Consider the following 288,358-nt stretch of genomic DNA (forward strand, 5'->3'; position numbering starts at 1 on the left):
GAGTTTGAGCATGTAGGTTGGAGTTAAGTTCCCCTTTGGGTACCCAGGCCTGAGTCCTACAGAGATGGGCACAGGGATGACAACATTGCTAAGCTGGCAGTAGCAGTATCACAGCAAATCTATGGTTTTGACTGTAGTACACTTGTCTTACCTCCTTTGACATCAACACCTTTTCTGAAAGAGCTGTTGAAGACAAGTAACTTCTGGTCTTGTCATATGAGAAGAAGAAACTGTGCAGGAAGAGTTTTTTACAAGTAACTGTAATGCCCCTCCTTAGGCTCCTCACGTCCTCTTCTCTCAACTCATATATTATTAATATACTTGTTTTATAGATTTTATACATTTTTCCTTTCATGACTTTTAGATAATTTCGAACAAAATTAAGGCAATCGTAGAGAAAATTTGAAACCACTTCTTAAATATAAAAGAAACAGCTTAGCTCCTTTTATTCATGTCTACATATATGAAGAAAGATGAGCAACCTCTCTGTAATCCTGGAAGCCCTGTAAAACTTCCCTTTCTCTGCATCCTTACTCTTAGAGATCTGCAAGGAATAGTTAGGATAACCCTGTGCAGATGTAAGCCTTTAGTAAAAGTTTATTCTCCCTAGACATTACTATTATTTATTTACATATTTTAAAATTTCAAAAGGAAAGGACTTGTTAGAGTCAAGTATAGTTCTTCCAGGCTACAGTAGACTAATATTTTAAACCCAGCTCAGTACAGTGTGCAAAGAACAGAAATAAATAAATCAGCTAGTGAATCATTATAATTCACTTTACAGTGTAAAAAACAAATATAGCTGTAATTTTCTAACTTTCATTGAAAATAAATTGAAAAATTATGTAATACTTTAACCTAGCAAACAAACAGAGAACTGCCTAGTATTCTGCAATGCACATTACTTGTGTAATATATATTACAAAGTGGATGGAAAAAGAATGAAGTAGTGAGATGGTTTAAAACTGTATAAGTGGCTTAACATATCCCAGAATCATAAAAGACTCATTTCAAAGAGAGAGAGAATAAAGAAGAAGCAAAAAATAAATTAAGAGTAAGCAAAGAAAATAGCAGTTGTTTCTATCTTCCTACACTGCTTTGCAGCCACTGTATCAAGCAGAGAAAAGGGTAGGTGGGTGTGGGTTTTGTAAAAGTCCAGTATTGGAATTGGCTCAGATTTCTGAAATAGGTTATAACACTGAAGTATTATTTCTCAAGGATACCAATGCAATTGTGTGGACCTTTATTCTGAAAAGTAAAAGAAACTTACTATAAATCTTCTTCCAGCTCGATGGATTGGAGTCATGAAAGCAAAGCAAAAAGTGAGTCCCCATACTTTGTCAGTGCGTTCAGAGGCATGTGAAGCTTTGGTAGCTCAGATGAATAAGCAGAGTTGTGCTCCATAGGACATTGCCCCTTTTCCAAGCACCTGACCCAGGAGTCAGTCATGCTGAGGACAGATTTGATCTTCACTCCTCATTGACCAGACCAAGCACGGAGCCGGGTGAACTCCTCAGTGGTTTGATGGGCTCAACTGCACGAGTCACGCTTGCTCTGCTATAATCATACCAACCCTTCAAGACTAATTCCCAGAGCAACATGACAATGATCAGTTTACAGTAAGTCTCCTCCAACCCACAAAGTTTTGGACCATGTAGCTATGCAGAAAGACTTCTTAACTAGTGTCACTTGTCTATTCTACCATTCAAGGGTACTTCAGCCCAATTTCTGGCACTTTGTGCCTCATTACTACTGAAATCTATAAGAATTGCATAATCATTATTTCAGATTTCAAAAACAGCTCAGCTGAGAAGTTGTCCATCTTAAATGCTTCAGATAGCCCTTGCCAGAGGATGATCGATGCCCAGCTGACACGTCCGGGGTGCTGACAGCTGAGGAAACATGCACCTTGGAGAAACACGCTCACAAAGATAAAAGGTATTTTAAGCAATTTGGTTATACATTGAAAACACTGTCCAGTTTCCTTGCAGCAGTTGCTGATCACAGATTAATTACCCTTTAGAAAAGACCATTACCAAAGGCTAATAAGGTTTCACTCCGTTGAGAGGAAAATACTTGTCCTGTAAAATATTTTTTGATAGTCAAAATACAATAACTTGCTTCATAAAAAAATGGCAGATGCCATGTTTAGGGGGAAGTAACGAGTTACACAGTGTTCAGCTCCTTCAGAGGGCCTCAGGAGACACAGGACACAAATTATATTCTAATTTATAGTATCCTAACTGTATCAGTTTACATGGAGAAATAAACAAAGCCTTTTTCATATAATATACCTGACAAGCATCTATTATAGTATCCTCCACAAGCAATTTCCGGTGAGCTGTATTTTCATGCATAGTCTTATCAAAAAGTTAAGGAAATTGCAGAGTCTATTTGACAGATAAAATTAGAAAATTAATGGAAATGGATAATCCACTCAGATATTCAGAAAAAGTGTATGAAGGATCAAATACAAAGGCACAGGAGAGGAAATACTTCAATTTATGAATAGAAAAGTGAATGGTACTACTGGTTTGCTTTCTTTTTCCTTAGTATTATTAACTTACATACATGCATGCAGTAGCTAACCAAGACTGGAACCATTTTATATTAAATCCTTTATATATACTAAATCTGGCACAGTCTGACTCTCTGTTCTTCACCCTCCTCCCTCAAAATACCCATTTATACTTTCTACTCAGAGTAAGAAGCACACAAATTGTAACTGAATGCTAAATACAATTATCATTACAAAAATTTTGCTTTGCCCATTTGTCACGTAATGTGAATAATTTCGTAGCTTGTGAAGAAAGATATATAATAATTTTGTTTTCACTTTAAACTGTCCGCTATTTCCTGCAGCAGTCTTGGGAAAATGTATGAAATAGCTCATACTTTTGCTCAATTCCTTTTAAATAAAAGATTTAAAGTGTATGTGAGATGGGTGCATCTGTGCACATTTTAAATGTCTTTATATGAAGTCCTGTGCATCACTGTTCATTTTGGAGCCACTGGCAAAGCTCAAATTGATTTTGAGCTTTTTATCTGCCATAGAAATACATATTAACACATGACGGACAAATCTGCAACTTAATGTAGTAGCTACTGTGTAAGTGATAAGTCTTGCATCAGCTGGAAACTGTGGCGTTCAGGATTATTGTCAACAGAATCTCTCCAAAAGGATGCTTTGCTTTCATTATTTTGAGCATATTCTCTCAAAAAATATTTATTGAGCCATTTGCAAGAAATTATTTTCAATATTTATCACTGGGTAAAATACTCTTCCAGATGATGATTATTGCATTTATCCCCATTTTTGGGAGGTACTACAAGAAGATAATGATAAAATAAACCACAGTCTGTGGTATGCCTTAGATGTGGCATTGATTATGCGGTGCGACTTTTCCATTGTGCCCCTGTTCCTGGCACCCAGTCAAGCTCCTGACAATAATGATTCAGGTTCTCATTCTCACTGAGCATCCCCTTCTATTTCTGTAAAAAGCCTTTTGGCTCAGCTGGCTTCTAAACAGGTGTATCCCTTTTTTCTGTACCTTATTAGGCACCTTGCCAAGGAGAGAAAGGCTGATTCAACTTTCCTGTCAAATGGTCTCTTTTAAAGTGGTACCTTTGAAAGTGAGATCCAGTATTTTGCTGGTATGTCTGGGCTCAAGTTTGGGAGACAACAGAGCATTCCTGGTTATCCCAGAAATAAAATTCTTAAGCTTTAGTGATGACATTGGAACACAAGCCTTTGTTGCTGCATATCTCACTGAAAAATATATATTGTGCTTCAGGTATTTCCAGTAACAGTTGCCAACATATGACCACAGATAAATAGAGCTTTCATGATTTTTTTTAAGGTGGCATTATTCATATGAAGAAAAAAGCTTTTAAGGAGAACTATTCTGATAGCTTTTATTTGGGAAACGTTGCATTTGGAGTAAAAGGGATTGCAGCCCGTGCAGAAGTAGAAAAAACCCCAGGTTCTTCATATAAATATGGTTGTATCTGATGTGTTTAGCTTCCACGTACTTGGGGTGGAGCCCTCCCCAAAACCTCCTGGGATGTTCCTGCTCTGGAGAGCTGTCGCAGTCCCAGTGCCTTTCTGCGTGCACCTCTGGTAATTACATCCTGCGGTGTCATTTCCCGCAGCCAACAAAGCTCCTTTTCTTGAGCGAGGATGCTTTGTATGTCCTCTGTTTTGATTCTCTCAGGGTGGTTTCCCAAGATATTTAAGGTTTCTTCTGATTCAGTGATTTACCAGTGGGCAAAAGGCCATCTCACTCTGTTTTCATCCCTTCTGGATATTTTTGATAGCAGGGAGCCTTGGGACAAATGTTCTGCACTGGAAGTCTCTGTCCTCTGAACCGGTTGCAAGTTGGTGTGCGGGCAATTTTACACCTGGATAGACCGCAGTTAAATACGATAAATAATAAGGCCGAGGCTTACAGAGCTAGCTACAAGGTTTAGCGAGACCCCTCCATGTGAAATTAATAGCAGTTATGGATAATTGTCTAACTGGTTTTAATTAGACAACATGGGTGCAAGTGTAGACATACTGAATGGATAGATAATTTAAAAAAAAATACCAGTTTATTGTTGCTTCTTTTTAGATTAAGTCTCTACTGCAGCTGTCATCAGCCAAAGCCATGTGTTCAGTACATCACATAGGATTTTGACAATCACTTCCTAAGCTAAAGCTAAGCCTACTTTGCACATTTGATCATAGTCCTAGCCTATGTTTGTGCTCTCACTTGCCTGTTTTCCACCCAGTCAGCAAGCCGTGCTTGGCTCCCCTCACCTTGGACTCAAATCAGCTCAGGAAATGAGATCTCTGCTGCTTTTGTCATGGGACTTGCACACCGCATGAACAGCGACCGACTGACCCCAGCAAAGTCATGGGGGCCTGGCTTGCCACCCTATGCTCCAACCATTTGGAGATCGATTCCATGGTTGTGGCTGTGACCAACCCTCCTGGAGCGCCATGGAGGGAAATAGCACGCGGACAGGTAGGGGTCTTCATGGAAGGCAAATTTGGGCTCAGCACCATGAACCAGGAAGCTTCCTTGGCTACCAGCCTCAGCCTGGGCCAAATAGGCTGCACAGATATATCCCACCCATCTGAATGCACACGTGGTTTTGCCACCATAACACCTGTGCTGCTATAGGCTACCCCAGACTTCTACTACACAGGCTTAAAAATTAATAATTTAAGAAAACAAAGGAAAAAAATTAATTTAAAGAGCTCTTGATGATGCCAGCTAATGTGGCCATCTATCCAGAAAAAGAAGATTATATACACAAGTTACAAAGAATATTTGCAAACATTATCGTTAATGTGCACACCTTATCAACATACATTGATTTTATATGCATCCTTTAATTTAAATAGCTTTGATTTTCTGTCTGGAAGACAAAAGAGAACATTAATAGCCATTGCTTACTGAGTTTACAGAGCTGTGCATTAGCTCCTCTAAAGTGATCTTGCATTTGTTATGCTTTAACTATTAATATTTAAAACAATATTAAAATGCTGGAAATCTGAGCCAGGTAGACGCTAAATAAATAAATTGCATATTTGATATTAATTCACCCTGTTACTTCCTATCATCCTCTATAAAATTGTATACTTCTTGCAAAGCTACCAACAACAATCTCTGTGTGCCAGTTTATTACTGGTATAGATATCATTATTCCCCTGTGACAGCAAAGTCAAATTCAAGGCATTTTTCATAAACTAGGAAAAATTACCTTTCCAGCGACATATGACACAACCTTCAACTACTAAATGAATCCAAGAAAAATTCTCCTTTGGGAAAAGACCTTGCACATGATTTGTCAGCCTTAAAAATATTTTTTGAGAAAGTTAATTCTGAGAGGCTTTACAACTGCGCAGTGTTTTCTGCCTATATTTAAACTGTCCTCTGCTGTGATGCATTTCAGAATCAAAACTACAGAAAAAAAATTGCTTTGCTATATTTTAGCTGTACAAAGTAGGTCCTGTTAGGTCCTTATGGTGTGATCTGAGACCCTATTGGAAATCTCATATAAAAATCTTATTTGTAAAAGTACGTCATGATTTTCAGCACCGAGGTGTTCCAGGAGATTGATGTTGTGATGAGGAGCCCAAAGAATGGAGACTGAAACCAAGGTGAGACATCTGGGGATTGACAGGGGAGTTAAAGCAGGATGAAGTGGTTGAAGCAAGAAGCATCAGCTTTGGGAAGGAGGAGAGGACAAAAGGATATTCATAAAAAGAGCACAGTCCTTCCAAAATCTCACCCAGATTTAACCTTCCTTCTGCTATTGATAAAGATGTGCCTGTAAAGCCCATTGGCACCTGGGCTCCTTAGCAGTGGTCCATATCCAGGATCCATTACTGGGACAGGGGTGAATACATTCTGCCTGCCTACAGCTCAGAGAGGGTTAATGAACAGCTTAATTACCTCCCCTAGTTTAAATCAAGCTGCAGATTTGAACCAGCTGCTGTTAAGACAGGGCTGCCTGGGCAGCCCATCATGGGCAGCAGGTGGTGAGGCTGCAGGCTGCCCTGGAGAGGCTTCAGAGATACAGGCTGACAGGAGCGGTGGAAAAAGCAATGCAGAGAGGAAAACTGCCAAGCAGGAAGCTAGGAAGCTGCAAAGAAAGAGGGAGAGACAGGGAAAGGATGATCTGCTATGGCTTGTTCTAGAGCTGGCAGGAAAGAGCATCGCTGGCTATCCCTGCTCCCACTGGAATGTGCTGGGCTGAAGTGTCTGAAGTTAGGGTAGGGGCATGTAACTGAGTTTGCCACCCCTTGCATCTAGAGGGTGTGACTTTGAGCTGCTCATTACCTGTGGGGACAGGCTCTCTTACAGTTGGAGAGAGCAGCATGGGATGGGGATTGATTTCATTGCAAGCATGTGCAACAGGCTGCTGAGAGCAGGCCTCTGCTGCCTTGGTGGGATTCAGCTGTGCAGCACAGCCCGGTGCTGTGCGGAGACCCTCAGGCTGCCTCTGAAGGCAGCTCTGTGTGGCACCTGTGTGGCACTTGGTCTCGCACAGGTGATCTTGCTGAAAAACATGTTGCAGCGGTCTGAACAGCACAATGTTTAAAGCAGCTAAATGCCTTCAGCCCAGCTGGATCACAGCTCTTCCAGGTGATGTTATGCTATATACAGACACTTCACATGCAGCATAACCAAAAATACTGCAAAGGCAAGGCCCTGGTGTTTACCGAAGCAGGGTGACACCGCTAGTCCTCTCTATCTTGCAGTCTAGGAAAATTAAATTTGCCATCTGCACATGCATATAAGTGTTAAAATCGGAATTTCCTGGGATCTGGAGAACTTGCATTTCAAATAAAACCATGTGAACTTAATTATGTATGTAACTTTTCAAAAACAAATTGAGCAGTTTCTTCAGAAGGGAGGTATGTGAGTAAATGCCTGTCTGAGGCGTGGGGATCACATCCCTGCAAAACCTGGGTCTGGACTCTGTTGCTCTCTGACGTGTGGGACCTGGCTCATGGTGAAAGTAGCTGCCGGTGAGATTGTTGAACTGCTGACCAGCTGAGGCTGAGGGGCATCACGCTTGATGTGTCTGGTAGGAGGCTAGGCCTGGCAGAAGGATAGCTTGTGGTGCATGCATGTTGTTTCTGATGCAGCAGAGGCTAAAAACCCCTCGTAGAAAACACAACTCAGTTCTATTAAGTGCTTCCCAAAAAATAACACAAGGACCTTCTGTACCAGCAATGGTTGCAGTCCTGGGTATGCCGTTACTTTTTTTCTTTGGAGTATTTTTTTAATGCCATTACACTCACTCTCCCCACTTAAACTTCATCTGATGCTTTTGCAGCACTTCAGGATTTCAAAAGTGTAAAAAACAACAACAACAACAAAAAACCCACCCCAAAAACCCAAAACCAAAACAGGACAAAATAAAACCCCCAAAACCAAATAAATATCCAAAGCCCATTTTTAAGCTTTTGGCCATTCCTCAGTCCAGTAAGTATAACTTATGGAGAGGCAGATTGCCAGTGCATGTCTTCTGCTGCCAGTAAATATGTAGAAGTACTTGGTAACTGATCATGGTCTGTGTGTCACATAGTCACCTATGTGAAGGTTTGGATGGGGAAAGGTGGGGAAGGAGTGGGGAAGGAGTGATAGGAATCACTGACGCAGAGTGGAGTCATGCAGAGACAGCTGTCTCTATAGCTGTATCATAGAATCATAGAATGGTTTGGGTTGGAAAGGATCTTCAACGGCCATCTAGTCCAACTCCCCTGCAAGGAGCAGGGACATCCCAACCAGATCAGGTTGCTTAGAGCCCCGTCCAACCTGGCCTTGAATGTTTCCAGGGATGGAGCATCTACTACCTCTCTGGCAAACCTTTCCAGTGTTTTACCACCTTCATTTGTAATTATTTTTCCTTATGTCCTGTCTGAATCTGCTTCCTTCTATTTTAAAAGCACTATCCCTCAAAGACTGAGTATCCTGAGCAACTGATGAGATGTCAGGAAAGGGTGAAAGCTCTCTCACTTGCTGTGTATTATTCTTCACTCAACCTTATTGCAACTGCTTGCCCCCGCTCCTGCCTTCTCAGTAGAGAAGCATTTGCCCATGAGTGTTTCGCAGTGGGTGGCTGTTCAGCTCACAGCAAATTTTGGAATGTGATCAGCCATGCCACCCGTTGCTTTCTCAGTGTTTCCATGGGGTGTAGCATCCAAACACCATACAGTCATTTCTAGCTCTTTTCCTCAAAGGCCTTTTCACTGTTTGGAGGGATAAAGCTAGCAAAGGGGTACAGGAACACAAGAGTTATTGAAGAAGGCTGTAGCTGTACTTTGAAGTCAGTTGCTGAGTTTTTTGCAGTCTGGTCTAGTGTTGGACCATCCTTCCCACTTTATTGTGTTTGCTAGAGCTGAATTTACCATGTTTGAACTTCACTAAGACTCAGAGAAACTGCTCGACACTTACCTACTTGTTAGTAGGGTGCACATACAGGGGAGTTTACTGGGCTTTTCCCAGTAAAAAAATCCTTGGGAAATTTAACTGAACTCACTGAATTTCAATGCCTTCTGTGGCATGTGCTCCTGTGCAGCTCTCTAGTCTCTTTCCATCTAAATAATAGCTATATCTAATAATGAGAAACTGCATTTTCCACTGTCTTGTATTCTCTGTCACTTGTTCTGATCATATGTCATAAGGATGAAATCTAATTTCAGTAAAACCCAAGAGCTACAACTTAAAATGACCCCTCTCCTTACCAGCAAGATTACCTGATATGGGACTACTTGATTTAGATTAAGAGATTTTCAGGGATGACTTATTTTCCTTTGTAAGTCTGTATTTAATAAGAGAGGATGCAAAGGAGCTCACTAGCTACAAACCACAACTTGTAAGCTTAAAGTGGTTCGTTGCTTTTTATGTGCATGCAGAGCAAAATGAAGAAGATGTTTTGTTTGGGAGCTTATAACATACAAAATTTTCTTTCTCGTAGCTTCCAAAGTTGTTGGCATTAAAAAAAGCCAACAAAAAAGGTTAATAAAAATAACAAAAAGGGCTCCTGAAAAATTAGAAACATCAGAAACGTTCTCTCTGCTCCTTTCAAGAAGACAAACTGAACATAATTCCACTGTCCGCAGTTCCTCCCAGTAATGTATGAGGATGCGTTCGTGCGGTTCCGTAAGGTTAGGGGACAGCTGAGTTATTAGTTCTGTATTAGAGAACACGTCTTGTGACCACACTCCAGCCAAATGTCGATCTGGATGTCCTTTGCAGTATGTATGTCCCCTGACACTTTTAATTTTTTATATGTGTTTTTGAATGTCTGTGCTTTATCATCAGCAGAATCTGAAGATGTTGTGTGCAAATCCACCCTGAATTTCACAAGCCAGTATGCTGTGATGTTGCATCTGATCATTCATCTTTTCTGAAAAAGGGATTAGTGGGAGTTTACAATTATCTAGCTTTACTTCTCATGGAAAGCTGTTGCAAAACTAATGGCACTAAGATACAGAAGCATTTTTCTTGTGGCAAAAATCACAGAAGTCAGAGTTTGTCACTTACATTTTCCAAGATAAGTTTGATGATTATCCTGTAAATGAGCATTGATTTTTTTTTCTGTAGATCCCATTACTTTCAATCCCAGAGAGATTGTTCTGTCTTCTTGCATGCCTATTATAAATGTATAGCAAACATTTTTCTCCCTGCATTATTGCTTTTTTTCTTAAAAAAAAGACTCCCTAAAACTCCCCAGACACAAAATCCTTCCCTCTCCATGATGCTCTCAATGCCAGATCCTGGCTATTTTTAGTGCAGCCGGGGAGATGGGTGTGCTTTTAAAACTGGCTGACCCACAAGGTGGCACTAAAGAGAAAAGTGACAACTTGGCTAATAAAAAGTGAAAACCAAAGGCAAAATACCATATGCTGAATCAATATTATTTTAATTAGGAGCACGCTTCCTTTATTGTCAGTTAAATTTTATTTTGTGAAAAGCCTTAAAGCTATATAGCAGCAAAGATGGTTCATTGCCCCCATCCCACATCCAAAGTTTTAAAGAGAATGAACGAGACGTAGGTCTACTTATCACAGTTCCAGAATCTAGAGGAGGATAATTGTGATCAAAATGTAGTTAATTAAATTTCTTCTCTAAGGAATAAAGAAATTCAAATGCACTAAAAGCTGAAATCTTCTTTTCAGTTATTAGACATGTTGGTAAGAGATATGACATGAGGAATTATTTATTGCCTGCGATGTGAATGAGGTTTCTACTGGAATGTTTTGATTGCTTAATTTTTACGCCTTTGCTGTTGAGTGTACTGGTCTTATTTAATAAACCAATTATTTGAAATAATACGATTCCACAATAAAGAATTTTGTACCAACAGGGGTTAAATCTTGCCACTTTGATAATAAATATGAACTCTCACCAAAAACATTGAATCATAGAATGGTTAGGGTTGGAAGGGACCTTTAAAGGTCACCTAGTCCAATCCCCCTGCAAGAAGCAGGGACATCTCCAACCAGATCAGGTTGCTCAGTGCCCTGTACAACCTGGCCTTGAATGTTTCCAGGGATGGGGCATCAATCACCTCTCTGGGCAACCTGTGTTCCACCACCCTCAGTGTAAGAAAATTTTTCCTTATGTCAAGTCTGAATCTACCTCCCTCTATTTTAAAACCATTACCCCTTGTCCAATCACAAGAGGCCCTGCTAATGAGTTTCTCCTCGTTCCTGTAGGCCCCCTTTAGGTACTGGAAGGCCTCTATAAGGTGTCCCTGGAGCTTTCTCTTCTCCAGGCTGAACAGCCCCAACTCTCTCAGCCTTTCTTCACATCTTAATCATGAAACTCCTTTTGAGCTCTGAGTTAAGAGTGAGTGATCAGATTAACATTTTTCTAACAAGACAGTAGCAGCCAAGACTGTTCTGTAGACTGCTGACCTGAAGCTTATGACATAATGAAATAAACTGCATCAGAGTAATTTCTAGACCTTTATCACCAGACTAGCTATAGTATTTTTATTTCTTCCGAGGTGTGTGCCTATGGGATTGGTACTATTAAGGCAACAGGGGGCAGGAGTTCACTTGCGGAGATAAACTTAAAATAGTATCAATGTATTAAGAAAAAAAATCCTTAAAGTGATTCTAAAATATTTTTCTGTGAGGTGAGCAGTATTATTGAATACCTGGTAGTGTGCTCTGGGACCTGCCAAATGATCAGATGGATTGGTAATGTATTTTGATGCTTAATGAAACTGCAACTTTGCAACCACCCTGGAAATCAAGAGTGACTCCTGCATAGCTTGAAACACTGGAATCTAGAATGACTAGGGAGGATATTTTAATGTATTTTAAACATTGGTTAAAGTTTAAGTGCTGCTGACGCATTTGGAATAGTTCTATCACTGCAAACAGTTACTTTTTTTTTTTAAATCAATAACTGGTATTCTGCGTTCAAAGACCTCGTTCGACGGTGTGAGTAAGTAAAAGCATCTATTCTTCAGGATCCCAGTAAAAGCAAACCCAGGCAAATTTTGGCCAAGACCAGCACTGAAGCAAACAATCTTGCCCATTCAGCTGAACTCCTCTTCCCTTTCGTAGTTTATCCCCCCGCCCCGTTTATGACTCCCCTTCAGCACTTGCTGCATTTTAAAGGCTAGCCCAAAGAAAGCCACGTTTCAGCATGCACCGAAGTGCTTTGTTGGAATCAATTATAAAAACATGGCAACCATGAACACACGCTGACCTTCTTCCCTGCAGTCCTTTTTCAGAGAAAGTTTGGGATCAATCAGAATTTGGACTGAGGAACTTTACAGTGATTTCGTCTGTAGATGTTTGTTATTATTTTTACAGATCATTCTTCTTGAAAGATTGTTGCAGGCTGTATTTCCCTCAGCTGTTAAATTTTGGCCACATTTCTTCAAAAATCGCCTGTTTCATGCTTATCCAGGATATTTGGCAAGTCACAGACCCCTATGGTATTTTAATCGGGAAGGTGAAGATCGGTGTGTGTATCCTTACAATAACCCAGGGAGTACATAAAAGGGTACAACCAGCTATGGTGGAGCTGACTACATACATTCACATACTCGTACAGTGTCTACTGGATGCAGAAAGGGGCCTGAGGCAGGTGATGGCAAAGCACCGTAAGTGCTCTTGCATAAGGAGGGACTGTCTAGTTTAGCTGAATCAGGAGACCCAGGAGGGAACATCCATATTTTTTCCTCATAAAACGGGAAATGGGATATTGAAAGAGACAAAAGAGGCAGGATGTTTATAATGCTTTGCAAAACACGCTAAACTCTGCCTCCATTGACATCCAGTACCAGAAGACCGACCATGTATGGTAGAGTTAAATGGACAAAAAGATTATCCACAGATTTTTTGAAGTGTTTTAAAATAAATTTTAATTCAAATAAAGCCTTTCCTTGTCCACTATCATGCTCCTTGTATTTTTCAGTGAAAAGGTGCTGAGCTAGCAGATAAGGCATGATCTAGCTGTGGAAATGTTGGTTCCTAACACAATCTGGCGTTTCCACAAATTCCTGTTCTGCCCCAGGACTAACTTCTTACCACTAATTGATTCCAATTACCCAGTTTTAAATGTAATTATTCAGTGAAAGAAACAAACAGTATTATATCTAGGCTCTGCACCCCACTACTAACAACATGGCATTATTGAACTTGTGGAATTGAAATCCCTAATGCTTGGAAAAAAAACACCTTCAAGAAGCTGTGTTTAAAAATACCAAGGAAAAAAAACCCTTTGTAAAGAAATTGAAATATACTTTAACTAAAACTTGCTAGTGGAGAATGAAGACACTTGTTTTCCTTCTAAATTGCTACTGAAATGAGGAAAAAGAAATGAATGGAAGAAAAAGAAAAATCAGTTGCTGAATAGATGTGAATAAATATGAAAACAGAACATCTGGGGAAAATAATGCATCTCAGCCACCTAATTTGGAAATTTAAAATATTTAATTCTCATATGAAAGTAGATATTTTTATCCTAAAACTTGAGATAGAAAATGTTGGCCTTTGAGTGAAAAAAAAAAGTAGTATGATTTAGTAGGGTAGCACTGAATAGTATTAAAAGGATTGGAAGAAAAAGGAAGAAAATTCCACAGCAAAGGATGGCGATGGTAAGATTTCAAAGCACAGGGTGTAATGGGAAGCAGTGGGTGGTCACTGGGGCCTAGTGGTACACAGGCAACACTCCACTGATGCTTCCTCAGATGTTCCTTCCAACTCGAGATGCAACCGAAAAAAGGTGATGATGAGAGAGAAAGGAGGGAGGAGGAGAAGAAGATCTAGATTACCAGGGAGCCTGTCTGCCCTGTGGCAAACTTCCAGCTTCTCATTAGACAGGACTTTACCCACAGCACCGTGCAGCACCATGCCCTTCCTCTTATGCTTGTTCCTTTATGAAAGAAAAAAACCACCTTGTCTGAGGTGAAGCCGTATACAGTCATCTGGCCATCTCTGATTACAAACGAAACATAAATAGTGCTTAATACCACTGGACTCAAGTAAGAAAGAAGGTCATTTATACAGGTGACATGAGGGTGAAGGAGCAGAGGAGAATGATGGAAGGAAAGTTCCTCTTCTTGGTATGTTTAAGCCAGCACAAATCACCGTGTGTCAGCTTGTTTTACAATCCAGTGTTTTGGCTGTTTCAGCTTTTAATTAGAAAGTCCTTCCCTTAGCATTTCTCTTAGCAGCATTTTTTAAACTAAACAGAAGGTGTATTCCCCAGTGCCATATGTCAAACCTGACATGTTACTGAAAATGTCTTCTGGAAAAAAAAAAAAAACCAAACAACCCCCTAACCCACTAAAGGTAGGACCACTGTCCCAATCCACTCCCTTTGGCCCACTTGCAAGCCTCAGGAGGACACAACGGTTCCCTGTTAGGCAGTGGCACTTCTTTAGGGAAATAGTCATAACTCGCAAAGCCAACAGATGATAGGCAGGTTGCTTCTCTGGCAACCTGTTGTGGCTTAGAAACAGTCATCTCCCAGGCATCCACCCACTTGGTCACAAAGACAGCAGTGAGTAACAACCATGCGGAAGCTGGGGCTGTGGGAAGTGAACAGTTCATAATACTTTAAGAGGTCACCTTATTGATGTGTTTTGACCAACATGTTAGCAGGCTATGAAGTGCAGTCTGTTTTAGCACTTAAAAAGAAGGGATTAAGGGCTATGGGTATCCTTGACTTTGAAGCAGACAAGGAGAATCCAACTATGACCACAGAAATGCCTGACTGAAGCTGAAAGGGTCAGTGGAGCACTGACTGATGCAGGCTTATGTGGTTTTTTTCCCCTGTAATTCTTCCTTGTAAAAATTCCAGTTGTTTCTGGGCTCTGCATAGATGGACATTTTCTGAGCCCTTTATAATTTCTTTTTTTTTTTTTTAAATTTTATTTTGTTTTGTGTGTGAGTGAGGTCAGTATGATAAAGTCTGCCTGTAAACCAGATGAATGGAGGATGGATCACTCAGGTTAAAAAAAAAGCAGAAAAAGTCAGGCAGCCTCAGAAAGCTGTAATGTGCCGATCCCCTGTTTGGATGAACTGTACCCAGCTGCATGATATACAATAAGGCTGCTCATTTATAGAGCTTTTCTTCCAAGGCTGTAAAGCACCAGTGTGAATACTGAGAGGCGTCTGTGTGCAACCTTAACCTAACATAAACCACAGCTTGATATAGGTCCCTCATAGCTCTTTGCTGGCCACAGTATAAGCTGATATAGAATTGGAAACTGTGCTGCCTAAAGTTTATCCATGTTTCTTCTGATATTTGCCTAGGGAGGGCCATCTCCACAGCAATTCAGTTAAGGTGAGACACGCTCTTTTATTTTGTATGAGTAACTGAAACCCTACCCTTTAAGCTCACAAAATGTGATTGCATACAAGATGTTGATGGCCTAGGGGAAGCGCTGAACAACTGGGAGTCATTACCAGGATTTTGCTGAAAAAATTAGCCATGATCTGATGTATTTTCCAACAGTCTCTGCAGAAAGACCAAAGAAGGTGCAAGCTTCAGAGGCAATACCCATGCAATCCATGTGCACATTTAAAACTGTGGACAAATGCAAAACCAGGAATTTTTCCCAGATGTATATAAATTGTTTCTTGGGAGTCGCAAGCCTCTGTAATTTCTCATCAAAATGGCTACATACAACAATCTGGACACAGAACTACTGTCAAAGAGTAGCATTTGAGAACAAATTAATAAGTTAATAGCTCCCTTGACCTGTATCTGGTCAAGCTACATTTTAGAAACCCATCATTACTAATAGGAAGAAGAGGTTAATCTAGTAATGCGCAGTTTTAGAATGATAGATGAGTGGAGGCACATGAGCTACTTAACACTGTACCTAGCAGCACCTTCTTATCGTAAGTCTCCAAACTGACAAGAAGCCCAAGGAGGGGTGGAGGGGGCCTGCAAACCTCTCGATGCTTTGTTTGAGTAATGGGATCAAAGTTGGAGGTGAATACAAAGAGCCCTAACTCCCGTCACTCACACCTTGCTCCAGTATTTTGACTGCACTATTTCAACTTGGCTTAAAAGGAACTAGCCTCTTGGCTTCTTACTAGCATGCACCTTTCATCTTTTACATAGTGGCCCTTCAATTTATAGACTAATACTGCCAAAGCTGAGTGGTGTGACTGACTTCCTCAGCTGGTTTTGGAAGATCTCAGCCCGGAGAGTTATGTAGTTGTTATTTGTATATTGAGAAGGCCAGAATGATGCTCCTGTGCTGTCACACACAGCCGTACATCCCTCTTTGAAAGTGGCAGAGCTGGTTAGCCCAACAGCCTGACACTCATTTCTTCACAAAAACCTTAACCCGTGAAACTTGTAACTATTCAGTTGTTCTTAATAAAAAATGCAATTAAAAAGTAAACATATTTATAAACAACACTCAAACTGTTCCACTGTATTCCAAGCTACTTCTATTCTTGAAGCACATCTTTGCCTGAATGTCTCCCTGTGCTGCTGACGGGAACAAACACAACTTAAAAAACATTGCAGAAAGCGAGAGGGAAAGACTGCCTATTTTACTAATGTCTGCTACTCACAGCCTGCATACAAAATCTTAAAAGCACTCAGGCACTTCTTTCGTGCCCACTTTCAGAGGGTTTAATGAAACATATAGAAACTGACATTTTAAACCTATAGCTTTGGATGTTATTTTGCAATGTCAGTTTGTTTCTTTTTTTTTCCCAAATCATACAGCAGTAGTTTTCTACTTTTCTGCCTCAAACTTCAGTCAACAAATAACAAAGACTATTTTCAGATAATAAAATGTCTCTGTTCTTTGGCCTGTTATAATAGGTGGGCAGCCAAATAATGCCACAGTAAATATGTGGGAATGCTAGTTACAGAGCAAAATCTTAGCCCTCCTAGGACAAACAAACACAATGAGCAAGTGTATCACCATGCTTATGATTAAGAATAGTTAAGATTACAAGGCTTTTGTGCTGCACGATACAAACAAAGGCTCAATTCCTTCCAGGGATAGCAGACTTTATATAGGAATATAAGGATCCTATATAAGGATAAAATATATATTTATATAGGAATATATAAATACAAGGAATATATAAAGAAACCGGTATTCCTTACGCTTAAACTGGTTTGAGTGTCAGTAAATGATCATTCGTATTCTGCAACAGCATGCAAAGTCAGATAACATTTCTAGAAGATGTAGTAGATTCAGGGAAAACAGAGACCAGGCATTCCTCTGGGAAGTAAAATGGCTAATATATCACATTTCATGAAACTTGGTGGATTTGCAATGCTTATGAAAAAAGTGTAGGACTTAATTTTTTTTTTTATTTTTTCTTCACTATGGAAAATAAAGCCCTTATTCTGCAAACTGTTATGTATACGCTTAACTTGATGTACAGCATATATTCCCGTAGATTCCACAGGGCTGACTGCCGTGGATAAACACACATGTAACTGCTTAGAAGACTGGAGCTAAAGAGCTTCAAAAAAGAAAATGAGTGGAGATAGTTTTTGAAGTACGCAAGCGAAATGAGGGGAACAGGGATGCTTTCAGCCATTGATCTGGATCCCCGCTGCGTATATTAATTCGGTGTTTCTGCAGTCCCTTTGTGCAGAAGTTTGGGGGCGGGGTGGGGGGGCAGGTGGAACAAGCGGGCTCAGATTCAGTAATTGAGTTTTCCAGACCGGGGTTCCCTCCCAGGACTACACATGTCGGTGTATTACGCCAGGCAGCATCCAGCGCATCCTTAAACCCCTCCACCTGAGAAGGGAGGTCAGGCCACGGACAGGAGGGGGAGCAGGAGTGAGAAGTCTGTCCTGGGGCCGCGGAGTAGTGGCGGAAGGGGGGTCTCGAAAGTCCCAGCCAACACTTGCAGAGTGTTTTTTCTCGGCGTATTAATCCCATCGATTGAAGTAGGAGTATCTACCCTATTTTTTTTTTCCGGCTCTATCCCCACGTTAGTATGACAGCGCTATTATCCAAACGCGTAGCCAGCGGCTCTCTGTTAAGCCAATGTAAATACGACACAGTACTGGCGATCAGTATTTCGGCGGAGGACACGCGTCCAACCCCAGCCCCCGGACCCCCCGCCCCGTCCCCGCCGCACCTGCCTCTCGCCCTCCGCCCGCCCGGGCCGGGGCTCCGGCAGCGGCCGCCGCCGCCGCCGCCGGTGACACACCGGGGAAAAGCGCCCCCCCCCCGCATCCCCCGGGACGCCGCCGTCACCGCCGGAGCAGCCGCCGAAGCCGAGGGGCGGCGGGGCTTGCCCGCCTCTCCCCCCCCCTCGCTTCCCATCCCTTCCCTCGCCTCTCCCCGGTGCCTATATATAGCCGCCTCTGCCCGAGCCAGCCGGGAGAGCGCTCTGTACCTGCAGGAGACAGGAAAGACAAAATAAGAGAGGAGCGACTCTCCGGAGCCAGCCCCACCAGGAGGAGGAGGAGGAAGAAGAGGAGGACGGGTCCGGTGCCGCGGCCCCCGGTGCCGGGCGAGCCCCGCATGGCTCGGGCGCTGCCGGGGCCGGGCGCGGAGCCCGACTCTGGTCCCGGCGGCTCGGGGCGCGGGGAGAAGATCAGGAGGAGGAAGACGAGAGGTCCCTGTGGGCGTTAGAGGGGGGGGGGCCCGGGGCAGCAGAGCCCTCCCCCTTGGCACCGAGGTGCGCGGGGCGGCATGTGCTGAAGTGCCCCGCAGAAGCCGCACAAGTTACCTGCGCGGCGCGGACCCGGCGGCCCGGACAGCGACGAGCGCCCACAGCCGGCTCCAGCCCGACCCCGTCCCGTCCCGCCCGGGGGGCCGCCAACAGCCAGGCCGATGCGGCTCGTCGGGGAGTGAGAGGCGGCGCGTTCCCCCCCCGCCCCGCACCTCGGAGCCTCCCATGCCTTCGGGGCCCCCTCGGGGGGCGGCGGCCCCGCGGGAGGCGGGGGCGGCGCTGCCGTGATGGCCCTGGAGGAGAAGCGGGAGAAGCGCCCGCCCGTCACCCCCATGATGATCGAGGAGGAGGCCGCCCTGCGGAACGGCAGCCGGGGGCTACCGCCGGGCCCCTGGGCCGAGGCGGCGGGGCCGAGACCCCGCACCACAGAGCGGCACATCGCCGTGCACAAGCGGCTGGTGCTGGGTTTCGCCGTCTCCATCCTGGCGCTGCTGGCGGTGACCATGATCGCCGTGCTGCTCAGCGTCCGCTTCGAGGAGTGCGGCGCCACCGCCGCCGACGGCTCGCCGCGGGCCGGCGGCAACGGGAGCCTCTCGGGGGCTGCCCGGCAGCCCCCCGGCCGGCCGGAGGAGAAGGAGGAGGCGCGGGGCGGGGAGGCGGCGGAGGAAAAGAAGGAGGAGGAGGAGGAGGAGTGGCAGCGGCGGCGGGAGCTGCCACCCTGGGCTCGGCCGCGGTTGCCGCGGCACCTGCGGCCGCTGCACTACAACCTGATGCTGAGCGCCTTCATGGAGAACTTCACCTTCAGCGGGGAGGTGAACGTGCAGCTGGAGGTGCACAACGCCAGCCGCTACATCGTCCTGCACGCCCACCGAATGCACATCGAGGCGGTCCGGGTGGCCGAGGACAAGCTGGCCGGCGGCGTGCGGGTGGCCCGCTCCTTCTTCTACCCCCAGACCCAGGTCTTCGTCGTCGTCCTCAACCGCAGCCTGGAAGCGCAGAAAAGTTACAACCTCAAGATCATCTACAACGCACTCATCGAGAACGAACTGCTGGGCTTCTTCCGCAGCTCCTACGTCCTCCACGGCGAGAGAAGGTAGAGCGGTGCGCCCGTGCCGCCTCCCACTCAACTCGGGCCGAAGTTGGCGGCCCCCGCCCCTCCGCCGCAACCGGCTCCGAACTTCGGGCGGGGCGGCGCTAGGACCCGGCGGGCCGCGGCGCCGCCAAGCGGGTGAGGCCGCGGGCTCCGCGCTGCCCGGCACCGCCGGTACCGGTGCGCCGGGCCCGGCCGGCTGCTGCGCGGGGGGGCGGCCCCGCCCGACAGCCACACTGGCCCCCGCCCAGCCGGTCGGTGAGCGCAAGCCGGGTGTCGCCTACTGCCGCTTGTCTCGCCGGGGATCCCCTCCGCCGTCCGGCCGCTCCTGAGAGCTGGCGCTGGGGAGGCGGAGCTGCCGAGGCTCTCCGGGGGCCGCCAGCCCTTCCCCGCCCCGGGGCTGGGAGGCGGCGGCCGAGGCTGAGGGGGGATGTGTGGGAGCGGGCGGAGCTGCGTGGGTCGGGCAGGGCTGCGGGGCGGCCGTGCGGGAGGCCGGGCCGGGCCGGGGTTAGGCGGGGCGGCGGCAGGTGAGCGGAGCTCTCCGCCCCGAGCGGGAGGGCCGTGGGCTGTAGCCGGCGGGTCGGGACGTGCCTCGGCGCGGCTGGGAATTGGCCGGCGGTGAGGAGTGAGCTCCCGAGGGTGAAACGCACGGCCCGCTCCGGGGCAGTCCCGGAACGGAGAGTGCGGGTCTGCTCGGTAAAGGCTCCCTTAGCCTCCGTGTGTCCTCGAGTGACAGAGCCATGCCAGGTCACAAACAGCAGCGTGCAGGGGAGCGAAACTTTTCCGCTGTTTTGTTTTTACGTAATCATTTCAAGGAAAAGGCGGTGAGGTGCGATTTCACTTCAGGTGAATGCATTTACTCCCCCTGCTGCAACCGAATGGCCGCAGACTGATAGACACCCTGTGACAGAATAAAGCTGGTCAGCCTTCCCTGTTCCCCTGCAGAACAAGATTTGGTCTTGATCCGTGTTTGCTCTTGTTATTGCAGCCCTTGAGACCCGTGTCGCGCTAGGCAGGGTCACTATGGAGGCCTCGTTCAGGCAGTTAGGGAGGCGCCTTTTTTTTTTTTTTAAAGTAGTTTTTTAACCGCAGTCAGACTTTGTAATAGTAAAGAAAGATGAGATGGGCTGCTTCATAGTTCTGGCAGTCTGTCATTTTAGAATGAGCTTCTCTTTAAGCTGTCCTTTCTTGAAACATCCATGCAGTGACAGGTTCTCTCTTCCCGAAATTTACTGTTTTATACTGCGAAGCAAAGTGTTCATAATTGGAAGAACTGAGCGAAAAAAAGTGAGCTGGAAAGAAAAAGAGCACTCACCAACTCAAATAAATCATCAGCCCCCGTATTAAAGCATATTTTAATTCCTGTGAGTACTGACAGTTTTAAACAGCCCGATGTTAGAACTGCAAGCAGGACTGAAATTAAGTTTGTGCGATTTGTCATTGCAGTGAAATAAAATGAAAATTTGGAAAAGCATGGAGGAAAAGAGGCAGGTAAAATGCCTTTTATCACTGAGGAGTGAATGACGGGGGTAATTGGGAGTGCGTGCAGACCTGTATGGAAATGGACAAATCAGAAGACAAAATAGTGCTGACAGCAGGGGGTATAATTCACTTTACAAACCCAGGAATTTATTTAAGCAGTTATTATTTGTGTGTATTTAGACTTTGTATAGGAATAATTGAACTGTCAACTAGGTGTTGCAGTGACATTTCTCTAAAGTTACTGTATTACACTTGAATACCAATGCTGCAGTTATGATTTTGAAAGAAACAGCAATAAAAAAAGGCCTATTCACTTTTTGAATCATCAAGCTAAGACATGGAGTGAAAGGTGATGGTAAAATGTGTTTCCCAGTACTCTTTGTGTAACTTTTCAGATACAAGTTGCTTTGTTTTTAATACACTGGAATATAGTCATGTTGGGCGAGATCCGTACCTCGTGTAAGGTAGCATTGTTTTGTTGAAATCAGTGGCATTTTTTCTTTATGCCAGCTGATTTATATCTCTTTCAGTAAAATGCTGGTTTTAAAGCTGTAATCAGTGCGTGGCTGCAGTTTCATGTGTTTAATAGCAGTACTGCTTTTCCTTTTCAACTGTCACAGGCTTAACAACTCGCTGTAGTATAAAGTAAATAATACACATTTTAAACCAGGGAACCTCTTTGTTCAGAGCGTGCTCTTGCAGTGTAGTGATTTGCATTTTGATTAATAACCCATTTTTAATATAATACATATAACCATTTGTAGTCCTTAAACATGGATGGCTTCTACTATGCTAGCTGGACAGGCTTCTCATGCTCTGAGAGACCTTGATTTTCCAGCAGGACTTCAGCTTTTTGACGTCTTTATATTTGATTAAAATACAGCAACATCATTGGAGTAGTGGTTGCTAGAAAAGAGTCTCAGCCATCGTTTTTCACTTTTGTTGTCCGAGGAGTGAATAGCTGGCTAACTGTAAGGCTTCACAAACATAGTAATGCCTTCACTTTATGTATTTTTTTCATAAAGTTAGTTCATTTTCTGTGGTCTTCACAGGTAAAAGTCATAGATTAGCCTGAAATGTTGATAGCCGCATAAAAGTATTTATTTTCTTACTGAAATCTTTTCCACTTTAATTGAAATCTGAAATGCAAGTGATGTGCTACAAATTTACTTTGCATTATGTGTCGGAATTTACTGGCAGTAATCAACAGACATTTTAATACAGAGCTACTGTAGACTACCATAAGAATAGGCATGCATAATTTAAATGAACATCAAGCTTTAGCATAAATGAAAGGGAAAAAAATTCTTACACCACACAGACAAAACAAACAGACATATTCTTCTGCCTTATAACAACTAAGATGTCAAAATAGATAGGTTGTTGAGGAAACAGATGTCTTCTTTTAATAGATGAGGTGGAATTAAAACACCTGCAAAGTACTGCCATGGGTATGCTGAGAACACAGGCTGCAAGGCTGTCATTCCCAGAAGTACAACTTTTTATGGTGATATTTTGGGGAACTGGAGATAAAAACGTCAGTGCCCAGAGAGGTATGGAGAGAGATGGATGAAATACTCAGCCCGATCTTCACTTTTGGCATGCTATAGAAGTTTTGCTTGGTTTTCTCCTCAAACAGAGAGAAATAGATGAACACAGACAATGTTTTGTGTTCATTTTTTTTTTTTTCTCTTTTTAAACTTGTAAGGGTTAGTCTATGAGAAGCAGTTTTTAACTTTTTGTTTGTTTTGCTTTACGGCACAACAAGCAAATTGATGTTTGATAGTAGTGCACATGTTATAAATATCACTGTTATCGGTAGTTGGTGTATTTTTAGTATGAAATATTGACTGCCCAGTGTTTGCCCAGTTATGTGTGTGCAGATATATCTATCTATCTGTGAGAATACAGAAGATGCAGAGTTTACCAGGTTTTATTAGTCTGGTGAAGAGATTCACATAACAAATATTAAAAGACTACTGGTAAGATCTCCAAGAAGGGGGGGAGATGGGGAAAGCTTCCTTATTTAGAGAATGTCAGAATATAAACAGTTTTCCCTAAGTATGCATTTACATGTGTATCTGAGCTCATTAAAATTGTTAATTGCAGAGGAGAGTTCATCATTCTTGCTTTATTAATAACAGGCCAGTACAGTTTTCCATACCAAGTTGAAGCTTCTGTTGATGTCTATAGCTGTTTAGAGTGTGCCTGGAATGTGGAATCAGGTCCACTTGAAATACTTTGCCTACAAATTAAGTTCCTTTCTTCATTTAATTGTCTGATTTGGCTTTGTTGCACGAATGCAGATCCACTGATAGCACAGAATTTCGCTGGCTTAGCACTGGAATACCTGGCATCACTTTTAACCTTAGATTTATCAACCTTGTGCAGAATTATGATTTTAGTAATCCATGCTTTATAGTGAAACAAGAAAAATGTGATATGTAGAATTCCTTCAATAATTACTAGCGAAATAAGGCTTTTTATTTTAAACAAAAAAAAATGGTAACTGCTTCAGTGGTGGAAAAAATTTTCAAAAAATTAGCCTTATTTGAAAGAGGTGAGAATTTCACCAGAAGACTTATATCTAGTTTTATCAGACGTGGATGCGCTATAGCAAGATGAAAGTGTAACATTTCAAGAAGTTTATTTCTTCATTGTTTTTTTTTTTTTAATAATATGCTGCAAAATATGTCTAAAACCCAAACCCAAGAAGTTTTAGAAAAAGTTATTTAGGTACTTTATTTTCCTTATGGGCTACCTATTTTTTTTTCTCCCTCACGTTAGAGAGTATTGTATTGCAGAATAATACTTATAGACTGATTAATAATAGGTGCCACCGTTTTCATTATATCAAATCTATCACCCATCCTTTTCCCCGAGAGGAATAACAGATGATTACTCAACCTCTAAAATTCCGATAGATGTTTACCTGGTATCTAAAATTGCATGGTTATTTCCACTGATGGAACGTTGAAAAGTGAGACGTAAATCACTACCACTCAAAAAGCCTACGTGTATGCTACCTTTGCAGTTACATAGTTGGTTCATAATCATTTTCTTGTCCTACATGCCTCCAGAAAATATTTCCATCAAACCTCACAATTCAGCCTTTTAAATGTAGCTTCTTGATTCTGCAAAGAGATTGTGTCACATGGGTTTTCTCCAAATGTGTAAATATAAGTCTCTACTGAGAAAAGTTCCTATTCTCTATCTGGATTCTTTAGTTCCAAAGAAAACAGTTACATATTTTACCATCAAACTAATGCCTTCCCCTTCTCTACAGTGACATAATAAACATCTTTTCCTCCTTCAGACATCTTTTCATAATTTGACCCATTAACTGAGAACAGCAGTTTGTTCTCTACAAAATACACTAGAAAAGAAAAGCATGTCAGATGAGCAGTTAACTACTCTCTGCTTTTTAAAATAATTTGTTTATATTTGTAATTCTGCAAAGCTCACAGAATGGTTTTTTGGATTTGCATACTCACAGCAGCGCTGTGCAGTAGTGTGTCTCAGACCTATGTGCGACTGGTACAGAAGTAGTCAGCAGGGGAAAACAGTGACCCTCCTGAGTGCACTGTGTGACCGAAAGTTCTCATAACCAAAGAAAGGCAAAATGCCCTGTCAGGGTCTCAGAGCAGAGTGAACTCCCTGATGGCTGTTAAATCCTGGTTTGAACTGAGGGCTGTGCTTACTTATTTTACATAACCAATATTGGCTAACACTTTCACATATTAATGAACAAAACTGCTGCTAGAACCGGAAGTTTGGTGTGAGGGATTATTTATTTAACATTGGCGTGGTGTCTGCAAATTTGTAAGTAATCTGTAGACCATTACTTTCTATCAATTGCTTTGCAGTACAGCTAGTAAGAAAGTGATAAAGGAGCGTTCAAACATTGTCTACTTTATACAGGTTCCCCCCTCACGTTAAACCACAGTAGTCAAGCAATGTAGTCAAGCAATGTCTTATTTGGTATGTCCATGAATCAAGTGCCATGGGCAGTTAGTAATTGCTTTGTTTTTATGTTTGCTTCTTTTTTAGGTTTCTTGGTGTTACGCAGTTCTCTCCTACTCATGCCAGAAAAGCCTTTCCTTGCTTTGACGAGCCCATCTACAAGGCCACTTTCAAAATCAGCATCAGACATCAAGCAACTTACTTATCTTTGTCCAACATGCCAGTTGAAACTTCTGTTTTTGAAGAAGATGGATGGGTTACAGACCACTTTTCACAGACCCCTCTCATGTCCACCTATTACCTAGCTTGGGCAGTGTGCAATTTTACATACCGGGAAACTGTCACCAAGAGTGGAGTAGTTGTAAGTATTTCTAATGTTCTGTCAAATACGCTTCGTTATTTTGAAACCACTCACTTTCTGTAAGGGGTCATAACATCAGGTACTGAAAGTATTTTCTTGATTAGTATTCCTAAAATTTGCCAGTTTATTTAATGATAGCATGTATTGTTTGAGACCTTTTCTGAAGCTTTGTCTAACATTTTTGGTTTGTCTGATGCTTTTTGTGGCTGTTTAGCTTAGTGGGTGTTCTTGTCTGATGATATTTTCAGCTTTTAAATATGCCATTTCACTTCACTTCAATTTTATTGGGGAGTTTTTTCTATTTTTCCTGTAGCCTTTTCAATACCATTGTTCACGGGACTATTTGTTAAAAGAAAGCAGTAGTACTGGCAGGGTTTCCAGTCTTCATCCTTCAGTACTGACATGTCCCTTGGTGTGCTGTGTGCTAGCTCAAAAGGCTGATAAAGTAATTTCTGTCTTAGAGCTCTCACTTAGGAGCAGGACTTTATAACCTACCAGCTTGCTGTGGAGGTCCAGGTTGATAGAGGCACTAACTTTCTGGAGCTGTTGTTTCCAAATCTGGGATGGTTCCAGGAGTTATGCCATGAAAAAAAAAGAAAAAAATCCTTTATTTATGTCAGTTTTGTTTTTGTTTACAAATGTCAAGCTCAGAACTGTATAACAAGCCAAAACATACATGAGAAATGTTGTCAGCTTAATAGAATATTTCACAGCACTGTCATCCTGATTTTTCAGGTGAACACACAGAGAAACTCTTCCTTCTTAGTTACTCTGAATACCAAAACAAAGCTAATTCTGGAAGCAGGGGGGGCTAGGCGGCAGTTTAAGCTGTGTGCCTGAGCAGAGAGGGTGTTTGTACAGAACTTTCTCAACAATTATGCAAATCAGTGAATAATCTTAGAAAGACTTGAAGATCAAAAGCCTATATAGACTGGGATAGTCTCTTATCCCATAAAATTGTTCGGTTGGTCTAGAGTTTTAGCTCTTGTTTTTTTATAGTACCCATATCACAGAGGTATGTTAGTACTGAGGAACACCAAAATAGTTTGCACTGAGTTATTGGTTAAATATATTTTGCTATTTTTCAGTCCATTTGTGATCTGATCATCTTTTGTTGTTGTTTCATTTTGTTGAAAGAGTATCTTTCAAGGTATGAACTCATGGCAAACACTTTAGTGCTGCGTTCATTCAGAGGTAATCCATCTTTTTGAGTCTTTCGTATTGCAGTACCAGGAGTTTATGGACACTACTAGGTGAATTTGAAATGATCTGAAACCTGGCACATGCTTCTAAATTTCTTGATTTCCTCTGAAGCTGTTTTTTTCACTAAAATTTAGTTGTTCCCATATCCATGGCAATGAACGTAAATGTATGATAAAAGTAAGTTTGCTTCTGAAAATGAATGAATGTTCAGGAAAATGAACCAAACCCCCATATTGAGGCATCTTGATGGGCAATTTCTTGCACTGGGTAATCTTACTTCAATTAATTCAATGTATATTGTATTTATTTTGTAGCCATATAGTAGACACCTAGAAGACTTCGGCTTGCATATACTTTTGCTTTTGTTTTGGCACTTTCTTGAACCTGGTTTTGGGTCACAAAGCGTTTTTTTTTTTTTTTTTTGTGTGTGCATTTGGGGGAAAGGGGCAGGGAAGTGTGCTTTCAAATTTTCAGAGCGTGCTAATGGTTAAAATTTCACCTCTCTTCCGGCTAACCAGTCTTACTAAAGTGCTATGGTCAAGGGCAGATAAACTCCCTGAGGAATAGAATAAACAGTGAGATTAAAAGCAAGTTTGTTCCTCAAAAAGGGTTAAATGTTATTTGTTCAGCTTTTCTCAAAGAATGACATAGACCTCAAAATTAATTTTAACCTAAACTTTAGATTCAAATACAAGTGAATTTAGAAATAGAAACTGACTTTTGGAAAGCTTAGGTAGCCAATCAAAATAGTAATTTTGATATATCCCATATAATTCTTGCAGATATTAAGGTGTTCTATATTTCATACACTAAAATTAATGTGGAAAGGGGAATTAAGGGAAACAGTGCTTTTCCAGGAGGACAGCTCAGTGGATGTGAATCATTAGCATAACTCTTTAGTCCATATGAGTGTGGTCAGAATCCTTTCCAGAGCAGGTAATTTAAAAGCAGATTTGACTTTTTATATGCATTACAGTTATAGAATATGTTGTTCAGATTCATCTGGGATTACAGGAAATCACTGCAACTGCCTTTGCCTTTGGGAAGGGGCTTGATTCCTGTGGAAAGTACTGTAGTGCATTCACCTATGCTGCTGCGGACGAGGGAGCCGTATAGTTCTACCAGGGTGCTGCCTGAGGTAATGCTGTGTTGAGGGAGGAAGGATGCCCTTATGAGCAGGCTTAGCTCATCTTTGTATGGCTCTAGCAGTTGTGCCAGCTGTAGTTGGTGAAAATCATGGGATCTGTCTACTGTCATCTTTGCACAGTACAGTAATCCAGAAAACTCCACTTACCTTCACATGCTTGCTTGCTTCTGTTGTATTTCCTAATATGTTGTGTTTCCTAATCATAAGCCTTATGTGTGTTTTGTTGGTAATTCTTAAAAGCAAAATATTGCTGGCTGGATTGGAATGTCTGTCACGTCGTCTCTGTGTCTCTTTCCTTCATTGTTGTCTTTATCTGTGCTTTCAATCCACCAAGCTTTTTCCTAAGGTTGTTGCTTTATTTTTCTCCTGTCTTGATTTGTTTTTACTGTACTTCTTGTTTAGCTGTGCTTCTATTCTCCAAACCCTCTGTTTCTTATGCCTTTGTCAGGTGAACAGGGAAACTCACTATGTTCTGCATGTCTTCTCACTCTATTGCAAGTTATTTTAATTCCTTTTTTTTTTTTCCCTGCTAATTCTTTATCTTTTCAATTGGTGGAAGGAGTAAGCACTCAGGCACAAAACAGAGTTTATCAGTGGAGATGCATGCGTTGCTGGAAAGAGATGTTTCCAGGAAATTCATCTTCTACCATTCTTCTGTTTTGCAGTGATTGGGCTGTGGAGATAGGTATGGAAATAAAGTGCCAGCTGGCAGCTTTAAAGTGTTTGGCTCTTGCCAGAGGGAATATCTGCTAAAAAGAAAAAAAATGTAAGTGCATGGAAGGGGTTAGAAGAGCAAGTGCAGGCAGCACCAAAGCAGATGGGAGTGAACAGCAGTGCAAGGAAGTGGCTATCTGGCTGGGTGATAGAGAGTGGGAGGAAGAATGCTGATGGAAGGCAGTGCTGAAAGAATTTTGCGTGGTTTCACTGCTTCTACTCCCGCTCCCATTCCAAAATGGTTGCAGCATATGTTGCAGGACTGGCAGTGTGTGGATCTGACCACAGCTTGGTCAGATGCTCAGAGTAGGACCTCTGTGGGCTCTCTGAAGCTATGCATAATATATCTTGCAGAGACCTCTACAGCTCGGTACGTCTTGGTTTCAGTTATACTCAACATTACTGTAGAGTCATCAGTGCTGAGTGATTTGTCATGATGCTGAGAAAGACCTTGAGGCTAAGAAAGATCTTATGAGAAGAGTCATACCACTTTTATCTAGGATATTATCAGAGATCACAAGCTCCTGGTTAGTAAACATCTTAATTCAATACTTCACAATACAGTTAAGTCTTATCCTGGCCAAAAAGGAGGAGCTGTAATACTCTGTCTAAAGCAAAATAAGATAATGACTGTTTCCGTAGTGCTCTCTAGCTTGCAGAGAGCCTGCGTAAATGTCCCAGCACGGAATTCTCTTAGGCTTGTGTTTAGGGGGCTCTCTCAGTTTTGCTCAGCATCACACGAAAATATAGAGTGGTCTCAAAAATGGGATCCGTGCAGTGGTAGTTGCGTGATAAAAATAAAAATCCTTTTTGCCCTGGAAGGGCTAGTGAACAAAGTCACATAAGCAGACTTAGGTCAGAATCAGTGCATGCCCAACTGCTCATGTAAGTTTAGGTCCAGCACCATGGGAGCATGATTTTATACTTGTCCTTAAGACAAGATGACTGGGGGTAGTGTAGTGCTTCTAACTATCCATGAGATGCTGGAGAGCTGGGCTGGGCATTCCCTCATCTGCAGTGCGGTGATCAGTCTGAGGAGACTGAAGACCTGACTTTCGTTAGTAATCTAAAGAAAAAAAGAAAAATCAGGTTAAACAACTATTCAGAATAAATTTTTCCCCAGCGGGTTCCATCATTTCTTAGTTGCTAGAAAAAACCAAAACCATCAGTTCTCTCTAAAACAACTCTACACTTACTGTGCAGTTCAGCCTGTAGCTTTTAGAAAATTATTCTCTATTTGAAAAATGTATTAATATTTTTATGTAACAGCAGTAATGACCTCAAAACCAGGCATTTTCTGTCAGTTAATGATTACCTGGGTTAAAGGCCTGAGGCTCTGCCTTAGGCCCTCTCTTCAGCAGCTGGTTATTAACTGCCAGCGAAATCTCTCCATCAGTTATTATTTATTAATCGGTATTGAAGCAATTATATACCAGATAATTCTTTGTGGGTGAGCAAATTGGTTGTAGCAGAATGATTTAGCTATCAAAAGTGTAATTAGTACTTAGTTAAAGTTAAGTTTTCTTCCTCTGCAACCTGAATTTAGTTCAGCTCAAGAGTTAAGTGCTACTTTCTAAGCCCACCTATACCTGAGAAGCAACTTTTGTTAGCCCATTGCTTACCACTGGGAGGCCACACGTGTATCTGATAAACAGCTAGCAGCTCATGCAGGAGGCACCAGGCATATTTCTGAAGCCTGGTGTAATGCAGACTTGTAATGTTTAATATTTAAATGTCCTGGATTGCTGCTCTGGTAGTGATATGGTGATATTAATTCATTTTTTGGTCTTCATTACAAATGTCCCACTATTGCCTTCCCCAAAATAGTTTTCATCGAACAGTTTAAAATAAAATACATGTTACAAAGAATGTGATGGGAGGTATGTAGTTGTATTGAGCTAGAAAATGACACACATGTATGAACATGGATAGGTGTGTTTGTGCTTTCTTGTGCTTGTATGACATTTTCTCTCTAGTAACAACGGAAATTTTGGTTCTTCACGTACCTTTTACCCAGTTCAGTGCCTTCTGTTGTAACTTGTTTTAGTTAAGTGGGAAGCTGTAATATAATACATTAGTAATCGAAGGAAATCGTAGTTTTTTTGGATTCACTGCATCAATATTTGTTTACCCATTCTGTTTCAGGTTTGTGTATTGAAAAGGACTTTAGGTTTATTAATTTTTAAATACTATAGCTACAAAATATGCTACAAATAAACAAAAACCTATGTGATCAGCATCTGTGCTAAACTGAATATGCCAAGGAATCCGTTAAAAACATAAATTGCAAACTTGCAATCCATTGTTATTGATTTCTGGTTGAATTTGCAAGTCGAATGCACTAGGAAAACACTGTATGTTTGTTGTGCTTACTCCTTTAAAAAATATCTCTGTCAGCACTTGTAGTACATGCAGTATTTAAATGTGGTATTTATTTTATTAACATAAACTCTCAGCTGCTCTCTCAAATAATATTAGAGTTGCAGGACTTGAGTTTGGGAGCAATGTTTTGTTTTGGTTTTGCTCAGGAAGATCACCTGTAAGTATCTGGTGGCACTGGTGTACTGAACTTTGTAGTAGCAAGAAGACTTTGTCAAAAAGCATAAATTCTTAATTTATGGCTAATTTGTAGGCTTATAGCTTGCTTGCAGTAATAGGGAGCAGAGAGAGAGGCAGTACTTGTGAATTCTGTTCTGACAAGCATCAGGCCAGGGTCTTGATTGTAATTCTGTACCTTCAGGAGCATCGCTTCATCTGGAGTCTCTTCTGGCTAGTGAAAAGAAAGGTAGGTCTGGGACTCCTAGTACTTTGCAGTCCCTCCCTGCCATTTGCTCAGAGGAGAGTAGTGTGTGGTCCCTACAGTTCCTCCCAGTTCCCACATTACAAGCAAGGGAAGGAGGGAGGTGGAGGAGGAAAGACTCTTGCTTCCTTTTCCTTTCATGTACTAATGAGCATATGCTTGGTAGTACGTAGTGTGACAACGTAACTCATAGTGAAGGCTGAACACTTGAACTGTGCTCTGCTTTCTCTACTACATTCTTTCATGTCGCCTTATGCCTCTTATGTTCTGCTGTCATATTTGACTTCATTAACTTATTCGTTAAGGTCTCTGTCCTTGGCATCAACATGAATTCTGCTTTCTGACATCCAAGGAAGTAGCAAGAATCTATTAACATGTTTCCATAAGACTCATGCTCTTGCTGTAGAAGCAAAAATTAAGTGCCAAATAATCTGTAGGAGGTATCTCACCCCAGGACAGCGTAAAGGTGAACACGTTCCTGCACCAGCCTGAACATCTGTCAGTCAAACTGGTGTTATCCCATATACCTACCATAGTAACTGCTCTGTGCAGTGAAAATGGATTACTGAGGCAGGTGGCTTAGTTGACATCTAGTTGAGTGACAGATACAGTATTCGTGAGGGATGAGAGTGATGTGTACTTTTATTTATTTATAGACCAGTCTCTGCTCCAGGATTTAGGTAAGTTTTAAACATATTTTTCATACAGAAACAAGAAATTTAGCCTATTTGGTCCGAGTTTTTATGGCCTGTGTTGGGAACGTAACCAGTCATTCTAGAGATTCATAACTGTTGCTAGTCCAACCCCTTCTTTTCTGACAGTCAAATGTCTGTAACATTCACCTTTTAGGCTTGCCTTTACCTCAGTTTTTTGTGTTGGAAAACCTGCACAAATACCATCTTATTTTTGCCCTTGTCCTAGTATTTTTTACTGCCTGGAGTGGAGGAAAGGCTCTGTGGTTTGTGGTGTCAGTGCCATTTTACTAGTAGAGGACCTAGGCTGTTTGATTTTCTATGAAGGTGTCTGTAGGGTTAACAAGACTCTTTCATTCTTCCAGCGGGGTACTTTCACACTTCAGATAACCCCTTCTGAAGATTTTCTTAGCAGATGCCAGAATGGCACAGCTTCATAGAGTAAATGTGCTTTTCCAGGGTCCAGCCTGGCACAGTCTGGCTTCACACATCCTTCCCTGCTGCTCTCCAAGGGTATTGTTTGCACAGGGCAAACTCTGCAGCTGTGGGAATAGCCAAGGGTCACTTTCGACTGTCTTGCAGACCGTGATTTCGTTCTTGAGCTTATTCCATCTTGTAGTGGCTGCTGCAACTGCCAACTGCTGAAGCCTGGCACACAGCTCCATCCCTTGGCATCCTCCTCATGCAATGGGGTGGGGACAGGTGGCAGAGAACCAGCCGCGTTGGCCTGCTTCCACTGAATGGTACCCCTAGGAGATCCTCCTGTCTGGCAGCTTTCCGGCTGCTGTGTGCTGTTGAGACATAGCAAGAGCAGCCAGAGATGAGAACTGAGCCTGTTATCTTCTTATTTGGAACAGCATAATTTGAAAGCAGATTATGTTTCTCTTTGAAGGGTAAATGACCTAAAGTGTATTAAAAAAAAAAGTCATTCCGCGGTGGATTATCCTGAAAAATATTTAGTGATGTGTTTTGTTTCACAGCACGCAGTGGAGCTGTGTGGCAGTGTGGGACAGAATAAGACTAATACTTTATTTGTTTGAAATCACTACAGTGGGGGAGGGGATAAGAAGCAAAAGGTGGTTATTAGCATTTGTTGGGAGCACCTCTGGTGGTACCCACACTTTCTTCCCTCTCACCCTTCCTTTCCCAAGAGCAGTGGATACTTTGGTAGTCATAGCAGCTTGGAACCTCAGTGAGAGTTTGTATCCTCAGGACAGCAAGCAGTACCTTGGTTAATAAAGATAAAAGAAGAAGGGACTAAAAGGTGGAGGAGGAAGAAGAGAAGTAGATTCCTGTGGATTAATTTCAAAGAAAGAAGTACACCTACTGAATCATTCACATACTGCTGTTCTGGTTTTGTTTAGTGAGGGGGAGCCTAAGGTGGCAGCTTCTGTAGGAAACTGCTAGACCACTTTGTTTAGTGGACTTGGCCAGGCCCGCTGCTGGCCAAGGCTGAGCCAATTGGTAGCAGAATGTCCCGTGGTAACGCCTCTGCGATAACGTGTTTAAGAAGGGGAAAACAGGAGAAAAAAGGGAGAGAAGATGTGAAGCAGCTGAGCGGGGGCAGAGAGGGGAAGGCGCGAGCCTTGTGGGCCTTGCAGGCCTCACCCTCTGGCCTCCCACCGGGCGGCCGACTGGGCCCACCTTGGCCTGGCCTGGCTCAGAGAAGTGGAGAGAAGATGAGAAGTGAATGAGATGTAAAAAGGATCCTGAGAGGCGTCTGCCAGCCTGTTGTGAGGAACGGCTCCAGATGCCAAGGTCAGTGAAGAAGGAGGGGGAGGAGTAATGCGGCTCCTGGCCAAGATTCCCCTGCAGCCTGTGGTGATGACCATGGTGGAGCAGGTTGTCCCCCTGCAGCCCATGGAGGTCCACGGAGGGGCAGAGGTCTACCTGCAGCCCGTGGAGGACCCCATGCCGGAGCAGGTGGAGGCCTGAAGGTGGCTGTGGCCTGTGGAGGGCCCGCTGGGGCAGCCGTTCTGGAGGGACTGCACCCCGTGGAAGAGATGACCCACGCCGGAGCAGTTTCACGAAGGACTGTGGCCCGCGGGAGGGACCCCACAATGGAGCAGAGGAGGAATTCGAGGAGTTCTTCCCCCGACGACGAAGTAGCGGCGTAAAACAACGTGTGATGAACTGACCGCGACCCCCATTCCCTCTTCCCCCCTGTGCTGCTTGTGGGGGGGGAAGGTAGTAGAGATAATGTTAAGCCCGGGAAGAGGGAGGGGTGGGGGGAGGTTATCTTGTTCCCTGTCTCATTCTCCTGCTAGTTTTAGAAATAAATGAGTATTTTTCCCCAAGTCGAGTCTGTTTTGCCCGTGACGGTAACTTTAAGGATTTTCTCCCTGTCCTCATCTCAAACCTTGAGCCGTTTTTATTATATCATTTCCCCCTATTCTCTCGGAGGGTGGGGAGAGTGAGAGAGAGACTGCATAGTCTGGTCCCGATCAGGGCTGAACTAAACACTGCATATGTGTTTCTTGTAGTTCTCCAGTCCTTTGGCTAATAAAACCACAGTCCGTGGATGAACAACAGTACATCCTACTGCATTTTGTTTTACTGAAAAGTGTTTCTATATGTTTGAAATCAGATAATGTTGTTTTGGAGTAAGTTCATTGTTATGCTTTAAATACTAGGGAGAAAAAAGGGTAACTGATTTGCTTCTGGTGAGGAAGTTTGCCAGTTTTTTGTCTCTTCTGAGTAATTCAGATAGAAGCCCAAATGCGTATGCATTCATAAAATAAATGCTTATGTTTTTTGGCTACTGCTACATCAGAGAAGGCATAAACTTTTTTTTTTTTGAGTGATGCCCAGACTTGGTTTTCATCTCTTCATTGGTCTTCGTAGTTTGGGTTGGAAGGGACCTTCAAAGGTAATCTAGTCCAACCCCCCTGCAAGGAGCAGGGACATCTCCAACCAGATCAGGTTGCTCAGAGCCCTGTCCAACCTGGCCTTGAACGCTTCCAGGGATGGGGCATCTACCACCTCTCTGGGCAACCTGTTCCAGTGGTCCACCACCCTCATTGTAAAACATTTTTCCTTGTATCAAGTCTGAATTTACCTCCCTCTGTTTTTAAAAGCATTACCCCTTGTCCTATCACAACAGGCCCTGGTAAAGAGTTTCCTCCCCATTTATCTTTTAAGTCCCCTTTAGGTACTGGAAGGTCACTATGAAGTCTCCCTGGAGCCTTCTCTTCTCCAGGCTGAACAGCCCCAACTCTCTCAGACATTCCTCATGGGACATTCCTTAGAAACTCTGTATGTTTAAAATGTGTTAAAAATGCAGTTCTAGAGTAAGAGAATAGAGTGATCACGGGGAATATCTGATATATTTCAGTCCACAGTATTTTTACTATATCAGCTTTCTGTGATAAGCACCAGCAAAAGTAGTAGTAGCAGCATTCTGCCCCTTTGGAAGCCTTCTTATCATCCCATACTCAAGTTGTATTAATGCAAATATTTATCTATCTGCTTGCACAGAGAAGCGCTTGCACTTGCCTTTGTGCTTGAATTTAAAAACTCGTGCTGTTCTAGAACCTGTTGGGAATGGAGTGTATGTTGTTTCTTCTCTATTCCCTTCATTTCTTTTGAAGGAGTAGGTAGCAGGGGTTTTTTTGGGAACCTGGGATTTTCCTCAGTTTGAGATTTGGTTAGGATTCTCTATGGGGCTGTGGTTCTTAGTATGCTTTTTTTTTTTTTGTGATCTGCTGTTTTACCCAGTGGAGTGATATTTCCTTTTAGTGTTAGGTTTAAAAAAACCTCACAAGGCTATAGTTTACTTTCACTGGAGGCGTTTAACGTTTATTCTTGAGCCAAGCTCATTTGGTCTGAACTGGAAATTTAGGTGGTTAATACAAGCAGTTCTAAAATTACATTGCAGTCACCCATTGACCCTGATGATCACTTTTTAAAAGCTTTAATATGCAAAGGATTAAGAAATAGGGTAGACTGTTAAGTTTTCTGCTTAAAAATATTACATCTGTTGTGCACAGGGACAGCAACAAGTATATTAAAGTTAATAGGCACCAAGATAGTAGAAGGATGTCTTCACTGGTGGTATAATATCTTGGTGTAGAAAAAGAAAGTTTGAAACTTTTCTTTGTGTCTCAGTATCACTTGGCTTGTGATGATCCACAGAGGACCAGTCATTCAGAGCTGCTGTGGCGAGTATTGTATATTTTATTTCCCAAGTCAAGTTACATTAACTTCTGGCCAGAGGAAACGTGAGGCATACAGAGGAGGTAACGGTGGCAGCTTAGAGTTAAGAACCTAGTGCAAGTGTTTTCAAAACAGTGATGTGGAAAGCATGAAGAGGCTTGAGAAAGTCAAAGGGGTTGAAACCTTTGGACTCCTTTCTGTGAAGCAACTTTGAAATGCCTAACTGGCTTGTATGTGAGAGGTGCTTAAGCAGCACAAAATGTTCAGCAAAAGCATAATTTAGGTATGGAAATGAAGACTTGTAATTTGCATGGTTACAATAGGGCATATTATAACGTTTGTCTTTACTACAAAATACTTTGAGTCACACATGACTAGGAATGATTATACTACCATGAAGTATTGTGAGAATAAAAAGGATCAGTGAATCATAGTGCAGCTGGTAGTGTAGAGTTGCCTAGTTTTGTAGTTCTGTTATTCAGCGGTTGATGGCTAAGAAGAAACATCCTGAGTACTGTTTTGTGCATACATATGTGCTTTATCAGCATTTAAAATATTTAAATATGTTTAATTATACAGTCTATTTCCTAATTGAACTCACCAGTACAATGATACCTTGCAGTACCTGCATGAGGAAGTCTAGAAAAGAACAAAACTGATTTCCCTGCAGAATCTGCCTACTCTGAAAGATATTTCCTGTCAAATACAGAGGAGATTTACCGATGCTGCGGTGTTTTCATAAAGTTGAACTACTGTAACCGTTACGATACACATTTATGAGTTGAAATGCTTTTCCATATCCATTGAGCTCTGTCACCTTGGACAGAACTGGGACAAGCTACCCCCTACACATGAAACCTATATTTTCATATCCTTTTCTTTCTTCTTCAGTGGCTGCTTTGTGGCATCTAGTCACTTCAGACTCACTGTCTTTCAAGTCCAAGGACTTCTGTATTTTTCATTAAGCAGAACAAATAATGCTGCTGAACCTTAGGTTGCAGTTTAGTGTTGTATGTAATGCAGTGTAGCTGAGAGCTGCTACTGAGCAGAGTTGTTTTCCCCCTCCCTCGCCTGCACACTTTTGCTATATCGTTTCTGTCAGATCCAGTGATCTGTGGCTAAACAGTGAGCCTGTTCACTGCAATAATCCAAAGAGAAACTAAAGACAAAAATTTAATGACCTTTTGGCCGAACCATCTCATCTGATGTGTGGGTAGTCCATGGATCTAACTTGAGAGATGGAGGAAATGTGTGGCTGTCCTTTTTAGTGATATGCCATCATAACTGTGGAGTAAGAACAATATAAAACTGTCTGTGAAAGTATTTTGCCACTCTCTGACTCATGGAGGTGTCACTCTTGCACATCCAGGCTGCTCTCATTATTACTAAGGGGAAGAAGTTAATGCCAGGTTGCTCGGTATGTGTGAATTACAAGAGAAGTGAATTACAAGAGAAGTGAGATGTTTTTACCATTTCTCTGTTTCTGCCTCGCCTTCCTGATTATTAAGAGCCCATTATCAGTTATTTCCTGGAGTCTGGTTATGTTGATCGCTATAGCTGGGTAAAAAATCCCTTGTATTATCCACTATCCAGAGACTCACAGCCAGACCTGACCTTCAAGTCGTATGTTAGATTACATTGAAATTTTTTTTTTCAGTCTTTTTAAAAAAACCCCATGCTTATTGTAAGAACAGCCACAGAGGAAAATATTTTACCATGTCCTATATGGGGACCAGTTTAGAGGTGACGACCAGTGGAGTATTACTCCTGGATTCCAGCTGTCAGTGACCCTGACCTGGAATTATACATGGGCCACTGGTTTAATAGCTGCCAAAGGACCTGCTCTCTGTGAATGTACATTATCTGTGTTGGAAGCTGTTGCACTTTGCTCTCTGTGGCAATTGGTGGCAACAAGATCTGTATTTTACTTACGTGTCTCGTTTACTTAAATATATTTATTCCACATTTTCATTGGCTGCCCTCTTCTTTTGCTCTGACGACCAGTGACTGGTTGTTCTTCATTTGCTTCTTGTGTACCAGTCCTGATTTTATAGGTGGTTTAGCTGTCCTTTTTCAGAACTCAAAAGTAGTTAATCTCTCCTTGTATGGGATTCACTTCCCATCTCTTCTTATTACCTTTCTCTGTGCCTTTTAAGTTCTACAGTGCGTGTTTTGAAATGCTGAGTGAGAAAGGGGGGTGGTGCCACACCTGCCTGCAGTGCTCAGAGTGTATATGCTTGAGCCTGTTCTGTGGCATAACAATGTTTTGGATTTTATTTTTTCCTTAATTAGTTGTAACATTGTGTTTGCCTATTGAATATCTGCTGAGCACTAAGCTGACTCCAGGAATTCTTCCATGAGCTGTAGCTAATTTAGACTCTGTTACCATGTATGTATAGTTACTGTTATTTTTTCCTATTTGTGTTTCTTTGCACTTACTGATGTTGAATTTCATCTGCCGTTTGACCAACCAGCCACTCAGTATAATGAGATTCACCTGCAGCATTTGGTACATGTGACTATTCTGAATAATTCTGTGCAGACTGCACACTTTTCTGCTTACACGTCCATGTCAGTTCTGGACACATCCCTTGTTGTGTGTGTCTGCTGGTGTGCCAGAAGAGTTCATGACTAGGAAGAAAATGGTGGTTGAATGTTCTGTTTAGTGGCAGAAAACTTTGGTGGGACTTTGCTGAAAAATATTCTGACAGTTTGATAATATGCACATCTAAACAGGTGAATAGAGAATATAAAGGTTGTTGCTAGAAGTTGTGGGTAATTATGGTTCAGGTCACTGCTGTATGAGCAGTCTAGTAACATTAGCAATTGCTATGCTGAAGTTGACCAGTATCTTCAGCACTCTGAGTGTATTTTAGTCAGTGTCAGCTGACCTGATGTAGGTGTATCAGTTCTGGAATATTCTGATTCACTCTTTAGGCTCTACTAGCCTTATTGAACAGACCTCCATTGACTGACAGTGGAGGTACAGATACCATCCTGTATGCAGACGTGTACATCATAGAGATCTTCAGCACCTGAAAGACATCTGACGTGTCTGCTTTGTGAAGCATCACTCTAACCAGAAGCTGTAGTGTTTGGAAAGTAATTGATTTGTTTCTTGAATGAATCTTAGGAAATTAAACATTCTGCTTTATTTCAAGAGGAATATATTGTCTGTCATGACGTTAAATACTTTGGTTTTGTTTTGATGGGAGACAGGGTTCAGGCAATCTTGATTCAATACTAACAAACTAAGAATGGCACGTTCAGATGGTGAGTTGAAAAAGTCAGTTGTTTGCACATCCCTGCTGAGATGCTAACACACCGAAAGGCTAAGTACTAGAATCCCCAAAGATTTTTTTCTTCTTTATATTTCCAGTTTTCCTGATTTTTATGGAATGCTAATAATCTACAAATGTAACAAGTTGAATGAAAAAAATTGTAAAAATTGTGGTTCTGATATGTGGAAAACTGCTTCTGCATTGGTCACTTTATTTTTTTGTTAAACATCCAAGGCTGTAGTGACAGGAAGGTAATTTCTTAACAGAGAGCACATTAGAGCTATGAAAGAAACATAATGTCGTTGTTTAAAAGTCTGTCTATTCTAGAGAAGGACAGCTAGTGAAGTATTTAACTTATCTTTATATAGCTGGACAATGCCAATTATACAGCTTCTCTGGGAACTCCAAAATGGAAAAAAAGTTGGACTTTCCATACCTGAACTTTTAATCTGAAAGAGGCTGTCTGTGGTTTTGTACCATTTTCTGCTCATCAGCATTCAGCAACACTGCAGGATAGAGGAAAAATAGAGAAGCATAAGAAAAAGATAAAAGGAGACTGGGAGCTGAAAAAAGATAAATGACTTTGCCGTCAGTGCAGTATAATGAAAATCAAATCAGTGCTTGGCAATGCACGATTACCCAGTATGGCTAACCCCAGACAGTGTTTTAAGTAAAACACATGCCTTTTGTATTTTATTCTTGTATTCATATAAGGATAAATTACTTTGTTATTAGTTGATTGCAGAGGAAATGGGTGTCCTGATTTTGTAAAGTCATAAGAATGAGTGTGACGTACATGTTTAGTGTCTGTTTGGTTATTGGCTTTGCCAATAATGGAATTTTGTTGTTGACAATGTAAGGCCTCTTACAACCCCTATTTAGTTTGTCTGGGCTGGGTATGAAAATATTCTGCAAGCAGGATACATGCGCCTTTAAAAGTGTAAAACAATTGTTAGTTTGAGAACATGCATAAAGGATACCTACGAGTTAATGAGCTGATAGGCTCAGTGCTGGTGTGCTCACCATTGCTCACAGTCTCTTGGCCTGGCAGGCGTTGGCTGGGAGGGAAGGACTGTCCTGGGTGGCTCCTTTTAACAGACAGTGTTGCTGAGCTGCCGTCTTCCACCAAGTCTGACACTGATAATGGTGATGACTGGAAGTGATGATTCCCAATGGGGCCAGCTAACCACTCTTTATGCTTTTATACGTTTGTGTTGGTATTTTCTTCTTGAATCCCTGAGCTAGCGATGATGCTGTCTCGATAATGTTAACCTCTGTAACTTTCATGTTTTTATCTGCCTCCAGACTTTCTCATAACTCTTCTGCAGTAGTTACACAGCTAGGCAGTACCAGAGCTGAACCTTGGCATGCAGGCAGCTGAACCTCTGAGTGACAAAAGCAGAATTACCAGAAAGGGTTATAGGCTATAGTGGTAGTATTTATATGACCCAGTTACATTGTAATTGAAAGTACTACGAAAAATAATTTTAAGGAACTTATCAATTTCATTTTATTAAAGGAAATAATAAAAATACCTTTTCTGTGTTATTTTCAAATAATATTAATTTTTCAAATTATTATGCATTGGCACGGTGCTGCACTGTTTGTGGGAAATGCACAATGGAAACATAATTAATTTTAGAATGTGCTTATACTGGAATCAAAACACAAGAAGGAATCCACAACAACTTTGAAAGAATTTTGCAAACTTGCATTTTGTTCCCGATTGGATCTGGCAATGTATTTTTAATGAATGTAGTCTTGAACGTCTGCTAACTGTTTGCAAGCTGGAATTTTCTTTTCGAATAGCTGACTGTGGAATCGCAGACTCTGTAATCATGGATACTGCGTCTCCACAGTACCTATTTGCAATATAATAATATAATAACCATAATAATAGCAATAGTGAAATCCCTTCCCTGCCCGTTAAAATTCAGTGTTCTCGATAGCATTTCATACCAGTATAATGTGCTATTGGCTGTTTATCATGGCTCACAGATAAATGCAAATGGCCTCCAAACACTTTGCACAGCTGAAAATACATTCGTTTTCTGGGTTATTCCTCTCCAGCTTCTTCATTTTAGTAAATGAATCCCAGAATCCACAAGCGTACAGGAAACTTCTGAACCAGAGCTCTTTTTTTCTTTTAGATAACAATGCACAAACGTGTTGGGAGCCCTGGTTTTGTGTCCACAGAATGAACTCAGGTTGCTGCTAACTCTCTCATCGTGGGAGTTAAATAAGAAAGAATTGTTCACAGGGTTGTATTGTTCCATCCATTCCTGTACTTTCTAAATATTTGAATTGATTGTTGTAGATTTTAAGTCCTTGAATACTTCACTGTGCATACAGTGCAATTTACAGCTAGGAAAGCTACTGATACCTAAACTAGCAAGGGTGGGCAACATACCCAGTAAGGTCAGGTGTAGAGACACCACTAATTTAAATAGAGAGACTGTATAGTTGTGATCGTGCTGTGTAGCATGGGAGTAAATGCATCACGGATCAGCTCTTCAAACATTGCAGTGTTCAGTGTAGACAAACCGTTAATCTTGTATTGACTTTCTTGGCTCAGTTTTCTTTTGGAGCTGCAGGACCAAAGGGGAAGTGAAGTGCTATCAGATCTTTTCCTTACTGTGCTTACTGGCTTGCTTATGTGAGCGACCTAGTAATTCAGTCTGTTTCTGTAATTCCTGAGCCTTCAGTGACCTGGGATTTGGAGTTTGTTCCAAAATACCTGCTCTTTCTAGCATGTGATGAAGATGCTTCAGTTTTTATGAGCTCAAGGGCCACCACCTATTAAACTGCTTTTTATGCATTCGATACCACCCTGGAGCTTTCGGAACACCTATTGCTGTAGAGTCTGAAAAACCCTTAGCCCTCTCAGCAATAATGACAAAGTGAAAATCAGCATTCAGAGAGTAATTTCTCAGGGTCTTACGTGTGAGGGTGCCATTTGCAGGGTGTGCAAGTGCATCAGTGAAACTCGAATCAGATAAGACAAATGGAATGGCCTTCACTGCTGCTTAAGGGTCTGTGGTATGGTGTCTGGATACAGAAAGCGAGGGAGAAGAAAGTGGAGAATGATGGCTGTTCAGCTATCGCACAGCTCATATTTGACCCCATTCCTGTGTTGGTGTAAAATGAATGAAGCACATCTGTTCTTTTTAGGGAGAGATGAGTAATCCTCAGTGGAGTACAGCACAAGTACAGCATGGTGATCCCTTAATTGGCACTGATTTGGCTGCCTCTGGAACGGAGAGTGGGATAGCAATGTCAGCAGAGCATCGTGTCCCAGGTCGTTTACTGTGCTGCAAGTCAAGGCTTATTAGCTGAGACATGGCTTTGTCTCTGCCGTACACGTGTCTCTGAGCGATGCTGGACTGTAACATGCAGTGATGCCAGCGCGCCTGCTAGCTCTTCTGCACCGTGCTCTGCTGCCTAGGGGAGCTCTCTCCTCACAAGCATGGTCCAGGCTGCCGGTGAGGTTGCTCGTGTCTCCACGTTCCCTCTCCTCCAAAAGCTTGTAGTTTTCTCAGACTGAGCTCACCGTCTGCAGGCCTGCAGAGATCCTGTGACTAGTTAGTTTTTTTTTTTTTGCGAATAATAAAGCCCTTTCATTTTGTTAGAAAGAAAAACAAGAGATGAAGTACTCTAATAATTGTTTACTATAATCTGTGACTGCTAAGCTTTTTTATTTTTTTCGTGAGCAGGCTGGGCAGTGGTCAAATGCAGCTGTTAAAGTCACAGAGCCTGTTTGGATTTGTAAGTGTGATCCATGGAGGCATGTGGGAGCAGCGGCGGGCTGGGTAGTGTTGGGGAGTCTCTGGAGTACAGCAGCTGAGGGCTGACTGTCTCTCGTAGGCTTAATCCTTTGGGGTGCTGACAATAAGATTGACTGGTCCTTGAACGAGGGAACATTTTAAGCTTTAGCCTTCAGTTTAAGAAAGAGTCAGTCAGCAATGTGAGCATGTGATCCAGTAGCGATGCTTCTCCCTGGGATTTCTTTCTTGTTCCCTCAGCTTTTTTTTTCCCTTTGCTCTGCCTAATAGGAAACGGCAGCTTTGAAGACCCTCGTGGGAAAAGCGTAGTAGATATTTTAGAGGTGGTAGCAACAAGCTGCTTGAGAGCTGTAGGCGAAACTGGCAGCAGAATATTAGTCAGTTATATTTATAAAAATGTTTTTCTTAGAAGCTTCTGGTAGTGGTTTCCATCACTTCATACGCTCATCTGAAGACTCTCAGCTTGTTATTAGTTTAAACTTTCTCTGCCTAGCTCCTTCAGGCCCCTTCTTTTTAATAATCTTCCTCCATCCCTGTGGCATTAGTGGCAGCTTGCCTCTTACAGAAGTCAAATTTTCAAGCGCAGGGATCTCACTCCTCACTGATACTTTGTTGTAGATAGAGTACACGAACTGTGGGACAGGATCAGACCGTTCATCCTTCTGTTCCACTGTCCTGCCAATGATAGAGTCAAGCACCATAAACTTGGGGAAAAAGGGTACTTGTATTCCTGTTCTGATATGCTGAACCTGGGGAAAGCTTCCTTACAAGGTCCCTGCTTGATCCTTTGCAGTGTTTATATCCCATGGAGCCTTCCAAAAGATTTTGCATTTGTTCATGTCAGTGTTTGCTGAAGTCCACAAATGCTCTTGCTGCCCATTCATTGTTGATATTGCCCCTAATAATTGTTCTTAATGTTTGCTAATCTGCAAAGCCTCTGGTTGTAGACACAATTGATGCTGTGGGTACAGATTGGATGAGAGCAAATAAAGCCTGCCATTTTAAAGGTTTACCTTGCACTGTGCAGTCAGGGAATGTCTCGTGAGAGGGAATGTTATCTTAGAATCTAAGAAAGTGTTAAAAAAAGACTAATGAAGCTGTTATATTGACATGGATGTCAGCTGGAAGGTAAGCAGGGGAATATCTATCTTCATCAGCTAAGAAAAGAGAAGGAAGGACTGTTCAAACAGTGGTGATCTGCTCCACTGTCAGCAAGGGAATATATCTGTGTATCTGTTTTATTGTGCCTGGAGTTAAAGGAATGGTTGTGGCAAAAATGCTTCTGTCTTCCTATTTGCCAGATCGATTGGTTATTTAAGACAAATTTTTAGTGCATGTTCAGTTTAGCCTGTGATATGACCGCCACACTTGCAACATCTAAAAGTTTGGAAAGCCCAGGTTTCAAAAATATTTTTTCCATCTTAATGTAACCCATTGGACCCTGTTTTTTTGCATTTTGTGCTAGTTAGTTTCCTGGAGAAGGAATTGCCTCAACTTTTTTATAAGAAAGGGTTTTAATCCTGTTTCTTCTTAGACACGATCCTGTTCTAAACAAACTATTTTAATCTCATGCTAACCCGCACGTCGGTATGAATTGAAGAGGTCAGCTCTCACCAAATTGTTTTATTTTGGGAAACCTGTGATAGTAATCCAGACGTAGTTTAATCTCAGCTAGTTAGCTGACTGGCTAGCTGTCCACATGTGAACCAGATGTGGTGTTTGAACTGTAGCTGGTCAGAAAGTGTTAGCAAACAGCCTTTTCCATAGGCATGCAGAGGAGATCGCTGATTAACTCACATCTTCCTAACAGGAAATATGTCCTGGGTAGAGGAGGTTTTAAGATGAGGAATGTAATTTGAATGATAAAATGTGCGAAAATAGCTTTTCATAATTATAAACATCTGAGCATTTCATATATTGGAAGAGATTTGATTAATAACCCTGCAGTTAAACATTTTATAGTATTTTATTTTAATTTAAACAAATCACCTGTTGTTATATTAATGTGTGCTCCGTAGATTAAAACCAGCATGCCTCAGAGTCTTGTTTATCACATTTGTCTAAGTTTATATATGTCAAAATACTTGAATTTTGCAGCTTCTTCTGTCTTAAGGTGCAAAAAGCCTCTGCCAGTTTGGATTCTTTGTATATATATGATCTGCCACTTCTCATCTGTGTCTCTGCTGGCTGCTGGTTAGGCGGTTAATCACTTTGATCCCTGGTTGTGGTCTTGATCTTTCTCAGATGGGAGTCCTGAGATAGGAATAACGTTCTAATTGATTCAACCCTTCTATTTTGCTTTCATTATTTTAATTTTAGTTTGACTTTGATTTTCTTTTTTTCCTCATTCTCATGTTTTACACTGAGATTAGTGTGCCCAGAAGAGGGCTGGAATCCTTCCAGCCATGAGATGGAGATGTTATTGATAGATAACTGCCTTTCCCCTAATTTATCTTCCGTGGCTGAAGTGCTTATTCTGCCCCTCTAGTCAGAGGCTAGTTGTGCGAAAGTATTTGAATGCTACTAGTGCATTTAGCTTTCTTGTTGCATTTTTATATTGTTCGTGGATTTGGAGAGTTTTAAAAAGCATTTAAAATCTTAGATGAAAGTCAGAAACAGAGTATTAATAAAGGGTTTTTTTTAGTGGATTTTAGTGTGTGTCCATATAAAAAATTTGATTTCTTGTTTCTCTATTTCATGGTTTATGGATTTTGCTTTTGCTGGTCAAATTGTTTGTCTCTTTGCTCTGACAAGTTTTTAGCCTGAAGGAACTCTCACTGTTAATATAGTTGCTACTTTTATTGATGTAACTCGTTTTTGGTTTTGTAACAGATTTTATACCAGTCAGAGCACAAAATTTCCCACGTGCATATTTTTCTGCCTCCTAAGGGCTAGGTACAGTTTTTTTTCGAAAAGTATTGTGAGCTCAATCCGACACAATGCAGAGCTGTCTATGAAGTGCTGAATTTCCTCAATGCCCAACAAGTTTTAAAGGGTCCTTCAAAACTCAGCACCTTACAGTACTCATCTGTTCGCAAGGTAAACAGTTTTTCTATTAAGTTTACATGTAGCTCACAAGATACTTTCCTGTGTTCCTTTTGCTTGTTGCTGCTGTTATAAGCTATGTATTGAGTAAATGCATTTGAGCTCACAGGCGAACTATGCTTCTGCTTTGCTTTGCCTAGGACTGTATTTTGTCATTCATTCTCTTTATTTAATACAGGGGTTTTTATTTATTTATTTATTTATTTTTTTCCTAGTGCCAATCCAGTTTTACTGCAAACATATGATGAGCATGGTGAAATGTATCTCAACTAGACTATGGTTTTCACTATTGTTGTGCTGAATTTGTACGAAATATGAAAGTACCGATGTGCCCTTGCAATCATCTTCGTTGGATTGTCATGTACAGTCTGTCTCTACCTCCTCCCAGTTTTTTTGTTATACTCTGGCCAAGTACATCATTTTACTTAGTAGCTATTTGGTAGGGGACCACTTTGTTGAAGTCTCTTAAAGTAGTTTCTTTTAAGTGAATAGTAAAATAGCCTTTCCCTTTGAGCAAAGCTGAATAGTCTCAGCATGCTATCCACTTGACAAAAGATGTTATTATAGGAATGGGATGGTTACTCTTAGACATAAGTGAACATGGGGAACTGCAGTTTTCAGAATGTCTTCTGAAGTTGAGCAAATTCTGTTTTCCAGAAAACATGTTTTAGGAATAGTAATTTGGTGATTTATGTTGAAAAGATGATTTGTCAATTTAGGATAGTAAGGAAATTCAAGTTCTATTTCCAGCTCTTTTTCAGATTTTCTTATTTGTATTAAGCACATCTTTCTGCATCTTTCATTTATAAAATAGAGATAATAACAGTTCATTTCCCCATGTTTTGCCTGTCTCTGTCTAGACAGAAAGATCTGAGAGCAACAGTCTCCACTTTGTGTAGCTGGCTGAGCAGAGGGGAACCTTGTTGTCATACTGACAGCCCCTAGACAATGCCAAAATATAAATCAGCAATTGTAATGGTTGCGGATTATAATTTCAAACGGAATCACTCTTAAGTTAGCATCTGTGTGCTTGTTTCTAGCCGGGTGAAACTGATCATGCTGTACAGCTGCTGAATGTTGAGGTCACTTGTTAGCACTTCATTTGAACTTTTGTACTTCTGTAGCTCTGTCCTTTATCCAAGAATAGGTGAAATATTATTTATGAATGTTGTGTGATGTGAATGCTTTGACTATAAAATAGGCAATGAAAAATGTTCTGAATAAGAGAATTCTTTTAAATGCCAATCCAATCCCACTCCAACCAAAGGAAATGGAAACTGGTCTTAATCCTTGTGATACATCTACTGCAAATTTTTCCTGGAGGGAAGAGCGTCTCTTACATCATCTTACCACTGGTGTTGCAATACAGAGTTTTTGTGTGTAATAGGTAAATAATGTAAATCTTTGTGCTTTGTTTTTTAAAGCTATGCTGTTTTTTTCACCTTTTACAAAGAACTGGAAGGAGCTTTAACCACTGAGAATCTCAACAATTTACACACTGAATTCCCCACAATAGCAACATTTTTTGTCCTAGGTTGAATTTCTGTAATGACTCAAATTTATCTGCATGGTCTTCTCTTCTCTCCACAAATGCTTTCTCATGCTGGCTGTAGCACCGACCTGATGGGTGGCCAGGTGAGGAAGCTGGGCTGCCCGGACACTACCTGCATGGTTGGCATAGTTATCTGGCTCATCTGGTTGAAAGCTTGCTGTGAGTTGAGATGGGCTCCAGCACTGACATAAGGGAAGCGTTGAGACTGAATGACTGAGTATGTAGCAGTGGGATTGTGGCAGTCTTGGTCAGCTGGAGTGGCTGCGAAATGGCGTCTGTAATTATATTTGCTATACATTAGTTGTTAACATGTTCACTTTCTGTCCCTGAGCCGTTTCAACAAGATGTTACAGATCCTGAGTGCTCTAAATTAATCTTAATGGCACTGTGGTCAGTGACAAAGCCACTATTTTATTTTATGCCAGCTGAGCATTGGTTGGATTTATATGTGAGTGCAGCTCATTAACTTTCCAAAGTATTTTATGATCTCTTCTCAAGTTAGAAATTGTAGCAAGTCTGCCTGACAGTTTTGTCTTCTGGGGGAATATATTGTTGCACCTTTGGCTGGAGCAATCCACATTTATTTTTGTTGAGATGAGAAATTGATGAGGCAACTAGGTGCTTCTCCCATGCAGTTGTGTTTGTTTAAAAAGGAGATGCACAAAACTATTCACCACCCCCCACAACTCTGAAAATACATGGGAATCTCTTTGCTTAGTATTCCTCATTTTCCCACTGTTAGCTGGCACCCCAGAAGTTTCTTTCATTTCTTTCTCCTTCAGGGTTGTGCTGTGAGTTTTTATCCAGAACATCTGCTCTGTCTGTTCAAAGCCTCTTTCTTCTTGTCCTGCAACAACGTTCAGGCACCCCTGTGTGTGCCTTCCCGAGAAACCTCTTTACCAGTATACCTCCCTCCATGACAATTTCTTTCATATAAACTTTACTTTTAGTGATGACTTCTCTTATTTTAACTATTTTATGAAACCAGTTAAAGCTATCTTGAATGAAGATGCAAATAATATGTTTATTTACTTAAAAAAAATTTTCACTCCATCTCCAGCAAAACAGTGTTTCCTTAGAAAATATCAGGCCATTGAACTCCCACTGTTTCCAGCTAGTTTAAAAAAAAATTCCTACATTTATTAAAACATTTTTTGTTATAATTATGTCCAAAAAAGACTCAGTGCAGTGCTGTGTGTGACTGCTCAGTTTGGAGAGAAGTCATCTCCTTGGAAAGATGAGCTGCCCCTTCGGTATTCAGGAAGCACATTTCATTATTGTGCAGTCTCTTTTGGGGATTGTCCATCATGAATAATGAATAGGAGATTGAAACAAGGCATTTTTCTGTCATTTCTTCCCATTAGCAAGTTTAACTATGTTCGCTACAGCAGAATTGGTATTTCCCTACAGCTACCTCTCTCTTTCTCTCCTTTACTCATCAATGTTGTAAAATTTAGTGCATTTGAACACACGAAACTTGTGGAGTTATGCACAAGTGAAACAACTCATACACATTCTTAGTGGAACTTGGCTTGAGCTTGTTTGCGTATGTAGTGAAGTGTTATTTCTTTTGAATTTATTACATTTAAAAATTCATTTGAGATGCAATGACTTGTTTGCAGAAGTGACCCAGGAAGGTCACAGGCAAGACTGTTATGTCCAGACATCTGTCTGCTGTGTTAAATGTGTAATGTGAACATATATTTGTCTCTGTAACAATAAATGCAATGCCTGTGCCTAAAATAGTGAGCAAAATAAAGGTAGAAGACATCTCAGATTATTGAGTAAATTGAAGCTTTTCAGTACAGAGGCAATGCATGAGTGTGTCACTTGCTGCAGAAGTATTATGGATCTTGAAATAAAGAGTGTAAGACTTTTCTCCTCCTTTATAATATTTGTAAATGACTGCTCTATTGAAATGTTAGGGCCTTCTGAAACATGTAAATACATGTTTGAGGTTAAACACATCTTTAAGCATATGCATAAGTGCTTTCCTGAACTGAGATTTTTAAATCATTGTGAGAGAGATCCCAGATGTACCGGTGTTGAGCTGAGCCTGTGGGGATAGTCACACAGAGGGCTGGAGCTCGTTTGGAGGGGCCTCCTATGAACAGTGCTTCATGTGGAGTCTGCTGGCTTTGAGGAAAGGATTAAAAGCTAAGTATTATTCCCAGAACTGCATTGCTGACACCAGTTGATGTGCAGAAACATCTGTTTCAGAATGGGAAAGCACTCTGAGCTGCTTTAAAACACCTGACAAAGTTACTTTTAATTCTGCTTGAAGTAGGTGGGAGGGGAAACTATCCTTAATTGTGAAGTGGATTCTTGTGTTGATACAAGGTTACCTAATCCATGCTTGCCTGAGAAAATAACAAGATTTAAGGTTGTCATCAGGCTTCTGCTCAATTTCCGTATCCTCATGTGCTCCTAGTCTGTTTGAACTTAAGTACGTGTAGCAAAATACACCAAAAGATAGAAAAAAGGAGGGGAAATCTAAACAGTAGCAGAATAGGTAGATGCCATCCTTGGAACTGTAGCTACATTTGCTTGGAAAGGTGCAGTGATAGTGTCAAGCTACAGGAGACAGAGATTCAGGTCTCTTCCGATCCCACAAGATGTGGCCTACGTGATGTGACAGCATTCAGGGCTGGACAAAGGTTCTCAGTGGATGGAGATACCTTCAGGAGGGGTTCTGTGTAGTCCCCACTGTGGCAGTGTCCACAGTGTCAGGTGGTGTGAACCAAGGGCTGGGATTATAGATGCATCTTCACCCCTTGTCAGCAACAAAGCTGGCCTTGTTGTGCCTGGTGATGTGGCAGAGATACAGCAATGGTTACTGCTGTGTAAATTCTGTGTTAGGATGTTTTCAAGATGCAGAGAGCTATTTTCCTTATGGCACGTGGGATAGAAACGTTAAGATCCAGTCAGTGGTCCTGCTTCTCGCAATCTGAACTGTCAGTGGTTGTGACCAGAGGACTTTTTTTAAAGGACTTTTTTTTGTTTGTTTTTATTTTTTTTTTCCCTGAACTGAGAAGGGCTTAACAAGGACCACTCGAGTGGTGACCTAAAAACATGGACTGTAGACACGGCAGATGCTGTTAGTGAAGGTTGCTTTGGCAGAAGTGTCCCTAGCCCAGAGGCTGGATTGGTCATGTCTCCTCTGAAAGTCTGATTTAAAGCCCCTGTGGTTAACAGGAGTCATTCAGTTGAAGTCAGCTGGTGTTGTGTTTGGTCGTTAGAGCCCAATGAGCCATCTGCTCTCACAAGCCTTTCCCTGCTAAAACAGAGGGGCGCGTTATTCCCTTGGAGCAGTATTTCTCATCCAGTAAGCTGTGAATTCCCTGAGGGTATCAGGGAAAGCAATGATGGCAATTGGAGTGGTCTTAAAACATGGAAAAGATGATTAAACATTTAAAGATGCCTTGCAGAATGAATGCAGACTATTATACAGGATTATCGTGATCGACAATCTTTAGTGTTGCAATAAATAAAAGAATAAATATATGTCTTGATATCAAGCGAAGTGACACTCCCCTAAAAAGATAACACCACACTAAAAATAAAGCTTTCAAAGGGGATGCACACATAAAATAGAAGGTGGCATAGAGAATAATGTCTTCAAGAGCAGGCTTCAAATGTAGAAGTGCGTATTTAATTGTAAAATAAGAGGTACGCTCTGGTGTATGGCACGCTTCAGGCTTACAAGCATCTTACTGTAACATCCTGACTTCTGCCAGGTTGTCATCTTCCTTAATTCCCTGAGGAAGCGGGTTGGCAGGCTTGTGGCACCTCTAGCAAAGGTTATTAGCGTCTTCCTCTAGTGCCAGAGGGAAAACATAGTGTGGTTCTTTCTGGTCTTCCTTCACCTTTCGTGAATTCCTGCTGAGGGAGAAGGTTGGACAACAGTCTTTTTGCAATTAGACATGTAAATAATGGATTTTAATTTTTATTTCTGTGGTCAAAATGCTGAGTGTATTCCGTATGCCTCCTACCTGCAAAGCAGAACCAAAAAAAGCCTTCGGTTTGACCTGACACATTTCACAGAATGTGAAAAAATGATCTCATGTTTTTCCTTACCATTCTTCATCCCTCTCATCCTTTTTCTTTTTTCAGGTACTTCAATTTTAATTTAAAAAAGAACAAACCAAAGAAAATTGTGATTTTAAAATGTCAAAATAGAACAGTTCTACTTTTTCTGAACCCATTCCTCTGTTTATTATGTGCTGAAATTATTACTAGTCTTTGGTACAGTGGAAACACTTTTAGTGAACATACTGTTCACCTGAAATTAAGATGTTCATTGCTATTTACAGTTTGTACTTGTCAGACCGTTGTACTTTGTAGAGAGTTACTAATTAATATTTTTTTTTAAACAGTCTGAAGTAATAAGACAAGAAAAACACTTTTTCTTTTTAAGTGCTAACTTTCTTTTTGATGAATAATTTTTACCTGCTGTAGACAGGAAGATTTTACTCATGCACAGTACTTAATAACCCAACTTTAGTTAAATCTGATTTTTTCTGAATCTGTTGCACATTTCTTAGTGTATATCACAACTATCCCTCACTATGGGAAACAGCTTTCATTTTACAGTCACATTCATCTATTCTGGTGACTTGGTATTACAAATATTTTAAAATTACTTTGACTTACATAACAAATGCTGAAATATTAAGAGAGATGACAGAAAATGTTGCAATTTGTACAAATTATTTGTGAAAGTACACTTTTTGTACAGCAAATACTTTTAGAGAAGTAGACTATTGATCACTTATAACAAACACATGGAATTTACCATACAAGATTCAGGAATATTTTAGTATTTTATCTGCTCTGATGTTAACAAAAGTGAAAATGATTTCTAGCAAAGTGTGTCTGATCTCCTCCATCAGCTGCTGTGTGGTATAAGAGCAACAGCATTTTCTAAATGTCAGAGTGGAAGTATGGGTTGTATGACTGAAGGTGCAAACCTAATTACTCAAACTTGTGGTAGGAAGGAGATGGTCAGTCTGGTTCTGTTTGAGAGAGACATGAGAGGTTTGGATTTCTTTTTTTCTTGGTAGTCAGAAATTCAGTTGAAAGATTGGTAATGGTTACAAATGTAGTTGCAAAGGAGTTAAGATAAAACCCCAGAATTTGGGTTGACCATGTGAACCTTGTTATATTCATAAGTATTATGACAGTGTCATTACTAATATGATCCTTCATATTACTTTTCTGGTATTTTTGTCATTTAGACACACATGCAACTATGCTGCATCAGGACACCACCAGTGTGCTGTGAATATGCCTGTTGTCTGAACAGTCGCTACCTTAGTCATTCCCAAACATGGCAGGTGCTTGGTGCAGGCTGTCAGGTGGCTGCGAGTCTGAATGCCATCTTTTGAATTCCCTTCCTGCCTCTGCCACCGGAGTTCCTATGAGATGCCAAGCAAATCACATAAACTGACGCAGTCTCGTTTAGCCACTAATCGTGTCTACTAATTTTCCTAATACCCAAACTCAGGCACCTGTGACCAGACTCAAAGCTGTATAAAGTGTTCACCACTGCAATAAGCTATAATGGGAAGAGTGCTTTACGTGTATACATTAAAACTGTTAAGTATACTTGACATTGAGAGCTGTCAAGATAGGCACCCTGAATTACTCTCAGTCTCTCCACTTTGTTACATGAAAATAATAGTGTAATGTAATCTTGCAAAGATTGTGAAAAAGAGCTTCACTAATATTTGCAGGGTAGTAGGTGCCATTGCAGTGAGTGATGAATTTTGCACCTAAGCTAGACACCTATTTATCTTTTGTAGGAGAACACATCTACTTTTATTTATATTTAGTTCTGATCCTGCAGAAGATTTTATGTTCTTTCTCTTATTTAAATTAATGTAAAATAGAATTCTTAGTATAATGATCAAACAGTCAGTAGGAAAGTATATTATAATTATGCATTGTTGTTCAGTCCAACCTCGTTATAAAGTAACACAACCTGTCTGCCTTTTGAAATGAAAACAGTAAACAAACAAACAAAAGATGTGAAACAAATCTCATGTCTTAATCTTGATTCTGTTTTATTTACCTAAGCTTTGGAGCAGTATCTGAAAACTTTACAGTCTTTATTACTTAATACCTGGAATGTTAGTATAAGCTAAGAAAATAATATAATCCCCATTTTACTGACTTGGAGGTAGAACATGGTCAAGATAAGCCCATACACATTAAAGAAAGTGAAAGTGCGTGAAAGTTAGGGGCTTCAATTTCAAGCCTATAGGTGCCAGCCTTTAGACTGAACTCTGGACCAAGCTCCTTGTATCATGAATGATACCTGAGGTGTCATCCAAAACAGCTGGCCAGATAGGCAGAGTGTCACAGACCATCCCCTGCGGTAGCCCTCTGCTAACCAAGAGGGAATTGGCTGAGGCCAGGACTAAGTCTGTGATGGTGCCTCTAAGGTTCCTCCATACATTTCATGTTCGGTGGTTGCTGGGGAAAAGGCAGAAGCAGACCCAGCATTTGAAGAATGCTGGCATGCTTCAGGAATGCCTGTTGCCTCAAAGCCTCTGGGACCTGGGCAAAGGCACGGCTAATTTCTGAACTGTGTTCCAGAACCTGCTGCTTAGGGGTCACCTCAGTGTTAGCCATGCAGCCCTGGCAGTCTGGAGCTGTTATGGGCAGGCAGAGAGGCACCCAGGGAAACTTTACAGGCAAAATAAAACTATATTCAGCGTTAGGCAGGTGGCAAATGAAAGTCTGCAGCACTGCGGTTTTTGAGCTTTGGTACCCGGGCTCCTTCTCAGACAGCATTAAATGCCTTTTCTGCATTTGCCAAAAGACACGCGTTGTAATGCAGTAAGTCAAACCTCCATTTTTCTTGTATGTACCTATTCTTTTTTTCTTTCCTTCTGTTGTCCTCTTACTTATTATGGACACATTTGGCCACTGTCAAATTGAATGATTTTTTGCGTACTTGGTTGGCTGACTCTTTTTTTCCCTAATTTGCTGATACAGTCAACTGTGCCAGTAAAGCAATTATGCAAGATTGTGTATAAAGGTTTAATGATACAAAACAGTGTTCATCACAAATCTAATTGTGATTCTTACCATCGTTCCATGAACTAACGGTTTTGAGATGTTTACATTAGGATATCTGTGCTTAATATCTATTTTGTTAAAAATATATTTAGCAGATCAGGGAACATTTAGTGTACATGTCACTTTTAACTGTGGAAAGAAGCAATAAACAAAAATAGTGACTTGAAGGTGTTCAGATAATGGTTTGTATGCTTTCAGATGGTGATTATGAGAAGTCTGCTTTATTATGTCTCATTAGGTTACACTGTTATCTGCTCTACATTACAAATGATAAGTATGTATGGCTGATTGTGCGCTGAGTCTGTAATACAGTAAAAAGATAAAATAAAAAAAGATGGACATAGTAACAAAGCAGAATAATGTGTCTGAATAGTGAGAACAAAGAGAGAATGGGTTAAAACAGGATTGATAGGTACAGTGCACTGAGGTTTGGTATCTGGTTTGCACTTGGATAACTGAACTGGTTCAGGAAAAGAGGAGTAAAGCAATACTTGGTAATGCTTTCACTGAAGCTGAAAATCCTATCAACTTTTCTTGGTCTGGAATAGAGTACTTAGAAGCATTTCAAAACTGATATTTCTGCTTCATGTTTGCATTGATATTTTCTGATTTCTGCCCTGCTGCTTTCCTTGGAACCCTGACTGGGATTTAATCCTACTGCAGAAAGTATTAGCAAGTCAGATATTATTATTAGGACTGACATTTAGCAGGGTCTCGTTTGTACCAGGTCATTACGTGCCGCAGGGAAAGCCCTTCTGCCACAGCCGCCATGGCGGAAGCGCGCGCCGCTTCCATCAGACAGCGAGCGCGTGAGGAGGGAGAGTGAAAGCGCCTCTCCTTTCTGTCCCTTTCTTGACAGTTAGCAGTTCTCCTCAGCTGCATGTCATCTTTGTCCTGAGGAAGTAAAGGGCTGTGAGAACAGGGAATAGCGAATAACTTGGTGGTGCTTTCCACTACCTCCTTAATGAGGAGGGAATCAGGTCACACTTGGGTGCTGAATTATGAAGGTGAGTTCTGTTCACTTGGGTGCTCCACGTAGTCAGATCTGTGAGCTGTTTTATACCAAATACAGCAGTCTGTGGCTTGTATAAACAGCTTTAACTTACTGCTGTCTGAAAACAAGAGGCCTGAAGCAGTCATGGAGGTTTCAGGAATGTTAATTGTTTGTGTACATGAGTGAGCTTATAAATGGTTGTTTTTGCAGTCTTCCATAGCTCATCGAGGGTAATGGTGTCACTGCCACAGAAAAGAGAATTTTTTTTTTTTTTCTGCACAGTCTACTAATACTTTCAGGGCTCAATATAATGTGCCTTTAACAAACCATGAACTTCTCTCCTACTGAGGCACTGCACCCTGCCTACATTCACTGTAGGCAGAGAACCATTATACTAATCCACTCTCCCATCATATCTCTTGCAAACACATGTGTTTTCTTTGAATATTTATTTTGGTACAAATACAGGAGTGTTAAGTCTTTTATTTGACAACACAAATGAGTTGGAGATTGTGACTTCTCAACTTTGCAACCTTAATTGTGGAAGTTCTGCTTTTCAGCTACGACATGTTTTGACAAACACACAGTCACATTTGGCTTTAAGAGAATAATTCTGCCACCTCACAACAACCTTACAATAGTTCACCTCTGCAGGTAGGATATCTTTAAAATGTAGATGCTGAAATGATCAGTCTTTTGCTTTGTTTTTTAACAGGTACGGTTATATGCAAGGCCTGATGCAATCCGAAGAGGATCGGGAGACTATGCTCTAAACATTACAAGGAGACTCATTGAATTTTATGAAGATTATTTTAAAGTGCCCTATTCCCTGCCAAAATTAGGTAAGATTTCCCCTAGAACATGAAGTTCACCTAGAGATGGGAATCTAAGTCAGCTTTTTTGAAGGAAATTTAAGACTGGAGTATACTAGATTTCAAGGTAAAAAATGTTTGGATTAATTTAGAGGAATAAATAAGTAAGGAATTTTAAGTCTTTTCCTTGCAGAGGAAGGGAATCCAAATTGTCCCCTCTTCAACCTTGCACTGGAAGGAGAAAGCAGGCAGTACTTTGTTAGGCAATGGGAAGACAACTTGAGACCTTTCACTGATAAGTGGATCGGGTTTTTTTTGATACTGTTTATTTTGCTCCTTAATTTCATTAGATAGCCACTGGGAGATGTTTGTTCTGGAATATTTGTATCTTGATGCTTCAGCCTTAGATGGGGAACAGAATTGAAAATATTTGTGGAAACTGGGAACCTGTAACAGTGCAAGGCTGTATTTTATTTCATGCTGGCTTACGAGGTTTGTTAATGATGATTAATACATATGCTTAATTGTATTGTTGCTTATTGAAAGAATTACTGTGAACTTGTTTTGCTGCTCAAGTGACCTAAATGTAAAATCTGTCAATTTCTATTATTTTTTAAATAGTTTTTTCTCCTCCTCCCTTTCACCACGGTCAATTGTTCTCCTACACACTTGAATACTTTACACCATATTATTAGACCCTGCCTCCTTTGGAGCATGTTTGATCAAAATCCAGAAAAGCCTATTGCTCAGCAGCAGGAAGAGAGCTTGTATTTGATCAGAAGTGTTAGAGTTGGAACCACAGGTGATCCTTCCAGGAGCTCAGGGTCTATTTCATTAAATCCCTTGCCTGCCGAGTAGCTTTATTAGTCTTACAGCTAACAGCGTAGGAGATAGATAAAGTAATTGATGTTGCTAGATGAGGATGTTGCATGAATTTTTTATAAGAATGTTGTGGCATTTGTTTCTTATTGTCTTTAAATGATGGATTACAGGCAGTGTTCTCCTGGAGAGATATGCAGATGGGTAAAACATGGCATGTGCATGAGATTTTCTGTGTATCCTTTCATACCTGGCTTCAGGTATGCAACAATGATTTTATGAAGGAAGTTGCAGACTTATAGGTACCAAAAATTTAGAAGGAAAGAAATAATAAAAAACTTTCTGTTGAATATAAAGGATGAACATCATTACTTCACGTAGTTTTCTGAGGATGCCAGGTAGCAGCAGGCAGTAGTGACTGTATCTGGTTCAGAATATCTTTCACAATTGCTACGTATGATCTTTCAACTCAACGTGCTGTGTGCGTTGTCATTATGCTGTGGCATATCTTTTAAAAATATTTCATCAGAAATGAAGGTGTTCCAGTCTGGATCTCTTTAGGACAGAACGGGAGGAAAGGTCACAAGTATAAAATTGTATTTTTTTAATCAAATATTTGTAGAAAAAATATTGAGTTAATATAAATACTGCTTGAAAACCATAGCTATTTTGTAGTGATACTATATAAAATAGTTTTCAAAGTTTTGTATACTGTAGTACGATTAAATTTGTTTAATATAAATATAATAAGTAAATTCTCAAAACTCTGTCAGTGATGTAAATATTTTTGAAAATTTGATTTGCATAAGAACATAGGTGTGTTTGTTCCCAGTTCAGCTAAACACTAAGTGCTGAATTTTTTTTTTTAACTGGAAAATGGAGGGTTAGGTACAGTAGTCTGATGGGTGAATAGAATGGCTAAAAATGAAAACACTGTAGTCTTTCTATGATAGTGATTTTATGGTAATATTAAATAATTTTCTGAAGGAGGAGACAAAACAGCATTAGCTACAGCAGTGGAAGTTGTGTGCATCAGGAGGATGCACTGATATAGAAAATGCACCTGTGCCCTCTGAAGCCTTGGAACTATCAACTGATACACTGCTGTCACCGCTGCAAAGGATTGTGTACTTTATTAAGGCTTTAAGAAAAATCAGAATGTTTTTGGCAAGGCATCTTAGGAGTTCTTTATTTGATTTATAAATGAATTGTGAAATGTCTTCAAGTGGGAGTGAAAATTGAAGAATGTAGTTTAAAAAGCTTTTTAATGACAACGTCAATTTTGTAGAAAATGTTGTGTTTCAAACATAGATGTTTTAAAAAAAATGAAAAATTGTTTCATGTATTGTCCAGCTCTAACAAGAATGAACTTAAACAAATGTAATTATTTTGGCTGAAAACACAATTTGTGTTTTCAAAATAATTCTGTTGTTGAAATATTGGTCAGTCTACTGTGCAGGTGCTGTATCAGCTACTGAGCGAGATGTTGTTTTTGTCAATGCTGTATGCTGGGGGGTGTGTGTGGGGACAAGGGACCCGTAACCCTTGGCAAAACATTTCCATTGTCCATGTGGTCATCCATTCGAACTCTCTATATGGTAGGAGATATCCGAGGACATTTAGGCTCTTCGGGTGTGTTGCTGTATCAGAGGCATCTGTGTTCATTTGTTCATTCACTTCTTATGTCATCAAAGTTAATTTCCTAGGATCCTTGGCATTTGAAACTGGTGCTCCTCATCTGAGTTTGTAATAAATCAGCTAGTGTTCTCTGTACGAGCCACTTTCTTCTGATGCTCTTAGCTATTTGACTGTTTTTGACCAGGCTTTTTGTTTTCTCCTCCTTACATCCAGTCAGATGTCTGTAGTTGCTGTTGCCAGTTGTGGGCTCCTCTGACTTCTTGGCAGCCTCTGTTACTATTGGGAACTGCGGAGAATCTGGGAAAACCTTTTTTTCACCCAGTGACTAAGATTTCTTTTGGTCTTATATGGCCTGTACTGACTTCTGAATGCACTGCAACAGTAGATTTGTTTCTGATTTGATGTGAATTCTGGTAATGAATGTGAATTGGAGATTTTTCTCATTTGAATATCCAATTTCCACAGTTAAAAGTTCTACTTAGCTTGTAGATTTGTGCTTTCTTCCTGCATCGTACTCTGCACTGGAAGGTGCTTGTGTAGGGTTTTAAACTAGTAATTTTTGTATGAATTTCATTTCTGAAAAATAAGTAAAGTCTTAAAAAAAATAGATTTTTCCAAGACCATAATATCTTTATAAACGTTAGTTAAAATGAGGGATGGATAAAGCATTGGATTTTATTTAATTCTAAAAGATATGCAGTAGGGTTTTTAATGGGCTGTGGCTGGTGAATATAAAATATATTTCTGTGTTTGTATCACACATTTATTTTTAATCCAGTTTGCAATACACAAAAAAACCTTTCTTTGTATGTGTAGAGCTTTTTGTTATGAGGATCTTTGAGACTGGAATAGTTTCTCCATGGGGAAGGATTAAGTAAGCAAGCACTCTTTATGAGTAGACAGTTGTCACTCTTAAGTTGTGAATGATTTGGTGTGGAGGCGCTGACTGCCTTTTTCAACCAAGACTTAAGGGTCACCCAGTGAGGTTAGCAGGAGATGGGTGCAGAACGCAAAAAAGATCACTGTTACTGCAGCAGGTGGTAGATTTGTGAAACTCCTTGTCAGAAGTAATTGTAGAAGCAAAAAGATTATACAGGTCCAAAGAGAGATGTAGACTTGAAGAGATACTCCATGGGAGGAAGTCCCATGATTTGAAAATAGAAGGTAGGAAACACTCAAGAGACTGCTCTTCATACTTCCCTGGTCTTACTCTTTCCTGATCCATCTGCTTGTGGCTGCTGTTGGAGAGGAAAGTACTGAGCTAGGCAGTCTTTTTGTCTGAGCTGGCAAGGTTATCCATATGTTCATAGTCTTCCAGTTTCCCAAGTGTTTCTACTAAAGGGCCGCAGAATCTCTTTTCCAGAATGCTTCATGTACTGGAACTGGGAAACTTTATAAGGCTCCAGTTATGAAAAACTGACAAAATTCACGCGTGGTGCATAAATGAGCCACTTCTGTGAAGTTTTGAGGTTTCCAGGCCTTGATTTTCTTCCCCTTAACAGCATTGCAGGATCACAATGGGATGCATTTACTGCTTCTCTGAAAACTCATTTTACAACTGAATTTATTTTATTCTGAGTACTGTATTTAGACACCCATGTAATTAACATAACCACTATGGGTTGTGTAAAGGAACTTGGGTATCTCAAGAGTGCCTAACACACAGTGCCTAACTCAAAGGCCCTTTTGCTTGGGTCCATTCAACTTCAGACACTCAACTGGCATGTCTATATTAGCAAGCTGATCATGCTAGGTTCTTTCTTTATCAGTGGAGAGGAGATCTTCCTGAGGATGGTTTGACTCTTATGTGGGCAGGGTCTCCCTCTGGAGCTATGTAGGTAAAAGAAAATGTTTTATTTATCCCTATGTTTTATTTATTTTATTTATTTATTTAAATTTATTTATTTATTTATATATCCCCATATACTTAATGTAAGTGTCATCTGTACTATTAAACTTTCACAATGTGCATACCTGGGAAGGAGACGTTTAGTGATGGAGAGAATAGCGTTGGGAAGAACTTGGGCTTCTCAGAAAGCTTTAAATTCCCCATTGAAAGCGCCCTGAAAGGTGGAAATATGAACAGCTGAAGAATCCACTTTAGGACATGTCTGCATATTTTATAGAAAGGCTGGGTGAAAGTGAATCCCTGTGCTGTTTTGTCTTGAGGTTAGTGGATATGAATCAGTATTTAATTTATAAATATTGCAATTTGTGTGATCAGTATAGTACTAAAATATATCGTAAAAAAAATTCCAGACTTTAGGAAGTCTCTTTTTCAGTAGATTTGCTATACAGCAAACTTTAATATTACATCTGATATGTTTTTTCTTTTCTTACAGGTGTATTTAAGGTACTAATTACCTGCTTCATGTAAAGATGATAGTCTTGTTTTCATTATGCACCATAAAATGCTTTAGAGTTGTGAATGCAAAATGTCAGAAAATGATTTTCCAAGGGATTTAGTGAATGTGCTGCACAGTGGAAGACAAGATTGGACCATTAACATTTGCTCTTTGAATATTTTTGGAGAACAGGATTCAGTTTTCAAAGGTTGTCATGAAAGAATTTAAACTCTTTCTTATGATGTGAAAAATAGCTCAGCCACGTAAAGAAAAAGTTCAACAGGGAGTTGTGGTGATTTTAAAGGAAGCTCATGTACTTCTGCTCCTTTCCCTGATTGCTGACAGTGAATATTTTGGTGAGAAAGACTGCTGCTGCCTGTTGATGTGTAAGGCATTGCAGGCCCATTGCAGGCCCAGGTGTTGGGATGCAGTTATAGGATGGCCAGGTGACTTGCTGTGAGCACTAGTGATTAACTGTTCATTTTGATTTAATTGCTTTACTGTTAGCTTACTCTTTGATGTGTTCCTAACCTGTTCATTGCAACATTGCCTTCTGCCCTGCTTGATCTTCCATCATCTGCTTCAGCACCCTTTCTGCTGCTACTGCTTTCTTACTTCCTCTTTGTTTGTCCTTCCTTCTGTCTCCACTGCTTCTTCTAGGGTGAACCTCCACATTGTTACCTGCATTCTCTGCTTTAGTTCTGTTAAAAGTTTCACCATTCCTGCCCTCATACTTCGTTTTTGTCCCTAGCAAGGTGACCTGTTCCTGCCACCTGTCCAACTCTGACCTGGAATTGCTATATTACACCAAGCAAGATAGTTCATTTTTCCTCCTTCATCTATAAAACAAAAGCAGTAATTAATACTTTTTTTTGGTCTTGTGTTTACAGTAGTTGAAAATGATCATCAGTTTGATTGCCTGTTCATTAAGAGATTGCCAACCTGAAAATTTAAGAAATGCTGATCTGACCTCCAGAATGGCAAGGCTTGTAGAATTTTGTAGCGTTCTTATGACATCATAGCTGTAGTATCTCTGGACTGTACACAGTCTTTCTGAAAGATGTCCAAGGCTCTTCCACAGAGAGAATCCATCACAACCTTGTAGGAGAGGGGTAATGGAACACTAGACTTTGTTAAGTCTGAATGAGTTGTTAGTTGTATGGTCTTCTGAATGGAGACAAAAGAAGTGTAGGAAGGGAGATGCCCTGAGAGTGGAACATATGACTTCTGGAATTAGGAAGGATGGGAGAGGAGGCACTAAGGACTTAATTCATGTGCCTGAACATAATTATGTGATACTGTTTAAAGTGTTTTAGGGAATCCCAAAGACCCCTAGCCACTGCTACTGCTGGCCTCCAGATAAGATCCTATTGGGCCATGGCTGGTCCATACCTGGCAGCTTCACATGGATTTTTTAAATAACTGTGAGCATCTCAGTTGGGGCTATCACTCGTGTTTAGGCAGCAGAATTGAAATCTATTATTTTCTTTGACCAGGTACTTGAAACAAGGATAATACCTCGCACACAGAGGACTATTTGTTGATAGAGAGCATTCGTACCCAATATGAACTATGTCACTTTTACCCTGACCTTTGAAGGCTCTGTTTTGAGGTTGGTTTTTTTTTTTTCATTTTAAATTTCTAAGCTGTGAGCACTTCAAAACAGCAACTGGTCAGGGCTCTAGAGAGAAAAACTCCAGCTCCAGCTATAGGAAAATGCAATGTTTTTTTTCTCAGAACAATACTTTGAAATATGAAAAGGAACTGTGAATTACTAAACTGAAGCATACTGTGTAGGAAATCAGTCCATAGTATGATGCTAAGAAAGAAGGGGAAAAAAATCTTCACTTAAGACTTACTCTTACTGTATTGCTCTGAACTATTTTAACTGGTAAGCCAATTAATTCCAGTAATTAGTATAATACAGCTCATAATCATAGAATCATAGAATGGTTAGGATTGGAAGGGACCTTCAAAGGTAATGGACACTGTAACTGGTTTTGGAAATTTATTAAGGGGAATGTGATCTCTCTCTGTTGACTTGGCGCGACATGTCTAATACTGTTTGCAGGAGACAGGAAAAGTTACATATAGGAATAAAGCAGCTTTATATAGAATAAAGATGAATGGGCCCTGGTGGAAATAATCCTCTTCCCAGTGAAATGTTTTATTTTAATTATGTAGCGATGTCCCTCTCCTCTTAATTGTGACATGAATAGAATCCAAACCTCTCAAACAAGGAAAGTGTTCAGATAGTAGCACTATAGCCAGTAGTAGTTCAGTCAGCCCATAGTCAAAGCGACGTGACCAAATCCGGCAGCATCCGGATTTGTTTTTCTGAGCTGCTCTTCAGTAAGTCATTTGAGCAGTTAGTAGCAATGTAGAAGTAGGTGCACTGAATTTTAGCAGTGTCTACTCTAAGTTCTTTACCTCATGAGAAACATGGATGCCTTCAGAAAATGATGCATAAGTTAGGAGAAATAAATCTTCCCTGCAGAGGTACTGGTGGAGATGTATCCACTGACTACAGAGAGAGGAAACTAATCTGGCTAGTTTAAATTTAATCTCTGATTTTTAGATGGCTAAAAGATGAGGTGAATCTTTCTGTAGGATTTATAAAATTGGGTAAGATTTTTGGCAGACACAGAAACTCCACAGAAATTATGAGAATCACTAGAGGAAACTGTGTGAACTTTTACCTGGTATGAGCTGGTTAAATGCCTAAAAGTGCATGAATCCAAAATACTTTTCAGATAGCCGTGGCTAAAGTAGTTTTCATTATAGCTCTTTTCACTCTGCTTGAGCAGAGCTCTCATCCCTGATTGTCTTCTCTAGGGCTGCTAGTGATTGTCTTTATGTTAGCTTAATCATACTGTTCTTGACCAGAAATGTTCACTTAGGAATGTCAGATTTTTGAAGGGTAGTACTGATTTTTGCTGTAAAATAGTATTGTTGGAACCGGAACCCTCTTGACCATGACCAACTTTTGAATTTTTTTTTTTTTATTATTAATAGAGGCTACTAGAGATTTTTAATAACCTGTTAGATCTGACAGCTGAAAAGGTTCATCAGAGACTTTGACCAGCAGCTGAAATCTTTTCCAGCAGCAACTATAGATTGGTCTTAAAGAAGCATATGTAGGAAAAAAAGCTTGGACTTTGCCCCCACAATGAACTTCATGTTGTATAGGCATTGGGAAGTGTGTTTTTTATTATGGGATAGGGGCTATATGTCGTTAGGATATTGGGAGAGATACTTTCCGTGCATGGTATGGCACTATGAAAGTTAGCATGTGGAGATCAGAGCTGCATGGCAGAAAAACAAATATAGAAGGGCTTTAAAGAAAGAGAAATGATATCACTGAGGATATTGTGATAGATTTAGATTGCGTTCATGAAGAGGGGTGTGTGTGAATCCTTGGGCAGCTTGTAGGAAGATTGGATTGCAATAGGATATGCTAAACTACAAAATATTTCCTTTTAAAAATCATACGTGTAATGTTTAGTTTGAATGAAAGTAGGTAACGCAGTTGGTCTGTATCAATTAACTAGAGTACCGAGGAGAAAGTAATGGCCTTCTCTGTCATAATTGAGGGAGAAACCTGGTACTCTCTACAGAAGACTCAGTTTCAGGCCAGATTCAGAAACAAGTTCAAATGACTCTTAACGGGAGCTTTAAATGATTGTGAAGGACTCTTTCTTTCAGTCCTGTCTATAAACGCATATTCTGTACAAGTTTTAGCTCTGCCTAGTGTAATGGCTGCAGAAGCTTGTAGCTGCTGTGTTGACTTTCCAACCCTGAAAGGGCTAGTGTCATGACAAAGCCTGTTCAGACTCTTATTTCAGAAGCACAATTTGATTTATCTTGAAACTCACAGAGCAACACCGATATAGCCTATTTCCTTGGTCAAGGAGGCTAGAGAGGCTTAAAAGACTTTTCTCTTGCCTCTTTCCTTCACTCCAGGCACTTAGAGGCATTATGGTTTGCCTGGCTCCCTGCCTTCCTTCTCTTAGAGTAGGCATGATGTTCAAAGAGTTGTTAGCTGAGTGTTTCAGGGTGCTTGGCTATAGTTTCAGAGCTAATCTGTAACTTCAGTACACTTATTCAGAGTCTCTGAATGGCTGGAATGTCAACTTCTGTGCAGAAAGACTAAAAGATAAGACCAAGAGGAGATTTCAACATTTGCATTGTATTGTTCCTTTTCCAGGTAGCAATTGTTTTCACAGCAATTTGGAAAACACTGCCATCATTTTCATTAGGACTTCTAAGAATGCGTGATTTTAATTATTTTTCATATCATATAATTGCTAAACTTAAATGAGAATGGAAAACAGAGTGGTTTTTTACTGCAGCAGTGGAGAAGTGTTCCTGTTACATCTCCATGTTTTCAGTTTTAGAAGGATTGTGCTTCTTGGGATAGTTTGTTATGCTCTCCAGATGGTATTGCGACAGTTAGTTTTCCATTAGATGCTGATTTGAGGGGACCAGATATATTTGAGAAACAGAAGTTTCACTGGGTTAAACTGATGAGAAGCACATTGTCCACTGACTCACTTAAAATGACTTGTATTGGCTTTTGTTTATTTTCTTTTGTTTATCTTGAAATATGCATATATATTTAACAATCTTGACCTTATTCACGCTTACTTTAACACCAAGATCAGGGCAACTCCTTAATTGTCCCTACCGAGAACATTCTTCCTCACTATGTATCTTTTGTGCCAGAAAGAAAACAGAGGAGGCAAGTACACAAACACACACACAAATATCTATACAATTAATACTCTTGTTTCCTAATAAATAAAAAACTTAAGAGTTATACATTACTGGTGCAGAGAGTTACAAAAAAGTAACCATGTACTGATAATGTCCTGAATATCAGAAATAGTTGAAAGTCTATATGTAGATGTATAAAGTGAGCTTTCATGTCTTTCTTCTGTACTGTAAAATAAAACTAGATACAGACGTAAAGAAGATACATTTTCATATATCATCAAAGAGTATGAGGAGTTTCTTTCAAGAGATTATGACAGTGTCTTGGAAAAGATTATAGCACATTAAAGTAGGACTTAAATAGGCCAGTGATTTCTGTGCATACAAAAGATGTGAGGAAGTGTATAACTACAGAGCTGAATAAACCTATTGCTGCTGCCTAGATTCTGCTGGCATAGTTATAAACCTTCCACCTGTGCTAGCTAGTTTCTGTAAGCTACTGAAATTCAAAGGGATGTATGTGCTCACCTTTTATTCCTTTTGCTAAGGATATTGTAACTGAAAAGATATCCTAACACAAAGAATTATGCTACGTTTGCAGCACTATGCCTGAAGCAACTTCAGTTTTGCATTAAGGAAACCAATGATTTTCAGTGTAAAGATGAAAATATTAAGATGGCTGAACAACTTTCATTAGAACAAGTGAATTGTCACTGTAGATTCCCCCCTCCTCCACATGCTGGCAAGCCTCTTAAAATGCTATATGAACATTAAAAGAATCACTTAATAAAAATGCTATGGGGATCTCTGGCAGATACTGCTAAACTTACTTTCCCTGTTCTCCCTTGCTGTGTATAAATTCTCCTTTTCTTTCCTTCTGATTTATTTAAATGCCATCTGCTTGTGTATTTAAAATGTAGTATTTCCAGAATCAGGATCAGTTCTGCAAAGGCTGCGTTTCCCTTCGCTCTCTCTGATTCTTATCAGTAACACTTCTAACAAAGCTGTCCTCATGAAGATATATATTTGTCATAGTGATAGCACACTTCAGAAAGTGTATTAAGCTAAACCAACTCCCACTGTTCCACTCAAAAATATGTTCCTTGTCATATGCTACTCCTTACTGAAATTAAACTCAAGCAGTATTTTAGTCTAGAGAAATCAAGTCCCTTTTTCTCTTGGCATGTTCAACTTTGGCATGGCTGAGTGTGGTTCTGCTGTTGTACGTTATGGGGCAGTTGAATACCAGAGTGGGTGCAGGGGGGAGGCAAGAGGAAAGATTCACAAAGATGCGCAAAAGAACTTACAAGGGTCTCCAGAATACATTTTTGATAAGTTTCTGCAGGTATTGCTGTCTTGCTGGGTGGCTTAGGTAAATCTTTGGGAACCGTTTCAGAATAGCGCCCGAGTCTGTGGCTTTGTACCTGGTCCCTCAGCTCTGCAATGACACGGGACTTGTCAATGAAGTCGATCACAGCAAGAGAGCTCCTATACGTATTTTATTTAGCAGAAAGTTTGGTCTATCACCAACACTATGGCATTAGCTACAGATAAATTTCCTCTGAGAGTAATGATGTAAAAGCACAGGTATCTTGACAGAACTTTAATTACACATGGCTGTGTTTATGATGCAACTCCTAAAGCAATAACAAAAGTCAGTGGTTGAATTCCTCATATGAAATTATGTGAGATATTTCCATAGTTGTTATAGTACCTTAGCATTTTATGATCACTACTGGTGTTTATTCATAATACATTTTGCAAATGGAGAAGCACCATGGTTCTGTTGTCCTATTTAGAGGGACAGCTGAAAGCCAAAGAGAGCTAAGAGATGAAGGCGGACAGATGTTTTGCTGATCAGACCTGTATAAAATGTTCACTTGTCAGATAAAATTTGAGTGTGTATTGAGACAGAAGACAGTTGGAACTTGCATCCTTTCATAATTAAGTATTGATGATTCAGTTTCATGTGAGGGACATACAAGTGGCTCCAATATTTCCTGCTTTAAAGCTAGTCTGAGAGTTGTTCTTCTTAGAGTGCTAATTCTCAGGTGTGGAAATATATAAAGCTTCGTGAGACTGTCAGCTGTAACTTAAAAACATAGAAAAATGCATTATATGTCTTTTCAGCGCTAACGTAAAATGATTTCCTAGGCATCTTTTCTCCATAGTCTTGAAATGTTTTAAATTTTTATTCTGTCTCGAGGTGATCACAGACAACTGAATTTTATGAAGAAGCATGGCTGTTACTCAGTAACAGACAGATACATTAGAAACACACTTTTATGCTGCATGCCATCTCTCCAGGTATTTCTGTAGAAACCATACAACAGTTTCCAAGTGATTAAAAGGATCTGAATTGTACAAGCTCTGAGTGATAACAGGCTGATATAATGTAGCTCTTAATAAAACCTTCCAAAGATAAAAATGTTGTCAGATGACACTGAAGGCTATTCAGGCTTCGCTGTAAGTCATTCCGAGTAACAATGAACAGACAGCTTTCTCTAATGCTTGTATTGCATTTGGGGACAGGTGGATGAAAGTCCAGCCCCAGAAGAATTCACTCTGTTTTATCTTTACTAGTCTATTTCTTTACAAAAAAAAAAAAAAAAAGGGCAAAAAAAGAAAACTCACTCTTGGCAATCAAAATACCATTACTGTGCGGTAACCTTGATATTTGTGGATATGGCGTATAAAATGGTCAAATCCAAGTACTCAGCTGAAGGGTAATTTAATGTTGCAGTAGTGAAGTGGAAAAATAAAACAGTACAAGTGAATATAATGCAGTTTTAAATAATAAAAGCAAATCTTCCTAGGAGTAGTTCTAGCCTCTCAAAACCTTAGATATATTTGTCTGTGAATGCTCCTTTAACATTAATCTATCTTTCCAACTATACGTACATAGACATAGATAGATACAAGCATATATATGTGTTATCCTGGCTATGTTTTATCTGCACATGACAGTAATCCTATTAATTAAGGTTATACAAATACTTAACTAGTTCTGGTCAGCAGGTGCCACAGACTTTTATGGAGGCTCTCCCAGGCCATAGTTCCCACCTTTCTGCTGTCATGTGTGATGAGGCCAAGTCTGAGCATGGAACCAAGCACAGGATAAAGAGTCTGGGAACACAGAGGTTCACTTCCAAGCATGAGGTGCGTTTGAGTCTGTGGATAATTAGAGGACTGAGGCAGTGCACTTGCTTTCAGACCCTTATCTGAAGGTCCTATTGGGAAAATGGTTCCTGTTGACTGGTTGTAGCATAGACTTCCCTTATTTCGCAAGTCTCCCGACTTTTTTCTAGCTGCCCACTCCACTCACAGATCGTAATTGCAGTATTCTCTCATCAGACCCAAGAAAAATAAGGCAAGCAGACTCTGTCCTACATGCAGTTTCGTAAGACGTGAACTTCACTGGTGTGAAGTCATCTTCTTCCCTTTGATTTTTGGGCAGCTGTTTTTAACCACCTCTTTCCAGAGATGTATTTTTCAGGCTGGTCTCACAGTTTAGCTGCACTGCTGAGAAGCAGTGAACTGTAATGTGGAGATGGGGACTGGTGGCTGGGCTGTGGGTGAAATCCAGAACTTAAGACTTAACGCTGCTGCCAGTATTCATGAAACTATAACCCCAGGAAGATTGTAGTCACAGATGGTACAGCAAGGTAAAGTTAAGGATGATTCCAAAGTAATTCTTAAGATTCCTATGTAAAGATTCTAATGTGTGTTGTATCTGTGTTATCAAAATCAGGGACCTCAGCATCAGAAAGCCCTGGTTACTGCCTATTACCAAAATAAAGGTCGGGGAGTCAACTCAATTCACCTAAAGAGAAAGAACTGTCTCATACTCTACCACCAGCAGCTTGTTTCAATTATTCAAGTAGCCTATAAGTAAAAGTTGACAGACACAGAAGCTGTAAAATTGTTTCACTTCAATAATCATATTTAGGAAGAGGGCTCCTACAGAGAGATAATAGCACTAGAGATAATATAAATGTCTCTCTCGGTATCAAAACTTTTGACTTGACAAGCAAGCTATTTTATATTTTGGAAGGTAATTCCATGTAGAACCAGTCTTGTGACAGCATATTCTTTGATCTGTAAGACTGGTGAGCTTCACTGAAACTCATTTTAACACTTCTAGGTAGGAATTTGCCTTCACTGCACATCCAGGATCAAGGCTTTTTGACCTGGGGATTATAAGCCAGTCCAAGTGGTGTACTGTTGCTCTTTCTTTGTGTAAAGATGGAAAATTCCTGATAATGTTGGTATTGGTTCATAGTATTAAAATAAAGAACCACTCATGTAGGTATATTTAAAAGCTTTTTTTTTTTTTTTTGTATGTCTTTATCCATCTATCATCACTTACGCAAGATAATGCTTTTTTTGTCTTCAAGTTGCTAAAACCTCATCTCGGAGGTTTATAGAACCGGATTTATATAAACACCCATATGTGGGTGGGTCTCTTCCGTGAGATGTCTTTTCTCTGCCCTAATACTCTGGCATCGTGTTCTTCCTTAAACAAAGCATCCTAGTAAAAGGTATGTGCCATGGAAAGGCAATGAGTTTTGATTTGTTCTTGGTCTTCTCTCAGTATGCAAGTTTCTAATTGTTTTATCAGGAGCTTCGTATCTCCTGCTCTGATGGAGACATTACATTGTGCATTCATCTTGGATGCATTTCCTTCTTGTCTCATGGCTGTCATTTTTCTAGAGGTGTGTGTGCAGTACCCCAATAAAGGAAGTGCATCCTCTTCATCCTCTCACATCTCTTACAGGGGATGCATTCTCAAATGAATAGAGTATGCTGCATTTATTTCTGTGTGAATTGGTTGTATTTTTGGTATCTTCTATATTGCAAAGTCTCACCTGTAAAGATTCTTTTATTTCCTTAGCAGAGGTAGTGAAAATCAAGTGGCAGATGCATGCACTGGGCTTTATAATAAAGAAATATTAGCATCTCAGTTTACATTTTTCTTTGTGCCAATCACTAAGTTTTACTTCAAAACCTAATCTGGATATTTTCTCCTCTTTACTTTCCTGGGGAAGATTGACTATATAGACTGGTTACTGAGTGTTATAATTATAGGGCGAGTGGCCTCTGTTATACTTTTCTGGTCTTTCTGGCTGTGCCACTTCAGGATGGTTACCAGCTCTGAGTCAAGCTGTTTTCTCATTTTTATGTGATACTTTTCTATAGTATACCGTGGTTTTCAGACTCAGTTAACAGGAAGCTGAATCCTGTACCTGATTGTTTAAAACTATCGTCTGAGTTATACTTGAGATTTGAAATGTATATGTACTCAAAATACAGTAAAGTTTTGGTGGGTTTTAGCAGCATACTAAGATATGTATTCTTTAAAAATGATTTTTCTTTAGCAGTTAAAATGGAGAGGAAAAAGGTTTGTTTTTTTTTTTCTTCCTTTCTTCATCTCACCTAAGTCCCACCTTATGACATTTGGGATTATGGATTTACTTAGATCTTACCTGGAGTGTTTGGTTTGACAGGTAGACTGAACAATTGACTCTGGGTAATACTAGCTTTGCTATGTTACTTTGTTAAGTTCTGCATCCCTGCCAACATGATTGTGAAGGAAGTATAGCTGTAGAACTCAACGGCATATAAATAACCTTTTGTTTACCTTGTCTGCTCTCAATGTTATTTTTACGTCCACTGGAGCTGTTCTAACATTGAACCCAGCTATCCATCTTTAAACCTGAATGTGCAGCTCTTTTCTATTACAGCAATCTTTGCTCGACGTCTTCCCTTCATGTTTTTATGCATTGTGATGAGCAGGGAGATTAGGAATCCCAGTGCTATTAGACTAGAAATTCAGCACATGGCTGGAGAGCTGCCAGGAGCTGGGATGAGTTGCAGATTTGAGAATCAATATGAACTGCCTGACTTGACTTGTGGAATACCAGCTGGTTGTCCTTGGTCCTCAGTATGCTTGCTTGATTTATGTTTTAAATGGGATTGCACCAAAAGATACAATTTAAAAAGGTGATTTCTGACATGAAGATAATGTTTTGTCTGTATGATCTTAAAAAGGTGATGTCCCATTTAAGCCTTGGAATGATCATAAATCTGATTTAGAATGTTTTCAGTTAAGAGATTTATTTCAATTGGATCAGACTTTATTAACTTCCTTTATGTTTCTTTTAAATCTTGATGTAATTAAGAAAAGTTAATTTCTTACTATACTGTTTTATTCGCTATCCAAAGTGAAAATGTACAATTTTAGAGGATGAGATTGGGGACCATTCATACATATTCTGCGTTTATGTAGACACAGAGCTTCTTAAGCCAGAGTTTTGAACAACTGTATTGCTGAATGTACAATTAAGGTATAGCGTTTGATCAGTACACATAGATTTGTGCTTAAATTTCCCATTATTGTGCACTAAAACTGAGCAAAACCATAACATATTGAGATCAGAGTATTTTAGATTTTTTTTTACACTCATCACCATTGATTAATGTACCATGGCTACTAATAGCACATTTGAGTATTGTGGGTTGCCTCAACTAGGCCATAATCCCGTCAGCTATCATAAATCAAACATGGCTAGGCACAATCAGAATTTGCACAGAGGCTGTCCTGTTGGTAAAATGATCTTTTAATTCAGTTGGCGATGTTCTGCTTCCGAGCAACTGAATTCTTCTTTTGCAGTAAAATTAAATACGAACCAGAGAAATTCTTCACCACGTCATGCCTTAAAATAGTTGTACCTTTGGAGAGGTGTAAATATGGATGCTTATGTTTTATCAAATTCCAGCATAGTGTAAATTGTGTTTATATATACATGAATCTTCAACATCTAAAACCCCACTAATCCAAAATTGCTTCAAAATAATAAGTGAAGCGATTAAGTCAGCATTTAAGTGCTATAAAATCTGTCATCACTCACTGTCACCCAGCCTAAATTGTGTACTTCACTTGTAATAGAATCTGTACTCTTGTTTTTTCTTCAATTAAATTGTATTGTTGGATGCACAAAATGTATTCTATATATTGTCTATTGAATATATATATATAGTACAGATTATGAAATGAAAGTCTTATGTTGTACTAAAAATGTCAGAATAAATTACATCCCACATATATTTTCATATGGTGATGGGTAAGGCTGGAAGAATATTTTTGTGACCAGAAATATTTGACATTATCAAGCATGATGACTATGAGGTTGTAGGTTTTGTAAGTTTTTACAGCTCGCAAATGTGTTTTATAAAAAGATTAACTATGTTGTTAAAGTTATTTTTTGGAATGGGCAACATTAGAGTGTAGACTGATATGTAAATATGTTAAAAGCATCCCTGCTGAATAACCATTCGAAATATATTCTTATATTTTACAGTTAAAAATAATACTGTTAATTTTTGTTTCTCAAATAGCAGTAGATATTTTTGGAAGAAAGGCAGTTTTAAAATGTACCTGATTCTTTTTTAGGCCTGTTAACTGGCATACCCTGAATGGGCATAGAAAACGGCTACTTTTCTCAGTAAGAACATAGCAGAAGAGAAAGAGTTGTGCAGCCCTATACATTCAAATGAATGGTTTGCCAATGGAGATTTCAATTCGGGAGCTATTTCAAGAAGTCGTGTGTTTGAATTTAAGTACATGATTATTTTTACTGACTCAAACCTAACATGTTTAAGAGTCTCATTGCCCTGAACTTTTAAATACATAGCTGGGAGATGCCAACAGGTGATTTCCATCTGCAGTAGTATTAAATGTACAGAATGTTTGGTGGCTAACAGATGTCAATATCAACATGCTTACAGAAGAAACGTTAAGAATTCATTTAATAATATATAAATGAAGAAGTTGTCGAAATAGATGCAACACATTTATTTACTTAGAAGAGATTTTGTTTTTGAACACATGAATATATGTACCTTTTTTGGCTTTGACTGTGCTGAGATTTATAATTCACAAGAATGGAAAAAACATAGGTGATAAGTAATGGTTTGCAATTGGCTACAGTAAGTTTTCGTTGTTAAAATGTGGCCAGTACATATGATAGGTGCTCAAATAGTTTTTTTCCTGGTATCTCTGATTGCAGAAGAAACCAAATTTCCTTCAATAGTCTTTAGGAAAGAAGAATTTTGTAGAATATTGCAGTTAGTGGAAGGTGCTCCAGACAGAGTTTACTTTTACCAGTTTACTTTTACCTGTGTTCAATGGAATTTTTGATATTAATTTTCAGTCTTAGATTTTAAGTTCTAAATAATCCTTTCCTCTCAAATTTTTATCTGACTCCTGGTTTGTGTGTTGTCACATACATTACAAGGAAAATGTAAATTATATTGAAGTGCCATGTGCAGTTCCTAAAAAGGTTATCTGCTAATTGATAGTTAGAGATCCATGAGTAGTAATGTTCTTGTTGGTGCATAGTACAACTGCTGAAGGTCACCTTCTCAGCTATCACCTGCCTGAGGAGTCTCTGGCTCTTTTGGACAGCACTTCAACGTAGCAGGGCTCTGCACAACACTTTGTCCACCAGGATTTCCCCCCGCTGGAAACAGAAGTATTAGTAGCAAGAGTCTCTTTTTGAGTTTGCAAGTCCAGGAAATCTTCCCTGTTGAGTCCTCTCAGACTTTATTTTGAGGTATGATTGTACCATATATCGGCTTCAGGAGAATCTGGCTTATGAAGCTGTTCTGCCCATTACTGCTTGTTCCTGCTTCCCCCACCAATGGGCCAACAGTTTACTGAATCCTGCTATAAATCAGCTTGTAGAAAAGACACAAGTTAAAGTAAGCTGGCAGGAAAGATACTCCTGGATGTTTGGATTTTTATTTATTTATTTTTTAAGATACATGTAAATGTTTACTTTTTTTAAAGATACATGAAGAAAAAAATACTTTTCAGCAATTGATAAACCTCTCCCAATATGTTGCGTATTAAAATAAGGCAATATTTCATGCGGGAGTGTCTGAAATAACTTTTTCAAAAGGCAAAAGCAATGGAACTGAAGTCAGCATTTCTCTAAACTAGATTTATAAACATTGTGTGGTTCTTTGTCAGCCTCTTTTCTAAGAGTCAGATTTTTCCTTTGATTTTTTTTTTTCTTTTTGCATTCTGTCAACAAACGGATATTTTGTTAGCTTTCAAACGTTCTTCTGTGCACACTTGCCATTTCTGTGCAAAAGCATAAGTAGTTGAAAATTCTGTTTCCCTTTGCAAATAAGCCCGAAATGAGTCATTACTTTTCAGGGTGTCTGAATGTTAAGGTAGCTGGAGAAGTAAAAGGACAGATTGTTATTGTTGCTAGAAAGTTGTTAATCAGCTGAGAAATGTTCTTCCTCTATTTTTTTCCCTCTCTTTCTGTGAGATCTGTCTTCAGGCTAATGTTGACAAGATAGCAGTGAAAAAGGTTGTTGAGAAGGATATGGCTGTAGTCCCTTGAAGAACTAGTATAGTCCCCCATACACTGACATCAAAAGATAGTATTTGCCAAGTAAATTATGTAAAAAGAAAGAGAAGCATTTGCCATTGACTTTTTACTGGCTGAGAAAGCAAATTGTCTTTTCTATGGTGTTGTGGAAAATTTATGTTATTTTGTTAAACGATTTCTAGGGTAGAATAAAAGCATCTAGAGGAAATAATCGCAGAGAAAACCCCAAGGGATAATCTTCAGGTACAGCAAGATAATTAGAGCTTTAGCTATTCAGGCTGTTTGAAGTGTGATTCCATGCCCAGTGGAGTCAATGGGAAAAACCTGAAATGGTGTCCACAGACATCGATTCAAAGCTTTGAGCTGGCAGAAGCAGCAAGCCAATTTCTTGCAACTGTTCTGTGTGGAAAAAGCTGCACTCTGCTTCCATCAAGCAATTTTTATAAATTTAAGATTTTTTCCACAAGCTCGAAGCCGTCTCTTAATGCTGGGCTTAGGACCAAAGAATGTTGTCTGACCTTTACTGCTTTCTTCTATGGCTAGAAACACTATTGCAGGGAAACATTACACAAACCCCTAGAAAGAAGCTGTCTCTTTGTAGATAATTGCTGATTGTTTCTTCCATGTTAGACCAGGGAACAAGATTCTCAAGACAGCAGAGTCTCTGTGCAATAGCTAAATAGATGTCCTTCTGTGAGAGTAGATCCACCCTCTGGTAGGAGACTCTGGTAGATGGGACTCCTAAACTGGTCATGTTGTTCGTGTGAAGTAGGTCTACTGTGCCTTTGTGTTTTAAATGGGCTGTTGGGCATTGCAGAAATGAGGTTCCTGGTAGGCTACTGAGAGAGAGACTAATACTGTGCTTCTACATATTGTTAAAGGCGGAATTGTGGAATGTGGGTAGACCATGTGGCACAGGACAAAAAGCCTCTTCAGACTTTGCTGAATCCCAGTTCTTGCAAATCTGACTTGAGGTTTAAGTTTGTAGATGCTAGCTGTGAATTTGAATTCCCTCTGGGCTGGAGAAGCAACTTGAGGAGTTCTGCACGGACTATGGAGTACGTACATAGAAATCTGTCTGTGAGACAAACCTTTTGCTGATTGGGTGCCTCTGTCAAGTTGTTGTGTGCTGAACAGGCAACAGTCTTCTCATTGCTTCAAGGGAAGGGAGCTGAATTTTGCACCTGAGTTTCTTTAGGAGCCTGTCAGCAAGGCTTCCCTTGGTAGATCAACATCACTGCATTTTCTTTCACTGCAGCACCCGCCTGTTTTGGCTGCAGATCGATCTGAGGAAATAAGGACAAGAATGACATTACTTTACAACAGTGTGATCTCTAGGTAAGCTTTTGTGTCCCTTGAACTGTGGGAGACAAAGCCAATGTCATGCATACATTGCTGCTGCTGTTGCTAAATTATACCACTCGGTAGTGAATCAGCATTTCTAGAAGTAGATTCTTCGGTCAAAGGTTGTGTTATCTGGGGAAATGCTGAGCGAGCAAGTGCTTCCTCCCATCTGTCACTTCACTGTGAACACCAAGGAGCATGTTCCTTTCAGTGCGATGTCCTTTTGGAAGACATCAAAGAAAGGAATCGAAAAAGACAGAAGTAGAGTTTACTTCTGCTATTAATATCTCACCTCTGCAGTGCTTGTATAAACATCCCAAACCCTCTTTTCAGGAGGCAGGACAGTATTTATTCCCCTTATTAATTGTAGGAAATATCAAATGATGGAAACATTTTTTTAGTAATGTTTCTGTCTGCTTTCCATGTGTGCTTCCACAGCATACATGTGGCTTATTTATGCTGGTTGATTTATGGATCAGACTCTTGAGAATCAAAGCTGTTACTGCTTGTACTGTGTGTTAAAGGAAACATATTGGACTGTCCTTTTGGTGTCAGGGTTCTGAAAGGGCTAAGGATGTCTTTAGTTAACTCTTCCTGGCACACGTGTGATCTTGACATTCTTCAAATAAGTGACCGAGAAGCAAGCACAAGTGAACAGGAATAGCTATGTATCTCCACATACCACTGTTTTTTTTTCTTTCAAAAGATTGAAATTTCTTCTAAAATGCTATTGAGCCAGCAGCCCCAGAAAGATAACTTGTACACCTGCTATAAATAAATAGACTTTATTTTCACAATGGTAGAAATTGACTTGCTGTGGGACCCCGCTGAGTAGGAGAAAACACAGGGTTTGTTAGGTTCAGGTTTAGAGAATGCATCACGTAGCCTGGAAAGGGACCTCCTGGGTCATTGCACCCAGTCCTATTTTTGGGTTTAACTGCAAGCTATGTCAGCAACTCCTCAGACTCCAGTTTGAATATGTCTAGAGTCTTCTGCTTCTGATATTCCTGTCAGAAAATGTAGGTTCAGAATTTCTTGACAGAAGTGAATCTTGTGGAGTCTGAATTCTAGTTCAGGGACCGATAAGATTCTTCATGTCTCAAAGTTCCTTGTGGCCTTGAATGTTTAATTTTACACTACTTTTGGAAGAAAATTAAAACATGAATTTTAAAGCATACCATATAAAACATTGTATATATGATTTTGTGTCCTGACTTGGTAAAGGAATGGGTGAGCCTTGTATGAACAAAAGGCTGTTTAGTACTTGGACTCAATAGCTATCATTGATCTGTAAGGAGCAGGCAGGAAGGAAAAAGTGCAAGTAGGAAAGACTGAACTTAGACCTTATGTGGTACTTCATTGGTTTGAGGTAAAACATTTTGACTTAGTGCCATACCTTAGGCCTTGAGCAGAAAGGAGAAACAAGTCAGAGAAAAAGGGCTCTTGGTCATCAAGGGAAAGTCTGACAATTTAGACATGACGTGGTAATGTATTTCCTCCTAAGACCACTAGCTACTTAAAAAATGTTAACGACAAAAAATCCAAATGTCCTATTTTTGGCACTTAAATGAGATGTCGCCACTCAAGTGTAGAAGTATCAGTAACTGTATCTGTCACAAATTTTCTACTTTATGGTATCCTAGAATACTGATTTAAGTGTATGTTCTCTAGGTACTGTATTATTTCTCCTTTTCAGACTATGTCAGTTCCACATCTTTCCCAATCCACTCAGTTTATTTCTTCTTCATGTGTTGATAGGGGCCATGGCCAGCTTTACTGCAGGCAGTTCTTTCCTAGAGCTGGGTCTCAGAAAATCCATGCTGTGGCTGGGGAGGCAGATTCGTTTGTAAAACCTGGTGCTTCCAGTTCTCATCAAGGGCAGAACCTTGCGAGCATTGTGAAAAGGAAGAGAGTTGGATGAATAAAAGCATTCATTTACAGTAGATTATCTGAGACTTTGTAAGAGATGTAAACCCTCTTGCTTCAGCACATAATACAGCTTCTGATTGACAGGGATGGAAGGGTAGAAGGGAGAGAGAGGCTAACAAATGAAAGAAGAGAGAAGCTTGTGCTATGTCTTTACAACTGTTCATTTGCAGCGGTGCTGCTCACTGAAGCATTTTGGTAAAGCAAGATGCAAGAGTTACATGGTCACCAAAGGGGACGAGGGATTACATTTTCTAATTCTGGGTGTGAACTCAGCTTAAGATATTTGTTAGGGTATCAATGTACCATTCCAGACAGGATTAAGATCAATTCATCCCAAACTCATCATCATCCCCAAGAGACTTGTTACCACCATAGCTGTAAAATGACAGTGTTGCCTTTTGTGTGGGTCACACACATCCCCTGTGTACCTCTCTATAAAATAAGAGAGATTAACATGTTTCAGTCGGTGTCAGGCTGAGTGTGGAATGGTTTCTGCTCCAGTGGAAGGAGTCTTATGCCTCTTAGGAAATAACTTGTTGAGGGTTCACTCATTGTCAGTCCAGGCAGCTAACACTGTTTGGATGTCACCTCACATGTTAGCACTTCCAAAGCAGGACATAGCAAGATGATGGGTGGAGATACTAGATTTCTTCCTTGCAGGCCTCACCCTCTGGCCTCTCACCACGCGGCTGACTGGGTCTGACTCGGCCCAGCCCGGCTGCAAGAAGTGGAGAGGAGATGAGATGGATGATGTGAAGAGATTCTGAGAGGCGTCTGCCAGCCTGTTGTGAAGAACTTGTCTTGTGAGAGGAACGCCTGCAGATGGCAAGGTCAGTGAAGAAGGAGGGGGAGGAGTAATGCGGCTCCTGGCCAAGATTCCCCTGCAGCCTGTGGTGAAGACCATGGTGGAGCAGGTTGTCCCCCTGCAGCCCATGGAGGTCCATGGAGGAGCAGAGATCCACCTGCAGCCCGTGGAGGACCCCATGCTGGAGCAGGTGGAGGCCTGAAGGAGGCTGTGGCCCATGGAGGGCCCACTGGGACAGCTGTTCTGGAGGGATTGCACCCCGTGGAAGAGATTACCCATGCCAGAGCAGTTTCACGAAGGACTGTGGTGTATGGGTGGGACCCCACAACAGAGCAGGGGAGGAACGTGAGGAGTTCTTCCCCTGACCATGAAGCAGCGGCGTAAAACAACGTGTGATGAACTGACCGCGACCCCCATTCCCTCTTCCCCGCTGTGCTGCTCGGGGAGGGAAGGTAGTAGAGATAATGTTAAGCTTGGGAAAAGGGAAGGGTGGGGGGAGGTTATCTTGTTCTCTTTCTCATTATCCTGCTGTTTGTAGTAAGAAATGAATAGTTTTCCCCAAGTCGAGTCTGTTTTGCCTGTAACGGTAACTTTAAGGATTTTCTCCCTGTCCTTATCTCAAACCTCGAGCCGTTTTTTCTTATATCATCTCCCCCCATTCTCTCGGAGGGTGGGGGGAGTGAGAGAGAGACTGCGTAGTCTGGTCCCGATCGGGGCTGAACTACGACACTTCTTGACCGGACTGAAGTACAGAAATAAGAGGTTTTCTGGCAGAAGATGGGGAAATGAGAGAAGAGGCTGGAATGTGAAGGATTCTAACAATAGATCTGGGTTGTAGGAGAAATAATCCATTTTTTTTTTATTCGGGCTCTTTTCTGCTGAAGGGTGAAGGCTACCCTAGCAAACAGGGCATATGTGAAAATCACAGTCCTCAGTCAGAAAAACTTCTGGCTTACTAACTAAACCATACAGTGTGGGAGAAACTTCTAAAGCTGATTGAAGTGCAACGTAGATGTATGTCTGTTTCTTTCTTCTCTTTAAATTGTCATTGTACTTTCTTTTAACTGGCAAAACTTTGAATTTAGAAAATGAGTGCGTTTGTTTCACTTTAACTCGAGTTAAAGTTGATTTAAAAATAACCAGCTAACATCAAAATACTCCTTATTGCTTGTAGTAGTCCTTAAAGATGGGGTACTGGAGTACTTTATCAGTAAAGTACCCAGCTCCCAAATTCAAAGGCATTTTAAAAGCTGCTTCTCCCTTAAATGGCATTGATTTGGGAGAAGTGTCCCCCAATGACGAGGGAAGATCTTTGCTAAGTGGTCAGTGATGTGTTTATTAAGGGGATATCTGCACACCAGAGCATATAGGGTCATTCTCTGTGATTTCTGAGATGTGTGCCAAGCATAAGTGAAAAATGATAGAAATGTGTACGTGTAGGAGAGGGGGATGGAGCAAGACAAAGAAAGATCTGCAGTGCTGGAACAGAAGCAGAACTCTTACATTCTTGCAGGCCCTAGGGACTCGGTTGCGTCAGTTTACGTTTTCTAGGCCTGTTTTGCAGAGAAAACAACTTTTTTTTTTTTTTTTAAGAAAACCCTTATAAATGGAAGTATTTTTTCTTTGGTTTACAGATTAGTGTTGTTGACAAAGTACTCATGAGTTGCCTCCAGGTTGTTGCTGTAAGTTGAAAGCCACTGGCAGTTTTGTCTGTTAGGGGATGAAACTGCTTAAGAAAGAAGAAAGAAAAAAGGGAGAGGGGGAAAAAATCGAGAGTTTCCTAGGGCGTGGTTTTAAAATGCTGTTTCCATGCTTTGCACCTGCTGAGAAATTAGGATTTAAGCTATCCTCAGTTCCCTGTGGCTACTCGCTGACAGTTCCTGTTTTGGCAGCCTCGGAGCAAACAGCATGGAACAGCTTTGATTCTCTTTCGTCTCCCCTCCTTCCCATCTGTTGCTTTGCTCTGGATCATGAGGTGTGCCAGCCTCCTTGCGCTGGGAAGGAGATCAAGCAGAGGCTCCTCAGCAAATGCTGCTGGAGTCTGAGGCCCTTGTAATTGGCATTATCTGCGGTGTCCCAGGTAGCAGCTGAGGATCAATGCAAACGGAGCAAACGGACACTTGGAGCCTTTGTGCTGGTGTGAGCGAGTTGCTGAGAAAAGAAGCTCTGTCCTGCAAGTTTCTTGCAATCTCCTTGTAAGGCAGTAAGAGCATTAGTGTTCTTTGAGGCTGGTGCCTCTCAGGAATCATTCTGAGAGTTCAAGTGATGCAGCCAGCGCTATATATTTTTTTCCAGCATATACCATACTAGGACTAATGTCAGCTAAAGACAAAAATGTATAGAAAAGGCTGGTGTGTGTACACGTCAAGCTGAAGGCAGAGAGAATGTTTCTTTCATTTTTTAATAGTTAAGCCATTTTCTACCAAAGCTGAGAGCAGAACTGCAGCTAGGTGTGAGCCAATTCAAGGATTCTGCCTTTCCCAGGAACAGTGCCAGGTATGGGTGACCAGAGAATAGGGGAGATACGACACTTCCTTTATTAGCTGCATACTCATGATTTTGAAGTGTGATTTTGAAATTCTTGTAATACATGAACTTAAAGGTTTTATTTCATTCTGACTGCCATTTTTGCAGAAATGAAGGTTCCTGTCCTGCTTATAGGAGTTTAGAAAGCTAACTATTAGGAGTTTATAAAGCTCTATTACATAAACACAGCTTTCCAAATCTGGCTGTACCTTTCAGCAATGAAGACAGATTTTTTTTTTTTTTTTCCCCCTGTTGTAATATTTGGTCCTGACCATTTTTTTTGTAAACTGGACAAAACCAGTAACAACCTTTTTTATTGCATTGTTTTCAGGAGAAAAGAGGCTATCAACAAAGAACAGTCTATTTTGCAACATTGAAGTGATTCAGTAAGAATTATTTTGAGAGATGGAACTTAAAAATTACTTGTAACTCTCTTTCTCTCTTCTCTCTAGCCTCCCCTATTTTTATCTGAAACTAGTTTGATTTTGAGAGTACAAAATATATCAAATTAATCAAATCCTGAAAGGGGCAGTGCTACACGTGATGCGCAGTGAAAGTGGTAGGAAATTGCTTTAAAATAAGTAAAAGAAAATACTTTTTAAAAGAGTTACTAATGAAGTATAGAAGAGAATTTTTGATTAGTTTCCTCTAATAAGAGATCAGATGGAACTTGCCACCTTTTTAACAGTTTCTGAAACTGGTACTGTAGTTACTACAAATTTAATTTTTAATATTTTCATGGTACACTTGTGTCTTCTAACAGTGGCTTTTCTGGTTACTGAAGGTTCAAATGGCACTTTTTATGTGTTTGTTTATCTCTGACTGTACCTCTGCTTGATATACTTGTGAAATAAAAAGGAAATGAACAGCTCTTGTAGTTTCCAAAACTGTCATGCTGAAATAAATCATAAGCATAATTTGGGAAACTTGTCAAACTGTAATTAGGATTAGTTTTATTGAAGACTGTGTTGTAGTGGTTACTAAGCAAAAGATAGAACATAATTAATGACAGGCACTTCAAGTCACCTCATATTATATGCCTTTTAACTGTTGATTTATTGATGCAAAATTACAATGAGATGGCAATGCCTGCCAGTTCAGCGTATTTGGGTGAGCCATTCAATCACCTCCAACATATTTCCTATGTGGGCTGGCAGACACGGCTCTGCATCATGTGGCTTCACTGCCAAGGGAAGATAGATGTAGCCTGGAACTGTGCAGGCGAGTGCTGCTTCAAATATGTGCTAAGTTGGTGTTTTTCCTGAGCACTCTTCTACTTCATCAGCACTAGCTTTGTTCGTGTACCTATACAGAACCTTCGCATAAGGAGTCAAGAAGAAGCAAATTACAACAGAACCGCTCTTTTAGACACATACTGCAAGGAAGAAGAAAGATCAGTGCTTCAACCAAAGTTACAGACAGACTCCTGCAAATTCAGTAGCCTACTGAAAATAAGTAGACCTCAACTGAGTATGAAGTCTAGGAAGTGGCAGGTAATTATAGATTTATGTCAACATCAGTGTTCAACCTTCAACCTCAGATCTAATCACAGATATATCTGTGGTTTTCTGATATCCTTTGCTGGAGGAAGAGAGAGGGACAGAAAATTCAGACCTGCAAGAAACCAACTGAATAAGTGAATCTATTCACCTTCAGTTGAAGATTACTACTCAATAGTCCTTTCATTCAGAAGAAACCGCAAAATACTTCCCAACTGCTTGCAGCATACTTAAAACCTTCAGTACAAAAGGTAAAAGCCTTGCAAAGAAAGCAAGGGATACCAAGAAGTCTATATCTTCATTGTACCTGTATTGAATGGAATTTCCCATATGAACTTGGTAAGCTGATCATAGCTCATTGAATAAACTAGATTTAAAAATACTATTGACCTGTGCTTGTGTGACCTAGGGGAAAGTTCCTGGCATGTCAGTGTGATACATTATCAGGGTAGCAAAATATGCAATTGCTGATACTGCATAGGAAAGGCTGATAAAGCTGTTACATGGGCCAGTTTTGAGGATTGATGACACTACTACTTTTCTCCACTCTTGTGTGGAGTCACAGAAGGTTCAGCTCTCCAGTTTTCTTTTTAGTCCCTTCCAGCATCCAAACATAGTAAATCAAGGTACACAAATACACCTAAGGGTGGTGAAAGGCAGTGGTCTGATATGGGCAAAAAGGGAATAAAGGGTTTTGATCAAGAGGGAAGCATCACTGAAGTAGTAGAAGAGGGGAAGAGTTAACAAATAATATGAGCTGGAAGAGATGTAAGTGGAGTTGGAATTGGAATTGACAGTGAGAGTTGTGGGGAGGCCAGAATGTCTGGTTAAGTTTGAATTTTCTGCAGGCCAAGTGGAGAAGTCATTACAGGCATTCACGTGCTTGGAGATGCGCTCTCTTAGCTATGATTTCAGCAGTACTATTGTGATCAGACTGGATCCTGATACAAGTCAAGATATTCCTCTGACTCTGAAAAAACACTTCAAGAGGTGGAATCACTTGGAGTGACAGCCTTTGCCACTGTCAGAGGGACTTCTACTGTATAGACTAGGTAGCAAAATTCTGTGATAGTTTTTGTTATGATGAGGGTTCCTTGCCTTTCTTCATTAGTACTAGAATATATTTCTGTAATCCATGCATGCCTGTGTATTGTAGATTGCATAGAATTAATTCATTGTGTTTAGATATTTGTTTTCAAATTAAGCTAACCCATGCATTTATTATACAAGATAATTAATATGAAATTATGAGAGAATGTCTGTAGAAAAAGGTGACTATCTAGGATATTAAATACCAAATGGGTGAATGTACTCTTCTGAATCTTAAGGTGATGGTTATTCATCTTTTGTCTGATGCTTCTCAAGTTTTCCATTGATTACTTCAGCTACTGAGGTTTGAAAGGGCAGGTTATAATCCTGTTCTTCAACACTCCGTCAAGCATATTACTCCATTCACTGACACTTATGTTGTCACTGCAACACAAATATTCACTTGTAAATGAAAATCAGTTCCTTGTGTAGTGTATAGCTGTGGCAAGAGAATGTACTGAGATCATGTATGGTAATGCAAAGTGCAGTACCTTTCCTGTCATCTTTGAAGAAGGATGCATTTTACTTCTTCTAAACAGCTACTGAAGCTTTGAAGAAGAAGAAAATTGGGAGTGGAATATCCATACAGGACTAGCCACAACTGTGGATTTTTATTCTGGATAGCCAGAGGAGCTTCAGAGCCTTTGAAGGTATTAAGCAAAACCAGCCTGGCTCGTTTTAGCTCTACTTGAAATGCAGACGGGGGAAAAAGAAATCAATGTTTGCTAAATAAGAGAGAACAAAATTGACTTTAAGAGTAAATATCTTATTGAGAAGCATCAAAATAATAGCATGAAAACAAAACAGACTGTCCTGTTATAGAAATACTATAATGTGCTTTTCATCAAGTAAATCCATGAGATAAGGAAAGGGTTTCTCCACTGATGTAATAGCCATTGTTTAATTTAAACCAGTAGATTTTTAATGCTTGCAGGAAGAAAGAATCCCCCAATTCTCTTTTGTTTTTCTTCCTCCTCTTCTGCATCTCTCATTTGCATTCTCAGATGTTGGTGAAGTGTTAGGCTTTGATCTTCCACATACTTAATGATTTGCTTTAAGCAAGTCCTTAGTCCTTTTGAATCTGATTTAAATTTGAACCAACACTGTTATACATTGTTCCAGCACTGAAAAGGGGCTAGGAACCACAAGCAAACACTGTTTCATTCAGGCTGTTTTATAGTCTGTCTTTAGAAGGAGAAGATGATGTCTTCAGTGTAACAGAGAACTTGGTTCATAGACTTCAGTGTGAATCTTGCATGCTTTCCATGCAGATGATTTGAGGACTTGGGGTGCTGGCTTATTACTAAGTTCACTAGAGGACTATTGTGGTCCTCTGCATGATATTATTAAGATTTTTAAGAATACTCCCATGGTGCATATTTAGTTATCTACATGGTCTGAACTGTGTTGTTAGGAGCCAGAACAAAAAGATTTTCTAGATTCAAGGACTGTTAAATCCTGATCCCATACCAGTTGTTCTTTTGTGCCTTCTGTTATACTGAAGATCTAGCAGGTTATTCTCGTTCTTCTAATAGACTTTGCAATACTTATTTTGTGCAAATTATTCTTACATTTTCTGAAAATAAAAGCCTTTTTGCTCTTTCATAGTCTTCATCAAACATTACCGATGCAGCAAAATCTTTAATTGGATTCTTTTTCTTTTAAGTGGAATGATCAGAAATTGTTTTTTCTGTAAATAATAATGAAGCAAGATGGTGTGGAAAAATTATGATTCTAAAAGAGAAAAGTCATCCTAATAGAAACACTTTAAAATGAAACTGTATTGTTTTAATGTAAATTATTCATAGGTTATCAAGTTTAGATGAGGTTTGCGAACTTAACTTTGTTATGGTTCTTTAATATAACTTTAATATAAGTTTAATGCTTAAATCTGTGATGCAGGGAATGAAATTCTACTCAGGGAAACCATTTTGATTTCTGCATAATTGGAGGAGTTTATGTATTCAGTGGGCTAGTAGTACTGAGAGCAGACGTTTATCTCCATGACTTTGTAGTACCACATTTTAACATGGGGTGTAGACAAGATTGTACTTGGACAAGCAGTGCTCTTTTAGGAGAAGAACATGCTGCATCTGTTTTAGTCTCTTTCTTGTTGCCAGTAAAAGGGCTGATCAGGAAGGTTCTCAGCGTCTGTTATCTGGTAGGTGCAACTGGTCATACTGAATTTCTGTCTGCTTTACCTTCACTTTAGTCACGTTTCTTTTTTTGTGGCTTCTTTTGCTAGTTCAGCTAGTTCAGCTGCTGTTTTTTCCTTCAACATCTTTGATGCTCATGTGGTCATTGAATTTCTCTTTGTCACTGCCTTTTGTGTGTATAGTTTGATCTCAAAGACAACTTCACCATGTAAAGCTTCATTAATCTTTGAGCTACAGTTCTCCCAAGGTTATATTCATTTCCAGAGTTCCTGAGAACTTCTCTGCAGCCCTTCTGGCCATGTAAAGTTCTTCAGAAAGGCCCAGTGCATGAACATGTAAAGTGTTGACATCTCTAGTTAATAACCAAACAGTTGCTGGAGTGAGTTATTTCGGTACCTCGTGAACATTCCACCCCTTCAGTGGTGCAAAACAGCTTTTTTCTTTCCTCTTGTTCTATGCATTGAAGATACGCAAAACCTTATTGGAATGAGTCAATATTCCTTATTGGAATTACAAATGTGTGCTAGCAAGATGTGTTCAAATAAACGTAGCTAAATCATGAACTCAGGATTAAGCCTGTGTTCTCCTTCTGCATTCATTTGCTTACTCTTTTTCTTCATTCTCTCAAAATGTTTGTCCTGTTTGTATTCATAGTCCCTTCAGCAACATTTCCTCAGCTTCTAGGCCCTTCCTTACTGGCTTTCTCAGACAAACTTTTCATTTATTTGACTTGTTTCTCAGTTTGTCTTTCTCATCTGTTTCAGCGGTGTCTCTCAAGCCTTCTGGCAATACTGTTCAGCTTTTCCCACTGCATTTCTTGGTAGTTTGAGGCAGGATCTTTCAGTTCCATCAGCACTGAATCTTCACTTCTTCAGAAATAATCCAGTCTTTTTTAGCTCAAGCTAGTGCTTTTCTGGTGTTCCAAGCTACCTTCTTAGCTCTCTGGTCATCACACTGAAATTTGCAAAACGCAAAATATCTGGAGAAGAAGTAGTAATAGCCTCTTTGTTTGTCTGAAGTTCTTATGGTTATACATGAGTTCAAAAAAAAAATAAATTATTTCATTTGGACATGACAAGAATTGCATGTCTACTCCAGAGTAGCACTCTGAGTAAAACATGCACACTTAACGGAAAGATACAGCAAATATATTAGTAAAAATATACAAAATGCTGTTATTTAAAACATAATTTAAATCAGATTTTTTTTAAGTTTAAAACAGATTTTAAGCATAAAATATTATCTTTTGAACTCAGATTCCAAGTTGTAGTGTATTTTTGAGGGCCTGACTGACTTGTGTTCTTTTGTACTAATTTACATTTGAAGTAATTTTCAGACAGTTTACTGAAGTCTTAAAGAATGACAGACTACTAAATTTGGAAAGGTAGTTTGCTAAACCCCATAAAAAAAAAAGAATGATGAAGTATTGTATCAGTTTCAGGTAGTTACAGCTTCCTTTGCTATTGGAAGAATAATTTTTTGTTTATGTTGATTTATTCTCTTTAGTTCCATGACTTGTTCAACATGGAGTTGAAAAATCAGGAAAGCTGACTCTCCTTTTTCAATTTATGTTGAAGAACTAGATTTGAGGGAGTGAGATTTATTAGTTCAAAAGTCAAAAAGGACATACTGAAGGAAATGGTTTAATTCATACCCTATAGATAGCAGCAATGAGTGATAAATCAACAGAATGGTTGTATTGCAACTCCACATGTAGGTAGTTCTGCATTACAGATTATTAGATGTTGACGCTATTGCTTTATTTGTTATAACACTCTTGTTCCTGGGTCTTTATTATCCTGCCTGCCTTGACTTCCCTCTGAGCCTATTTCCTTATCAAGAGCTGACCCATACTGTCTTAATGTGCCTGGAGTGAAGTCCCCAAATGAGAATGCTGGGTTGGGAGACTGTGCTAGAAGAGAGAGGTCATAAGAGGAGGACCATGCTCTCAAACTGCAGCGTCGGCTTGCAGTGAAGTCTCTAGCATGGGGTGGAGTTCCTATGGGTCAGGTCTCAGCCCTAGGAAAATGAGGTTGGTAAAGAGTACAGAGAAGAGTGAAGAAGAGAGACCCTGGGTCCACCCATAGCCTTCAGCTAGGATGCATAATCTCCAGCATTAGTTCACCAAAAAATGCCTCAGAAGCAATGCCTTGCATACGAGTGTAAATGGGGAAGTATGTTGGGTGCATCACATTAGATCTAGGATGCCCTCTCTGCACAGATGTGTGTAGAATTTCCTCTTCTGACCAGAACATGGACTTAGATTGAGTTCCTACCTGTAATAATTTTGTCTGGGATGCAGAACCACTTACCACTAGAATTCCCTTTATCTGGTCTTTCTTCTTCAGCTGAAACGTAATAATAACATAACAAGAACATTCAGATAACGAATTCACCAATTATTTAACCAACTTTTTAACTGTACTCACAAGCCAAACTTTGGAACAGGGTACAATTAGTCTCTGATTTTCTAAAATTTGTGAGTTTACCATAAAATACTGGTATTATGCTTACATGGAGATGTTTAATTCGTTGTGGTTTCTCAGGACTGATTGCTTAGGGGTTTTTTTTTTTGATTGCCTAATTACTTTCCTTATTTCTTCATTCTTCTAGGGAACTGTAGAAAGAGTGCCTCCGTCTCTCATCAGTACTTTTCTGGAGTGACAGCAATATGCTACCTTGGCTATCCTGCCCTAAAAGCATTGATTACTTTCTGAAAGGCTTCAGTTCTCTGGCAGTCACAGGCCATATTTTCTCTGATAACAACCTTTTTGTTGTTGGTATAGACAGTATGTAGCACTGGATTTTATTCCCTGCCTATCCATCAGTTAATCCGTAGCACTTGTCTGATTTGCTAAAATTAAAACAAGGATTTGAACAAGGATTCATACATTTGTAACACACACACAAAAATCTCTGTTCTATCTTTTGAATAAAAGGAGAGATTTTCTCACCTTTTTTTTTTAAAGAAAAAAACCAAGATCTCTTTGAAGCAGATTATCTGTGCTATATTAGAGAAGTTCTTTCTGTGCTTGAATATTGACTTTCAAGTTTTTGTTAGTGCCCATGGCAGTGGTCTCTAGTTTTAACCGTATATTAGTTTCATGCAGAAGTGTTTGTACCCTGATGGAATGCACCCATGAATACTGAGGGAGCTGGCTGATGTCGTTGTGAGGCCACTTTCCATTATCTTTGAAAGGCCATGACAATTGAGAAAGGTACCTGAGGAAAGCAAATGTCACTCAGTCATGGTTGACTAACATGATAACCTTCTATGATGGACTGACTGGCTTGGTAGAAGAGGGAAGAGCAGTGGATATTGTCTACCTGGACTTCAGTAAGGTTTTTGTCACTGTCTCCCACAAGATCCTTGTAGAGAAGCTGATGAATTATGAAACAGAGGAGCAGACAGTGAGGTGGTTGTCCTTGCGGTTTGCCTACGGACCTTTGTGCGTTAACAGCTCTCTGTACTTCCACTGTGTGCTCTTTATGCCTTTTTTTTTTTTGGTGTAGTTTTAGCATGGTAATTTTTTTTAATCTTTTCCAAGTTGTCCAAAGCCTTTTGCCACTCTCTCTTCCTGTTTTGTTTTTTTTTTTTTTGCCAGATGAAGTGTTACTGAGTACAACTTGATACCCTGTCTGTGCCGTCACAAGATGAATGCATAACCTTTTCAAATGGCATCTGCCAGATTTTGTGCATTCATCTAACATAGAAATATTTGACATCAGCAGTCTCTCAAAATATCTCCCCTTATAAGCAATAGAAAAAATGTTCCAGTTTTACATGGGTTCTTGCTTGTGCAAAGGCAAGGGAAGACATAGCTCCTTTGTGTCGTCCTACTTGTTAGATCCTGCAGTTGTCCTACTGTGCTCTCTGACTTTGAGAGCAGTGAGGCTGCAATGGGGATCAGTTGCTGCAAGCCCACTGCTGTCCCAAAGCGAGTCATTACTGGTGTGTTAGCATTACTGGTCTCAGTTATCAGTCAGTAATGAGCTGCATACATTTTATTCTATTTAGATCTTTTTATAATACAGGTAAAGACTGATACAGAAAGTAAGCTCTAGTGGAGGTCACATTACACACTGAAAAATGCAAATGAATTAACAAAGGGAGGGGGAAATGTTTTTATCCCCTCATTGAAGTCATTGAAGTCATTGAAGTAAGAAGCTGCTCAGCAGCCGGTTTAGTATGGAAGATAATTTTTAGTCTAACAAACAGACATTTGCATATCTAAGGAAGTGAACAAGCACTATTAAGAAAAATGGGCAGACTGTATCTTGAAAATGGGGGAAACAGAATGAGTCAGGATGCAAGATTAAGTGTGGTTAGATGCCAGGAACATTTCAAAGGTGAGGCTGGTAAAAGCCTCTTGGGATTTAACCAAGGGATGTGCAGGAATATGATGATCTAAGGGGGCGTGGAGCAGTGCACCTGAAAGTGCTCCATGAAAGTTCTTCTCTTGCAGATGAATTCTCAGACCAGAACTGCTGATTAATTTTTCAATGATAGGGAAAACATGAAACATAAGGTGCACACAAGGACCGGAGCTGTGATTGCTCACTTGTTGGTGCCAGCTCAGTGTGGATGTAAGTCTGGATCAGTGTAAACACATTAAGCATAGATTTTGTCTATTTGGTGGTAACTTTCATAAGCATTCGCTACAGCATTGTCTGTTTTGAAATTTATTGATAAAATTTGTTACTAATGTTTTTACCTTAATTTGGCTTAAATGTGATTTAAGAGAACTAACGAGGCATATTTTAAGCAAAAGTGTAGCGATTGTAAAATTACCCAGGAAATAATAATAGGAGTTGGTGGTGGTGTCATCATCCCCTTTGTCAACAGCATATACTCGCTCCATTGGTGAAGGGAAGAGATTGAATCCATCACCTTTCCAATATTTCTTCCCCTGCACTGAAGAGTGCTTTCACTTGTCCAGGCTGTCACTGTGCGTGCAGCTCCGCGTGTTCTCTGAGCTCTGTATGATTTCCTGTCTTGGATTTCTTTTCTGGAGGGATATTGGATTATCAATCTTACTCACTGTGTCAGAGATCTGTCTGATCTCTATAAACTTTGTTCTGGACTGAATGACTCCTGTTGTTTGTCAGGCTCTGCTTTTCCTTCTTTCTGAATCTCCTGGTAGTCTGTTGTTGAAGTACTTGTCCCAGGTCTGTCACAACTTCTTCTGTTCTCAGCTTTTGTCAGCTCCTTGCTGAACTTCAGCAGTAAAGTTCAGTATCAGTCAGTAGCCTCTCTTTAGTGTGACACTTTTCTTTTGTAAATTCAAATTAAAACCTTTTCTTTCTAGAGTTTTATTTTTATGTCATTTGCAGTGTTTTTCCATTTTTGTACATATTTTCATGTTTGGATTCTACTCTCTGAGTTAACTGAAACTATTAAACACTTAAAGTATATCTGAAACCACGACTGTCAGAAATAAGGTTACTTTCTAATTATATCTTTCTCTTCACTAGTACCAGTTGCTTCCAGGTGCAGAATGAAGCACTGTTTCTATCTCTTCCCATTGTTTTCCATGCCCAGAGAGATTTTCAGCTCTGGTGGAGGTTTCAGCTACTCTACTTTTCTTTTCTACTTATTTCTTTAATTCCTTTTTTTTTTTTTTTTTCCTTCTGCTAATAAACATGTAGGGTTCAGGAATAACTCTGGGCCCAAGATGCTAAAAAAATGCCCTCTTTATACCCTCTTTATTCATAGACATATTATTTCCTACCTCTGCATACCAGGATGTGGGCTGAGCAGAGCCCATTGCTCAGCCTCCCTGTGCCAGGGAAGCGAAGCTTCGTAGAGGTTCAGATCTTGGCACTGCATTTTACTGTGGGAGATCTGGAGTAACTGTGTAGATGAGGATGATTTTTTTCTGTCACAATCTTGCACACCTGCTATTTAACTGTGAGTTTTCACCTGTGATGGGTGACTGCACAGCACATTGCTGGCAGCCTATGCCCCAAGCTGACCTGGAACAGAATGAAAGAGTAAATTCACATAGTTAAATCTCTCCAGGATATCTAAATGCACCAAGAATTTCAGCTTTGACTTTCATATTTTGGTCCCACTGGTCCATTGGAATGTTCCTAGCAGCCTCTTGTAAGGGTGAATATGAATTCTGTGACAAGACTTAGTATAAGTGGTTACATCCTGGGGCACAAGTGGGGATAAGAGAGTATGGACTTGCATGAGAACAGAATGAGTCTTCTGTTATTCTTGTTTCTCTAGAATTCAGAATGATGGAGGGGGTTGTGATATGTCACAGAAAGTTTTTGATTCTTGGTGTATTAAATAAACTTATGAGTAGATTATTGTTTTTATTATTAAGATAGTAAAATTTTATCCTGATCAAATAATTTGCATAAGAACATAAGATAAACTTTATTTTAGAGCTTCGGATAAACAGCAAGATCTAAAAACAGTATCTCAGGAGCTATCCAGGGCAGTCCATTTGTATTTCTTCATCTTACTGGAGGAGAGGAGAAGATAAATAGATACAGTCCCCACAAAAAGGTTGCCTTCAGATGTAGTGCATATGATTAGCTATATTGTAATTTCATTTCCAGGTGGAATATTGTGATACATGTTTTTGAGGTACTGGTAATATGAAATAATTGCCTATCTTCCCAAAATTCCTGTTTCTGCTTTCACTGCTAAACTGTGCCCATGACCTGTGAATATAATCTCACTTTAAACCAAACATAAAAGAGGTAAATCTGGGTATACGTAGTGTTGTACTAATGGAAACATTAATATCTCTATTACTGTGATGCAAAACAGTTTTATATATGGCAGATGAAAAGATTTATTTTACCTTATTGTTATAATACTTAAGTAGTATGGATTTCTGGAGTTTTCTGTGTACCTGCGCCTTGATTTTGCAGTGAAGGGAAGGAATACGGCAGTGGCACCTCATCATCGTCTTTGCAGCAGTATTCATCCTGGAAGTGCTTGGTAATCAGTGGCGCGTTGTTTTCAGCCGTAGAACCCTCATGCTCTGTTAACTGTGGTGGTAGGAAAATGGCTTTTGGCAATTTTCCATCATGTCAATGCTCCTAGTATTTACGTTAGAAACAGTATTTATGACGGCAACGAAAGTCTTTCTTGTTTTTTCCTCTCTCCAGATCTTTTGGAGTTGGGACTTGGAACGTATTTTCTCTGTTCAGCTGTTGTGTATGTACTCTAAGGGATGCACATACAGTACTAGCCCTGGGACTTTGAGTAACAGAAACCTGAGTTGATTTCAGTCTCTGTCTCGGTTTGTTCTGTGTAACTCTTTGTTCTAATAAGTCTAAGAAGAGTTTAGAATACCGACATTAGACTGAAGGCTGGGAAAAAAGATTTATATTTGTAAGGAAACTTTGTGAAAGATTTTTCTTTTTTCATTGTTTACTACTGTGCAGCAATTCATAATGATCTGTCCAGGTATTATTTAAAAGAAGGGCATTGTTCATGTAGAAATCAATACAACCAAGATGATACATAATTCAGCCTCAATGGATGATTGCATTCATTTTTCATTATAACATTGAATCATTTGATATACTTTGACATAACAAAGCAGTGATCTATAGATTGGGGTTATGAAAATTGAAAGCAATTTAATAATATGCATGTCAAATAAAATCAACGGGTTTCTATTTTATTTTCTTAAACTGTAAACTAGCCATCACTAAGTGGGAAGGCTCAGTTCCTTGTAAAAATAGCAAAGTTTTTCTTCCTATATTACTGCTTATTCTCCCCCATTACCCTCTCCAGCTTTCTCTCCCACATTTTTTTTCCCTCTCGGATCCTTTAGTGTTCACATTACATTAAACATCATCTATTTGTATCAAACACTCTGGAAATCCATCCATTGTTTATGTCAGTTAATGTTAAGTAATACTTTGCACAGCAATAAGAAGCAATAAAAACCCCAGCAATAAACTGCTGTGTGTCAGTGATTTCTCCTCAGGGTCTGCAACAAGCCATTTGATTTGACTGAAATAATGGCAAACAGTTTTAGACCTTTGCCTTAACTCTGCAGGCTAATGTCCATGTGAGTTGGTAAGAGTAAGGCTTACAGAAGGATGTTGGTGGTGCAGTCCTAGAGATAAAAACTGATGGATGCCAAAACAAGCATTTGGGTAAACAGAAATGTTAGTTGAAGATTTTCCATCGGGTTGTCATCCAGTTTGTTTGCAACTTCTGTGTGTTTGAACACTGCGTATAGTGAGAGAAGGCAGAAGAATACTATTAAGTTTAAATAAAAGTAATAGTTAAAATACAGCTAAGTTAGGGTACCTAGGTCCTAAGTGGCAAAAGTAATTTACTGAAATGGTTTAGTTTTCAGGAAACATGTATTTAGTATTTTCTGAAAATCAGGCATCTCAAAGTGTCTCAAGGTGAACGTTTAAATCCATCAGTTATTTTTTTGTTCTCCTGTTGCAGTCAGTCGGAGACCTTCCTGTTGGCTTGAGAGAGCTTCCATCAACCCTTGGATGTTTTTGGTTGTAGGTTTGATTTTTTTTTTTTTTCCCTCCAAAGAACTTTTTTAAGGAGGGGCTGAAGATATATACAATGAAAACTTGGATTTCCAGCACAAACTTTGCTGTCGTATACCAAGCAAACAGTGCAGAAAAGAAAATTTTTCGGTAGCCAGTTTAGATATTTCTTGTAAGTACTGTGATCAGTAGTTCTTTATCAGTAGAAAATTTGGGTATGTTGCAATAACAATGTGGTTTTTAACCAGAGCTGTCACTTTTTGTGGCTGGCTTGTTCCTTAAAATCTGCGTAAATCATTAAATGATTTATGTTTAATTTAAATAATTTAATTAATTAATTTAAATAATCTAATGTTATTTATTAAATAACAGTAAATGGTATTCTGTTACAGAAAAGCATCTTCTACTTATTCTGGGTAAAAGGAATGGCTTTGATTAAAGAATCTGAGTGGCAGAAATATAAACCCCTTTAGTAAATAATTCTTGGTTTTGTGCGACAACATTAATTTAGGAAATAGCACAAGACCTTTAGAGAGATTTAATAAAGCTATTTATTGCATTATGCAGCATTAGGAAAAGGCAAACCCGTACTTCAGATTTTACTTTGTCAAGACTAAAATAAATGGTATTAATCCATGCTTTCTCTTAATTTGTTGAAATTGTCAAAAAAGTAAAATACCTAGTAGTAAGAAATCTATATCTGAAATCTTGAAGAAAGCACCTCTGGAGAAATTAGTGAAAATAATGTTGAGAAAGGCATGTAGGTAAATTCAAATTATTTTTGTAGTGTCATTTTTTGTAATAAAATAAGGATTATAAGGGAAAAACCATGGAGTTAATGGAGTGAAAAGTGTCTCTGTGTGCCTCCTGATTTTATTAAGAAAAATATATTTGTAAAGATGCTTGGCAGAAAATTCTTATTTCTCACTGTGTAAGTTGCAGTGTTTCAGGGCTCTCAGATTTTTTTTTTAGGAGAGTTATGTATGATAACAGAAATTTTGCAGAAATTGTTCACACAGTGGTTTTTTTTCCCTATACATTTTTCATATCTGTAGTAAGGATGTGTGTCTGTTATACCAGTATCTCCATCAGACTTCAAACTGAGGTGGTTAAACAAAATGGAGTGATAGTGGTGGAAAAGGTGCTTTGGTGGTTATAAAAGAGCGGGATAATAAAGGGCGGGGGAAGGACCCCCAAGTTCAGGGTACTCTTCGTGAGAGAATTGGATCTTATTTTGCATTTTATCCTGTTCAGTTCTAATCCTACTCTCATTTAAAGCAAGAGTGATGTTCCCAGTTGTGTGGTTTGGGGAATTTGGTGGTTTTTAAGCATGTCTAGAAAATACTATAACTGACTAGGGGAAAAGGAAAAAATAATAACATTTTTTCAAAGCACACAGATAGTAAGTTCATAGATAAAGTTAGAAAACATTGAAGGTGCATTCTCTTTGTGACCAACTTAGGTGTTAAATTGCTAATTTCTGTTTTCCACTGTGATGATACTTGTAATAATGTCAGACAATTATATTTTGATGTAAGTGCACATAGTTATGATGCCTTGATTAAACGTTTGGAAATAAAATAAGCTGTTGAGCTATGTACAGTTTTTGTAGCTTGAAGTCTTTTTCATGAGATTGACACAGAAAGGGATTTTAAAAATGTCCAAATGCTGTCCTTGCATTTGAATAATTGCACCAGTGTAGTATGTTACTGTGAAGTTCCAACACATTTTTGTCCTGATGATTTTCCTGGTGATTTTATTTTAGCTGTGTGGTTTTTACTTCTTGGTCATGAATTTAGTCTCTGTGAAGGCCAAGAGGTGGAAACCCTCTATTATTCCAGCAGTACACAGGACTCCACACTGCTATATCAGGAAATCTCAAGTAACAGTTTTATGATGTATGAGGATATTATTCTCTGCAAGCAATAACACACATTTCTATTTCCCCAGCAGTATCCGCATAATCAAACATTCACAAGTGCTTTACAAAGAATTTAATTAAATAGTGTGCAGAGTAACTGGATGCAGTGTGCACACAAGCTGTTATATATTCAGTAGTTCACATTTTGCAGTTAGTGCAGATGCTTTTGAGCAGTACAATGTGTGAATGATATTTCTATTTAAACGTGCATCATCACCCCTCCTTTTGTACCTTGCTCCTTAGAGCACTAAAACCTTAACAGATGTCACCTACAGGAGCAGAGGATACCATCCTCAGTGCTCTAATGGTGTAATAAACAGAGGGAAATACAAATTCTCATGTTGAGACTTGAGCATCAAACATTGTTCCTCTGAAATAAAATGTTTATGACTCCCCAGAGAAAGATATAGATTATTGTCTCTTTTACCACAAAACTGGATGTGTTTGGAATTTTATTTAAACGTAGTAGATCTTTGTGGAACAATCAAGACCAACTACTGAAGAATTTAATTTCTAAATTAACACCAGGACTGGACATTCAGAGTTTAGATATGGACAATGAGAAGAAAAATATTTCTTATTTTGTGATAATGAGTATGTTCAGAGTCCATTGTGTTGGTTGCTGGAGATTTAGTCTCTTCTTTAGCATTAAAGTGCAATGCATCAGACCCTGCATTAGGAAAAGGTAGGAGTTCATACGTGTTCATACGTTGTAGTACAATTCTTAATTAATTCAGCATTATTGATATGCTCATGTCAGCTGCAAGGATTAGCATTCTGGAAACCAATGGGGTTTTCTATTACGTTTTGTTTTGTTTGTTCAGAAAAGCCCTTTAAGCATTAGCTGATGCCTGAGAGGAGTTTCCAGGCTTGCAGAGGAATGGGGCTGTGTTGGATGAAAGTGATTTAGAATATCCCTCTGCGGTTGTCTACCTGCAAGGCAGTTAGTTGTCCATCAGACTGGAAAGTTTTAGTGGTATGTCAGTGCTATAAAGTATTGGTCTAAACCAGCAAACCAATACCAATGACACAAATAGTGAAAATCTAAAATTAGTCTCTAAAGGTGTTTAGTATGAGACCTCACCCTAGTTTCCCAGTTCCACAGAGTTTATTCCAGTTTTTTACTGGCTAATGCTGACAAATTTGTCCATTATGACTGGCAAGAAAGACCAAAACCAACAAACAAACCCAAAGGAGAGAAAGGAAACAAAAGAATCAGTTAAAAGTAGGGAGCCGGTTTTACTTTCATGCTAGTTCTATTTAAATATCACCTTGCTCATTTGAGGGGAGTTGCTGAAAACATAATTGGTGTAAATAAGAATACAGTCTCTCTGTGTTCTTCTTCTGAAGATGCCTTTTGGAAGAAAGTTTTATCACTGTAGGAGAAGCTATGGCTTTCTTTACAGAGTTGAGAATGGGAGAGATCCCTGTTAATGAAGATTGCCCTTAACTTCAGTGATTTCACCCAGTAGCTTGTGTCCTTTTTTCATCCTCATACCTTCTTTGTGTAGCAGACAAGAGTTTTTTCATTTTGCATGTCATTTATAAAAAAATGCAGTTGCACTAAAAAATTATTACAGTTCGAGCTTCAACTGAAGAAGAAAAGGTAACCATGTAATTTTGAATTTACTTGCATGTCTAATCTTGAACACTACGTTTTGGATTTTTATTTTGTTTAATTAGGTTCTTGTTCTAGCGTCTGCCTTTATATAAAATATTTCTTCTTTACCATTTGTAGTATGTCTCTCTTTGTAATTTGGATATTTTCAGTTGGCTTGTATTTGGAAGTAGCTGCTAGACTCTCTCTCTGCTTCCACTAGAAGTCTGGGATTTTTGTGCTTCTTGCAGCAGGTCCTTTATGGGAGTACTGGAATATAGCCAAGTTCTCCATTCCTGGTATTCAGTGACAGCTTCCTGTGAATCCTGAAGTAGAGCTGCTGCTGTCAGGTTATTCTCCAAGCCAGTTCTACCGCATGTATCAGCAAGCCACACCAGACAAACTTAGGAGATGTGACTGTGCTGTGATAAAATTTAGACTGTTATTTAGAATAAGCAGGTCAGAACTTTTCTTCTTTAGGTTAGGAAGTCAACCCAAACACCTTTCATCCCACCTGGGGAAGTACCACCTAAATATACTTGTGTTAAATATACTTATGTTAACTGCAAATGAACTAGCTTTGGAACCAGAAGTAATACAGCCAAATGAGAGGAGTGTGACAGCCAAATTAATTAAGAAGCCAGGCTAATTAGTTTGACTGGAGGGAGCACCATGCTGATGTGACAGTATAGCTTCCAAGATTCTGGCTGATTTTTGCACAGGTTGCACTGGGCTTCTTGTAGACATACAGGTTGTTTCTCGGCTCTTTCAGTTGTTTTTGCCATGAAGCAGCATTGTGTATTGGTTTATTCCCTGTGTCAATTTACCATAATTTTAGATTTATTTCCAGAATCATAGTCAATTTTAGTTCCTTCTCCATCTTCTCCAGTAAGATATTTCTAACTTCTGGATAGACATCGTAATATTATCTTGTTCAACCTCATGCTACTGAGACAAATTCCCCCCCACCTTTTTTTACCTGATGAAGGACCTTTTCATCTTCTTCCTAATATTTTGTCACTTACTGAATACAAAGCTGAAGTAATCCTCCTGAAGTTGTGTATGGCACTGTTGTTTCAGCTTTTGGGGCTGAGGTGGCTGTCAGCAGTCCTGTTCTCAGAGGATGTGTGCTAGCAATAGTGCACGCTGAAAGATGCCTTGTTTTCTAAGAACTGGTGAATCTGAACAGTGTCCCATCTTTCTGGTTGTTATGAAACAGTATTTCTTCAGTGCTCCCCTGAAAGGCCAATCCTTGCATACAGTTTGATATGCAAAATGTTCATAAAGGAGTCACTTTAATGAAAAGATAAAAAAATACTTGTGGTAAAAGTCTGGTTTACTATGTTGATATGGTATAGTAAACATGAGAAGCAGTATCAAACCCAGAAGAAAATCAACAAGGTATTGTAAATAAGCTGGATTCTCTAGAGAAAACTTCAATTAAATATACTAATTACTGTGTTACAGCAATAACATGGTAATCATGTGTGAACAGATAGTGGCATAAGATAAAAAAATGAGTATTTTGTTAATGTTTTCTAAGTAACAGTACTAGAGTGCTGAAATTAAGTTTTGGTTTTTTTTTTTTTACATGTATGTTATTTAAAATGCTTTTAGTGATCATTTATGGCCTTACTTATAATAGCTCTTCAGCATAGTAGCTCCCTCAAGGAGTTAACATGTATTTTTTCTGTTTCTAGATCTGTTAGCTGTGCCTAAGCATCCGTATGCTGCTATGGAGAACTGGGGACTGAGTGTTTTTGTGGAGCAAAGGATACTGCTAGATCCAAGCATTTCTTCTATATCATACCTACTGGATGTCACCATGGTCATTGTACATGAGCTATGTCATCAGGTATTAAAGGTGTTCAGATATTTGATGTTAATGTCAGAAGCTATGCATTCCTTTTCGAAACTGAAACTGAATTTGTATTATTCATGTAGACAGTTGCAACTTTTATTGTAACTGGAGTCCAAACAATATGGAGATCTGTAAGGCACACCACTACAATGTAGAAACTGAGAAGACTCCAAATGGAGATAGAAGAGAAAATTAATAGCAATGAACAACTTCCCTGTCTTCTGAATGATTATATTCTGTGTATTTATTTGTGAATCTGTTCTTTGTGTGTAGACTAAACATGTTGATAACTGTGGAAAATGGCATATTGCTGATCTATAGCAGATTCGTGCTGAGTTTCATGTTCATGTCAAAAAATGTTTTGGCTGAAATAAATTTGGTAGTCATCTTCTATCACATATACACGTACTTCCATTTTCTTTTTCTTTTTTTTTTTTTTTTTTAAATTTGGTGTTGACCCTCTGTTCACTGTTGGAGATAGTTGAGTCTTTATGTGTATAGAAACTTTTGTATCAATAAGAAAACTTTGTAACAAACCCATATTACAATTTCTTTTATATTTCTACTATCTTCTTATCTCAAACTAAACACATTACAACTGTTTAGTAATATTGAGTTGAATGCAAATGTTATTGAAGAAATTTGCTACAGGGGCAGGAAACCCTTTCTTGCACTCATAAGAGGCATAATCATAGCCGTCAGGTTAAAATGAATGAAATCCTACTGTGTAATCAGCATGGCTTACATCTGTGACAGTATTCTTTAAAAGGCAATGCAAATTCTTAACACTTTCTCCAAATAAAAAGTACCATATAAAAGGGAGCCTTTGTAGTGGAGTTCTGGTACGTGAACCTGGAAATAATAGTGTTTGGTTCATATTCATGTTTCACATTAAATCTTTCAATGACTATGAAGTCCTCAACTACAACATGAAATTTTATTGAAAGTTATTACTGGTTTGTTCTCAATACAACAATCTGATTTTGTTATGTGCTCTGTATTGTGCAGTACAATAGAGTAGTGCACTGTTCAGCTAGAAAAATTACAGTGCCTTGGAAATCAGGTGTGGAAAACACATATTAGGTCATCAAATCCCAGCTCCTGTTAGTATTAGTTACTTCCATGTGGTACGTTTTGTAGTATCAGATTCAGTGCTCCTGCTTACAGGGTTACGCCGCTTCTCTTGAAACCTTTTGATTAAATCTGATGGTCAATAACCTTTTCCTAGCGTTCAGCTTAAGTCTTCCTTTTTCCGAAGTCATTCCATTACTACTAGTTGTTCTTTGCACCGCTTTAATAATTTCCTCTACTTCCAAAGCAGTTTATATTTCAGATATGGGCAATTATCACAACAGTAACTTGCCAAGTTTTTTTATTTTATTCTCATTGAAACTGAAGCCTTTTTACATTGTTCTGGGAATATCAGAGGATCATGAAGTGGGTGAAAACTGTATTTGAATTTATTTTAGGGTAGCAATGTGGTCACAGAGGACTTTTAAATTGCAAATGAGAAGGTTTACGTGGTGTCCGTGTTGATACTACTTCCAGGCTGTTGGCTTAATTAAAATTATCTTCCTCCATTCATATTGCTCCTGTTTCTGTTTTAGTACCATGCAGATCAGGTCCTTGCTCAGCTGCTTCACTGGATAACTAGACAAGATAGAAAATATTGAAGTGGAAGAATGATTTCTACTTTAAGATGCAGAATTCAGTCACATACAATATGGATTGTTCATCTGCAAATCATGTTTACAGGGAGAAACCCTTCAGAAATACAAGCCACAAAACAGTGTCTAGCACCTCCATCATACTATTGTCTTTATTTAGCTGTTTTTTTCTTGCTTTTATCTTACTAGACTCAGAAGCCCCTCAAGGAAACTTTAGCCATGGATAGCATAGAGCAGGAACTGTAAACAATACTAGCTTAGCTGAAAATATATTGAACTGAGACCAGGTTGGGTCCAGCATCTCTTGCCTCTGCTATTTAATTGTTAATTGTTCACTGTGTTTTTAATCCTCTTTTGCTATGCATCATCTCGCTTGCTCATGTGGGATGGCACGTGGGTATTCCTCCTCTTCACTCATTTTTGCACATAGAATAACAGAGATTAACCAGTATAAAATATAAAAAACTTCTCGTGCAGCCAAAAGTAGAATTCACATCTCCAGTTTTTTATTTATGGAATTTCTAAAGTTTCAGGTAAGAGGAAGGAGAACTGTCCTAAAATATGTTTTCCTAAAATAAATTTTTTTTTTCTTTTTTTTTTTTTTTAAGAATTGTATCGTCCTCTTTTAAACCCATGACTTTAAGACTTACAGAACATATTTGAGCATGTAGCAAACTGACCTATATAAGACACTTGTTGCTTAGAGTAACACAGCAATTGCTTTGCTAATGTTGGTTCCAAGACTAGAAAAAATGAGATGAATATTAAGAATTGGGATTGCTACCATTAGATACAACTGTATAAAATTGGAATTCCCAAACCTTCTGGGTATTAATGCTGAAGCACAATATTCAGGACAGATAGAAAATAAGAGACAGCATTGCAAAAGGACAAAGAAATTCTGTGGTTGTAAAAATACAAGTAAAAAGCATGTAAGAAAGAATTTAGCACTCAATTTCTTCATAACTGACTTTGTAATGCTTGACCAGACATTTATTTTAGGTACGTGTTTTAGGAGGGACACATTAAAGTTACATGAGTCTACTCATTTTGTAAGTTGCTAGTGCTTGATATTTCGGCTTGAGTGTTCTTTTAGAACATTTTATATATTTAATTAAAAAATTAATAATTGGAAGAAGGATTGTTTCAGCATAAAAGCTTCTCCTCCAAGCCCCAAAACACAAATGAGATATTCGTCAAAACACTTCTATTTCTGGCAGCTTAAGTTGATAGCTCAAAATAATTACCATAATTTATTAAAATAATTCTATTAAGGTAGCAATCAATTTTATTTGCGTATCACAGATCTGTCCCATCTACAGCCTTTGAAGAAGAGCCATTTGAATTTATGCACCGTGATTTTTTGTGATAGTTTTCCCACCTGAGCAAAAAACTTGGTGTGACAGATTGAGTTAAAGAGGCATGAAAGCAGAAGGAAAATTAAAAATTACCAAATCGATGTTTTTAAATAATCTATGAAGAAAGCGTATAGAAGAGAGTGTCCTTTTGGTGTGTCTGTAGAATAAGTGTGTTCTGCATGTCAGGCTGAACATAATACCTGAGGGAGATGAGACATTTGTGTAATCAATACATTTCAATTCATTTTTCTTTTCCAGAATGAAAAGAAGTAATGATCTTCACTCCAGGCAAATAGTGTCTACTGTAAAATACACAAATAAATAAATAAACAGTTACTTAAATAAATGAAGTGCTTTACTTCATGTTTTCTTTTCAGATGTGTAACACCTAGGAAGATAATAGCACCTTTCTGCTGAAAAATTTGGCTTCATTAATTGCTGTCTCTCGGACTGCTCTGGGTCTGACAGTCAGAACTATCTCTGACACTATTCAAGACTCGTTAGGCACATTCTTTAACTTTCATATTGCTATCACATGCTGTTTTAATGCCTGTAAAATACATCTTTCTTTAGGTGGATAATTAATACTTTTAATTGTATTATTAGTAAATAAACCCAGTAAACTCACTAAGAAATATAAGAAATTCTCTTTTGTGCCATCATAACTTAATGTTATTAATATTTTTGAGTGACAGGAGGTATTACGAACTTTACAACTTTTATTTCTTAAATCTCTCTCTAAATGACATACCATGTCTGTTACTGATTTCATATTTGTTCAACAGTCCTCTTGTAATTCAAGGAATAAACTCTACAGGACAGTATTTAGTCTGTTTGCTATTAGAAATCATTTAATCAACCTATTCTAGTATAAACAGAGCATTCGTAGTATTCTTGTAGTAAGCTAATCTTAACATTTCAAATTGTGAAAGGTGCATTATCTACATGAATGCATTTGCCGTATTTCTTTGTCTTTTCAGGTAGATGTTCTTAAGTTCAGGATCTATCTCTGTTAGTCCTGTAGAGAGTTAATTTATTTATAGTCTTCAACTAGATTATGATCACTGAGCGTCCATTAAGTTTAGTCTCACTTAGTGTGCAAATATGACTTTTGTCAACCTCATCTTTTCTCTCTAAATTCTTAAGTTGGTTGTCAGTGACATTCATTGTCACGTTTCGCTTCATTTTTTTTCATTCAAATCCTATTTACTGAACATTGTGTGGCAATCTAGTAATCTCAGTTTCTGTAGTCTGTTCTTTGGAGCTCCTGTGTTCACTTCACTACGGGTCCTCTTTGCAGCATTGATCTTTCCTTGACGCTATTCTCACTCCACAAAGACTTGCACAGAAGGGAGACCTTTCATTCAGGTCCCAGACAAAGCCTTCAAACAAGCCAACTGTCATGAAAGCAAACCACTTACTGGCCAGCTCCGCTTTCATTCATTCCCCACTCTCATTACAGTGTCAGCAGCAGCTCCTCTGCTCTGACATGAGTCTCTCCCTCTGGAATACTTATTTGCTGCTCCCTTTCTGTGTATTTTCAGAGCTTATGACCCCATGAAAGCTCAAAATTATCTCTGTTGATTATGAATTAATCTCATTTCTAATGACATTAAGAAAAAAACTGGGAGAAAATTTTACTGAAACAAAGTTTTGGTTTTTTTTTTTGGCAAAAAAAGATGCTACAGAGACTATTAAATGTGTTTTACATAGTAGTATGTCTTGCTGCTCTTACCACTGGTGTTTAAATAATCCAGGTTGAACAGAGCCATTCTAATAATTTAAACAGGGTCATCCACGAGCAGAAGAGTTTATGACACCTGTTTTCCTGTGAATTTTAGTCCTCATTCCTCCTCCAGTGATCATCCCAGCTCTGTCCGAAATCCTTCTAACACCCACATGTCCTGCACTGTGACAAGTTTGTGGCTGTTGATGGCTACTGACCAGAGTATGGCTGCATTCTAGCCTTGCCCGCAGCTTAGATTCTTCTGCTCTTTTCAGCTGCTGATCTCCATGTACTATTGTAGGAGTTCACTTATCTTTGAGATCTCTGTCCTTTTTTTTTCTGAATTGGGTTGAAGTCAATGGGAAAATTCAAGAGTGACATGTGAGGAATGGGCAGGGCAGTCAGCTCGAGTAGGGTTCCTTTGCATAAATATAGGTGGTCCCGTAAACCTAGGTGAGCATCTACTTTAGGTAAAGTAGACACTGTGAATAATACTCTGCTCGGTCCTTCTTCTCCCCTGCTTATTCTTTTCTAATGTTTTATTTCAGTAACTTGTCCATCCTGTAAAGGCTTCATTCATTAGTACATGAAAAAAAAACAGTTAATGGGTTTCAGTGAGTGGTACATACTACTGTTTTAATTAAAACTTATGAAGAATATGTTCTGTATAAATGAGATGTATGCAAACATGGTTTCCTAAAGGTTGTTTATTTGAACTTTCTTTGCAGTGGTTTGGTGACCTTGTGACTCCAGTTTGGTGGGAGGATGTGTGGTTGAAAGAAGGTTTTGCCCACTATTTTGAGTTTATTGGAACAGACTACCTCTACCCAGGGTGGAACATGGTAAGTCAGTTTTATTTTGTTAGTTTGGAGACTCCACAGAAAAGTTGCTCTGCACTTGTACTCCTGCTTTTGTTACAAGCAGAGACTGCTGGAAAATACCAAATGATGCATGCAAGTATCAGATGTCCAATGAACCAAAATCACTAGGTGTGAAATAATTTGACAGCATTCCAGAAGTGTAATCTGCAATTTATTACAAAAGAAATAAGGTCGTGTCTATCATAACCCAACATTAAGATAACTGCTGTCTCTCTGTTCAGAAACATTTTGTATTAAAGCAGTTATGATTTAACATGGACCATTTTTGAAAATATTCAAAGAAGGGAATTTTATCCACAAACATGAGATAAATTGGAAGAAATGTCTTGCTAAAACATACTTTAAGCCAGCATATTTTTCTTACATTATTCTGTTCTCCTCTCCCTAAGTTAACTCTTTTTATCTTCCTTCTATTATTCGACCATCTAGCAGTACAAAATTAAATGGGGTAAATGAATTGAGAATCTAGGTTTCAGTATGATTCCCAGCTGTACACAGTTGGACATGCTTTGTCAACTGGTGTGCAAATACTGGAGCTCTCTGAGGGCAAACTGGAAAGGCCATGCTGGGACGTTCTTTTGGAGCCCCTCTGTTACATCATATCATATCATATCATACCTGGTCAGGACCCAGTTTATATCAACTGCTGTAATCTAGAAACATGATGCTTATAATGAAAATAGGAGACTTCAGGACAAGATAAAATTGTGTGAGACCATGTTGAAGGTTGCTATGCAGATTTTATTGTCCTTTGGAGAAATTTTTGTTTGCTATCCTTTTGTGTTTACATGTTTATTTAAGTGGCAAAATATTTGTTATAAATACAGATTGCCTGATAGGGATTTGTTGGAGCTTGAATGTTTTGCTTAAGCTCTTACATACTAACTTCTGAAATGTTTCTTCCCATTTATGGGGGTTTATTGAGTATTCTTATCCTGTTAACTTTCGTGTGCCATGAAATTAAGATGGTGTAATTATGAGTCTGTCGTAGTTCAGCCCCGATCAGGACCAGACTACGCAGTCTTTCTCCCGCTCCCCCCACCCTCCGAGAGAACAGGGGGAGATGATATAAGAAAAACGGCTCAAGGTTTGAGATAAGGACGGGGAGAAATCCTTAAAGTTACTGTCATGGGCAAAACAGACTCGACTTGGGGAAAACTATTCATTTATTTTCTAAAATTAGCAGGAGAATGAGACAGGGAACAAGATAACCTCCCCCCACCCCTCCCTCTTCCCAGGCTTAACATTATCTCTACTACCTTCCCCTCCTGAGTGGCACGGGGGGGGAAAAGGGAATGGGGGTCGCGGTCAGTTCATCACGCGTTGTTTTACGCCGCTGTATCATCGTCAGGGGAAGAACTCCTTGCATTCCTCCTCTGCTCCAGCGTGGGGTCCCTCCCACGGGCCACAGTCCTCCGTGAAACTGCTCCGGCGTGGGTCATCTCTTCCACGGGGTGCAGTCCCTCTAGAACAGCTGTCCCAGCGGGCCCTCCACGGGCCACAGCCTCCTTCAGGCCTCCACCTGCTCTGGCGTGGGGTCCTCCACGGGCTGCAGGTGGATCTCTGCCCCTCCGTGGACCTCCATGGGCTGCAGGGGGACAACCCGCTCCACCATGGTCTTCACCACGAGTTGCAGAGGAATCTTGGCCAGGAGCCGTATTACTCCTCCCCCTCCTTCTGAACTGACCTTGGCGTCTGCAGCCGTTCCTCACAACAGGCTGGCAGACACCTCTCAGGATCCTTTTTACATCTTATTCACTTCTCATCTCCTCTCCACTTCTTGCAACCGGGCCGGGCCGAGTTGGGCCCAGTCGGCTGCCCGGCGGGAGGCCAGAGGGTGAGGCCTGCAAGGCCCATGAGGCTCGCGCCTCCCCCTCTCTGCCCCCCCCCCGCTCAGCTGCTTCACATCTTCCCTCCTCTTTTTCCTGTTTTCCCCTACTTAAATACGTTATCGCAGAGGCGTTATCACGGGACATTCTGCTACCAATTGGCTTGGCCTTGGCCAGCAGCGGGTCCGCCCTAGGCCCGGCCGAGTCCACTGAACCAAGGGGAGCGACTTCTAGCAGTTTCCTACAGAAGCTACCACCTTAGGCCCCCCCTCACTAACAAAACCAGAACAGAGTCAAAACTAATTTTTTAAAGTAGTTGTATACAAGTACTCTTTCTTTAGGTGTGCTTCTTGTGAAGCTTTAATTCTTTGTAGTATTTTAATTTTTCAGGTGCCAATTTTGGTTTATATTTTCATTATGAAAAAGAAAATAAATCTTTATTTGAACTGACATCTGTCTTGCATAGGTAGGCTTGTTGGGTTTACCTGGCTTTGGCTGTATTAAAACTCAGTCTCTTCATCTTTATGAAAAACACATCCTGAATTACAATGTAATGATTCTAATTATGAATGCAATGAAATCTGGCAGGCCTTTATGATTTTAGCATAGTGAAATGTCATAGATGACAATGTTTATACACTGAATTTTATCTTCAAATCATCAGTCATTTGTTCTTCACATAATCAGTTTAACAAATCCTGAATAACTTTGCTTTAGAAGTCATTTGGAATATAGAATATTTACTTGAGATTTCTGTGGAGTGAATATAATGTTCACTATTATGCAAATGATGTGCCCACCACGTGAAATCCTGACGTTTTAGCAGAGTACAGGCAAAATGAATGGGTTGAACAAGGTATGATAGTTAAACTGAGAAATCAGACACATGCTGCATAAATTAGAATTAACTACAGTAATATTGCTGTGCCTGAAAAAATATTAATCTGTCAAGTTTTTCCTTAAATTAAAAAGCAGGTAGACATAAACATTTCATAAGGTTTTGCATATCATTGGCCTTTGATATAAAAATAACCGTACTAAAATATTTAAATTATTAGAAAGTTGATGGCAAGATGGAATGTTTGATAAACATTGATAAACATTTAAACATGCTGCATTCTTGGCAGTCTAGAGTAGGAACCAATACTGTGATGTTTCAGCCTTATTGTAGAGATTGTAGAAAGAGGAAACAAAAGCTGCAGTTACTGGAATTTGCTTGCTGGATATTGTTTTTCAGTATAAAGTGCATTTGCTGTTTAGGTCATACTGACATTGTAAACTTGAAAAAATAAAAATTGAGCATCTATAAAAAGACAAGCTATTCCAAACAATTTTTTTTTTTTTTCAGAAGTGAAGGATACAGTACATGCTTCATGAATCGGTTGGAAAAACAAGAACTACAAACCTTATTTTCTGAAATGATAGTTAAGCAGAGCAATATTCCAGCATTCTGGGTGGTGTTTTGTCAGGAATAATTCATACCTGTGAAATAAAAAAAAAAATGATGTTATGGTGTATGATACTGCAGCTCTTGTCATCAGGAAAACAAAGAGTAATATACCCAAATCCTCTTTCTTTCTAAGGAACTGGAAAAATTAGACTGTTAACTTCTTTCTCTTACAGTTCTGAAATATTACCCTTGAAAGTTTCCTCAAGAAGCCCATGGACTAAAATGTCAAATTCAGTTTATTAAACATTTTTTTTTGTCACATTTTCTTTTGGATAGCTTTCTTCTCAGGCTGAACCTGAGACTCTTGAGGAGACCTGTCCGTTAGGCATGTTCACACCATTATAACTTAAACCAACGGCACTGAATTCTGCACAAAGCAGAGAGCTATCGGTTTTATCTGAAACCTGTTTTCTGGTTTTTCCTTCTTCTCTAGGTTCTTTAGCTTGCTTAAACATTTTTTTCTTCTCTGAAGTTCTTGATTTTATCAGTTTTTCTTCAGTTGTTTTATAAGCTCTACTTTTACCACAGGAAAGATGGATGGATAACAATATTGACTGAACTGTAACCGGAGCTGTAACACTTTATTGAGCTTTCAAGCAGGTCTAGAATTTCTTGTCTTGTCCAGAAGAAGTTCACATACTTCATCAGGCTTGCATAATCTTAATGAGAAAGGAAATATAGTCCTTATTAAACCCTTACCATCCTTATTCCTTGGATCCTCCTATTAAAATCTGGAGTGAAAAACAGAATGAACAGAATCATTCTGATGGAGATGTCCGTTGTCCGTTGCAGTTAATATAAGATACCTCACAACTTTCCTGAGGAAGTGGATGAAATTTTGCTGGTTTTAAAACAGGAAGGTGAGCTTTCTGTGACAAGATCCTTCATGGTTCCACCACTCCTCTTAATAACCTTTTTAAAATTTAAGTTACTTCATATCAAAGCTCGAAATTCTCATTTCCTTCCTTCAGCTAAAAAATAAGTCACTCCATGCTACTTTTTACATCTTGAAGGTGAAGCTACCTTTGATTTTGCAGGAAATATGTCCCTACTACACAGTCACTAGACATTTGCCATGGAAATGAAATCCCCTTTTTTCCCATTTCAGCCTCTTGTCTTGCCTATCCCCCAAATTGAGAATTTTTTTTTTTTAATTCTTAATCTGAAATGTTTCAAGTTCTTATTCTTCACTCTCATTCTTCAAGGTGTTGGGAGTTTAAACAATTATTTCTGTGTTGTCAGGATGGTTTTAAAAAGAAAGTTGGCTCTGCAAGTTGTTCTCCTCAGAGATTAGAGAATTTAACTTGATCATGTGTGCTCAGATTTGTCATCTGCATGCGATTTCTCTGGCTATTACTATTTCATTATTTAGATGAGGTTTCTGTATTAGAGGCTTACCATGTAACAGTTGGGTTGTCTCTCCATGCCATCAAAAAGCAACAGCAGCTGGATGTGAATTCTAGAACTGTAAGATCTTATGACTGAGACAACAAAGTTATCTCTCCTCTGTGGAAGGTGCCTCTGCTAGTTTTAGGATCAGAGAAAAGAGAAAATTAGAGCAGAAAGATACATGCTGGTAATTTCCACTTCATAACCCTGTCTTTTCTCATCTACCCTGCTCACCTTCCTCCTTTCAGAGGCCTGTTTCCAACTAAGTATTCCATCTTCCCCTCTGCTTGTTTCTCTCCTTGTCCTGAAATCCTTTGTGTGTGGCTTTGTAAAGGAATGAATTCAACTGAGTCTTACAGATCCAGGGATTTATTGACTGATCTTTTGCCTCCTTCTTTTCTAGTAGAAGGAACCATCATATTTGCCCTTGAATGTCTCTGGTGTTGGGATAGGCTTTGCGGACTATGACAGCTGGAATTGCTGGCATGTAATTTTCCCTTTCATCCATCAAACGAGCGTCAAATACTTTAGCGGTCAGTACCCAGCTTGGTGCTGAGAAAGCATTTCACACAGCCCAGCTGCCTTCTCCTTTTGCTTTATTATATAGAAGTTAGCTTTGCTGACAACTTTATTGGCTGAGTTAAGGTGTAGTACACCAGAGACAGGTTTGAATCCTCTGCCTTCTCTATGCATTGAAGCTCTGGGATATGATGTCCCACTTTCTTGTGTGCTTACTACTTTTATAATTAAGGATGGTTGTATTTTCCAGAAATTTTCTTAATATTGAATAATTCTGATTAAAATATTTGGAGTAAAACTTCGTGTCTATGTGGCAGGGCACCTTTCACCTTTCTTAAGATGAACTGTGCTTCCTTCACACTATTAGGTGATAATCCTGCTATTACTACAGGCAGCTGAAAATAATGATGAGGTTGCATATCAATGTTTTTGTTTTAAAAATACATGCTGCAAGAAATTACCTGTGCCTAAAAATAGTTAAAAGGAAACCATTTAACTGAACTTCATTACATTAAGTACTTTGAACGTTATGCAACATGCTGCCCAAATTCTTGATAAATGATCTTAATTGCCTCATTGACTGGATTGACATAATAAAAGTGAATACAACCGTTAGACACATGGATATCTTTAACGTGCTTTGACTCAGATTACTTCCTAAAGCGTTTGTCTCCATCTGTAAAGTTTTTTTAGGCACTGTTTGACTCACAGAAAACCCTGAAAATCATTATAAGTTTTGAAGTAGACTTGAAACATGGGCCTTTTTGATTTATTTCATTATTATTTTGGCATTTCAGACCTGAGCTGTAGCCTGCTTGATCCTTCTAACCCAACATAAATATCATGCTGGCTCAGCATTGAGAGAGATTCAGCCTCTCGTTTTTTAAAACTACTTTAATCTCTTCTTTTTTTTTTTTTTTTGTTAAAGGTTTCCCATGCCAGTATAAAGTAAGTCTTTAATTAATACCACATGGAGTGTTTTTTCTCCCAGTAACTGCTCAGTGAAGTCAATTCTTGTATGATTTCCTGTTCTAACTCAACTATGGGGGAAGCTTTCAATGTAAAATTAACTAGAATCTCATTTATAATTGACTTTGGCAGGAAAAAAAGAGATATGTAAAGGTAAGCTGCAAGATCTTCTGGTTGCTAATTACTAGTCCTTTTTAAGTATACCAGTTTAGAAATCCTTATACCAAATTTAGCTTATAACTAAGAAAATAAATTTCGATCTCCACATGGTCTTTCTTAACACAGTTTCATTTTTTATGCTATGGCAAGGTGTATTAATATACGGAATTCTTAAGTAGTTAACACTTAACATTTTGAGATGAGACATAAATGAATATCAACATTTAGATGAAACATTTATTCAAGAGATTGTGTACAGGTTTGGAGAATATCAGTGTCTCTTCTTTCTTTGTGTCATTATCTACTCATCTTGAGAGAGCAGTTAAAATGACATTTATGGTGAGAGCTTTTGGGTCATGTGAGTTCAAATCTCCCAAGTTCAGGGTTTAGATGAAGCTTTGGTTTCAGAAGAAACTGCAGTCAACTGGCAGAATTGCACTAATTTTGAATTAGTGACCGCTTTGTCTTTAGTAAAAATAAGAAAGAAACTTTATGGCAACTTTTGCCTCAAGGTAAGGGCTCACAGCAGGGCTGCTCTACTGAAACAAGTATATGCGCTTCATCAGGACGTACAGTTGCTATGGGATGTTCAATGGCAAAGCTGTAGCTGTATATTTGAGGACATCCTTACGCAAAGACTCTGCTTTTCAAATTTGCAGCTGCTAAGAATGTGCTGCCACTGTTTATTTTAAAATTGTGGGCAGTGGGCAGTTACTCGGAGCACAAGCTAAGTAATTTTGGTGTGCCTGGAAAACATCTTTGGTTCCTTCAGGACTTAGCTTACTGAATCTCGTAACTTTCAGGTTCATACAGAGCCTAGGCATGCAACATACACCCAGCAAATCTTAGAGCTCCTAAAAAATATTCTTGTTGATGGTGATCTGTGACAGTTGTTGCAGGAAGTTGACTCAATATATCAACCGCATCTCAAAGCCACTTTTCATTTAAATATTATTTACTGTTTCTTGAAGTGAGGTGAATTTTCTTTACAGATTTCCCCCATGGAGTTTGAGTTAGAGGATGAACTTCATACTTTGTTGCCTAATGTTTTAAAATGCTCTGGAGACAAATGCATGAAAAAACAGTGGATATATGTTCATCCTTTTGCTTATTCACACTATTTTTTTTGTGAAAGCAACCATATACAAGGTAACAAAGCATGGTCTAGGAGAGTGAAATTGGCTTTTGTTTTGTAGTGCTAATGGACAGTATTTGTTGCTTCCTTGTGTAGCACTCCCTTTTTTGTACTATGTCCTCCCATTCTGTAGGACATAGTGCTAAATAAGGAATCTGGTGTGCAACCAAATCAAAGCTACACCTGAAAAACAGAGCAGAGAGAGGAAACAGCAGTTGAAGTAGCTGGTGAAATTGCACAAAGACTGCAAATCAACAACCCATCTGCTTGGCAACTTAAGCAGGTGGTCATGAATATCTGGGTTTGGCACTTCGTTGAAACAAAAATACAGATCCTTCTCCTTCCTGATACTCAGAGCTATTGACTTCCTTAACTATGAACTCCTAGAACATCTATGCTGCTTTATAACAACAAAAATTGTCAGCCAGTATGAAAATTTCTCTAGCACAGGGACAGAAATTTTGCAAGAACTTTGACTGAAGATGCAGAAAAGAGGGTGAAGAGAGTAGACATGGAACCATGACATATTCACAGTTGAGAAATGTAGAATATGTTGCAGGCCACTTTCAACAAACTATGCACATAACTGAAGCACACATGCAGAGATATAAATTAAAGAAAAAGCAATCTGTAAGCTGCTGAAGCTATTCACAAAAAAATACTGTTGGGAAGAGAGAAAGAGAAAGAAACGTTCCTTTCATTTGCAAGTACTCAGGAGACTTCCTGCGCTGTGACAACGTAGTATTTATAAACATATAGACAGAAAGAATGTGCTTTTGGCCCTTAGTGGATCTTTTTTGACCTTAAGGTATTTTATTGAAACTTAGGTTTCCTCATAGATGTTATTCCTCTAGAGTTTCTTAAGCTTCACTCTGAAATACATTGTATTAGAACTGAAATTCTAGTATTGTCTATGCTGGTGTTCTTTGAGTGCTTTCAAAATTTGCCCCTATTTCTTTTTCCCTAGGGTACGCTTTCCCTGTAAACCCAAGTATTGCATCTTGCAAATGCTTGTTTTGTCAGACATGAGACGTCACTTATTTCCTTTGTATTCCTGATGGCTAGTAAAGCTCTATATTTTAGAGAAGATATTTCCAGCAAGTTTCTCAGGAAAATCATTTTTTTTGCAGATTTTCACACCAATATTAAGCTTTTTTCATGTAGATTTCTCAGTCCATAAACTGTTTGAATGGCTGTCCCAGAACAAAGGCGATGCCTTTAATATTGAGGCCTTTGATCTCTTCTGCATACTAATTATCAGTTTTGTCTTTCATTACGCTGTTCTTTTGTTCTGCTGTTGGATGTTTTCCAGTTTTTTTCATTTTAATTCTTTTCCCTGGTATTCCATATTAATTTTTAGAAATTACTTTTATGTGACTATTTTTAAGTATTACATTATTGTCATGCTAACTTGTACTCTTACATTATGCCTCAATATGATATTATAAAATCACCAGCAGCAACCCCTTTCAATTACCTCGTTATCCTGTTATGCACAATAAATTTTTAATGACTCTTAGAGGTACAATCTTTTCTGCCAAAAAATATTATTTTGCAATTGCTTTCTTTCCATTTGGAGGTAGACTAGTTGAATAGTGGGCATTCTGTTAGAGATTCATACACAGAGTCACCACTACCTTTCCATAAACCTTCCTCCCTTGAACAAGGTGAAAATAAACCAGAACCAGAAAGCTTTCTTGTGGTTAGCCAGTTTCTTACTGCTGATTCTTTTTGCTGTGAAATGATTTACACTACAGATCCACGTTTTAAAATCTCCAGATTATTTCCATAATGTGAAGAATTGCTATAGATGGAAAGTTTCTGACCCTGCTACCGATAGCATTTGTGCTGCTTTTACCGAAATTTGAATTTTCACAATATTTAAAGGCTGGCTAGGGAGGAGAGAGCACAGAGAAGGAATAAGTCAGTCAGGACAATCTTGTACCAAACAGAGAAGGTCTTATTGACCAGAATTTGAAAGAAATCATTCCTATGAAGAGACAAGTACTTGAATCTAGTGATCACAGGTGTTTGGGAAATAATCTGAAAATGTAAGTCTTTGAAAGGCTCGTTTGTCTGATAACAGCACTTCAGTCCCTGCACCTGCAAGCATGCTCAAGAGTAAGAGGGAAAACAAGAAGAAATAATTGGCATGTCTTCTCAACACAGATCTGGTCTCCCAGACTTTGACTAACCACAATTCAAGGAAGGCTCTGGGGAAAGGAGATGAAGAGACAGGACTCTAAATGTGCAGGAGCAAGATCAGGCAGATTACAGTCTTTGGCTTTTCTCTTGCAGTTGAACTCCCTCAGAGGATGGTCACCTTGAACAACATTTTGTCATTGTTTCCTGTCTAGCTGCAAACCTGTCGCCTAGTCTGTTGACAGCTTGCTGGCCTCATTAAACACACTCCAAGATTTATTTTCTTTACAAGTTCTGTGCTAGGTGTTTCTTTAGTCCTGTAGGTATCATGTTAAAACAGATCAATTCCACTTTATTGCATAGGGTAAAATAACCAGGGAATAGAAAGTCCCTTTTCCATCAGTATAAGCAGTTTGGTCACATATGTTGGCCTTTTCCCCTTAGGGTCCTGATGGGACTTTAATAGATGAGATAGTGTTTCTTCAGCATAATTAAAGGCAGTTTTAGTTTCTTTCTGTATTTCTGTTTCCTGTTGCCTCTTTGAGCTGCAGGCACCCTGTCAACCAGCAGACTCCTCTCTCTTGCTCTCTCTGTGTCTCCCTAGAGTTATGTTCGACTCTCCTTTTGAAATTTGTTCTCAGAAGCTGTGTACTGAAAGGAAAAGATGGGAATGTTTTGGAAATCCTGTTAGTTCAATAAATCCATGTTTATAAGTTAAAGGGCTTCTTAATTCTCACTAAAATGCGGGTTTACATGTTTGGAGGCATACTAGCTATTCCAGTTGTATCCCAGTGTGACTATCTTGCCATAAATTTCAAGGAAGACTTTTCAGCTGTGGTAACTTGAATCAGTGATCCTGAGTTTAAAATGTTCCTTTTTTTTTCCCTTCCAGAGATAACCTAAGAAGCAAACAGAGAACCAAAGTGTAGCCTGTTGTTTTTATATCTTTTGTATTCTTCTTCTTCTAGCTAGCTTCATGTTGTGTTTCCTACATGCTGGTTTTCTTGATTCCAGGTTCTATACCTAAAGTATTAATTTGTGATTAACAAGGGTCGCTTTAATGAGTTAATTCCAAACAGTAACAATCCACTCCCACAACTGTTTTCCAGTTGTAATATCCAGACTCGAATTTGGAGACCCATGTGTGTTCATACCTGTACGTGTTACCTATCATAGTTCTGATGAAGTTGGTGCTCTGTTACTGACTCATAGATAATGTGAGTGAGGTGTAACCAAAACATCTACAATCCTTTACACCTCAGCAGTTTTCCCCTGCGTAGGACTGTCATAATAATTGTTTCCCTACACCCTTTTTTTTCCCCATAAAAAATGTTTACTAACTGCATATGCCTGAGCAAATTTGGAAACGAACAATAATATGAACAAGTCATTGCTTTTCCCTTCACAAACCTTACCTCGTGCAGCCAGCTGAGAACACTAAGAGTGTGTTGGGTAATTGGCTTTCCTGCATCCCATGTTTTTAATTGCCTGAATATACAATCCGCTCAAGGTACATTTCTTGTGCTCTAATGAATTTTAACATAAAAGTTTATTTCCAGATGGATCAGCACTGGAACAGCTTTTTGACTGTCTTATAAATATAATTTAAATTAACACATTGATAGCAAAACCTTGCCACCCAAGAAATTAAACACAAAATTTATTATATAATTGTGTGATTATTTTATCAGTGGACATCGAGATGGCTTTTGAAAAAAATGCAGCATTCCCTAGAATTTCTTTATATTGTGGCACTAGGTTAACATTAATTCAGGAACTGTTGTAATTTAGATAAAGTTTGAGATATGTAATTTCTGGGTAAAAAAAGAGCATATTTAAATGTTCCATAATTTTTAATTCACTCTTTGCATTTATTTGTGACTTGAAAAACCAAGTAAATGAGGCTCTTATTTCCTGAGACAGTCTTTTGGATTAGAGACCTCTGTATGAATGCAATGTGAGGAGTTTTTAAGGCATGTTATTTCTCAGCTGAAACAGTCTTATCTAGTGGCACTGTACAAGTGAGTGCAGCAGTTTGTAGAGTATACATGCACAGTTAATTAATGTTACTGCCTTAGTAAATATGCAGCAGTTTTGATATACTTCTGTAATCCGTACTTATAGAAGGTATAGAAACAAATTAGTATGTTGGATGTTGTTTGGGTTTGCATCTCCCTCTGATGTAGCTGTGACTTTGACTATGTCATTTAACCTCAACAGGCAGCTATTGTCCCACTTGTAAAGAGAGATAATAGGGGTTTCCTTGAGATGGAAGTTAGAGTTTGTACAGCACGCAAGCTCTTGAGGAGAAAGGATTGCTATACCAGAATTATGAAAGACAACGCAGGCATCTGCTGTGGGCTCTGTTCATCGTCCTGTCCTATGTTGCTCTGATGTGTGAACTTGGCACTAAGAGCCAAGTGACTTAAACTTGACTAAATAAAGCAGCAATAGTTGTATTTACCCATCTCTGCTGAAAGTTTTTCTGCCTGTGTATGCAATGAGCTCTACAATTTGTAGCATCCATATATTTTTGTACTTGAAGACTACACCATTTCGCCTCTCTACCCACTCCTTGTAACTTAAGTGGATAGTCATAATCAGAATTGCAGTCTGCACCTACAGATACATTTTGTTTCATTTAATAGTCTTTATTTTCAGTCGTTTCATTGTAGCAAAAGAGCTCAAGTCAGAGGGATGCCTGATGCTATAATTAGTTCCTATCTATTCCATATACCTGTTCAAGATTGTAGGAGATCATGGCAACTTAGATTCTGACCAGAAGGTCAGAATGTAAAATGTAAAGTAAATGTCTGGAAACGTTCAAGGCCAGGTTGGATGAGGCTCTGAGCAACATGATCTAGTCGGGGATGTCCCTGCTCCTTGCAGGGGGGTTGGACTAGATGACCTTAGAAGGTCCCTTCCAAACCTAACCATTCTATGATTCTATGATTCTATGATTTTAGTCAACTGTCATATAAATGCTGCCTCTGATAACTCTGTATGATTTCTGTATTGTTGTAAATCTGTATTTGTCTGTGATATTACTACGTATGCTGTATTTCAGGAAAAGCAGAGATTTCTGACAGATGTCCTACATGAAGTGATGTTGCTGGATGGTTTGGCCAGTTCACATCCAGTATCCCAGGAGGTGCAGCAAGCTACCGACATTGACAGGGTGTTTGACTGGATTGCCTATAAAAAGGTGAGACTAATTAAACCTATCTGTATATATAAGTATGTCAGGAGCTATTAGAAGATCATATTCCATCTGTAAAACAAATACTATTTTAAAAATACATACACCATGGTGGTTACTAGGTAAGAAACTTTAATTTACGTGGAGTGTATTTGGAATATACTATGGTGATTTTAGCCAATTACATTCAACACATCCATTGTTAATAAAAGTTATAAATAAACATGGGAGGCTGTCAGAATTCAGCAAGAAGATTTGGGTTTTTTTATTACTATTTATTTTGTAGCAGTGTCTGAATTGTGTTAGATACCTTAAAAAGGAGAAAGATGCATAGTCTTTGTCCTACTGAAACTCTCTAGAAAACTTATCAAGTACTAAAGTTAAATATAATGATATTTTCCTGGTTTTTTTTCTGTGCATGTGAGTTTTTCTATGAGCTAGTGAAAACTCTGAAGTCATTGCTGAACTGCCTTGCAGGGTGGTGAAGAAATATGTATTAAATTCAGGCAATTCCAAACTGTGTTTCAATGACAGAAAGACTTTTGACCAGCTTTGGAACTGAACAGCTTCTGTGCAGGAGTGAGAGGGTTGCGCACTTCCACCTCCTCCCTCACGTGACTGGGTTTGCTGTTAGCATATGGCCCAAAGCTGGTGGTTACGATCATACCATGTGGTGATTCTCTGCTACATGGTGTGACATTTAATACTGTGCCTTAATTTCATGAGCAAACATGCTTGATGTGTGAGGCAGAGGCTGCTGCACACAGCCTTCCGCTGTGAAGGCTGTACTGGAGCTCTCTGCTGGCAATTCAGTAATAAGAGTCTTTTGACTATCACCTTTGCATTTGATAATCTTTTCTCTGCATCGTTAACTGCCTAACGTCAGACCCTAGTGAGACAGCAGCAGCATTGCACTAACTTGCCTACTGAGCCTCCAGTTTATCCAGTGCTCATTCTGGGCTAAAAAAGAGGTGTATCCTCCCTTATAGTCAGTCATCAGTTGTTCCCAGTTAGCAATAACTTCAACTTGATCCTCTTCCATGAAAGGATCTTAGGCCTTTAAGGATGGGCAAATGAGAGTGTGTGTGTATATGTCCATGTAATAGGTGTAGGATGTGATTTGCAAACACAAAATACTTCGGAAAATATTTTTAAATGCTAGAGTTGTTCAAGAGCCCAAGTAACATTTTCAGAAATCCCTTAGCTGGCTTTGAAAACATTACTCTTGGTCAATTAAACTACAATAGCCAACAGCTTTTAGCATACTGAAGTATTCTCATTGTTTAAATGTTTCAGTCGTATGTTTGCTGGTGATAGCTGAACCTCAGTAGGTTCAGGGGCTTATCTTACATCAGTATCTTAATATTTTAAGCTAATTGTTTTTTTCTAATTAATATGATAATAGTAATATCGCAAAGTAAACTGTAATACTTGACATTTATCTTTTCATCTTATGAACACTTTGCAACCATTAAGTAATTTTCGTCTACATTGAAATGACAAATAGGACAGTAGGACACCCCTGTACACTGTTAGCTATTTTATGCAGGCTAATAGGATCACTCTGTTTTCTGTGCAGATCAGAGTACAATCTTAGTCTTGCATCTGTCCATGTAGAGGTTCCTTTTTCAGAGTAACAGTGGCCATGCCCAGTGGATATGGCAGCCCCTTGGCTCAGCTTCTCTGATGGCCAAGTCTCCTGAGCCCTAGGTGACACTGAATGTGTTCATATCAGGGCCTGATCCTGTACATTTTGAACTCAGTTGCCAGATCTAGCAAACCACCTTGAGGAGCGGCAAGGGAAGAATTTACTTATGCACTTTCATAGGTAAGGAGATTAAAAGACCCACTCTTTCAGCCATGATTTTTTTTTGTTTTGTTGTCTGCTAATTTGTCTGTCTGCCATTTTCTAGAACCATTCATCCTTTTGTTTTAGATATAAGCAATATCTAATAGGAAAAAACCTTTCCTGACTGACTTCATAGATGCTCTTTTCACTGTTTCTGTATCTTCCTCCAAGCTCCTGACACTGTTTCCTTCTAATGATAAACTTGAGCAAATTTAACATGTAGACCTTACTTCATTTCGTTCCTGTGTAACCTTGGATGCATGCATGTGTAGCTTACACTTAAAATCAACTAAGGAAACGAGCTCGTTTATGAGATAGCTAGAACATTTGCCTATCCTTCTAGCTCTCTAGTGTCTGCCAATATAAATGCTGTGACTAATGATATGTCAGTAAAATCCAAACTGTAAAATTATACTGAAGGCTTTTACCTGGTCAGGCGTGTGCTCAAATATTTTCCGCTGCCTCAAAGCCCTCCATGTGCAATAAGCCCTGCTGGAGGGATATTGTTGCTGATGTTTCTGGCATGGCTTTTTGGTTGTTTGCTGACTTATTTTTTAAATTGCTGTCAACTGTTAAGTTCTTGGGAAATTTTTTGTATTTACTCTATCAAACTTTGAATCAGGAACATCAGGGAGGACTTTTCTACTGTCTTAAATAAAATGTTACTTTTAAAACAGTTCAGCACTATGTGCAGTATCTTACTCTACATTTTTGTATGGGGTTTTTTTTTCCATTCTCTTTTGACATTTTTTTAATATCCAGCTTGTGCTCCCTGGGACCTTGGATTGTCCATGTGATCTCTTTTATCTCTTCACTATTTTCTGCATGGTATTGAAATGATGACACTTTCTCCCATCTAATTTTTGTTCAGTGAAATGACAGTCATAGAATGTCATTGTCATTTCATTGTCTTTACTGTCATCAGTATGGCATAAATCAATTAGACACCATTAAAGTGCCCATCCCTGCTAAATGCTCAGCTGTCATTTTAAAGATATGCCTCTTTCTCTTTCAATACACTTCAGAGATGACCATCGAAACTGTGCTATTTTAGTGCCTTGGAGCTGAATATATTTTTCCTTTCCACTTTCTTGTCTTCGGTGATTGCACATGTTGAGAAATCTCATGACATAAACCCGTGAAGAATGGTGTTCAGGTAATCCCACAGACAGAGTGAAACAGGGACTACAGCCCTGCAGCACACAATGTTTTTCTGCTTAAGCTGTTGAGGGTAATGTTTTGCCTCTTTCAAAAGCGTCATACTAGTCATTCTTCAGATAGGAGCGTGTCATCCTCCACTAGGGCCACAAATATGTAGAGAAAAATGAGAAGTCGTGATAGTTCGTTAATAAACAGTACTGGTAGATGATTCAAGGCTCTCAAGTCACGTCAGACAGTGGATATGTCTTGTGTTCCTAGTGCAGCTGGAAGTGAGATAGTGTCCTCCCACGATGACGGGAAAAGTGGTTATATCCCAAGTTCAGTAGGAAATATAGGCTGTTGAATACAAGAGTGGATCTGAGAATTGTTAAATCAAAGCAAAAAGCGTGACAGCTTTTCCACACCAGAAATTAACTGACAGCAGGAATCGTAGCCCTGGAGAGCTGCATCAACAGAGGAGGAGAGAGTGTGGAAAGAGTGACACGAGGAGCAACAATCAGCAAGGAACAACCAGCTGTAATAAAATGGAGAAACAAGTCAGCTGCATCTCAAAGGGAGCAGGCAGACCCAGAACAGCCTGGGGGAGAGAGATCCCAGACAGAACTAAAGGAGTTATAGCCCTAGATGAGCAGTCACAGCCAGATAAGAGAAGGGATGAGAGGGCACCAAGGACGAGGACGCTATAGAGAGCCAGATGATATCTGAAGCTGTTTCTGTCAGCCTGCTGAATGCTTTGAAGTGTGCTAGTTGAAGATTCTGGCAGCAATCAGAGCAGGCAAGACCAGTATGATGGAATGTAAATATAAAAGTACCCCCAATAGAATATGTATTGGCAAGTGACAAACAATAATCAAAACAAGGAAGAGGATGACTGGAATAGGAAAGAATAATCCTTTTTTTTCCTCTCTGTAAGCAAAATTAACTCCAGCAGTGAGATCAGTTACTGACCCTGGCTTTGTAGTGCAAACAATTCATTATTTCCTAAACCTTTGTATGTATAATTTCATTTTCCTTTTTAACTTGTGCCATTTCACTAAAAATACTTTTTCCTGCTTTCTCTGTCTGAATGCCTAGTTTTACACACTGGCACGCCCCAGCTGGAGTGGGACAGCCTACATACTGGAAGTCAGGCACTCTTGGGACTCCTCTGAACTTGAACCTAAAGGTTTCACCAACTCCGAGTTTCAATGGCTTTCACATCAGAAGAAGTAATGACCTACAACCTTTTTATCTAAACAGAGAGAAAGAAATTATTTTAATTACAAGATGCTACTACTGTTACAACGCATTACCAACAAATGGGTCCTGAAAGCACCTTCTGTAACCCCAGCCTCCCCTCAGAGGCAATGTTCTGTGTTAGGAAACCTGTTAAACTAAAAATTTGTACAAAATAAAAAGTTCAGATTCCCTATATGTTGCAATAACAGTTCTGGCAAAGGAGAATTCAAGAAATTGAAAGCAGTGGCTTGCTCACCCTTTTGAGTGTAAATCACTTTACAGCATAACTTTTTCTGCAAGAATGTGGAAGGAGAGGAGGCACTGGAAAGGCTCTCTGTGTGCTTTTTACTTCTGTTCTTCAGGCACTGGAAAGGATATTGGCACTGTAATAACAAAATAAAACAAAAAACCCCAAACCATCTATCCAGCCCAGTAAAACCAGGATTAGTATCAGAGTGAAATCCTTTCAGTTCATGAGTGCAATGAACTTGTGACACTGTGCGTCTATGAAATGACCACAAAAAAGTGAGACCTGCTCATTAACAGTGAAAGAAATACTAGATAAATACTTAGTAAAATATAATGAAATAGGTTTTGTTTTTAATAATTCACATAACTAAGTTAGTAACATAAGATGGCATCCAGCTAGTTAGAACTCTTACAATACAATACAGGTGGCTTTTCAAAGCACTCCCTTACTGCAGTGTAAAGGGAGAACTTTTGTTCTCCCTGACTAATTTAGCTGTGCTGTTGTCTGTGAATGCCATTAACTCCTAGGTGCACATTTGAGTGATGCTGGTCTCTGTTCCATGATTCGTGAACACAACAGGTCAGTGCCCAGATTACGGAAGGTGCTTTCAGGACCCATTTGTTGGTAATGCGTTGTAACAGTAGTAGTATCTTGTAATTAAAATAATTTCTTTCTCTCTGTTTAGATAAAAAGGTTGTAGGTCATTACTTCTTCCGATGTGAAAGCCATTGAAACTCGGAGTTGGTGAAACCTTTAGGTTCAAGTTCAGAGGAGTCCCAAGAGTGCCTGACTTCCAATATGTAGGCTGTCCCACTCCAGCTGGGGCGTGCCAGTGTGTAAAACTAGCCAACTGCTTCAAGATACTTAAAATACCTGTCTTAAATAACGCATTTGAGCGCCTTCCTGACTCAAAACAAACTGTCGTTAGCCTTTTACACCGTTTAGTGTATACTAAGATAGTATTTTCAGAAGAGAAAACATAGAAGCCCCTGTGTGTTGTGTATAAACTACAAACACCTACAGTGCTTCAGGGTTTTTCTCCATGCTGGGGAGAACTGTATATGGATTTGACTGGAAATAATAAAACTAGAGCATAAATGTTAACAAAAGCACTGTATTTTAAAGAAGAGCTCTTTAGAATAGATAGCTCAGTCAGGCCAATACAAGACAGAGCGATTGGGAAGACGTAGCCTGTTGTGATACAAGACCATCTTCTGCCTGTACCCCGTCGAGAGACAGCAGCAAATGGCAGCTCCCAAGGGATACAGGAGGCAATCAAAGCAGAAATGGCAAGGGTGGCTCAAGACACTCTGCCTTGCTATCATTTCTCATGATTCTTTCCCTGACGGGGAGTAGAAGGAACAGAATAGTGTGTCCATGTCTCGGATGTTTCTATGGAGTAAAAATGAAGCATTGATAAAGATGGGTGTACATGGAGGTACCAGCCAGTGCACCAGAGTTCCTGAAACGCACTTGCATTTTCTGCTTCTACAGCTCTACTTTGTAATGGTCATTTTCCACAAAGAGCAAAGCAGAAAGTGCCTTTGTAAGCCCTTACAGGTAGTTTCTGTTTTTCCCCTGAAGGAGTCCAGAAAAGCAATGATGTCTGAGTAAAGACAAGAGATAACTTTTGCTGGCGCGCGTCGTAGTTCAGGTCAGTAGAACAAGAACAAGTACAAGTGCTAAAGTAACCTGGAACAAATTGTGAGAACTGAAAAGAGAAAATAAACTGGAGGTTATGAAATAGAGTTAAAGGAAAAAAAAAACTTGACATAGAAATGTGATCAATATTTTGATCAAAATATGATCTTGCAGGCCTGCAGGAACTCTGTTCAGGAGGGAACTCTCTGGAACAACCTTTGCCACGCTGTTTTGTTGTTGTTGTTTTTTAAAGCTATGTTTAAGTACTAGATAATTTCTGAAGCTTAAAAGAAATAGTAAAAGAGAGCAAGTAGAATGGCATGTTTAATTATAATTAGTTGCAAAGCAGTCTTAAGCAAATGGATTGAAATTCTTATGTGGTATTTAGTTAACTAAAAAAAAAAAGGAATATTAATCTTCATGCTTCCTGGAAACAAGCCTGGTCAAACAGACCTGATTTCAGTCTTCGGTGAGAGTGTGGTTGGTAATGATAAATTGTGTTGAGACACAGACTTTTAAAATCTTCATTTTATTACAGCATAATACTGTAGTTAAAAAATCGGTGCTATACGATATCACTATGGAACACATTGGCTGGATTAATAGATAGCTGTTAGATCACACTGATCCCCGAGGTAGTCATCAATGGAGAATCATCACAAATTTAGAGTTTTATTTTACTTAATTTGCTTTTGGATTCTCTGTGGAGCTGGTTGGTAAAATGGTGATGCATTTCCTCTTTAAAGTGAAGTAACTGTGATGGCGTAAACAATTCTGTAAGTATTCATCATAAAAGGGAAAATCTTTATCTGTTACTTCTAATGGAAAACATGGATTTCTGGAGCCAGTTTTATTATTGCAAGAGATTCTTGGTACAGTGGATTTTAAGATGCGCTGCTTTATTCACTACTTACTTGAATTCTGATGATGGCCTCTCTATGTAAACAATGCTGTCAAACTCTTGTGTTTGTCCATCCTTGAAGATTTCCTCATACAAGCAGTTAATGAAAAAGTATAACATGCTTTTGTCCTTGTCAGTGGTGTCAGAAAATTTAAGAGAGATTTTGGTGGTAAAGCTAAATAAAACTTCCGTTGTAAATGGGATCTTGATAGCGTTTTGTCTAGGCAACTGATGCATTTTATTATTCAAGGAAAATGATGTGACAATATCCACCTGAAGAACATGATTAGTTGGGGTCATTTACCCCTGAATTTTGTTCATTGTGTCATGTTCCTAAAATTTGCAACAGAATTTATGTGTAAGACAAACATTTCACCGAAGCTCATCTTACCATCTGACCATTTCGGTATTATCCAGCCCTAGAACAGCTGTGTTTGTCAGAAGAGAAAATGATTATGATTTCCCAGTGAACAGCTCTCCTTGAATATAATGTTGCTTTTTCAGTGATGTTTTGGCATCAGATAAATGGCCTTACAATCTATAAAAACAACATAAGATGCCTTTATGCATCTTTGATGATATAGCACAGTACATTACAGGTTTATAGGTATATTTGCCGATTTTAAAAATATTGGCTCATCAACACTGTAAATAAAATTTAAAAAACAGTGTAAGTTTAATTTGTTTATTAAAATATATCCAGGTTTTATTGCTGAGTGTCAACAATACTTTAACTTGTGGGTGTGCACATCTTGATGAGCAAATATCAATTGGAAATTCTGTATTACTTTAAAAAGTGAAGAAGATAAATTAAATGACTGGGGTTTTTTGAGGTCTGTACTGTTAAAATGAAGTAGGAATAAGGTTTTTTTTTTAATGAATGTCGTCCCTTACTTGTTAACAATTTATTACCAAATGCAGGGAAACTGGTCATGTTCAAATTCAGCCAAGTATGTAGTCACATACTTAATTTTATATATGTAAGCTGTGGAATTTAAGTTGGGTTGCTTATGTGTTTAAGGTACATCAGTGTGTCACAAAATGATGGCCTTGACTAAGAACTTCAGGATTAGTCTCATATTGTCACATTTTGTACTAGTATGCTGCATAGTCTTCATGTGCCTATCTCCTTCCTTCCTTCCTTCTTCTCGTGTCTTTTCTGGGAGTTTTCCAAAGGGAAAGCCTCTAGTAATTAAGTTTAACATTTTACATTTCTGCCACAGGGAGGAAATCATATGCATTTGTTTACTCATTTAAGCAAATATATTCTGTTATCCTAATCAAATAAGGAAGCATTCGCACTCATCAAATTCACATGCATTAAGCTTCATTTTTCTTGTGGTAGTTGGAAGTGCCATTGGAGAATACAGAGAATAACCAAACTGGTGTGTTACAGTGCTCAGTTTCTGAAAATGAAAGAGAGTTCTAGTACTAGTGAGTCATGATACAGTCTAATTAATTCCCTGAAAAGAATTCTGCGGTTCCCAGAGATTAGATATTTTGGATAAAGACAGCTGAAGAATTCCAGAGAAGGCTTTGCAATTATCTCTGCTTTTACAGCTCTATAGAAAGACTTCAGCAGAGATCTCTCAGGAGCCCACCACAGTACCGTCTTGTAACTGATGACGTGAACAGGACACACTTGTTCCACGACCATCAGAGTAAGGCCATATGCCATGAAAGATGGTTCAGGTTACAAAGGTAAGAAGGTAAAATACATTTCAGTGTGACCTTCTGAGTCGGAGCTGGGAAATGGTTGGACTTCTCTTGGGGAAGAAGTTAAAAAGCAGGAGTAAATATGTTTGCTTAAGGAAGCACAGTTTAAATGCAGCATCTGGGTTTGAAAATAGTTACTCAATTTTCAGTTGTTCTTACAGGAAAACTAAGGAATGTCCCTTGATTTGCTTAAGGTCACACCAGTTGCTGAACAGGCATTGCAGCCAGACTTCTGCCATCTCTTGGTCCCCTTCCTTAAGGTGCTGAGGCTGACAATTCAGTTAATTCAGTGCACTGTATATTTTATGTGCAAATTTTTTTTTTTTGTGTTAAATTTCTCCAGGATTCGACAGATTTCATTTTGTTTTTTAATTTTATGTAAGAGCTCTTTTGGAGATGTCACATTTTTGCTACATGTTTGATGTTTGTTGTTCTTTCACTTTAATTCGTGCTGTGTTTTTCCCAATAAGCTAAATTTCATGGGGCATCTAGCTGTGGTTGCTTAGTACCAACAAAGAATGATTGTTTCGGAAAACGTGACTTGGATATTATTTGTTGGCTAGTGTTCACATTACAAAAATAATGTATGAATGTGCATTCTTTGTGTGAGTTCTTGGTAACATGCTCTTCTAATATTTGAAATGAACTTAGAATCATAGAATTATATAAGATTTTGAGAAAGAATAATGTATGAATTCAGGAACTTTAAACAGAAATGAAATTATACTCATTTACTTAAGAACCCATTTGATTGTGGATATCCTTAGGCTTCTATTTGACAGAGTACTGTAAAAACATGTTCAACATTTAAAAAAAAAAACCAACAACAACCCGTCTGCTGTGTTTGTTGCTTACATTTGCAGTTCTAAAAAATCTCTCTCTTCAGCATGTTTCATGAAGAAATGGTACATTTCAACCATTATTTAAAAGCTACTGGCCAAAATTTGAAAGGTTTAATATGATCTTAAGTGATTCTGCTAAGGTAGTTTGTTTCTGCCTGACCTGAAGTGTATACAGCAGCTGTGTCTTTGGGTTACTGGGTGAGGGGCCACATCATGGCCAAAGCATAAAAGGGGCACTCAGATTTTTAAGGATATAGCAGATAACTGCAATGAATTATTTGTATTGGACTTTTCCTGCTGAAGAATTGGTTGTTTCCCATGCTTGGTCTGTTAACAGATACGTTGCAGGAACAATCAGTTTGAGGTAGGTATATGTGAGATACTAACTGAAAGAGCTGAGTTAGTTGTTAGGAAGTCTGCTGAGCTGGCTGGCATCCACTTGTACCTTCTGAAGGTAACCAGATGTGGAACTGGAGAACTTCTGGCACTGAGGCATAGACCATCCTTACAAATGGCTGCTGTGCCAGAGAGTTGCTGGGGACAATGGTCCAGGGGAAGTCCTGGGAACTATAGACTGACAAGTCTGACTTCCTCAGGCAAAGTGGGGACTCTATAGAATACAGAGAGTAAGATGACTGAGCCCGTAGACAAATACGTTGGTCTTGCCTGTACATAACTGCTGCAAAGGGAGATTCTGTTTCACTAACTAGCTGGAGTTCTGGGTGGGGGGAAGGTCAGTAGACACTGGATTTTAAAAAAAGTTTTTGTCAAGGCACCTTGTCTATAGCTCACAGTAAAGAGTTTCAGGAGGGAACTACTTAATATATGTGTAATGTGACTGATTAATTAAAAAAAAAATTAGTATATATCAGGTGACTATTAGTAGCCATCAAACTTTGTATCTTGATTCTCATCTTAAATCAGGAGCCTTTTAGGAAAGAATGGCAGCTTTGTGAGTGCCTGTATGTGATCTGAGTCTTGTTTTAAGCAATGAAGATGAAGGGGATTATAAGAAATTATTATTGATAATAATAGCACTAAAAATAATGTGAATAAAATGTAGCATAATTGTGGTAGAGGATAGAGTAACTCACATTTCCCTCAGCTAGAGAGAAAGTAACCCTAATCTTGAATCACAGGGGTACCAGCATACAGAAAAATAAGTGTAGGCCTCCTATCTGTGTCCCATTGTATTTGAAAAACAAGCAGTGCTATTACGTATTAATCAAGACTGATTTTGAACTGACTGCTGCACAATACAAGAATGTTAATAAATCACCTGCATTCAGTTGATGTTTTCTTTTTTTTGTTTGTAGGTTTTGTTTGTTTTTTTTTAATGAGAGAAGAAAAAGCAAAATGTATGGGTGGAGGTTTTGTGGAAAACTGACATATTAAATTTCTGTTTAGAAATTCGGTTCTCTAATTTTTGTTGGTAGTCCAATGCTCCTCTCCTCAATACCTCACTCCGTGGTTACATCTTAGTTACTGTGGTGGTGTTTTTCATAACAGAATACCTACTGATTTTAGTTTTTATGTCACAAAAGGAGTTGTTGTGAACTGAATCAAAATAAACAGCTTTCATTCCTAGACAGGGATGGCAAGGTGGACATTCAGTGAAGAAGAGATATTGAGGTCTGTGTAATTGTTACTACTGATATTTAGCATTACGTGTGAAAAAATGGCTAGGTGAGTCTGCAAGATGCTGTCTCAGACTTTGCAAACTCAGGGAGGTGTTTTTGCACTGTTTACACTTTCATATTTTCTAAGGTTGCTCTGTAAGTTGCAGGATAAAGTATCTTCAGAGGGATTCATATCATCTCACTTGGGATGTTCACTGTGTAGACTCCTACAATTAACTAGTCTCCTAACTTCCCTGTTTCATCAGTGAAAATAAACAGGCACTTTTAGGATGAAATTAATCTGTCCTATTTTTGGTGCATGTCTTTGGATTAGATCAGTCAGGAGGAGCTGAAGTGCTTGTGTCTCTCTCCATTGCCTCTAAGGGAGTCAGGCAGCTGGCTCAGCTGTGTACAACTGAGTAAGCAGCAGAGAGCTACAATGTAGGCATCTGCATTCAGTCAGATGAATCTCAATCCTATGTTTAAAAGAAAACCAACAGAGCACACAGAAGCAGAACCAAAAAGAAAAAAGAAGTTGGTACTCTACGAAAAAAAATGAATTCCTCCTTGGTAGGAAGGAGGATGGAAGAGCTGTGCTTTTTCTGGGTCAGCCTTTTGTGCTTTCTTTTCCTTTCCCCACTCCAATGCATTTACAAAATAATAGATTATTTCACCCTCACAAGAGTCAGCTGTAGTTCATGGTTTCTGTTTTGTGTTGGTGACATTTTTCTCTCATGAGTACTTTTTAGAATACCAACATAGTTTTTGGTCCTTAAAAGAATAATGCTGAATGAATTTACAGCTCATTTATATCTCTTCACACATGGCCCCTTGCCTCCTAGCTTCTGCATAATTCTCTGTGCTGGTTTACTGATTTTTACATTGTTCTCTTCACTGCAACTGCTTCACCAGTTCATTATTTTAAGTGTTTTTCTTTGCTATCTGCTCAATATAGAACGTCAGCCTTCAGCTAGCAAGCGCACTGCCCTCTCTTCAGGGCCCTCTCTTGAATACCTGCCTTTGCTGGTTTTCTTACATGAAGGTATGGCAAGGTAGAATAAACTGAGATATGATGTATATTCTATGACTATATGTATAGAAGAGGATGGTGTCACATGAGTTTTATATCTCCAGAATTCAGAAATTCTTGGGAACTACTTACATATAGAACTTCTGTAACAAAGTGGGGAATCAGTCTCTGTATGGACTTTTTGAATTCACCTCGCTTTAGATGTCTGCAGTGCAGATGTGTACGTATGAGCTAGTCACCCAAAGCTACTTTCTGGAGTGAATTGCAAGAGGTGGGAGCTTTTAGGGTACAATTTTCCCAATCTATTTGAAGGTCTACTTTAAGATGAGATAAAGTGCACCCAGAAGTGACTGGTGCTGTCCATTGACTGTAAAGGAAGTCTAAACTAAAGTAATTGTGGACACAAATGCTACAGATACCTGCATTTAGTCAGATGTATCCCTTCCTGTGTGGGTGTTTAACAATACTGTGTTTTATACTGTAGTCATATTTTTGTGGGTTCATACATAACACTGACTTTTTTTCCCTGTTGAAGAAAATTCCGTTTGGTACTTTCTTCTGTACAAGAAATGATTACAGAATACAAGTTGCAAGTGAAACAATTAGTTTAAGAAATCAGATATAATGAAATTAGATCATTCAATAAGTCAGAGAATTAAATTAACTTACAGTAATTGTGACCTGTAGCGATGCCACAGGATCAAAAAACGTAGAAGTGAGTATTTAAAAATTAATTTATTTTAATTTAATCTGAGATCAAGGTTGCAGTCACGTTGTTTTATGTTGGCATGGAGAGAATTAGACTGAATGCCTTAGCTGTGACTGCATTTTGTAGATTTCAAAGACAAGTTCAGCTCACATATAAAGGAATTTTGCTCCTAATTTTAATTATGGATGGTCTTTACCATGGTGTGAGTGTGCAAACCAGTTTTTTTCAGGGAAAGAAAGACCATAAACTTTACAGCACTTCAACCAGTGTTGGATAGTTGCCCATGAACATGCTTTTTCCCAGGGGCACTTTGAAGAAAAGAACTGTGTGCCGTTCTTTTCCAAGGAGTACCTGATATGTTGTACCTTCCTTTCTTATAGCAGTGCTGCGGCTGAGGAAGCTTTGACTGTGTCATAGGTTACATAAGGAGCACGCTGGGTGATCCTGGGCAAATGATTTCACTATGTTGTGCCTCAGTTTCCCTTTAGATCAATATATATCTTCCCAATATATCAATTTATGTCAATATCTTATGAAGCAATCATGAGATGTGCTAATGAGTAGTACTCCACCAGAGCCAGGTAGTCCCATTAGTTATTGACTGAATATCCAGTGTATTTGTCTGAATAGTTTTTTTTTTTTTTAAGATGGGGTACAGTGGGCTAAGGTGAGCCAGTTTTTACACTGGCAGGAGCATAGGTACATTTTTTGAATAAGAAAGAAGTGCTTTCCACTAGACCTGTTAAGCCAATGTGTTTTACCTCTTGACAAAGTACTGAGTCATCCACTGCCTGGAGGAAAGCACTTAAATCATCAATAAATGGCCATTCTGCCCTATAAGAGAGCCAGATTCACTTCTCAAGACTTCATATTTCATTCCTCAGTTGGACAAATGTTGGCAGAGCAGAAGTGGCCCTGAAAGTGAAGTGGGGAGCAGATCTGTGGTGTGTCAGGGCATTCAGGGAACAATACTAGCAGGTCCAAAGAGCATCCTCTGCAGCAGGACAGATTTGTTGTCGTTTAGGATTTTTATGCAGGTTTAGGTCTAGGTCAGAGAAGCTTTCAGAAGGTATGGAAGCATAGGTCCTCTGGACTCCATCTAATACACTGCTTGCTAGGCGGATAGCAGTGAAAATGCTAGCACATTGGGCCATTCCTGCACGTACCTTCTTTACCTCCCAGGACCCTCTGGTTAGGGTCATCTTTCAAGCTCCTCTTTTTAGTAAGCCCTTCTTCCTTATGCCAGTTACTCTGCATACCTCTTGTTTTTATCCTTCTGCTTGCAAACCTGTTTCTCTTAATCTCCAGTCAGAGTGCCAGTATTTGCTGTTTGTCCCTTTCTTTCCCAGAGCAGGGAATGCGTTGGTTGCTTCTCCTCTTTTTATGAAGGCATCACTGTTCTCTGTTCTGCCTACTCTCGAAGTGCAAGAAAGGTGAAATGAGTTATTTATTCCCTTTTCTTCCCCTCATTTCTTTTCCCCCCACACCAGGAGCTTACTTTGTTCCTATTTCTCCTTCCTTCTCCCCAAGTTTTTTCCCTTTGAGGTTCTCTGGTTTTCTGTTTCCCAGTTTTATTCAGAATCTCTTCTCCAAGTAAGTCAGTAAGGTGTTTGCTTTCCCTGTGTGGGGAAGGTGGCAGAACTGGGATAAGCATATTGTTGTTCTGAAAGCTGACTGAAGTAGGACTTCTGGCGTTCCTGAAGGTAATTAATGGGTAGAAAGTACTTCCAAAGTAGCCGTGAAAAGGGTAGATCCTGAGAAAGTAGTCTTACCTTTGTGCCTTGGATCTCCTATTCAGTCCTTGCTTGCTTTTTTATTTGATTTGCTGTGTAAAGGCCAGACATCTATCTAACGTGTGTCTAAATGTTACCTGTGAGAGCAATTTTATGATTATTTTATATGTATCTGACAGTTGTGGTCTCTGGATAGAAAAAGACTATGGATAAAACCATATGAAGATATTTCCTTGCTTACTTCTCACAGAAATCAGTGTAGTTAAGGCCTATGTAAATACATGTCCATTGCTACTATGTGAAATTCAAACTGTGAGAAAGAAACAAGGAGACCCTAGAATACTAACAAGTGAGTAGGAAAAGGGATATGTGGTGAGTGGAAGAATGTCTTCTTCATTAAGAATTTGGACTGATCTCTTTTATATATTTTTTGTTCTCCTACAGATATTTTGGGTTGCACTGCCCAAGTTGCTTACCAGATAAAAAAAGTTTTATCTATTTATTAGATTTTTTAATCTGCTGTTTACCTACATAGAACAGTTTATCGACTATTTACCTGCTTAAACATCTCTGAGAACTTTGCTCATTCTGTTCCTCTGGTAAAATAAGAGTAATAATGCTTCCTGACCTATAATCTTGTCTATTCATGTAATAATCTGTTTTGATAGGGATTATTTTCTATGCTGCTGTGTGTTCCAGACGTGATTAGTCTCCCAGTAAGATTATGTACCGCCATAAGAACATAGCATAGAGTTAATGATGCAAACACCGTCTTTTGGTTTATCCACTGCTCAATTCTTATGAGCAACCACAAACATCTCCTGAGTTAATTTTTTTCTTTTTTTTATTTTTGCTTTGGTTACTTTGCTAACTATATATTACTTGTTGTTGCTGCCTATGTGAAGACCTTGTCATGTTTTCTGACAATTTACTAATAATGTACAAATGTTTTTGATTTATGTTATTATTTAAAATTTATAATTCCTTCAGTACTTCAAAAATAGTCACTATGCAAAAAATCAGTAGAACATGTGTTAAATGGGCTAAAAATTGGACTATCATTGAATTCAAAAACTATTTTGAACTTTAATCTAGCAGGAAGGGATGTAAAATCTTGTTTTGAAAGCTGAAGCTAGAGAAATTCAAATTAGTAAAAAGGTGCACATTTTCGCTGTGAGAGTAAATATTAGTTGTGACAAGGTATGTAGTACTATGAAACATTTTCCTTTTCTTGAATATTTCTAAAATACATGCTATTGTGTAAAGGGAAGCAAAAGTGTTTTTGCCTGAATTGCTATTTGACCTCAATACAGGAAGTCAGATTACATTGTTGTAATAGTCCTTTTGGCTTTAGAACCTACGAATTTTTGAATCTGTGAAATGTTTCTTTTTTTAAATTTTTTATTTTCTAATGGAGCATTAGCCTAATTCCTGAACCAACATCTGTTGCTGAGGTTGTTGAGTTCTAGCACCATGTTTTCTTATGGCCTTTGATTCACTGTCTTTAAATCAAAATTGTCCTCCCTCTTGTGCAGTGTTCAGTGCTAAGTATAACATTTGATTAATGAGATTGGAAGGCTGGTTGTCTTGAAATTGGATTACAAAGTGGGATATTATAGCTAAATCATCAAATTAGATCTGCAAAGTTGTTTCTGCTTGAAATAGAGCACTTCTACAAGGGGAAAATACACAGCAATTGCGGTTCTGAGAGGGAATGAGAAAACACAAAAAGCATGCCTTAAAGAAAGCTGCCCTGGCAAATATCCATCTGTTTCTTGGTGTAAGTACTGAGAGTTAGAACTACCTGTGAAACAAAGGAATTTTTTATATCTCTGTTTTCCCTGAAGGGCCAAAAGGATAAGAACTGGTATAAGTGGAGAAAGAGTGTTATACAAGTACATACCTCTCTGCATGACAGTCTTGGAAATAAGCTGACTATTAATAAGTCAGATATGTATATCTGTATCTTACGAAATTCTTCTGAAAATGATCCACTCCCAGATCATCAGATCTTGAAGGCTTTTAGAAAGGAAAGTAGTATTGCTGTATCCTGCTTTACAATAGTATAATGCAGGTAAAAATATTTTGAATTATGACTGTGGTAGAATTTAGCGTGGATATTAATTTTTGCCCTTGTTTAAAACTGCGCGGTACTGCTGAGTGTACAGAAGGGCTGGAGGCAACCAGCTGTGGAGCTGACACATCCCTGCTCCAGCAGTGGAGAGAGGGTGCTTTATGACCTGCACCTTACACAGTATGTAGGGCAGGATATTTACATTGTCAGTCTACTTCCTCGCTTTTGCTGGTAAGCATTTGCATTATCTTGTCTCTCTCTTTTCCATTCCAGCACAAATCAAGATTACATTAATCACAAATTTCTAAGATGATAGTGTTGGATGGAAATGCGTATGTCAGATTTTTATTGTTGTATAATATGCACATGGAAAAACAGTAACTTCTTTTTTTTTTCTTTATTATTTCCCACAGGGTGCAGCTCTAATTCGAATGTTGGCTAACTTTATGGGTCACTCTGTATTTCAAATGGGCTTACAAGTAAGTAAAGGCAGTTCTGTCTTTGTGTAGGTGTGCATTTCTAGCAGTTTCTCTTGCTCTCTCTTTTTTCTTTTTAAACTACATTTATATCTATTTGTGGAAATGTTTCTTTACTTCAGGATCATCTGAGGCACCAACATGTCCCTGAAGCTGAATTTGATGAAAGATGCTAAGTAGCATAACATGCATTGTGGTGCCCCCAGTTTCACCTGTCTTTCTTGGGGTATCAAATGGTTGCAGTTTAACTGGCACACAATTTTGTGTCTGTTTTGTGTAGGTTGCCACGTAAAAAAACCATTTTATCTATGTGACAACTGTGTGAAGGGCTAGCTGAGGAAAGAGCTACTTCAATTACATTTGTGTGCTGGTATAAAAACTAATAACAAATTATTTCAAGCCAGTTAGAAAATACACAACCCTAATTACAACTAGTAATGCTTTTCAGATAAATATTTTTTCCTTCCCTTCCCCCATAGCAAAATCCTTGAACTTTATTTTTACCTTTGATAAGCATGGAGTGCTCTCTACTTTAATGATGTTTTGAAAACTCACTCTACCTTTTAAGAGAAATCTAAAGAGGTAACATTTCTGTACAAAGAGAAAGAAATTCAACATGCTGATTACCAAGGATGAACTCTTTTCAGCAATAATTCAGGACAAATGAGTGTTTCGTAAACTATTTAAAAACAAACAAGCCAAAGCATGAAAAACAATAAGAATCCCTCTATTCCATTGAAATCTGCTTGAGTAAATCATGTTACAGGCAGCTGTGATTGATGAATTATGTATGATGCAGCCTGCTACTTAGAAGTGTCCTTTAAAGTAAATTGATGTTCACCTGAAATACAATTATGCTAAGATGGAAAGAGCAATCAATCTTATCTGTTCTTAGTAAGCTTTTCATTTTGAAATTTAAATAAACTATGTCTTGGATCAGGTCATTTTTTAACAGAATAATTCTACCTCTAACCAAAATAAATTGGAAGATAAAATATAAAACAAAAGTTAAATAAATGCATTGGTTATGTCAGAGAGGTGTGTTGCATGCAATAGGCAATGAAAGAAAACCTGCTGGGGAAATACAGCTTTTTGGAGAGTTTACAGGACATTCAGGGTTTGCAGAATAACTTATTCGGAGGACCCAGTTAGATCATTTTCTTAGTTGTTACACCAGATCAGATCAGTTAGATAATCTTTCTATCCAGATAAAGAAATACTGAAATCAAAAGTTTCCTTCATAAAATTTTGTGTATGTCAAGGGTAAAACCCTCATGGCATTTAAGCCCATAAGACTTCTGTCCTTAGTCCAGCAAACTCCATATTCCAGGAACTTTTGCCTACATAGATCCGTTCCTATTGAAATTCAATACTGCTTTTTTTTCACAAAAAAAAAAAGCATTTCAATCAGGGTTTTAGAAAGCAAAAGTTTTAATACGTACAATACGTACATCCCAAACCCCATTTTTGTAGTTTCTACAACATTTGCTGAAGAAATAACTATGCAAATTGTCCTGAAATACATTTAGATAAAAGTTCAGATTAAAGAATAGGGCTATGCATAAAGTTGTAATGGAGCTTTGTTTTTTGATTTGAGAGCTTTCCTGTTATTTGTGATTTTCACTAGTTCTGCTCTAAATGGAAACTCTTTTGTTTGCTAATGAATGTCTATGAAAAAATTAACTGTGAAAATCTGACTAGTGAAAGTCTAGGCATCAGTTCAGTAGGAAGATGGTATTCTAACTTTTAAAATAAAAACTGTTTGAAATCCAGACAGAGATTTTCCATGTGTATGTCTCCAAGCTGAATGAAGTAAAAAATGAAGTTCATAAGCTTGTTCATAAGCTACAAATCGTACAATTGGAAATGTCTGCCAAGCATTTAATTCTTTATATTTTGTGGATCTAACAAAAAAATGTTCCTGCGTTGTAGAGTTGGGAGGCTGGCTTTGCTAATGATAAGGGGAACTCGAGGACTAATTTAGCCTTTCTAACATGCATTGGTTTAGGCTTTTTAGCTCTCTAGCCCCGATACCATTACATGGGATTTAGCATTATATTTCCTTGAATCCAGTCTTATAATGGAATTTTAATGCTCAGCTAAATGGCATTTCTCAAGGATAGCTGCAAAATCAAGTATTACTACTATTTATAAATATCTTCAAAAACCAGATACTCTGAAAGTGCACTTCATGGTTCATTCCTCCCAGGTTATTCTGATAGCTTGCTGAGTAATTGAGTTCTGAAGGACCTTTGCTTTATTTGCTTTGTTTTTCATTAGCCTTCAGTACATAGAGCATATCAGTGTTCATAACATTAATTATTTCAGTTCTTTTTAGTGTATTAGGTATGTCCTTAAGTGTTTTACAGATGATAAAAGAGAGTATTTCTGTAGTCTTGTTACACTAGCATAAACCAAAATGAGTAGCCTTTTCTTTGTGTTTGTGTTGAGTGTTTGTGGCTTCATCAAAAGTAAAGTATGATCCATCATCTAATTCAGAGCTACAGAATTAGAGCTTTATATAAGAGAAGCTACAAAAAATATGCTAACCTTTAGGTTAAGGAAAGGAAAAGATAAGGTTTAGAGCAAGAAGCAAATGGAATAGCTACCTTTCCTGTTTGTTAACACTTTTTTCTTAATCTAATTAAATGCTGTCACCTGGGAGGTGGATTTTTTGACGAGCAGACCAAGATAGCTTGGGGGAGAAAAATCTCTTATATGTCAAAGAAAACAACTCTGTAAAAAAGAAGAAAAAAGTTGATGAAGGAGAGTGGGGCTCTTTGCTGGATATTCTTTAACAATAGATATGAGCTGAAGCAAATGTACAAAGGTGCACGTGATCCCTAACAGTTCAGCAAACTGTTCTGTTGAAGAGTCTGCAAGGGGGTCAAATTGTGGTAGAGATGCTCAGTTTTACACCATACTTAGCTTTGGAGAGATTTCTATCTATCAAGAATAACTGGCCTGTTCCTATCGTAGTAAACATACTGTGAAAGATCATTGGATTACAGTGTGGAAGTTGCACAATAGAACTGCAGCCAAGAGACTAGCTAGTGAAGGTATGATTTTCTGGAAGCCCTTCAAAGATATATGATTTCTTAAATCATGAGATATATTCAAGCAGAAGATTTAGTACCAAAACCAGAACTTTCTCACTGTTTTCACATAGCACTCCATAGACAAAACCAAAAGAGAACGTGTTTACATTGGCTGTAATGAATAATTTTATAATGACAGCGGTAGCCACAGCTGGTAACACTTGCATACAAGAAAGTCAAAGCTATTTTCTTGGTAAAAAGTATCTAATAAACCCTTCCTTCTCACAGTAGGTGATTACTTTCTTTTTAAAAGTCCTGACATCTTTCATGATGTGCAAAGTTTCTTATGCTCCAGGGAAATTCAAGAGGTGCGTGTCACTGAATGCCAGTACTCTTCTTACAAAGAGGTGTTGCTTTTCAGTCATAAAGTCATTAATCAGCTAGGACAGCGATTAGAGTACGAAGAGGCTTGGTCAGCACCACATGCTCTGATTATGTTTCTGAACTTCATAGATTGGTAGAGGAAGAAGCCATAAGTTGGCCTTATCATGCAGTCATCACTCAGGGAAGTAATATGCAATATAATATTATATTTGTTTGAGATTTTCATCATTAGGCTGTTGTCCCTAATTTGTATGCTTGAAATAGAAGGTTGCTTACATGGCTGGTGTCACTGTATTACATTTCCTGGAAGGTTTTACTGCTTTATGGCAAGGCACTTCTTCAGGTTATCAGTGGGGTTTTTTTTGTGTGTTAAATATAGGGGGGAAAACCCACTGATTTGAAGATCTGGTGCTTAGATGTGTGTAAAGAAGCACCTCCAGCTCTGTAATGAGACATTTCTGCAGTGGTTTATTTAAACTTTTCTTATATTTGGTTTATTTTGGAGCCTCATCTCTATTACTTTATGTTTGTCAACACTGCATTTCATTTGCTGTGTGGCAGCTCATTGATCACATAGATCTGTATCCTTTTGAACTTCACTTGCTTCTATGTATGTGTTCATCACTCACTCTGATTTAGTGCATCATCAGCAGTTTGAATTAGTTACTGTAGGAATCTCTGCTTCTGTGATAAATTAACTGCTTTTATACTTTAGGTTTCACATTGTACATTTGGAAGAAGAATTTCCATAGAGTGCTTTCGATATACGCTGTCTTTTCTGGTGCTGTTGAGTGGCCACTGTATTGAAATAAATTGGTCAACCTTTCAGAGGAGCTGTCTGGGGAAATGTGACTTGCAGGCTGTTAAATACAGTGAGGTTCAGGTTTCAATCACTTTTTACTATCATAAAGCTGGCTAGTTAGACTTTTTTTCTTCCACACAGCTTAGTATTTCCTGCTTTTTAGACACCTCTGTGCATGTCTGTGTTCTGTTTGAATTGTGGCAGTCAATGTGAAACCCTATCAGAAACTTTCTAGGTGTAAAATAAAGCTCTTGTGCTATTTTCCGTATTACTTGCCACTTATGTCTAAGAATCTAGTAGTACAAGAAATGTATTCATGTATTTCCACCATATTATTTTATAATCTATTTTTACATAGTATATTGAACAGGCTTCAGTGTACCCATGTTATCATACCTATTTATTATATCTTTATTCCCAGTTCACGATAGTTAGCTCCATGCTGTTTAAAATGAGACATCATTAGAGACTTCTTAATTGAGTTTTCTGTAAAAAACAAAAAAAAACCCCAAAAAAATCAGACACCTTAGGATCAGGCTCAGTGAAGTAATGAGCTGCTGTACTGTCCGTGGATTGACAGTGCACATGGAACTACCTGAAGGCTTCCTTTGCTTGGTGGGAGGATGTAACTTTTGCCACGGGCAGAAGCATCTTTACAGCTGGAGAACCTGTGGTGTTGCAGCTCACCTCGCTGGTGCATTTAGTAGATGTTGATTAAAGTACTTTTCAGCTAATTCTGCACCAATCTCCTCCAGTTTAGAAGAGCATGGAGTGTATGACCCTGATGAACATCAAAGTACCACCATGGGCATACTAGCTATGACCTGTCCTTAAGTTAGTTGCTACAAATCAGATCCCTTTTTTTTTTTTTTTTTTAAAAACTCTCTGACTTTTACTGACAGTTGTCAAGAAGATAACCTGAGCATGTTAAAAGCAGGACATAGGAAGTCATAGGAAATCTCATAGGAGCTGACATCACTGTTTTCTACACTGCACGTCATACGAGATTGATAACATCTTTCGCCTTTTCTGGCCCCTCAGCATTTCTCATGCTTCTAATTTACATCACTCTGGATTTTAGGTTTACATTTGTTAAATGAATTCAATGTTACAGACTTTTTCTGTAGCTTTTTCCACCATGACTTAAGTAGGTCAGTAGAAGTTTACGTAAGAAATCTCTGTAAGTTGCAATGTCATAATATTTTTTTCCTTTGAAAGTGTTAAAGATATACAGCATAGTAAAGGCCCGACTCGGATATCACTACCAAAAATGGAAGTTCTTCCTCCAGCTCCAAGGGGATTTAAATATACCATGTGTATAGCAAAATACTTCTGTTTAAAGAAAAGATGTAATTGACAATGCATGATTTAAATGTACTGTTATTTAGAAATGCTAAAGCTAATTTTATCTTTGCATTCTTTTCCTTTTTTTGTATACACCTGATTTTTAATTATGCAATTGCCCAGTGCTTTCTACACAGGACAATGTCTGATTCAATTTACAAAGCAGACGATGCTAACTGAATTGTCCTTCTATTCAGTAGTTCTGTATACTTTTTGTTTGCTTTGTAGCCCCAGTTCCTAACAACTGCTACGTATTTCCTTAAATGCCATCAGTATGATATTACAGCACATCACCAACAGCTGGGAACAGAAGATATAAACCTCACAGGGAGGGATGGGGTGATGCTAGCCTCATTTTACAAATGGAGATCTAGGCCTGCAGAAATTTAAGTTAAAATTCCGTGTTCAAAACACAGCTTCCATTGGATTCATTTTCAGCTGTGAGCGCTTAGTGTGGCTGCAGCTCAACCTCTCAGGGCACCAAGGTGGGCCTCCAGAAAATATCAATCGTACAATTAATGTTGCTTTAAATAAATCAGTGTGAGTGGGGTGCCTGCACATTTAGGAGGAAATTGGACCGATGTGATTAAAAGAAAAAAGATCTACAAAATTTGGGTATCTGTTTCGGAAACCCAATAAGATGTTCTGTCAAAGTATTTAGCATTATGAACGATTCAGAGCAGACTTCACATTGGGTTCAGTCACAGAGTCCAGCTCTGCTACAAATCACACTGCAGGGCCATACGTAATGCTCCCACCATTATAGCAGCCACCTGTTGTGATTGCTGGGGTTTTTTGCCCAATATAGCATAGGTGTTGTGGAGAGAGAGCTGTTTCTAAAAATGTTGCATTAGCAGAATATTCCCGTTTGGTTATATTAACTCCTTTCCTTCCGTTCTGCTCGGCTTTTTGTCCCTGGAGCACTTAGATCAGACAGTTTCCTTCCTTGGCTGCTGGGGTTTGCCAAGATGAGGGAGGGGTGGGATGGGCTCTTCGCGTTCTGCATCAGGCCCCTAACCTCCCTCTAAGCTTAAGCAGCTATGAGCCGTTGGGACAGGGAGAGAGAGACGCTCTGTAGCTGCTTGGTCACCTAAAGTTGGTCAGTGCTAGGAAAAAGCACGTTCCTGAAACAAGATTGTTCCTTCTGACCTTTAAACCTCTGCTGCAGTGCATGGGGACAACAGAGCTTTGCAAAGGAAGGAGTGCCAAGAATAGGTAAAATATGATATTTTTTTCCATACTTTCTTCCTGGTGCTGACTGAAATCTTGGAGAAGAGTTCCATCTGAGATGGACTTTTTGAAGATAAGATTTCAGGTCAAACAGTTACATTTTGGCCACACTGGAGGTCTCAGCAGGGAGAGTGGTAATGGTAGGCGCTGCTGAACCTCAATAGTCAGTGTGTCCCCAGTGCCCACCTTCAAAGCAAGGTTACAGTGAGTGTCGCCTTCATTAGGAGGAAATCATGCTGTCCTTGAGCTAGGGTAAAATGTTGTTTTATTGCTCCATTGCTAAAGCTTCTTACAAAAAGAAAAACAATTAGTGTACACACAATTTACTTAACTTGTTAAGTTTCTTTCCTCAGAACAGGATTGCCCTTTATGACAATGTTACAATCAGTCGTATTACAGATCTTGTGTATGTGTTCACTTGGTGTGCTTTTAGTAAAATTCTCTTATTTTGTTACATGTGAAATTCAGTTATGACTATTTTCTCCTTAATTTTTATTATAGGAATTACTAAGAGGAAGAATGATAGGTATAAAGTCTCAGATAATGTCTGCAGGCTAAGCAACTACTTAAGAAAATGTTTTCTTTTGAAATAAAATTATACTGTTTTCCTGATAGGAGCTCAGTGGCAGCCTCGCCTCTGTTGCTGTGAGGCAGCACAATGGACTTTACCAGGCGCTGAAAGTACACATTCTGTGCGCGATTCTGCAATCAAAATTTCCATTAGCTCCTTAGAAGTCAGTGGGGATATTTCCAGCATAAAGACTGTAAGATTGAACTCCTAGTTAATACTTAATACACGTTGGAAATGCAATAAATCTACTTCTGTTCAGCCCAGTGGAGGATATTCAGAAAAAAACTTGAATCCTTATGGTATAAAACAGGCTGTCATCAAAACTTTCTCCTCCTTCTCCTTCTCCCCCTGTCCTTCTCCCTTTTCCTTTCTCTTTCTCTACTTACTTTTAAAGTTCAGTTCCTGTAGCTAGGTATCCACAGTAGCATGTAGCCGGATATAAATTTACACAATATTTAAGATGTCTGCATTTTGCAAAATTAAGTGCGGCTTTAGTGACTGTATTATATTATAGGGTTTTGCACCCTGAAGAAACATTTGCTCAATTGATACAAACAACAAATAACATAAACAAAATCACTTCACTGTTACTGCTTTCCTGCCTGTTACTCATTGTTACTGTACCAGTGTTGCAGATCATTATGATCTGGACACAGTGACATGACAGTCATACTTACAGCACGTTTTCTTGAGTGATTTGTGGTGACCTTTTCATAGTAAGTAGCATTAATTTATTTCCAATTATGGGGTTTCTACAGAAAAAAAAAGTATTACAGAAAAATGCAGTAGAGATTTTTTGCCTGGTTGGCAATCCCTGGGCATAGTTCAACTTAATGCAGAGGAATAAGCAGCAACCTGTCACAATTAGCAGGTGCCATCCAAATACCTCTGGAAAACATTCCATCATTTTTTGGTGTGCATTAAAAATACATTTATTAAGCAATATCTGGCTTTAGGTTCAAATGTATTATACAGCCAAACAAGGCAGAACTAAAATGAATGTACAAATTCAGTCAAATGTATGCAGTTTAATTTCAAAGAGTACTTTGTTTCTGTAGGATTTGTTCGTAGCTCAGTAGTTTAGTACCGCTACCAAATAATACATCAAATACATTTTTCTTTAAAGCCAACCTTAATATGCTAGCAGGTGTCTCACTGCACAGCAGATACCATCAGACTCTGCTAGGCAATAACTCTGCAATCCTCCTAACTGTTCCCTTTAGACTTCGCATGCAAACTGTTTTGCTACCACACTGCAATTGCTATGTTTCAAAATGGAACATCCTTCCTCTTCATGCTAATAGCTACTAGGTGAAGCTGAATTTTACAAGAGAAGCAAATCTCTCAATTTAATAATTCTGATCTTTTAATAAGGATTCCTGGCAAAGCAGGATGTATTTTAAAGTAGCTGCAAATTTACCTGAATACGAATTTTGAATCTGTTTTACATGTCCCATTCACGTTAAATTCACTGAGTTGCAGTGCAGAAGATGTATTAATTGCAAAACTGTGTTTCTTACCATGTTTGAGGTTTGATTCTTTTCTTGTGTTGGAATGAAAATGACAGGGCTATATTGATTTCAGTTGGGTTACTGCTGATTTACAGTACTGGTCTCTTATCAACAAGAAGCAGGTAGAGCAAAGCAAGTGGTCCCATTTACTTAATGATGGCTCTTGCCTCCTCCTTTCTCTTACTAGTTTCTCTTGTGTCTCAGCCAACAAGCTGTATAGGACAGGACGCAGGTCCTATCTGTGTCCTCTAAATGAATTTTCTACTTTCAACATCATGGGTGAGATACTCTCAACATTGCCCTAGTTCTTCTCCCACTGAAATCAATGCTAAAAATCCCATTGACCCATATAATGCCAGAAATGTCAGTTCTGCTGATCTGATTATTGTTAGAGCCTATGGGACTATTATGAATTACAAAGGAAGAAGGACAGAGTAAAATACTGTAATTACATGGCCTATTCAGCATCATTTGCTCTAGAGAAAATTAAGATTTATTTCCATATAGGGTTGCAATATCACTCTTCATGATTAGTAGTTATAGCTTGCTGTTTGGATATAATGATTTAATTGCAGATATGATATGTTGACAGTGGATATTTTCCAGTTGCTGATGATTGCGAGCATTGTATCACTGTTGTGTGTGAAAAAAACCTAAATATACCTTTTGAAAATAAAGGGCCGGAATTTCAGCTGGTGTGCATTGATGGGATTCCACTGATTTCCTTCCCTAGGATTTTATGCATTGACTGAGATTAGCCCAAAGAGAAGGCAAAACACAGCTGAGGTGGATACTTACATGGTGCCTCTGAAGTATGTTGCACACCTCTCAGGCTTTTTTTAACTTCTTTTTACCTATTTGTGAGTTTTAATCTAGAAGTTAGTTGAGAAGTTCCTGATGGTGGACATTTGAAACGCTGCTTTCCTGTGGTACCACAGTAAAATTATTGAGAACACTGAAATTGTTAACTTACACTTAAGAATTTTGAATTGCTTAATGCAGCTAGAGGTAAAAATAGAGACTGGATAAATTAGCCATTGAGAATGTATGATTGTGTATGAAGCAGATAAAAGAAATCTTTTGTGTTATTATTTAAAGAAAAAGACAAAAAAGCCTTTGAGAAGATTAATAAAAGAAAAAAACCAACAGTCCTGTCTACCAGGCCTGGACATCTTACAGGGAAACCACTTTCAGAAAATGAAGAGACAGACAGAATTACTAGTCACTTAAAATATGTTAGCCAAGAAATTTCTGTGTGGAAGAAACTCAACAGGTAGTTCCACTGATATGTGTAGAATTATTAGAAATAAGGAGAAAAAAAAAAGATTTTCTGTAGCAGATATATCATTTGATTGTTCGAGGTGGCGTAAAAGTCTAATTCAGAGTTTTATTTTTCATGCCAAGCATACAAGGTTTAAGCTGTGTTTATACAAGGACACAAAATTTCATTTAAAGTAGCAGAAGTTGTGTACTGTAACTGGATTTGTTAAACCTGATTTTAGTCCCGTGTGGGCTTTGTAAACCGAAGGTAACTGTTATTTCATTTACTTATTCATGATAATGTTTTCATTGTGACTTGAAATCACTGACTTTAGTCTACCTCAATTCCGAATGACAGTGTCCATACATAAGGTTTAATGAAGGTTAACTAATTCACTGTAAAAATCAGTTTATTGGTGAGAAATGATACTGTCAACCATTATTTGAATATTTGAAAAGAACATTTGGGTATCGCCTTTAGAGATACACTTCAAAATAAACTTTTTGTTTCTCTCAAATATAGTCATTGATAATCTTTTTTTTTATAACTGTCTTCTGAAATCACCACAGTGTTTCTTTCTGCCTGGTCTCTTTCATAATACTCAGCACATACCCTGGCTTAGGAAGTCACCCTTCTGTTTTCCTCAATGCTACCTCCAGCTGCTCATTCCTCTCCATGCATGGCCATCAGTGCCACTTCATTCGTACCAGTGAAAGAGTTTGGAGTTTGTTTTGGTGAATGTGATCAAGGAAGAATGGTGTCTTTGGTGAAGAAGGATAGATTTGCTTCCTGTACAGGCTGTTTCAGAGGTCTGGTTTGCAAAATAGTCTCACAAACAGGGGGATGGGGACAAAGAGGAGCAGAGGTTGTGGAAGGTACTGATTCTGGCTGAACCACCAAAATGTCATCAAACTGTAGCTCAGTGGAGATACAGGAATGCATTTAATCATGTGTGTGTATATAAAACTGATGTGATAACTTTAGTACTAGGTGGGGACTGTCTACACTGCAGGCATGGCCTTGCACTCCTTACGTGCCTGCTGTTTTGATGTAATTTTTATGCTGCTGTCATTGTAGGTTGAAATGCTTTTTTAGTTAGTTAATTCTTGGCTAGGTTGCCAGCGAATAACTTAATTTCTTGTTGGAGAAACACATTTTAACGCAGTAGTATATTAAAATATAGGAAGAACATAAACATATTTGGTCCTCTGGTAGAACTCATTCATGAAAGTTAAAATATATTCCATTACTCTAGTGTATTCTGTAGTTTGGCAGTTTCTCACAGGACTGCCTGGAAGCAGTTTTAGGCACTCTTAGTAATACAGATGTAGAAGGTGAAGGAGTTGCTTGGCTTACCTGACCTGGAAAAATCTGTTTCCAAGTTTTTTCTTGCAGTACTTCTTTGGTAAGTGGTTGATTACAGCTGTTCTTTCAGTTTGGAGGTAGCTCTGCAGCTTGTCTCACTGGTACAAATTAATTCTGACATAAATGGAGTTAACTCCCATCTAATTGGCTTCATACAATGTTTACCATGACCAATAAGGTGAATTTACCTACTCCTTATTTTGTACTCTACTACTTGTCTGACTGCCCAGCCCAGAGGCTAATCATTTCTCTTCCTTAAGGCTCTTTTGTAAAGGTTCTGCTGTATAGCTGAAAAATAATGCAAACTTGGTTATTTTAGCTTTTCTATTCAGTGGTCTTCCTCTCCTATGGAAATCTTCACTTCTTTGTAGCTTGCTGGTACTGCTTTACCACTGGTTCTCATTCCTTCTTGTTTGTCACTCACCATTGCAAACATGCAGGACCTTCCTTTCCCTGACCGTTGCCCAAGCTTTTGTATTTGAATGTTAGGCAAAGTCAAGATAATATACAATAGCAGCTTCGATGCTAGCGGTATGAAATGGGGAAAAAAGGTGGCATGTTATAGTCAGTGAGTCAGCATGTGTCAGGTGGTTTCTGATGGCTTAAAGGTTAAGTATAAAAATTCTGGGAAAACAAACATGCTGGATTTGATAGCTGGAGCCTTAAGAGCCTGATTTCCATCTGAACTAAATGTTTTAGCAGCTCTACATCTTCGGTGAGATACAACAGTCATGTATAAAACTGTTCAACAGGAACATAGTGTAGGCAGAAGGGAGGAGGATGTGCACCCAAGAGTAGGGATGAAATACAAAAGGGAGGTAGAGACAAGACCGCTGTTTCCTAAGCCCTGAGAATTGAGGGGATTCAGGGGAACGTAGCTGCAAGAATTTGATGCCAAATATTTTGCTACTTTTTCCTCACTCATCTTATATAGTGGAACTTCCCAGTTATCTTTAGGAGAAAAAGTAAGTTATTCAATGTTAATCTGTTTCAGATCTCAGCACCACTCACATAAGTCGGGAGCTGTTCCTTCAGCCAACCAATCGACTTCATACAGATAAACTGAGAAAGGAGTTTGGTCCTAGAATTGATGTTTCAGTTCCCGGTTATAGATCTGAAGTCTCCCCTGAAAGTAAGATATGTGTTTGCAGACTCATTCCCCTTTTAACTTCTTTAACCTTTTTGCATTTATCAGTCACTACCTTTTATTAGTTGTGAGTGTTATCATGTTTGGATGGTGGGGTAGTTCATTTTTTTTTGAAACCAAGAGGCTCAATCCCTAGCTGTACTGAGAGAACTAAGATTGCAAAGAGATAAAAGACTTTTTCCTTTTAAATAATCTCCTTTTCTTAAAAAAGTCTAATATAATAAAGGGCCTGCAAGCTTAATCAATACAGCATTAATAAAAACATCTTTCAAAATCCTTTTCACTGTACTTCTATTTCTACTACTATTCAAGCTATCTGCTTCAATATTTGAGTAATAAAATAATTTCAAAAGCATTGAGCCTTTCATTTTTTTTTTGTGGGAGAATTAAGATTACTATTTGACAAAACATTTTATTATAGTCTAAATCTGCTGGGATTTTTTGCAAGATATTAGGTTTTGGTTGTGCAGTAATAGGACTTTTTCATGGAGTGTCAGATTCTGGATTTTTTTTTTTTTTATTTGATGTTAAAAATTACTAAAACACATGTCAGAAAACCACACTGTTTGATGAATTTTTTTTTCATTGATAGATGATAGAAGTGAAGGGATCATATTCCGTTATTCTTTTTAGCAAAGAGTGGCTTCATGTTTTAATGTCAAGATGTTAAGAACATTACAAGAGAATGCTTGCTGAAAATGTAAATCCAAATGATCTTTTTTGTGTGTATGTTTGATTAATTCTCATGTTGAGTGACACTGCACTAGGGTCTGTGAACTCTTTTTCTACTTTCCCCATGACAGAGAAGAAGTTTAGAGATGGCATTACAGTGAAGGAGAAATGGGGAGTTGTAGAAGAGTTCTCTTGAGTCTTGGGTTGTTCAAGAGGTTTTCATGCCATCTTTGCTCCTCATGCGTACCGTAGAGTTAGAGCTGAAAGTTAGGAAGGTGGCTGAAGCATGTCTTAATGCTCCAGCATACTTCTGTTGATGGAACATCTTTTGTAGATGATGGACTTGTGAGTTTATGATGGGAAGCAGCCTTGCAGCCAGATGGTTCTGGGCATATGTCTTTAAGAGAGAAAATGGCTTTAAGTCACTTTACCTCTTTTGGAGCTTTGCTGAGCGCAGCTTAGATGCAGGCAGCTGTGTTTTCAGTGTCATCCTCCTTTTCTGTTGTGTGGCTTGCATTTCCCTTCTGTTTACTTTAGCTCTTTTCTATTCAATGTAAGGGCGAAGGGGTGGCTAATACTCCTGCCCTGGAGAATTACAGTGCATGAGAATATGGTCTTCTGCCTCTTTGCAAGCTACTTAAGACTTAGAGATGGGTCCCCAGGAGGAAAAATGGATTCTATTCCTTCTTGTTCTGTCCTCAGAACAGACAAGCAGGGTATGTATAGATCTTCAGCTCCATTATAATAATTCCTGGGATGTGTTTGTCCCTGCTGCTTGCAGGAGGGTTGGATTAGATGACCTTTAAAGGTCCCTTCCGAGCCAAATCATTCTATGATTCTATTTGATGCTGACAGATATAAACCTTTTCTCTTCCTTTTTTAAGTTGAGTACCTGTCCATGAAAGATACTTCAAGAGAGGCTGCTAATTTAGTAATGAAAGTTCAGGCTGCGTCATGGTAACCCTACATAGCTTTGAAGTCATCAGCTTGGATGCTGGTGACAAAAAGTAACTTTACAGCATAGCGGGGAGTGCTTGGGTCTGGTGGTGTCCTCAGTTTAAAAGCAAGCTCTGGTATGAGAACACGTGATAGAGATCTATAAAAACATGAATGGCTTGGGGAGAGTGAAGTAGGGAACAGTAGTTCACTGTCTCTTCTAGTGCCAGAGCTAGGGAGCAACAGATGACACCAGCAGACTGCAGATGTTTGAAACAGAGGCATCTTCACACAACAGATCACTGAAGTGGAAAATGCGTTTTTTAGAAGGTGCTGCAAATGCTTAACGTTTATGTGGGTTCAGAAGGCAACTGGCCAAACTCACAGAAGATAACTATTACATACAAAGATACTAATCTGCTCAGGATTCCTTGTGCCTTGAAGTGCTAGGAGAATGTACTGGGGACGTATCACTTGTCTTGTTTATACCCTTTCTAGGCGTCTGCTACTGGTTATTGTTGAAAACAGGATACTCCTATATGAGGATGTTTGATGGGACCTGGTTCAGTAACTTTCTGCTCTTAGGCCTGTAGAAAGTGCACTCAGATTTTGGATTGCAATGTAAATTTACTATTGGAAGCCTATTTTGATGCACACTGTTACTTAGGACTGCTTTTTGTTTAGTATGCATTCTATAACACTCCTAGTTTGACACTATGTATATGGTCTCAATGCAACTTTCATGAAATAGCGGATGATCAAGTTTTACACAGTACCAGGACTGTACTTGTGTTTATCAATGTATTTTCTTATTTCAGTGTAAATGTTAGGATTCCTTTTGTTTTCCTTTGTGTGATAAAGATATTAGATTGGATAATAAAATTTTAACTGAGTGATGAGCCACTAAACATCCCAGTCTGTGTATTGGGATAAAAAAAAAAAAAAACCAACACAAAAAAAAACCAAAAGAGCAGAAGCATTTCATCTCTCTGCAGTCTTTCTAAACATAAAATATAAAAATATTGGTAAACGGGATTATTGCCTGGATGGGATAAATCCTCAAGTGTTCCACTCATTTTATTTGACTTTGTAATAATTCTGAAAGCAACTCTCAGAATCAACACATACATCATTTTCTAGTACTGCTTAGAATGCACATATGTATGTTATTTTTATTTACCTTGTCCCACTTTTGTTTATCCTGTTTTAGCTTTTTAATTTGCAATTCAGCTTCTTTGACTTTGAACACTACTGAATGTTTCACTGTGCCTTAAATGATTCTGTATTTTTAGACAAGATGGGAGGACTGTAAGTGCAGCCTATGTAACGTGGTCTTTTTTCCAAGTTAGTCTCATGACACTGTTAAGACTCAGCACTGCATTTATGAAGTCAGTGTTCTCATTTAGCTTTCCTAGCCTGTGATTAAACGGGAGTTGCTGCATGTTGTACTATGAGTTGGCTGACAAAAAGCTAAATCTGTCACAGGTGCTACAATTTCTGTATAAAAAAAATTTGCTTTCCAAATACTAATTATTCCCAAAGTATCTTACTTTACACAACATATGGATAACAGAGTCAGCAAATCTGTCCACTTTTATCATTGTGCTCTAAGTTAGGGTTTGTATCCTACCATTATGTAAAGTGAAGATGGTAGAAATTCAAATGCAGGAGAACCCATTGATTTACAGCCTCTGATGTGTTTTTTAACTTAATTCTTCCAATCAAAATGCGGGAAATGTGTGTCATTCAAGTAGTCATTGTTGAATTTTACTTCTGTAATGGAATGAGCTATTGTCTAGGGACATAGGATGGTGGGAAACTTGTCTCTCCAGATGTTGTTAAACAGAAACATTTTGTGCCTGAAAGGCTCAGACTTAACCTGGTCATACGCATAAACTATTAATTTAGTTAAGTTAATTTGATATGATGGTAGCTTATTGGGCATTGTCTTTCCATTTGCTATGGGAGAAGAGTGGACCCTCAGCCATTGAAACTGTGTCTGAAGTGAAAACATTCAATTTATAACCCCCCCAGACTGAGTCAGGTATGTCATGAAAACACATATGTACATACATATTGACAAGCACAAAATTGGGTTCCCCTCACCCCTTCCCCACAGCTCCTGTTATGGAGAGCCTTTGTGATAACCTCTTACAGTCCCAGTTGCCAGTATGATGTATTTTAACACTGAAACACCGGGATCCCCTAGATAAAACTTTGTAGTTCAGGTAGGCTGTTGCTCAGTTAAATCTTTTTTAACTGATCTAGCTATCATCCAAGTGAACAAGGTTTTGAACAACCTGTGTTGTGCTTTAGCTCTCCTCAGCAGCTAAAATACCACACTCCCCCCTCACCACTCCCTACAGTGGGAGAATTGGTAAAGAAGAGAAGGCAAAACTCATAAGTTAGAATAAAAACAGTTTAAGAGAACAACAAATGATAAGAAAATAGAGATGGAACCAAACGAAAAAAACCCCACCAATAACAGAAAATACTTAAGCACATAATTTACAGTACAATAGCTCACAGTGGATCCTGATGCCTATCTTCTTCCAAGTAGCAAGCACCTCCCTTTGCCACCCTCCTCACTTACATACTGAGCATGAGGTCACACAGTAGCCCTTTGGCTAATTTAGGTAAACTATCCCAGCTGTTGGCTAATTAGTGAACTATCCCATCTGTTTCCCCCAGCCACAGGTGCCATCAGCTCCAGTTCCTCTCCCAGCTCAGGTGAAAATTAACTCTGTCTTAGCCAGAACCAGGACAACCTGCTAAAATAGCAACTGGATCTGTGTTTTAGCAGCTTCTCCTTTTATTGCTAAGAATTACTGAGGAACCCCTTCTGAGATGAGACAAGTATTCAAAATATTTAGCTTGTAGAGTGACTTACCAGAAGAGCATTGAATGCTGTAAATGAAATTTTGAGCAACAATTTTTGCATTGTAGACTAGTTTAAGAAACTGTTTATTTATTCCCTTAGGATGAATATATTGTATATTTCTAGATTTCTGACAAATGCAAACATTAATGTGATTTAAATTATAATAGCAGTGATTCACAGCTCTAGTTGTTTGACTTGTGTATAGTAATACTGATTTGTATTTTTATTTTATTTCTGTAGGACTATTTAACCATTCACAAGTATGGCAATGCAGCCAGAAATGATCTCTGGAACACATTGTCAAAGGTAAAATGCTTTAATCTATTGCACTGAGGGAGAAGCAGGAATTTACTGTGCTATTTTTCTTGGTGAGGCTAGGAGTGAATAGTGCATATTGAGATCTTGAGAACTCAGAGCAAATATAAAAATTGATGCAAAGAAATTCCATTTGAGTTAACCTAGTGGCAACGTTAAAGTATGGGTTTTTGGCAGCATTTCTGTTCTTTGTTTTGTAAGAATATATTTCCTTGCTTGTGTATGTCACTGCTGTGCAGTAAAAGATACTTCATGGAATCCACTGTCATTGGCTTTAGTGGCAACATGCTGAGACCTGTATGCTGGAAAGCACATAAAAGTGCTGAGCTTTAGCGTTTACATCAAACGTGTTTGTGATTTTGTATGGAGTTGATTTGTGTGAAGAACAAAACTATTAAAGCTTTAAAGTTTGATGTAAACAGATAAGTATTTACTGTAATATCTGGCATGCTATAGAGACTTATAGTTGCTATGACCATACTCCCTTTGGTTGCTGTGCCCAAGTTTGGCTTGAGTTTCTAGAGCCAGGTCCCGGGATCTGTAAGGGCACAGTTTAATTTCCATAAAGTGAGCCAAGCATTCCTGAATTTCTTGCCTACAGAGCTAGTCTGGTCACTCCAGAATAAAGACAGAGTGCAAGGCAATGTAGAGTACTGTCAGGGAGTTTATGCACAAGTACCAACTCAGTCTATATGTAAACGTGATAGCTGTCACTGTTGACCACAAAGCTGGGGTTCAGCTGAAGGTCAAGACATCTGCATTTATCTAGACAAGCAGGTATATATGTATAAGCTAGATGTCCAAGCTCCAATTGTTGTCAATGAGGGCTGGATTCAATGTCACTGATGCCTGTTCATAGACACCTAACAACATGACATCCTTGTTTCTAATCTGGAGAGACATGGATTTGATGGACAGACTGCTCAGTGAATAAGGAATTGGCTGGATGGCCACACTCAAAGAGTTGTGGTCAACAGCTCAATCTCCAAGTGGAGACTGGTGATGAGTGGCATTCCTCAGGGGCTGATATTGGGCCCAGCCCTGTTTAACGTCTTTGTGGTGACATGGATAGTGGGATAGAGTGCACCCTCAGTGAGTTTGCTGATGACACCAAGCTGTGTGGTGTGGTCAACACACTGGAGGGGAGGAATGCCATCCAGAGGGATCTTGGCAGGCTGGAGAGGTGGGCCCGTGAGAACCTCATGAAGCTCAACAAGGACAAGTGCAAGGTACTGCACATGGGTCATGGCAATCCCAAGCACAAATCCAGGCTGAGTGGAGAATGAATCAAGACTAGCTCTGAGGAGAAGGACTTGGGGGTGTTGGTTGACAAGGAGTTCAACATGAGCCGACGATGTGCGCTTATAGCCCAGAAAGCCAACCGCATCCTGGGCTGCATCAAGAGGAGCATGGCCAGCAGGTCGAGGGAGGTGATTCTCCCCCTCTACTCTGCTCTTATGAGACCGCACCTGGAGTACTGCATCGAGCTTTGGAGCCCCCAACATAAGAAGGACATGGATCAGTTGGAATGAGTCCAGAGGAGGGCCACAAAGATGATAAGAGGGCTGGAGCACCTCTCCTGTGAGGACAGGCTGAGAGAGTTGGGGCTGTTCAGCCTGGAGAAGAGAAGGGTCTGGGGAGACCTTATAGCAACCTTCCAGAACCTAAAGGGGGCTTGTAAGAAACATGGGGAGAAACTATCAGGGCCTGTTGTGATAGAATGAGGGGTAATGATTTTAAGATAGAGGGAGGTTGATACAGACTGGATATCAGGAAAAAAATTTTTACAGTGAGAGAGGTGAAACATTGGCACAGGTTGCCCAGAGAGGTGGTAGATGCTCCATACCTGGAAACATTCAAGGGCAGGTTGGATGAGGCTCTGAGCAACCTGATCTGGTTGGAGATGTCCCTGTTCCTTGCAGGGGGGTTGGACTAGACGGCCTCTAAAGGTCCCTTCCAACCTGAACTATTCTATGATTCTACTATTTGCCTTAATTCATCCTACCTGGCTTCCAGCTGCAACATGAGATAAGCATGTCTGCTGTAGATCCCCCAGTTCTGCAAGGATATGTTGAATATTTTAGGACATCTCTATTGAAATTTGCTGAGTAGGAACAACTGGAGTCCCAGAAATCTAGTTAATATAGTCAGCAGAGCATAGAGGCCAATTCAGTTGACTAGCCACTACATTATTATTTTTAAATGAGCCTGAACCACTGACTATTGACTAGAAACTTGATGTAGTTGTTCAAATTTAGGCAACTAGGGTCAGATTAGATGCAGTAGGGTGTTCAAGACATTCAGGTGGGTCTAATTGATTTGACACAAGATGTGTGGGGAAATCTATACCCTCTGGAGTGGCAGGGCAAGGTTAAACGACATTGGCCACCTATGTGTGGGCAAGTGAACTGAGTCCTATATCTGTACTGACCATTAATGAGAGCTGAGACTTTAACATACAGCCAGGTTCTTAAATCTATGTCTCAATCAGAAATTGGATGCCATTGCAAAAGTTTTTCTTGATTCCTGCTTCTCACCTGGTGTCTTCCTCTGTTAAAGCTTTTGGGACAGTTCTAGGCAACAGGAGCTCAGAGGGTCAGTAATCTTGAAAGAATAGCAGAACCCACAGCTAATAAAATAGAACAAAAGTGAGATTACATTCTGGTCCATAAACCACTATTACTATACTGTGTGCTCAAGTCTATTGTTAAGGCTCGTAATTTCATTTGCCTCACCCGTAAGCACGTTTGTTGCTAGCCACTTTGTTCCCGATGCATTGCAACCGCAGCTTTGGTTCTGAAGACTTCATGCTGAGTTCTGCTTATATTCATCAGAGGTTCCTCAGTCTGTGATCTAGGACTTTTCAACAGCTAGGGACATTTCCGTCACTGAAGAACAAACGATGTGTGTTATTCTCCTCATAGCCAGTCTCATCTCCCATGATGCCATAGTATCTCTTTTTATTTCAGATGAAAATCCACTGTAAAACAGCATTTTTATTGACATACAGTATCAAATATTAACACGTTAATCCTCTGTGTGTTATGACAGGTGCAATTTATGAAGGAGCTGGGGATATCTTTGTATACATGGCCTCACTTTGGGCATGAGGAACACTATTTTCAAATAACTAGTAATATGATTTTCAGAACAGAGAAGCTCTGTGCTTTTAGAAATCAGACCCTTTGAATATGCCTTATTGTAGGTGCCCTAGATCAACTAACACTGTATCTTTTTTAACCTTTGCTGGTCAAGAATATCTTTTGGATACAGCCACCCAGTATTTCTGTGGCTCTTGTAAAACTCTGTAAAGCAGGTTGTTTCTTCTGTTACAGCAAAAATGCCTGAATGATGTGGGAAACATGACTTTTGACTGTCACTCTCCTCTCTGGCAAGATTGCTCAACGTTTATTTTTAAGATATACAGAGAATGTTGGTTAAATTATGTCGTGTGCATGTACTGCGTGTAAATGTGTATGTATGCATGCATGATGGTTATTTAAACATTTAAAACTAATTATGGTCTTTGGGACACACACACAAAAAAAGTGTTTTATGTGTTGGATGATGGTATTGCTTCAACATATTGAAACTTTTCTTTTTTCTTCAAGGCTTTAAAAAGGGTTGGAAAATCTGTAAATATCCAAGAAGTAATGGATCAGTGGACTCTACAGATGGGTTATCCTGTTATCACTATCTTGGGAAATGAAACTACGGACAATGTCATATTGATCTCCCAAGAGCGTTTTGTGTATGATAGTGATGCTAAACCCAAGGATTCTGCCCTTGGAGACAACAGGTACCTAAATTTCTCAATGAATATCTTTCAAAAGGCTGTAATTGTTTAATTAAGTGCTTTATGTGTGTATTTTTAAGAAGATGGCTCTTCAGAAATCTCTGAGCTTTGCTTGGTGTCAACAGCATGTGGTGGCCCTTCCATTTGAACTGTAGTAAAGATGAAGAAAGTTAAAAGAATTGAAAAAAAACATTAGGCTTGTAGAACTACAAGATAAAGCTTTTAATGTACCAATTTGCATCCTGACAGGTCTCTCTGTGACTACTTCTTAGGTCACACATCTGTTTCCTCTCCTTTTCTTTTGATTTTTTCACACTCCATAAAGTAATGTGGAATGTGGTTGGAAGGTCTGATACTTCTTTTTAAGTAATTATTTGGAGTGGACCTCTCCATGCCCATACATTGAGCAATCAGATGTAACAGTGTGTGACGTACATACCTCGCTTGACTCAGGAAGCAGTCAAGAGCTGAACTGAACCTCTCTATAAGGCAGGGGGTTCCAGCTGTTCCAGTTTTGAATCCAGGTGAACTGGTCCTATGGGGACTGTTAGGTTGGCTGAAATCAGCAGACACACATCTCTGCCCCTACTCTTTTTGCACTTATTTTTCCTTCCTGCTCCCAGTTGACTCCACACATTTCCTTCATCCCAAGAGACAAGCTGACATCCCTGGCTGATGCTAGGGGATCCTCATCTTATTGTTTAAAGCAGTTTTGACATATTTTAAGGCCAAGGATATAGACCTGATGCTAGAGAATTGCAGTTTAGCCTTAGAAGCTTCTTTGTTCACCTCTTCTTGCTCAGTGGGAAAGAGGGCATGCTCTCAGTCTTGAGTACTTGGTGCCTGTCCAGTAGACTTAAATCATTAAAAGATAAAATTTAATACCAAATTTTGCTTGACATATCTGGAGCTTATAGAATATTCCTGTTGAGGAAGGCCTAAACATATAAATATGCTTACTGGGAAATGTTTAGAAGTTCATTATCCTTTTTCAGAACATGAATATAATGGAACTCAAGCATGACACAGAGTAAATTGTTGTTTTCCTGGCTGTATGGAACAACCTAGCAGGGTATTAAGCAGCTGTTTTAAGTTCTGGGCTGAAATTAGTTGCTTTGTGAAAAAGAGATAAAAAAAGTGAATGTGGACTGTTGGAAGTGTTCATGATTCACAGTTCAGTGCAGCGTGAGAGTGATTCTCTCTTATTCACTTGAAAATTTCTTTTGTGCAACTGTATATATGCATAATATAATATGAGTGGATTTTACTACTCAGAAAAACAGAGATTATTCATTTTTTGATTGGTTAAAATGGATATGTTAAGCCTTTTAAGTATTGTAGAGACTTTCTTAAATAGATTTGCTAGGTACTCACGATTGGTTGTAATAGCTGCTACTGTAATTCATAAGTAAAGACAACTGGGTGAGTAAATCTTTTGTAAGGTGGAACATCAGGGGTGAGAATATGACTTAGTTTTATTTTCATGTGACTAATTCAGAATTCAAACTGTATCTTGAGATATGTGGAAGGCTAGTGTTCTGCACCAATAGGGCAAGTTATGCTGAATTTCTTAGGAGAGTTTGTCACAATTTATTTTATCAAAATTATAATTTCTAAACATGGGAAGTAAGATTTAGTGCTACAGAGAGCACTGGAAAAGATACCAGCATGGGCCCTGACAAGAATTTACTGTCCTAACTGGCAGTGCAATACATATTATATGTATCTCCCGTGGAAAGGCTTTCATTTTTTTTTTTTTTTGGTGGATTTTTTTTTGTTAGAAAAGTCATTATTGTTTCAGTTATTGTGAAAGCAGTAGACAGGGAACATCACATTAATGTGATGCAATTTGATAATTCATGATACATCTCTCTATGTTGTTTTTTAAAGTTGCAAGAACTAAAGTTTGTATGGCATGGTACAAAGGGGCCAGTTTCTCTACAAATACACAGAACGAGGTGATAACTGGAGTGGAAACAGCATGTTGATGGACGTTCAGCACGATTGCGAAATGCAGTGTTCGGGCTGATTCTGCAGGTCGTTTAGGTCAGGAGGTTGGCAAGGGTTTACTGACTGGTTCAGTGGGGCCTGCTAGCATAGGTAGATGTTGTGGGAGGCACAGAGGTGTATATATACACATCTATAACATCAGCCTGCAGGCTTTGGGGATGTTACGTATCAGTGGCCTAATTCACAGTCCAATAAAGTCGGTGCTCCTCTTCCCCGCATGACCCATGAATTAGATGTTGGATGCATGGCTCCCTGGGGAACTGTATTAGGCACTGTAAATAACGGGGAGCGAATGCTATTTATGCCACATTTAAGGCCCTGCTCTTGCAAAGTAGGCAACATTAGCTTCCTTAGGGTGGTTTATCTATGGCTTAATCGTGAGGGTCATTTTAAACACCATAAATAGTAAGGCTGCACAAAATACAGGAAAAAATGTACTGGACCAGGCCTTTCCTGGAGTTTATCATCTAAACGGACAACATGATATGCACTGGAAGGCTCCAGGGAATGCTCTTAAAGCATCCATCTGCCACATAGTCTTTAGTTATACAGAGGTGGGGCTGTAGTTCGGGCATGACACGACACTAAATGTCAGTTCTATTGCCTTCCAAGTGATGAGGAGTTTAAACTTCTGGTTCAGACCCTCTCTAGGCAAATTTAACTTTGCCTTCCAGAAGAAAGAGTCTCTTCAGAGTAGGTCTTTTGGATCTGTCTGCTGCATAAGAAATGCAAATAAAGAGGCAACTGAATATTTCAGAACCACTGTAGTTTTATAAAATGTCTGTGCTTTTCTTTTTGCTATGTATTTATGCAGCAATTAACTGTTCAAAATGAACTGCGAAGCAGCATATTTATTTATTTTTTTTCTCTGAAATCATATAGAGGAATATACAAGCAGTAAGCAGATTTTTCTAAGTGATAAACTGTGTATATTGTTGATACCTTTGACAGTGGTTTACTCCTGGTTCTACCTAGTCCATTACTGTAACTGTTTTTAATTGTACTGCAGAAGAGAATTATTATATATAGTTGATTTTCCCACGTCATGTACATTTGGACTACTTGCCTCTCTGTAACTGCTGAAAAATGTGTTTCAAGGCCATACATATATTTATTTGTGAGTGTAGAATTGACTGTATGGCATGCTAGGATCTAACATTTGGCCTGAAATTCCAGAAGGTATACAATTTCACTTCTTCACAAACTGAGCATAGATTTTACTTGACACTTACGCCTTTACATGATCCATACTTCTCATTTTATGAGAAAATAGAACTAACAATGACAGACACTGTTTCTAGGAACATCATTCCTCAGAAGGGCCAAAATCACCGGACTTCGATTTAAATGTCAAAGCCTGTGATTGGTGCAATGTTTCAGTAGCAATTTCAGCTTATCCAAGCAAAAGTTTAAAACTTCTGAAATAACTGTATAATTCATAATCTTACCCAAAAGAATCCTTTAGTTATGTGTAGGTTTAGTCCTGGACTCCTATGAGAACGCATTGCGCCCGTACATTATAAGGCTGCAGGGGAGGAAGTGATATTCCATCTGACAGGGTTCAGTGGCTTTCCCTGCTGATAGAGAAAATGATGATTTTAAGGCACTAGGCTCATCCATCATTACAAGAATGGCTCACAGATATGACAAGAAATCTTATGAAAAATAATCTGTGGTCTAGACAATAAACTAATCAGTTTTGGTGAAATCCATAAACCATTTATATACTGTATTGAAAAGCAGACCAAAGCTTTCTGCTTATGGGTTTAAATTTGGCCTTTTAAAAATATACAGAGCTTGTCTCTTCAAAAGTGGAGAAATAACCTTCCCAATGTTATCAAAATTATTAAGTTCATGTTGCTGAGGTAATATTCCGTTGTATAGTGTTCTTATCATGCATGCAGTTTCCATAGCTAATCTTGCTTGTTCATGATAATATCCTAAAGGGAAATGTCTTGCTAGCCATTGAACACAGCTCACTGTGAAGAAGGAGAGAAAAGGAGTATGTACAAATTGGGATGTGGACAGGGTATACATATGTGCTGTAAGGTGATAGACCTCTGTGCCTTTCTCCATGTGGCTGGATTAGGGAAAATTCAGTCGAACCATGCAAGCCAGGGACATGACCAGAAAACTGAAGCTGTACAGACTCATGAGTCTAACACCATCTAGTAATTATGACAACTGAAAGGCTTTATAACAGACAGCAGAGCTGCTCAGCAGTCACTCCAAGATGAATGATTAACTGTGGAATTTATGTCCCTTCAAGTCTCTTCTGAATTTCCTACGTAAAGCTCATTTATTCAGGCCTTGAGGAAAAAGGGCTGTGCTTGTCCCTTACTGATAATTATTTGAATAGTAAAAGCATAGCTGTGAGTATTGCTGTGTATATTCTTATTTCTATGACATTATCACTTGGGCAGTGATGGGGAACTTACTCTGTCCACTTATCAGCTGAGGGGCTGGTTAAACACAAAACAAAATGTTAGTAGTACAAGGGGAATGTTGATAAGTATCTTTGAGATCTTAGAGCAATCAGGGAATAATGTAGCGTATGTAGTATTAATTATGTAGTAAAAAGGACCATAATGTGGACAAATATTGTTTCATAAGCTGAGGAAAAAGGGCCAACAAAATATAAGCAGAAAAATAAGTACTCATTTACCTCTCTGTATCTGGGAAATATCCTCTAATCTTCTGTTTTCTCATGTCCTTTGAGTGTTTTCTTGTTTTGCCTTCCATCTTTACTATACCTGAACGATTACACTTGTATCGGTGTTTCTACTAGAAACAACTTTTGTGTTGCTGCCTAGGGAGCAGATGTGGTAGCCTGGTTCATCTTGACTGACCTGAGTGCCTCTACATCAGCTATAATAATGATGAAGGGAATGGGCTTCGGGAGAGGAAGGTACTGATGTTAGGCACGGAGCAAATGGAATTATCAGGAATGAGATTTAAAAAATCAAGAATGCTTAGTGGAGCACAGAACTGTATGTGAACATAGCCAGATGGTGATTTAACCAGTTGTTTGTTTTTTTTTTTTTTTTGCTAGTCAAGCATGGACTTGAAAATACTTATTCCTGTAGAAGAGTGAGAAAGTGTGGGGAGATCCTTCTCTTTACATGTGTTTAATAGAGGACAGCTCTATGACACCAATAGATTTTGTCCTTCAGTGTGCACAGAGACAGTCCTTAACCCCAGCAGCCTGAGAGGGGATCGTGCTGAGCAGAGTGCTGCTCCTCCAAACGAGCAGGCGGAAGAGCTGCTTCTATGAGTGACCGGGAGGAAGCCTGCCTGCCGAGGACGCATGCGGGAGGAGTACCTTTGCTGTTGGATGCTGGTGTTTCCCAGCCCAATACTTACGCCATGCACTGCCTGCTGCAATAGATTTTTTTTTGCTGTAGAAGCCACTAGAGAGTCCCCAGTCTTTTGTCTTGCCTTTTTATTTTTTAGAGGCCCTTCTGATTGTTGCATTATTATTAAATTGGAAAAGGAAGTGCTCTTAAAATGTGTTCCTGCACGTGTCTGTGCTGATGTCTCCTCAGGAAGATTTTGCTGGTAGCAAAGATCTCAGAAATGTGAATTGTAATTTAACACTTTGTTTCCAAAACCATTTCACAGCTTCTATTTGAGAGAAACACTTCTTGCTAGGCAAACTTCCAGGATGTTCTGGTATGCAGGATACGGGCAACTTTCAGTGTTAGAATTTGCAGAATGCTAAAGAAGACAAAATTGGTATATTGTGTCATTGCATCCTGTGCGGTGGCAGCACTTAGATCCTGGCAGAAGCTAGGCTGACAGGGAAAAGCTGCTGCTGTATTTTATTATCACTGCAGACTGTGTAGCTTTGCTCATCTCATTTGCTAATACTAACTCTCAGGAATTGCTAGATACCCAAACTAGTTAATTAATTCACATTAATTAAATCAATTTCATGGTGAGGGAAGAAGCGTGTACTTGAGGGCAGCACTATATTTTAACTCAGAGTGTGGTGGGGAGGCGAAGAGGAGAATCAGGGCAGCAGTGCTGGTGGGGAGATATCTAGAACACAGGAGGAGGGAAAGGGAATGCTGTGTGGCAGGGTGCAGACTTGAGTGGGAACATCAAAGCTGAGTAGCTGAAATAGGCATATGTGGAGAACCAGGGAAATGGAGAAGGTGGTTAGGATGAGTGCTTTAGAGAAGTAAAGAGCAGACTGGGGAAAGCTGAAACAGTGTTTGGCAGAGATATGGTTAATGGGAGGGATGAAGGTGGGGTGGATAAATGTCATGTTTTGTTGACTTAGTAAAAACCTGAGATGTGGATTCCCCATTGGAGATCACAGGCTAAAACTACTAACATGCTTCCTTTTTTATTTCATCTTCCTTTTGCTTTCTTAAGTTGCTGATAATGGGTATTTTTTCTCCTTATCTCTGTATGTGAGCCTTCACACTCAAAAGAATAATCTCAGATTTTATGGAGGAGATAGTTTGGTGGGGGGCTGTTAGGGAAGTTTACTGAGAAAGAAAAACTACAGTAGGAATTATATTTTAATCTTGCTTAAATTCACAATATTTTGAGGAAAAAAAAAAACCAGAACTGAACATTGGAATACATTGAAAAATGCTTGGCACTGAGTCTCTGAGACCATATTGGAGGACTGTAGGCATAGCTAAAATGTTACTGTTATTCCTACTAGGGGGATTCCCTCCTCAGCCCATTACACATCCTTCCACTCCGTTCAGAGAAATCTCAGATCTACGCTTTGTAGTAAAGGGACTATGCTCGTGGGTAAAGGACGACATAGAGGTGGGGTTTGCATGATCAGCACACATGTGCAATTCTGCAAGGACGTTTTGCACTGATGCAAGATGGAACAGAGGAGACCAGAATGATTAAGAGCCTTTATTGGAGGCTAAAGAGGCGGCTGTTAGAATAGACACTTAACACTGCGTAAGCCTGGCTTCTTTCTATCCATCTCTGACTCCCAAAATTGCTTGTCAGTTTTGAAAATGAAGCCTTTTGTGTTTTAGTGTAAAAAGGTAATGTTAGGCAGGGAGGAGAAAGCATGTACTAACAAATAATTTGTGGTATTTGTTCTTTGCCCACAATATTTTTCTAACTTTATTAAGGTACTCTGCTAGCACTATCAGTGAAATGAGTCAATTTTAGAGAGCCCCATAGTGTTTATAACCACCTGATTTATAATTTATTTTAGTATGAAATGTTAAGCTAAAATTACACGGAACTTTGTAGAAAGTTTAGTAACCAGATAGTTATAATCAGATAATATTATATTATCAGACAATGCTTTTTTTTTTCTTTTTGAATTGGATAATTTAAGTCAAATTAACTCATTTAAATTACCTTGTGTCCACCCTTAAAAAGGCGATCAGACCAAAGGAGAGTGAGGTTTCTATGGGATGGCTGTAGACATACAGCTGTTTTTTAACAGAATATGCATGCTGTCATCTTAAGGCCATCCCACAGTGCAGAGCCACACGTGGGCTCTTTCATGCTAGTGCTGCTATTACAGCACTGAAGTATTTTCTTATGTCTGGGACTTTGTGGTTTCATTACATTTGGTAAGGACATTATATTTGGTGTAAGACTCCTGAATAATGTAAATTGTTTTCCCTGTTTCAGCTCTAGCACTTAATTATTGCTGAAAATTATTTCAAAGGTTCTTGTAAAATCCAGGAAGAGTTAAGATTATGGCAGAGTAAAGGAAAACCACAAAATCCACATCTGTAATACATCGCTGTTAAACATGTTAATCACTGTTCTGACTGTAAATGAATTATAGTCAATGATTGTATTAAAACACATGCCTCTGAAATACATTCCAGCAATACTGTGTTTGCATTTAAAATATTTTTCCCTCCGTGTCTTTGTATTTAGATCCTTATAGAGGAAAAAAACCCAGTTTGTGATCTATCCTAGAAATAGTTACTCTTAGAAGCAACTATCAACCCTTATTTTAGTATATACCAATATTATTGTGTTTTTTAACATGAGTTTCTAAATGAAAGCATACATAATAGACACATATTTAAAATTAGCAGCTGTATTAAGGCAGAACTGCAAATAAAGAGGCTTACCATCAGAAGCAAGTAATCTTGGAAGTGCTAGCATCTTTCAAGACTAGAATATAAGCTTCCTATCACCCTCTCACTCACCCCATTCTAAATATTTCTCCAAACTATAAAGTTTATCCATAGTTTCCTCTGTGTATGCAGCTAAGTATAATTTGTATTCAAAATTATAATGGGCCCACAATTTCAAATCCCCAAGTTTTGTTTCCCTGTGAAATATGTGTTAGGTGGATCCAACTACACATCTGATCAGACCCTGTTGGGTTGGTTTTGGTTGCTAGGTTGCTCTAAGTTGAATTCCTCCATAGATGAGGCATTAGTGAGAAAGAAGAAACTGGTACAAAAAGCTCATTTAGGTTTTGAAACTGTTGGGTATAGATGGTAGCAGGAATACCGTTGTTTTCTGAGTAATGTATGCCTCAGTTGCAGTTTTGTTATCTGCTTAGACAATACTGCATGTGTATTACATGGCACCCTAACTCCACTATGTCTGAACTGGGGGATGAAAAAAAATACACTCTGTATTACAGTCATATAGAGCTCCCTAAAGACTATGCTGGAACAATGCCTTTAATTCACAGAGTCCACCGAAGTCCAAATTCTTGCCTTCTTTTTGAAAAGGGGCTGGAAATGCCTTGGCCCAGCACAGTCCAGAATGATTTAGAGTAAACACTTCCACAGTCTTTTCCTTTCAATATTTTTCTAGTTGGTCCTGTAGTCACTGTTACTAACTTCTCTGTCCTTTGTTTTGGTCTTAGCTCACCTTTCTCTTGTTGACCAGTCTGTTAGTCTTGAGTGAGGGCAGAACCCCTGACGCCCCAAGATCCCAACCTTAGCACCATTTCCTCCACTCATTTTGCTCAAGTCCAACAAACCCTTGATATGCATCCCACAATTAATGTGGTGTTGCACACTTGCTGTGTCCTGCTCTCTTAATTTTGTCACTGCATACAGTGCTGCAGTCAGAAATTGTCTGTGCAAGAATTGTGAAAATCCTGTTCGATTCAGACACCAGCAGGCCTTCTCTCATTAATAAACCTGAGTGCTGTCCTTTCTGAATTCAAGTTGGCTAATTGCAACTTCTTATTTGATTACAAAGTCAGTTATTGTCTGCTTTTTCATCCCACTTTTAGGGGAATCCAAGTTAATCAGTTACCTTTACCAGTGTTTTTCACCTGTTTCTCATTGTTCCTTGCACTAAACTTCTTGTTCTCACTCTGAACATAGGAATTAAGATCACACTGGGCATATGCAGTTGGCCATTTAATGCCTCCAAGCTGTGCTCTGTTGATCTCAATTACTTCAAATTGTTCTCCTTTATCCATTTTTCATCTTGTATTTGTCTTTGTAGCAAAGTTAGTGAAATTTTCCCTTCCTATCTGCCATCTTCCGTTCTGACAGGGTACAAGGAATCCCTTGGCACGCTGGCTCAGTGTAGGAGGTGTAATACTTGTGAGAGCCGGAATAACATCTTCTTCTGTTGTGTTGTGCCTCTGGGCACAGCCTACAATCACTTTACTGGCATGTATTAAATCTAATGAAATCTCTGTGTTCTTCAGTCTTGTGAGAATTATATTCACAACATGAATATATCATCAACTCCTTATCCATTAAACAGAGCTAACACTCTGTAGAATCACAGCTAATAAAAGTATGTGATTTTCTGTGATACTCACATGAGCTTCCCCTGGAACCTGAAGTACTCTTTAGTGAATGAGATACTATACTATATAATAACCTGGGAAAATCTCTATGATGCTTTTTAAATTATCTTTCCCAACCCAATCTCTCTAGAAAATGTGACTTACAAAATATTGCTCTGGTACTGTTGAGTTCTGCTTCATGTAGTAGGAAGCTCTAAAGCTGTTGTGCTGTTCAACAACTTTCACTTGTTTCCCACTCACTGCCTTATGTCTACTTGTGCTCTCAGCCTAGGAAAAAAATCCTTGCAGGTATCACAGCAGCAAGACTTGTAAGTTTGTAGGTTAATTGAATACACTTTCAGGTTTTCTGTTAACAGTTTGTCTTTGAACCTTCCACTATTTTAATATTCAAAATTCACTGAAAACAAAGGCCACCTTTTACCTTCCTTACAGAAATTGCAGTTGTCTTGGCAAGGAGAAGAAATGAGAGATCTCTACTCTTTTCCTGCTGTACTGGTTTAATGTCCAGACTTCACACTATGCTTTAGTTAGTTCATAACTTTCTGTGCCCTTTATTTTATGATAGACTTTAAGGTCATTAGCCAGAAACTTTTGCAGCCGTGCAGCTAAGTGCTTCCTTTATTGGCCACTATTTGTATATGTCTCTGCAGTTCAGCCAAGTATGCAACTGAAGTAAAAATACAAAACTTTAATTCTTAGTTTTCATTTTGTTCTGTAAGACTTACTTGCTTTCCAAAAGGTCACATTTTCTCATTACTATGCTTTCCTATTCTTTTGTCTCTGAAATCCCAATAACATGAGTTCATATGGACGGCTCATAGCAAGATATTCCATGGATAAGAAGTGTCCCTGTCAGCATCCTAACCTAATCAAGGAATCGTCACTGCTGGCAAGGGCCACACTGGGAAGGTGTCTTCTCCTCAGACTCAGCACTACTCACCCAAGCATATATCTCTGTGTACGTGAATTTCAGCATACTCCATCTGGAGAGCTGAGAATGAGAAAAAAATGCCCAGGAGTCCTTGGTCCCTGTTTCTCAGCTTCAGCAATTCTGGATGTACCAGACTTCAACTAAGGAGACGGAGTTGGTATTTTGGGTATTAAGTTCTGCTGGTTAAAACAAAGAACCAGGTGTCCTAACCAATCAGGTTTACTCTTAGATTTTCTTTTTATAGTTTTTACTCTTAAATTATTTTTATACCTCACTTTATTTCTATGTTAAATAGCTTTAATCATATCCTTCAGTGATATAAAGTCTCAGATTGTTACATTCTCAAAATACTTTGCAAAGATTAGTAAGTATTACAGTTGAGCAAGAAATGGATTCCTATCCTGCAGAAATTTTCAACATATCAAAATATTTCCCTGTACTGAATCAGGACAAAAATCAAAGCAAAAATTGGGGAAAAATTGATTTAGAACTTTCATTTCAATCCTGTAATTTCAGTACCTTACATTTCAGTTTCACTCATTTTGACTTCAATGAACTTGTATTTCAAGTTGAAATTAATTTTGAATCAGCAAACTGGAAGCTTTTATTTAGGTAGTAGTTATGATTCAGCAGTGCTTGTTTTAAATATTATAGTTGAAAATCTATGATGAAATCTTCTCTTTCTTATGAGCAGCTTGGTTTTGAAAGTTTGCTTTTTCAGTTAGAAACTAAAAAGTTTCCTCGGGAATTGTGAAAAGTATCACAGTCAACATTGAGTGAATGGAGAGGCTCATTTAGTTGCTTGCACAGGTGACTGGTGCCATTGGAGGTGCCCTCAGGTATCTTGCTTGACCTTGTGCTGCCACTACATGGGCGGGAGCATCTGTAGGTGCTGTGCCGTATCTTTCAGCCCCTGACAGATGTCTCATGTACACCACGGCAGCTCATTTGACACCACCTTGCACAACTGAATTTAGCCTGGAGCAACTAAGTCATAGAAGAGTGATGGGTGAGATTTCACCAGTGCCAGCTGATGTAAGATACATTATTTCTGGTTTTCCAACCCAGGATAATTTAAGCAATTCACAGTTTCATTTCACAACCTAGTAATCTGTTTGAAGGTACATGGAGCTTTTGGTGTTCAGCTTTTCTGAAAGTAATTCTGTAGATGTTTTGCACTGGGAGGGATTAGGAGAAAAAAGCAGATGGCAAATCATTTTCCCCATTTGACTTTATTGACTTTGCATGATGCCACTAAACATAAAGCCTGTGTATCCTCCTCTGATCTCATGTACTACGTACAATGAAACTCTGTTTTCCTGTGCTGTTAGCACATTTGAGCAGAGGGATGTACCTTAGAAGATCCCTTCCCACCTAAATAATTCTATGATTTAAGTTCATTATTACCATTACACTTTAAAATAATTATGCTTCTTATATCCTGCTAAGAGGCAGATCACTTAATTTGCTTTTGTGCATGGCATTTTAATTTTGCCCTTTATTCTTCTATTGTTAAGATGTACTAAAAAAAAAAATAGTTCTCTTTCTGAAGTCTGTACATCGTTCTTCTACCTTGTCATGGTTCTCCTCCTTTGATTTTCTAGCTGACTATATAATCAAAGACTATTAATAGGTGTCTTCTATAGCTGGACATATCAAGCCTCTTGTCATTTTGACTGTTCTTTTTGTATTTTTGGACATCCAGCTTCCTCATTAATGATTTCTAAAGAAGATAATCTCTACTGGGATATGAGGAAAGGTTTCAGTTTAAGAAATACAAGCAAAAAGTGAGAAATTAAATGGTTGAGTTTCTCAGTAGAGGGAGATAACCTATTAAATTCTTGAGAAACCTATGCTGACATTTTTCCTATTCAGTGATGTGATAAAGGGCGTAGAAGAGTGAGGTGATAGAGCTTTCTGGTAATAGAAGGTTTGTGAGGGTAGTAAACCCAAAAGTTAACTACCAAGGTTACAGAGGTATCCCTTAATGCTGGTTGGTGATAAAATAACTGATGAAGCTTGATCTTGATAAACACAAAGGTGATACATGTGGGGAAGACAGTCCTAACTTAGATGCTCAGTGGTGGGTTCTGAAGAAACTGTTCTCTCTCAGGAAAAAGATCTTGACGTTATGGTAGGTAATTTTCTGTAAAGATCAGCTTAGTGTGCGGACACAGTCAAGCAAGTAAATAGAAGAGTGGGGATTAGTGGGGAAGGAGCATATAAAAAGTATGAAGAGTGTAGAGGAGAAAAGAATTATGCCGCTCTTAATGATAGACCTGCCTTCAAAGCGTGGAGGGCAGATTTGACTTTCTACCCTGGAAAAGAGTATAATAGACAGAAAAAATACAGAATTGGACAATAAAAGAAGGATTAAGTATAGTTTCTGTATAAAGAACAGAAGGATAGATTAGGATTCTTTAACCCAGAGGTCTGAGGGATGTGGTTGTTCACGTCCTCTCCCATTCAAAAAGCAGATTAGCTAAGTTCTGCTGTGGTGTTTTCGGTATAGATGTTCTGTCAATTTACATGAAGCAATCACATTACTTGTATACTCTTTATATTGCGACCAAGGTTAATAAGTTTCTGAATATTAAGCAGATATCTACATTGTTCTGTGAGTAATGACTAGAAATAGCTGAACTTCGTTTATGTTTGAATCCGGGCAGAAAGGAGAAATGTCACTGGAAGAACATCGTATTCACTAGAGGCGGTGGGTGGAAGCTTGGCACACTATGGTTACTGGGAGGATGAATCTTGAAAACATACGGGTTTACATCTCAGCGAAAACGTTCATTAATGTGAAAAAGTAGTTGAAAAAGTGTGCAAAATCTGAAACTCCAGGAACCTTGCCTTTTCGTTTTTAATGACTTGAGATCTTTCTTTTGGCAGCAGAGGAAATAATTACTGCCCTTTTTTTGGCTTTGCATAGCTCTTTACGAATAAGCCAACTAATTGTCCCACTAAAAAGCCAATGTTACTACAACATTACAGTTCATCACAGGCAGAAGTGTGAGACATGTTTGCTTAATACTTTGTGGTCTTAGAATTTGCTCATGAAGGGATCTCAGTTCTTATTTGTTGGAAGTCAAGGTGTAAGTAAGTACTTGTCACAAATATGTACATTTTCTGAGTGAGATAAAGTACACTAATACTGGCTATGTGGTCATTATGTAATGCTCAAGAGAAAAAAAAAAGATCTATATAAACCAAGCAGATCATAATTAGATAGTTTCTAGTATTCCATGTACCTTGACAAATACATGATTTTTTTTTTTTATCAGACAAGTTCCTCTGATTATTCTTTAAGCTGAATGCAGATGCTAACACACTTCGGTATTATGCATTGGTGTGATGCTACCATAAAAAAAGCATCACTGCGTTCCCTTTAGTTGTGCATGTTATCCTGTCAATCTAGATTTAACTGTTTCACATTAACAGTTTCTCACTTGTAAATCAACAGTAAAAGGCTTATTTATACTACTTTCAAGAAGATCCCCTACATCTCTTTCCTACATCTCTTTAAGACATTTATGACTGAACGATGTTATGTTCAGCATGGTTCTCATTTACCATGCCTGTTCCAATTTTAGATGTCTCTACTCCTCATTCTCAGAGTTGCTTTCTTAAATTCCTGAAGTAGCCCTTAGGTTCCCGACAATTAAGTGGTCTGCCTTTAGGTCCCTGTTAAAGTGATCAGGTTTGTATCCAGAGGGACATTATGTGTGGATACCTCTGAAGCTCAGCAGCATCTGAGGCAAATTGGGCATGCAGTTCATTAGCTCTGTTTCACCCAGGGGCTGAGTGTGCTACCTGAACAAGCATCCAATTTCTGCAGACGTATTCTTGGGAGTAGGAGGACCACATGGGTTGTTTCAAGTCTTGCTGGTATAGTCACTGGCCCTCAAGGCTCGATTCTTATTTTCACTGGAACTGGTTTGTCATGGCTGGCAGCAGATGGGCAGGTGGAACAGGATACTTTTTTCCCTGGTCAAATACATACAGAGAGCACACTGGTGGTGCTCCCAACATATAAAGAATAAATAAAAGATCTTCAGTACTCCCAGACAAACCAGGAGGAAGGACAGGCGAGTGGGCCCTCTTCCTCTTTTCTCTGTAAAGTAGAAGACTGTGGTAGAAAAGTACAAAAAAGTTTGCTTTTTCCTAATCACACCTGGAGAACGCAGTCCATATGGACCACTCAGAGACAGTGTGTGGGAGAAGTCGTCCTAATGAAAATTCTTGAAAGGTGAGCCAGATACATCTCCCTGACACATGGATAAAAAAGTTAGCCACAGCTTCTTCTGAAACAGTGACAGAAGTTTCACTGAAGAGGACTGGAAGGGGAAAGCAGATAAACATACAGAGAACAGCAGCAGTATGAGTAGGAAAAATGGGTTTCTGGAGAGGTCTATTAAAAGGAAATCTGTGATTCACCTGGTAAACCATTAACCAAGAGGATGAGACTGGAGGTTCTGGAGAGTGCTGAGAACATCAGTAGGTCTCTCATCCTGGGGAGATAAGAGTTAAATGTATCAGTACTGATCTTCCCAACTAAATCCACATATGTTTTCTGAGGATGAGTAGCTTACATGACATCCACAGGTAGATCACCTTTCAGAAAGGGATCTGTACCTATTTCAATGGGATTTACCTTAGTTGGGGGTAACATAAAACAATATTATAAAGTAATATAAAAGTCTTCTCTGTATAGATACTGCAATGTACAGAATATTTTTTATGAAGTTCCTTCTCAGAGTAACAAGTGTCCATATATATGTTCATACACTTACATGTATATATCTGTTTAAATAAGCTGCATAAGCAGCTCTCAGTATCTTTTATTTTGCAGTATAATTTTTCCAGTAGGAGTTGATGTCAAAAGTCATAAAAATACCATGCAAATGCAATTCTTTATGTTTTTTTTTCATATATCTAAGTTCCTATTCTTTCAAATAATATATGGGTGTTGTGCTTAATTTTCTCAATCACAGTTTTCCAGCACCTTTTCCATTCTGGAGAACTGAGTATTTAGAACTGAGTGTACTTTTTAAGATGCTGTCTTTCCTAGAAGGTTTTTTTTTGGACAGACTCTAAAACACTGGTGGGTGTCTAGTAAGGTGTAAGGTGTTTAAGCAAGTTGTGAATGTTCTCCAGTGCATCACTTTGCAGTGTCTCCTGACTGGCCTCACCTGTCGAATGCAGAAGTTTTTACTGCTGTAGCAGAAGCAGCAGAACACAATACATGTTTTCACGTCATTACTTTAGTTCACAGTCCAGAGTATTAGTTAAGTCAACAATGAAGGTAACTTTACGTGAAGACCCAACTGAGAACTGGAGAAGCTAATGCACCAGTGGGCATCCTTTTCTGCTGGCTGTTCTATGGAGGGTGGTAACATCCAGCACAAGGTGTGGGCAGACTGATGAAGGCAGAAGCATCTTTAGATGCCACAACTTAATTATCCAAAAAGTGTCTGCCAGAGCATGTGCTCATGTGGAGCTTGTCTTCGATGCATGAGTAGATCTAATAATTTTCCCAGTGTATCATGATACCAACATTAAGAGAACCCAAAATCACATGGGACCTTTTTTTTTTCTTGTGCCATATGGCAAGAAATGCCATGTTTTCCCTCTAGTGTCACTCATAGCTCTTTCAGCTGTACAGTTTTCCAAATATCTCCCCCTACTCTGCTGAATCACTCCTGTATGGACAAGTGTTTCCCAGCACGTGTGGTTCTGTTCTGAGCCCTGCAAACTCCTGTGTGTGCGGGGGGCTCTTCGCGAAGGGGTAAGGAGTCAAGCGTGGCAGCAGGGCTGGCAGAGCAGGGGTCTCCTCCTCCCCCAGCCCCCAGGCAAGACTTAAGGGCAGCAGCTGTGTTGAGTCTGGACTCTGAATCCCCAGGCATGTCCACGAACACATCAGCCTCAAACCCTGACAGCCAAACCTCCCACAACTGGGCTGCTTTCAGCACCTTGACATCAAGCGTGCAGTTACTCATGTCTGGAAGCATTTGCTGGATGTGGCCTTTGAAATAGTAAAATCAAATAATCCTTAATGAAAGGATTGATGAAATCTGAGAGTAGCAGGGAACAGAAATTACTGCAGTAATTCAGTTCTCACTGAATCAGCACAAGGGGGATTCATTGGTGCATGGTGTGTGATCCTTGTGGTTTCCAGCACCGAATGGTGGGTGTGTTCCCAGGTACAACGCTTGCAAGCCAGCATGCCAGCTGCATTTTTGGCACATTTGAGTGGTGTTCATAGTTCAGTGGAGCAGGCTTCTGGGTGAGCAGAAAGGAGCAAACCTAATTTTTTTGGTACCACAGACTGGTTTTGCAGTACTGTGTACCAGCAGGAGAGAAGCTGATGTGGACATCAAGAACTTGACCATGGCCATCTTTGCCCCATTTGAATTAAGTTGATCTAAACCAATATACTTCTTGGTATCTAAGTATAGCATACAGTGATGTCTGAGCTGGGGCCATTCTCTTGCCATGCTGCCTTGCTTAAATGCACACATACTCCCTAGGCAAAGGTACCATCTGTACCATTAGAGTGCTTCCCCTTGACTGATGTGCAAAATGGCATGGCGGGCCTGTTGGGGAATGCCTGTTCTTTCACTGGCTAGTGAAATATTTTTGAAAGTTCAGGAATAGAGGTGATGATGAAGACACACAGGAATTCATATTTTCCATTTCTCTCCCAAAAGACTGACTTTATCATACAGTCAATTTTTGTTTATTGAAATAAAGATGATCTATAAAACTCTTAGGTAAATTATAACATTTATTCCAAATGAGAAACAATTCCTCTGTAAGAATGTTGGAGTCTGATTACACCAGCATATCTCCATATCTCCATGTGTAGCATGTTTTGTCCAGTTTGCATACACATAAGTGATAATAAAAGGTGCAAAGAAGTGGAGATCCATCACATTCATTTTGTTTTTATAAACCATCAGCTATGAAAACCTATCATAGCTTTTTAAGAAGTTGCTGGAAGAGTATGTCATTTTTAAACTTTGGAGTCCCTATAAATCAAAGCATGTTTTACTTGGAGGTTCTCTTTTTCTAAGTAAATGTAAAAAAGTGTTCTTCTTTGTATGGGAAATTATTATTTCCTCTTTTGTGAATAATTTTGTTAAATTAGGAAAGCCTTGCAAAAAAAGTCCTCATATGATGATAGTGTGTGAAAAATGTAAAATATAATTTAGTTTTAAGATGACTGACTTTTTCATTGTTTTATTGCTAATAGCAAATGCATTTCAAAATCATAGTAACTTGTTAGAGTCCACATCTTTACACTGCTACTGAAATTGTGTTTTGATTTCTTTGACATGATCCCTGATTGCTGTGAGAAGAATCAGTTCAGTATTTTTGTTCTTAGATTCCCCCTCCTTTGTCTTGCAGCTACTTGTGGCAGATTCCATTAACAATTGCAGTAGGAAATACGAGCCACATCTCATCAGAGGCAATTATATGGGTGTCTAACAAATCAGGTAAAAATAAACTTTCCTCCCAGTGGAATCTCATAAAGCATACTTGTGTTTTCCTCAACTGTTTATTTGGAATTGATCCTAGATAACTGTTTAGTTGCTCTGCACCCAGTTTTAGCTACTTGAAATGAATTACAAAAAAAGGACAGTTGGGAAGGGAGGGAGGAGGAATGAAGGATGAGGAACAAGCAAGATTTATAATTATCACAGAAGTTAGACAGTATAATGAAAAGCTTTTACATAGAGATGTGTACCTAAGTGCTAAGTATTTTATATTTAGCAACATGTATCAAATCATTGATGAATGCAATTCACTTTATTGATTGGTGAAAGTTAAATTTAATATTTTTATAGCAAAGCATCTGATGAGTATGACTTAGTAAATGCAAAGTCTTTCGAATTCTGGCATTTTAACTCCAATCCATAATCTGAACCAAGACTAAGAAATGTTTACTGTCATTAAAAAGTTTCCTTATTGATCTATCAAAGTATTTCTTCTCTCTATTAGATAACCACCTGCTGGACCTCAAAAGTGCATTATTCTGCTTACTACTTATTTTCTCCCTCCTGAGTTTCTACATGATTATAATAGTTATTGTCCCAAGGACAGCTAGGGCTAGATAACAGTGGTTTTTTAATAACCTAAAAAAGGAATCTCACCATAGGCATTTCATGAAATATTTCTCTATTTCCTTAGCAGTTCATGCTACATCAGCTGACAGTTTTGGACTGGAAATGAAGAGAGTGAGGGAAGAAATGTGGAGACTTGAATAGAGTGATTATATGGAAAGGAAAAGAAGGATTCAAGCATCCCTTTGACGCATGGGCTGTAGAGGGAGAACTGACCCCTTCTTGTAAAATTAGAAGGGTATAGAAGTTTCCCTCGGATAGAAGTTTAACTGGAGAGAGGACGGAGTCAAGCCTGTGTGAACCTTTGGTTGTTTTTTTTTTTTCCTTTTTTTTTCTCTTTTATAAGTCACTAAAAGATAGTAGTTCCATAGAGCTTAGCAGCCAGCAGGACTAGAAATGAATGGTGCACTATCAGTGGAAATCTGAGTATCCCAGTTTTCTAGTGGTATAAGGTACGTGTTTCTTTGCCCTGATCAGAACCTAACATGTTTTACACTGCTCCCATGAGATAATGATCTAGAAATGCTTGGGACCAGGGCACTTTTCATACCAGGAAAATGTACTCCGGCCAGAGCATAGAGATGCTGCCTCACTTTGCAGAAATGTGTCGCATTGGCTCTACTTTTATTATTAGCACCCCTGGAATACTTCAAAACCTGTTTGCACTTAATGACCCGCTCTACTTTTGTTCTTTAGGGCTTGATTGAACTCTCATTGAAGTTAATAGAAAGATTCCCACTGACTTCAGAGAGAGTTGATCATCACATCTCATTTCATCTCATTAGGTTGTACATGCATGCCTCCTTCCCTTCACTCCTGCCTTCAAAGTTCAGTATATCACTATTATCTGCACAGTTGCTTCCTCATGGCCTTTTACTTGCAGAGTGCTGTGGAGGAACAAAAAAAAACCAGTACCCACATAAAACCAGTACCCACTCTTTTAAGATCTAGTACTCCTGTTGGAATGCCTTCAAGAAATCCACAAACTAATGATGGCCAGTATGAGCAATGATTTTGGGGTAGCTGCCACATAGAAATTAAAGCGGAACCTTTTTGAGTCATCAGTTTCCTGTGCAGTGAATCAATGCCACTGTGATCTATTGTCATTATCCTTGTCCTTCCTCATTAGTTTCTCACTCACTCACTTGCTGTGCCTCATTGAAATTGAAACTGTAAACTTATGACTACAGCAAGGATGTCCTCTTTCTGCTACTTATTGTTGTCTAGCTCAGCTGGAAAATTCCTCAATGTAAAAAAATCAGTAAGAACATCCCTGGATGTAATCAATGTATGTTTCATTGCACGTGCTGTTATCTATTTGGGCTGGTATAGATGATTTTATGATACTCCTGGAGATTTTCTACAGCTGGTATGTTTGTTTCATGGGGATATGGGAGGGATTCTGAGACTGGAAAGGACAATTTCCAGGATTGATTCTTGTGGACAGGAAGAATCCTGAAGACTTTCTGTTGTGCAGAGGCCACAGTTTCAGTGTTGTCTCAGCGAGTAGTAGTCTGGGAACAACCCTGCAAGCTGGAGGTGAAACAAACTACTCCAGAGGGTATTTGGAAGACTGGGAGTGGTCACATTGTTCTTCAAGTGAGTTTAATTTAATGTGGGTACTCAAATCAAATTTGGAGGAAATGCTGTTCAAGAGGATAATTTCCATGCCCTCTTTAGGAAGGAGCAGGCATTTCCTTCTTGTTGACTAAACTACTGTGCTAAAGAAGCTTCTGGTGTAACCTGAAGAGTGGATAGGAGACGATGAATGGTCTGGTCTGTCATGTGATACTGATCACATACTTCATTTCAGCTGCCAACGATGAAGGGGGTTCATGTTAATGACTACCATTATGACATCTTGGCATATCACTTAATTTTTTCAGCGAAATTGACCTTGTCTGTGTGTTACCTGAGAGAAATGAAACCATAGCAGTTTTGAACTAGCTACATATATTGCCATCAATAAATGTTCATTTTTTTTTGTTGTAGTTTACATAACAAATTCCCAGGGGAGTACCCCCCTTACTTTGCACGAGAGTTCAACAGGCATGGTTATTTACTGGTTGAAAAGTCTCTTCCTTCATGTACAGCTAGAAGGACAAGAAAGAGGATTATTGATTTTTGCATCCTCTTTGCTACCGTGCCTGTGACTCCATCAAGGTATTTTAGGATGCCGATTGGCATTTTCACAAGCAAGGGCTAAGAGGCAGCTGTCCAGTCTTGTGAGAGCCACTGAATGTAGGATGCTTGGGTTGCTGCTCTCTACTCATTGTGGCCATGTCTGGTTACATACTAGTGCAGCATGCAGATCTCTAATCGTTTAATGTGCTGAGCTGGATTAGTTCAGATAATTGCAGATTGTCCTAAATGCTGGCAACAGAACTTATTCTGTCCACTCTTCACAAAACCAAGGTGAAGGGACACACTGGAAATTCCAACTATGCAGTGTCTTTTTGAGATGTAATTCATAGAATCATAGAATCATAGAATGGTTAGAGTTGGAAGGGACCTTCAAAGGTCATCTAGTCCAACCCCTCTGCAAGGAGCAGGGACAGCCCTGACTAGATCAGGTTGCTCAGAGCCTCATCCAGCCTGGCCTTGAACGTTTCCAGGGATGGGGCTTCCACCACCTGTCTGGACAACCTGTTCCAGTGTTCTACAACCCTCATTGTAAAAAAATTTTTCCTAATATCCAATCTAAATCTACCTCTCTCTATTTTAAAACCATTACCCCATGTCCTATAACAACAGGCCCTACTGAACAGCCTCTCCCCATCTTTCTTACTAGCCCCCTTGAGGTATTGGAAGACTGCTATAAGGTCTCCCTGGAGCCTCCTCTTCTCCAGGCTGAACAGCCCCAACTCTCTCAGCCTGTCCTCATAGGAAAGGTGCTCCAGCCCTTTTATCATCTTTGTGGCCCTCCTCTGGACCTTCTCCAACTGGTCCATGTCCTTCTGATGTTGGGGGCTCCAGAACTGGACACAGTACTCCAGGTGGGGTCTCATAAGAGCAAAGTAGAGGGGGAGAATCACCTCCTTCGACCTGCTGGCCATGCTTCTCTTGATGCAGCCCAGGATGCGGTTGGCCTTCTGGGCCGCAAGGGCGCATTGCCTGCTCATGTTAAGCTTCTTGTCCACCAGCATTCCCAAGTCCTTCTCCTCAGGGCTGCTCTCAATCCATTCCCCACCCAATCTGTATTTATGCTTGGGATTGCCATGACCCATGTGCAGGACCTTGCACTTGGCCTGGCTGAACTTCATGAGGTTGGCACGGGCCCACCTCTCCAGCCTGTCCAGGTCCCTCTGGATGGCATCCCTCCCTTCCAGCGTGTCGACGGCACCACACAGCTTGGTGTCATCGGCAAACTTGCTGAGGGTGCACTCTATCCCACTGTCCATGTCGCCGACAAAGATATTGAACAGGGCTGGGCCCAACACGGACCCCTTAGGAACACCACTCGTGACCGGTCTCCACATGGACATTGAGCCGTTAATCACCACTCTCTGAGTGCGGCCATCCATCCAACTCCTTATCCACCAAGTGGTCCATCCATCAAACCCATGTCTCTCTAGTTTAGAGAGAAGGATGTCATGTGGGACAGTGTCAAAAGCTTTGCACAAGTCCAGGTAGATGATATCCGTTGCTCATCCCTTGTCCACCGATGCTGTTACCCCGTCATAGAAGGCCACCAAATTGGTCAGGCACGATCTGCCCTTGCAACAAATGCTGTAGAGAGGACAGTGTTAGGCCTTGGCAACTTGTCTGACAAAGTGCATCATTTCCAAGATGTTTCATATTCAATGTAGCTCTTCACACCTCTTTGTTGAAAGTATGAAGTCATAGTTTTGGAAGGTTTTCATTTTGCAGGGGCTTCTACCTGTCTCTCTCCTCCTTACCCAGTAAGCCATAGCATTTATGTAATGATTTTTCTACTCACCAGTTCATATACTAGCCATCAGATGACCCTTTTACTGGCTCAGTTTGTCTGGGTATGTAAAATGGAGCTATCTCTCTTGCTCTCAGAGTGTTGCTCAGATATGTCACCAGCACCTTCTTCTCTGTTCACTGTCCATAGCCATGGATAAGGCCATTCTGCTTCAGGCAAGTGAGAGCTGTTAAACCTCTGAAAACTAAACCAGTCACAAATAAAGAAGACATCTCATGATTAGCTGTCCAATCCATGCTGAGGTTAGAGATATCACACTGGGATGTCTGCAGTGCACTTTGTGACACTGCACTGCTCTTTGTCTTGCAGGTCTGCTGAATGATAGATTTCACTGGCACTGTGGAAGTCATTGGTGACTTCAAAAACTCTGCTCTGACTTCAGCTCTGACATAGATCCAGGGCTTGTTGCTGTTTCTCCTAGAGAAGTTGCCTCTTTTGTGGTCACTGTGATGATGTATGAACATAATGTCCACAGTGTTTTGGGATCTGCCCCAAATCAGTAGTGGGTAAAAAGTCAAGGACCAGGTTTGAACTCAGCCCATTCCCACAAAACGACTACTTAGCAGGGCTTGCGGGAAAATGTTGGAGATTACTGCTGAAGGTGTACTAAGTGTGGAAGCAGAGGCTCACCTGTAGTGTTTCTGCAAATCCAGGAGAAGTGACCTTAACCTCAAGCGAGAAGGTTTAGGTAGCATTCATTTCAAATGGGTGAGCAAGACTTTGGACAAAGGTGTACTTGCTATTCCCTGGGCATGATTTTTCTGGCGCTTAGGCTCCAGGTAGGAAACATCTCCATGCAACTCAGCAAGTGCTGCTGAACTGACTGGCGCAGCTTTACAGTCTGCCTCCTTGCCCTTTCCATCCCAACTTCCTGTACCTTGACGGATTTGTTATGTCCCGGGGAAATATTCACTTGATGGATGTCCCTCCCTCTGGTAAAGTGACTCTCATTCAGACCCCTCTTAGTATCTCCACAGGATTGCCATGAGATGATGGAAATAAAGCTCAACAGGGCAATTGCCTTCCAAACAGCAAGCTCCAACTTACTATATTATGCCACCTCCTACTAGATGATCTCTACTTTAACTGTAAGCCCCTTGACAGCCTGATTCTCCTCCATGAAGTATTTTGTAGAAGACAGCTGCTTCTGAGCTGGGGTTTGCTGACTGCCCACTGGGAAACAGAGCATTAGTGCAGCATTAGAAAAATACCTTTTCTTTTCCTTTCTGAGACTCAGGTGCTGAGTTTGACCCATGTTCCTTCCACACTCCACTCTTTTATCATTCAAAAGCAGGAGGAAGGGAAACACTGTGAAGTAAAATAAATATATACGTCTCGCTTTACAACTTTAGCCAGCTGTAGTGAGGACCAGGAATACAAGGTCTGAAATCCTGGCACTGTTTTGACAGAGTGAGGCGGAATTACTCCCCTTATCCCAACAACTGAGCAAAGATCCTAACAGAAGACTGCTGCTTCCATTGTGTACCACCTTAGACGTTAGCAGTTCCCTCATATAGGAATGTTAATGGATGGAAGGGTAATCTGAGGAAAGAGTATGTGAGACAGAACATGATCACATTTGCCAATGTGCTCCGTTTTTTGCATTGTTCACTATACCAAAACATTTGTTTTCAATGTGGAGCTATGGCAACCTGAGATGGAACAAAGTTTTTCTTCTGGTTTACCTTCTCCTCATATGAAAAATGCTTGCAAAAAGATTTGCAGAATTTAATTAAAGCCAGTATCTTTTCACAAAACATTGTGATTGTGATGAAATTCCTCATGGAACATTTTCTTCGTCAGAAAAATTTCACTTGCTGATGTTGGCATGAAATTGTGCTACTCTTGTGCAGTTGTTTTTGCAAGAAAATGGAGTCAGTTCTCCCACTAAGGATTCTATCAGCATAAACCAATTTCCTAGTATGCTAGGTGTTGTGTGAAATGAAGAGTTAAAATAACAACAGTGAGTCTCAACACTTGGAACGGTAGTAGAACTGTGTTTAGCCCACGCTGTTGTCAGCATTGGAGTAGTATCTTGCAGAGGAATGCCCTTCTCCCAGACCTGTCTCACAACGCACTTATGTTGCCATGTGGAGTGGCAGACTTCCGTCGTTCCTGCTGGTTTCGATGGAGTTGAACTTGGTCGAGAGCTGGGAGAGCTCAGAACTTCAAGCCACGTGCAGTTAGCACCAGCTGGAGGACTGTCTCACACTTCCAGAGCAGAGAAAATGAGAATCAGACCCTAACTGATTTTCTTACTTCAAAACAAATGTCATAAAATTTAACCATTTCCTCCTATATGTATGTGGCAAAACTGGAAGTTTCAGAGCAGTGTTATTTTCTAGAGGTATCCAGACAAAATATGACCAAGGCAAAACACTTTCTGATGGAAGAAGATAAAAAAAAAATCTCTTTAATCTCAAATACAGCTGTATATATATTTTAGATTGAGTTTTAAGAGATGAACTAAACCCATCAAAGATAGATTTCTTCTGAAATGAAATCTTTGTTGTTGTTTAGAAAGTCATGAATGGTTTAATATAGGGTTTAACACTGAATGACTACCTTGTCCCTAGCTGCAATACTTTTAACAGGAAACTAATAAATGTGTTTGTGGTAAGCAGAGAAATTGCCCAGATGTATAGAAATTTTCAGTACTATAATCACCAAAAGAAAGATTTTATTTTATAGGAAGGCATGAGAATTGACAGACTCAAACATCAAATTCCAGTAAATTATATAGAACTGTGTGAATCACATGAATCAGACAGTCCCTCAAAATAACCACCTGCTTATATGAGCTGGAAAGATGTGAAAGACTCCTGTCCTGTATTTCAGGAGAAGGTCGGCACATGAGTGATATTCTCAAAAAATAATAGCAAGGGGTTATGGTTGGATTTAAACTGAGCAAAACAGCAATAATACCATTGAGCTTTGAAAAGATACTATTCTCTGTTAAAGCAATATGTGTGGGAGGTGTTGCACAGCTGTTACTTGTGAAATAGGTTATTTTCAACTTGTCATATTTGACTGGCATGTATCATTCAGTACTCTATTAAAGCATAAGTAATTTCCTCACTTCGGAGATCAAAATTTAATACAAATACTCAAACAACAACAAATATGTGTAGTTTTATATTACATCTGATTTTGAAAATTTTCATTGAATATATTTACCCAGGTATTGATTAATGTGTGCTCATAGCCTGTTTGATACATTTTTAGGTGTCATAAAGGTGCTGATAAACCAGTTGCAAGTCACTACTTTCAGTGATGCTGGCGTTTGGTGGTTAGTTTGCAACAGATGGTCGTGGGCAGCGAGCAGTACTGGGTTAACCTGGTAGGAATTTGTACCAGGCCTGAAGACCCAGGGAATTTCTAAAAGTCATCGTTTCCATTGTCAGTCTCTCCTAGATAGAGAAGTGGGTATTTTTGCTGTTGCTCTTAAGAAACACACTAGGTTGATGAAGGAACATAGCTGAGATATAGAGGTGGCAGGCTGTATTCACAGCACCACACCGAGTAAACTAAGGAGGATGGGGTAGATCCAGGTTCAAATTTCTTCACTCCCTGTTTTACAGCACATATTTGATCCAAATCTGTTCTGAGAAAGTGCTTTTATCACTGTGCTGCAAGTTATTACAATCTTTGATGGTCTTTCTACAGTAATGTTTTCCTTTGTATAAGATTCAGTGATTTACACAGGTCCCAGGATTCAAGTCTTCTGGAAGTAGGCTAGGGAAACTGGGTGATTCTGAATTCAAGTCCAGTGAAAAAAGGGTTTAAACAAAGGAGCAACTTCAGTATAGCAGTCTAAGAGAGTTTGCTTAGTTTGCTTATTAGCTGAGCTATATAGCCCAGTGTTTAACAGACTCCTGTGGACGAAAAGACACCCAGTGTTAAAACCTTGTTCCAAATCAGATTGTATGACAAAAGCAGCTTAGGTGCTTTGATAGTATGAAAACTTGGGAAGCCCACAGTTATAGGACTTAATTCTGGTTTTCTCACTCAGTCCCATTTCTGCAGGATATGTTGGCTCCTAAAGAATGTATCTGTGTGGCGCTTTACCACAGATAACTAAATGGATATAATAAATATTTTAACTAAAACCAGAGGTCTGTTTTTTTTTTTCTCAATTGTTTATGTAGAATAATTAAATGGAACTGGTGCAAATCAGTTAGACAAAACCTAAAAGAGTAATAAGAATATTGCAGGAGCAATAGCTTAATATTTCTAAGATGTCTATTTTAAAGAGATTTTAATGATGTCAGAACTACCTAGGTGAGAAGAGGACTTTCTTTTTTTAATCCTGCAGCTTTTTATCTGAATTCGTGTGCATAACACAACTCCATGAATTTAAAGTTAAACATATAAGTAGGTGGGTTTAGAATTGGGGTCTTGCTGTTTTTGTATTTTTTGCACCTTAAAATGATAGTTATTTGTGTGTTTGCTAGGGATATTTAGAGAAGCATAACTTTTATCTGTAGTCCTAGTCATTTATTATTTCCTCTGAAATTACTTTTTCGTAAGAAAGGCTGAAACAAATCAATTTCTTTAGTAAGTCGAGGTAGTAGATAGTACATGTGAATTGTTAAGACCATATTGTTAACTTTTTTTCCCCATTCATTACTTTCAGGGAATTCAAGCACACCAAACAATTCCCTGATGGAATTACATTTAAAACAAATTTCTTTTTTATGTTTAAAAATGCATGAGAAGACTGTTCCTTTTGTCAACAGTGTACAAACTAATTTTATTATAGTAGAAAAAATGTTGCTGAATTTTTAGTGAGTTCTGGTTCATGATCAGTTTTGTCAGAATAATTTATTAGACTGAAGGCTTCTTCAAGACACATTGAAGCCTGAGGCTTCATTCCGTGATGATTCTTTCTGTGGTGAAAGAAGTGTGTGTCGTGAATTTGGAGTGGTTTTGTTGTTGAAATCCCTAGTCCTGCAAATAGTTGTGGACGGCCTGACTTCTAGCTTGTACAAATACTGGAATAAATTTAGACTTTCAGCCCCAAAGTGATTACTTAAAAAGAGGGGAAAGAGGAAGAACAGGTTAGTTGATGTAAGGTTAATTGGTGTAGCTCTGAAGGGGAGCCTCTCAGTTGTTAGTAGCTAGAAGCTGTACAACTGGAAATACTTTAATTTAAAATCCAATATAAAAGCTTCATCAACTACATGCAGAAACACTTAAGAATTTATTTATTTTTTTTTTCATCACAGGTTTAGTCCTCTCTAGCACATCCATTGAATTATTTGAGTTATGGTTGTAGAAAGCTATTTTTGCATGGCTAGAATCAGAGTACCAGACCTAAAATGGGCACCTCTCATATAAATACTATTTACCCGAAAAAAAACACCCTTGGAGTTCTGTGTGGGTAAAATATCTCCATAGGAATGTCAACTGCTGTCTTTCTACATCAGAGCAGATAAAGGAAATTGTTAATCAAACACAATGTTTTTGTTAATGTTTGAATTAATTTTACTGCCTTAATGGATATTTAAAGAACAAAAAAAATTCAGAATTTTAAAATTTGAAACCAAGTCCCCTTCCCATCTTGTTCTTTTGTTTCCAGAACACCACAGAATTCCTGCTTTGGAAGAGACAAGTTGGTTGCTGGGGAACATCAACCAGACTGGCTACTTCAGAGTTAATTATGATATTAGGAATTGGAGGCTTCTAATTAATCAGCTAACAAGGAACCATGAGGTAAGTTCCTCTTCTCATCCCTAAAATCTACTTTGATAGGTAAACCTTCACTGTTTCATCACCCTAAATGGTTCAATTTTTGTGCTTGCCCCTCACAGGTTATCTCTGTCAGTAATCGCGCAAGCTTGATCGATGATGCATTCAATCTAGCCAGGTATGTTTTCCTGAAGATAATCTATCTTCATACACATTGTTGCAATAACTCATGAAATCATTAACTCAGCAGTTGAGTATGTTTCAAAGTTAAATATGTTTAAAACACACTTTGGCTCTTTTCTGCTCCCTTTTATTTATTTTTTTTTTGTATGGCTCATAAACATGGTCTGTAGCATATTCACTGCTCTTGATCAATAATTGCCGTAGGGTATTTCCAAGTTTGGAGAGGTCTGATCAATTTTGCAGCAAGTTCAATTTAACACTCTGGAGTTAAATAATCTTTTTCCTCTTTCTCTAATGAATGAAGGTTTTTTCCTTTTGTTTCTCTCTAGTGCCCCACCTCTCCTTTTTTTATAACTGACGCTTGTGCCATATGTTATTTGTGATGGAAGGCACCTTTAAGCTTCAGGAACTTTTTTTTTACCCTGATTTGTACTGTTATATGATTTTTCCGATATCTTTATTTTCTTCTAATCTGCTAGAACAGACTCTTTTTCTGCATGATGTTTTTCATGCAGAATGGAAAATCAGAGTTCCGTTGGAACTGGAATTTATTCAACGTTTTGTCTTTTACTGTGATCAGAGTTAATAATTAACAAATACAGTACTGTATAGGTAATGCCTTCTTTATGAATTGAGGTGGTGGAATTGTCCTCATTTTGAAATCAGGACATCCAATTTGTTGGTGGTGAAAGTGTAAAATGAGACTAAACTAGTAGAATATTTCAAACTTTTTGATTCTTGACGTACCTGCGAATAGTGCATCAGTAAAACACTGTGATGTCAAAGACAGCATGAAAAAAATTCTTGATACTATTGTCTGTTCTGTTTGCTAGTGTATTTATAGCCATATTTGAGCAGAGACTTGCAAGAATTGTCAGTACTGAGGTACATTTCACTGCAAACGGTCACCAGAGATGTTTGAGATTCAGGCACAGTGTCACAGAGAAATTATGGCTCAGTGATGTTCCAGAGTCACTGCAGTAAAACACAATTGTGTGCCCTACCACTCTGTTCCTGCTGCCAATGCTAGACTGAATATATGACATAAACTAGTGGTTAGCCCTTACTTAACAGTCCAGAGATGTAGTAGAGAAGGCGGCATCATGGAGAGAGAAGGAGAATCCATTTGCTTTTTGCACTGCCCTTCGTTCTTGCCTTGTGGCATCTTCCCATTGGCAACAGTAAAGGAGTAGAAATAGGTCATCACTTCAGACTTCAGTGATAGTTTACTTTCTGGCTGGTAGAATATTGTGGAGTATTCTGAAATATCTAGACTATTAGAAGAACTACTAAATGTTCAGTAATGTGACAGTCTGTTCCAATTTTATTTGGTCTTGGCGCCTTACAGAGGTAGTGTGCAGTTACACAGAATCGCTGTGGCACTTTGTTCTTTTTCCATGTATTGAACGCACTCAGATGTGGCTAGACTTCCTTGAAAATCTAAACGCTGAAAAAAAAAAAGCTGTTTCTTAGATCAGTTCTTGTAGGTGAATGTTTTTCTTGAGTCAGTACTGAGCCAGTACTCTAGGTTGTCTTGTTCATGAAGCATAAAGGCAAGATCTTTATTAAAGGCCCAACTTGCATTGTCTGGCCTAGTTTCATCTACCTAAAAGCCATCCAGAGATTCAATGACTAAAGCATTCCTCACTTGCTTTCCAGAACAGTTTTATGATGATAGTGGATCCTGTTGCTTTTTTGGAGATAACTAGAATCACAAGATTTCACGTTGTAAAAACTTGACTTTATTTAGTTAACGATGAGCTGCAGCAGATTGCTGCTGCATTTGCTACTCATGCTACAAAGAGTAGTTGAGCTAAATATTTACAGTGTATACACATGTGCATACATAGATATAACTAATGGAGAAATATTCTTCCAGCGGGGATACGTAGCTAGATTCCTGTTTCTTTCTGCACTGACTCAAGTCAGTAGTCTTACCTTGAGTACGTACATGCCTTACAAGCCAGTCTGGGTGGAGAAAAGACCTGCATGTTTGCAAGCGGTAGATTTATGCTTTATATTTCAAGAGCAACAGTAAGATATGTTGGCTTGGCTAAACTTGCCATGCAGGGTATACTTTTTGTTGATCTTTTGTACAGTATTCATCTATTATCTTTCCTATTAAAAAAAAATCCAAACAATGATAGTGACACTGGAGTTAGTCTAATTGGTTAGCTGACTATATGGTACCTTTTTAAGAAGAGTTTGGGATTTTTTTTGTGTTCATTTCCCCTCTTCCAGACAAAGAAGGACCAGGAATAGGCCTAATCCTTGCTGTGTTCCTTTATCATGAGTAGGACTAGAGAGGCATTCAGAAACTGTTAGGAGTGTGATGGAGGCAGGCCTTGATGACAGAGTGCCTGAACTTCTGGGAGTATGAAATCAGATGGAAAAACTCTTTCTGGGACAAGCAATGGGGAATTGCACACTGAAGCTGCAGTGCGGCTGAGCTGCCCCTGCAGTGTTGGGTGCTCTGACGTAACACAGCAGCGTTCCTAAAACAAGCTCCAAGGGCTATCAAAATCAGAGACCCTTTCAATTTCCTCAAAAAGACAGTGTTAAGAAGAACACCGTCAATCTAGAAGCGACTTAGCTTCTCCCTGCCTTGGCTGTGAGGCACAGTGCAGAAAGTTGCTTCACTTTCTTTGGGAGTGGTACCATGGTTTGGATGTTACCTGCCTTGTGGACACAGTACTGATTCAGTCTTGTCTCTGAAAGCACAGCGTTTGCTTCTCCCTGCCCATACCATGTTACGTGATGGAGAGATTAAACACATACGATTATCTCTGACTGTGACATGAGAAAAGGTGAGTAACCTTACTGAACCAGGCAGAAAGGTAGTAATTGGTAGTTTAGGCCTGACTTCTGAGAAGACTGCCTGTTTTTAAAGGTAATTCAGTCCTCACTTGTGGTCCCTAGTTGCACTGATGTGTTATCTTCGTGTCTACCACTAAAAACATACACATTTTGAGAAAGAGAAGAGAACTGTGGAAGACATACTTTTATTTTAATCCTTGGCTATTATTTTCAGTGATAAAATAACGTAAAAATGAGAAGATAACTTCTTAAATTCATGCTGGTCATTTTTAAAAGAATTTCTAACTTAAACAGTTGTTTTTACTGCACTGAAGAAACTGTATTTCTTCAAAATACACTTCCTTCTTAGAAACTTCTGAAGTACTGCCTGATATGTTGTTGAACTTAATACAGATGATGTCCATTCCACACCAGAAGGGTTTGACTCAGTTTTTCCACTGTCCTAATGTGGTATGTCCTAATATGATATTTCTGTGTAGTTGTACTGCTAACTAATTTTGTTTGTGGAACAAGTACAGGTCTTATCTTTAGTAACATTTAATACTATTTAGATCTGGAGAAAGATTAAAAGAATGCCTGTATCAATTATTTTGGAGCATTAAATTTTTTTTTTTTTAAAGATGTGTTTGATTTCATTCCTCCAAAATGTTTATTATCCTTTTACTGTCCAGTATAATGCTTTCTCAAAACTAAAAAACATAAATGAATTGATACCTCCAAGGTGTATTTTAAGCTTTATAACTTTAATTTCATAAAGTTTTGCCCATTTTATATGGAAGTTTATTTCTCCTTCTTCCTTCTTGGTCTATTTTAATTCCATAAAATTAATCAAGCAGAGTTGAATTGAATAATAACAATAAAAGAAAGCTACAGCTTGCCTGGTGTGTTTGAATTCTCTCAAGCTTGTTTGTTTTTCACATATTTAAGCATAATTCTGTTCTCAGCTGTCCTCCAGGCCCTGAGGATCTGCAGAGCTATAGTCTTGACAGTAACATAGCTTATGGAAATACACACCTCAAATTCTTAAGCAAGAACAGCACTTTGGCACTCTCTCTTCCCTTCTTCTTGAAGATCTTTTATATTTTGAGGATGTTCTGTGTGAAATTTCAGTACAATTTGAAAATATGTTGATTCTAGTAAATGGGATGTGTTCACTGAGAAAGCTGAGAGAAGACAAATAGAATTGTAGTTCTCTTCTAAGCTTAAACTGAGCAGAGGGCAGTTCAAATAGCTCCAGTAAGTAGTGTCACAGGAAATATCAAAGATCCTACTGTTTCTTGAGAGTGTGAGTAATGTTGTCAGCTTCTTTTGTCTTTCTCTTTCCTTAGGATAAGGGGTCAGTTAGTGAGTATGTGAGGTGGGATGCCTCCTGCTTTACTTTAGGCATCCCAAAGGTACACCTGTAAATCTGAGCTTGTCACCTTGCAGTGCACTGACAGCTAGTGGAGAGAAATGTGCACCTGACCTCTCAAAGCCACTTAACCACATAGGATAAAATAAATTATCCTCCTAATGTCAGGGATGTTGTGTCACCCCTAGTTTTTCCTTGCTGGGCTCTAAATCTTCATATTTACTTCCCCTAATTTAACTGGTTGACTTAATCCAATATTATGTCAAAGAAATAGGTTTAGTTTCTATTCAGTGTTAATCAGTGTTGGATCAGATGTGACTGTGGGTACCTATTTTATTGTCGTCCTGAATAGTTGTTGTTCTTTACAGTTCTGGAATAATCCATCAGTTTTGTCTCTTGAAACCTAATGTGTATCTCATACCTCATACTCCTTTGATCCTGCCTGCGCTGTAGTCAGCTTACCATGTTACGGTGGCAGGTGCTTGGCTTGCATGCCAGTTGCTCAGGAAACTGTGGTGGTTTTTTTTGTGCTGACAATCTATCTTGCTAACGATTAATATCTTGTCTTCTGTTCTCCAGTTGAAGAGATACTGGTGGAGTTCCTCGGATACTCAGATTTTCCTGATGGTTTCCTTTCGGGTGGGTCATAGGCCTAGTGACAGTGCAGTGCATGTCAGGAGTACACTCTCATTGGTTACACATTAACAAAGGCCAAAGATAAAACTTGAGAGTGATTTTTGCATATTTCTTAGCAGCATTTCTTTGGTGTTTATCAGAAGCTTTTTCTTAACTGGATTAATGAGAAAGCATTAAGCGGTGTTGTTAAATAATTATTCTTCTGCTCCAGGGATGGATGGCCATGTTGGAGTGCTGTCCACTTCATTTCACATATTAGGGGGAGAGTGAGCTATAGTCTCTTCAGATAATTTTTTTTAGGCCAGAAAAGCCTGCCCTTGTAGACTTCACAAATATAGAGAGCTATGTCACAAATGAGCAACGATAAAAAAATATACCTTCAGAATTATCTGTGAACTTATGTGACTTCCCTGCTGTCCTCTTATCGCCTCCATAAGAGAACCTCTCTCTTAGAATTTCATTCACCAAGCCAAAACCAGGAACCTGATATATTATGAGTTATGATGATTGTTTTCCTGCTGTTAATCAGTTCTTCTTGGCTTGCTTCTTTCCAAGCTGTGAGTTCTGCTGACTCTAGAAAACTGAAGTCTGAGGGTAAGGGAAAAGGCAGTGCCAACCTACCTTTTGATGTATAAATCCAGATTCTCTCCCTTGACACAAATTCATCTTTAATAGCTGGTGCATTTGACTCCAAGGTTGATTGCAGAAGTGAAATACAGAAGTAAGCTAATGCTCACTCCAGATCACCTTCTCACCAACTTGAAAAGAGAAATTAATTTTAAAACTAAGTCTCAGTTAGCCAAGTATAGACTTTAGGATCTAGAAAATCATGTCTTTAGGACCTCTTCTTTTGTTTTTGTTTTTTTTTAAATAAAAGCCAACCAGTCAAAGCCAACCCTCTCCTTATTCCTTAAGTTAATTCCTGGATGTGGAGTATTGCCACTCAGGCAAAAGCATCTCATCCATTCACTACCTGAAGCAGCACCAGCCGCCATAATGATTAACTTATCTTATTTCTGGAAACTGAGGGTTATGTCGTAACTAAGCCTCTGGTTTGTACTAGAGGTTTCTGTATAAAATCCAGAATTATTACTGCTATATTCGAAGAATGTTTTCTTGAAGTTTCTGGTGGAAATACGTGCATAACAAAACTAAACTATGAAGTCGAAGTGATCTTCATTGTTGTTTTCCTTCTCCAGAGATTAAGATTTCATTTATTGTAGCATTTGAAGTCTTCCAACATATCTGGGCTAATTGATTGCATGTTACACTTGTTTATGTTACTTAAAGTCCTGTTCAGTGTAATGCCAGGAAAAGTCAAGGCATTTGAGGGCCCATTTAAAATTCTGGGTCTGGATAATAAGGAGGTGACAAAAGCAGAAGTTCTCATCTAGCCCAATTAATGTACTTTAAAATGCTTCAAAATTTCAACAGCCACATCCAGGGTTGTTGACCTTGTTTTGCTTGGGTATTCATAAACAATCATATAGGGTCCATTTAAATGAATAAACTGCAGTTTAACTCTAGCCTTCGTTATTACTCCTGGTCACGTTTGCTGATAGTTCAACAAAGAGGCAAACAACAGATATGTTAAGCAGCTCCCTTAATTAGTGCCTCTGACTACTACCTAACGGAGCGAGTATTAGATCGATAGTTTGTATCACGCTTGATTAATAGTGGTATAGATTTACTGTTTTAATAAATGAGACCTCATCTAAATTATTTCAGCAGATGCCATAGTAACTCTCTTTTGCTATCAGGCAGATTTTGGTGGTGGTTCACCAGCAATTGATTTAGATATGGCATCCTACAAAAGTTGTTGGATTTACTTTGACATAAATACTCTCTCAATGGGTCAGAGCAGCTGCACCTTTTTTAGAGAAGATAGAAAGCTACAAATATTTTAAGGTAGCCATCGTTCATTCCATATGCTGTGTATCGGTCCATATGTTCTGTGACATATCACAGCCTCGATATCTGCTTTACGTGGGGATACACATTTCAGCTAATATTTGCATATGCTCGTACAAGAGGAATCAAATTGATTCTTGAGAGTAAGCACACTAAAAGTCAATTCTGCTTTTGTAGTATGTATCATATGTGCATCTAGTCCTGTTAGGTAGCTAAGAGCAGTAAAGCAAATTGTACAGCACATTCCAGGGAAGTGGCAGTGCTGCGAGAGCATCCTGGACAATAGAAAAACCTGCTAAGAGCCAAGGAAGAAGTGTGAGAAGACTCTTCAGCATGTACAAAAGAGAAACTGTAGATCTGAGTTCTCTGCACAGTGTTTAGTGCAGGAGGTAGGTCTTGGTCTAGTATACATCTATCCTGTAGAAGTGGATGATGTTAATCCACATCTCCACAAAATTTGCCTATGCTTCAATTATTTCTGGTACTTCTGAGTTATTCAAGCAGTAATGTTTTATCTTGTAAACTACATTAACTCTATTCTTAGCCGAACCCAAAATAAACTGTCAGGAAAACATGAGTCTGGTTTCAAGGGAGTGAAAGAATTATTTTCAGCTAATGGTTGTTAGCCTGTTGTCTTTTCAACCCATGGTCTTGGCCTGTTCAAGCTGGTCTCTGAAGTCATCTCAGTATGGATGTATCCATGTTGCAGTGCAGATGCCAGGGACTGCGCTGTGTAATGACACGGGAGGGGAACAGCCAGTGAAATTTGTTTCAGTAGCATTAATTAAACCAGGTCTGAATTACACTTCAAGAGAACACTTAACTTGGAGTTTGAAGTTAAACAAGAGGAGGAGTGTGACATGAGTGGAGCTTGCTGAAGGCTTGTTAGCAACTTTGAGTATTGGAAAGGGAGCTGAGAGGTGCAACTACGGCTTCAGGAATCCATGTGTCGGTGGGGCAGGGGGAAGTCTTCGTCCAGCCTCACAACCTCTGCCATTCTGTGGGGGCCCTATCCTCTCCTGCCTAGCATACATTTGTTCCCAGGGCCTTCCTCTCATCTACAGAGCCCTTTTTCTTCCCTGCAGCTGCCTTGTCAGCCCTTTTTGCCACCTCCCTCACCTGTCCTCTCACAATAAGCAGCTTTTTTTCCTCCTTACCCTTATCCCAGAACCCCATTACTTTTCTTTCTGAGGGTCTGGCAGGACTAGTATGGAGAGCAAAAGACCCTGCTGCTACCTTGGTCAAAGTAGTGGCAACGAGCCACCCTGAGAGGCCTAGAGGTGCTACTCTAAACACCCTGTCCTTTCCCAACATCAACAAAAGATATATGAATAAAAGGCAAGGATCAAGTTTTCTAGCTAGAAAGGACAATGCTCTTGCCTTATCAACATAAACAAAGTAGTCTGCCACCTTAGGCTACTGACTGCTTTGACTGTTGTTTTGACTTGACTATGCCATGGCTTCTCAGAAATGATCCTACTTTTTGGGCTCATCCAGTTGCTATTGGCCAGGATTGTTGCGTAGAGGAGGTCTGGTCTTCATCAGTGTATGCTCTATCTGGTTAGCAGAACAAACTGCCAGGGTGAACTTTTCAATTCAAAGTGCAGATTGTAGTTTCAAGTTTTTTTGGTCTTCATTTAGTGATTTTATAAAGTAGTTTTTTAAACTGTACACTAAGGTCCCTTCACTTGATAAAATTTAAGAGAAGTCTTGGGAATCAATGTTGTGTTCGTTTAGCTCCTTCCTATTTGGCTAGAAGTGTGTTTTCCTCCACCCAGAAATCAATGACAGGAAGGATCGTGTTATGACTAAGGCGCTGCACAGGTACTAGGGAAGCCTGGGATGCTGTTTCTGCTATAGACTTCCTAGGTGATCTTGGTTAAATCACTTAAACTGTGTCTGTTTTCTCTCTGTAAAATGGAGATAAGAGAATAGGTGAGAGTTTATGAGAATTTCAGAGAATCTTTTATTATGAATATTTTTATAGTGAATTGCTTTTGCAGAAATAATATCCAATTCTGTAGATATTCTGGCAAACAAATTTCCGACTGTATGTGTATTTTCAAGATCAAGCTTCTATGCTTTCTATATGAAGTTTCTAGCTTTTAAACACATATTTAATTTGGCTGACTGATATGCAAATTATAAATATTAGAAAAGGAAAAAAGAGGGATATGAAAAAGTATTGTGCATAATAATAAATAAACTCAATTTTGAATTTGCTCAAACATGCTCTCATAGATACCATTGCCCATTGACAACTTAAGGAATAGAAGGGCTGTTTCATAGAATCACAGAATCATAGAATAGTTTGGGTTGGAAGGGACCTTTAAAGGTCATCTAGTCCAACCCCCCTCCAAGGAGCAGGGACATCTTCAACCAGATGAAGTTGCTTAGAGCCCCATCCAACCTGGCCTTGAATGTTTCCAGAGGTGGAGCATCCACACATCTCTAGGCAGCCTGTTCCAGTGTTCCACCACCCTCAGTGTAAAAAAAATTTTCCTCATATCAAGTCTGGATCTGCTTCCTTCTGTTTTAAAACCATTGCCCCTCATCTTATCACAGTAGACTCTGAAAAAGGATTTCTCCCCATCTTTCTTAGAAGCCCCCTTTATGTTCTGGAAGGTTGCTATAAGGTCTCCCCAGAGCCTTCTCTTCTTCAGGCTGAACAGCCCCAACTCTCTCAGCCTGTACTCATAGGAGAGGTGCTCCAGCCCTCTGATCATCTTCATGACCCTCCTCTGGACTCACTTCAACAGGTCCATGTCCTTCCTATGTTGGGGGTTCCAGAACTGGATGCAGTACTCCAGATGGGGTCTCGTGAGAGCAGAATAGAGGGGAAGAATCACCTCCCTCAACCTGCTGGCCACACTTCTTCCACATTTCATTCTACCCTTCCCAGCAAAATCATCAAGAAAGAAAATAAATAACACCTTTAATAATTGGGTATTCTGAAATGGACATCTCTTAGCCCCTGAAATACATTCAGATTTCTTTAGTTAAGTTAAGTATGTGAATGATATACTTCTCAAAAATCAGGGTTTCATGATAATGAAAAACAAGACATTCCAAGCTTACTGCTTAGTCTTAATTTTCACCAGTGAGATTATTCCTTTTCATCTTGCACTACTCTTTATTAATTCATTTTTTCTTCATATGAGGAAGAAGAGGAAAGGAGATATACTGAACTCCAGTTTGAAGAAATTTTTGTTGCATTTTTACAAATGCAAGGGGTTTTAAGTTTGGATTTTTTTTTTCTGTTTTCAACAAAAGTGATTAATTCAAATTAATATTAGTTTTCGCTTATGTGGCAATTGTAAAACTGTGCAAGATAATTTAAGCCACATGATACTCTGAAAATTACATTGAATTTGAACTATTCTTTGTAGGATGCTTCAAATGCTCTTGTGAGGAGTTGAATGTCACTTGAAGAGTCCTCAAATATTTTGCATGTAAGGAAACATAATAATAAGCAAGCTTCACTTAAAACTGTCATGCTCTCTGAATCCTTCAATGTTGGAGAGATTGAATGCTGATTAAAATTAGTACTTAAAATGAGCTTGTAAGCCAAATGTTACTGTTGTATTTATCAAAGAGCAGATGTGTGTTCCTGTCTTGTTTATGTGGAAGCCCATAGCTAATTCAAATCATAATGCTGCCATTAAGTCACTTTGGGTGTCGTAGCAAAGTAGAGTCCTTATCTAGTCCTAAGTCAGTCCAACCCTGGGAGTGGAAGATGAGGTAGATCATTCTTTGATATTGGAGACCACAGGGCCTTTTTTTACAGGTTACCCATTAGTTTTCTATAAGAGAACATTTTTTTTCCAGCTTCCCTTGTTGAACATGGATCATGAGTTTTTAATCTTTGACTTTCTGTCTTGCAGCAGTTGAGGGTGAAATCTGTGACTGCAAGAGTTAGTTTCCCTGTTACCTGGGTCACCTTGCTCAAAGCTTTTTTTGTGTGTCAGAGTTCAACATACCTGTTTTTACTCAGCTGCCAAAGAACTGCTGTTCAAGTGCTGTGGGAAAGAGTATCCTGAATGCATCAGTAGGGTCACTAGTCCTTGGTAGGTCTGGAATAGGGTTGGAAAATGCCAAATAGAGTTAAACATGTGAACATGTGAATGTTCTTTGGCACCAAACTTCTCTGAGAATTATTCTAGTCCACAAATTGACTTCAAAGGTAAAAGAATGAATTAATGAATACAAATCCTAACTTATTTTAAACTGTCCCTTTATGGGTTAATGAGTATAGTCTAGTTATTCATATATATGACATGCAAAGAAACAGAACTGAAGTTAATCTGCGTTGCACATCTATGTTCTGAAGAGCTGTGTGTTCCCCCTTCAGAATTACCCAGACAAAAAGCTAGTCGTGTTTTACATATTTCATAAGAAACAGATAATGCCGGGTGAGTTTTAAACCAACAGCAAGTAAATCACCTCATTTCCATTGTTTCAACAATGCAGACCAGTTTGCTGCCAGCTTGAATTTTCTAATTTTGATTTAAACACATGACTTATAATGACTTTGTTCAGTGGTAGGACTAAGGGATTTATGGTGCACTTGTATAGGGGACTCTCATCACTGTACGGCAACCCTGTCGTTTTTGTGACAGAGTCTGTTTGACTGTTGCTAGATTTATGAGAGAAATAATTCAGAACAGAGTAATAATTTTCCCTTGGCAATTACACTACCATTTGGTACTTTGTCCCTAAGGGGAAAATGAATGTGCTGGGATCTGTCCATAAGTTCGGTGGCTCAGTGCAAAGAACAAATCAAGGTCAGAATGCAGCTGAATACACACTGATGTTTCATAACATAATCTACATCTCCTGCTTTTATCTGACTCATTAAAAGCTCGTGTAATTTAAAGATTATTTTTGATTGCTATGAAATTTTAGTGGGAATTCTTTGTGAGGGATATTTCATTACCACGTTCAGTACTTTCTTTTTCTGTTCATTGCCTCTTTTCTCTGTAGCAGTGGCCACCCTGGCAATTTTTTCAGTGTAAGCAGGATAGTACCATGCTAAGGGTTGGTGCTTGTGAGATTATATAATGTCATAAGCCACTTATATATATATTACTCTTGAAAGGTCTTTTTCCACCTCTGCCCTTCTCATAAAAATGGGATATCACCTTTTCACCACAGTTCATCAGCAGCTTCTTTAGGCATGAAAAACCTGCTGGATGAGGATATTTGTCCAGAGGTAATTTGTCTAATAACTAAACCAGATCTCTTTGCTAGTCTGTGTTCCTGTTCTCCCATTCTCCAATTTAGTCCAGCAGGCAACTGTGAAATTAGGAACACAGATGATAAGACAAACCTCATGTGGTGCTGTGTTTCAAACACATGCTGAAGTTCTCATGTGTAACAGTGGCTACAGAACGATCACCATGCTGATAAACTGTTGGATGAGGACAGTTATATAAAAAGTGATAAAACAACCAAAGGTCTAAAACGTGATCTTTTTGGTTAAATGTTGCTTTTGTACTAATATTTTTTAGATGACTCAATATGGAAAAGACTGACTTAGAGCTGGCTTGTAGAGGCCCATATTTAAGTCTGGGCTGCTTTTGATGTGATCAGTGATGTCAATCAAAACCCTCTAATCTAGAATACAATAAAGAGGGACCCCTGCTTTTTTTTTTAGTTTAAAAGGAAGCTACATAAACAACCATTCATTGTGGGAGATGAAATGGATCTATTAATACTCTTCTGTGAGTATTTACAGGGCAAAAGACCAGAGTTATGGTATTCTTATTATCATGCCTCTAAGGATTACTGCAGTTCTAGTGCTCCTAGGATATCCATTGCCAGAGGCCTATATAAACAAAACTAGACAAATTTCTGTCAGGAATGGCATTGGAATGAATCTGCTTTGGGTAGAGGAGAGACTAGATGAATTCTTAAGGTGGCTTCCAGCCTTTTCATTCCAGATGCTGTAGGTAAAACTTTGTAAACTTTTTAACCTGTACTTGAGAAATGCTTAACCTGAACATCAGTGTGCATTCAGCCACTGTTTATGAATTCACACTGTTTTATTTGACTATTTTATCTCTAAAGGTACTTGCCAAGACTATCCCAGATTCCTCTGCAGAATTTTTTTGGTTGTAAATATGTGCTTGCTAAGATTCTCAGATGGCTACTGGAGACATACCTGGAGAAGCAGTGTGACTGTTTCAGACCAGACATAGGATTGGACATCACAGTATTTCTACGGTGTTTATGTTTGTTAGCTGATTTCAGAATAGCCCATAATCAGTTATTCCCCAAGTAACAGACAATATTTCAGTTTTCCTCTGAGATGGCTGAGCTGGAAAAGAACCTTGTCTCTTAGTCCTGGCTCTCATGCATTTGGACTTTGGCAGGCAATACCTGATAGTACTTTTGCCAGACTTTGAGGATAGCAGTATGATTGGTGGCTAAAGAAAGACAAAAAAAAATAGGGATTTCTGTCACTGACCTTCCAGTGACACTGGAAGACAGAGTAATAAATCAAGCTGTGTGTGTAGAGTATGTACTTAACTTATGTTATAATCTGTAGTGCCTTTGAATAAATATGACCAGACAATTATGACAGGGAAAATTATTTTATATTTTCCCCTTTGATGGGAAGGTTACTACTGTTGCTGTAATGGTAATTGTTAAACATTTCTGTTTAAAATTTCTGCAGGTCTGTATTTTTCCACCAGAGTTTACAGAGATATTTCGAACACACTCATTCTTTGTTCTGCCTTCTTTCTTCATCTTGCTTATTCCCCTGCTCTGTAAATGACAAAAGTGACTTCAATTAGCAGTTGTCACCAGCTGGTGGTGTATGTTTGTCACAAGTCTTGTGACCATCGTAAGTGTTTGACCATCCCCTCCTACTTTGCTGGATGCAAAAATTTTGCTTTTGCTGACCAGATCCTGTGTAACCATCTTTGAACCTAGTTTTTCCAGGCTAGTGGAGGAGAATCCTAGAAGCGTGACAGCAGCCCTTGACTGGTGAGTGAGTTTGCCACTGTTCTGGTGAGCCAGTACCTCTTGCTGGATGCACTATCCCCTGGGAAAGAGGAGTCCTGAAATCACTTTTACTGCTGGACGAGCTTTTAGTGTAAAGTAAAAGCATACGATTGTACTAAAATACAAAGCTTAAGAAACCAGCTGCTGTGCTTGATGCAGAATACTAGAGCATAGCTCACCACACAGTCACACTGCTTTGGCTGGTTTCTGTGTTGAGGGATATGATTTAGCTGAGAAGTATTGGTGATGGTTGGACTGGATGATCTTTTAGCTCTTTTCCAATCTTGATAATAATTGTGTGATTCTGTGATTCTGTCTTCTGCTGACCTGGTTGTCATGATAGTCATGCTACCTCCTCGGACAATTCACACAGGTTCCAGGTCTGTGATCTGGATTGTAGGACTTTCTGTCTCTTTTATGGTTTATGGTTTATTTCTTTTATGGTTTAGGGTGAGAGCTTCTCCTTATATCCTATTTTCTCAACTATAAACACCAAAAATTAGCAACCTTAGTATTTGCCTTACCCTTACCAAACTCTTTCCTTTTTTTTTTTCTGAATGAAAATGCTCCTCAAGTTTTTAAAACCGTAGTAGACATTTAATATTTTATAACTTATATGTTATTTAGCACATTTTACACAAAAAGGTAAAGCAATGAATGTACTTATCACTACCACTTGACAGAAAGTGTTTAATGGCAAATCGTCTGGGAGTGCAGTGTATTTGGAATAAGATGTTCATAAACATGGCTTAGTGGCTGAGGGTGAAAGAATAGGGCTATGTTTTCTGTAGGCATCCATACAGTAAAATAGTGTAGCATCTATAGAACATTCTGCCAAGGTAAAGTTTCTGAAAGGCTTCTGTTTTATCCAGGGAATTGCTCCTGTATTAACTGCCGCTGTAAGAGGATTTTAGATATGTCTCTGCTCAAGTTGCCTCAGAGGTCCAGCCCAACATGTGCTGACAGAGTTTTTAACATTGATCATAGCAGTGATAACCACTTTCCCTCAAAATAATGATCTGAAGTGATGAATTTGTTGTTGTTTATATAATAATGTCATCCACAAGGACTTTCTCTCATCCCCTTCCCTGCTCTCAGGGCTGATTCTGTTGATGTGGGGGCTTGATTTTGATGATATTGTACGTAAGCTCTTCAAGGGTCATACCCAGAAAGAGACGGAAGTTCAGGAGTAAACAGGAAAAGCTGACTTAGACACAATCTGTTTTTGTGAGAAGGAATATACCCTTAAGGATACATTAGGAAAAGTGGGGAACAGGGGAAAGACAAAAGCAAAATTGAATGGGCTGATAAATTTGGAAGTTAGAAGCAGTGAGTGATGAGAGTAACAGTTTCTGTTGTGAACGGGATGAGTATCATCGGCTAAGAATGACAATTTCAAAACTGATAAGGAAGGCTGAAAGCTCAGGAATAAGTGATGGATCTCTCTGAGTTCACTTCTTATGTGTCTTTACGGAGAAGTTAAGCTTAAAAAGAAATAATCTGTTTGGTTTTCAGCAATGATTTCCCTTTTGCATTTAGCATAGGGAGATTTAATTTCAGAAGCATGATGCTAAATGTCCATTAGTGTGGCTATAATAAACGTTCATCTATTTATTCCTTAAGCAGCATGTTTCCTAGAGCTATTCCTTTTGTTCCGTACTCCACACTTTCTCATGTCAATCAAATTATCAGTAACAATAATCACAAATCCCATTAGGAACTAATTACATATATGCAACTTCAAGCTAGTTTACCTCTTTGCTAACATAATCGCCAAGATTTTTAGTCAATCCAGCTTGCTTCTGGCTCCATTAGTTATGGTTACATGTCTTTACAAAGTATTAAGACCTAGAACTCTTCTTGATATTCAGCTGCTTCAGAAATAAGAAAGACCTATAAAATGGAGTAATTTATGTCTCTTGTCTTCAGATGCATTGAGCTCTTTCTGACACCCACTCTAAAAGCACCGCCGTTCTCATTTAATATCTGCTCAGTTCCTGAGTGACACAGTGAGCTCCTCAAGGGATCTCGTTCTTCTTGCTTGACTGAGTTGTAGCTGGTGTGGGGAACAGACCCTTGCTGACAAAATGTGGACAAAGATGATATGAAGCAGACTGGAGACGAGGTCATCATAAGGAGATGGGTAGATACTTTTGAAAGCTGTTATGTGAACTCACTTCTTTCCCAAGAACATGAAGGGAACAGGGTGTAATTCTTCCAACAGAGAGTGTGAAAAACAATGAGTTGCATGGATGATGGTGCACCTTCCAAAGAAACTGTGGGTTTGGACCATACCAAAGAGGATGATCTATTTCAATTGTTTTAGCAAAGTAGTTTTTACATGCTGTTACAACTGAGATCAGCATTTATAGCAACATGTATTGTATGTATTGGTTAATTTCCATAATAATCTGCATAATTTTCTTTGTTTGCTATATGGATGCATCTCTTCTCCAGACAGTGATGGAAATTAAGGGGAACATTTGCAACCAACAAGTAGGAAAAATAGTCTATGAAGCTATATCGTACTGTAGCCTATGTTAAATTGAAGCTTGTGGAATCCAACTTGCTGACTTTAAGTGTTTAATGAAAACAGAATCATTATCTTCTCTCTAGGCAGGTAGAGAACTCCTTTGGGATTTGAACACGTGCATCAGGAGAAGAATAGACTTGTGTGTTTCTGGAAAGTTTACACCCACAGGGTTATACTTTGTTTCTGCAGTCTGCATAGTTGAGAAAAAATGCTGTTCTGAAAAAGAAAATGAGTGCAAATCCTAAAGCTTCGTGTTTCCAGTACTCAGTTTTAAAAAGCAGCTTTCAAATGCTTATGTCTCTATTGCACTTTACTTGTAAAGCTATTAATTTAAAAAGCCTTCCTGAAACCCTGCTAAACTCTTTCCCTTGCAGGGAGAGTTTCTGACTGTAAAAGAATGGAGCAAAGTTCTACCTGATTGATTTATAAACACCTGAAAAAACCCCATAGTTTATGTGGAAAGTGGTGAAATTTCCTTAACCAAAGTGTTGTCACTGAATGCCACTTCAGTTTTATAAAATAAATAATTCCAAAATGGCTTAAGGTAGATAGAAGACAAGGCAGCTATAAAGGAGAGAGAGAAGAGTGGGGAGGAACTGTGAAACTAAAGGATGCTGCTTCTCCGTTAGTTCTTCCCAGTTGCTCATGACCAGTAGAAATGTTCTCTGAAGCAAAATGCCTTTGGTTGTTGATTTTATGAAGACAGCTTTCTGTTGTACAAACCAGCAAAGCAGCACCTTCTTTTTGTTTTGTTGTTGTTTTTTGTTTTTTTTTTTTTAAAGTCAGTTACTTCATTGTTCATGTCTTTTATAGCCACAGGAATCTGTAAAAAGTAGATATATAGTCTAGTTTCCTTTGATGTGTCTTCATGCCTTCCTTCATCCAGTAAGTATGGTTGCACACGTGTTGGGAGAGACTGTTTTTTATAAAGTTGACTTTTATGTTGTTATAATGTGATGAGTTTGTCATGTTTTTCTGCCTTTTAATTTCGTTTGGAAAAAAAAAAAGTCATTTTTGCCTCATCCTTTATCTTCTACAAAAACAATTTAATACTAGTTTTTTTTTTATTTTGCAGAGCTGGTTATTTGCCTCAGAATATTCCTTTGGAGATTATCAGATACCTTTCAGAGGAGAAGGATTTTCTGCCTTGGCATGCTGCCAGCCGAGCTCTTTATCCTCTAGATAAATTACTGGACCGCACAGAAAACTACAACATCTTCAATGTAAGAAATATCGTCTTCCTCTCTTTCCTTTTTCCTTTCTTTCTTCCTTTCTTTCTTCCTTTCTTTCTTCCTTTCTTTCTTTCTTTCTGTCTTTCTTTCTTTCTGTCTTTCTTTCTTTCTGTCTTTCTGTCTTTCTGTCTTTCTTTCTGTCTTTCTGTCTTTCTTTCTGTCTTTCTTTCTGTCTTTCTTTCTTTCTTTCTTTCTTTCTTTCTGTCTTTCTTTCTTTCTGTCTTCCTGTCGTAGTTCAGCCCCGATCAGGACCAGACTACGCAGTCTCTCTCTCGCTCCCCCCACTCTCCGAGAGAATAGGGGGAGATGATATAAGAAAAACGGCTCAAGGTTTGAGATAAGGACGGGGAGAAATCCTTAAAGTTACCGTCACGGGCAAAACAGACTCGACTTGGGGAAAACTATTCATTTATTTCTAAAATTAGCAGGAGAATGAGACAGGGAACAAGATAACCTCCCCCCACCCCTCCCTCTTCCCGGGCTTAACATTATCTCTACTACCTTCCCCTCCCGAGCGGCACGGGGGGGGAAAAGGGAATGGGGGTCGCAGTCAGTTCATCACGCGTTGTTTTACGCCGCTGTATCATCATCGGGGGAAGAACTCCTCGCATTCCTCCTCTGCTCCAGCGTGGGGTCCCTCCCACGGGCCACAGTCCTTCGTGAAACTGCTCCGGCGTGGATCATCTCTTCCACGGGGTGCAGTCCCTCTAGAACAGCTGTCCCAGCGGGCCCTCCATGGGCCACAGCCTCCTTCAGGCCTCCACCTGCTCCGGCGTGGGGTCCTCCACGGGCTGCAGGTGGATCTCTGACCCTCTGTGGACCTCCATGGGCTGCAGGGGGACAACCCGCTCCACCATGGTCTTCACCACGAGTTGCAGAGGAATCTTAGCCAGAAGCCATATTACTCCTCCCCCTCCTTCTTCACTGACCTTGGCGTCTGCAGCCGTTCCTCACAACAGGCTGGCAGACGCCTCTCAGGATCCTTTTTACATCTTATTCACTTCTCATCTCCTCTCCACTTCTTGCAGCCAGGCCGGGCCGAGTCGGGCCCAGTCGGCTGCCTGGCGGGAGGCCAGAGGGTGAGGCCTGCAAGGCCCAAGAGGCTCGCGCCTCCCCCTCTCTGCCCCCCGCTCAGCTGCTTCACATCTTCTCCTCCTTTTTTTCCTGTTTTCCCCTACTTAAATACGTCATCGCAGAGGCGTTATCATGGGACATTCTGCTACCAATTGGCTTGGCCTTGGCCAGCAGCGGGTCCGCCCTAGGCCCGGCCGAGTCCACTGAACCAAGGGGAGCGACTTCTAGCAGTTTCCTACAGAAGCTACCACCTTAGGCCCCCCCTCACTAACAAAACCAGAACACTTTCTTTCTTTCTTTCTTTCTTTCCTTCTTTCTTTCTTTCTTTCTTTCTATCTTTCTTTCTTTCTTTCTTTCTTTCTTTCTCTCTTTCCTCTCTCTCTCTTTCTCTCTTTCTGTCTTTCTCTCTCTCTTTCTCTCTTTCTCTCTTCCTCCCCTCCTTTTCTCTCACTCTCTCTCATTTCATTGCTAAGAGCTGAACTATTCTCCAGTCAGATACTGTAAATGACCTAGGAATATTAGCTTTCTTCCTAATTATTCTTTATTTAAATATAGCAATTGTCAAGCTTTGGTTCATTTGCATTTGAACAGTGATAACTGTTGTTTGAGGCATATATGATTAATAGAAGGAAAGGTAATTATCCCTCTTATAAAATATTATGACAAATAAAGTATTTCACTTAAAAGAGCCAAAGTAATCTATTTCCAGATTTTCTCTTTTGAGGAGACCCACCCACAGCAATATTTAGGTTGATGCCCAAGCTCAGCAAGGACACCAAATACAGGCACAACTGGACAGGATACATGCAAGTGAAGTAAAGATTTGTAGCCATTATTTAATCCAAAAAACCACAGTGAATTCAGTGCAGTTACTTTAATTAGCAAGGATTAGATCACCATGGAGTCAAAAGCCCATTCATAATTGTGTCTGAAGGGATAGCGGTAACAGCTAGCAGTAAATAATTAAGATAGACATGACAAACATTTTAACATTTTACCTGAAATTGAAAAAAAATCTTAGCTACACTGAAGCATGTTTGATGAAGTACACAAGATTTGATTGCAGCCAGTCACAATTATGAACTCTTGGGTTTTTTTTGTTCACTATAAATTTTATTTAGTCTACATATTTTCAATGGCCAACATACTGCAATTTTGTGTAAGTTTGTAAATGAAGGAACGCTTTAAAAAATTAAATGCTTAAAGGTGCTTTTTTCTTCTTAAACATATATTTGCTTGTGTGTGTCTGTCTGGAGACACACATGCTCAGGAAGTAGGAAGCTAGAGGTGACTGGAGATATATATATATATATATGTAGAAGTACATAAATATATGTATACACACATATACAGAGCTACCTGCTGACATGGAAAATTATTTTTATAGAACATACACACAATGAAGAAACATTGAGATTCTTTATGAACCTACAGTACGAGCCTAGATACAAACTAGAGCTGTAATATAAAATAATGTGGAAATAACTTGCATGTTTAGTCTGTTGTTAACTGCACAGAAAAACTCTTGTGAGCCTACCATTGTTATTTCACTTTTAAACATGCCTTGGTAAAGAAAACACAATTTTAATAAATAAAACCAGTAAAATTCACGACTGGGTTGTGTTTTATCACTACTGATGAGAGCTTTGAAAGCAGAGGTGATAGCAGAGGAAATAAAAAGTCTTTTCAGTCACAGAATAACATATCTGCTAGAGAAAGCCGCGCTATGAATCTCCTTTTGTGTTGACATCATATATACATGCCTGTGCATCCACACTAATAAAATAGATGCTCTCCTATCTGGTTCTTTATCTCAGTTCTCTTTTTCAAATTGGTGAATTCCACTGGCAAACATTACACTAAATACAATGACAGTGGTTTTCTTCACAGCTGGCCAGAATATATAACTATATCTCCTGTGTAAAAAGTAGAAGTAAGCTAAAATATATCTTGGGCTTGTTTTGTTCTATAGGCACACTAAGAACCTAAATTTAAAACATAGTGTCATTAAATGTACAAAGCTTATTTGCAGCCACATTGTTTGGTATTCTGGAGTCAATTGACTGTAGTTATGTGACCTTTTTGCCATAGCTCTGGATATTAAAACAATATTCTTTTAAAAGTGAACATGCACAATGTAGTTGAGATTGGCCATAGAGTAGAAATTAAGCCGTTGATACTCTTGCAGCCTCTCAGCCGTGTATTGTAAGTTCAAAATACCAGTAAGAAACTCTTCTTAAATTGATGAGGTGTATAACAATAAATTGTCTCATCCTAGGCATCTAATCAAATAGCTGTTCTGTAGATTACTTCTCACTATAGCAGTGAGGAAGGATTGTATGTGGACATGTAGCTTTGCTAAATGCAGGTCAAAATCTTTTGAAAGTAGGACATTGTTTGTGTGAAAAAGAAAGACAAAAACTCAATAGTTAATAGTATTTAGATTTCAAATTAAAAATAATTTAAAAATGTTAACACTGAATATGTTTTTCTTTTCCCCCTCAGGAGTATATTTTAAGACAAGTTGCATCAATGTATCTCAAGCTTGGATGGCCAACGAATAATTTAAACAAATCGCTTGTTCAAGCATCCTACCAACATGAGTACTGTTATTTATTTTTTAAATTATTGTTTGTTTTCAGGATATAGTTGTAATCATGCACTCTCCTAAAATTTGGTTTCATCTTTAGGATGTCATACTTTCCTAGCTTTGTCTTCCTTCTGTTTTTCCTTTCTGGGTTAGAGGGAGAGGAGCAAGATGCTGTGAGATGAATTCCTCTTTCCTGAGTTTGGAGAACATGATTTCCTAAGCCTTAGTTTAAAATTTGACAGCACTGGATGTTTAAGAACTTAGACTGATGTGTCCACAGAAGTCAGGAAGAGTGCATAAGTATAAATATGGGCCGGTTTTGTTTTATGACCTTACTTTAGTTGTTGGAGCAGCTGAAGGCATTAAGTTGACACTGAGATTTGTGTAGCTGGATTATCTTTGGTATGTTGCCCAACTATCAGTGGCTGCTACTGTTATAAGAAATAACTTTTTGTAAACATTCAAACACATTCATTAATGCAGCCTTATTGCTTTCTTAAATTTGGACAGAGAGTTGCGTCGGGAAGTAATCATGTTGGCCTGCAGCTTCGGTAACAAACACTGTCACCAGCAGGCTGCAACGTTAATCTCGGATTGGATTTCTAGCAATAGGAACCGGTAAGTGGAACCGAAACGTGTATTTCCCATTGCTCCTACTCAGAGGCAATACAGCTGGTGTGCTTTTCCTCTCCTGCCCACCCTCGCCCGCAGTGCCTTGTTCTGCAGGGTAGTATGGGAGAAAGCAGAGGTTGCTGACTGTTATTTAAAAATGTCTGTGTGGCCTCAGAATTAATTATTTGACTTTGCATGTATGTGTGGGTGGAGGGGACACCCATGTAGCCTCTGCCCACTGCTGATAAATTGCTGTCAGATAATTATATGCTGGAAGGCTAGAAAATTAGTTTTAAGGACGGATTTAAAGGAAGAAAGATGAGTGAACACTGCATTGGCGGACAAACACGGAGCCTGTGTCAGGGCAAGAGAGCAGAAGGTGCTAAGTGATTAAAGAAGCGAGAGAAGTTAGAGGCAGAAGGACTGAAAAATAAGAAAGGAGACGAAACAATATATTTGAGGGAAATATAATGAAGTACTTAAGGGTGAAGACTTGGAAATTAATGTGATTCAGGAATACATGGAAAAGCTCGTGTAAGATTTCGGAGAGGGGATAATATGATAGCTGATGTGTTGAGCATTAGCAGCACTGTAGTGGTTTGACAGCAGGTATGTAAGTTAGGCTGTCCAGACACAGGCTTATTCAGCTGAGGCAAGAGAACATGAGCCATGGGTGGTGTATGAAGTTTATCTTTTAAAAGCAAGTGTCTAAGAAATGTTAAATTACTGAAAATACTTACTACTTAAGTATGTAGTGATCTATGGACAATAAGATAAGTACAGGGTGTAGGTTAAGACCATGACTTCTTGAGAAAGAATGATGGATTTTCTGATTATGTGGAATGTGAGTGTAGAAGTATTTCCATAGTACATCACATGATATCTTGGTTTAAAGGAAAATATTTTACTTTCAAGTAACAAAGAAACAGAAAAGAGAAACTTCTTACATCAAATGTTGTATTAGCTCTGCAAAAGGATCAGATCTCTATAGATGTATAGGCATGTAGGATTTTTCAAAGACATCTTGAGCCAATCAGATGTTTATTTGCGATTAAAATATGTTTATCTTTATAATCTCTGTAAACCCTTGGCAGGCCCACTCAGATGCATAAGTACCTGAATGTGTTTTAAAACCAGTCGTGAATTGAGCATGAATGGAAATTACATTCCTATATGACTTTAAAACTTCTGAAAAAAAAATCATTAACCATGACTATGAACCTTTAAATAAGATGTGTGTGAGAAGGAAGATTTTCTTGTATTAGATGATACAAGATATATTTACTATGAAATATATACCACGGTGTTTTGTATGAATTCTTGTCATCAGCAGCTACAATCAGTAAGAAACTATTTAAAGAGGAGATTAAAGAGAAAGAATCATTGGAAACAATCTACAAAAGTAGTTTACTTAAATATTCGTTTGTGAAATTAATTAATCAAACCTAGCATCATCTATTAGAATGCACAGCACTAGATTATTCAGTGTTAAAAAGCTGTCACCCTGCAAAGATTTCTCTTACCCTGTGCCTTCATCCTTTCCAACAGGACTGAAGAAGGAGGCATCAGAAAAAAAAAATAAAAGCAAACTTATTGCTTTACTAACAATAGAAAGAGAGGAAAGGAATAAATTTAAGAAGCCATCTGAAAATTCATCTTAGCCTCTCTGTGGGGCCATTCTTGGGAGCACAAGATTGTGTCTGCCAGCGTATGACGAGTTTTATGATAAAAGTGTCACAGCAGGGCAGAGGAAGAGAATAGTTACTAAGTTAAAGCAGTGCATTTCTGCAAAGGAACTTCACAGTTTTGAAAAATATGTGCAACAAATAGTGTAATTAAGGAATACAGATTGACAGTCAGCTGATAAATGAGGGTACAACTTGCAAAGAAGACAGAGATGTGTTTTTCTTTATTTCTTGAGGTTATAGGATTTGTTCAGTTCCCCACGCCAGAATTTACCAGTTGCTATTCTCAGAGCAGTCTCACATACTGAATGTAACTAACATAGGAGCAGACTCATTTCCTATCTACTTACGCTGAAACAACATTGCAAAGGCTATTGTTAATAGCAGCTCGGTAGACATAAAATCAGCTTGTGTTTCACAGTAACAACATTTGTAGGGGTCTTTCAATATTCTCTCAGGAATGTTCCAATCCCTGCTGCATCAGTGGTACCCCATATCACCAACTCAGATGGAAACCTGAAAATAAAGTAGGGGCTCTTTTCCCTGCTTTTCCATCAAGAAGATCACAGAATCATAAAATAATTCAGGTTGGAAGGGACCTTTAAAGGTCGTCTAGTCCAACCCCTCTGCAAGGAGGAGGGATGTCTTCAACTAGATCATGTTGCTCAGGACCCTGTCCAACCTGGCCTTTAATGTTTCCAGGGATGGGGCATCTATCACCTCTCTGGGCAACTTGTTCCAGTATTTCACCTCCCTCATTGTAAATTTTTTTTCCTCGTATCTAGTCTGAATCTACCTCCCTCTGTTTTAAAACCTGTGCCCCTTGTCTTATCACAACAGGCCCAGCTAAACAGTTTCTCCCCATCTGTCTTATAAGCTCCCTTTAGGTACTGGAACGCTGCTTTAAGGTCTCCCTGGAGTCTTCTCTTCTCCAGGCTGAACAGAAGAGGTGCTCCAGCCCTCTGATCATCTTCGTGACCCTTCTCTGGACTCACTCGAACAAGATTGTATGATCCTGCAATAAGAATTTAATGAACACGGTGTTTAAGTCATGCTTCTGCCTCTTTTAGAATGTCAGAGACAGTAGCTAGCTCAAGGGCAAAGGGCAAGCAGATACGTGCAATAGACAGACAGAGAGCACATTCAGCAAGTGCCGTTTTTTATCGTTTCTCATCAGTCAAGTGTTTTGCTCAGTTTGATGCCCTTAACAGCTGTTTGTGAATTTACTGCAAACAGCTACCTCAGAATCTGTAAGAATCCTTCAGAGCTCGTTTCCTCACAAAGAAGGGGAAACTCATGCTGTGCATCTCTCTCCAGACTTCTCTGACAACGCCTGGTGAAAAAAGCTGGTGACAGGTACAGAAGATAGATGTATCCTTGCCTGTTCCACTCCTTATCAGCAATGAGTAAAGTTATATCTGCTGAAAACTACTCTAAAAGTTCTTGTAGGTGCCCTTCCCTCTCCTGAAACAGAACAGAGACATTGTCTGATGTGTTGCAGAAAGCCTGGTCTTGGTGAGTTTGCATAGCCAGAGCATAAAGATAGAGTTCCAGAAAGCCAGAGATATTTTTACATACAGGTATAATTTGAATTTGTTGTAATGAGAGTAAAAATAAAGGCCAGTTTGCAACCTTTCTACCCATTCCTTCAGAAAAACCTTGTTCTGGAAGACAAGATGTTTCATGCAATAAGCTAATTTGCAAGCAGTCTGCGTTGGAAGGAACACAAATTCTTCAAAGCATTAGATCCCAAAATGAGACTATGGAATGAGGCTCGTGTCCCGAGATTCTAGTCAATACAAAATTAGGGTAGTATTAAATTAACATGTGATATTAAATAGCACATAAATGCACAGGGATTAAATCTTGTAAAGGAGATTTTTGATTCTCTGGCAGTTGCTGCAGTTAAAGTTCAAATAAGCATAACAGGGAATGTGCTGTAATACTGTAGAAATGCTAAAATTCATAACTTTTTAGCCACGTTTTTAATCTATGGCTTTTTGTAAGTTCTTTTGAAATGTTTTTACTACTTTACTTATAGCATATAATTACAGATGAAGTGTTGGGTAATAAACAAATACAGTAACATCTAACTCTGTTTTACCAGCATATGCCTACAGTTGCTGTGGTTTTTGGTGATTATATTTAGTCTGATAGGTCCAGAAATTAATTACCATCTACTCTTCACTGTAGGGGATTGAAATAATAATAATAATAATCAGTTACTGTCTGTACTTTGTAATTACATATTCTTTACTGTGCAAGTAATTTGCCAGTGTTCACCAAGTAAAATCATGGTCATTCATAGCGCAAAGCTAGAGGTCCTCTTTGTGTTTCCAGCACTATTTGAAAAAAGCTATTAGATTTCCAACTCTAGCACTGCAGATTTTCTTATGGAATTATTAAAAAAGCCCATACATGTGATTTGCAATATTAGCCTCCATGCATGAAAGTGGAAGTCAGCTGAGGGGCTTGAAGGCTTGAATTTCTGAAGTTACTTCAGCATTGCAGTGCTTCATTCTTAGATGTCTGGCTCACAGGGCAGAATCAGACGCTTGGAGTTACACTTCGTACGAGGGGATTTGGGAGCCTCTAAATGAAGTTGGTGGCAGCCACAATGCTGAGTGAAGAGCCTCTTAACATGAGACGGTGAAGGGAAAGTGAACTCTCTTAGGGTCTGGCACTACTGATAGGAAGATGACTTTTTCAAATGAATTTGTAAATGATAATCATAGGGTTAAGGGTCCTTGGAAAAGGTGCCTTTCAAAAGTGTTGCTAAAGCAGGAAAAAGTCTACTCCTTTTCTTTTCAAACACAGCTGACAGAGAAGCTGGCCCTCAACTGGCTTTTAAGTTCTGAAATTGTGGTAGAGTTTCAGTTTTGTACCTCAGCCCTGCCTCTGCCACATGCAGAAGACCACCCTGATGACCTCTCGGTGAGGTCTTTGGGAAGTATTAAGACACCCCAACACACTTTCCTCTTCTAATTGAAGCTCAGCCCCTGGGTTTTACTTCATTAGCAAGAGAAATGATACAGCTCTCCAGCCTAAAGGTGACAGCTTTCATCTGAGGGAGGGAGGCTTGACTACCTGAAATAACAAGATTGCTTTGTATGGAAAGGCGTTTAGGTGGTATTGCTCACTACCACTTTTGCAGGGCAAAACATGATGCTAAAACAAGGAACATAACTCTAAAAAAGAAGTTTGAGTCTACAAGGAGCAAACAAGACACTTAACATCACATGTAGAAGAGGCTGTAAGGAGACATCTGGTTGTATTGGTCTAGGAATTGATATCATATTTTAATTCTTGAAATTGTTAAAAAATAAGTTATTATTTCTTTCAGATGAAAATCTGAGATTAGGCTTCAAGGTATGTCTTACAGCCTTTTTAATCAATGGATCTGGGTAATTTTGCTGGTTTTAAATGGCTGATGACTCCAGCACATTTTGCTTGAAAGTCTACATTGACTTCTGACTTGGTAGTCGATAAGAAGGCAAACATTTTCAGTCTGTTAAGTGAATGCATGCTGAATATGTGCTACTTCTGTACTGGAGCAGTGGAAACCCTCGAAAATTCCATATTGGTGTTCAGAAGAATACAGACCTAGTAGAAGATACATAAGCACGTTGAAATTTCCCTCATAGTTTGAGAAGGCAAGGTTACTGGGATGCAGTCAACAGCAGAATGCTGTTACAAGAGAAGCTACTGTTGGCTGAAAATTAAGATGTTTGCTTCTACCTTCATTTAACTGAACTTATCCCTGTGAAGCTCTTTCATGTGTGAAGAAATACATTATTCACACTCCTTAGATACAACAACATTGTAGTTCAGCCTAAAAAATTAACAAAATTACCATACAATGCCTGCCTGAGCTTGAGGCTCAGCCTTGTTAACCCCTTTAACCTTCATTGCCTATCTATTCTGAAAGAAAAACATGTTTCTAAGAGGATTACCATTTTCAGACTTTCTGCCTTGGGTATTCTGAGTAGACATGTATTTCTGAGGTTCAGGAAAGAATGTGTGGAGAGCTGCAATCTGTAAACTGCTGACAGGAGATATCATAGCAACGGGTAACGTGAATACACACTAAGATGGCTCAAAGCATAACTTAACCATTGACACAAGCATGTTTTTGCAAATCTGTGGGTGCAGGCGTGATTTTCTTCCAGCTACTGCTACCATCCATTGGCTACAGATTGCCACATACGCATTTCTGCTGGCAAAGTGGCCTGTGGATGTGTGTTCGCTTGAGGCAAAGCTAGACAGGATAGTGTGAACATGTGAGAGCGCTGCTTTGAACTGAGGCAGCTGATTTTGCCTTCAGCGGAAAAAGGAGGGTTTGCATTCTGGCTCTCTTAGTAGGGCTGTAGTGATGCTATTCTTTTGCTAACATGCTGTCGTGAGCAGTGGGAGATTGCCTTGCATCAGGCACAATTACGTGGTGGTGTTTCTCTAAGATGTTACTGAACCCATTGGAAGGCCCTTAGGTAGTCATAGCCACTTCAGTTTGCTCTTAGTTTTTTCTTCTTTAGAAATCTAACCATTGCTACTTATCAGTTGCCGTCTTTTAAATGGAAACAAAGTACTTTAATTAATTGCCTCAATACCCCTAAAAAACTTACAGTAAATGTATTTGATCTAGGCTTCGTATCACTTTGGGGTGATTTTAGGTTTAATGCAGTTTTTCTTATTTTTACTGTGATTCCTCTGTTGCAAGTGCTCTGATCAGTTCTGTCTACTTGGAATACTGCCTTGCAGATATCGTTAATTGAAAAAAAAACGTGAAGAGTCAATATTCTGCCACATCAAACTTGTGTAAAGTTGCATTCTGATGTCTGCAAATTTGGTCTGTCTTGTCCTTGCACCTGTTATGCCTGAATTTACAGTTGATAACAATCTGCTAATCTTTGATCAACAGAGCTAAGCTCACTATACTATCTGATAAGTAAAGCTAATGTTCAGTACTTAGCTTATTTCTAATACTTTTTAAATTTTTTTACTTTTTTTTTTAAATTCGAAGTGTACTTCCCATGTATACTCTCTAACACAAAATATAGAAAGGCATGAGTTTTCTTTTTCTTTTTTTTTTTTTTTTAAGGAAAGCAATGGTCAGATGAATAGATGATGTTTGCAGTGGAGTGCAGACTGCTGCACTGAATTAGGCATAATTTGAACAAAGACAGTGATAACCAACAAGCCTAATTTGAGGATACTATCTCTCCATACTTCTTGTGCAGAATTTGTATTTACTCTGCAAGGGACAATGGATTCATGTCGATCCACCTGCTGAAATTGGCAGTGTGCTTACTTGGATGGACCTTTAACTACTCAATGGAAATGCCATCAGAAAAACAAATTGCACTGCAGGAGCGTACAGGAGAGTGTAACATGTCTATAAGTGAAACTAGCCATAGATCTGAGGGAGTGGTAAATAATAAATTGCCAGTCATTAATTGAGATAATTTCAATGAAGTCTGGCTTACACGATAGAAAATCAAATGTTTCCCCCCAAAAAAAGCATTTTTGTTTCCTTTTCCTCCTCCCTTGTTTCTCTCTAAAGATTTGAGATGCATAATTTTGTTGCTTTGTTTCACACGGGCACACTAGTGCTACAATCTTGCAACAACTTATAAATGTACTTAAGTTTAACCACCTACATAAGTATTTGTGGGAATGTGGCCAGCAGGTTAATTATTTTTGTTAGTTGCTTGGAACAGGCACTAGGTTTTTTTCACAGGTTTGATGCCCACCGGGTATTTTTGGAAATCATTAGCAGCAAACATGAAAAAATGAGAGTTATTTTCATTTTTTTTTCACACATGAATGTCTGATATATTGAAAAAACAATAAAATGGATCCCTTCTTCTGTGTTCTCAACCCCTAGAAGTTTTAATTACTGAAAAAATTCAGGCATAGCTATTCATGCATTTTGAAATGTTACTGGAGCTTTGCCAGCTAATGTCAGCCAATGTTGCTGAAGTGATTTAACTAATTAATAGGTTGTTACAACATTTGAGTAGAATCTTGCACTCAAGTCAATAAAACTGTTTAAGGAGGAAGAAAACACTGTTGAGTGCACAAGTTAATCGAGGAGTTAGTGCTCTGAAAGGCCATCTAGGGAGTAGGTCTGAAAAGAGAGAGGATTTTGTCTTGTGGAAGACAAAACTGGGCTTTGTTGGGCAACTGGTTCAGGTAGCATTTTCACATTCTGACTTCTTTGGTGATCACAGTAAAATGACCCTATATGTAGCAATTATGGATTAGCAGTAATTAATTACAATCCTTAGAAGTTAGATAGATTTGTCTCCAGTTTTCTCTTCAGGAATGATCTCTCCACAACTCTGCAAAATAATTGAACAAAAAGAACCATATTTTTATTGGAAAAGCTGTCCAGAAGGGACAAAACAAGGCATATCTACTCAGAGATCAGTCTCACAAAGAGGTGCTTAACTCACTACTCTGTCATTAAAATCAGCATTGAAGAGCTTGATTGTGCTAGTCATGTATTCAGTTATGGGATATCTACCAAAGGAAGGGAAAGGAGCAAGAGCAGTAACCATCACTTGGGGGATGATATATTCTCTGCCTACCTCAGTCATCCCCATGTGATACCTGAAGCTCTGAAGCACAGGACTGGGACTGAGGAGGCCTGATGCCTGTGTGTAGCTTTGCCACAGGCACCCTGAGTAACCACATCCTCAGTAAATATCCCCTGAATCCAATGCATGACAGGCACCTAAATGTCAAGCCCGTCGCAGCTCTGTGCCTCAGTTTTCAAGAGGAAATTATGCCCTTTCTCTTCAGACTGGGCATGTACTGTGGCAGAGGATGCTCCCCTCCTCTGTGTGCACAGTGGTGGCAGCAGCATGGCTTCTGGAGATGTAATACAGATTGGGAGTATAAGCTTTGGGACTGCTGTCTTAGAAAATAAACTTTGTGCAGTGCTGTTCCTTGTAGCAGAATCTGTATTACAGATCTGCCAGCAAAGTACCAATACTTCTTTGTTATTTCTTATCTAAGCCGTGTAACCTATTAACAAGAGTATAAATATAGTCATCAAGAAAAATAGGCTTAAGTTAAATGTTAAATAGTTGCAAAAGTAAAGAATAATGTTTCTGATTAATTTTCTTTGTCACATAGTACCCTAAATGGTATTGAAATTTGTCACTTAATCAAAGAACTGTCTAAACTGTGTGCAATTACATTTTAAAAAATTAGAACACAATTTGCCCAGAAGATAAATAATTATTGTCCAATTTTATAAGTGTATCTCCAATTGTTAGAATATAGTTTAAATAGGAACAAGTATGTACCAATTAATTATAACTTAGAAGATTATTCTTAGCTCATTGTAGAGCTTTATTATTCACTCTTGAAAAAAAATTCTCTGAAAAGGCACAGCACGATTTTAATTATTTTTTCCTAACTGTTTAACTTTTTTTCCCAAAGTGTTTAATTTTTAAACATGAGCTCTGCTAGCTACATATTTCATTCTTACCGTCATATCTCTTAAGCAAGAAAAATAAAGTTAAATAAATTGGATCAGTATTCAAATAAAAGCCATTTGAAGTGATGCTTTCAAAAGTTAATCTTTATCTTTATTCTTCTGAAGTATCCATCAATCATATTAGCTCTTTAAAAATGAGACCAGCCTTGAAGGCCTAGATGAGGTTTAATATAACAAGGGGATATGTTCTGCAGTGCTCCTTCCTAAGCAGTACTGAAACAATGGTAATTTTATCAACTTGATTCAGTTAATACATAGGGCAAGCATTCCACATGCTGATCTAGTGCCTTGGAACTGGAATTTCAGAGCAACACTTTCCATGAAGCTATAAAATTTAAAAATCTGTAGACCAGGAAGATTTTGCATGTTTAGATGATGATGCAGGCCCATAATGACTGGAGGAGAGAGAAAGCAAAAATCTCCACAAATGGAGAAAATTCAGTTAGAAGGCTCTCTGTTGAGGCAGTAGTTAAAGACAAATGACTTTTGGGCTATTCACATTTTCATGAACAATTCTAATTTCCACAAAAAGGACCCCGCTGCCTACAGTCCTGATTACAAGCCTCTCACAGGAGTAATTTGTAGCTTTTCATAGGTGAAAGTTTTGTAGTTTCTGAAACTAGACCTTTTAAAATCAGTATTTGTTTTGATGTCTTCATTTGTAGGGGCAGATTTTTTTTTTCACATTGTCCTAATAACTTAGCATAGAGACCTAAAATCTTCCCTGGAGCAACTGGTTGGATGATATTGAATAGATCTGCTGCAGCACTGGAAGTATGCTATTACCAATTTGGTGGCAATAGAGTTTTCTTAGAAAGAAACATGGTGACATCTAGGCTATGGGCATGGGATCAGTGCCCTCATTTGTCTTAGGTTCTCCTTCCTTCCTTCCCAGAGCATGCAAATCGTCTGTGGTTACTGACTGCACTGCTGCTAAAATCGCTACTGTTGGAGCTTAGAACGTAAAAGATGGAGGAGCCAGAAAAGCCCATTGAATTGATATGTTGTGCTGTAGACTTCAAAAATGTAAACCTCATGAGTGAGGAATGCTCACCTTTCTGGGGTTAGACATCCACTTCTAGGTGCCTCTGCTGCTGACTGTACTACCCAAACACAGAGTGATAGTCCTTCCAGCGCACAGTTCCTACCTGAATTAATGGGGCAATCAACCAAAAAAGAATTACGTTTTCCAGGTGCCTTATAGTTCCTTAGAGTATCTGTTGGCTGAGTTGCGTCTCTTGCAGTAAACCAGAGATAATATTTCTGGCGGTAAAGCTCAGCAAGAACTACGTGTGCTTCTAAAAAAAAATGATTCACTGTTTGTGTGTCAGGATATAAAGTCCTTCCTTCATTGAAATAAGGATTGATAGGGTTCAGTTGTTCTTCACATTGAGATATCATATAATAAGACAGATTTGGGGCAACAGGTTGGATTCTTTGGTCCTATGGTCAAAATAACATCCCTTACTCCTTTTGATTTAGCCTGTGTTCTTATGCCTGCTGTCAGTGTATTAAATCCCAAATTAAAAAAAAAAAAAAGATATAAGCTGATAAGGAAGTTGTGCTTTAAGGACAAATAAATTAGTGTATCAGAAAATCAAGACAGAATGATAATATCACTTTCATGTTGTCTGCAGTGTATGTGTATATGGCTGCATATTTATATTATGACAATTGCCGACACAGTTTTGAGAGAGTTGTAGCTATTTGGAAAACTTTAAGCCTCATTCTGAATTAACGTAAGTCAACATAAGGACAGCACCTAAGTATTTGCTCCATTAATTTTAGTATGCCTTGATTTCTTGTGTTTAAATATGTAGTCTTAATTTCCTGTAATAGTCTCAATTATATGCAGTTTTCTTTGCATGCACTTTTTGAAATAAAGATTAAATGGGGGAAAAATAAACTGTTCGTATTCATTAATGTTTGAAATATCCCAACAAGGGCTTAATGATAGACTTTCAAGTAAGAAGTACAAATTCTGTTAAAGTGAAATGGAAATTCATCACCTAGCTCATATGGATAATTCTGCAAATGTCAACCAAACTCACATTTTATTAATGATAATTAAATTTTGGGGAACTAAAACTCGGTAGTATGGAAAGGCTGATGAAAGTGATAGATTTTCTTCTTCACTGTCCATGTATGTTTAAGCACTCTTTCTTTTAATAGATCTGGTCAGCTTTAAGAATTTTCTGGTTTCCTTGGTCTTGACGTAACAGTTCTATAGGGACCACAGAAGCATTTACATAGACCACGTAAGCCAAGACCAGCTGGTCCTGGATTGATCTGAGGAAAGTTACTAATTTTTTTCAGTGCAAGCCAAGCTTTTTAGGGCATCAAGAGATCAAAGAAAAAAATCTGGAAAATGGAAGGAAGCATCAAGGTGGGGGAACTGTGGAACCTGCATTATTACAAGTCCCATGTGTGTGTTGGTGACATGTAGGAACTGCTCAAGCTGTGTGGTCATAACCATAGCAATGCTGATTGCCCGACACAGCTCGGGACAGGAATGTTCTCACTCAAAAATTTGGTGGTTGGAGGAGAGGAAGCAGTAAGATCTTGAACCATACCAGGATCTGCACTGTAGCATCAATCTACACTGGCTAGATGGTAGCAGTTGATGGCAGAGATGAGACATTGCAACTCTGGTTGTGCTTTAGAAGACAATATTGTTGGTGTGTGCTGTGCATAGTTAAAAGTTTTGCATTCCTAGCAGCTTTAAAATGTATTATATTTTTCTTGCCTACCCTTTCAGTTTTGCTTTGGAGAGTTTACTTCTGAATAAACGTTCAAGGCCAGGCTGGATGAGGCTCTGAGCAACCTGATCTAGTCAGGGATGTCCCTGCTCCTTGCAGGGGGGTTGGACTAGATGACCTTTGAAGGTCCCTTCCAACTCTAACCATTCTATGATTCTATGATTCTATGAAATAAGGAAAAAAAAAGACATAAGGAAAAAAGATTTTACACTGAGGGTGGTGGAACACTGGAACAGGTTGCCCAGAGAGGTGGTTGATGCCCCATCCCTGGAAACATTCAAGGCCAGGTTGGATGGGGCTCTGAGCAACCTGATCTGGTTGGAGATGTCCCTGCTCCTTGCAGGGGAGTTGGACTGGATGTGCTTTGAAGGTCCCTTCCAACCCAAACTATTCTACGATTCTAAATGTCTGGGTTTGTCTGCATCAAATGAAAAGTACCTCAGCACTACTCAAGAGAGCCCTTTGTGGCTCTGTTAGCATTGGACTTTGCTAAAAATGCTCCAAGAAGCAGCGCTGTCCTGAGACATATCAGCTCAGCAGAAGCAGAATTCATGTGACTCTTTGCATCTAAACCTGCAGGTACACCCTCAGAGCTGATGACTACACTCACCAGAGAACAAGAATAAAGCCTCAACCTCAGCACTTTGGTATGACTCAGAAAAAAAGCGTACAAAAAAAAAAAGCAGTAGGCATTCATTCCACAAAGTTCTTCCGCCAGTAGGAGTGCACTTTTTTTCTCAGTTTTAGTTTCGCTCAATATTCCTTTTATTCTTTTTCTCGAGAAACCATCATAGCTGTTGGGACCAGCTGACTTCATCGAGACACCAACAATTTGTAACCATTCAGATCATCAATATGTGCTTTTCTACTTTGCCTACTTCCTCCTGAAATACTGAAGAAGAACCAAAACCTTGATGTGCTAAAAAGCCACACTGATTTCCTTTTCCAGGGACTCAGATATGGCCAAAGAGATCAGCTGAAGTTTTTTTACAAAACTACTCATTACAGAGCCCAACAAGAGAAAATTTCAGTGGAAGAAAGATTTTTATTTTTTTTCCTCAGGAATGAATAGATGGGAGTAAAACAATCTCTTTGATTCTTGACTGGTATAGCTCAGTCTATGGTATAAGACTTTGGTGAAAGTTTTATAATTAAAGTCTTGATGTAACCTGTTCTTTCTGTGTTGTGTAAGATTTGATATAATTTTTTACAGATGTAATTTAATTCTTTGTCCTGCTGTATTACTGCCCAGACACTGAGAGCAGATGTGTGTACTTCTAGATTGTCTAAAGAGGTCTTGCATATGAATTTCAGAGGTGTTTCAGCCTAGCTATTAGTAACTAGAGAACTGTGTTTTGGTATAATTTTTACTAACAAAAAGAAGGCATTCTTTCCTGCAAATCAGAAACATACTCCTCTGAGTAATATCTGCCTTTATCTGCAGGAATAGCCTTTAGCTCACAGATGTTTCAGCTTCTATACTTGTATAGGAAACATAAGCAGCGTAGGAAATTGAAAGCCCAGCTGAGATCTTTTCTAGAAGAGCATGGCCCATATGCCCATCCTATACTAGGTCTGAATATGGCTTCCAGAAGCTTTCATTTAACTGTAATCTGAGTTTATATTACTTGAGCAGTAATCACAGTCCACAATCATCCTATGCCATAGCTGGTTTTGTACTGGTATTAATATGCTGAAAAAATGAAGAGACCTTTCTATTTTCTTCATTCCTGAAAACACCATTTTTAAGTAGCATTGTCTCAGCCCATCATTCCTTACTTGTATGTTACTATATGAAAATGGAGCACTTTACAGCGCAAGCAAGCGGGAGTTTCTGGCTGATCAGCTCCTGTTCAAAAACCTCAGTGCTAAGGAGAAGAAGAGGAGATTTGGCTTAGAGCCCAGCAGCGGAGTGATACGATCTCATGCTAATTTGGAGAGCTTATGTTAACCTGTCCTGCAGGTTATGTGGTACATTACGTGTTGATGAACTGGATGACCATAATTTATAGTCTCCTGACAATGTGACAGTGTCATGAAGAGAATGGCAAGCATATGTTACCCATTAGAAAATCCATTAAGATGGCCTGGAAGATTTTGGGGGCAGTGAAGAGATGCAAATGTCATTTTCCAAAAAAAAAAAAAGATTACTATTGCACTTTAATTTTGGAATCTCAGAACTGTAATTATTCCTCCTTTGTTTCCAATATTAAAAGGCTGCTTATTTAACCACAACGTTATTACTGATTCCTTTTGTAGAATCCCACTCAATGTGAGAGACATTGTCTACTGTACAGGAGTTTCACTGATGGATGAAGATGTATGGGAGTTCATTTGGATGAAATTTCATTCTACAACAGCAGTGTCTGAGAAGAAAATATTATTAGAAGCCTTAACTTGCAGTGATGACAGAAACTTGCTTAACAGGTACAAAAATATTATATGTCTGTATCTGACTCTTACCAATACTCATGTCAACATTTATGGATCATCACTTGAGCTTTGGTCTAAATGAAAGAACTTTGCTTTTCAAGCACAGGCGTACTGTCTATTTAAACTGTCTTATGTTTTTGCATTAATGCATATTAAAATTGACATATATTGGATTTTTTAACTTTCTATGTTCATTGTAAATGTTTGAAATCCTGTAATAGTTGCTGTTACTTTTTTGTTTGCATATCCTTTATTTAAATGTATTAATCGGTATGATCTTACTGATTTCATAAAAATGCACATGTAAAGTTCCACTCAACTTTTACTGAAATCCTTTTATATCAAGATTTTTCTGATTCATATATGTGTCCAGTCTTTGAAATAATAGAAGTAAACCACTGAACTCACTTGGAGACTTAAACAAACCATTTGGCAATGATTTTTTTTTTTTCTGAGAGTTTTCTGATGTGCGGTTGTTACATTATGTGTTAGTGAAACTAAATAGGATTTTTTTTTCCTTGTTTCTCTCACTAGGCTTTTGAATTTATCTCTCAACTCAGAAGTTGTCCTGGATCAGGATGCAATTGATGTGATAATCCACGTAGCTCGAAATCCACATGGAAGGGATCTTGCTTGGAAGTTTTTCAGAGAAAAATGGAAAATATTAAATGCTAGGTAAAATAAAAAGTTAAATTCATTTTAATTTTCTTATTTCAATGTAATTTGTGTAAGTATTGTATATGTATGTATTCATGTAAGTTCCTGAATCTAGTCCACTCTCTTTTAATTCATAAATAGAGATGTCTGTAAATATGAAATACATACATATGAGTCATAAATACATTTATTCATGGATTATCACACACATGCATAGAAACATTTATCTCTTAGCAATCATCTGTATATATCTATTACTGTATTTTCCTTGCGCTTATGATAATGAATTCTATCTATATGCCAAGCGCTGCGGTTCTAGTTTTACATAGATAAAAAAGCAGCAGTTCCCAAAGGAATTTTGTTGATTGTAAGTTGATAGAAAAAAAAAAATCTTTTCGAGCATATTAGTTTAACTGTGAAAAAAAACCACCTAACTCTTTTGGAAACATTTCCATTTTCAAAAGGATGTTAATATAGTGTCATCCCCTTTCCTCTACTCTGTTTCAGGTGAGTTTCAAGTAACAGAGGAGCAACATTTTCAATTAAAAATAGAGAGTAGGAAAGAGATGGGGTTGTTCCTTATACCTACTTCTCTTTCTCTTTGAACAAGTGCTACATGCTCCTACTCAGAAGCCTAGTCAACATTTTAAAATCCTTTTTGATGAAGATTTTGATATTGATTCAATGAATGAGAAATTTCTTTAGATTCTTTAGGGACAGCCTGAGGGTCTGCAAGATTTCACAGCAGCTCCTCTGGTACTGACAGATTAGAAGAGACCGTAACTTCACTGAGGTTCAAGTTCTTAAAGGCAGATGTCCAAGAACTCCAGACACCCCAGGCCACCCTCATGGTGTTGGCAGATATGTCAGAGAAATTATTAGAGATCTATTCCATTCTGGATTTGTGGGAAGCCATCTAGGGCACCACAGAATATTTAAAATGCTATATTTAAGATGCTGTATTTAAGCAGAAAAATCTTTGTGCCTTCATGAATTACAAGCTTACTATATGTTTCACGGCATCAAAAGAAGAGCTAAGGAAACTCAAGGACTGTGCAACTTTCCTGAAGATTCAAAGAATTGTTCATGCCATTTTGGATAATACTTTACAGTATAGTGGATTTTAGAAGAAGTTCAACTGGGAAAATAGGTTTCAGCTGGAATTGGTTTTCAAAGTTTATATTGCAGGAGCATACTTTTTGAAAGCAATTTCCAAAAAGCTTTAAGAGTCATGAAGAGTTTAAAAATTAAGAATCCTCTGCTTTTGGTGTGATTGTTTTAAGAACTAGACTTTTACACAGAGGGTGGATGGCAGACCCATTACTACCATGCAAGCCAGTGCAGTTAGTTATGCTCTGGATAGCAAATAATTTTTCAGGTTTCTCCAGGGATTTATACAGAGTTTAGGCATAAATCTATCAAAATCTGTATTACTACAAACACATATGCAGAAGTTGTACCCTGCCTTAGCAAGTACGTTCATCTGACAACCTAGCTAACATCTGTGATTTTAGAGATGGACAAGGTTAAGCAGTGTAGACAAATGGACAAGATTTATAAAACTATGCCACATGCCAAATTTTTTTATGTGTTTTAATTTTAAATAGCCTAACTTCACCTAAAATTGGGATTTTATTTATCTCACTTGCTTGAAATGCATCATTGTGTTATCTGAGTTCCTAACAATCAGCAAGTCCTCATCAAAAACCTGTTACTGCCCTTTTTAAAATGAGAAAATAACAGAGAGTCTGCCTTTTGGCTCACCATTGACTTTTTATCTACATTCAGTTTTATCTCCAAACACAAGAAGGATTATAGCAGTTGCATTTTTCTGAAAGGGATGTCCAGTTGAGTTTTTATCAATCGCCAAAGGATTCAATGCAGTGGCATGAAATAGTTCATACAAGCTGTACATATGTGGTGTATCTTGAAAATAACTTTGTTTTATAATGATAGATTAAAACGTTTTAAGAGAAACTGAAAGAGAGTGGAACACCTTGCCCCTTAAAATGTTCAGTGAAACACTGACATGATAGAATACAAAATTAGGCTTCTGATCTAAGCTTGCCACGCTAGAACATTTTAAAATACACATTTTATTTACAGAATTATAGTTTAAGTATACTCTGTCCCGAGGCATCTTTTTTCTACAATTACAATTTATTATTTAATTTTATTTAAAATTAAAATAATTTTTACAAAATGTTAATTTAATAAGGTGGTATCTTAATGGTATTTTCCGTGCAATTTATTATAAAAGGTGTTGACATTTGAGACAGTTATGTGAAATAGCTGAAGGTGATTAAAGTATACTGTAAGACTATTTTCTCTAACTTTAAAACACAGCATGTCAAAGAGTTAGAATGACAACAGAATATTGTTATCTCTTTGTACTTTTACAAGGTACTTGTATTCACATTGTCCAGAAGATACTAATGTATAAAATCTTTAAAATCCCCCAATATCCCATTTACAAAGGTGACTTAGAAATTGAGGTGCCTAACAAGTCTTTTGTAAGAAATCCATAGGACTAAGACTGCTAAAATTCTGAAAAAGATAGTTGAAAATGCTATGTTTGAATTCCTGTTAGCTGAGCATGCCCCATTTTGGCTCGTAAATCATATTCATTGTGTGTTCACGTGTGTGTCTGTGCGTGAAAATTTAATCCAACAGCTGCCTATAAGAATTCCTTCATTCTCAAGTGCTGAATCGTTTGTCAGCGTTTGGGAATTTGACAATATTTGGGAAGCCATTTACATCTGTCCAAAATAAATGGACTATGCTGCCTCTCAAGTTGAGTTCGTACAAGTGCAAAGCCTGTTCAAATGTGAGGCACTGGAGCTTCACATTCCCAGAATTAAAGGAGCAGGTGGAGAGCCTGTGACTCCGGGATGTTTCCCAGAACCTCAGGCATGTAAGGTCTTGGCTCTGCAGTGCTGTTGTCTTTCCTGTGAAGGGTGGAAAGACTGATACTTGCAAGACCAAACACTTTCTATTTATTCTTTTGTTTCACACCTGCAAAATACTATTCGGGGAGGTGGCTTTTCTAGAATTTTTGCCAGCAGAGCCTGTTTAGAAATTCCAGTTAGTGGCTGACCAAGTATGCATAATAGGCAATAATCAGCACTGGTATTCATGAAGGTATCATTTTCAGTGGAAGGAATTCTGCTACTTCTTGTTTGCACTGTGGCTACAGTACAGACTGCAAGAAAAATAAAACCCCTGCAGTGGTTTTTATGAGGTTGCTTCTGTAAAGTGGATTGGTAACCTTGTCAAAAGACCCCATCAAGAGGAGCTTCCAATTTTCCAAGCAGTCAATTATTAGACTAAGCTGAGACTGTAATAATAAAGGGCTTTGTTAGAAAGCCTAAACGTGCTTAAAGGACCATGAAAATCCATACTTCCCATAGGAGGCGTTTGCCTCTGGATGTCTGTATATGTCAGTGTGACTGAGGTTTTGGAAAAAGAGATGTACTTGCTGAAATATCTGTGAATAATTCAGTTATTAGTGGTCAGGGAGTAGGATTTTTGATACCTATAACTGTGTTTCCCCTCACAGAAGCTCAAAGTAGCAAGCAACACAGTGTACACCTTCCCTGAAACAGAATCTTCTCAAAGGAAACCCAGTTCTCTTCCCTCTCCCTCTTTCTATCCCTTTCCCTGGGGCTATCCCTCTCCCTTTCTCTTTCTTTCTCCCTTTTGAAAGAACTGTGGGTTACAGTACCTAAGCATTTAAGGTAATTAATTTAGGATTAATAGAAGCAGAGCAGAAAGCTGTGATTGTGCTAGTTAATTTCACTTTGAATTTTTAATTCCTCCTCTAAGTCAGTTTGTAAAAGTGGAGTATGAACTGAATTGTTCCCCCGGATAAACGTAATTGCAGTGAAGTCTATTGGTATTACTTACACATGTCTGACAGGAGAGCTGGATTCCCTATCTTAAAAACAGTCATGTTCAGATTAGCTAGATACTGCTTTGGATGTATGTGCAGATAAAGATAAGGATAACTATTTGTCAAGTGCCTTTTGCTATGCTGAATGACATGTAGCTGGAATAAAAGACTTGCTTTCAATTTCCAGTGGAATTACATGCTTCATACTAGAGATTTTGGAGAAAAAAAAACCCAAAAAACTAACATGAAATGCAAAACTTTGTGAGTGATCTTATAAGTGGTATAGATGCCTCATTTAGGGGTGTCGTAGTTCAGCCCCGATCGGGACCAGACTACGCAGTCTGTCTCTCGCTCCCCCCACCCTCCGAGAGAACAGGGGGAGATGATATAAGAAAAATGGCTCAAGGTTTGAGATAAGGACGGGGAGAAATCCTTAAAGGTACCGTCACGGGCAAAACAGACTCGACTTGGGGAAAACTATTCATTTATTTCTAAAACTAGCAGGAGAATGAGACAGGGAACAAGATAACCTCCCCCCACCCCTCCCTCTTCCCGGGCTTAACATTATCTCTACTACCTTCCCCTCCCGAGCGGCACGGGGGGGAAAAGGGAATGGGGGTCGCGGTCAGTTCATCACGCGTTGTTTTACGCCGCTGTATCATCGTCGGGGGAAGAACTCCTCGCATTCCTCCTCTGCTCCAGCGTGGGGTCCCTCCCACGGGCCACAGTCCTTCGTGAAACTGCTCCGGCGTGGGTCATCTCTTCCACGGGGTGCAGTCCCTCTAGAACAGCTGTCCCAGCGGGCCCTCCACGGGCCACAGCCTCCTTCAGGCCTCCACCTGCTCCGGCGTGGGGTCCTCCACGGGCTGCAGGTGGATCTCTGCTCCTCTGTGGACCTCCATGGGCTGCAGGGGGACAACCCGCTCCACCATGGTCTTCACCACGAGTTGCAGAGGAATCTTGGCCAGAAGCCATATTACTCCTCCCCCTCCTTCTTCACTGACCTTGGCGTCTGCAGCTGTTCCTCACAACAGGCTGGCAGACGCCTCTCAGGATCCTTTTTACATCTTATTCACTTCTCATCTCCTCTCCACTTCTTGCAGCCAGGCCGGGCTGAGTTGGGCCCAGTCGGCTGCCCGGCGGGAGGCCAGAGGGTGAGGCCTGCAAGGCCCACAAGGCTCGCGCCTCCCCCTCTCTGCCCCCCGCTCAGCTGTGTCACATCTTCTCCTCCTCTTTTTCCTGTTTTCCCCTACTTAAATACGTTATCGCAGAGGCGTTATCATGGGACATTCTGCTACCAATTGGCTCGGCCTTGGCCAGCAGCGGGTCCGCCCTAGGCCCGGCTGAGTCCACTGAACAAAGGGGAGCGACTTCTAGCAGTTTCCTACAGAAGCTACCACCTTAGGCCCCCCCTCACTAACAAAACCAGAACAAGGGGATTGAAGAAAACTTGTGGAAAAGTAAGTGGAACAGCAGGATTTGAATGGCCAGTTTCAAAGCAACTACCCGCAGAAGGTTATTGCTGATTGCCATTGGATATCCTACCCCGTTATACATTGGCATTTAAATATTCCTTCCCCAGCTTTCAAATTTTCATTCCAAGTTGGTTCTTTGAAGATGCTGCATCATGGCCCAGGGGATTATTTTAGCAGTATTATTCCCGATCAGTATTACTTATTTTAATGATCAGGTACTGAAACAAGAGAATTTGATTCAGTTCACTTATTTGGAGGCTATTTGTAATGTAGATGAGGTGGATGAAATCAAAATGCAGAGAAGGCTGCAGCACTTCAAAAAGTCCGTTCTAATGGTACAGCTAGAAGGGTTCCTCAGAATATTTCTCCATAGCTGCTCCTCCGCTCCTTCTTTGGCACCTGTATTTTGAGCTGCTTGGTGTCATTACATGGAAAGCTGTTTTGTTAAGCATGAAGTGTTGTTCTGGCTTGGTCCTCTTTTCCTCTGGAGCTCTCGTCTGCAGCTGTGCTTAAGCCCATTCTGCTTACTAGCATCTGACTAAAAGTTAGCTATAAATAGCTCAGCCTAGAAGAAGGTCTCAGTCCAGCTCCAATTCCAGTGCTGTTCCCTTGGATCTCGAGAGTCGGCCCCATGTCATCTCCCTAACTTACAGAAGACTACTTTCTAATTTTCCTCTGGCCTGGCACTTGCACTAACTCTTTGTACATCTTCTTTTTGCCCTTGCAGGTACGGTGAAGCATTATTTATGAATTCAAAGCTTATCAGTGGGGTCACAGAATTCCTCAATACCGAAGAAGAGCTAAGAGAGGTAATTTTTAAATTACTTTTGGCATGAGAGGCTGTATTTGTTGTAAGCAGGGAGCAGAGCAGGAGCAATAAGGTGTTGGTTGTGTGGGAACTCTGGTTGCTCAGCTGTGCAGGATGAGCATGAGGAGCAGAATCCAAAGGCACTTGAGTGGTTAGAGGTTATGTCAGGAGGTGAATAGTGTGGGCACTTCTCTGTGCTTGGCTGGATATGTGGGTTTGTTTTTTTTCTCTTGGCTATTACTTGACAAACTAAAGAGTAGATCTTTCTATCCACATTAGTTTATGCTGCAGAAGGCAGCCCTAAAAAACTCAGTGTTGAAAGTAGAAGCTGCCAGTGCCTTCTCTGTTTTTCTTTTGCCTACAGTATTTCCATGTGAGAAAAGCTGTTAACCTGATATTCTGGCCAAATAACACCACAGTAATTTGTTCTAAATGCTAAGTACTTCTTATTTAGATTGCAAACATTTCTCATTTTAACTTAACATCTGCCCTGACTGAGGTGGTTTTGCAGTTGTGTCATTCTCTGCTTATCAGCTGCTTGACATTACCCCAAATGGATCAAATGGTTCTTATGCAGCATAATCACCATTAATTGAACTCTGATTCCGCTATGGTATTTTGTGCCCAGCCACTTGTGTGCACTCAAGTCTAGTGGCCTCAGGAACTTAGGGAAGAGCTGCAGCTGGTTTCCTCAAAACTACCCAAGTGGGAAGGACATTGCTGGCCACATTTGAGTTATCTGCACTGCAAAAAGGAAGCTTTCTGTACTCTTAGTTTCCACCTCCATGATAGCATTGGCAGGCTGCTGGTTTATACTTCCCCTAAAATAAACCTACCATGTAAACATTTTGGTATAAAAAATAAAGAAATCAGGTAAGGGCTGATTTTGGGAGTTCCCAGGTCCCTCCCATGCTTTTAGCTGTGATGGGAATGACATAGTTGCAGGATCAGCCTTTTCAGTTTTGAGCCAATGTACAAAGAGATGTTGTTGGAAGTTAGATTTAAATAAACAAGGTGAATTTGGTGTCACCGGGAAACAAAAATTAACTAGTTATAAATAAGTGTTGCTAAAACTACCTAATCTTATACAAGTCAACTTAACCAGCAACCTACTGTGCAGATCAGCCTTGCAGTTCTCACTTAAAAAGAGCAGTAATTCAAAGCACACCAGTGCCATCAGCTATAATAATGCGGGTGACAGTTTCATAATTTGAGTATACACAAAAGCAGAGCAGGGGTCTTTTCAGTCTGCTAAAAAGAGATAAAACTTTTCTCATAAGGGAAGGAATCTGTTTCAGGCATTTAAAGACCATCATATGAGTGCCCACTTGCTATTTTGCCATTCTCTTCACACTGTAACTATCCCTTCCTTTTCTGAACAAACAACCTGTATTTTATCATCAAAAAGGTTGTGCAAATCAAAATGAAATAAATTTGTTATGAAGCCTGATAAAACCAAAGGGCATCAGGGCTGCCTTCGGCTGATATTTGCATATAAACCTGAATTAGAAGCATTTCCTGCGCTCCCAGTTTGGTTTCTTAGGTAGAAATAAAAGTTTAGAGCAGCGCAGCTGTCTGCGCAGTGCAGCAGCTGGGCTACAGGAGAGAAGGAGGTAATGATATTAATGTGATCTGGCACTGACATGTCAATATCTTCCAGTGCAATTTGAAGTAATTACATCACATGTAATTGACACTCTGCTGTCTTATTACATTTCCTATTAAATCTTTCTACACAGGACTACACTTACTTCAACAGTGATTGTGGAAGTTTGTCCTAAATGCCTGACTTGTTTGTGTGCACTAGAAATATTTTCTTTCTTTAATTCCTGCAAGCTTTACCTGTTAACTTGTATTTCCAGCTAAAGAACTTTATAAAAAGTTATGAAGAGCGAGCTGCTGCCTCTTTCTCTCGTGCCGTGGAAACAGTGGAAGCCAATGTTCGGTGGCAGAGGCTTTATAAGGAAGAACTATTCCAGTGGCTAAGAAAGTCCTTGACACACTAATCTGACTTTCCAGCTGGCCATTTAACATGAAGCTCTGCAAGAGGAAGAGGAGACATTTCAGAAGTGTTCAACATTAAAATAATGAAGACAAGATCAGATTGCATAGAGAAGGTTTTTTTTTTTCCTTATTTTTTAATTCTGGGGTTTTTTTTTTATACACTGGACTCTCATGATATTATCAAGAGGCTTTTCAGAAGAGAAGATCATGAATGCTTGTGAAATCCAGTCCTCAGTGTACACAACCAAACATGATATTAAGTGATGCATGTAAATGTTGAAGGAAAGCAGACAAAAAACCCTTCAAAGACTCTTTTTTGCATGCTTGTACCGTCCCCGTGTATTCTAGCATGCTTATGTATAACAACGACATTTTTTATGTGAGTTCAGTTACGTCAAAGATGGGCATTATACAAAGCACAAAGACTATCTATGACAATCAGGGTTGCAATGAACAGAAGGAAAGGAAGGAAAAGGAAATGCAGAAGGCTTTCAACCTGGGGCAGTATGAGATGTAAAGTCAGCTTTCCCACTAGCTGCCAATTAGTCTACCATCAGATGGTCTCTTAATGATTACAAAGAAGGCAGATGAATTTTTCTGAGTTGCCAGTTGTATCTGCAGTCTCCATATTCCGTATTTAAATAAGCGGCATATAGAGAGAGAGAAGAAGGGAGGAGGAGAGAAAATGAGAATGAGAGGGAAGGACTTAATCCATGCATTATAATTACATATATTTATTCACTGCTGATCAGTGGAACAGTGTAGTTTTATCTGTGAATGTATGCAGTGTTGGAGGGGAGCTTGCATTGACTGCACAGATTCCGTGAACCAGCTGTTCTCAGCAATTTTGCAAGGCAGTGGTATTCACGATGGGTCACCCAACCTGGGAGTAGTAAGTTATGCAGCTGATAGTGCACAAGTATTAAATAAATGCAAGATTCAAATGGAAATTAGCAAAAAGGGAGAATATATTGCATGCAAAGACATAAAATTACCCAAGAGGGCTGTCTTGCATGTAGTAGACCAGCCTTTGTAGTGATTTATTGTGATAGACAGGTCAGATTCTCTCTGTGGGCAAACATGTTTACAAATACTGGATGCAGTATTTATGCTAATTTAGAAAAGTGAAATATGGAGAAAGAGAGGGATTTGTGTGTGTTAATTTGTACTGGCTAATACCGAGAACACTGTTTTCTTTCTATTTCCTTGTATTTCACATAGGCTGTTCAAGATGAGTGATGATTTTCATAATCATGTTTGTTTCCTTTTTCTCAATCCTTAATCTGAAAGATCAGTGATGCAGTGCAACTGCTATTTGTACAATGACTATCTGCACTGTTGGTGCTAAATGTTGAGGATAAAACTGATGGGGACCAAATACTGTCCTGTATCTGCACTTTGGAGGGAAAAAATCTACAAAACTACGCAGAGTTTTCAGGAGGCAGATTGCAGCAGCTTCAGATGGAGAATGTAGATGTATGACAGTGTTTCTTTCACCCACCCCAGCCTATTATAACCATCTGACCACATCGTGGCCCTGTACGTGGAGAACATGTGGCCAGCTAAAGTAGAGAACAGCCATTTTATCTGGTTGTTTCCTTCACAAGGCGTGGAAATTACCAACACGCTTTACGGTTGCAGTTGCTTATCCTCAGTGAGTTGTGAATTGAAATGTTAGTGCAAAAAGAATGAAACCCAAGCATCTTCAGATATTATCAGATTTGTTTGGAGACAGTATTACTTTCTCCACTCTCCTTCCCATGATAGCCTGCTCCTCAAGAACTGCTAGACACATCCCATAACTAGGCTGTTGTACCCATCTTGAGCCTGTCATTTTATGTCTTTTACTGTGCAGAGGATGCTGTTTGTAGATTGGGTGCATGAAATCCTGGTGTGGCCATTTGCTCCACTGTTTGGTGCTGTGTAGCACCACGTGTTAGCTTGACCACATATAACCAAAAGGAGAGGGAATCCTGCACTCTTATACTGTTAACTCTTTGCCTTATAGTAAGCTCTAAACCTTTGTGCTGTGTTGCAATGCTAGTGAACCTAATGCCCAGAGACATTTTCATCTCCAATTTGAGTGAAATCCTCCTCCTCTTATGTATTTTACCTACCTCACAGGGGTGTTGTGAGGCTTGACTAATGTTAGCAAAGCACTTGAATATCCTCTGATGAAAGGCACTTAAAAGTGCAAAGTATTATTTTGTGTGGTTGACCAAACTCAACCTCGATGCCAGTATGTAGCGTCACATTTTTAATTTCTACTGAACAAAATCACATGCAGATTTGTTAGAACAAAAAAGCGAGCCAAATATTATTTAATATAACCTCTACCCTGTAATGAAGGCCAAAATGATGATATCCAAAGAGTGCAGAAAACCAAGCCTTCAAACGTGAATTGCTTTGAGGATTTCAGAGAAAAGAAGTGTGTGTAATGGTCTGTCCCTTTGCAATTTTATTCAAAATTATCTTTGATAACTTTTCTTTTTCAGCACCACAGATTAGACCACATACCTCCAGGATGCATGTAGAATTTTCTGGTCTTTCCACTGATAAAGGGCAGGCTAACAATATGTTCCAAAGTCAAAAGTTTATTTCAGCCTCTGTATTCTACACAGTACACAGAAATTTCCGCTGTTGCTCATCTGAATCCAAGTTCTTGCACATTTAGCTGGTGTTGGATGTAAATTAGTATTTTAGTGGCCTTGAGCAACTGGTCTACCACAGATATCAGGCCCTAAATGTATCTATTATACGTACCTACTGATGTAATGTTTATAATTGTTGTGTTCTAGTAATGTTGGTATTACTGCTATAGCTAAGGTTGAGCTGGCTTTCCATTATAATTCCCTATTCTTTTATTTTTTATATTTTGTATTTTGCTGTTTCAACTGAATCGAGATTAAATTTAAATGGATTAAATCCAACAAAACTACAGCTGTTTTCTACAATATTCAACCCCCCTGCATTTAATGTTATGTCTTTAGAAACTTTTTTTAATAAGAAGTTCCACACAGCTGTGTGTTAAAGAATTGGTGATACCTCATGGAAAACTCTAATACAGTCTGCTTAGAAAAATCTGTTTATCTTATTTATTTTATTTCTCCTTTACCAGTCCTTTTCTTCCTTTGTCCTTGTCTAAAGATGGGCCTCATTTTTATAATTTGCATTGTGATTAGGAAGCCAAATACCCCAAATTTTTCAGCATTTTCACTCTAGGATTTAATTTTGTCCTTTCTAGTGAGAGGAGATGCAGCAAAATATGAATCCAGTGTGGACATGGACATGGACCTCACCCAGGCCCTGGGCACTATTATATAGAGATTTGATGAGGCCTGTAACTCTAATCAGCCTTTATATAATTCAGGATCCTTTGCAGTTATTAATTGATATAGTTTACTAAATCATATACGAAGACATATGAATAGACAGGATTTTATGCCAGCATAAAAATATAACTATTGTAAACATACCTATTGTATTTTTATAATATTGGTCCACTATAAAAATCTAAGCCTATTACTTTGTAGCTGGTAGAGTTATTCATGTGTCCACTTCTAATAGCTGTTAAAATGATAGTAGCTACTAATTGTGACTAGGGCAGAACACTGTGAAAACATTTTTCTGAAATGAAATGTCACTTCTGCTATTACTGGGAGTACTTGGACATTGATTTTGATGAAAAAAACTTCATACGTCCTTAGGTACATCCACATTTGTGACCTTTGATGATCTTTTCACTGAATATAGCAGGAATTCTGATACTGTGTTGGAAACTGAAGATGGATTTTGTGTCACTTTTTGGCTCTTGTGGATATTTCACTGAGCTTCAGAGTGTCAAAGGAAATATCTCCACTGATGCAGAAGGGTGCTTTCGCAGAAAAGATCCTGAACCATACAATTAAATCCGTAGTAGTAAAGAATAAAAAAAGGAAAATTATATATATATATTTATGTGAAAAATCATCCATAGAGATAATTTTCCCATAAAATGTCAGTAAGATTGGTTTTTTGGATAGAATAAAGTGAAGCCAATATTTGTAGGTCGGGGTACCTTTGTTTAGATACCTGCATAATAAGGTTTTGGTTTTCCACATGATACTGAAGTCAATTAAAATAGACTTTGAATCACATGTGCAACTTTCTTTTTGAGGAAAAGGGATGTGGCCTTGAAAACTGTTTGTGTGCATGATCAACTTACCACCACTTCTATTCTGAGTAAGCAGGGTTTATAGCCACAGTGTCAGTATCAGCATGAAGGAGCAGAAGGACCATCCTGCTTCTGAGCAGCCTGAGTAGAGGCTGTTGGATGGAGCAGTCCAAAAACTGCTGGCTGCATCATCCACTGCTGCTGCCAGCCCACCTGGGTCAGGAATGCAGCTGGGAACCACTGAAGTGCAGAGAGGCTCCATCCAGGTTTCTCTCAGCTAGATGGGAAGAACCAGAAGGTCCCTTTGCCTGTTATGGGTGATCTTCAGAGATTAGTGTCATTGCCTTGTGTGGGCAGGGAACAAGGAGAGCCTGCATTGCACAGGAGAACCTACATCTCTGAGCTCTGGTCACCCCAACCATTAACTGAAATATTTGTAAAGGTCTAAAATATTGAAATAGAAGTTCTTCATAACTAATTTCAAATGGTTAAAAATATTTTGATTTTTCAGTGTGTAAGAACACAGGCAGTCTTTTCCTTTATGATATTTTTGTTACTGTTGAAAATGTGCCATGAGTTTCTAACAGAGTTTGGAAGGTTTAATAGTAGTAATAGTACTCACTGTATACTAATGCCATACAAATTAGTAGTAATAATAGTCACAGTAGTCACCGTATACTAATACCATAAAAAAATTTCAGATGGCTGTGCAAACTTGTATGACACTAGCATCTTTTTGCATACAAAACTGTAAAAAATTGGCTACTTTTTGTTTCTCATGTGGCATTGGAAACTTCTGCCTATCTTAAAACCAATAGTGAAACCCAGTGAAACCACTCTGACTTGAACAAGTAGTCCATGCTGACATGAGTAATTTAGTCTTCAATGAGAAGGAAGGGGAGAAGAGGACTATGTTTAAGGATTTTTCACCAAAGTAAGGCCACATGCCCTAGTTGGTGCAGAATTTTAAAATCAAGTATATTTGGAAGAAGCTAGTTGAACTTAACTCCATCTTTTGTCTTTATGCTGACAGTGGATAGTAGCTCAACCTCAGAATACCCCCACGTGATAATGCGTTTGAGGTTGGATTTTTTAAAACAGGTGTGGAGCTGTTTTCATGGAGGTGTGTTTTTGGAGAATCACCCACAAGAGCAAGTGCTGTGGGTCAGACCCAGTGTCCTTTCTCAGAAAAACTGCCTTTATATCTGACTGATCTGTAACTAGTGAAGTAAGCGTGACTTTGCCAAGCAGCATTTCTGAATGCTTTGCTTATTTTAAGTGCACTGTTTCCTAAGAATGTCAAAGCGATGTTGGTAGAGAACACAGATACAAGCAGCATTGTGAGAGAAGAGGGGACAGTACTGCAGTCACAAGCCAGGAGGCTTTAGCCAGAGTGCCCCAACGTTTCCTGGACAGCATCGCTTGGATTTGCCTGATGAGGATAGCCTTGGTACCACGGATGAGGCTAAGAGCCAAGATGCAGTCTCAGTTCTCTGCAGGGTGTTTCAGTCCACTTAATATGTTCATTTCTGTAATTTCAAAATAACCTGTAGCCAAACTGACAACACGTGTGTGGCTGCAGAGCCTCTGTTGGTGCACGGTGAGGTAGATCCATTGAAGTGACTGATGTGAATTGCAGCTGAGGATCTAACCCATTGCTTTCAGAACAGCCCCCTGAGGTGATGTCTGGGCTGGTGTACAGAATGTTTCACATATTTGTATCTATGTTTCAGTAGCATATATTGGATGACAAATGTTTTTGTTTTCCTTTTCCTTTTTTTTTTAGAATAATACTTTGCAATCAGTTCAAATGTGATAAAGCTTTATAATATGTTTGGAGAACTGCAGAATACTGTACTGTGAAGAGTGTGGCTGCTACCCTCTCTTTTTCCTGCAAATAGTAGATTTCAGCAGAGATGGACTTCCCTGGACTTAGACACTCTGTGAAAAAAATATTCTGACAGTTTCTAATGGAAATATCATTGTAATTACTGTATAACTACCCTGTACAAAGACAGCTTTATTATACGTGAAAATGTAATTTTGCTATGATATTTTTATGTTTGAGGGGACGATAGGCTTTAGTGTGCGTAAGACATGTAGCCTTATAAAAACAGAGATTGTAGCTCCCTGTTTGATGTTTTTCTGAAAGGTGTTCAGTTGCTCTGTTTTTGCAGAAGATAAACATAAACCAGTTCCCTGAAGTGATCTATTCCACCACACACATGTCAATGACATAAATGGATCATACTATTGAAAATAAAGGCTTGATAAATTCCAGTATATTCCCAAGAGACTCCACATGTAAGATCTTTTGACATCTTAAGAAGAAAGAAGTCTTGCAACTATTAATGCTGGCTATAATGGATGAGTCCCTCTATTAAGTCTGTCTCAGCCTTAGATTAATTCTGGATACTGTAATTAGAAGGACATATTTTTCCATCACTTCTCAAATCTGTACTCTTTGGAATTCAGTTCTTTGTCAAGTAAGAGGTGGATCTGGCTCAGTTTAGATACAGTTCACCAATGGTTTCACACAAAGGAGTGTTTCCAAGATCAGAATCCCATTTTCATTTAAAGGATCATTGCATAATGTCACAGTTCTCTATGTACCATATATTCATGCATGTATAGGTTCTAATTCTGGACCATTTTGCTTTGACAAAGCTTTCATTGGGTATTTGTGTTTACAGGTGTTACTCAAAAGTTTCACGTCGGCAAAGCAGTTGGATATAGGCAGGGTGTGAGGCTGTCTTGACCACAACTCCACCATGTAAATAGGCATGGAGGCAGTCCCACTGATTTCTGTGGGATTAATCAAGTGGTTCAAATTATGTATCAAATCATGCATCTGGCTGAAACAGTCTTTCTGGAAAGTGATTTAGATTGAAACCTTTCTGCACAGGTTTCAGGTGCAGGATACGGTGATATGTTTTTGGTGAATTTAAAATCACAACTTACTTCATCTAGAGCCAGCTACTCTTTTCTCTTTTCTGTTTTTTTTTGTTTTGTTTTACAGAAAAGCATATATTTTGCATATAGAGGGGAGGAACTAATTGATTCTCAGTATATCTAAAAATGCCAAATTTAACAAGGTTCTTCATTTGTTGTTTGAAGCATCCTAGGATTTGGGAATAGAAGCAGAATTATTCTTACGATGTTACTTAATGAATACAGAATAATCAATGTAAGCCATTAGCCAAATAAAATATATGAATTTCTGTTACAGTTTACCCGAAAAGTGTTTTTCTATAATATGCCTTTAAAAATGACTCCATAAATATGGGACCACTATATGTTCAACATAAAATTTTTATTCCACTCTAACTAAGGACTGACTAAATGGATTTTTTTTTTAATGAGAAACTTTATCTTCTGTATTTTAAGCAGAACAAATTTGAATTTTGTCTCTGATAATAAAATTTTGTATAGTAATGTGTAATTCATCACTGTCTTAATTTTCTGATGTGGAGACATGGCTAAGATAAATAATACCCAGCCATTTGATTATGTTCCCATTTCAGTTGAGATAACAGTTTAATAATGCTGAATATATACACTGAGGTTTTACAATGAAAAACATGCAAGAAAAAGTATTTTTTGACATGAGGAATTTTTCAAAACACATTAAAATGCTAGGACTAGTAGAAAGCATAGATCCACAGAAAATATAAAATTTGGGCTTGGAAGTACTCTTAAGCACTCCAAGACTGAGACTGGAATAGAGAGCAGTCTGTCTTTTGTGCTTTTCTAGTTATGTAAATTTTGAATAAGCAAAAAAGATCTTTTTATTGGTAAAAGTTATTTCAACTGGAATGCAGTTCAAATGACTTTTTAATAGAGTCCTTGAATTCAAGCTATTATTTTCCTTTTTTGAAGAACAGTTTTCAGTAACAATGAGATGTGAAATATGTGCAATTATTTACCCATTGGATACAATCATGTTCCCGCTGAAGTCAATTGGAGCTTTGACATTGACATCACTGGGAGTAAAAGCCAACCCTGTATTTTTCAAAATATACCTTTCAATGCCAGAACGTCTTTTTTCTTTAACAATAAAGATGTTTTCTTCTGTAGTGCACATCTTAGTCTACTGAAAAGCTGATTTTGCAAAGCGCAACAGGCAGCATTGATGCTTTGAGCACAGGTAAGCAGAGTGGGGCCTAAATGAGTGCGTTTATAGTACCTTGCCATTAAACACTTCACTGTGCTACCCTGGGGCTAGAATTTTGACCATCCTATATGCGTGTGTCAACAGAGTATGGAGACATACCCCTCATACCTCTTTTTCCTGAGTTAAGGTGTGGGGCGGAATTCTGGAGGCCCAAGGAGGTGGCTTGGGGCCCAGTAAAGAGCTTTTGCACATATAGAGGGGATGCTGGTATGAGCATGAACTATGAAAGGTTTAGGATGTACTGACTCCAAAAGGGGCCTCGTCCTTCCCTTTTCTACTGCATATACCTCTCCAGGAGTGTTGAAACATCCGAGGCAAAGTACATGGCCACCTTGGAAGCATCCCTGGGAGAAAAGGCAGAACGTGAGGAGGGAGAAACGGCACTTCCCTCTGAAGTCCCGGTGGCAGCACACCTCCTAATCAAACACCAAAAAGAACACGCTTGTTTCTTCCCCGCTGGGGCCACTGCAATCAGCAGCGCTTCAGTTGGTGGCTGAGCTGCTTTCAAGCTGAACATTTTCATACAAGACCAAATGAAGAGCTGTTTATTTGCTCTCAGCTCAGTGTGTTCAGTAAGAGCAGAACTTTAAAGGCATTCTTTTGATTTGAAAGCTCCACGGCTGAGCTGGAGGGAGTAGGAGGGAAAGAAGTTAGAGTCTTTGGTTTGTAAATTGACTTAGGAGTATTTGCTATCTTAATAACAGAAAATATTTTTTTCTTCTGTCTAAATCTCTGCTTCCTCCCATTGCTAGTAAAAACTATTTAGCTTCCTTTAAGCTGCACCTTCAGCATAGAAGCCACCATGAAGAATCTCATTGAAATCCAAAGCGCTCTGACTCCTGCATACTGTAAGGACCAAGACCTCAGGAGTGGAGAGAAACAATTCAGTGAGCTGGTGACAATGTTGGCTTTTCTGAGAATCACACACACAAACCCCATGTTAGAGAAATAGTATTGAGAACAATATATTTGATGGCTGAGTGTGTTATGGATGGGGTGGAAAAATGAGCACAAAGATAGTTGTCAGAAAAATGTAATGAAGGTAAGGGTGAAATGGTGTGAAATAATGAGGATGTGCTTGGGAAATTAAAGCCTCATTATGCTGAAACTTAGTCTTTGAGTTAGCAGCCACATCTACTGTGGCCAAAATCTAATTAAAGTAAACAGAAATTGCTGTTTAAAAGGAGGCACCCTACTAGTGGTTGTTATTTGCATCTTGGGGCTGATGTCAAACTACAGAAACTCTGTACTCAGCCTAGCCCATACTGTCCTGTGTGTCTGTGCCAATTTTTTCTAAGTCAACCTGTTCAAATTTAGACTAATGCTGCAAGCTGAATGAGAACAGCATCAGCAGGGCTGTGGTAAGACTTGATCCTCAGCTACACTTCCCATGTGCCACCTCCTCCCCTTCCTGTCATGGTCCCGCTGCTCTTCTTCCCAAGCCACAGCAACTGCAGGAATAGCAGGTAAAGCCCAAGTATATTTTATATGGTTTTGCCTTCATATTATCTTGCCTCTCAGCAGTAATTAGAGGTCTGCAATCAAGAAATTGGAGTAGAAGGATCTAAAAGGCCTTGATCTTCCATGGTGTTAACCATCCTGCCCCTGACCCACCGAAGTGCCTCAGTATCTGCTAAACTGCTAGGGCCTAAGCAGCAGTGCTAGGGCTCGAGCCCTAGGATAGCACTTTCATTCTGAAATGTATTGAACACGGTGTTAATTACCCACTGTACAGCTACAGCATTACTTTTGGCAAACATCTTTTTGCTTCTTGAACTTACTCAGGAACCACTTTTGTCTGTTACACTTACCATCATTTTTGACCTGCTCACGGTAGAAGGTTAAGAAAAAGAAAGAGGAGGAAGAGGGGGAGGATAATGAGATGCTATTACATGACATGTCTATTACAGTAATTCATTTCATGTGGCACAGAACAGTTGCCAGAGATAAATGCATGTTCCTAGTACAATTATGAGCTGTACCTTGAACCTTTCAACAATAAAACTGTCAAAAGGTTGCAGTAAGCACAAGCACAAATGTGAATCCGTCCCTTAAAAAGATGAAATAGCTTACAAATATGATTCTAATAAATGATATTATTTTCAGAGATGCACTTTTAGATCCGTTAACTATTTATAGTTAATAGCAAAAGTGTGTATTGTTTCTGTTCTACAGGCAGAGATGTAACACATTTTTTCCCACCCCACTCAGTTGCTTAGCTAATTGACTCGTTTTGAATACATTTTTATGGAGGTTAAAGTAATGGCATTGTAATAGAAGTCTTAGCACAAAATCAGCGTGTATTTCCATATGGACAAGTGGAAATCAGAGCAGTTCTCTTCCTTTCAAAGTGTCTATAAGGTTTTGGGTAGTTGATACGAAAAGTAGCTTAAACCAAGCAGGTAAATAACCCTAAGGCAGATTAGCTACTCCAAAGGAGAATATGTCATCTTGGAAAGCAGACATATTTGGGTGAGGGGGAAGGGGGTCTTGATTGTTTTCTGAAGATCTGTGCAGCTGTAAAGAACAAGCAGAGGAAAACCTCAAGAAGCTGGAACAAACAAGCAAAAATCGAGACTATGCCTCCGGGAAAAGCTTACAGAGAAGGCCACTTTGGGCTAAGTGCTGAATTGAAAGACTGAAAAAATATGTACAGAGGTTTATTTCACATTGACAGGTTTAATTCAATGCCAAGCAGTTACAATAATCTCCAGTGGAACCAGTGTGATAGGGAAGAGATGAAGTTTTTATGTTAAAAATTCTTTACTGGCCAATGTCATAAGATTAATGAAACACATGCATTTTAAAACATTCTTCCTGTAGTTACCAACAATTGTAAGACAGGTTATTTCTGCTTAAGATAAACACTGGGAAATGGTTACCACTAAATGTGACGGGTTTGAGAAGCATTAAAAGATGAAGACTTCCTTAGTGCCTTATTGGGACTGGTCTAGGCTGGTGGGCTGGGAGCCTTGTTTGGGATTTCACACAGTGCGCTACGCAACTGCAGACTTTTCCCTTTAGTTTTAAGACAGTGTAAGCCATAAGCTGTATCATGTATACAGAGTGCTTGTACCTTATTAAAATATATGAACTGCTTAGGGGAAGCTCTTGCTTGAACTAAGATTAGTTCACAGAATTCAGTAGCAGATAAACGGTTGACTCAGGAATTTTTTTTGTTCTGTTTAAATCTCCTTATCACTGAGGGTATTTTTCAGTAACTTATAGTTCAGCCTGGGAAAAATAGTCAGATGAATTAAAGAAAATAAAGACAAAATATCAGGATCATGGTTCATAAAAACTGACTCTGCATCTGTCTACATAATTCATTCTTCTGTGACCTTGCCCAATACCAAAATTTCAAAGGCATATATGGGATTTGCATTTTACTATTTCTGTATGCACAGTATGACACAAAATTAAAATGGGCAAATATTTAATTGATATAGCTGCATGGAATTTCTATGGAGGCTAAGTACTCAAAATTACCCACATAATAAATAGGAAAATGAAGGTCACAGGTTTAAAATTATGTGTGCAACTGCAATTACAGTTTTAAAAGCATTTCACTTGTGTTCAGCAATTGTACTTTGCAATAAGATATAAAATGGTGCTTCACATTTTAAGTGTCTAAGTTATTTGTTTAGGCTATAAAAGGACAGAAGTCTACTACATCTTTCCTACATGTGTTAAGCTTGAAGCTTCTGCTGACCAGATACAAACCTGACAGGGCATAAAAGTACAAAATGCCAATTGTGCTACTTTTGAAAAACTGAAGTAAGAAATGAGATTTACTAAAACCAAAGTAAAATATGTAATGAGAACTGACTCTACAAACTTCAGCAGGTTAAGTGCTGGCATGCATAGACGAGTGGATAAACTCGAATAAGAAGGGTTGACTCACTTTTAGCTGGGCAAGATAGAGTTTGTCTTCTTAGTAAGCAAGTATACCCACTTTCTCTACATTGTGCTAGCAACTGCTAAATTTTATCAGAGTTAGCGACAGAAAAATTGTACCCACTGGTCTGAGGGCACAGGAGGACTGGGACTTCCCTGTGTCCTGGTAGTAATGATTCAAATAATGTACTATCAAGACCTCTTTTAGCAGAGCTAGAGAGATTTGAACAGCTGAGACAAAGCAGTGCAATACACGGCTTCCAGAGAGTGTTGTTCCTACAATGTGTGTCACACTTGCTAAGTTTAGTTGTCTACAAGATAGATGTCTGCATCTGAGCTTGTTATCAAGTATTCCTTAGTCAAGATGGAGAAAAAAACAATAAATCACTTCATAAAATACGCAACTAATGCAGTAAGGTGGATAGAAAGGGTGAATATAATGAATTTCCATGGTAGGATAACGTACACAGGAAATTTTAAGGCATAACCTGAAGTGAGTGATGAACTTCTTGGAAAACCTGACTCCATTTACTGTAAATTGAATTAGTAACTGAAATCAAACATAGGGAGTTTGTCAGAATATGAATGTAAAGAAATAAGCATCACACCAAGAGAGTCTCAGTGAGGCTTTTTTTTTTTTCACAGACCTCTATCACTTGTGTTAGATGGCAAGCAATATATCCTAGTCAAAATATGTTTGAGGCTATACACTGTCTGTTCTGACAGATGACAATCCTTTGTTAGCAGGTAATTGCTGCAAAGTTGATAAATTGATTCCTTCTTATATTCTGATTTAAACTCAGATTTTTTTTTCCAACCCACATGTGGGGTATTAGCTTTTGTTCACTTAATTAGTATTTAGGGTTGACTGTTTCCTGATGACATTATTCAAGAACAGACACAGAGTAGTGCTTTTGGCTAAAACTAGCGTAGCTCCTGAAGTATTCCAAGGGCAGAGAGAAGATGCTTTCTCTGAGTAAGGCTCTAGTTTGTTTTATTAATTAATAAGCTAATTTCTTCCTGACCCTTTGATGTCATGGTAGGGAAGATGCTGTCTGATATAGAAAATTGTTTCTATTGTCTGGGTCTTTTCAGTTTGTAATATCTTACACTATAAAAACAGAAGTAGTATCTGAGCACTATGTAGTGGCAAACATGAGGTGGTGCAATGATTTACTTCACAGCGAAAGCAATTGGCGATAAGTTATGAACAAGGTGGCTGTAGAAAAAAAAAGCAGGTTGTGGGAACAAAAGTGTTCATGGCTTTGAATAAAGGCATTGGACTGAAGTGGATTAACATACAGCTTTAATATGGGACAAGAAAAAAGCACCAGACAACTGAGTACTCAGTGAAGAAAGATATTGAGAGCAAAGCATGGAAGTGGAACAGTACTGTACAGTGTCAATAACTTGGAAATTATGGCTAAAGATGAACTATTTCCTTTGACCAGGCAAGAAGCAGCTTTAAGCTTCACAGCCTCCACATACATTTCAAACCATTAATAAAAACATAGTATGGAAATGGAAGAATAAAAATGGAGGAGTAGATTAAACCAATTATTACCTACTACTAGGCTTCAGAAAATTGGAGACTGAAGAGACACAATGATTATGTGTACTTAGGCAGCCAGAGTATTGCCCTTTAATAAGTCTAACTTCGATCATTAGGATGCTAAAGAAGTGTTGGGGAAAAAAGGCATTTCTGGACATCTGGAGGATAATGAAAGCAACAGCATTAAGCAGTGTGAATTTACCAAGTAGAGATCTTGCAAGACAAACTTGATGATAGCTTTTTTTTTTGATAGAATTGCAAAATTATTGAATTAATTCAGAGCAGTAGCTATCATTCATTTGGATTTTAATAAAGCATTTGACCACAGCTTTCAAAATTAATTTAAATTGGCTAGGGAGTGAACATGTTTGCATGGACTGAAGTTGGCTGAAGAACTGTTAACAAAAGATAATGAGAAGTGGCAATTTTTAAGACTTGGGTGAGATATCTAATAGATGCCTGGGTTTGCTCAAGTTTTAATGTCTTCATTAATGATTTCTCAGAAAGGAAGGAAGAAGCAACCTCTTAATGAAATTTACAGTATGAGGGACTTGTTAACAGTAAGGATGTGGAAAATTCACCAGACCCTACCTAGAGAATTGAATAATGGGCAGGCAATAAGATTCACCTCTAAATGCAGGCTCATTTTCCTGGGAAAAAAATAATTCACAAATTCAGTGAATGGAGAAACCTCAATAGTCTCACAGCAAAATAGTCTAGAGGAGTTATCAGAGCAAAGCAGGTACAAGTTTACAATGAGTTAGAGTAGCAAAATGAGCTACTACCATTATGGGATCACACTGTAATTCGTAACATTACTGAGCAAGGAGTTATAATCTTTGTCCACCAATTTTTATTTGACTGCAATTGGATAGAGTTTTTCATTCTCAGAAAGAATTTAAGAAATAGGAAAGAAATTGAAATGAGAAACAAGATCTAGAAAGAGAGTATTTGATTGCTCCAATTAACATCTCAACTTGCTATTAAAATGAAGTCCTTGGCAAAGAGATTATGAAAATCAAAACTGTCTATAGATTTGTATGTACACTGAACAGGTATAAGATAATTGAAAAAATATTAAATGAAAGACCAGTGACTAAGACAGCCAATGAAAACGGTGAAGGAGAGGAACTTTCTATGATGCCATAGTTTAGCCCTATTTGGGACTAAGCCCTATACAGTCACTCACTCACCCTTTGAGTGAATGAGGGAGAGATAATATAACAAAAGGCTCGAGGGCTGAGATGAGGACAGGAAGAGATCATTCAAATTGCCATAACAGGCAAAGCACACTTGACTTGGGAGAAACTAATTCAATTTATTAACACTAAAAACAAAGCAGGATACTGAGAGAGAAAAACAGATCTTAAGAACACCTTCCACTTACCCCTCCCCTCTTCCTGGGCTTAACTTCATTCAGACTACCTCCACCTCCTACCCTACAGAGGGAATAGGGAATGGAGGAATAGGTACAGGGGAACAGGGAATCAGGGTTATGGTTAGATCATTGTGTATCGTTTTCCACTGCTTCTTCCTCATCGTGGGAAGAACTCACATTCCTCCCCTGCTGCAGTGTGGGGTCCCTCCCATGGGCCACAGTCCTTTGTGAACTGCTCCAGCGCTGGTATTTCTTCCACAGGATGCAGTCCCTCCGGAACCAGCTGGCCTGGAGGGCCACAGCCTCCTTTGGGCATCTGCCTGCCCTGACGTGGGGTCCTCCATGGGCTGCAGGGGGACAACCTGCCTCACCGTGAGCTGCACCACAGGCTGCGGGGGAGTCTTGTCAGGAGCAACTTTACCCTTCCTCCTTCTTCACTGACTTTGGCACCTGCGGCTCCTCCTCTAACAAGAAATCTCTCACAGATGCCTCTCATATTGTCTCACATATCCTCTGCTCTCTTTTCTTGGCCGAGCCAGACTGAGCCAGGCCCAGACAGCCACCCAGCGAGAGGCCAGAGTACAAGGCCTGCAAGGCTCGTGCCTCTCCCTCGCTGCCTGCACTTCTGCTTTTTTTTTTTTATTTTCCTCTTCTTAAATACATTATCACAGAGGCATGATTGGCTCGGCCCTGGCCAGCAGTGGGTCTGCCCTGCAGCTGACCAGGTCTACCAGACAAAGGGGAAACTTCTGTCAGCTTCTCACAGAAGCTGTCACTGTAGCCCCGCCTCCCGCTACACAAATTCAACACATATTATTATATCTGAAGAGGAGTCTTAATATCTATTAGAATCATATTTGCAGTGCCAGCTTGAATTATTTGGATCATTTATGTGTTTAATATTTGGATCCTTACATCAACTGTGGTAATATGTGCCTTTAGAGGCAATAGGAGGAGGAAGGAAGAGGTGCCATAGCTTAGATATCCCAAATTCCCTAGAATGGACAAGGTGAATCCTCCAGTAAGAATAATGTGATTAAGTTAAGAAAACAGACACCAGATCCAAATAAGCATCCACGTCTGCAAGTGCCCTCTCAATGTTTCCACTGGCTCTCTGGTCTGGAAAACATTACGAAGAAGGAATCGAAATCAACAGTGGGCCAGATTTACTGCCTTGTCGCATCTGTAAATTTCTCCAGCTGCTGTCAGTTTGTGCCCTTAAAAGATGTTTAAAGAACAACAAACACCTTCACTCACTAGCTAAAAGGTCTCTAGATTGACATCTGCCACTGGAAATGGATTGTATCTGTTACCGACAGCAGAGTTGCAAAGACTTTGCTGTTCTTACTGGGAGCAGCAAGGAGCATGGGGAACGGGAAGGTTTGGGCCGTCCCACTATCAGGGCCTGGAACCAGTCCATGACCAATCTTAGCATAGTGATTGTCAGAAGGGTTGGCTTTGGGGTGAGTAATTTTTGATAAGAAAATATAAAGCATATAATTTAATTTTAATTTATTCACATCTTTAGCTTTTTTTTTTTGTGTGTGTGTGATTGTGGCTATACCTTGAAAAACTCTAACATGACTCTGATTTCTAATCCTCAGACTTTCCCAGAAACAAATTATAGCAGTGCTTAGAAACTCCCCATTGGTAATTGAAAGCACTTTGGGCATCTTAAAAATGAGATTTTGATGCGTAGATAAATCTAGCAACACATTACAATATTGCCCTCTGAAAGTGTGCAAGATATTCCTGTCTTGCTGCATATTACATAACACAGCCATTAAATGCAGATTATCTTTCAAAGGAGAGGCAGAGATTAATGAGTCAAACGAAAATGATGAATTAAATGAGCCCGATCAGACACACTTACAAAATTAGCTAGCAAAGAGTTCTATAGAAACAAGAAATATTAGAAGTAGAGTGCTCAAACACAATTTTGAGAAGAGTGGCAATGCATATAAACATACATTATCACATCATACTATTCTTATTATATTTTATTTTTTTCCTGACAAAAACATCGCAGGCATTACTCCGCAAAAAATACCTTGGGCAAGAAAAAAAGTGAAGTGAATGCCTTCGCCTAGGTCGAGTACTGAGACTCAAACTCCTGGATTCTGACCGTGCACTGGCTCTTTCTCCCATGGGGGCTGGAGACTTCAGTGGAGCTCCATGTGAATCCAGAAAAATCTTCCCTTGCAGTCAGGCCAGATCAGAGCTATAAATCAAAGCCACTGATTTGCTCTGTGTCTTTAGGCAAATAATTTATCCTTAGCAGAATGCAAGTCATTTAGCTTTTGCATAATAATAGTTTCCCCGTAAGGGATATCGGGAGGTCTGAGTATTGAAAGGTGGGAAACAGTTCAGAGAGCCTTTAGTGGAAGCTGTTTTGTGAATTCAAAGTTGTCTTGTTTTTACATGCAATAATGGGCAGGAAGATGGCGACTTGCTACTTACCATTCTTCATGCTTGTTTCCCGCTCATATCTGCTAACAGATTTCCTTGTGTGTTGGTGAGGCTGTCACTGATGCAATTATTATCCAGCTAATACTGACCCTGGAACAGAAAGTTAACATCTCCTCAACCTCTTTATATTCATGCAACGTGTTCTAAGAAAGGAATAATTGTAATGCAACAGGGACACTGCTCATCTTCAGAGCTTTTCATGGGATCCTCAGACTTTTGAGGCACATAACCAATGCAGTACAGTACTGTGATCCCTCCAGCCCAGCTCACAGCCTGTCCCGAAGCAGCTTCCTTTCCACCTTCCCTCTGTAATTGCCTTGTCAGCTTAAGGGCTGCACTGTTCAAAGGTGACTGAACTGTTGGTGCTCCTTTCCCTTCCTCGGGTACAAAAAGTGCTCTATTCTCCCAGTCTCACTGCTTAACACAAGTCTCACTGCTTAACACAAGCTTAACGCAAGTTAAGCAGTAAGCTGAACTTATCTGTAGGTTGTTCTGTTTCAAAACTCAAAACTTCATTCTTGTGTGCCTGAAATCTTAGGGATTTTCTTTGAATCTATCAGTAGGTTGAATAAAAGATAAATTTCTGCCTACTGGCTTTGCACAGCCTTAATGCAGACAATCCTGGCTACAATAACAGTACCTCTGCAAAAATTTACAAACTGTATATTCAGTGGAGACTGCCAAGTTGCCTTGCTGACACTACTTTAATTACCATATCATCTGATAAATGACTGCATAGCTTAGTGAGATTGCTTCGGTGATGGAGATCAAGACACTGGCTCCACCAGACTGAATACAACCTCTTCACTTAATTTATGTAAATCTCTAAAATCAGCCAGATCCCCAGCATATGTTTCTGGAACACCATCCATCACCGTCATGATGTCTTTATCAGTTGATGCTAATACTGCTGTTTCTAACTTGAAAGCTAAAAGAAGATGTGAAAATTGATGGATAGATGAATAGCTGCTACCCTGGAGATTTCTTATTCTTGATGGAGTTTGGGCTGACAGGTATGTGGTGAGTGAACTCAACAACATCCTGACTGTGTTTGTAATTGCATTCTCCATCTTTATTTTTATAATAATTATATTTAACATCAGTGTTCCAAAATATTGTTGTAAAAGAGCTGTGATCTATAACACTCTAACCAGAGCTTGAACCGAGAGTAATGTATTTTCTGAAAATGGGCAATAGAAATCACTGGAGAAAATGAAATGAATTCAGATGCTTGATCACTGGCAGAGGCACTGGCCTTGGAGAATGTAACTCCAGCGAAAAGAAAAGGAACATACAAGATCTATATGTGACTGTGCTGACTGCAGTGCTGTTTGATTAACTTGGACGGTTGACCTTCCTGGATGCCTTATAATGTGAGGGATTTTCGTTGTGCTTTACAAAGAAGATGGAGAGGACCCTGAACAATGCCTGTGAAAGAGTCAAAGCAGGGGGAAAGGGAAGGAAAAAGCACTGCGACTGCAATTGGCAACTGCTGGCAGAGGGCTGAAAAAGGAGATTTCAGCCCAAAGGCAGGATCTGTCAGGGGGGAGCTCGTGCCCAGCACCCTCGGAGAGGCTCAGTGCAACTACCAGGGTGTGACTACAGATGAAGTCAAAAAGCGGCTGCTTTAGGGCTGCCCTCCCTGAGACCTCTGCTGCCTCTCTCCTCCCAGCAGCCCCTGCTGTCCGGTCGTGCTGATGACCGATGAGCCCTTGGCTGGGTGCACAGACAGCCAAGCTGATGTCTTTCATTGACAGGGCGCTGTGGTGAGGTGGGCTGGCTGCTACCTCTGTCTGTGTCCTGGCTTACCAACCTCAGGGCTGGACACCACTGGAGTTTGCCAAATATCTCAATGAAAAAGGTGATTGAGGTCTATTTCTGCTGTGTAAATATCCTTTAACTTTTTGTTCTGGTTCGACTTAACTCATAGTGTTCTTTTTGACAATTCTTGTCACTTCTGATTCCCAGGAGTTATTTGGTCCCTACAGCAGCCTCAGAGAGAGATCAGTGTAATCTGGGGAGATGCCTACTAAATATCAGCATGTTTTCCCTTGAGAAAGATAGAGACAAAGAAATCCAGTGGCAGAGCACCTCTTCCAGACTTCTCATGCTCTGCTTCAAGCCAGAGTGTCTTGACAAAGCAGCAATAATTTCAGTGGTTAGTGATCTCATGGGGAGAGCAGCACTGCCTGATCAGAGAAACACTTCAAAGAACTATCAAAATTATGATAATTCCTTCATTTAAGAACTCTTTCTGGCTTTCTATCAAAGTGTATGCTTACACTGTAGCCACACAAGTGTTATTGTAGATAGCTTTAAGCTAACTATGTAGCTTTCATAACAGGACAAATAAGCTGACGCTTTTCTGAATGCTGCCTCTGAACTGAGAAACTTCAGATGCTGGTCACAGGCAGTTCTCACATGTTGTTTACAATCTTTAGCTCATATTTCTAGTCTAATATAGCCTAACTTCATACTATGATAATTTTCTATTCTTAATTGAATCCTTCTTGTTCCAGAGCCTCCAGGGAAGACTCATGGCTAGAAATTACTCTCCTTGCAGCCTCACATGCAAATGTCATCATTTCAACGAATGCTGCTTCTGCTTCAGGGCAAATTCAAAGGTGGGTTCTTCTTGAGGCTAATCTTCAAGCACATTCACTCACCTTTTGTGAAATTCAGAAAAGCCCTGGTCCACATTTTCCTTTTCGAAAATGAACTGACTCCACTGGATATCTATAGCCTGGGCCAACACCTGGTGAAGGCCTCAGGTTCAAATCCAAACTTTCCAAAGGACAGTAGATGCCATTGTGGCCGATGACTTATTGCATCTTCAAATAATGGTGATACTCTGACTGTAGTCGTTAAAATGTTCCCAGTAGCTGGCATCAGCAGATAGAACCATAGTCACCAAAAGAATGTTATCTGCATGCAAGAATAATATTTTAGAATATTTAATCATGAGCAGCACACATAACAACTGTCTTTTAAGCAAAAATGGCAAAGTAGAAGTTAATGCAGTCATTTTTCTTACATTGTAAGCAGACACATTTGGCAAAGGAATACTGTCATTTTCTATTAAATAAGTTTGATCAAGACTAATGACTTTCCTTCAAACTCACATTTTTCTTCAGATTTCTATATTTTCTGTAAAAACTAGGATTTTAGTTATATTCATCTGCCCTAGAGAAGGACTTTTATGAAAACAAATCTTGAGCCTTACAGCACTTCAGTGTTATACTCTTACTTCCTATTATTAGTATAATTAAACAAGTTGATTTCACAGAGCCTATGGACACATTTTTATTATACATTGCAGGCTCTCCAAGAGTACATCCTGCGGAGTTCTTTCCAAAGCATCCTGTATTATGTCTTCTTTCTTTGACCATATAATTCTTGGACTGTAAGAGGACAGTTTTCAAAAGGATTCTTCTCTGCTTGCATTTTGTTGGGCACAATAATGATGATCTTCAAGAGAACTCAGTAGGCATTGTCCTAATTATTTTCCCATGAGATTAATTGTAAATTTCTATTTATTCTCTGGGAGCAGAGTTACACAAAGCTACTATCATCTAAGTACATTTTTATACATTAAACTTGTTGAATTTTGAGCAGCTTACTCAATCAATATTTATTAAATGATCAGTCCTAACAATGAAGTGCAGTCAAAATAAGCGGTAGGCCTAAAATGCAACATTTTTGATTACTACAGATTTAATCAATCAAAGAAAAAGTGAGGCAAAATAATGAGTGATTTAAATACTGCACATGAATCATTTTAATAGTCTAATTAAGCTATAAGTAATAGCACAGACTTTGTCAAGCTTGTTTGCAAAAAAATGCTACCATGCTGAAACTCAAGAATCAAATTTCGTATTCTTCATCACATGATGCAGAAGAAAGCATATGAGATAAATTACAGCCTGAAGTGCCAAAATAAGGCACTTGGAGGATGAATGTACCTACATATTGTCAAAATACAGTACTACACATTTTTTCCATCCACATCTACAATACTTACCATGGGATAAAGAAGGGTGTAAGCTGGCAGAATTAGATTTTAGGGATCAAATACTTTAAGGAGTGACAGAATTTGTGTTACAGTGTGTCATGTTTTAAGTTATCTGAGTCCTAATGGAGAGAGCACAAGCTCAGGCAGCAGCAGTGGCAATATATCCCACTATTGACAGGATAACAGGGGGAGAGGATACAGAGTGTTTCAGAAGTTCAGATAGAAGTGTGAATGCATTGCAATTATTTATCTTCCTATTTTCCTAATGAAATGAGTTACTTTGGCATACAAGTGGTAAAAAGCACTTGAACCAAGGGAAAGTGCAGGTTGAATTCTGTCATCTTGGCTCATGAAAGGATTGTTGTCTGCATATTTTGTCCCCTCTACATTGCAGAAAATTACCTATGGTAAAGGAAAACTTCAGTGCCATGTCTTCAGGAATTGCCAAAGAGTCGCTCAACCCATGCAAATATACAAAGGAGAAGAATGATATGGTTCAGAATTACATCACATAAAGCGTTAAAATGTGACACAATGAGTCACTGGCTAAGACTGTATAAGCAAATTGTATGTGTGTGTGTGTGAGGGGCAGCACCTCTATAGAGAGAAACTAAACCTAACATCAGGGATTTTATTTCAGAGTAGCTCAGGTTTGCTCCTGTGCACTAAATAGCTGTTAGTTGCTGGAGTGCAACTTCTGGCTCAGTTTCCTCCAGAGAGAATCCAGTGCAAGCTTTCCGATATGGATCCCTGATGTGAATCAATGCAATAACGTTTAGGGAAATGATGGGAAATTGTCTTCTAAGGTACAGTCCTGATCATATGACAAAGGTCTTATGATGGACAAGTATAATTCCAAGGTTGTCTTCCTAGGCTGTTTATATATACAACTACTTCAAAAAAGTAAAGCCCTAAAAGACACAAAAATACTAGCTACTATATTAGGGTACCAAACCATTCTTTCACTGGTCTTATTCGTACCTACTAAAAAAAGAGTAATGCAAATAAAATTTCTTTTTAAATATGAGGATCTAAATCTACACATGGTAAGTAGTCACATAAAACCCCCTGAATTTGATAATGACATAAAAACCTTAAAACTGATTTTAATATTCTCTAAAGAGAAACTTTAATATCAGACTTTGAGGTCTTATATTTGATTTTTTTGGGGATGACTGTGCATTATGAAGTTGCTTAGGGCACTTGAAGTTTAATAGTTTGCAAAGAGAAACAATAAAAAATGTATTTTAATTAGTTATCCAGTCTTTTCCTAATGGCGGCAAACACGGTGTTGTTCATCTGTTTGTAATGTGGATGTCTAAATTAGGTCAGGTGGTCGTATATTGCATATGCTGCCCATGCAAAAAGTCTAGATAAACAGAGGGGTGCAGAACAGATTCATACAGGTAGGTGAGGGGAGATGAATATCAATTATAATATCTAAAGTGTATAGGGTTATTATTGAATCTTACTGTGACGCATCATAAATAGGTTTTATATAGTCATTACTTGATGCAAAGATAATGGACTTCATGATTTTATGTCTATGCCACAGCTTGTACATACAAACTCTTTTTATACATACAAAATATCACTTGAGTAGTATTAAACCAGTATTAAAATAGTACAGAGGGGAGGAAAACCACATTTATGTTCAAACTACTGCAATATTATTGATTTACCTAACTGACATTAATTTCATTACTCAAATCTCTTAATTATTCACAGTTTTCAAGTTAAACCCTAAGTCCTATTTTCCCATTTTCTCTTGGTTAAGCACTTGAAATGAGACTTACAAAATGTCGATAATTTTTTATTTTAACTGCTGGTCATTTCCAGTAGTAACATAAGTAGTGTTCAGCTTTATTTTTATATAGTTAGGAACAAGACGGTCTCTGTTCCTGAATCTTCAAGAAACAGTAATATATACACACAAAAAATTACCTGGATTTTATTTGTTTACTGCACAGAAAAAGTTTGTGCACTTACCATGGCAACCTTACTTTCTTCAATAACACTTGACACATCTGTGAGCCACTAATCTTAATGGAATATGTTTACTCATTTAAGCTATGAATGCACTGAAAATTGCATCAAGCATAGGATAGGACACTGCATCAAGGTGAGATACTCAGCTTCTGTCTCCATTTTTTCCACTAATAGCCTGGCTGTTTCTTTCAAATAAACTAATGTCTCTAAGCCTCTGCTTCTTGCCGTGTCATTTCTCTGTGTGCCCTTGTCAGATGGTTGTTTTGCTGTTGTTAGGAACTTCAGCTCGTCCTGATGCTCACACAGTTCCTACCAGGATGAGAGCCAGCTCTTCTGAGTGGCCTGCTGCTGATCTCGTAGATCTCATACCGTGCACAGCCACTGATTGGTAGAGGCAAGCCAAGAAATTGCTGTCAGGAATTATTGATGATCACATCTTGTAAAGCTGTCTCTTTCTAGTCTTTAGTAAAAAATCAGTTATGATTAGATGATGGAGATGACACAGCAGCTGTATGGAGAACTGTGCAATCCTCTGCAGATATTTATGTATTTACGTGTTCATTTACCTGTGCTACTTTATTTCCTATCATGTGCCCCATGGCAGTAAAGCACACAGACCCTGAGATAATATCCCAGTTCTTCTTCCCCTGGTGTGACTCTGCCTGTGACTCCAGATCTCAATGGTGTCTTTTCCTGAGCTGTGGCAGCTATTACAGGTGTCCCTCCAGAATTCAGTCTGGATTTGCTCCTCCACTCTCTCTTGGCCAGAAGATGGTCCTGCTCAACACTAGGAGTGATCTTCATGACTGATACTTCCCTGGATGAGGACCTAGATGAGGTGAGGCCCTTCAGAACTTCCTCAGCAAAAGATTTGGGAAGAAATAAATGATGTCAAGGTCCGAAGTGACATATCCATGACCGCCACTTTTTTTTCCCACAGGTGTTACCTCTGAGGGCGATGACTCAACTTCTAAAATTTCTGGTATCTAAGTGCCTTGCAGAAAATCCCCACCTTTTTTCCCAGCAGACAACCTCTCCGGCTGTTTTAAGATGCCTGTGTGGGAGATAGCCGATGGTTCAGCCCGGTTTCCAAGAAACTGTCATGCCTTGGATGATGCAGTAGTGACATCTTCCACCTGTAGGCTATGTCCACACTCCTAAAAGGCATCTGGAAAACAATGCCTAGCTCCTGGTCAAATCATAATGTACTTTAATAATAATTTGCATTGTCTTGTAGACTGGATTAATGTCTTCTTTGGGCTCTGTGCAGCATGCTTGTGGACCTAGAAGATAATTGCTTGCTTGCTCTGTGTATTTTCTTCTGTTCAAAGAAAATGTCTGGAATAATGCGAGGGCTGTGTTATAGCCTGCCAGGCTGCTCTCGTTTTCTTTTCTACCATGACGTTGGTAGTGTGTACTATGTGCCTTAAGGCAAAGCAGGGAGATGCAGGATGGGATTTGAGGGGTGCAAGGCCTTTTGGGCTAGTTTTGAAGGGCTGAGGTAACAAAAGCTGACTGGTCATGCTTACAAAGTGTGGGCTGCATCCCAGCCTGGCTCCCATTCCCAAGTCTCTTCACTTCAAAATAGCGCTGAAGAGTGACCTGAGGCACATAGATGTAGTTTGTGTAAAATCAGGGCAGCAAGGCCTGGGAAGGAACTGGGGAGCTAAATTGTCTAACAGCATAAACTCATCCACAGTAAAGGCTGCCTGAAACAGCTCTGTAATTTTTGGCAAGGAAAAAAATGCACAAAAAGGCTGATAATTATGATACCAGTTGAAATGGATGGTTCAGAAGTAAAACAGAAAGTTACAACTGTAATGACAAACTAGATATCATCATAGTAAGATAAATGGGATGAGCTTTTGCTTTGTTTTTGAGCAGGATGGCACAGCAAGAAGGTAAGGTCTTTTCTGTAGCATCAGAATTATGCAAAATCACTTTTATAAAGACTCCATACACTTATTTTGGAGAAGAGAGCCATGCAACAGACAATATCCTGCAGGTTTGGCAAGAAGTGCTTTTTAGTCTCTCTTTTTTTTTTTCCTAAATACAATACTGTAGATTATATGCACTATAATTGTTCGCATTCTGAGAATATGAGATGTAATTGCATCATTGAACATGAAAAAGCCCACTGATGCATTTGCCCAGTTATAGTGCACATACTGTCTGGGGATGGGGGATAACTCTATTGTTTCTTTTCTGTATGATGTGAATAAATTTTCTTTTCTGTACAGTGCAAGTCACAACAACTTGTCAGTCCTCACTGGAGCCTTTGGGAATTGCTAGAATGTCAATATTTACTCCTTTTCTACCAATATATAGAAAAGCTAACGTCTCTCTCCTTGTATATAAATGTGTGCATGTGTGTATGTCAAGAAAGTACTCTAGAGTGTATAAGGGCTAATCAGCTTAGAGTTCAAAATTAATATAATTTCCAAAGAGAGCAAATACTGTAAATGAAACATTTATGCAAAAGATGAACTCAGTCTCATTGTAAATGGAAAAAAGTACTGGATATAAATATATATAGAATAAGACAGTAGCTTTCCCAAAGGATATGTGAAAGGGAAAGCAAGCAATACAGATGTTTGTAACTGTATTAGTGTGAGTATGTATTTGTTTATGTGTTAATGAGAGGATAAGAAGAATGTTCTTTGAGATATGATCATGTTTTCCCTGTAGAATGAGGAATTATGACTGCAATCTTTAATTTGATACCCTCAGGAGGTATGAGTTTAAGCCCTCTTACACCAGAAATATTAGCATGAGTGGTGCTACAGTGGTAGCAGCAAAGGGAAAGAAATGAGGCAGCTAGAAGAGGGCTATGTGTTTAATTTTAATAAAATAATGTGTTGCATTAGACAAGGTAGACCTGATAGGAAAGTCCAATGTAATTTTTAAAACCTTTCCATACATTTTTGACTCAGAATTTAACATTTAATTAAAATGTTACACTTGCTGTAGTATTCTATTGCATGGATTCAGTATGCCTTTAAACAGAGTAGCATTCTCTATGAAAAACTTTCGTATTAAAAATAACTGTAGACACCCTCTTTGTTTCTGCCTACAAGATGAATGCCTCAAATCTCCTTCTTCTTTTTTTTTTTTTTAAAAAAAAAAAAAGTGTGATCAAACATATCTTTTTCATATTTTCACTGCCTAGGCTTGAAAGAGTATCAAAGATCTCTTCAGCAATTTCTTTCCAAATATGCTTTTAAACAGTCTTTGTACACATTGCCTGATCCAGAGTCCATTAAAATCATTGTCAAGAGTCCCACTGATTTTGTTGGACTTTGGATTAAATCCTGCATAATCTTGGAAGAGTGCTTTAGCCTCAAACCATATTCTGTACGCCTTATCTAGCCTGCAGATATACAGTAGGATCACACAGACTTACCATGGCAGGTGTGGGGGGAACGGTAGATTGGAGCAGTAGAACAAATAAATCAATGTGAAATTATCAGCTGAATGGTACACCTTGTCCCCAGCAACTGAAAACTTTAAAAGGACATGTTCAAAAAAGCAAACGACTTCTTAAAAATACTATGGAGTGTGTGTATATATATATATATGATTCTCATGATATGTGATTTATGCTTACATAACTCCCAAGCCTGCACAAATCCTCTGCACATCAAACTGAGAGGTCTCTATAATTTTAGAGAAATTATTTTTCTGACAAAAGTACATTTTACTGAAACAACGTATTTCTAAGTAGTGCTGACTGCTACAATGGCTAATCTGTACAGCTTGCTTTCCCTTTCACATGGAAGCTGGGAAGCACAAATTAGTCACACAAGCAGAGAAAGGGTAATATTTCTTATTCTTGCTTTTTTAAAGATGTTCTAAAAGAAAAAGTTTGAACTCTAAAATGGTAACTGATATGATAATGACTTTGTCTTTGGGCATAAAAGTACTGCACAGTACATAGGCAAGGCACAGCAGCTCCTTGGGTAGATGCCTGTAAGCCCCCCCCGTCAGTATGATGATGTTTGCCCTCTTTCATATTCCCCTTTGGATAACAGCATCCATGCAGGAAATTTCCACTGAGGAACTAGCATGTTCTGAGTTAACACCTTTCCTATCCACAATAATGTGCATTTTCTTAGCTTGCAGTGTGTCTGCAAGAATGAGAGCTATCTGAAGGGGTTTAGGAAGCTGGGTCTGTCTCTGCCAATGCTGCTGCTGGCTCTCTTTCTTTCAACCACAGTAGCTTTGCAGTTCTGTTAGGCATGCCAGCTCCCTTGTTCCCCTTGGACTGTCTCAATTGCCCTAATCTTTCAACCACATAAGCGACAGCACAAGCTCTAGTGGGCAGAAACCAGGGGAGTCAGAGAACCGTGAGTGCTGTCTTGCCCTTCCTCAGCTGAGCGGAAAGCCAGGAGCCCTGAATGTCTCCATCTTTGCTAACGCACAGCTGATGGTTACGCAGTCTCTTTGCCAGAAGTCACTCTTGCCTGAAGTGCCACCTGACTTGCCAAAATCCATTTTGAACTGTTTTCTGGATCCTGCTGTTCCCTCTCCAGCAAGCCTTCTTGGTAAGGGCTGCAACAAAGCTCAGAAATTGTAATACTCGGAGGCAAGTAGTAATACAGAGAGGAGAAAAGGGGAGAGAGAGAAAGCATCAGTAGATGACAGCAGGTGAGATGGGACATGGGTCATCTTGCTGCTCAGCTATTCTTATTTTCAGATTAGACCTGACTCACAACTCAGACTTGAGTGTTTTTCCAGACTGATCTGATTCAGGGATGAGGACTGAAGAATGAAGATGTGGTCACGGAACACGAGGTGTGGCCAGAATTTGGCTCCAGCAACATTTTGCCAAAGTGACTGTAAACACAGTTCTTCAGTGGTCATTGTGATATATAAATTGAGAAAAAGTGGAAAAGAGAGAGAAATAATTCATCGTACAGTGGAGCAGAAAACTCACATCTGTCCTTTATACAAGCCAGTACACCCCATTTATTAATGCTGTTCTCCGCACTGCCGGGTCTAGGCAATTAACTTCTCTTGACTGGCTTCCCTAGTGTAAGGAAGGATAGACAGTCTGTTTATTATGGGAACATATTGATATCTTTTTTAAAATTCTCAGGTAAATTGCATAATTTTCAGTATGTTAGAGACTGGAAGATAAATGCCTGGTCACTTGCAATAATTAAGGGATGAACTTAATCCTCTAAATTCTAGGGCTGAAACACCCCTTAAAATGTAAACAAGTAAAAAGCAATTCTGGGTAAATAAAGATTTGATTTCTTTAGCCTACAAATTAAAGGCATAGTATCAAATTCTAGGCACTTCTGTACCCCAGAAAAATGTATTAAAAATTAGCCCTTCACACGTGCAAGCATTAAGAGCTTCAGATATTCTGAGATAGACAACCACGTGCAGCGTGCATCTGAGATTAAAATCCACTAGCCCTAAGGCATCTATTTGTAAAAAAGATATTTAGGTCACTTCAGTGCCCAGTCTTTGTGTTTTGAAGTGGAAAAATACACAACACTAGCTTTTATGTAATCCTATGCCTTCAACTTGTTAACTCTCCTTCTCACCTCAAGTCTCTCAGTCATATCTCACATCTGCTGTAGTCTAAACTGAAAGGAACCATTCAAAATTAAGGACTGACAAAACTTCCAATGCAAATGGTTGCACTCAATACACAGAAAATTGGATGATTAAGATGCGTTTTCACCTCCAACATTTTAGAAAGATTTGGCCTGTTTACTCTGAGCCTCCTTACCCAAATTTTATTTACCCTGATGTTTTCCACTTTGAACAGATGGTGAATCAACCTTCCAGGTGTAAGGCTGGCTGGGCTTTTTGGAAAGGATTTAAAATAATAAATAAAAGGATGGATAAAGTGCATAATCACGGAGAAGCTGTATGAGCAAATACAAAGCACAGAGCATGGCTAAGATTATATGTAGAGAAGTGGAGGCTGCATCTGTCAGGAGTAAGGAAACAGCCAGGGTAAAACTTCACATGTTCTCGTGTACAGAGGGTCGGACTCTGCCAACCGTCCTGACACCGTGCAGTGCCTTATCCTGCAGGTTGCCTCCAGAGGTGGGAGTCAGAGGCTTGCCAGCAGCAGTAAGGTGGCAGGGCATTTCTGCCAAGTTGGGGCAGCAGGGACATCTCTGCAGGGTTGATCCACACAGGAACTGTCAACTTGCAGCATGCTTGGCCAATCCTTTTGGCTTTAATCGAAATCTAATGGCCTTTTTTTTTTTTTTTTCTTGAGAACTACTCTGGGGCTTGCAATATCAAGCTCAGGAAATCTGAATTCCAAATGCCATTTGAATGAATCTCACATGAAAGAGGTAATTCAGGATCAAAGCCAGGAGGAAGTGTTGCTCTAGAGCAATCCAAAGAGTAAGGTTAGTCTAATGGAAATGGCAATAACAGTGAAAAAATGGAGGCAATAGCAACAAAATCAAATAACAAGTGGAGACTCATAAAACAAATATTGGAGACTCATAAAACAAATATTAGGCTAACAAATCAGAATGTCTGAATATAAAACATCAGGAAGAAATGACTTCTGAGGAAAATGTCATTAAGATGTGAAATAAACCAGAAGAAAATATACAGAAGGTGAGAACTGGCTAAACCAAATGCAGAATAGAAGCAGAAACTCAGGCACGGAAATGACCAAAGGTAGAAATAGAGAAAAATGCAATTTGTGAGAGAGAGAGAGCTAAAACGAGGTCCATATGTAAGAAGTGGATTGGTGGTGGGAGGAAGCTCCAGCAGTTCCTGGCACTAGAGAGCCCCTGCAGAGTCTGCACGCTACAGTGCTCGTGGCCGTGGCCATGGCCCTCACTGCACCCAGGAGATGTGCCGACCCTGTGTGTTTTTCAGCAGCTCCTGCTGGCTAAGCTCTGTGAAATCTGGCCAGATTTTAAAGCCATAGTGCTGTTAGCCATCCACTGGGGTGGATATTTCCACTGGCAGAGAACCGCTGGCAATGAACCAAGCACTCAGTGAATGAAAAATAAGTACAGGCAGATGTTTGATAACAAAAATATTGTCAGAGAAAATCCCTGGCTCATTTAGAGCTGTCTCTTGTTGTGCTCAAGGTATCTGTATGCTTCGGGAGCTGGGCAGAAAGCAGAAAACAAGCCACACTGCTTCACTAAAGTGTAAACATACCGTGGATTTTGATATGTTTTGACAAAATACTTTTTTTGGGAAAATTTTCGGTGATCCACACAAAGTGCTAGTGAAACCAGAACCAGAGATTGTCAGACACAGGACACTTTCCCAAGCAAGACAAGGGGTGAATATTGGTTCTGCCTAACTCTGGAAGTGATGTGACTTGGAATTGTCCTTCTCAGGTGGGTATCATTACCATCAGGTTGAGAATTAACACTCAGGTAGAAAATTCTGATGGATCCAGCTCTGGCAGTGTAAGAAGCTGCTGTCCGCAGTTGCCTGCTCTGTCTCTCTGCCAAAGGTTGCTGGCAAGAAGGAGCACAAAGCAAATGTGTGCTTATGCTTCATTTCACAGTCCTGCATATTCACGTAACCTCCTGATAAGGGCGAGTTTGTATTAAGATGTCAAGCTACGAACTCCAGTGGCCAAGGTATGGGTTCACTTTAATCAAGCCTGATTTGTAATCCCTGGTGAAGTTTTGAGTTAAGCAGTGATTAAGATGGCTTTAAACCACCTCAGCTATTAGCTTCGTTGCAAGTGAGGCAGAGCTTTCACATAGTTCTCGACCCAGTGCATATTTAAAATAATTTAAATCCGTATAAAATGGAATAGCACCAACAGAAGATATTGAACAATCTTTGCAAACAGTCACCCTGAAAGAGACTCACGTAAGTGTCTCGTAGTCTGCAAACTGTACTCACAGGGTACTCACATAAATATATGACAGCCTTGTACAAATCTCTGCACAAAACCTGTAAAACCAAGAACTCAACCCCAAATTTTTCACATCTGCATTGTAACTTAGTGATTATCATCTGTTCCAGTATTATCAGCAATTTGCAAAAATAATTAAAAAAAAAATTCTCAGGTTCTTCCTGATTCAGGGTAGGAAAAAATGTTTGCAATGACAGAAAAAGCCCCAGGATGTAAATGAAGGAATGTCTCAGGACTGGGATAGTATCTTGTAGATAGCTGTCCTACTGATAACCAAACTGATTTTGTAGTGTATCTTATTTACCCCTCATTCTTAAGGACGTATATTGCAGAAAAACTTTCAATCGTCTGGTTAATGTTACTTTCCCTCCTTTGCTTTTTGTGCTTTGCTTCTGCTATTCATTTCACACTTGTCTTTTTTCCCCCTTCAGTCCTTTTCTTCTCTCTAGTCATTTTTCTTCCTTCTGTTCTACTTTCAACAACATTTCTTTCTTCTTTGCAGTGACTCCCTTTTCATCACAGGAGAAACCTGGAAGAAAAATAGTCAAGGAGTGTTTTCTCTGCCTCACTAGAGGAAAGTCACTGACATAGTGGGCCATCTCTCAAAGGGATAGCGTTGAGCTCCTGAGGTGCACACACTGACTAGATGAGCCCAGCTTTTCTTTTTCTGTTGCATGATGTTACATTGCATGCTTTTTCCAGGCAGCCTTATTGTTAAGATTAATTTTCCCCTTTCCTGCATCTTCTATGACACCTTCTATGTCTCTTTGTATAGTAATATATAAAATGTCTCTCCTTCAGATTGTCCCCCTCTTTGGATTTTCTTCCAGGTGGGATGTGAGGGGCTCCTCCAGCTGGAAGCTTTCACCTCTAATCTTGTGTCTGGTGATATAGATGGAGAAGACAGCCAACAGGATAATTGCCCAATTCAAGCATGGATGAATCCACAGATGGACCATCCATCCGAGTGTGCATTCTTCAAATCAACAAAGATTAAACTAAACAATTATTACATTAGAGCAAATCCAAATAAAAATACAGAAGATTCAGAATATGGAACTGGGATGCAAGAGGAACAGAAATGCATTCACTATGTCTTAGAGAATAAAAGACAAATAATAATCTTCCTTGTACTTGTCCACACAAATGCATCTGAACAAGAGGAAGAAGTCTTGGTAAAGATCTGTAATTGATTCAACAATTACAGAATACTGTTTGTGAGATTCAAGTCAAACAGCTTCTAAGGGTTTGTTGGGTTTTTTTTGCCTTTGCCCAACTTTGTGTTTTGGTTTTGGTTTTTTTTTTTCATTAATAGCAACTGGAGGGAAAAAATCAAACATTACCATGGCAAAAATACATAATCTCAAATCAGTTTAAGGATCACTAGTTTATTTTCTTTTTCTGGCGTTAAATATTTCAGCACTAATTTGAGGTGTATATGGTACTGTAGCTGCCCGTGGCAGCTACATGTTCTTGCAGTCACAGGGCTGTGAAACACAGATCAATATTACGGAGGGGCTATAATCAACATGCAGATTAATGAATAGGATTGTATCCACCAGGGAACAGTAGAACAAAGACTACTTGTGCAATTTAATTGCTGAGTTGCTGCTAAACCTCAGCTTTCTATCAATCTTTCTCCATTATAACTATTGATGCATAGAAGACATTAGGAAGAAAACAATAACATAGTAATTCAGAGCTGCTGAGGTTTGAGTGAATTGAGGACCTTAATGAAAAAAAAAGTCAGGATTATTTTGTACCTCTGAGCCTGTGAAAAGATACAAGAGATTTTTCTCAATTCTTTCTTTGAGTAGGATCTTTTGGTAATCCTTTTGCTCAGTAGCACCAGTAAAGCAAATTAACAGTTAAGCAAAACCTTCCTGGAACAATTTTAAGTCTATCTGTTTCAATGTGCTTTTGAATGAAAGTTCCAACTTTTCATTAATTCAATTAAGTGAAGTGCTATAGAAAATCAGTTGTGGAAATGACCTCTAGGTATGTATTATTTAGCTTAGCTACCTGTAATGAAAGCTTAGCTCCATCAGACGGTCCTTTTAATGCTTTCTTTGGAGCTTTTAATAGACATATGATTCAGCAGTTGCTGAAGAGGCTGTTCTTCACTTTCATAGGTTCCACTTCTGGGGTGTTTTCTCACAATGCTTATCCTTAAATTTCCTGCCGCTTCATATAATTTCTTCTCTTCCTCACTGTTATTCATATTCTTTAGTTTTTTGAATCTTGTTCCTTCATAGTTATGCCCATTCATGTGGATACCTTATTAAAACCCCTCCGTCCTTTTTTTTTTTTCTACAAAACTGAGCACCTTGTTTCTCTTTTTGGTGTTACAGCACTGTTAACTAATTCCTTTCCAACTCTGTACCATTTTTTTTCACTTCAGATAATCCCTGTAGAAGCATGATTGTTAATTACACCTTTCTAAATTCTTTCCTAGCACGTGGAGGAAAGCTAAAACCCCAGGACATGATCCCTTAGCTTATTCAACAGAAAATTGCACTGACTTTCAGATTGCCATTACCGCTTATTACAAACTCATCTCCTGTTGACTATTTACATAGCACCTTCTCAGCTCTCAAAGAGTTTATTCTTTTATTATTTTTTTTAACTCATTGCTTTCCAATCTTGTTTTGTGTTGACTGTCAATATTTTTATGAATCATGATGAGATAAAACACAGGTTGTTGCTAGCCCAATTTAACTGAATTTCATAGAATCCTAGAATCACAGAATGATTTGGGTTGGAAGGGACTTTAAAGACCATCTAGTTCCAACCCCTCATACCATGGACAGGGACACCGTCCACTAGACCAGATTACTTAAAGCCCCATCCAACGTGGCCTTGGACACTTTCAGGAATGGGGCATCCACAGTTTCTCTGGGCAAACTGTTCCAGTGCCTCATCATCCTCACAGTAGGGAATTTCTTCCTTATATCTAATCTAAATCTACTCTCTTTCAGTTTAAAGTCATTATCCCTTATCCTATCACTACACGCCCTTGTCAAAAGTCCACCTCCAGCTTTCTTGTAGGCCCCCTTTAGGTACTGGAAGGTTACTATAAGGTGTCCCCAGAGCCTTCTCTTCTCCAGGCTGAACAATACCAACACTCTCAGCCTGCCTTCATAGGAGAAGTGCTCTGGACTCGGTCCAACAGGTCTGTGTCCTTCTTATGTTGGGGGTTCCAAAGCTAAATGCAGTACTCCAGGTAAGGTCTCACGAGAGCAGAGTAGAAAATCACTTCCCTCGACCTGCTAGTCATGCTTTTTCTGATGTGTTTGGCTTTCTGGGCTGTGAATGCACATTGTTGGCTCATATTAAACTTCTCATGAACCAGCCCCCAAGTCCTTCTCCTCAGGGCTGCTCTCGAACCATTCTCCACCCAGCCTGTATTTGTGCTTGAGATTGCCCCAACCCATGTGCAGGACTTCGCACTCGGCCTTGTTGAACTTCATGAGGTTTACATGGGCCCACCTCTCCAGCATGTCAAGGTCTCTTTGGATGGCATCCCTTTCGTCCAGTGTGTCGACTGCACCACATGACTTGGTATCCTTGGCAAACTTGCTGACAGTGCACTCAAGCCCACTGTCTGTGTCACAGACAAAGATGTTAAACAACACTGGTTCCAAACCCAACCCCTGAGGAACACCAGTCATCACTGATCTCCACTCGGACACTGAGCCATTGACTGCAACTCTCTGAGTGTGGCCATACAGCCAGTTCCTTATTCACTGAGTGGTCCATCCACCAGATCTATGTCTCTCCAGTTTAGAGACAAGGATATCATGCAGGACAATGTCAAATGCTTTGCACAAGTCCAGGTAGATGGGATCAGTTGCTCTTCCCTTATCCACCAGTGCTGTAACTCCATTGTAGAAGGCCATCAAATTTGTCAGGCATGATTTGCTCTTAGTGAAGCCAATTTTGGCAACTGTAAAAGCAGCTGTATGTGAGAAATATATTCAGACTGGCTACAATTTTACAATTTTCCTAACCATAATTTCCCGAGTTCTGTTTTCAACATTTGAAAACCACATGTGGAATTTGTGCTAGCTCATCTTGGCTCTTCTGTTCTTTCAACTTCATAGATAGCTGGTCAAACACATACAGTTTTTGCTCTTTGTTCATTGTATCATGTTGTAAAGCACCTCTATCTCATTTTCTAAAATGTATATTGAAATTACAGGTCAATATAAAACGGCTATTGAATCTTTAAAAAGAGTCATGTGCCATCTTTTCTTCTTTCCTATTGGGTGTCTTAAGTCATGTTTAAAGTTGATGTAAGACACACTTTTTTCACCTCCCATAGGGATTCTAACTGGCTTTCTTCCTGGCATTATCTCTGCATCAATAAATGGATGCTAATCAGTATGTTTATTCCTTTGCTAACAGACTAAAGATCATCCTAGAGAGGATTGCCTGTGAAGATCCAGCTTTTAGTTTCGCTTTCAAGGTCACTCAGGTCACCTGAGAGTCTCTCCCATCTCTCTCCAGTCAGAGGTTTGTATACAACGAGTGGAAATTCCCCAGCACTGTTCAAACCATCCTTTGACCTTCTTGTGGCAACTCCTGTCCTGGCACCCGCAAGGCAACAAGCCGTCCTGCTCCCTCTAACTGGGTCACAGATGGCCCAAGCCACATTCTTCACTTACTCACTGAAGGAACATCCATGAGATAAATTAGAACAGATGTACGGCAACTTTTTCTTTTGGCATTTACACCACCCTCTGGTCTAATTAATCCTGACATTGTGACCATCATAATACGAACTGCATCAAAGGAATGAAATAGCAGATTGTCCTCTTGATGGCAAATATGCTTATTTTCCCTTCCAGTGAGACAAGCTCTTATTTTCTTCTGCTATCTCTAAACTTTATTCTTTTTTGGTTTGTTTAAATTCCCATGTAGTGAAAGCATACATTTAAGAAAAAAACCAGTCTACTTTCACAAGTTTCTTCTGATGCAGAATTACATATTAGAATTCTCATTTGTTTTTCTGGTAATAAGGTACCATGCTAACAATTTTGGTTACCTGTTAATAATATATGTGGCAGTTATACATATTTTATACTAAAGGTTGTCTTAAAAGCTAAATCTTTACAGGTAATAACCTGCTTAGAAAAACACTTTCTTGAATTATTTATACTTATTTGGAACAACAAAATCAACTATCTTTTTATAAGGTCAGGTACCAAACAAGAGCCATTAATAATATAGTTACATATCTTGGGACTAAGGTGGTTTAATATTTATTTTTTAATCACATAGGAAGGACAGTTTGCTACAATATAACTAACCAAGCAAGACTTGTCTATAAAGCATTCTAATGTGACTTCATAGGCTCATGGAAAATTTACTAAAAGAAAAATGTCTGAGAATGCTTTCACACACAGAGATAAGAGGAAAGGGAAAATTAGTACATTTTGCAAGAAGTCATCTCGTTCCGTGAAAATTTTTAAAATAAGAAATACCGATAAAAATATTATTTTGAAAAATCTACAAAACTCTAATAACATTTTAGGTCAATGGTGTGATAATGAACATCATCAGACCGAAAAAGGAAAAAGATATGCCAAAAATCTAGCCGCATAGTGCAAATCAGATGGGCAGAGGTCTTGCCTAAATGGAGAATACCAAATATAATAGCCCTGATTCTTCATTGCCTTCGACTATTTGCAGTTGCCTGTAAAGATAGTATAAAATTCTATTGGTCTGTTGGTAGTTTATAGTATTTTCACAAAGTCTGCACCAAGTATTCTTTATTACTATTCATATAATCCCACAGGAAGAGGGGATCTTCCTGGTGCAGTTCCTTGTGACCAGCCTGGTCTCCAACAACCTTTAAGCCACTTGCAGGATCAAATCTGCACAGTTTTTGCTTCCAGTCATATCTGGACAGTACAACAAGTTGCATCACTGGAAAAGTTCCATGAGAACCACATGGGACCATCTCTGTGTGACTCCAGGCCTGTCCTTTTCACTATCTGCTCTGGCTCTGCCTTTTGAGGAACCCTGGAGACGGGAGCAGGGACAAAGATAGCTGACAATTTCTGTGTGAAAAAGGGAAGGATGCGTTCATGGGAATACTGACATTTAGCAGCTTTTGTCAATAATGGTTTTGCAACATTACAGTACTCCAAGAACAGAAAATGGCAGTAAGCTGTTACTGTTTCCTCACTGAGTGATTCCCAAATTGCTTTCAATATCAACTCACAAATGACTTCTGAGAAAATGCTGCTATGAAAGCATAGATAAAGAACTTTTCCATTGGCTTCCATCTCAATGCCAAAGCTACCTCCCTTCTGCCATAAACTTAGTGTTACTTCGTTTATGTCACTGGAGATAATTTACAGGCACATAAAAATTATGAAAGTGATATTAGACAATTTATTTATATTCAGAAAATAAACCTCATAGCATCCTAATTTCCGTATCTGAGTGTTTTCTTTGTCTTTTTCACTTTCTGTAATAATGTCCTACATTTATGCTTCTGAAAGCTGGAAGGTCAGATGCACATTCCCATGTAGTAGGACTCACCTTTCTTTGAACATTCTTGCAACTAAAGCTGCTTCTGTGTTTGTGTGCATTGCTTTAGGAGGGTCATAAACACCTGTGAACCCAGTATTCGAGAGAAGAGTGAAATGAAGAATGTTGAATGAATTTTTGAAAATACTTTTCTGTGTGTTACTGCCCATCCGTGTACATGAGATACTGCCGGTTCTCAAACAGTGGTGTTTGCATTTGTGCACTGTGTTTTTCCGGTGCACATGAATGCACATTCTAGGCTGAATGCATGCTTGGGTAGCTAATACTATATTTCTTCCATAACCACTTGGTTTGTATTATGTCAAAATGATAGCAAGAAACAATTGCTTCTGCAGTCCTCCTTCATTGTTTTTGTAAAAAAAAAAATAGAAAGGAATATTCACATAGATGGATCTTCAATGTTATTTCCTTTTGTGTTTGATTTTGTTCTTGGCTGGGGTGGGTGCAACCTTTTACCAAGAGACAGATATTAATGGAACTGCTGTTGCAGAGAAATCAGTAGTCTGTGCAGCAAACTGCTGCCTCCCAGTCAGAGGAGGAAGACAGCCTCAAATGCTCTGGTCTTTTGGCTGCAATTTTGCTACAAACCTGTGTGGAAATAGATTGTTGCTGTCATTCATATAAAAGCTGTGACAGAACTTTGAGATAGGACTTTGATTACACTTATAAGGGCAAGTTGGACTGGATCTAACCCTTGCTAATGCTCATCAGATCTTTCCAATCAGCCTCTTCTGAGTCCTGTGCAATGGTTTCTGATCTTTCAGTCAATAATTTAAGGCTTCACCAATAATTTTCTGTCTGTTGTTAGTGTCTGTGGAAATACCAGCAGAAGTTTTTGTTGGATGTCCTTAGGAACAGAGAAAAGAAGGTGCTGACATTTTAATATCAACAAATGCTTTTGAAAAATTCATTGTGGCGAACTAAGCAGGTTAACTTGGGCAAACTTCTGGAAAAAAACCCCATCATCTTGAAAAAAAAAAGCAGCGAACTAGGACTTTTTGTTTTTATTTTTTCTTCTTTGTGTAGCTCTTTTTCAATTTTAATGGCAATCTCTATTATGTTTTGTTTAAAATAATGCCCTTTAGAGCCTAATTGGCTAACTGCATCCTATATCGTATGTTCAGGCAACTCTCCCATTGACTGGAATCACTTGTGCTTGAGGGCACTACCAGTGCCCTGGACCAGAAAAATGCAAGAATTCACATTCGTAACCTTCCCCTTTCTTCTTTGCTTTTTCTGCTGTGCTCTGTTTCCAGCCCTCCTGATACATCAAAATAATATTCCATTTGTTCTCTTCACTTTACACATTTCAGGATGGGTGGAAAACTTAGATTTACTACTGGTTTGTAAGATAAGCTTGCTAAGATATTATGTTGGCAAAGGAAAATGAACAGACATTAATGTCAAATAGTCTTTACTTCCAACCAGAAAACACCTTAGGCTTTGACATGTACATTCTTTCATAGCAGCCCAATTTTTTTCCTCCAATAGTAATGTTCCCTAGGTATTAGTCAGTGAGTGACCTGTTAAACTATAAGTGAACCGTGTTGAAAGATAGACAAAGTGGGCTGCAAACAAAATATCGGTCTCACAGGTTAGCAGGTATGAAACCTCTTTGCTATTGCTCTAAGTGAGTGTTTGGAATGAAGACTATTGGCCACTTCAGACATTTCAGATCAATTCACCTTAGCCAAGAAATAGTTTTTAATAGTTCATCATAATAACAATGAGTAAGGGACCTCTATAAAATCTAGGAATATGCTGATGCTGAGTTCAGTCTGAGAAAATTGTAAGTTTGATTGATAAAGGTAAGTAACTACTAAATTCTAAAAGAACTTTATAATGCCTTTAACTTAGCACTGCATGATATTCTGATTAAAAAAGGGCACTTTACATTGTCACTCAAGCACATGTTGAAGAGGTTAAGAATTCACTAACTAGCAAATCCCAAAAAGCAACTGTCAAAGGGAATCATGGACCGAAGGGTTTTCAAAGAGTACTGATGGTATAATGAGGCTGTGTTATCTTCAATGATCTTAAAATATATTTATGATCAGAGTTGATAAAATGCATGGATGAGGCACTTTATAGACAGATAATGATGAAGATTAAATTTATTCCCAGGGCATTTTGGATTACGTACTAGATTTGGTTGATTCATGTTGGATATATTTCAGCATAGCCAAATACTGAGCCAAAAAATCTCACAACTGTGAATGCAGAGCATCTGCACAGATCAGGAGTCTGTCTCTTGGAAGGCCATGTCTCAGAAACAATGGAGGTATTCCAGGGAAGAACTAATTTGACATGAAATTTCAGGTGATGCAGTGCAAAACTGGAGAACGACCTGAGATGTGTAAAGTGAGAAATCATGTGATTCATAACTTTGACAGCCTCTGTAGGCTTCTTAGCCCATATACAAGATTTAGGTACCACTGTATTACTGAAAACGCTTGTCTCACTGTCAGTTAACCTGGAACACGAAGTGCTGTTTCTGACAGTTGTTTGTACATAGTCACACACTCAAATTCACATCTCTAAATCCTGGTAAGATCCTGAAATGGGACATTCCCTGTCTTATCATCTGCAAGGCCTTATTTGGTAGGCATCCTCAGTGCTGGATCGGACCTTGCATGAATGATAGAGATGAGACACTGCAGTTAGGAACTTATTTAAGACAGTAGCTGGAGTATCCAGATGAGCAGCAGGAGGCCTGTTTGGAAGCTGAGACCAAGTCTCTCATTTCTAAGGAGATCTCCTTCACAATTTTCTTAGATGACACTACTGCAGTTGCATGAAATAGTAAATGCAGTTTTGGCCTGAACAAAGAGAGGAAGAGGATGATTCTGCCTTTAAAACCTACAGGCTAGGATGGTTGGGATGCAAAAAGCTGGGTGTAGATCTTTGCTCTAAATCAGGAGCAACAGAGATTTGCAAATATGTCTTTTACCTTCCAGGTGAGTGCCCTTGACATTGACCTATTGGTTATATGAAGTAGCTTTTTGTTCCTTTATGGCTTTATTTATAGTTAAATCATGAGCACAAGAGAAGAGCGAGCCTTATTTTTTTCCACAGATTTTCTGTTTAGAAGCTGACTCTTTCCAGGTGGATCACACTCAGTGTGTATACACTATATTTAGGAAAAACAATGAGAGTAGTACATGAGCTGTAACTTAACCACAGTCTTGAGGTGTGCGTCACTAACAGAGCAATTGTGGCTTTCAAGCTGTGTCCCTTCTCACTGAGATGGACAATAGCCCATTGTCCTTTTTTTTTTCTGGCTTTTTAATGGCATAATGGCTCTGCAATTGTGATGCTTCTTTGTTCCATTCCTCTACTCTTTGATATTCTCTTCCGTGTAGATGTGACACTATCTAGGAGAAAAACTTACCATGTATGCATAAAAACCTAACCTCACTTAGCCTTATTGGAAATAGGGATAAATTAAGGTAGTGCATTTCTTCCCTTCTTATTTTGCTCCAGAGTTAAATCATCCTTGTTTTCAGTTGTTAGTTCTGCAAGCAGTAGAAACAACATTTTGTATTCCTATGGATTTGTGTCTCAAATTCAGATTCTCCAGTGTTTAGCAGCATGTTAGCTGTAACGGAAGCTTTTCCTTACAGTTAGAGCTGAGTAACAGCTCTTCCAGTAGCGATTCTTTGGTGTTTAATGGGAGCTGAGTGCATGTCTTTTCCTCATTGGGGAGAATCTACACAGTCTTTCTTCTCTAATTGCATATTTTCTGGCAGCTTGCAGAGACTCAGTCATATCTGAGACAGTACTTCTGAGATAATAAATCTACTTCTGTGGCAAACATGGTGGCAATTTATCAAGAGGCACAAGCACGAGCAGGTAGAGACAGACAGATAAACAAGAGAGACACAACACAATTCCTTTCTTTTGGAAATCAAATGAAAACATACATGCTGAATTTTTAAATGGTAATTTATTTAGCTTCAACCTCCAAATGTTGTTTCTTGGTGTACTTTTTTTTTGCAGATTATAAAGGCATTTGGAGCTTATTTTCTTCCTGTCAAGGCAGTTCCATGCTATAATCAAGTTCCAGCTCCTGTTTCTTTTGACAGACTCAACAAATTGTATGCTCTAAATCTGTCAGTGGAGGGTATTTTTATTCCAGACCTGAGATCAACTCTATAGTTCTTTTCTAAACATTTTCCACGTCTTAGTATCTCTTACAGAAAACACTTGCCAGACACATATGCACTATTTGAATATTAGCCTTCCCTTCTTTTGTAGGTTTATGTTTAGCTTTAACCATGAATAAAGTGTGGCGTTTTTTTTTAAAGAAATCTGAATATTTAGTAGCTTTTTTAGACTATTCCAGGCTTCTAGCATAGCCACAGCTCTGATGAATAAGTTACAATTGGTGGTTTCAGCAGCCACTGGAGGTTTCAAGTGCATGATGCCTCAAAGAGCACTGTGCTTGCTGTAGATTGTTTAAAATGGACAAAATGTAATAATTTAATGGATAGTTAATAAAAATTGCATTTAGAAAAGTGGAATAAGTGCTCTGCTCCCCACTTTATAAAACAACAATCCAACCCTCTTATTATATTAAATGAAAAGATGGCAAATCTGAGCTTTAGAGGTGGAACAACATGTTGCAAGCTTATGTGACTGTGATGTGTCAATGCCTCCCAGCTGCTGCATAACCCTTTCGTGTTTTATTTTTTGCACAAATAATTTTCCGAGTCCTGGAAATACAGCACCACACCTTTGGACACATCTTTCCTATTGCTCCAGAAGGATGTCCTCATTACAATATAATGCACAGCTTGTTAACATGTGGATTTTGTAGCTGTTTATGATCTATCTATGTCTGAGGATTAACTTTGTAACTTTCCTCATCAGTTCTTCTTCTTGTTGTGGTTTTTTTTTTTTATTGCAGCACATCAGATTTCAAACTTATTTTATATTTGTCTTTTTTCCTCTTGTTGATGAGTGACTACTACAGGATATAAGCCTAATTGAAGCTGGCCCTTTGAGCAGATGTTAAGACCAGCTGACCTTCAAATATCCATGCAAACCTGTGATTCTTTGTAGATGAAACCAAAATGAAATCTGAAACATCTGAAATAATTTATTACAAAATGTATTTTAAAGTTGTGTGAACTGGAAAATTACTGACAGAAAAGCAAGGGATCACAGAACGTTTCTCCTCTTGCAAGTCTGGATCTCGGTTGTCATTTTGGGATTTGTTTTACCTTATGTAAAGAAGTCTAGATGTAGTTACCTGAGGTAAAGGAAGTGAGGTCTGTCCCTGCTGTGAAACATTTGGTATTTAGTGTACGAGGATATCAGGGTAAGCTGGTGGGCATCTCCTCTGTAAAGCCCTTGAAGCACAGCAACTCAGGGCATAGAGACTGAATTGTTAAGAGAAATATTCTCAGCCTTTGTGTAAACAAGGTCTGATCATCTCTCAAAGTAGAAAGAAAGAAAGCTTTTAAATAGAAATTGTTAATTTATTCCATAAGAAGCTACTGGTTTCATTTAAAACATTGAAAATATCAATTATTTTTATTATTTAGTCCTATTTTTTTTTTTTTTTAGATAACAAAATCAATATTATGGACCTTGTTCTCAGCCAAGGTAGTTCTGTGTTCTTGTTGCTTCAGCAGACTCATTTTGATTTACGCTTGAATGGTATCTGAAAAGCTGAGAAGAGAGCACTCTTCCTTTCCTCTGAAAAGCGTATTTATCTAGTTGTGAATTATGATTTTTTACAGAAGGAAATGATGCACTGTAATAGCTCTGATAACTCTGATACGAGAGCTGGACTTTAGTGCAGCATTATGTGTCTCTTCTCAGTTATATCTACTGACATTTACTTTCTTGGTTCTGATTTAAGGCAGCACTTTCATTAACAATTCTTTAATTTGATCCTTGGCTAGATTTTACATAATCAAAAAATGTAAGTTCATTTTTAAAAGAGAAGATTTGTTTTAGACCCATCTGATTTATTTATTCACACTTAATTATTATGCATTTATCACATTTATTGTTTCCTTTCTTAGAACTGCTCACACTGAACTTGAAGGACACTTTCTGACACTTTCTGGTACAAATCTGTACAAGCCTTGATTGAAGCAGATGAGATCTGACCCTAAGTACAGCATTCTGTACTAAACCTGACAGCTTTATCTTGGACTTTGGAAACACACTGACCCTCAGCAGGGTTTTGAGAACACAGCATCTTCTCATGGACCCTAATTCTTAACCACTCACTGTTGGCACAGGCTATTTTCACAGAAGCGACACGGTTCATTGTGACTGTTGCTCATCTCAGCCCAGTTAGTTTTGTTTTCACTCACTTCCTGGCTGATAGTTTTTTAAATAGAAGGTATAAATACAAAAGGATCAATAGGCAACAATGAATAACCCTCTGCTTTTATTTAATGTTTGAAAACATTTCCATGAAAACCTGAAAAATGTGATTGGTCATATACCAGAGACTTCTTAATGATCTGCATGACACTCTTATCACATTTTCCAATGAAGTGAAGTCAACCCATTTGGTTATGAATATACTCGAGACTCTACATTTCCATTATTAATCTCCATTAGACCTTGAAGTATTTGTTTCTTAAAGGAAACAAAGAAAACCAAGGGAAAATCTAATTCCTTATAATCTGAAGGCAGACCGAATAGTGAAACTTAAAGACTGCAGAGGAGGGAAGAGGAAAATATTCCAGTGATATTGTCTTCTAAGTTACCTTTTCTAGGATTTTATTCTTTCGTTTCCATCCACTTTCCAACTGAAAGAGCCTAGAGGCCAAATCACCTGCAAAGGCCAGCAATGCAATAGCAGGTATCAATAGTAACTTTAAAAAGAATAAAGCATTTCTTCTGGATTATTCAATATATTCACCTGTTCTTGACTTTATATTCTAGGTGGGTTTTTTTTGGTAACAACAACTGCTCTCTTTTCAGCATATTTTGCCTATTCTGATGGTGCCATGTATTATAAAGCTTTATAGAGACTGAATTGCAATTAAGTTAGGAAGGTATTCCAGGTTAAGGACTTGAAGGCCACTTTTGGACCAGAAGCAGCTTTTAGAGTGATCGTGCTTGTCTCCAGACATTTTATATATTACAACAGGTTTGTTGATGTAGCTAAGCTGGTGCAGTTCTAGTGGCAAATGCTTTTTCTGTAGAGACAGCCTATGCCAGGAAAGGGAAGTGTTGTGCTATAATTTATATCATTTCTTCCAATAAAATAAATGATACTGGCAAAGCCATCTTTTTTTTTTCCCTTTCAAACACAACTGTATAAAGCACTGTCTCAGTACTTTAATAATCCTAAGCAAGTTATTGTACTGGCACAGAATGACTATTGGTGCACTGGAGCTGGCAGGGAAATAAATACACTGCTCATAGAAACCTAAACTCCTGGGAGCATGGACTGACACTTCTGGTAAGGAAGTTTTCTTTTCTGTGGCTGATGCTCCCATGCTCGGCAAACCCATGGACTGATGGTAACAGACTCAACTGTGATGTGTGAAAGCAGGATTTATATTCATATTCTGGGTGGTATAACCCAGTGTCTAAGCTTAGATGTTTTCTCACCCGAAGTGAACGTGCTGTTTCAAGTGCTCTGAGATACATAAATCTCACTGTTTTGTGGCAGCTGTGGACACTGTAATTGTGATGTGAAACAGAAAACTATTGAAATCATAAACATCTCTACAGAAAGAATTCTTTCCAATCACCTCTACTGGTTGCTAATATTTATTCTGCATTGCTTCTCTCCTGAAAACGGTGTGAAAAGGAGCAGGGGAGCATTTCAGTATCTCCATGTATCCCATCATCTCCTAAAGCTGTTTTAGGTACAGATCCTTTCCTTTTCCCCCCTGGTCATACAACCCTATAGAGCTGGGTTTGGGGATGTTTCTGTCCCATGATGTGGCAGGAGGTGAGGAAAGAATTTTAAAATCTCTTTGCACCAAATAATTTGGTAGCAATTTGAAATATTATCACATAATGAAAGCTAGGAAAATAAAAAAGTAAGGATACTGTATTTAGAAAAAACCAACAGGGCTAACTGTTGTGTAAGCTGTTGCAACAATAGTTGCAACAATATTTGTTATTAAAGCTCATACATTTCTCTTTGAAGAAATTTCTGTAAATGCAATAGAGGGAAAATATAGTTGAATTCACTGGAGTATACAGTCTTCCTCAACCTTGGAAAAAAAAAAATATTCTTTCCTTGGCTGATCCATTGTGTTGCATATTCAGAACACATATTCAACCCATCAGTTATTTTCAGGTAATTATTGGTTACCAGACATGTACATTCCAGTGGTCACAGGAGTGAGAATGGGTTTCCTTTACACTGTTTTCCTTCATTATATGACTTTTATACCACTCTAATTTTTGTTCTTTTCATGATCTTTTTGACAGATGAGCTTTTGTCTCGTGCAAAATGTTCAGTGTGAACTGACTTGAGCCAAGTTTAAATAAAGACTGCTGTATTTGTCTTATTTTCTACTGATCACTCAGCTCTGGTTTCTGGTCTTTGATGTAATTCTAGGCAGAGAGCTGAAAATCCTTGTATTTTGACCTTTTAATTTGAATTGCTGTTAACTTGCCACTCTTCTTTTTACTTTGTCAGCCACCTTTGAGCAACAGATTAGATTCTCTACCAAGGCACTGGATGTTTACTGCTGTGTACTGCACAGAACCTTATTAACCACATCTCTACTCTAATTAGTCAACCATGAGTTATCTGTACTGATTCGATTTTTAGTGCTGCTATTTAAAAGCCTAAGAAATGAAGAGACTAAGCACAATTCTTGCTTCAGGCGACGTGAAAACCGGGATCATGCCAAGCTACCACAGTCATAGAGTGGTGATCTGGGGAATAAGGTAATCGCAACAAAGTTGCAGGAAAACATTCTTACTTAAGTCAGTATATTCAGGCGTAGAAATTATCACAGCAGTATATTCATGTATTGATTAACATATTGATGTAATACGTGATATATAAAAACCACACTATATAGTAATCACAAGTAATCATCTGCCTTTCATCATTATATTCCAAATAATCTCTTCTGTTATACGTCTTGTTCCCTTCTTCACTTTTTCCTCTTGTTTTAATTTTGTCCATTTGCACTGTAGGAATAATTCAAGTGTCTCATAAATACTCATCTTCTGAAGTGACTTCTGCAGATAAGGAAGCTTTGAAGTTCTGTCTCTCAATTATACATACACTCAATTAGTATTTCTTGAGAGATACCACTCTGAAAACTTTCAAGATACAAACACCAAAGTTTTCATACATGCTTAAGTACTGACAGGTCAATGAACGATTGTTGGAATTTGTTAGTCTCAGCAATTTCTATTTTTCTATGGTAATTACAGAAGAACTTCCTTATTTTCTTCTTTGGGTAATGGTCTTATCAGAACCAACAAGTGAGAAAGGATGGAGCTTTACTCCTGAGGAAGCTCCACAGCAGACTTTGAGGCTCAAAAGGAGAAACATTTTCCTGAGGCTTGAAAACTGTATCCAAATTGGTCAGGAATCATTTATTGATCCTTCAGAAGCTACAGATGTGTCAGAAGTGAGTGCAAGAAAACATGGACAAGCTGTCTCAAACTAAATTGATGTGTTGTCAGACTTTAGGAGCCTTAATAATGACGGAGTTTGTCTGGTGTTTGAGACTACATCAGGCATGAGGAGGCTGTGGTGGTCTTTGCCTCTGAGATAGTTTTCAAGGTTTCCACTCATATAAAAGTAGAATTCCTACATGATTTTTCACATGTATGAGTTTCACAGGGAGAAGGTTCACAGACCTTGGTTCTGCCTCTTTATCTAGGTCCCAGTTTAAGCCAATAATTCAGCAAATGTGAAGGGAGATGATGTACCCTGCATGGTGCTATCTTCAGGGGAAGAAAGTCTGAAAGAAATGGAAGTCTTATCGTAGTAGAGATCTGACTCAACTTCTCACATAGACATCAAAGTCATGCTCAAACTCCTATTGAAAGGTCTACCCTAGAGACACTGCTGTTAAATCAAACAGACAGCTTGTCCTGTCTATCCCTAGCAGCATTGAGATCACCGTGGATCTCATTCCCTCTGTATTTTCACTACATCATAACAGGTTTTAAATTCTGTTTGCCTATGAAACTACTGCCTCTAGATTTATACTAGGATTTGATCCTAGCCCAAAGCTGGCTCAGATGAGTCTTCACTGCTCTCTGCAGAGTGCAGCGTAGTCACCATTCGTCCAGCTTTAATTTGCAAAACTGTTTTGCATCAATCTTCTACTCTGCAACTGGAGATGGAGATAACACTTTATTTCAGAACCTTATTCTGAGCAGTTTTGCTAAGTTGCAGTGCTTCTTAAACAAATGCTTTGTCCAAACCGAGCAGCTCATTTTGGCGGAGCCATTGAAATGCTTTCTGGTTACTAGCAACATCTATTTCGGTTGAGCTGAAAAACATGAACTCAATCTGAAGTTCTTATACAGTACTCTTTTTCTTCCATTTTTACTAGAGTTTTAAAGAATTCCATAGCTTTGTTATGATAATAAGTTTATCTGAAATTTTCAAAGCTATGGAGTATAAATATGTATTAATATTATTTCTGTTATTTTGTATGTGGTATTAATTATTAATAAGATTTCATTGAAGCTCACAGCTGTAAAATCTAAAGCAAGTTAACAGAAGTAATTGGTAGTTTTAGTAATATTTCTGGTGATATGTTTCCTTTAAAGTGGCAAAGAAGTCTAAAGCTATGACATTGTACCAGGATGTGTGAGACCTTTACAGACAGAGTTGGTCCCAGGGTAGGGTGGTTTTGACCCAGAATGGGTTTAGGGGAGCTTAGTCCAAGGGGTCAGAGGAGTGTGCCTGGGACAAGATGCAAACTTGCTGCCAAGGTCCATGAGCCATCCTCTGCCCAGATAGAGTGAGCCAGAGCAAAGGAGAGCAGTGGTTGCTACCGAGTCTTTCAAGATAAAATTTTCCAAATTGTGGTTTCTAGGAGGATGACTAGAAAAGGACAGGGAAGGAGACCTAACAGTCACCTTAAGGACGACTCCAATAAGCCATCAGAAAAGTTGATGGGGTTCTCTGCATTAATACCTCTTATCTCTGTAAAATGGATGAAGAGTGGGGACATCTTTAAATTCTCTTTCTGTGTGCCTCTTAAATATTTTTTGTTCACCATGCAAAATGGATAAACTTCTGATGGTACCTCACCGAGAATAGCTAATATCCCAGTGACTATGAGATCTTTTGGAGATACAGATTTATCTCCCATCAGGCGACGAACAGAACTTAGCTCAGGTTCCCCTGCATCACGGTGGATGCTCTAACTACTGTGTTATAGAAAAGCATACATCAATATGTTGTTTTCCTGATAAAAAGGAGTTGGATCATTGGTAGCTTGAAGACACCTTTTAAGAAATATTGATAGAGATGAATACACAGTGCAAAAATAATAAGATTAATCCAGTGCAGTTTCTGACAAGCTGAAAAGCACTCTCTATAGCATACCACGGCTGTTTGAGCCAGTAACTAAAAAGGATGACATCAGTTCTGCTATATGCTGGCTCACATGAGCTTTTTCACTGTGTTGTAAAATGTGCTCTTGAGGCTTTCTGTTAGGCACTGAAATCAGAAATTTTTCCTGTGCAAAAGGTCATAGTGATGTGGGCAAAGATAAGTGGTCAGGAGCATCCCAATTGGAGGGATCTGAAGGTTCAATTAAAATTTCTTTCAGAAGTAGTATCCTTCTGAAAAAGAAGATATGGAGAGGTTATGTAGTTACAGCTGCTCAGAGTTGAGATTCTAGAGACATTTCTTGCTTTCACGGTCTTTAACAGTTTTAGATGCGTGCAATATAGGAATACATAGATATAATATAAATGTTCATTTGAGAATCAAAATCCCTTACCTTCTCTGTGCAAACACAGAAGTAGTTTTCAATCACAAATACATCTGGTAATTACTGTACCACTCAAAGAAACCGTTAGTACTGTCCTGGTTTTGGCTGGGATGGAGCTAATTTTCTTCTCAGTAGCTGCTACGTTCTGGATTTAGTATGGGATTTGGTATGAGAAGAATGTTGATAATAATGGATGTTATGAGTTGTTGCTAAAGAGACCAAGGACACTTTCCAGCTTCCTAAGTTTCACTAGCGTGCAGGTGCAGGATGTTGGGAGCGGTGTAGCCAGTACAGTTGACCCAAACTGACCTAAGAGAGTATTCCATGCCATAAACATCATGCTCAGTATATAAGTGGGAGTTGACTAGTGAGCTCGCTTGCTTTTTGTCTCACTGTTAGAAATCATTCTGGGACCATTTTTCAGTTTTTCATTCCATGATTGCTGCTCAGGATGGGCTGTATTAGTCATTGGGTCATCCAGTGGTGAGAAATTATGCATCATCCCTTTTGTATGTTTTATTATTCCTATTGTTATTATTATCATTATATATATATATTTTCTTTTCCTTTGCTATCCTGGAAAACTGTCTTTATCTCAATACACAAGTTTTGTTTTCTTCTCGATTCTCTCTTCCATCCCCTGGGGAGGAGAAGGGTGAGTGAGCGGCCCAGTGGTACTCGATTGCTGACTGGGATTAGACCACAGTTATTGTCTTAAAGAGATTAAACCCATAGTAGAATGCCTTTATGTCTAAAGGTATTATTATCAAGTTTTGCTGTTGGCTACAGGCTACTGTATGTAGCAGAGGAAGACAGTGTGCTTTTAATGATAGCTAAAAGACATTTTTTACATCCTCCTTGTTTAATATCTTTTATTAGTGATTCATTATTCACTGTTGGAATACTTTACTCTGTGTTTGTAATACTCATTTTCCAGGAGACATACATTTTAATCATCAAAGCTCTTCCTTAAAATTAAGTGCAGTAGCAAAAGTTTGGTGAAATTTAGGTACATGCTGACAAGTTCATATTTACTTAAGCAGGGAAAAAAACATTAAAAAGTTTTTGTGACTGAAGAACAAAAGGCCATGAAAAAAATGTGAGGGAAAACAATCTGAACCATCAACCATTCAGCTCAGACTGCTAAATTCTACACTAGAGAAGAATACAGTGGCAAGGAGCAGTGCATACAAATTATGAAACATCTGATGTTTGCCATTATATATTTTTGGACTGTAAGAGAATAATCACTAGCTTGTAAATACCAATTACAAGGCAGAATGAATACATTGAGAAGGCATTGATTTTTTGTTTTCTATTTGGTTCATGACCAATAGACTACTTCATATGCAAGATCTATCACAAAGAGCCTTACAATAGAAACATACAATCTATGTCTGACTAAAAGTGTGTAAATGAATAATTAAAATTCCTAATAAATAAATATTGTCTGATCCACAACAGTAAGAAAATAGTGAATTTGCAGTTTAATGTATATAGGCACAGGTGATCACGTGTAATTGCAAAATCACTTTTTTTTTTCCCAACCCTTTTACTGCAGTATCTGTATTTTTCCTCAAACTTCACTCTTCATATTTTCTTATTTCCTTCTCATTTGATTTTTGTATATGGTTTATTTCATATTTGAAACAGTCTATTAGACATCAACAGCAAGAAAAGAAATCAGTGTTTTATCTAGCCCGCTCTGTACATGATTTCTGAAAGTGTTTCCTGTATTTCTGCTGCCAAAAGAAAAAGAATTGCAGAATAGTTTGTGGATGTCATGTGACATAACGAGCCACATCTTTCTGGATATAATAAATGGACAGAACATAAATCCCTTTTTTCCCCAGGAAGTTCAGAAAATGTTTAACTCTGGAATATACAAATCCAGGTCAAATTGTAGAATCATAGAATGCTGTGAGATGGAAGGGACCTTTAAAAGGTCATCTAGTCCCACACTCCTGCAAGGAGCAGCGGCATCTCCAACCAGATCAGGCTGCTCAGAGCCCTGTCTAACCTGGCCTTGAATGTTTCCAGGGATGGGGCTTCTACCACCTCTCTGGGCAACCTGTTTCAGTGTTCCACCACCCTCACTGCAAAAAATTTTTTCCTTATGTCTAGTCTGTATCTACCTCCCTCTCTTTTAAAATCATTATCCCTCATTCTATCGCAATGGGCCCTGCTGAAGTGTTTCATCCCATCTTTCTTATAAGCCCCCTTTAGCTTCTGAAAGGCCACAATAAGGTCTCCCTGGAGCCTTCTCTTCTCCAGGCCACGTATCAAGTCAGCCACAATACAGAAATTTGTTTGGGAGCTGATATGTTGGGGGATTCTTTGTTATTTGGATAGAAAATAGTATTTTCTGACAAAATTTAACACTTCTCATGACAGTGTTTTCCTTCTTTATATAGTTTGATCATTTAATCAAACAAGAAAACACACTGAATGTAAGTAAGTCAGAAGCTCACTTTGTGCATTTCCTTTCTATATGTGGAGGTGGAAGAAGAAGGTATGTTTTGGAAGCTGATGCCCAGAGGACCAAAAAATATGGATGTCATATGAGGTTACAACATCACTCTGCATCTAAATATTATTTTTTAATATTTTACCAAGAAGTAAAATGCATCTACCCACAATCTCAATAAGTACATAAAAAGTATATCCTATGTTTGCCAGGATTTGCAAGGGGTAGCTTGACTCCTAGTTGACTTTATCTAGTCATTTTACTTTTAAAAAGTCTAGTAGAGAAGTTTAAGCCTGATTCAGGAATGCAAATTTCAGTCATAGGATCAGCACAATAATTTGTGAGAGTTTTCGAAAAATAAGTGAAGGGCTTCTGGTGGGAATAAGGTTCACAAGTGGGACAATTTATGAAGTATTTCTAGCCTGGTTTGAAGAATCAGTCTGACTTACTCTCTGGCAGAATGATGAGAACAACTTCCAGGTTTTAAAGGGAAGTTAACCACTTCAAAGTCTTGATAAGGATGGAAAGCTTGGCAGAATATGCAGGTATCACTGCTTTGTAAACCAGCTTCGTGCAGATCTCATTTTGGGGTTTTGTAATTTAACCTTATAAATTAATTTGTAACATAGTTTGTAATATTGTCCTTTTACTCATGTGAGAGCTGTACTCTTGCAATGCCTATGCTGCGAACTGGCAAATGCTGGGAAGCGACACACTGCTTGTCACTTCATCAGATTTTGTACATATATACATATAATTTTTTTTGGTCTTCTTTCAGTATTGCTGTTTTATATGGCTTCTGGAATGACTGGCTACCTTCCCTAGGATATACTCAATCTGTATGTATGGTAAGTGAATTTATGAAATCAGACAGTATTTTTAGTGCTCAGTGTTTTGTATATGCCTGATTCTGTTTAATGGCCACTCTTTATTAGAATATCTACTGCAGGTCTGTCTGTGTATAATAAAACACTTTAACATGTCATCTGCAACTTGGAGAAAGTTGATAATTTCTACCATGGGGACACACTTACTTCCTAGTTAGTATACGCATTATTCTTGTCATCCTTTAAGATTTATTGCAAAATCTTCCAATGGTTCTTTTAGACTCTGTAGGATGCAAAGACAAAGTAAGATTTGAAGACATTTAATAGTAATTCTTGAGGAATATCATGTGAAAATTGTGAAATCAGTGTCATCACAGGCCTATTGGACTGTATGTGTACAGCATATTATTTCCATTTCCATGTTGTTTATATACACCAGCTGTTTTTCAGTAACACTGAAAGTACAACATCCTTGACCTTAGCTTATTCTGTGACAATCTCGGTGTTTAAAGCTGCACATTCTCTTGATCATAGTATTTTTGACTTGTGAAGTACTAAATGACCAGGGACTTTACTTTCTACTTGATGGCTTGAACAATAAAAGCATTCAAGCTAACAATCTGTGGTCTCAAAGTGAAAAGGATAGGAGCTCAGGTACCCAAGGAGTATTCCTGAACTTCATTCTGACACAGCTAAGAGTCCTCGATCCTTGGGGTGTTTACTGTGATCCATCTATCTCTCTGAACATTCCAAGGATACACCCCCCCCCCCCCCTTTTTAGTCAAGTAGCAGCACTCTGTAAAGCATATCTCAAACATTTTTCCTTAAATATTTATTTGCCCTTTTCAAGTATGACCAAATTGGATCTATCTAAAATCAATGTGACCTCAGGGTTTTTGAAATAATACTGACCTATTTTTCTTTGAAGCAATTTCAAAATAAGCTTCCTTCCACCTTTATTCTATGCAAATTTCTGGGATTGGTTGTAGATTCACTTAAACTTTTGCTTCCAAACTTCCTTTCTGTAATGAATTAATTAACTTTTCAAAATGCAAAATACTTCCTCTCAAAACCAGAAAAAACTGCAGGACTAAGACATTTCATATCCCTGCTGATATACTGCAGTACTAATATTCAGTACTACAATCATTTTTGGCAGTCATTTCTGCAAAGAGGAATAAAGTATTGCTAAATTTTTCCTCATTTTTATACATATTATCACTTAATTTCAGTGACGGGACACTCTGTAGGAATGCTAATTAATGCATTTCTGTGGAATTGCCTTCAGTGAAATGAATGCCTTTCTGCTAGGTATATGTACAAGATCATCACTTTTATAGTGGGATGGGAATAGGTTGCTTTTCTGTGGGCACAGGGTAGCTGATGCAGAGATTAAAAAAAAAGGATGTGGTCTAACTCTTGTCTACTGGGTATATGACCTTTGAACAGTATTGCCAGTCACTAGGACTATCCAGGTTTTTTTTAGATCTAAGCTTTAAAAATATTTTATGACAAATAAAATTTGGAGATTAAAAAAAATGAATTTCTGCAACCTAATAACTAATGTTATTAGTCTAAAATCCCTTACCTTTGCTCATAGAAAAAATGTCTATTCAGAACAGCATCTGATAATCTAAATGCCCAGGACCTTACTCTGAATTAGCTGTGTAACAGGTTCAACATTGAGCTTACTCACTTCTGAGAATTTGGCCTAAAATTAACAATTGTAACCCTTGTACAAGCATAAGTTTTTATCAGTAAATTATTGAGTAAAGTCTATTACTTTTCCTTGTTAAACTTAGATACTTACACTCTTATAACCACATATGATGTATTCAGTCAGACTGTTATAAAGATTTTATAGAAATGCAATTTTTGTGATATAAAAGCAGCTATCCACAGTAGAATAGCTATATGACTATATATATATTTTTTTTTTTTTAGGGTTTTTAAAAATACAGAATCATATTGCTAGACAATGATGCAACTCTATAGTACAGGCAAACCTTTGAGTCTTTAACTCTACATGAAATCTGGATTAGATAAATAAATAAGTCATTTTCTTTTCAAAACTCTGTAGCCAGAATTCTGTTCTAATATATGTGTGAGGAACTCTTATTAACTTCAAAGAGGGTTTCAAACTTCTAGCTGGGAGCAGAGTTTTGCCCCCTTGAATTGCCCACTTGCTGTTTCTGAGGTAAAAGCAGAGGAGCAGTGACAAGGAGACTCCTATCCTCTTTGTCCTCTTAATATACACTTCATAAGCATTTTATTAATTTACTTATTTTACTGGTAAAAATGCACTTATTCAAATTTTAGGAATATGTAACAAACCCTGTAAATAAAGTGAAGGAGCTAGATTACTAAAGTATTATGGAAAGCAGATTATATAAAATATGAAAATATTTATTTTACTTTTCAGGTAGCCCTAGGAAAATTATATATCCGTTGATAAACTGCCCTATGATATAAGGGGAAAAATATTTTTACCAGAGTAATCAAGAAAAAAGTTGTTGGTGGGAAACTACTTGTAGAGTATGGTGTCAGGTAATGATACAGAAACAGGAATTACATACCATGTAAAATGCCCACTGCACCCCAAAGCTAAGACTCCCAAAAGAATCAGAATTATTAATTTGTGACAGAATTTATCAGAAGATTACTCTAGAGCTTTTGGATGGAGGATTTTGAATGAGTTCTCCAAGCAGATCCTAAATTTACTTCCCTTGAGAGATGTTCTCTTCAGAGATCATCTTTGATCCACTTGACCTGTTCAAAATTACGAACTTTCATGTGAGTGATAAAAAAAAAGTTATCGTAAAGTTAAAAGACCTCATATTTTTGGAACTACAGACTAACCTACAAAAGGAGACTCTTTGAGATGGGAAAAGCTATGCACATCTCAAAGAAAAGACATTCAACAGAAAAGCCCTCTAGCTTTTCAATTCCAGAGCTGAGTGTAACATATATTTCAATTTTGCCTCTCAGAAGGTGAACAATCTGTATTTCCCACTTGAAGGATCCACAGCCATGTAACTAAAGTTGTCAAAATTCATAAAACAGCTTTACTTCTGCAGTAAGAAGTCCTGCTCTGATAATTAGGGAGGTGAGACTTCTGGGGTTGAGATGTTCAGCACAAGCAGGAGCGCTAAGAATAAGTATCTGAGGAAGCAAAGAAGATGAGAGCTGTTCAGGGCCCATGGGACCTCTTGAATCCATCAGGACTGGAAATGCTTTTCTAAAAAAGAAATAACCAAACATCAGCAAAATGTTAGTGTTTGACCTACTCTAAACCAGAAATTTCATGAAAAGAGGTGAAGAGATCTCATCTCCAGGGTTGAGGGCATGCTACTAATAATAATGTACAATAATTTTAGGCACTGCAATATCAAACTGGCACACCTACTGAAAAGTGGCATTGGATTTTCACTTTACCTGAATTTGTAAGTCACTCAGTTTTAGCTAAAGTAGTTCCAAGTCTCAACTCCAATTCTAAACTTAGATCTGAAAGCATAACAAGTTAATATGATTCTATTTTATTTAATTAGTCTAGCACAATCCTTTAACAATCCTTTTTTTTTTTTTTTTTGCTAAGAAATAATGAATAATAAATAAAGGTTGAGCCATTGGGGAAGGAAAA

At 38.9% G+C, this 288,358-nt stretch overlaps 1 protein-coding gene across 1 annotated transcript; it reads left to right on the top strand.

Annotated features, from left to right (window-relative positions):
* Nucleotides 1-18,933: 18,933 nt before the first annotated feature.
* Nucleotides 18,934-231,453, top strand: TRHDE (thyrotropin releasing hormone degrading enzyme). Its single transcript, XM_086740041.1, has 19 exons — nucleotides 18,934-19,739; nucleotides 25,269-25,542; nucleotides 56,709-56,835; nucleotides 100,781-100,935; nucleotides 106,421-106,534; nucleotides 119,233-119,370; nucleotides 136,521-136,586; nucleotides 153,966-154,031; nucleotides 157,652-157,839; nucleotides 175,926-176,014; nucleotides 186,172-186,305; nucleotides 186,404-186,459; nucleotides 203,799-203,946; nucleotides 207,535-207,632; nucleotides 208,130-208,237; nucleotides 222,442-222,609; nucleotides 223,150-223,290; nucleotides 229,367-229,448; nucleotides 231,310-231,453. The coding sequence occupies exons 1-19, from the start codon at nucleotides 18,934-18,936 to the stop codon at nucleotides 231,451-231,453; spliced, it is 3,102 nt and encodes a 1,033-aa protein (XP_086596167.1).
* Nucleotides 231,454-288,358: the final 56,905 nt, after the last annotated feature.

Source organism: Chlamydotis macqueenii, chromosome 1, assembly GCF_036417535.1.
Source record: "Chlamydotis macqueenii isolate bChlMac1 chromosome 1, bChlMac1.mat, whole genome shotgun sequence".
NCBI lineage: Eukaryota > Metazoa > Chordata > Aves > Otidiformes > Otididae > Chlamydotis > Chlamydotis macqueenii.

Bases quoted from the DNA above. Each gene is read 5' to 3' on its own strand.
- TRHDE (XM_086740041.1), top strand. From the start codon at position 18,934: ATGGCCCTGGAGGAGAAGCGGGAGAAGCGCCCGCCCGTCACCCCCATG. The intron at 106,535-119,232 runs GTAAGTCAGTTT...GCTGTATTTCAG, and splicing joins TCTACCCAGGGTGGAACATG to GAAAAGCAGAGATTTCTGAC. The intron at 157,840-175,925 runs GTACCTAAATTT...TTTGTCTTGCAG, and splicing joins TCTGCCCTTGGAGACAACAG to CTACTTGTGGCAGATTCCAT.